Raw genomic sequence first — 288,358 nt, forward strand, 5'->3', positions numbered from 1 at the left:
GCTGAAGAGGGGTACAGCTCAGGTGGGAACAGTTTTTAGCACTCCAAATTTCTGGCCTTTTTGAAAGACCCACCAGGAGTGATGTTTGCAGTTTTTCACAAGGTATTTAGGGGACAAAGCAAATATGTGAAAGAAAGGGCTCTGGTCAGATGAGATCAAAGTTTGGCAAATGTGTGCTGACAAACTAAAACTAACACTGCACATTACATGCAGTGGGGAAAACAAGTATTTGGTATACGTCTGATTTTGCAGGTTTTCCCACTTCCAAAGCATGTAATCTTTAATTTTTATCATAGGTACTTTTCCACTTTGAGTGACGGCATGTAAAACAAAATCAAGAAAATCACATTGTGTGATTTTTAAGTAATTAATTTGCATTTTGTTGCATGACATACTTACATCATAAAAACAAAACTTAATATTTCTTACAAGAACCTTTGTTTGCAATTACAGATATCAAACGTATCCTGTAGTTCTTAATGAGGTTTGCCCACACTGCAGCAGGGATTTTGGACCACTTCTCCATACAGATCTTCTCCAGATCCTTCAGGTTTCGGGGCTGTCGCTGGGCAATACGGACTTTCAGCTCCCTCCAAAGATTTTCGATTTGGTTCAGGTCTGAAGACTAGCTAGGCCACTCCAGGCCAAGAGATGCTTCTTACGGAGCCACTCCTCAGTAGCTCTGGCTGAGTGCTTCGGGTCGTTGTCACGCTGGAGGACCCAGCCCCGACCCACCTTCAATGCCTTTACTGAGGGAAGGAGGTTGTTGGCTAAGATCTCTAGGAGGACCTTGCGCGCGCTACAGGATTTCAATTCAATTCATTTCATTCATAGTATGTTACTAATGGTCTTCTTTGAAACTGTGGTCCCAGCTATCTTCAGGTCATTGACTAGGTCCTGCCGTGTAGTTCTGGCCTGATCCCTCACCTTCCTACATGCTTTGCAAGTGGGAGAACCTGCAAAATTGGCAGTGTGTCAAATATTTGTTCTCCCACTGTAACCCTGAGGTGAAACACAGCCATAGTAGCGTCATGCTGTAAGACTATTATTTGCAGTGGGGACTAGGAGGCTGGTGAAAGTTGATGAGAAGATGGATGGAGCTAAATACAGGGAAATACTGAAAGAAAACCTATTAGAGGATGAATACATTTAAGACTGGAGCATCCAGCAGGCTAGTGGCAAACAAAAGATGTACCCATTTCCTCCACTTTACATTAATGTAATACTTTCTGCTGTTCTGTCACATAAAATTTAAATGAAGTACAGTAAAGTTTGTATTTGTAATATGACGAAATGTGAAAACGTTCAGGGGGTATAAACGTTAAAAGTTAGTGTAGATAACACATCTTGTTAAATATACTAATCTTTAAATTTTTCTTGATATTAGAATTTTATTAAAATTAGAGCTTAGATTACCTAATATTTGAATTTTGGGTATTTGGGTAGTAAATGGGTATTTTGTCTAGTAAAATTTTATTTAAAACTTTCTGTTGTTTTTTTCTTTTGGTTAAATAAACCAAAAAACCGTCCAATAAAAGACCTGTTAAGACAAACCTCATCTAGAAATTTGTTTAATTGTATTTTAAAATGGCATTTTCTATTTGATTTCACTGTGCCTGCAAGCCAGGCTCCAAACCAGCAGTTCATAGAAGTCTTAAAGAGGGAGCCTTCTATTTAAAGGTCAGCCCAAGTCAATATTTAAACAGGGCTAAGAAAGCACATGTTGAGGCAGATTTATAAACTGTGCCCGAGCCTGTGTATACACCTCAGGATTCAACAGTGGCAGGAGCGCAGAGAGGCAAGTCCCTATTCAGAGCAAAGGCTTAGGTTGACATTTATACCAGAGGGGATCAGAGGATTGTGTGTACATGTGGGCACGCTGTCATGTGAGGTGTGGCAGGAAAGCGATGGCACTAATGCTGTAATTCCATTTTAATGAAGAACTTTTTTCCCTGCTTTCCCTTAATTTATTCTCCATCTGTGACTACACACTAATGCACAACACAACAGACTTTTATTATTAAACTGTAATGTCCACATGAAGCATGGTTCTGTATGCACTGTACACTAATGGGTATGCCTTAATCTATTGCCCATGGTCTGTGTTCCCATTAAGAGTGTTTGATGTCCTTTATGCTTTTTTACCCACGACTATGCAGTTTTTCAACACTCTCCAATGGCAGCATTATTGTCAGATTATGTTAGCAGACACATCTATGCAATGACAGAAAGTAAAAGAAAAGATGTCAGTGCAATGTTTATTTTAAATATGTCCAGAGCTCAACCGTGCAAGGATTTTGCTTTAAAGTTTCTTCTTCAACATATGAAAGTGTTCCTTATTTGGATTTAAATCAGATGTCTGGCTTGGCTGTTCAATAATTTTCTCTTTTTAGAGATGAGAAGCTCCTGTGTTCCCTCAGCAGCATCATTGGGATTATTATCTTGCTGCAGCATGCTGCACTCTTCAATGTGTTTGGAAGCACTTACTGGAAACTAAGCAGATGTTTCTGTGTATCTCAGAATTTAATGGGCATCCTGCCCTCAGCAGTTCAATCATCGATGAAGATCAGTGTTGGCAGCCAAACATGCCCAGAAACATTCCCCATTAGATCCTTTTCAAGTATTCTGTAGGCTCTTTTAAGTAAAGTGTAACCTGTACAATATTTGAGTCTTGTAGTGAAGCCGCTGTATTTGTGTTTATGACGTTTTCTGTAGATACGCAGTATCTACAGAAATACCCTTTACTCTCTGTAAACCTTTTCTGATCTGTTAGAAGGGTACTCAGAGATTATTTTCCTTTGCTATGGAATTTATTTCTCCGTCATCAGCATTTAAGTGTTGTGATCTGCACGTGTTTGTGTTTCTGTTAATTGCACCCATCTGTTTTCCATGTTATTCTGTTCATCTCTGTTGTCTTTAAGTCCCTGTTTTCTGTTCCCTCGTTGTCAGGTCATCTGTTTTAATTGCTGCTGTAATCCCTGTTGTCTGATTCCTGTGTTTTCTTTGTGGCTGTAAATTCATCATCTGTTTATTAAATGTTATCCATCCACTGTACGCTTGCTATGTCCTGTTGCCGCTTGCGACCTTCACCACCACAAACCATGAGATGAAGGTCTTATTTGGGCTGGTAGTCCTTTTGTAATTGATAAGCTCAACAACACATTTTTTTTGGTTTTGGTTTGTCCAGTGCCTTTTTCTTTTTTTTTTTTTTTTTTTGAACATTCTTTATTTAAGTATATGCGTTATTATGAACCCAACATATATGCAGCCATACATATTTACCTGACCACACATAATACAACAGAAAAAAGAAAACAAACAGACAAACAAACAAAAAGAATTAGTGTCTCGGCAAACAGTTAACATCCATTTCAGCAATTGAAATCGATCAAAATGGTCCTTATGGACTCACATGAGGGGCGGGTGAACCCACCCAGTGTCTTCCATAAAGAGAAAAAAAAAAAAGACGAAACCCACAGGAGGGACTGACACAACTTCTTAGAACCCACAACATCTTCATCTGTGTGACCATCCAAAGTGGGAGATAGCTGGTGTCCATACTCTCAGAAAAACGTCCATTTTTACTTGAAGTGTTGCCGTTATCTTTTCCATTGTATACACATCTTTCAGTCTTCCTTGCCATTGTTGAAGGGTGGGAGGCAAAGGCTTGAGCCAGGACAGTGTTATCATTTTCTTTGCAACCAATAGAAGAATCTGTAGTAACTGAACTTTCCTTTTCCCAATGTTTCCTTCTGGGGTCAAGCCCAATATGTAGTGCAGTGGGTCCAGCGGTAAGGTGAACTTAAAGATTTTTTGAATTTCTGTCTGAACTCCTTGCCAGAATGAGGTCAGTGTTGGGCAGTCCCAAAAAATATGAGTGTGATCCCCGATCTGATTACAGTTCCTCTCAACACAAATTTGTAGCACTCCTGTCATATTTTGATATACTAATGGGCAATTTAAAGAATCTCATTTTCAATTTCCAATCAAATCCCTTCCAACCTGGACTATGGGTGATCTTATGACCATTTTCACAAACCCTCTCCCACTCCTCGTCTTCAATAACAATGTTCATTTCCAGTTCCCACTTTTGTTTTATATCTATAGAGTTGTCAGAAAAATGCATCTGGAAATGTTTATATATACTGAACACAATCTTCCTCTTAGTATTTTTCTCTACACATTTTATCATAAATTTTTCCAAGGGTACTACAGGTCCTTCTCAAACAATTAGCATATTGTGATAAAGTTCATTATTTTCCATAATGTCATGATGAAAATTTAACATTCATATATTTTAGATTCATTGCACACTAACTGAAATATTTCAGGTCCTTTATTGTCTTAATATGGATGATTTTGGCATACAGCTCATGAAAACCCAAACTTCCTATCTCACAAAATTAGCATATTTCATCCGACCAATAAAAGAAAAGTGTTTTTAATACAAAAAAGGTCAACCTTCAAATAATCATGTACAGTTATGCACTCAATACTTGGTCGGGAATCCTTTTGCAGAAATGACTGCTTCAATGCGGCGTGGCATGGAGGCAATCAGCCTGTGGCACTGCTGAGGTCTTATGGAGGCCCAGGATGCTTCGATAGCGGCCTTTAGCTCATCCAGAGTGTTGGGTCTTGAGTCTCTCAACGTTCTCTTCACAATATCCCACAGATTCTCTATGGGGTTCAGGTCAGGAGAGTTGGCAGGCCAATTGAGCACAGTGATACCATGGTCAGTAATCCATTTACCAGTGGTTTTGGCACTGTGAGCAGGTACCAGGTCGTGCTGAAAAATGAAATCTTCATCTCCATAAAGCTTTTCAGCAGATGGAAGCATGAAGTGGTCCAAAATCTCCTGATAGCTAGCTGCATTGACCCTGCCCTTGATAAAACAGAGTGGACCAACACCAGCAGCTGACACGGCACCCCAGACCATCACTGACTGTGGGTACTTGACACTGGACTTCTGGCATTTTGACATTTCCTTCTCCCCAGTCTTCCTCCAGACTCTGGCACCTTGATTTCCGAATGACATGCAGAATTTGCTTTCATCCGAAAAAAGTACTTTGGACCACTGAGCAACAGTCCAGTGCTGCTTCTCTGTAGCCCAGGTCTGGGGAATGCGGCACCTGTAGCCCATTTCCTGCACACTGCCTGTGCACGGTGGCTCTGGATGTTTCTACTCCAGACTCAGTCCACTGCTTCCGCAGGTCCCCCAAGGTCTGGAATCGGCCCTTCTCCACAATCTTCCTCAGGGTCCGGTCACCTCTTCTCGTTGTGCAGCGTTTTCTGCCACACTTTTTCCTTCCCACAGACTTCCCACTGAGGTGCCTTGATACAGCACTCTGGGAACAGCCTATTCGTTCAGAAATTTCTTTCTGTGTCTTACCCTCTTGCTTGAGGGTGTCAATAGTGGCCTTCTGGACAACAGTCAGGTCGGCAGTCTTACCCATGATTGGGGATTTGAGTGATGAACCAGGCTGGGAGTTTTAAAGGCCTCAGGAATCTTTTGCAGGTGTTTAGAGTTAACTCGTTGATTCAGATGATTAGGTTCATAGCTCGTTTAGAGACCCTTTTAATGATATGCTAATTTTGTGAGATGGGAATTTTGGGTTTTCATGAGCTGTATGCCACAATCATCCGTATTAAGACAATAAAAGACCTGAAATATTTCAGTTAGTGTGCAATGAATCTAAAATATATGAATGTTAAATTTTCATCATGACATTATGGAAAATAATGAACTTTATCACAATATGCTAATTTTTTGAGAAGGACCTGTATATTTTGTTTCAACGTAGGCCATTCATTGTATGATAAAAGATAATCCTTTAATTGTAAGTATCTATAAAAATCTTTAGAGCATAATCGATATTTGTCTTGTAGCTGCTTAAATGACTTAAGGGTTTCTCCATTAAATAACTGGTTAATTCTTATTAATCCCTGCTGTGCCCATCTCTGGTATCCTGCATCCAGTTTGTTTGGAAAAAGTCAATAATCTTGGCTATTTTCACTATGCTTGATATTGTTAAAGGTGCTTCTATTTTCTTCCTTACCAGGGACCAAACCCTGGTAGATACCAGTGGTACAGATAATCCACTCATTTTCGACTTTTAAATCTTTCCATTTCCTTCCCTCCATAAATGGGATCACTTCCAGAGGTACCAACTGGCACGCATTGTTCTCCAGACCAATCCAGTTCGTCTCCTCATCTTGTACAAGCCATTCGACCACAACACGAAGTTGTGCTGCCCAGTAATACAATTTCAGATTAGGTGAACTAAGACCAGCTTTTGCTCTTGGGCTTAATAGTAGTTTCTGTCTGATTCTTGGCTTCCTCCTTTGCCAAATAAAGCTATTAATGATTTTATCTAAAGTTTTAAAACCAAAGGCCGGTATCCAAATAGGGAGTGCCTGAAATAGATACATTAATCGTGGGACTAAGTTCATTCTCACTGTTTCTATTCTACCCAATAAGGACAGAGGAAGAATCTCCCATCTGGTTAGGGCCGACTTTATTTGTGTGATTAGTCTACCATAATTTCCATTAAATAGTTGCAAGGTTTTTGGTGTAATCATCACGCCTAAGTATTTAAATCCCCTCTTTGGCCAATTAAAAGTGACCTCTTTATCTAAACCTTTTGGCCATTTGCCCACCAGCATCATACTTGGTTTCATTAATCTTGTAGCCTGAGATTTCTCCAATATCTCTTAAACCAGTCATAAGCCTAGGGATTGAACTCAGAGGGTTAGAGATATACAAAATAATGTCATCCTCATATAATGAGATTTTATGAGTGACTCCTCCTGCTGTTACTCCATGAATTCTAGAGTCTGTCCATATGCTTTCCACCAGGAGCTCGATACTAATCGCAAGTAGTAGAGGCGAAAGAGGACATCCCTGCCTAGTTCCTCTTTTTAAGCTGAAATTCTTTACTTCTGTACTTTGGATGTGGGTCCAGAATATAACACACTAATCCAATTAATAAAATCTCTATGAAATCCCATTTTTCCTAGTGTGTATTTCAGGTACTGCCAATCCACCCTATCAAATGCTTTCTCAGCATCAAGGCTGAGAAGCATTGAAGGATCCTGTTTCTGTTTCGCCACAGAGATCACATTTAAGATTCTCCTAATATTATTTATCCATAGACGCCCTGTTATAAACCCTGTTTGGTCCAGTTTAATTATTGTGTGGATACATTTTTGAATTCGATTTGCCAATATTGTAGTCAGAATTTTTACATCACAGTAGAGCAGACTTATTGGTTTGTAGGACGAACAATTCATGGGGTCTTTGCCTTCCTTGGGAATTATAGATGTTATTACTTCTGACCAAGACTTTGGGGGGGTCATTATTTGTGAGGGCATAATTAAATACCCTTTGTAATAAGGGTGTGACTTCTGTTTTAAAATGCTTATAAAATTCCCCAGGGAACCCATCTGCTCCTGGCACTTTATTGTTTTTTAAAAATTATTCTGGCTTCCTCAATTTCCTTTTTTGTAATTGACTTCCTCATTGCTCTGGCGTCATTTTCCGTTAATTTTGGTAACCTAATTTTTCCCAGTACCTTCTTGATCTTCTCTGTTTTATTGTCTATCTCCTCTGATTCATAAAGCGTCTCATAGTAAGCTGAAAAAGCTTCTGCTATGTCTTTAAGATGGAACAGTGTTTTCTTTGTAAAGGGATGCATTATCTTTTCCACTGTGCGATCTGCCTGTTTCTTACGCAACTGAAATGCTAATAGCCTACTAGCCATATTACCTGCTTCATAATACTTTTGATTTGCAAACCGTAATGCACCCTCAGTCCTATGAGTCAACAAGTTATTCAATGTTTGCCTCTATGCGCTGAGAGACTTTAAGATTGTTTCATCAGTTGTCTTTTTATGTTCCTCCTCCAATTGCTGTATGTGATTTTCTAGTTCTACCTGTTTTTTATTGAATTCTCTTTTAATTCGGGATGACAAAGAAATGAGCTTGCCCCTCATTATCGCCTTTGCAGCGTCCCAAAGAATAGACACTGATACCTCTCCATTATTGTTGTGTTCTATATACTCGTTCCAGTCTTTTTTAATTCTTTTAACTACTTCTGGGCAGTTCAGAAGCGAAACATTCATTCTCCACTGTTTAGGTTGTTTATCATTCTCTAAGTTTATTGTCATAACTGGGCTGTGGTCTGATATTGTTATTGGCTTAATGTGACAATTTGTGACTTTATGCACATCTCTCTTTAAGAAAAAGAAGAGATCTATTCTGGAATAGCTTCTGTGAACCTTTGAAAAAAAGGTGTAATCACGCTCCCTAGGGTGACCTTGACGGCATACATCTATCAGCCCCAACTCTTTAATCAAACTGGGCAATATTTTAGCCTTTTGGGGCACTGGTCTTTGTTCAAATGGGTGTTTATCCATTTTGTGGTTCATCACACAGTTAAAATCACCTCCTGCTATTATAAATCCATCAGCTTTAGTTGTCAAAAGAGCTGAAATGTCCTTAAAGAAGCTAGGATCATCTTCATTAGGCGCATAGATGTTTAAGAGGGATATTTTCACCCCTCTAATTGTACCCACAGCCAAGATGTAGCATTCCTTTTTGTCTTCATATATATTCTCTGTAGCAAAACCTAGTGATCTGTGACACAGAATGGCAACTCCTCTCTTTCTACCCCTTTCACATGAAGCACTATACACCTGCCCCACCCACTCCCTTCTGAGTTTTGTGTGTTTTGTCTCATTAAGGTGAGTTTCCTGAAGCATTGCAATAGAACAGTTCAATCTCAGCTGGGTCAGAATCTTCTTTCTCTTCACGGGATTATTTATTCCATTTATATTATAAGTAATTACTGTTAATGTGTCCATTTTTGTAGCTTATCCCTTGTAACTGTACGTAATTATAATCAGAGTGAAGTCAAAAGCTGCAATTACATAAAAGATATTGTTTGCCGAGAGACACAAAATGGTAAAGAAACAAAAAAGTTTTTCTGAACATGAAAAACAACTGTGAACTTCTAATAACTCGGTGGTTTGCCCCTGAAATGAAGTGAACACAAACACAAGCCTACAACCAAAGTCAAGGGGTCTCCACCCCTGATCTTCTTTGGGCAGAGAGATGGGGCTCTCTGGGTGGTGTGCACAAAGTACCTGGACGATGGTCCTCCAAGATGTCCCTGAAGTATCCTCACACCTCCATAATCGTGAAATTTGCTTCATCCAGTCTTCCTCTTCCTCCCTTCCCCACTGTCCTGTAGCTTATTTTTCAAAACTTCTTTTATAGCCTGATTCTATATATTGAAGTCAATATTTTGTGATAAATGATATTCCCTTACATGTCTAGTCTTATTTATTATTATTCTATTGTTATTGTCTGTTATCTTCCTTACTGTTCATCACAAATTTAGCTTCTATTTACCTCTCATTCAGTTCTAGACTTGATATGGCGATCTCACTCACATCAGAGGGCTCTCTTCTCTCTGTTATCACCCTGGATAATGGCTCTGATCTCAGCGGGTTCAGATGTTGGCTCTTTCTCTTCTTTCCCTGAGTTTTCCATCCGTCTCGTGTAAGCTCCTGTTCCAGTATCTCTCTGTCCTCCAAAGGTGATTCAATACCGAGTTCTGTCAGTGTAGAATGCGCTGCTAAAAGTGAGGGGAATAATTTTATGCCCTCGTTCAGGAAGAGTTTCAGCTGGGCTGGGTACAGTGACTGGGCCCTGATGTTCTTTTCTTTTAGCTTTTTTATTACCTCTCGGACTTTTTTCTTTTTTTTTCTGTAAGTCAGATGAGTAGTCGTGGTCGAAATAAATCATGTGCTCTTGGTACCGTATGTTTTTGTTTCCAAGCTTGTAAAAGCACTTTTTGTTTTACATTAAAGTCCAAAAACCGGGCTATGATGGATCTTGGGGGTGCCGCTAGGGCTTTAGGCTTTGGACCTGATGCTCTGTGTGCTCTTTCTAGTTTAATAACAATTTCTTCTCAGAACTCTATAGAGGTGCTCAGGAGGTCTGTGATAAAGTTTATCATGTCTTCTTTTTCCGCTCCCTCTGGAACGCCATACAACCTGATGTTATTACGGCGGAGTCTATTTTCCATGTCGTCACATTTAGCCGTGAGGATAGCTTCTCTTTCCAACAAATATCCCAGTGCTCTCTCCTGCCGTATGCTTCTGTCCTCCGTTGCACTTACTGTGTCTTCCGCTTCAGTCAATCTTCTGTCCAGCCCCTCCATTTGTTTCTTCAAGTCCTCCATAGATGACTCTACCTGGTGTAAAGAGCTCTTCAGCTCCCGAAACGAGTCAGTGTTTTCCTGCCGAAGTTTTCTTAGTTCCATTAGCATCACTGTTTCCCCGCTGGCGTCTCCCGTAGCTTTCAACGGTGTAGCTTTGGCTAACGTTAGCTGCTTGTAGCCTGTTGTAACGTCATCTTTTCTACTAGCCTTCATGTCATTCTTTTCTGACTTCTGACTAGAACTACGTACTCTTGAACCCTTTCCCTTCAGTTTGGTATTCTTTTATCACTTTTCATTCCTTTATCGGCTATATATTGTTGGGTCTGGTGGAGCTGCAAATTTATGCGTCGGTCCGCTTCATATCCTTCCTGGAAGTACCCCCAATGCCTTTCTCAACTTATGTTGAGTTTTTCCTCACATGATGAGCAACGATAACAGAAGCAAGTCCAGTTATTGGTATTATTGCACTACTGAAGCAATTAAGCACACTTGATTCATCACAAACTTCAGGGAAGCCTATTGTGCCAAATATTATAGTGCCCTGAAATGACTGTAGGATTGAAGTGTAAACAAAAGACTGGAATGTGCACTTTATTCACCTCTGAATGGTTTAATTTAGAGGTTTAAACTGATGAGTAGAGGGGTAACTCAAAGAAATATGTCTTTGTCCCAAAAATTGTAAAATACATTTCATACAGCTGTAGACAACTGCATACATCAGCAAGATAGAAGACGTAGGTGACATAAACACATGTATTCCTATTTCCTTAAATTGGCAGGGAAGCTGGTCAGAGTTGATGGGAAGATGGATTGAGCTAAACATACAGGCCAAATAGTTTCCCTCTTATTGTTGAATCATAAATACTGAGCTTAACTAAGTAAAATCATACACAAAGTGTTCTAGATGTTGTTCTGGTTTCTTTTTTTCCTAGATGAATCACCGATGTGCTCTTGGAATAATTTTTGTAGGCCGACCTCTCTTGGGGAAGGTTCACCAGTCACCAGGATGTGGTTCGTTGGAGTCTCGATGCCTCAAAAGTGGCTTTGTAACCCTTTCCAGAATTATAGATGTCAAAGTCTTAATTTCTCATCTGTTGTAGAATTTCTTAAGATTGGCACATGATGTGTAGCTTTTTTAGATTATTTAACATACTTCATGTTGTCTGAGAGATCCTATTTAACTGATTTCTTTATTGTAGCTGTCAGACAGGTGTCAGGTGGCGGTGGGCAGGTTGACTGATTCAACGGCACAAGAACAAAACTTGGTTCACTCTTTCCCTGCTATGTTTAGGACAGTTTAATAAAACAGTCAAATGGATATTTGGGTGGAACCAGGTCTGCTTCTGAGTAAAAGTTGGTGATATTTGTGGTCTTATTTACTATGCAATTACAAAAGAAAGAAAAATGCATAATTGTTAAAATATAAACAATTTTGTACCTGAAATTTTCCATTTTACAAAGATTTTGATTTGTTAATAAAAATGTGTTCTAATTTATATAAAAAAGTTTCTATTTGCATCAACTGATTTGGCAAGCCAAATATGTATCATTCTTGAAATGCAGCCAGATGCCACAGAAATCAGTCCAGGTGCACTTTGGAGACCCTTGGTGCATGGCTAGTGTAATTGCACAACGTTGGAATTATCACTGTTAATTCATTATCCAACAAGGTCTGCAGTTGGTTTGTTTTGCCTCGTAAATAAAATCATAATTTAAAAAACAAAATTTTTTGTTCACTCTGGTTACCTTTATTTAACATTAAAATATAAGACTTTCTTTTGAACGTCTTCAATCATTTGATGTTCCAGGCTCAACGCCCCACCTCAGCTAGCATGTGGAAGAAGCAGGATCTATAGATGGCTGGCTGCAGGGATACAAACAATTTCCTCAAATAGCATCACAGTGACAGCTTGAATTGCTGTTTAATTGCCTCATGTTGGAGATGATTGCATTAATTCAGCGGTGCAGACTCAGTTTACACAACAGAGCCTAGAGGTATCGGGCTGTCAATAAAACAGGAGTCTAAATTTCATCCCTCTTTATTGGATTGTGCAATGGCCTTTGCCAATCACAAGGGATACTTCCTCAGCTTAATTTACCATCAGAGGCCACAGGAAGAGAGGAGCCCTCTGTAAGATCACTCTATTTATGCTCTGTAAGGAAAAAAATAATTAACATCCTTTAAAATCCTCTTTTACCAGTCCTCAGCTAGATTTCGCAGCATGCCCGTGTTTGCGTTTGGATTATGTTAACACGTCCTGTCAGACCTTCACGTCTAACATGTGGATAAAGGTGGTGCTTCACGTGTTGTCTCACACCAGTCCAGCAGCACAGGCAAGGTCATGATGAAATACTGATATGATAAAGTGTGAATTGATTCAAGCTAACACAAACAGCAGGTGGTTGCACAACGGAGTCATTGATAACCGGCCCCGAGCTCCATATTGATTATTGCTATCTCAGACAACAGAAGCCATGTCTCCGCACACGGTTACATAATTTTTGACATAGTTTTACTTGTATTTAAATTGTGTGCAGTTTGATAATAGACACTAAATGTAAATATTTTCAGGATTTGTTCTTAAAAGTGGGGACAATTTCCATGAGGCAGCAGAAACACCGACAGACAGACAGACAGACAGACAGACAGACAGACTTATTACAAACTCGTAGTCCAGATCACATGAAAAACAAAACAATAAAAAAGGAAAATGAGAGTACATAAAAGAAAAAACATAAAAAAGAAACAGACTCCTAAGCTTTTAGGAGGCAGTCATCCCAATGTTTCCAATATATGGATGTATTTTACTGCACTATATTTAATGTTAGTCAACAGTAGGATAATTCTATTATTGGACTCATTTAGTCGACAAATAAATTTAAACATAAGATTCCTTAAAACAGCCATCAAAGAGCTGACATTAGCAGACAGTTCACTGGCGCTGCTCCATCTGGGCTTCTTCAACAAAAGTCTTAATGCATCATTATGAGCCACCTTCAATCTCTGAAGGCTGGCTTTTTTATAATTTCACCATAGGCATGCCGTATACACTGAGGCGCAATATGATCCAAACAAGTTCTGTTTAACTTCATCAGAACAATATCCAAATTTCCGAGCTAGAACATTAGCTTGAACATATAACACTCGAACCTGACAGTAAATGTCCTCATCATCTGATAGACAGTCTGTCAGCACATGACAAAGATATTTTCCTTCATTTGAGACTTCAGTAAGATCCCAGACAACTTAAAATTAGGGAAAACCCTATATTTATCTTCTTTAGTACGACATATCACAATTACACTTTTTGATGAATTGGATTTAACATCATGTAGTTCACCGTATACTGAACACACATTAAGCAGCATCTGAAGACCAGCTGAAATTGGACTAAAAATCACTAAGTCGCCAGCATACATCAAGTGGTTTATAACTGTCTCCAACCATACAGCCAGTTCTACACAGATTTAACTGCTTAGAAAGGTCATTCATATAAAAATTGAACAATTCAGGGGATAGGATGCCTCCTTGTCTGACTCCATGACTTACCCGGAAGGGTCCAGACACAAAGTTGTCCCACTTGACCTGCATGGTTTGACCTGCATACCAATATGACAGACATCTTACTATGTATTTACTGTAGGCACACCAGCTTGATCCAATTTTAGAAATAGTTTTCTGTGGTTTAGACGATCAAAGACCTTTGTGGCATCTAAGAAACACAGAAAGATCATAGAGTTCTTGGTATTATAATTACTTAATATTTCCTTTAGACCATATATACACCAGTGGTGATTGCTCTAAGACTGCAAGGGAAGCTCAGCTTCCCCTAAAATGTCAAAAAACAAGTGATCAAATATATACTGTTGTGTGTACATGTCATTGACTAAATATGCGCTACAACGTGGCCAACTTTTTTTCAGAATCAGCTTCTTATCACTGGTAACGACGCGGCTTTCCTCTCATTCATTCCCGCAGCTTCACAGTGCTTTAAACAGTGAGTTCAATAGTGAAGCAAAAATGCTGGGCTTTGTCCCCCCCCATCGGACGCTCCGCGTCTCCGGGGGTCTATGGGGCAGCCTCGACTGCAGTGAAACGAGACGAGTCATTGGATAAATGCTGGACTTTGTCCCGCCCATCGGACGCTCAGCATCTCTGGGGGTCTATGGGGCAGTGGGCTCTCCTCGGCGGCACCTTCATCAATGAGTCAGGAATAAAGCCATGCACAATAAAACCAGTGAAGCACAAGGTGAGAAGAGGAGCTAACCTCAAACTTGCAAATTTGAGATGTTTAGCAGAAATAAGATCCATTTCTGTAGATTTATTTGCAGACAGTTTTTTGATTGCTTTATAAACCCCATGAGTTCTGATGATGAGTTTCTACAAAATTAACATTGTCAACCTGGTACGGTTCACACAGGTAAATAACTTGCTATAGTGCTGTTGCCAATGATCTACAATCGGATTCGCCCCAGACACACCATCTACTGTGCAAGGGAGAGAGGGCTTACTATTATTAATACTTTTTACCTCTTTCCAAAAGGTTTTTGTATCCTTACCTACCAGCTTTTTAGCCAAAGAATCAGCCCTCATGGTTAGCTCGTTCTTTCAAATGAATTGTATAGCATATTTATATTTTTAATTTGTCAACTTTTTATGTTCAAATATAGGACCCTGTCTAGGTTTACCTGCTAGACCCCAAGTAGCTATGCGGGCTTCAGCGTGATATTGAGACAGATATGTGTTCCAACCAGGCCTAATTTCGATCATAGTATTACTTTTATTGTAAGGCAGGCTAGCTTCCAATAACGCTTTCATTATATCAGAAAAGGAATGAAAAACATGAATGATTTTAATAATTTGTTCATGATCCAGGGCTGTACGGTGGTGCAGTTGGTAGCTCTGTTGCCTTGCAGAAAGAAGGTCCTAGGTTCGATTCCCGGCCGGGGGTCTTTCTGCATGGAGTTTGCATGTTCTCCCCGTGCATGTGTGGGTTCTTACCGGGTACTCTGGCTTCCTCCCACTGTCCAAAGACATGCCTGTTAGGTTGATTGGTAACTCTAAATTGCCCTTAGGTGTATGAATGAGTGTGTGCATGGTTGTTTATGTGTTGCCCTGCGATGGACTGGTGACCTGTCCAGGGTGAACCCTGCCTCTCGCCCATAGACTGCTGGAGATAGGCATCAGCTTCCCCGTGACCCACTATGGAATAAGCGGTAGAAAATGACTGACTGTTCATGATTCAATAGACACAAGTACAAATTGAAGGACTCTTGCATCTTTACTGAACAACAGCAATGGATTTAGAAAATAAAAAAAGGCATAATTTTCTAACACACTTAGCAAAGTTTGCTGAGAGGCGCAATCTTTTTTAGCTTGTGACTGAGGATTCTCGGTGTTGCTGGTTTGTAACAAAGACCTGATATAAATTTATGATATAAAACACAATTTGAGCTGCTAATCAGACAGATAATGGGCATGGGAATGGGCATGTTGATATAGTTGCTCTATGGATAGTGATGGCTTCCTAATAAATGCACACATCTATATTTTATATTAATAACTAACATTCAGGTTTAAGGTTCAGTGACAATTTACTTAATCTAAAGGCATATTTGTCAAACAATAAAAATAGAGATTATACATGCATTCTTGCTAAAATATTGCATATATACATGCTTTATTTTGTATGATAAAGCAACACAATGTAGTGCATAATTTTGAAGTGGAAGAAACATTATGCATATGTTTCAACTTTTTTACACATAGGAATTGGCAGTTTTTGTATTGCATCAAAATCAAAACTTTAGAACCACTTCTGGTGTTAATTACATCTAAAAATCATTTGGGTTATATCTTTGTATTTGGGATGTATCAACCCAGCATAACTAGAGATTTTTTACCTGTTATTTCTTGCAGAATTGTTCTAGATGGAGAGTTTTGTCTCATTTGACCTTCCTTCACATGTTTGTTGTATCACTATGGTTTTTGGCAAACTCTAAACAGGATGTCTTATGGATTTTGATTTGCCACACCTCCATAAATGCAACTACTAGTTGTCCTGTTTGTCTTTCGATGCTTGTGTGATTATTACTGTCCTTGCCAGCCCTGTCAGTTTGGTAGGGCGTGGTACCAGAGCAAATAGGTTTAAATATAAATACATCCAAGAAACAAAAGTTAAATCTTGTTTCCTTTTTCTTCCACTTGACAAATGAAGGCTGCTTTGCATTATTCTATTGTAAAAAAAAAAAAATTCTAATAAAAGTTATTAAAGGTTGTGGTTGAAATATGACAAAATGTAAAAAGTTCAAGGGGTATGGATGCTTTTGCAGGGCACTGTAATTATTTGTAAATGAAGACAACACAGAAAAGCAACAGTAAACTCTTGATCGCCTGATTGACTCCTGCCCTTGTTTCTGCAGAGTACTAACAGCAGTGGCTGTCTCAAATCACTGAGCCAGTGAAGCTGATCCGAGGCCAGTGTAGCATTCACCCCTCATGCCTCTTCAATCTCCAGATGACTGGTTCAAGTCAACTTAATACTGACTGCAGATTCTCTCTGAGAATCTGTCCACATAGAGGTTCAGCATCTATGCAATGGCAGCACTGGCAATGCCCTTAAATTTATTAGTGGCATCCATCTGCTCCACTCTGTTTCTGTGTGAATGTCTCTGTGTGTGTGTGTGTGTGTGTGTGTGTGTGTGTGTGTGTGTGTGTGTGTGTGTGTGTGGCTTGATGACCATCCTATTGCCTTAGCTGATTATTGGAAACCAGCTGTGCTGCCCTGAGTGGCGACAAGCTGACGTACAATATCCATCCCCTGAGCTGTTTGCACAAACATCCCTGTATGCGCTCATACACACAAGCTCCCTCAGTATCAGGCTTTTCTGGCATTTTAAGCACTGATGACCTTTTGACATAAAAAAATCCTATAAACAAGAACAACGTATCCTCCCGGGAGGTGCACATTTTCTGTTATATTTCTCTCTGGTCTCTCCACTGTGTTTCTAATCAGGAGCTGTGTGAACAAGATAAAGGCTTTACCCTGTTTTCAATATCTCCGCCTCCACCTCTTCATCTTTTTCATCAATATTTATAAGCCTCGCCGTGACCATAACATTTGGTGCTGGACTGGATGGTAGGTGGGGGACATTTACAGATGTGCCATTCATCTTTTATGAAGCACATCTACATACAATTTTTGACATTAAAAACATCCCGCACTTCATTCCCTCAAGGGCAATCCACAGCTGTGGGTGTGTATGTATAATGTACAATGTGGCATGGTTTTTTTTTCAGCTTTGTTTGTTTCCTCCTTAGTCTCTGGCTGTTTTTGTGTTTTGTGAATAGAACATCCATGTGACAAGCAGCTTTTTGTATGCGTGTCTTCTTCACGTTCCCTTTTAAACACTAGCCTCCAGCACCAAGTCACATTCGATGGACATTTGCTGTGTGGAAATCACTTGCAGGAGGGAACAGTGGCTGGACAATGCAGGGAGGTTTTGAGGTCATAAATGTTAAACTCAGGTGGGCTCTGATGTGTGTGATTAAGTACAGCTGTCAGGAAGGGCGGAAGGCCACATCCCTCCAGTGCTTCTGCATGACAGGCACAGACCCGACTCTCTGCAACCTGGCATTCTTCCTCCTTACATGTCCCCCCGGGTTTTTCACTTTCTCCAGACAGCTCAGGGACTTTGTTGCTGTAGGGGTCAAACGGGGCTCGTTGTGATGCCGAGTGTCGGGACTAGATCAGTCCTTGATGTGTGGGAGTGCGACAAGGTCCATTCTTGTTCTGTCATCTGTGAGATTTTAAGATGAGTTCACTTGGGGGTTTTTTGTACACAAAGAGAATTATACCAGTTAGTTATATGCAGTCGATATATATAAATTACAGTGACAATTCACATTACAGCCACAGTTATGTGATAGATCAACATAAAGTAGCATATGACTGATGTTTCATTTTTTTTTACATGTATGCAACCTTATTTTACCCTCTTCACACAGAAAGAGTATGACACAACTGTAAACCTAACAAGATGTGGTTGCCCACCTAAACTGACAGGCTAGGAAAGGAAAGCAATAATCAGTGGAACAGCCACCAGATGCATGGTAACTGTAGAGGAGCTGCAGAAACACCACCTTATCTGGGATAATCTGTCTGTTATAGGTTCACTCCACAAATTTTGCCTTTATTGAACAATGGCAAGAGGAAAGCTATTGGAGAAAGAAAGGTGCTCTGTTGTCATGATTTGGTTTGTTAAAGGTTGCTGTCAAATAGCAAAGATTGATTGTGGAAAAATATTTTTTAATGAAGAAATGAGGAAAACTTACAAGGTAAGATTGCAGGAAAAGCAGGTCATGAACCACAGGCAGTGCACAGAGTGGAGGTTGACATTGAATGGAGGTTAGTTAATCACCTGACTATGTGGAGCAGCAGAGGCATAAGGAAAGCAGGGAGACTGAAGGAGGGAGACTAATTAACACAATGGGAGCTAAATAAGACACAACGAGACTACTTGCCCCAGGAGAAAAAACTAACCAGAGATCTAATTGAAATTAATCCAAATGTACAAAGAGCAGTACACAAGAATAAACAAAAGAAAAATCTAGGCACAAAGGAATGAGCTAATATGGCAAATCCCTAATGGTAAAAAGAACAACTGAATAAGGCAAGACCTTAAGAACATACTACGCAACAAGGAAATGATCAAAACAAAGAAAAAGAAGACCAAACCTAAACCTCTGTGGATTGACCCCATCTACTCAAATGCTTATGTTAGTTTTCTATTATGTGTGGTGGAAAGCTAATACTGTAAAATACTTGAGATTGAATTACAGGTTCACCTTCCACCTGGACAATGACCCTAAACATACTTGCAGAGCTACTCTGGAATGGTTTAGATCGCAACATATTCATGTATTTCAATTCCTCAAAGTCCAGTCCTAAATACAATTGAGAATCTGTGCCAAGACTTAAAAACTAATGTACCCAGATGCTCTCCATCCAATCTGTCAGAGCTTGAGCTATTTTGCAAAGAATTATGGTTAAGAATGTCTTTCTCCAGATGTGTAAAACTGGTATAAACATACACAAAATAACGTGCACCAACGATTTTAGTGGAAGATTATTGTACAATGTATTGGCTCAAGGGTGCTGAATGCAAATGCATGCCAGACTGTTCAGAGCTTCCTTTTTTATTGAAAATTGTTTTGAATTGATCATTTTCCTGCCACTTCATAATCATGCACTACTTTGTGTACAGCTATCACATTAAATAAATTGCATTACATTTTGAACAGGGGGATGAGTACTTTTGCCAGGCACTGTAAATAGACTGAGGTTTTCATATCTTAGAGGTCATCCAGTCTTCAACAGTAGGGTCTGAATAACAAGATGAACGTGTGTCTGTGTATATTGGATAATTTGAATGCATAATCTTAATTCTTATGCAAACATCTGCATAATACATACAGATCAGCAGACCTTGGTAGGTCTTTTCCTCCCTGACAATACACCTCACCAGCTGAGCTGTCACAGTCTCCGCAAAACATACAAGAGAAAAATGCAAAACATATATTTTGGCTCTGCTGTTCTTTATTTACTCTAACACAGCCATGTTTGCAGGTTTTGCACACATTACCCAATTCAGACCGCTGTTTGAGTGCAGTAACTTGCTTATAGCAGTCAATGATGACTGTAATTGTTTTTGGCTCATCTGTCCGCACCTCTGACGTGGAATTAGATGAGTTCCTTACCTATTCACATTAAATCCAATTTTCCTGTTTTCCCAACCAGTTTACACAATATGTAAAGACTGTTAAAACTGCAGAGGTGAAGAGTTGCCTGCGGAGTTTATTTATCTGTATAAATGCTGCACACAGTAAAATAGGCTATTCTGTTTGTATTTTCTTGATGCATTCAAGAAGATGAAACCACATTTTCTTATGTTTAATATGTATTCTAAAAAACCTCAGATGTTCACAGGCACTATCAAAAGTCAATAATATGGTTTTCTGTAGCCTATAAAAACTATTGGGAATGTCATCCTATAGAGTAAATTTTCACAAATGTATTTTTTCTATATTCCAAACTGGAATTTTTTAATGAAAATAATAATTCATGACAATTAACTGAAAATTTCAGGCACTTTAAACCAACTCTCATATTTAAATGTAAATGGTTTCATTTATGACAACAACATTAAAAGTGTCATTATGTAAATTAGATGTGCAATAACAATGGGCAGAAATCCATTTGATATTTGGCAGTCATTAATGCTGTATATCATATATATTTACTCAACAAACTCAACAACTATTGGAGGTCTGTAGCTTTGAACCTAAACGTTTACATACACAAGTAGAAAGACAACTCTGTATGTCTATGAGCACATGTGGTTGCATTAAACAAGTCACATAAGCAATGAGTAAGTAAGTTACGCATTAAGAGAGATTTTATTTCCCAAGATGAATACAGTTTTCTTGTTCAGCTGCTTTTCAGCTATGACTGCATGAAAAAAACAGCAAAACTGCATAACTAAAAACATTGTCAGACAACAAAAAAGAAACACCCAACAGTGCAGGCACAGTGCAAGGCCCTTATCAACACTCACAAACACAGCAGTCAGCCAGCAAATCCAACGCACACAAATGCACCAGATGAATGGCCTGGCCACGACACAATGGTGCTAAATTAAATCAGTGATGTCGATGTGGCCCAAAGCTCTTCCCGTTGCACAACATGCACTCACACGCAACCGAGGATCGACTAATAAGGTAGCCTTGTCTGCACGGTGATGCATTTAGGATCAGGTGATATTGGCCGGGGCCTGGAAGATGTGTGTAGTCAATCATAGTTCATTATGCAAATCAGCATAGCAACAATTGTTCTCAAGCCAGCCTGTTTGATTCTCAGAATAAAGATTTGCTCCCCAGACCTTTTCAAATCTTTTGTGTGCCCTTCTATTTAAGGATCAGCTAACATAGAAGTGCAAATAAACAAGCTCAAATGGACAAAGATTGTTTTTCTTTTTTTTTTTTTTTACTTTTACAGAATTATCATCAGGTGTTGGGAAGCCAGGGTACCAACACCCCTATCACTTCCACTGCTTCACCTCTGTCCCTGCTGCCAGCAGTCACCTGTTTAACACAGGCCAGTTGGTAAACAGGTAGAAACATCAGTGTCACTCAGGCATGAGCCATCACAGTTGAGCTTGTCATAGCTCATATGTTCATCTGTGACCTTACAAACATACACAGCTGAAATGGGCTCATGAATTCAACCCACTTTGGGAAACATGATGGTGAAGTTCTCAGGAAAGTGTGTCTTTGTTGACTGACTGAAAGAACAATGTCTGACCCATTCCATAGCCTTTGAGGAAATTATTTGGAAAGATAGGTCAAACAGTTCTTATTTTTATTTAGCCCAAAGAAATATTTTGGACTTTTTTACCTTATGAATCCTGTTCAAATTACCTTAAGCAAAGACATTGAAGTTAAGCTATTTCTCATTTTAACAACTCCTAACAACCTTTATTTACATTTACATATCAAAAAACATCTTTATGTAGAAGTCGTTTCACTTTCAAAAGCATTCTTTAGTTCATTGGGCAGAACGCAAATTCACCTTTTTATAGTCTTTCAATTAAATTTCTATAAAAATGCCTTGGCTTGTCGTGGTGTCAGATGTCATTTAAAAGTGAGACAGAAAAGCTATTTTGTGGTTAAAGATTTTACTGAATAAAGCATGAAAAATCCTGGACCATGTCCTTAATGTGATAGATGATGTAAACGTCACAAAGGATGATAAAACCTGATCAACACAAGTTAAACGTTATATTTATTCTGTTTCTTTAAACTTTTCTAGACCTCTATTGCAAATTGGTCTCAAACCACCACCATAGTGCATATACAGTGCCTTGCGAAACTATTCATCCCCCTTGAACTTTTCAACCTTTTGTCACATTTCAAACATAAATATATAAAATTCAAATTTTTTGTGAAGAATCAACAACAAGTGGGACACAATCGTGAAGTGGAATGAAATTTATTGGATGTGTCAAACTTATTTAACAAATAAAAAACTGAAAAGTGGGGCATGCAATATTATTCGGCCCCCTTGCTTTAATACTTTGTGGCGCCACCCTTTGCTGCAATTACAGCTGCAAGTCACTTGGGGTTTGTCTCTATCAGTTTTGCACATCGAGAGACTGAAATTTTTGCCCATTCTTCCTTGCAAAACAGCTCGAGCTCAGTGAGGTTGGATGGAGAGCGTTCGTGAACAGCAGTCTTCAGCTCTTTCCACAGATTCTCCATTGGATTCAGGTCTGGACTTTGACTTGGCCATTCCAACACCTGGATACGTTTATTTGTGAACCATTCCATTGTAGATTTGGCTTTATGTTTTGGATCATTGTCTTGTTGGAAGATAAATCTCCGTCCCAGTCTCAGGTCTCTTGCAGACTCCAACAGGTTTTCTTCCAGAATGGTCCTGTATTTGGCCCCATCCATCTTCCCATCAATTTTGACCATCTTCCCTGTCCCTGCTGACGAAAAGCAGGCCCAAACCATGATGCTGCCACCACCATGTTTGACAGTGGGGATGGTGTGTTCAGGGTGATGCACTGTGTTGCTTTTACACCAAACATGTCGTTTTGCATTGTGGCCGAGCAGTTTGATTTTGGTTTCATCTGACCAGAGCACCTTCTTCCACATGTTTGGTGTGTCTCCCAGGTGGCTTGTGGCAAACTTTAAATGAGACCATAAAGGCCAGATTTGTGCAGTGTACGACTGATCGTTGTCCTATAGACAGACTCTCCCACCTCTGCTGTAGATCTCTGCAGTTCATCCAGAGTGATCATGGGCCTCTTGGCTGCATCTCTGATCAGTCTTCTCCTTGTTCGAGATGAAAGTTTAGAGGGACGGCCGGGTCTCGGTAGCTTTGCAGTGGTCTGATACTCCTTCCATTTCAATATGATTGCTTGCACAGTTCTCCTTGGGATGTTTAAAGCTTGGGAAATCTTTTTGTATCCAAATCCAGCTTTAAACGTCTCTACAACAGTATCTCGGACCTGCCTGGTGTGTTCCTTGGTCTTCATGATGCTCTCTGTGCTTTGAACAGAACCCTGAGACTCTCACAGAGCAGGTGCATTTATACGGAGACTTGATTACACACAGGTGGATTCTATTTATCATCATCAGTCAATTGGGAAAACATTGGATCATTCAGAGATCCTCACTGAACTTCTGGAGTGAGTTTGCTGCACTGAAAGTAAAGGGGCCGAATAATATTGCACGCCCCACTTTTCAGTTTTTTATTTGTTAAAAAAGTTTGACACATCCAATAAATTTCATTCGACTTCACGATTGTGTCCCACTTGTTGTTGATTCTTCACAAAAAATTTGAATTTTATATCTTTATGTTTGAAGCCTGAAATGTGGCAAGAGTTTGAAACGTTCAAGGGGGCCGAATCCTTTCGCAAGGCACTGTATAGCAGTAATGCCTGTTGATGTATATTCAACACATAGTATGAGTCATATTGAAAGCACCCTTGCCCTCATCTAGTGGTCAGAGTCATGCCCAATTATGACAAATTACGATTTCATAATGGAATACTGTACTACCTTTTTATCTATTGTATTTGCTAAATAAAAATAAGCTGTCACTTCCTATTTTAGAACACTTCATAGCAAAAACACAATTTTAATTAAATAAAATTCATTTTAATTAAAATAAGTAATAGCTTTGTATCACTGGCAGCCAAATTGCCATTACAGGACCAAACTGTTTTTGTTACTAAGAAGTTTTTTCACGTCTATTCTGGGATTTCAAATGAATCCTTATAAATAACAGCCTTTAGATGTTAAGATTTGGTTGTATAATTTCCTCACAAACAGTTTATCTTTGCAGATACTAAATGAGATACTAACTGAGATACAGGTATAGACTCTGATTGAGCCTCTCTCAAATGCTGATACAGCTCTCTTTTAACAATTTCCTGACCACAGTGACGTTGTCTTTCTCATGATTGTCTCATTAAAAGCAATTGTGCTGCCCAAGGCCTAGGATTTAATGCAGGAAACCAGATGCTTTTTGCTAGAATCCTAATGTATTATTGTGTCTACTTTAACAAAACTGCCTAGCTCATTGACTGAACATTGAACTTGTGCATACATTTAAAACATTAATATATCTAAAAAAATATCTAGATGCAGAGGTGGTCTTTAATATGGATTTCTGACCAGGTCAGTATGGCTTTGAGGATGCGCCCTGGTGGTGGGCACAGGTGGCGGTTGAGGCTAAAACTGGTATCTTTTTTGAAGGTTTTTTTTTGCAGCTCCAGTGGCCCTTTTTTTGTTATTTATCGAAAGTAGGCAGACAGGAAGTGGGGTGGAGAGAAGGGGAAGACAAGCAGCACAGGTCTCTGGGGTCGGGACTCTGACCTGTGACAGCTGCTTCGAGGACTGAAGCCTAAATATATGAGTCTCATCCTCTGCCTCTACACCATGTGCCATGCCCTAAAGCTGGCATCTGAGGTTTGTGACTTAGAAAATCTTTATTCTGTTACTGAAATAAAAAAAAGCCTTTAATGAGGAGAGTGGGTTGTCTGTGTGATAGCAGAAGAATTCACCCAGGGCAGCAGTTATGCAGGTACCACCACTGGCTTACTTTTTTGGCAAAGGAAAAAGCTTTCAATGGTCAAAAAAAGTAATTTCTAGTCACACTGTAATGACTTTTAGAATCACATTTTGTAAAGAGGATTTGCTTCCAATATTTTTTTGTAGAACAAAGGGTATCAGCAATCTAATATTCAGACTTGTCAGGATCTGCCATTTTGGGTTTTTTGTTAGTTCACTTTTGTTAGTTAATTCTTCCTAGATTCTTGTGTTTAATGTGTTTGTTTATATTTTCCTATAGGTCTGTTTTTCCCTTGGTTTTGTAATTTAGTCTAGTTTCCTTGTTTTCTGTTCAGTTCCTCATGTCTCTGCTTTTCCTCTGCTCATTTTATTAGACTTATTTCCCTTAGTCTTCCTGTTCTTTAGTCAGCCTGTTCTACACCTGTGCCATGTTTCCCCTGATTACCTGTGTCTTTGTTTCATTGGTTCATACTCCACATCCCTCACTATATTATCTTCCTGGTTTTCATTGTTCCTCGCTGGTTCCTCTCATCAACTCCCCTGTATTCTAGTTGCTTGAAGATTCTGGCTGTTTCAAACTGATAGACTCTTTCTGGTGCCTCAGTTGAAATCTATCCTCTTCCTGTGTTTAAGTTCACAAATCTCATCCACGTTTCCTGCATAGCATTATCCTTGGAGAAAGCAAGAGTGTTAACTATGTTCTTTTCTGTGTTGCGCATAGGAGGCAAGACATCCATTCAACATATTCCCATTAGGTGGATCTTTTTTTCTTTTCCATTTACAGCAACCGGCGGTTGTGCTTTGTGGTTTCAGACGATACACCAAGAAGAATTTATTATGGTGAATTTCTGTACAAAATACAAATTACATTTTTTTTTCTTTAACATATCCCTTGACCTTACTCACTGAAATGAACATAACATCTGTGTGCTAGAAACCTGAACACAATTGAAAAGGACAGGTTGTTAAAATGTTCATATATATTTCTTTTAATAAAAATGTAATAAAAAAACAAAACAAAAACTGTACTACATAAAACTCATAAAGGGTTTTTAACGCATACATTTTATGTTGTTCCCAACACAATCACGACGAACACTGCTGACTTCACTGTTCCACAAAGATGTTAGTTCACAAAAGGTCATTCATTAATAAAGAAGCTTGCTGTTGAGAGAGTGCCGTTTGCAAGCATGTGAATGGAAAGTCGAGTGGACGGAAACGTGGTAGAAAAAGGTGCACAAGCAAGAGGGATAATGATCTTATGTAATATTCTAATTTTCTGAGAAACTTTAAAATGTATCACTTTCTGCGTAATCAAATTATATAACATTTCCTTTCAATGCCTGAATTGAATCACTAAAATAAATAAACTTTTTCATGATTTTCTAATTTATTAAAATGCATCTGACGTTAACATTAAAAAATGAGCAGTTTCCCATTTCCTTGTGTTTAAAAGGGGCCTTAATATGGAGAATCCTCCATACAAGCTGACGGGACCTGAGTGCAATGGAAAAGAATGGTGCAGAAGCAGCGGTCTGTTTGCTTGTCTTTCTCCACGCATGAAACTCACAAAGCTGTAGCATCCCCGCATCACCAGGTGCAGCGCAGCAAAACCTCACAACGTGGACGCGATATGGGGCGGGGGGAGGGAGGCAGGAAGGAGGCGTTGTCGCTGGAGGCAGATGAAAAAGAGAAAGAGGGAGAGCGTGGGCTGGAAAGGTGTCAGGATTTTTGTTGAAACCTCCATTCTGTCAGACATGCGCAAGAGCAGCAGCACCTCCACCGCTGCGCCGCGTTTCCGCCTTGGCTAAGCAAACGCGGCGCACACAGTCCGAGAGGGGCGGGGAGTGAAGCCGAGACGCAGTGGTTGTGGAGAGGTGGGACGCAGCGAGCACTGATTCGAGCAAATAATACGACAGCCTCCACGTTATTCCCCCCTTAGATAGGCGACCTGTGCGGTGCGCGCCGGAGCCTGCCCAGCATGGATATGGACACTGCGCTAAAGGAGAGGCTCTAAGATGTGACGCTCCCTGGGGGAGACAGAGGGTGCGCGCGTGTGTCAGTGTATGCGTGCTCGTGAGAAAGAAAGTGGGCTGCACTTATATTTCTTTTTTTTGCGGGTGATTTCAAATCTGAGCTGCGCGGCGTGAAGATGAAGAAGTTCAACATCAGGAAGGTGCTTGACGGTTTGAAAGAGGTGTCCTCCTCCTCGCCGTCTGTCCAAGTAGGGCCCCAGGAGAACAACCTGATCCAGGAGACGCTCCGGTCCGAGCATTTCCAGCTCTGCAAGGTGGGGGAGATTTCTGATCTTTATCAGCTCGTTGGGACTCCAGTTAAGCCATCCTGTGTGCGCTGTTTTATTGATGTTTGGCTTGCTCTCATTCCATTTCAGGATGCAAACGATGCAGGATAACTGCAAAAAATTATATAATTATTAGAGAAATCCTTTGTTCTTTCAAGTCTTCAGTTCGACTATTTTCAATGTTGAAAAGCAAAGGACCTTCAAAGCGTTCTGTGATTGCATTTTAGTTTGTAAAATATCTATTTATGGCCAAATCTTGTGAAGTGAATGTGCGCTCAAAACTGTTTCCATTCTGTTGCATTTTAGTACCTTTTCCAATCATCTGGTTACAGTATGGTGACATGCGTTGGTACACTGTGTAAAATGCCAGAGTTTGCTGTGTGTGCGCATGGCCTGAGCTGTCATATCGAGGGGCTGGGCACAACTGATCCTTTCTTGCATAATCTGCTGGGTTTGGATTTGCAAAACGCTTGTCATGTGTATGTGTCTTTCCCTTCACATTTCTCCTCCATGCTCACACCTTCTTCAACTACACTCTGCACCCCTTTATAGATACATACAAAAACATTACCAGGGTCTCTGTCCTGCAGGGAGTGATGCTGCCTAAAGTGACTTGGAGCCTGTTTGGAGGAAATAGTAAAAAGAATGTCTGCCTCCATCCATCTAGACTGCACAGAGTAACAACAGAGGGGATAATTAAACACTCATGCAAATTTCATGCAGTGCATGCTACATCTCAGCCCACTGCAAAGTTAATTTGGCATTTCCCCAGTTGTGCTTTAATGATGTGGTGTGGAGTTTTAATAAACCACACTCTGTGTGTTGGGTATCGATTTCCCTCACACTTCTGACCTTGCTAAAGACTTATTTCTGGATTGCCGTTAAATTTGTGATATGCTATGATTACATTAATGTCTCTCCAATACACGCAGGTAGCTGTGTTAAACATTAAATCAGAGTTGGATTGGTGAAGATTCTGAGTGCTTAAAAAAGATTAAATCACTCAGTCTTTACTGCTGTTAATCTGCAAAAATCAAGCACATATTGAGACTTGTAAAGGCAGCCTAAAATAACAAACGAGCTGCACCAAGCATGCTTTTATTGGCCGATACCATGATCTGCTTTATTTTTTCCTGATTCAGATTTTTGTTTCTTTAGGAACTATAAAGCCTCAGAGAATGAAATGAGACAAAAAAAAATTGCATGATAAAGGTAGTAGTTTCCAATCTAACAGAACTTGAAGGAATTAGGATTATTGCAACGCGTACAGCAAAAAACGGCCTCAAACTTTACAAATGCATCTCAATAGATAGATAGATAGATTACAGTCTTGTAGTCCAGATCACATAAAAACAAAACAATCAATGATAAAAGAAAATAAATAAATTAGAATATGATCAAAAGTTAATCAATTTCAGTATTTTGAATTAAACAGATATATTTGTATATTATATGGATTCATTGCACACAATTTCATATAACCCAAGTGTTTATTATGGCTTACAGTTAATGAAAGCCTGAAATTTTAGGTTACATGGAGAAGTCTGTTGGCTTGACAAAAATGGTGACTCACAAAAGGTCATTGCTAAAGAAGTTGGGGGTTCACATAGTGCTGTATACTAACATATTAAAGGAAAGTTAAGTGGAAGGAAAGACTCTGGTACAAAAAACCCCCACAAAATATAGAGACTCGCACAGCCTTAAGAGGATCATGACAAAAACCCAGTGGAGAGTTGGTGAGATTTAAAAGGTGTGAACTCTGAGTCACAGCTTAAGAGCTACCATTTATAGACATATCCAGGACATGGGCTACAACTGTTGCATTCCTTTTGTAAAACCAGTGTCTCATAAAAATCAGTTTCACTTTTAGATATGAATCACTGAAATTAATTAACTTTTCAGTGATACATCAATTTATTGAGATGTCCCTGCATCTCTCTCTGATATATTATAATATTAGATTAGCTGTGTTAATGTGTTGCCCCTGATAGGTTATGGATCAGAATTTGAATGGTGGAGATTCTGAATGTTCTTGGAAGACACATGAATGCTGTTCCCCTTTGTTTTGAGGATTACGTAATGTTCAGTATGTGCTGTTGGTATAAATCTACTGAAATCTAGAGCACCCTTAACTCTTTAAATATATATATATATATTTATATTTTGAATGATGTTAACACACCTGAGAAACAGGACAGCTCAAGACCTCAGGACAGTTTAAGCATGTAAAAAACACCCAGACATGTGATTGAAGCATCTTCAAATGAGAAGTCACACTCCCTCTTCCACCTTTCCTGTCTGCCTAGACCAGAAATCTCTGTAATGTCTCTCTGCAAGAGAAGCAGGTGTCTCTGCTGCACTGAGCCCTCCTTATGTAACATGCTTTAGCCGTCTGCCACAAAGCAAATAAATCCAGGGGCTCGTCGATGACTGACTGATGCCATAAATCCACAGTCACAAATGCATCAGCTGAGGAACACTTTTTTTAAAGTGTCATACAGGCCTGTAAAGGGACCAGATCATAAGCAAATGCACTTTATTGATGTATTTTACTTCCAGACTTCAGTGTAATCACGACTTTATGTGGGAGGCGGCGAGAGAGAAAGTACAACAACATAAAATGGGAAATGAGGGAGAAAACATTTGAAAATAGGCCTGTGATTAGAAAGGGAGACCAGAATTTCAGCCTTTTACTGACGACCAACCCAGAAAGAAAAAAAAAGTTCCTTTTTCCTGTCATGTTTCTCTCATCTATGCAATTTTAAGCTTTTTTCAGTTTCATAACAGCCATCCACATCCATCTGGGCTATTTGTTTACCAAAATCAGGTGTGTGACATCTTCTAACAAAACAACACCCCTGCTGTGAAATGCAAATTGATATTCTCTGTTAGGAAATCTCACTTTTTTTCTTTCCTCGCCATCTTCTACCTGCCTGTCACACCAGACTGTCCGTCATGGCTTCCCCTATCAGCCGTCATCCATGGCTTTCGACCCAGTGCAGAAGATCCTGGCCGTCGGTACCCAGAGTGGAGCTCTCAGATTGTATCCTTTCATTTACCTTTGAGCTGTTGCAGAAAGCGTGCCATGAGGCGGCAGCAGGTAAGTGAGCTAACATCTGAGCTGCCATAGTCTGAGGCTGATGGACAGCACCATGCAAAAGTCTTGAGTAAGCTTTCGTTTTTTTTTTTTTTTTTTGCTTTCTAGGAGTGAGTCTTTGTGGTAATCTCTGAAGCAGTCTTAAGCAGCAATTTGTCAGACTTTCTGAAGGTCTAGGTTTTGTTTCCTTTAGTATTTAGGCTTATTGTGTTCATCTTAAACCAAGACCATGTAACTTTTTTTTATTTTTTCGCATACAGGGTTGCATAAGAACAGTGTCCACACCCTTTCCACACCCTTTCCACAATGTTTCAGGTTGCAACCACCGATTTCAGTGTGTTTTATTTGCAATTTTACCTGGTAGACCAATACGGAGTAGTGTTTATCTAAAATAGAATGCATACGATTTCAACTGTTCGCATCAATTCTAGTTAGCATGATGCAGCCATCACCATGTTTTACAGTGGGAATGATGTGTTCAGGATGATGTGAAGTGTTATTTTTTCACCATTCATAGAGGTTTGCATGTAGGCCCAGAAGCTAAATGGTGGTCTCATCATGATCTGACCAGAGTAATTTGTTCCACATGTTTGCTTTGTCCTCTGCATGAGTTGTGGCAAACTTCAAATAGGTATTTTTTTGGCTTCCTGAATGGTTTCTGCTTTTTTTTACCCGCTCTTCCATGATGGTCAGATTTGCTGACAACTTGATAGTTGTTCAGTCAACAGATTCTCCTACCTGAGCTGTGAATCTCTGCAGCATCTCTAAAGTTATCACAGGCCTCTAGGCTGCTTCTCTGATTAATGTTCATCTTGCCAGGCCTGTCATTTATATTTTTTGCTGTTGTGCTATATGCTTTTCATTTACAAATGATTAAATGAGATTAAACAGTTGTTCTAAAATCCTTGAAACTTGGGATTTATTTTATAACTTATCCCCTTTTTAAACTTCTCAAAAACGTTTCCCCTGCCATCTATGCTGTGTTCTTGGTCTCTATGATGCTGTTTTTCACTAATGTTGTCTAACAAACCTCTGAGGCCTTCACATAACAGCTGTGCAATGCAGGTAGACTTTATATGCCAGTTGGGTAACGTCTGAGAGCAATTGGTTGCTCTTTTTAGTTAAAGGTAACAATGTGGTGGGGGGTGGAAAGTTGTAGGAGTAAAAAATGTTAGGACACTATCTGGTAGTGTGTTGCTTCTGTTTTGATGGCTTTGGTTGAACTGGTATGAATCTAATTCACTTTTGTGACTTAGTGAAGGGGGGGGACTGTAAGTCTGCACTCTAATCATACTAATTCCAAATTCCAGATAATCAAATGGCATAATAAAAATAATGAAATGGTATGGTAATAATTACAACAACTCTGCAGCACAATTTTTGTTTTAGCGTTTTCACTGAAACTCTTCAACTGTTCAACATTTTGTTACATCTTTCAAATGACCGATTCCCATCGATAACGTCCAGCAAATCACCACAAGTGCACCGCTGTCTTGCAATATGAGGACATTTACACAAGCTCGAACAGCATGCCATGAAATGACACCACAGGGAGTCATATAGTTTCAGTGAACGCCCGCGAGTGTGCCTGTGTGAGTCCGTCTTTACAGCTCCTCCATGTGTTCCTCTGCCTGTCCAGCAACCCTTGCCAGCTCATTACAGTGTGATGAAGAGTCATCCACCTTGTTGTCTCTCCTTTCCTACCTGCTGGCAGCCGTGCTTGTGACTCAGTCCTCACCTGTGCTGCAAACGGGATGATCAATAACAAAGATTCTCTCCTACAGTCTCCAGAATCAGTTTCAGCTAAAAAAAGCATTACCTAACCAAAGCAGATTCACATGTATTAGTTGACAGGTGATGAAATCCCTCCTCTGGTTGAAGGTCTGTGGTGGTGCAACTGCAGGAACTGGAGCATATAGACTTAATGGGGCTTAACTCTTACATGCTACTACATTCCTCCCCAGGATAAGCAAAAAAGGCTGCAACCAAGAAGTCTGAAAGAAGCCCGACACCAATCAGCTTTAAGATCAAATGGTATCCTCCGCTCAGATTATCCTCAGTTGGGATCCTGCTGGGGAAAATGGCCACTTTGAAATCGAACAAACAGAGCAATCTCTCGTGTTTGACTGATGTGGATCAGACACAGTTTTATCAGTCAGACAAAAGTAAAATGGGAGTCATATATCTGTTCCTTGATGCTTGTCCTCCTTGTCTGTTATTCTACTGTTAAGTCAGCCCTGACTCTTTATCTGATGCCACCGTGACATTGAAGAAGGGGTAGAGGCTTCACAACTTATAAGTTTTACATTTCTGTATGTTTTGTTATTATATGTGCTGTAGTTTTGGCTGGTTGAACCCCCTTCCCACAGGGATCCAGTGCTTTAGGCACATTACTTTGCCTGGGAGACCTCCTGGACATTTGGTTGCACCACTTTCCCATTGGAGCGTTTACAGGAAGTACAGATCAGAGGCCCTGGCCTGGCAGTACAGTAGAAAGCTGAGAATTACAGGAGAAGCCAATGTGTACCCTCTGAGGAGAAGCCTGATCCGTTCACACCACAAAGCCAATGGCAGCTTCGTGGTTCCTCCATGGAATGGTCCCATGTTTGATGCTTGCCTCTGCTTCTTGCTTGCATCTGCTTCGTCCTTCATCATCCAGCTGGAAAAACATCTGGTGAGCAGGAGGACCTGGGGTTGAGCTCAGGCCGAGAGTTGAGTGAGAGCGGAGAGTAGGGGAAAAAAGGGGCTCGGGGAGGCAGGCTATCCCTTTTTCAAGAGCTAATGGCCAAGAATAGAATCCTTATTGATCTGTGTGTGGTAATGCACTGAGTCAGATATGCCCAAGTGCATACAGACACTTTATCACTCCCCCCCTCTTGGACGCACGCAGAGTCAATTGTTTTCTGCACAATATATCCGCAGTGAAAAGAAGTCATGAGTCTTAGAAAACAGGTTTTGCTGCACAAGCAGTCAACTCATATTAGCTATGCGTCGATTTAACTGTGTAATTGCAACAAAATAAAGAGCTGGAACGCTGTGTGCTTTAGTGCTACATAGTGAGGCTACAGTGTTTTTGTTTAAGGGCAGGGTAGCAAAAACTTAAAAGGAACCTATCTGCTTTATTATATAAAGCAGGGGGTTGTATATTGTCTTCTGCTTTAATTGAACTAAAATGAACAGAACTCTAAGAACAGTATCCTTATTCTTTAAAAGTATTCAAGATTTTTTAAAAAGAGAAAATGTAACTTACAGACAAAGAACATTTAAGATCAGCCATCAACATCCACAATTTCCTTGGTGGAATGCCTGACTTCATTACCCAGAAAGCAGTAGCTCGTCTACAAACTGTGCTGAATAATAAGAAGGCATTGTTTAAAATTTGTCAAGCATTTCCTTTTCCAATAAAAAGGATGTGTGCAATTAGTTCATGCCTTCAGTGCTCTAAGTAAGATATGCAATACCAATCAGCCCCCCTACCCAATCCCCTTTTTTATATTAAGTATATTTAGAGGGATGGCGTGACTAGCCAACTGCCAATTGCAATTTTTCTTCCAAGGACTATGTAACATACTTTTTTGTTTAAAATGTAATTTAGCTCAGCAATTCAAATGAACAAAAATCACTATGTTAGCCTATATTAGAAAGAGATTGAAGGAACTACAAGTTTATCTCCATTGAAGCTTCAAAACAAGTTTCTAACGCTTGATCTGATTTTGCTTTCAGAACTAAAACAAAGAGCATCAAAAACAAGCTGTTTGGTAATGAGTTTACATGCTAAAAGAGGTGGGAGATTTCAGTATTGATGCATTAAATGAACAGGAGAAATATATTGATTTTTCAGTATTTGACCTGCCGATTAAGGAAAAACTGGCCGATTGATTGGTGCATCACTGCTTCTAATTGAGCATATTTAATTACCACCCACTTACTGTGTACACAAAACCAGATTCTGTGTTTGAATGTAACATTTCACTACTATGAAAAATAAAAATACACAACCTAGCTCTTGGGGTCAAAATGTATTGAGGCTTTCAGACCTTGAAATAAAAAGATTGTAACTTCTGCAGCTAAGAGTAAAATAAATCTAGCGTCCTCTTCTTTACCTAACTTTGCTATCATCATAATTTTTTTTAAATCATGCTGTACCTGTACCACTGTACCTTTTTTAAAAAGAAGGATTCAATAGTACTACTAATACTGATTGCGGAATCTTGAAATGATATACTTCACCCCAGGAGAAGAATTTGTACTCATGCTCTTTTTTTCATTTGATTCATAATTCAGGTCAACAAAACTAAACTAAACACTTATCATGTTCAAAATCAGTTTTCAAAGTTTATTTTTTGTTTGACAAATTACAATGCAATTACCCCTGGTGTATTAACTGACCACGCTCTATTTTGTTACTTCACATTTCTATTTTTGGTGAGATGTTGTAAAAATATGACTCAAAACTTATAAAAGAAAACTGTATATGTAATTCTGAGAACATACTTATATTACTAAATTTTTTCTTTCTTGTATTTTGGCCCTGGGATAATTGAGGCATAATGTCAAGATAATGGAGTTGCTGTTCATGCTAGCTTGTCAGATGCACTACACTTGCTGTGTTTCTCCTTCTTTAACAGCTGGTGTCACTAGTGGGCAAATTTACCCCTTCACCAGAAGTGGGACCAGAAGAAGAGTCGCTTGGGGAGGATTGTAGTATCAGTTTGAATGTAGCTGGTTATATTCAAAGGTTTTAGGATTTCTTTGATATTTGCTTTTAAGATAACATTGCTATTGTACAGGGGCACAGAATCCAGTGGAAACAAACCAACTTGCATACAGTACTTTTTCCTGCTCTCCTTCTTTTTGGACCAAATGCCAGTTGTGCCAAAAATACATAAAATCAGTACAACTGAGACTTTGAGGTCACTCCTTGAACAGTGCAGTTTGTGAAGTTTTAAATGGGCAGAATCGTGAAGGCTCAGTTTGATACGGTAATATAGTTTGTGCATGGACAAGCATCTCCAAAAAACATGTATGCCCTGCATAAAAGAGGTAGGGAAGGAATGCAGGTGTTCCATTACGCAAGCAAAATCAACAAGAAAATGTCTCAAAAACAGGCCTACAGAGAGTGCCTTGGTTAAGCATTGGATGGTAACTGGTCTCAAGGTTTACCAGAGCTAGAATTTTCTGTCGTACCATCCCCATTGTTTAAACTCCTAGTGACTAGATACCAGAGAATATGTCAGAATGATCAGAGCTTTCTACAGCTGTATGGAGCATAGTGCAACACACTGCTTCCATTCATTGACTTGTTGGTGTTTGTCAGCTGGCAAAAAAAGGCTTCTACTCTTTTCTCTTGCTTACAAGAAAGACAAATTCAGAGTCATGATGTGGAAAAAAACCAAAGGAGGAAACTGAAGGAGTGCCACCTATCACGCACATTAAGAAAACACTGTTTTCAAAAGAACATTTGGCAAGATATGAGCAGCATCTGAAAAGATGCAAAATGAAGGCTGGCTACTGGAGAAGGTAACCTTATAAATGTCCTAGCTGATATCAGCTTCTTAGATTTCCAGTGTTACTCTAAAAGAGCAGTACAGCAAAAAGGGGTAATAGTTTGCTTCTTACACATTATACCTTTCATGTAAAAAACCGTGACACTGATATTTTTATTCAAATTAATCATACAATGAGAATCTTGTCTATGCCAGACCTTGGTTCTGTAATCCTGTTGTATGCAGACAAAGCTTCTCACTGACATTTTTTAGTAAGAACTTGATCAATTCTATCAGCTTGTAAAAAATGTGAAAATAGGATTTTTCTGCAGATTATGATGATAGAAAATTTTTTATGCTTTTTGTGTGCTTTATTTTAATTTTAAAATTTTTTAGAGGAATTGCAGAATTTTCAAGCATTTGGTCAGAGACATTGTCTTTTGTATTTTTGTATTTGCATGGATGTATATTTATGGTTCCCCTTTGGTCTGCAGCTGTTTGTGACGATATTGTTGGCTCTTCTCCTTACTGGTGGTGGTCAGAAGAAATGGCAGCACCATAACTCAGAGGCTCCCTGGGAGTCAGAGAGATGCAGATCGATAGATCAAATTGTCAGTCTGTGCTTTGCCCGATTATCTCATCGACAGATGCAAGACATAGCACACACCCAAATGTGGGCAACACACCTACCTACTCACACTGATATTATTTTGGAGCTGGTAGACATAACATCAATTTGTCCTTATGCAGACAGATTAGTGGATGAGTTGCACAGATGTTAACGAATTTGCACGCAAATAACGCATGTGTGCTGCACGTGCACGTTAAACATGTTTGCAGTTATTTTTGGACACACACAGGCTTCTGCAATAACTGCTGCATCTGATAGTAGCCCTGTGCAGCTTCTAGCTGCAGCAAAGATTGACTGTGACATATTTTTATCATTAATCTTCCCTCTGATTCACTCAGTATCTGTGCTGCCATTTAAGCTTTTTTTCCTGCAGTTACAAGAAAACCTCACTGAGCTGTAAGCTCTCTGACTGGACTACAGAATTGGAACACTTTTTGAAGCAGGAAATGTGTTCTATAGAATATTGCCCAAGATGCATTGACTGTGTTCTCTGTGAACAAGCCCCAGTAAAAAATATTGCATTTGAATATATTAGCAAATTTCCTGGTTTCTAAAAGTCATCGGAAGCTGCTTTACAGAGTACATTGCTTTGACAGCGTCTACTGTTATTTTTTTTTAAAAGTATTTTTTTGAAAAAGACAAAACAGTGTAATGGTGTTATTGGCTCTTTTCCTTCTCTCTGCATATTTCAATTCAATTCAGTTTTTTATATAGTGCCAATTCACAACACATGTTGTCTCAAGGCTCTTCACAAAGTCAGGTACATACATTCCAATTAGTCCTAACCATTGAACAGTGCAGTCTGATTCAGATATTTATTCAAATTGGATTAAAAGTTTTTCTGTCTAAGGAAACCCAGCAGATTGCATCCAGTCAGTGACTTGCAGCATTCCCTCCTCCTGGATGAGCATGTAGAGACAGCGGACAGTCACTGGCGCAATCCCTCATACTGAGCATGCATGTAGCGACAGTGGAGAGGAAAAACTCCCTTTTAACAGGAAGAAACCTCCAGCAGAACCAGGCTCAGTGTGTGCGACCATCTGCCACGACCGACTGCATATCTGCTGGATCTTCAGAGACTCAGGAGTAGTTGGAGGTTTTCTCAAATCATTCCTTCACTGATTCATTCTTTTGTCTACTTTGTGACAGATTTCTTTGTCATTCAGTCTTCTAATTTGGATTTTTCATCGCAAGATTATTCTTTTAAATGTTCCATCATAGAACCTACTGAACTAAGGAGTGTTTGTATTTTAGTTTGCATTATCAAGTCAACATGGCATTCTTGTGACTTGATTTATACTGCTTCTGCTGACCCATTTCTGCATAGTATCACAATGTAGGAGTAAGCCACATCACAGGGCTGCCCAATATCAGTAAAACACATAGTTATTTCAATAATTTTATATAGTATCAATTTAATAATATTAATTACAAGCAAACCACATTTTCCTGACACTATTTCTTCTTTTTGTAAATGTGAGGGTCTGCTGGGAACGTCTGGCGGAGACCTCGGCCAGGGATGTATTCAACTCCCACCTCCGGGAGAGCTTTGACCAGATCCCGGGGGACGTTGGAGACATAGAGTCCGAGTGGACCATGTTTTCCGCATCTATTGTCGATGCTGCTGCCCGTAGCTGTGGCCGTAAGGTCTGCGGTGCCTGTCACGGCGGCAATCCCAGAACCCGGTGGTGGACACCGGCAGTAAGGGATGCTGTTAAGCTGAAGAAGGAGTCCTATCGGCTGTGGTTGGCTTGTGGGACTCTTGAGGCGTCTGACGGGTACCGTGAGGCCAAGCGTGCTGCGGCCTGGGCTGTGGCAGAGGCAAAAACACGGGCCTGGGAGGAGTTCGGTGAGGCCATGGAGAAGGACTACCGGTTGGCCTCGAAGCGATTCTGGCAAACCGTCCGTCGCCTCAGGAGGGGGAAGCAGTGCTCCTCAATCCTGCCATCACGCATTCTGTGGTGGAAACAGAGGCTGGGGACTCGGGGTCGGACTCTTTCATCACCCAGGCTGAAGTCACCGAGGTGGTTAAAAAGCTCCGCGGTGGCAAGGCTTCGGGGGTGGATGAGATCCGCCCTGAGTACCTCAAATCTCTGGATGTTATAGGGCTATCATGGTTGACACGCCTCTTCAACATTGCGTGGCGGTCGGGGACAGTGCCTCTGGACTGGCAGACTGGGGTGGTGGTCCCCCTTCATAAGAAGGGGGACCGGAGGGTGTGTTCCAACTACAGGGGGATCACACTCCTCAGCCTCCCTGGTGAGGCCTACGCCAGGGTATTGGAGAGGAGAGTCCGACCGATAGTCGAACCTCGGCTTCAGGAGGAGCAGTGTGGTTTTCGTCTCGGCCGTGGAACACTGGACCAGCTCTACAGGTCCTTCTCAAAATATTAGCATATTGTGATAAAGTTCATTATTTTCCATAATGTCATGATGAAAATGTAACATTCATATATTTTAGATTCATTGCACACTAACTGAAATATTTCAGGTCTTTTATTGTCTTAATACGGATGATTTTGGCATACAGCTCATGAAAACCCAAAATTCCTATCTCACAAAATTAGCATATCATTAAAAGGGTCTCTAAACGAGCTATGAACCTAATCATCTGAATCAACGAGTTAACTCTAAACACCTGCAAAAGATTCATGAGGCCTTTAAAACTCCCAGCCTGGTTCATCACTCAAAACCCCAATCATGGGTAAGACTGCCGACCTGACTGCTGTCCAGAAGGCCACTATTGACACCCTCAAGCAAGTAGGTAAGACACAGAAAGAAATTTCTGAACGAATAGGCTGTTCCAGAGTGCTGTATCAAGGCACCTCAGTGGGAAGTCTGTGGGAAGGAAAAAGTGTGGCAGAAAACGCTGCACAACGAGAAGAGGTGACCGGACCCTGAGGAAGATTGTGGAGAAGGGCCGATTCCAGACCTTGGGGGACCTGCGGAAGCAGTGGACTGAGTCTGGAGTAGAAACATCCAGAGCCACCGTGCACAGGCGTGTGCAGGAAATGGGCTACAGGTGCTGCATTCCCCAGACCTGGACTACAGAGAAGCAGCACTGGACTGTTGCTCAGTGGTCCAATTACTTTTTTCAAATGAAAGCAAATTCTGCATGTCATTCGGAAATCAAGGTGCCAGAGTCTGGAGGAAGACTGGGGAGAAGGAAATGCCAAAATGCCAGAACTCCAGTGCCAAGTACCCACAGTCAGTGATGGTCTGGGGTGCCGTGTCAGCTGCTGGTGTTGGTCCACTGTGTTTTATCAAGGGCAGGGTCAATGCAGCTAGCTATCAGGAGATTTTGGAGCACTTCATGCTTCTATCTGCTGAAAAGCTTTATGGAGATGAAGATTTCATTTTTCAGCACGACCTGGCACCTGCTCACAGTGCCAAAACCACTGGTAAATGGTTTACTGACCATGGTATCACTGTGCTCAATTGGCCCGCCAACTCTCCTGACCTGAACCCCATAGAGAATCTGTGGGATATTATGAAGAGAACGTTGAGAGACTCAAGACCCAACACTCTGGAGGAGCTAAAGGCCGCTATCGAAGCATCCTGGGCCTCCATAAGACCTCAGCAGTGCCACAGGCTGATTGCCTCCATGCCACGCCGCATTGAAGCAGTCATTTCTGCAAAAGGATTCCCGACCAAGTATTGAGTGCATAACTGTACATGATTATTTGAAGGTTGACGTTTTTTGTATTAAAAACACTTTTCTTTAATTGGTCGGATGAAATATGCTAATTATGTGAGATAGGAATTTTGGGTTTTCATGAGCTGTATGCCAAAATCATCCGTATTAAGACAATAAAAGACCTGCAATATTTCAGTTAGTGTGCAATGAATCTAAAATATATGAATGTAAAATTTTTATCATTACATTATGGAAAATAATTAACTTTATCACAATATGCTAATATTTTGAGAAGGACCTGTAGCTGCTTCAAGGACAGACAGCCTCTGCACTTTGGATGCCGCTTCGACTGCTACAACATGCAGCCTTAAAAGGCAGCAAATGTGATCAAGCTTCAGAATGATCAAAGCTATGCTGCCATGTCGCTTCTCCTTAATGTTTATCTGCGGTTCTTAACGCTGCTTTTTTTGTCTGCTAATAGCTGACATACTAAACAACTTCTTGGTGTTGGATAATACATAACCTTGAGGAGCTGTATGTTAGACCAGGTGCCTACACAAAGATAGAGGCTCAAAACCCTGCAAAAAATAGCAAGTTTTGTCAGTGACTAATCAAAATTCACAAGGCCATGCAGGGCCTTTACTTAAAAAAGGTAAAGGGGTACATCAAGGCATGCTGTTAATGGAATATTACGTGCTGTCTGTATATGATTGTTTTTATTTTGTGAAACTTCATTTCAAGATTTATTGATAATGCCATAACAGAAAATATATGTATTCACTTGGCATCATTCTGGAAAGAGTTAAAAATAGAAATGAGGTGTTGGATGAGATCTGTGTTATATGGAGATCATCAATACCTGAGAGGTCACCAACTGGTGCACTAATTTCCCAGAGAGACAGAGGGACATGCTTTAGTGCCACAGTGTAAATACACAATTTGCACTTGCACTGGAGAGACAAAAATACCTAATTTCGTTTTTGCTGCCCAAAATAACTGCTGACACCACCTTGATTGATTCCCAGTAAGAGAAAATATATTGTTTTCATTAAGATGAGAATACAGTACAAGACTTTAAAGTGTTAATCAATAGCAAATGGGGCACAGTCAGATGTCAGAATGGAACAGTTATACAGGTTTTTAGAATGTCCTTGTTTACTCCTAGTGTTTGTGGGAAACAAGGATTTTTATTAGGACTTGTATATATCTGTGTACAATTTCTTACTGAGATTAAAATCTTTATGAAAAAACTTGTCTGATCTGAGCATAAAGAGTGCAATTCGTATACTGTAGTTTCAGTTGTTTGCACATTATAAGATGGGTCTGTAAGATAGGCTGTCTCTTATAAAGATCATTAACTTGAGCAGTAAACAACCATGCAAGCTGCATGCAGTGGTTACTTGCAGTGGAAAATCTGCCAAAAACAAAAATCAAATGTTTAACCTAGTTTAAAGCGCAAGACCATTCATGAAGAGTAATAAAACGTTAATAGCCCAGTTAACTAAACACATCCAAGCCAGGTCTGAGATGGCTTCTTCCTGCATCCATAATAATTGTGTAACAACTGAGTCAGAATGTTTAAAGGTAATCCGGCATCGTGACTCAGGGCTCTGATGTACTGTTGATGTGCAGATTGAAAACCATAAACAATCGAGTATGCTGTGCGTCATCCCTGAAGATGTTGACAGCTGACAGTAACTTTGCTTGTGTTTGAAGTGTCAAATGTAATTTGATGGCTGATGAGAAGATCATCATGACATTGACTACATCTGCCATTATTGTTTAGGAAAGACTGGTGTGAGGTAAATGTCCAAATGGTATTTCATATGTAGTGTTTCATGTCAGTGCTGCTATATTTCACAATTTTGGCTTCATTTATGCAGGAGAACATTTTGAATTAATGACAAACTTATTGGATGATGTCTGCAAACCCTAAAAATGGCAGTATAGGATGGTTGGGATGGATAGTTATTGCTGTTGTTATTGTGTATGGATTGTTAAAGATACACTATCTTAACAAGCTACAAATAATTTGTTTGACAGTTTTTTATTTTATTTTTATTTACATCGTTGTAACAGTGACGTCCTGATCCTGGATCGTTCTTGATTTCAGACGCTGTCAGTAAGTGACATATCATTACCAAACCCATACATCAGTCGTTGGTGATTTATGTTGAAATTGATTTAGCTTCTTTTTCAGCAATGTTTGTTCCCTCTGTGAGGACCATGTTCTTTCTTATTGATTTGTGCTCATATTAGTGCAAATCAATATGTTTCTGTTATGTTGAGGCGCTCTGTGACCAAAGGGTTTGACCGCTGCTCACTCTCTATCCCACAGAGATCCCCTATCATCAAGAGTGAAATTTTCAAAGTAAGTACTGTATCCTACACATTATTGGATTTGTTTAAAGCAGTCGATTTGAGGCTTCTCATGCAGGACTTTACCCCATGGTAACACTATGCCTTCTATTGATTTTATTTGTCGGTCTGACGTTCTTATTATGTTGACACTTTGGTAAACTCCCCAAGGATCAAAGCCTACTGTTTCAGAAAGAATTGAGACGGCACTTTCTCAACAATCAAAACAAATATTCTGAATGGTCCGTAGCGTTCATAAGAACAGGCTCCGTTAGGAGTTCTGAAACACAAACTATGAATTGCACAGAGCAGAAAAGGACATAAACTGATGGCTTTTCCAGTTGTACGAATGTGAATCCATTGCTTCACACAAACATGACTGTCATTTACTGTGCTGCACAGGACGTCGATGGAGACCGACCTGCCTTAAATCAAATATGCGTATTTGAGGTAGTATGATAATGACATATACTTTCAATTACCTAAAGTAAACACAATGTGTGCAAGGGTACTGTGATTGCCTGACATATTATCATCCACTGCTCATGTTGTGGTGATTTTATGTACTCAGCTACCAGATAAATCATTAATATGCAAGCTAAGATCTTATTTTTTATAAGAATTTATCTTTTATTTTCAAGGTGACCTGACTTAATAAAAAGCTTCTCAACTTGAAAACCTTACAGAGATAATCCCTAAAATAGAACCTTGGTTGGCTGTAACTTCAGTTTTTGTGGCTGAGACTTTGTGGTTTTGCCTGATGTTGTTGTTTAGGGTGTGGAAGTGTGGCAGGGTTGAGTCAAACTCCTGCTGTCAGGTTGCCACAGTCCCTGTGGTGCTTGTAAAGGGGACTGGCTTACAGAATGCTGTGAAGCACAAAGATTTTGTCATCTCGCTTTTCTGCCTGCCTTTCATGTGACCTTCGGATTTCCGCTGGGCCAGAACAGAACTGAGATAATTTTAAGTGTTTCTTCTGCGTTACCTCCTCTGCCTGCTGTTGAGTTTCTTAAAGTTTACTCTCTGTAATTTACAATCCCATGGATATAATTATTTGCCCTTTTTGGATGGAAAGATATCTTCTTTACAAGGTTTACAGACTTATTTCCTTTTCCTCGCACTGCCTTGTTTCACTCATGGCTCTGTGTTCCATTATTTTTGTGTAGCTGCTGGAGATAATCTGCTGCTCTGGATCAGGGGGACTCTGCTCTTCCCATTAATGTTTCATATGTTTTGTTTCGATTTATCTCTGTAACATTATCCTCTCTCAGCTGCCTCGCCCAGACATCCAGAGGGGGGCAAATGTTCTTCTCAGGCACTTTGTTCCTCACCTCAGCGACCTCAATACAAACAATATAATTAAGGAGCAATTCATTTCCTTTAACCCATTATGGAATGCATAAGATGAGGTAATGTGTGTTTTTTTGTTAGTAATGTAAATTTTAATGGAGTGGGCTCAGCCAGTTTGTAATGAGATCATCTGTAAGAGTTACTGTTATAAAGATGCTGAATGCTATAATGATGCAGAGCCAAAGGCATCCTTTAAAATTTATCATACTTTTCCTATATATTCAATAAAATTTCATTTAAACAATTATGAAAATTTAAATTTAGTATTTTAAAAAGTGATGCATACATTTTTATTGTTTTCATGGTTTCACAGTTTTGAAAAGAATGGAATGGGATTTTATAATGTTCCAAGTCTGGATAGGTATTGAAAAACTGAATATCGAGTTTTTAAATAAACAAATCTGAATTTCTGAATAACAAAGTGCTTTTATGTTGACTTATGTATATGACATGTTAATATTTGACTTGCCACATCACAACTTATGTTTCGGTCCAAATAGTAGATTTTTTTAGCAGTGCTGGTTGGATGTTCCGTCACAACTTTTTATTGCAGCTGATTGCTTGTATGGTTTATGGCTTTTACTGTATGCTTGACATAAAATGATAAAGAAGGTCCACAATGCTTATTGAGAGGGAGTTGAGTGCAGTGAACTAGTGTGATTCTGATCGTGAAAAAACCCCATAATGTCAACCCGGAGTTGATGCTTTGGATAGGACTGGGACATCCCAAATAAGAGAGGCAGTTTTCATTTTGAGGTGAGGTACAGAGGAGCAAGAAAACTTTGAGAGACAAGTTGGTTGTAGGCTTACCGGTGCTTTTTGAAGGTGTATGTCACATCACTACTCCCTACTCACCCTGGCAGAAGCAAGGCAACAGCCATTTAGAGCTTCTTTGGGTTCTAAATGGTTGACCCAACCTGAAACTAAATAATTGTAGGCTTCGAGGCTTTTGAAATCTGGCTCACCATATAATACAAGGTTTGCAGAACCAGATAGTTTGTTATGTCAATCGCCTAGATGCCGGGTAAATCCTCCAGATTATATGACAAGCCTGTTTCATTAGGACTATATGGGTCATATCCTAAAAGTACGCATATTTTTTCGCGATATCTTGTCTGCGCCAGCTCATTTAAGGCATTAGTGTACTCGATGTAATCCATTTCACTGTGTTTTGAACTGGAGCAAATCACTTCCTGCCCCCAATCTGAATTTTGCACATCTTCCGGGTCACTTGACTGCAACCCAGCAATACAACCAGAAAGTGCTGGGCTGTCCCCTCTTATACACTTATCCTGGATGTAGGGTCTAAACAAAGGGACAAACATATGTGACTTTATACAAAGGTACATTAACAGAAATAAGTCACTGCAAACTGGCTTTAACAGAAAGAAAATTCAAATGAATTATTCAAGAGTGTTTACTTTTAAACAAAAAACATATGATTAGATGTAAACTGTAACATGATGCTACCACAAACAAACCCGGGATAGAATGGGAAGCAATGTTTAACTAAAGCACTATAAATAATCTTAAAATAAGGTACAACAAATTATGGTATGTTTTAAGGGACAAGTGGTGAATAAATACAGCAGCCACTTTGTCACAAGCTGCCAAGACAAAAACATCACATTCGTTTTCTGTGCAGTTTTGTTTGTAATTTCCCATTATGTAAAAGATAATGTGATTTTGGTTTGGTAAAAAAGAATGTTGCATTTCATTAATACCTCAATGTTAAATGTATTTATACAGCACATTTAAAAATAGATGTTAGCCAAAGTGCTTCATAATAAGTCCTTAAAGAAATAAAAACAAATAGGACTTCTACTCTATTCAGCCAAATGGAAAGAAAGATTGAGTGTTTAACAGATAATAATACCTAAAAATCATAAGGTGTGTAAATGACTATAACCTTAAGAAGACCCTTCCTTGTTTTAACCTCCTTCGTGCAATGCATTAGGAATATAGTCACACATACTTGTATCTTGTACAAGGGCAGACAGCTGTTCCCAAGGAACAACATCAAGAGGAGTTGCTTATCGCCACCTATTCGAAGGGTGTGAGGTTATATTTGATAAAGGGGGCTGTGGACAGAGGCAGTAGATGCTTGTCCTTGCCTCAGGTTTCTAAAATATATTTTATTCAACCCCAGCAAGGTCTTGTCAGCTATAAAAGCATGTTTTTCTTGTACACACTTTTTGCTTTCAAGTTTAACTCCAATATCATATTTTGAACCTGACTTCTCTGTTTCATGAGCTCTGTAACAAGCCAAGTTGACCTGTTTAGCAATGCCGGTAATTGGTTTTAGTATATGATGGAACAAACTTTACTTTGCTGGATTTAACAGCACCAAATCCCTTCAAGTCCCGTTTTAGTTCCAAAAGAATAAACTACAAATGGACAAAGAAATAAATACAAATAATTAATTTTCTTTTGTGGATATTAACTTGTTAGAAAAAGCTTCAGATGCAATATTTGCAAAAAAAACCAAATTGTGTGTATCTGTATGCTTGTCTTGTGCTGAACATTAGAACTGATGAGTTGTGCATTTATGGCTGTAATGTTGCAAACCTTTCATGTTAATTTCATACAGGACAGACAGAATATACTGCAGGGCTCTTTGCTGTTTCACTCACTTCAGCAGATTTCTGACACATGCTCTATGCAGCAATGGCTTATCCGTTGAAGACAAGGCATTGGTTCTCCAACATTGGCTCAGCTGTCTGATCTATAAAACTTCTGTTTGTCTGGCAAAAGTTTAGCATGAGCTCACATAAATGGCCATCTCAGGTCTCAAACAATTCATATATGTCTGATGCATTTAAGTTGAATAATATTAAAATTAGTGCTTGTAAATGGTTGTCAAGAGAATGATACAGCAGAATTCATTAGTATTATATTAAATTTCTTTTCCTACACTGAGATACTCCTGACATAGCTCTGACTCTGTTTCTCGTGAATGGATGAACAAGAAATGAAAAATGGCACTTATATAAAGAATTAGATAAACGTACATTAACTACTCTTTTTTTGTATCCCTAGTAGGATGGATAAGCTCAAACCATTATTTTGCTATGTGCTGAAAATATCGAACTGCAAAGCCAAACTGCCATTGCTTCCGTTTTTTTGCTGAAAGTATTTAACGGGACTCAGCATCTCCTTTTGAGTCAAAGTCTATTCTCTTAACAAAGGATATTTTGCAGTACTTACTTTTTTGCATCTATCCTCCACATCTTAAATGTATTTTAGCAAGGGGGAAAAAATAGATTTTTTCTAATTTGAAGCTTTTAAAGGTCACTGTGTGCACTTGGTGATATAGATTTTTAGGAACAATGACATTGCAGCCCATTTGCTTTCAATACCTTATTGTTCAGGACCTCTGAGTGTTGACCTGCCGATACTAATTTCAGCAGATTTGGGTTTCTCTTCAAGAACTCAATTATAAGAAGATTTAAGAAAATGACATTCAAATTAGTTAATGTGTTAACCTGACTTTGAGATCTAGATGTGAGCTAGGGCTTTCTTTTTTCTTTGTCTTTGGGAATATTAGTATTGATTTTTTTCCTTTTTTTGAAGAGCTACATGGGCAAATTGCATTTGCAAATACATATATTTAGTCCTGTTCCAGGTCTCTGAATTTTTGCATATTTCAGACAGCAGCACATTAAGCAAATGCTTGAACGTTTGCTTAGCTAAAAAGAGGGGCTCTTAATATCATCTTTGTGGCTTCAGCTTTGCTGCTGCCAGCCTAAATAGATGACATTTTATAATGGAGTTATCTTGAGTAAAGCCTGTGTCCGAAACTAGTCAGCTGTAGCTGTGATGGTCAGGATTTTGCAGCTTTTGTCTGTCAATGAAGGCTATGAAAACGGTAATGTTTGCAAGAAGCAATCCCCCTAGTGCTCCGTTTTAGACATATATAGTATGCTGCCATGCTGAACGCCTGCAGGGAAGATGCACACATGTCGCATGGCATGATGACTCAGGCTTTAATGCCCTACCACATGGCTGTCATGCACAGAACCCTCCCCCTCTGCAGCTCTTAGCTTGTTTACAATGTAGGCCCATGTTTGAGTGCATATGAGTTAATGTTCATCGTCTGTGCCTGCAATAAAGCTGGCTGTGGGGCCGTTGAAAATGTTCTCTCTAGTTAAAGCACAAAATGGAATAAATGGAATATGCTATGAAAAAAGTGAAAATTGTGGGTGTGGTGCAAGAAGGTAAATGCAAACATTTAATACAAAATAAATACAAAAAACAAAAACTTCAGCAGAAAGAAAGTGTTTCACATTTTTTTTCTGCAGTACTGGCTACTGCCAGAATATCAACAGTATTATAAAAATCTTTAAACCCCTAAAAGCTGCAGGTTATCTTGTTGTGTCATTCGCTGCTGCACAAGCAGGACAGAACCTCTGCAGCCAGAAGAGGTAGGATGCAAAAAAACAGGACTAGTTTGATGATAAAATTACTGCAGACTGACAAAATTCAGAAGAGGAAGTGAAATTGGACAACAGGTAATGTGTCTGGAAGCCAAAGTGGATGCGACAGTGTATCATATTTAAAAATGCATCTAACATGGGTCTAAAAGTGAAGAAAGGAACAGGTTATTAACTATCATTCATTTTTGATGTGCCCCTGGTATTGTTCCCAAGGAGCAACATCAACAGGAGTTGCTTATCGCCACCTATTCGAAGGGTGTGAGGTTATATAAAGGGGGCTGTGGACAGAGTATGTGTGTGTATATATATATATATATATATACACACACATATATATATATAAATATATATATATATATATATAGGTATTTTTGCTATGAGAGTGACATACAGAAAAAGCTGAAGGATGCTACTAGGGGTGGCTAGAAAGCCAATTGGCTGCAAACCTGGCTGCATCTAAATCTAACACTATTTTCATCATGGGAGAAGTGGAGGTGGTGGAGGAGTATAAATACCTCAGTGTTTACCAAATTGCCCCTTTCTTGTTGTTTTTTTACAAAGTAGGTCAATAGAAATACACATTGTCATATTATGACAATAATTATGATGTTATGTATTATAGTTTTTGTTTTTTTTAAAGAACCCATGCCTTTATTAAATGGGTCACATTATTGAAAATGGTATCTGGTACTGAGTACTTTGTATTAGTATGTGAATTTGAAATTTTACTATCGTGACAACCCTAATTTGCAGTAATTTTGTATCTGAGTTGTGATGTTCACGTCACAAATTTCTTTTCATTTCCCAAAAATCAATGGCTTTTTAGCTTCGCCGGTGTTAAAATTATGTACTTCACAATATCAAATGTAAAGCAAGGCGATGCTGGTACATTATGTAGCTGAAGCTGCTCTTCCATTAAAACACAATGGAAACATGCAACAGTGCGAAATTGGTAATAGTGTTAGCAGTGACTTGACTCAGAGCTCTTGCGTTGTGTGGTTAGGTTTTGCAAAGATTGGAGTGGGAAATGACTGGCTTCTGATCTAACTATAATCAGACAGGCTGGCTGTTTGTGTGCTGTCAGATCAGGAGTTGGAGACCATAATTTTCAGAAACATTATCTTTACTCCAAATCAAAACAAGTGCACTATCTGAGGGAGGGGATGAACTTGCAGCTTCTGCATCACCACTTTATTTTTAGTGATGAAGCTGCTAATTTGTTTGACAAACCAGAAGCCTCTGCTATGCCCCAAACGGCAGTGGGAGTGAATGATGAGCAGTCAGTAAAGGAAGTCTCAGCCAGCTATGCCACTAGGCTTCTATTAAGCCTGGATTGGGGTCTATTGGCCAGATTTCTCTTCCTGTCTGGTGCTTGGCAGCACTTTATCCTCACATTAGAAGCAGGCGTTGAGTGCTCATATCACAATGAGGAAAGATCGTGAGTACATTAACTTGTTGAGCTCACTGTTGCTTCTTTGACTTAATAAATGCATCTACAGCCATAATCCATGCCCAAAACACTGGATAGTAAGGTTGTTCAAATTATTAGTATTTTTACTCTGCATGTGTCTTTTAGTGTTTTTCTTATTTTTTTTAGTTCATTTCTTTGCTTTGGTGGTTCCCTTTATACCAGCCCACAGCTTGTTTTAGAAGCTGTTGCTGCAGTCCCTTGCATTTTTAATGTCTAAACCCAATGTAGCAGTGTGTGCATATCTACTGTATGTGTGTCTGTTCTTTAGGAGAGTTTATTGTACTATTGTGTGTGTAAATATAAAATTATAAAATCTTTTGAATAGTGAAAATATAAAAAAAATATAGAAGGAGGTGCAAATCAATCAAATCATAAAAATACTTTTGAAGAGGTGTTCAGATTGGTGATTTAAATGTAAATACTTTTTGCATAGACTGGTCGACGGAAAGGCTAATGTTATGAGCAGGTTATGAAAAGCTTAAGGTCATAATGTTAACATTTCTGATTTATTGTTGATGAATTGGAGAAAGTTTACTTTCATCCATGATTTTATTTATGTTATGCAGTTGGTGAAAATAGAATTGGTTGAGCATTTTATGGATTACTTGGAGATGTACTTCTGAAGGTTATCAGTAGAGCAATGAAGGTGGAGTCTGATATGGCAATTGATTTGGCAAATGGGGGAAAATATAAATAATGAAAAGGAAAGGAGCAAGCACAGGACCTTTTGGAACAGCATGGGACAGCGGCGCCAGAAAAGAGGTTGAGTTATTATTTGTGTGACAAAAGTGATGATGTTGCTGCTGTCAAGGGGTGCAGTGAAGCTGTGGAGGATTAAGATATGGAAGGTTCCAGATTCAAAGCAGGAAGGAGATCAGAGGTGATTTTGAAGGTGGCTCTTGGGGTGCTGTAAAGCGAACGTAAACTGGTTGAAAGATTTAAAACAGATCTTTGTTAATAAGATGGGCTTTTAGTTGGTAGGTCATGGAACATCCAAGGATTTTAGATGGAATGGGAAGCTAAATCAAAACATGGCATCCAAAATGCTTTTGGAGTTTGTTGCAGATTCAGCAGCTGAAGTTCAAGTGCCCTGTAAACATATGCATTGGAATTCAGGTAAAACAGTAAATGGAAGATTCGTCTTTAGGAAAATTGGTTGGGTGTTCCTAGATTGAAAAAAACTTTCACAACTATAGACTTCCCAGGTTACAATGTGAACAACATTCTTCTAATCAGTTGATGCTACAGTTTGCCTTTTGACCTCCCCTTCCATCTCCTTAACTGTCTGTGACAGTAGGGGAAGCAAGGGTTTTTGTCTGGCCTTGTTTGCTACAGCTGTAGTTGTCACCAAGCTGAAAACAACTACAGCTGTAGCAAGCAAGCATCTTTGTCTGGCCTTGTTTGCTACAGCTGTAGTTGTTTCCAGCTTGGTAAATATTGCTCCATATTTAAATATGGGGAACATTCGATGAATTGCTAAATCCTTTGACCCATTTCCTGATTTCTACACATATAACTTACTTGAATAGCACACTCTCTTGTCTGTCATGTCATATCTATACCACAGAGAAATTAAAAGTTGCAAATTTCTAAATAAAAGTTCATAGACTTTACAGTAAAACTTAAAAAATTAAAGCATGAGTTACAAAACTAAACATAAATCATGATATTTTTGTAGATCAATAGTACACTCTCTGCATAGCTAGTCCCAAGTCCCAATTTGACAACAAGACAAAATAGTGAATGTAAACAAGTTGTTGCAATCCCGCAACAGTGTTGAATATGAAGTTACCCATTCAGAGAACCTTAAGCAAAATTGTGTAGAAAATGTATCATGGCCTGACTGTAGTTCTTTGGGATTTTAGGTGTATAAACAGGGTTATGGGGTTAAGGAATCTGATTAGAATGCTGAAAAAATATTTTTAAAATTGAACCTTGTTGTTTAACCTTGGAATGTTAAAAATGGCAGTTTGTATAAAGTTTTTGTTGTTGTTCGTGCTTTTGCTGCTGAGATCATATTTGTAAATTTTGTAAGAAGGTGTCTCCTCCATTTACATCTGCAAGACGTTTGCTAACTTTGGTGTGGAAATGAATATGAGGTGACAGCTTTGGGCTTCAGACACACCACAATCATTTTAAAAAAGGTCTGTCTGGCTTACATTCCCAGAGGTCATCTCTAATAATGCAGCTGTGACTCCTGAGCATCCTTGCAAAAGTTAATGCAAAGACGTAAAAAAGCGGAATTACTAAATAGAAAGAAAGAAAAAAAAAAAAACAATTGCCAAGAAACTCAATGTTTTACGAGTAGCTGCATGTTCATTTTTATCTTTCTGTAAAGCAAATTACATCTACATACATGGCAGGAGGAGATGCCAGTCCAGAGAGTACTTCTTTCCATGGACTTGCAGACGCAGCTGTGTCTCTGTTTTCTGCCATGTTATGTGACATTACTTTTTGCTGTTGCTGGTCCTCTTGGACAACACAACTTGATCTTACAATTGATTGCTATATTATAGTTATATTGCACGAAAAACAGAGGACTCATGTTTCCAAATTGAGTAAAAATATATGACTTTATTTTTAAACACATAACTGACACTGAAAATAGCTTTCTGAAAATCTCAGTGCCTGTCTAGATTTAGGGGTTAAGCAGTCATTTTGACATATTTCACTCCTTTGTAGGGATGCAGTATGTTTTAGATTATAGAGCTTAATATTTCTCAATATTTAGTTACTCCCAGCTATTTGTACATACTTTGTACATCAGCCATTTTTAATACCAGCTGTAATTCATACAAACTATAGGAGTGTCCACACAACATTTAAAGTCATGTCAGTCAAGTAATCTAAATCTAAAATGTGGTAAAGCAATCAAATTCTTGTGCAGAAATAAAAACACCTGACAAATTGTACCTAATCTCTCTTGTTCCTTTCTTGAAGTCAGTGGAAGATGCAAAAGATCCAGGGCTAAAATTATGTTTTAGCTTAATGGAAAAAAAGCCACATTTTACAGTTCTGGGTGCAGTAGGTCAAAAAACACCTAAGCCTACAATTTAAATGGAAATGGAGAGAATTTGAAGCCATTCCGAGTCATGCATGATCAGCTTTCTTTTTAGTTTGACTTTCATACCTGGTCAAATGCTTTGTATCTGAAGGCCAGTGAGATGTATTGCCAATGAATGATGCAGATCAGTCCATTGGTAATAATAGTTTCAGAAGTGGTATTATGGTCGTATCACATGTGCCTAAAACAAATTTTAATTTTAGCTAAAGAGAAAATGTTTTTTTTTTCTTTTTTACAATAGTTTTCTTTTAAAATAGAGATATAATTAAAAACAACATCAAATATTACTAGTTTGATATCAAGAATAAGCATTTGCAAACAGCCACATTCGTCTTTATTGTAAGTGATGGAAAAGTATAGCACCCTTCTTTCAGCAGGCTAATTGGCAGTGTGCAGCAAAAGTGGGGTAGCGGCTATATTGCTGCTCTTTCACTGGTCAGTCTGTGACTTTGTGTGGCATTTTTAAAAGGACTTTAAACTGCAGGAATGTTATGATGGAAAATGTTTCAGGTTTTAAAACCTTGGTATGCCTTGATACCAGCAAGAAGCCCATACCTAATATCGAACAACTTTTAAGGAGTGGGTCTTTTCAAGGGGATCACAAGATAGATGATTGCTCCAGATAAAGCTTGGTACTCACAGAAACCATGTGCACCTGTTGTTCTACTTTCAGGGACCAGGAAAAGTGTGCCAATGCACATTATTGTTGGTCATATACACAGCTCAAAATCTCGGTGCAGCTTTGCTCTGTTGGCGCAGGTGTGTTCTGAATACCAGCACAAGCGTGAGCCGGCTGCACAGCAGGAGTCCTAGAGGATTGATTGAACAAGAGGGAGGAGGAAGGAGTCAAAAAAAGAGGGATCATACAGAGAGGTGATACAGATAAAAATGACAGAGATTGTACTAGCGAGAGAAGCGGAGAGACGACAGAGGGGATTAGCAGCAGAGCGAGGAAGATGTTTTTTTTTTCCTTTTTTTTCTGATCTCTCCTTTCTCTTTTTTTCTGTCTCCAACATGCTAAGCACACTTTTGCTAAACACACAGTGAGAAAACCAAATGTACCCTGCCCTGTGTGCCCTCCACAACACATGGCACGCCGGCAAATTCCCACATTTACAAACACGGGCAATCCTCTTGACTTATGTAACAGGCTTTGTGGCAATCTGCACTCCCTTAAGACCCACCCAGAAAGCCTGTATATGGTGAGTTATGTGATTATGTGTGGGTCTGTCTCATCTACATTGTGTCTTCAGTCTTAACCTGTTGGTATAAACTCTGGCATTATGGAAAAACACAACACTGAGCACTGAGTTATTTGTATGGACTTTTATTACATGTAGGATAATGAAAGTGTTTGAAGTGATGTTTAATTGAGTACATTACATTTGTGAATGTACACCACTAATCCTGCCATATGTCTTTCCTTTCCAATCTATTGAATCAGAATCAGCTTTACTGCCAAGTTGATTGAGTTACTTAATATAAAGAATGACTTTCACCAAAACAGTCCTCAGCCACGCAAAATTATTCTGATTAGCCTTTTTATGTGTCGTTACACATATATGTCAATATCATCACTTCGTAGAAGCCTTTTGCTGTGAAAACAATGTGAACTTAATATGCATTAGACAGTATGTAGACTCTTGAAAGATTATGATCAGGGATGTGCAGAAACTCTTTAGAAGGGAAATTAATCAAAGTTCTAAACAAATACTGTAAAAAAAAACAATAACCTGTTGAATTTAAACCACTAATAAAAAAATACAATATTAATATATAAGATACATACATTGTAATTTAAAATAATAATAGGGGTTTGGCAAACTTCATATTTAAAGTTCCAAATCTGATTTCTAGATAAGTTAAAAGGTCTAGAAAACCTAGTGCTGACTAGATTGTTTTAATAAGTTTGCTTACTGCTATAACAAGCAAAAGAAATATCACCCATATGACTTCATTGTTTGTGACCCTAGGCTGCACTAATTTTTTGCAGTACAGTACCTTTCTTTAGGAACAAAATAAATAAATTAAAATAATTTGAATTAAAATAGTAACAAGACAGCCCTGCGATGGACTGGCGACCTGTCCAGGGTGTACCTCGCCTTTCGCCCATAGACTGCTAGAGATAGGCACCAGCTCCCCCGCGACCAACTATGGAATAAGCGGTAGAAAATGACTGACTGACTGACTAGTAACAAGACATTAGTTCAATTCACTCTGACAATATAACAATTGAAGTAAAAGCTACAGATACCCAAAGCAAGTTATAATACACTGCAACCTAAAATGACACAGTCTGTCTTCAGTAGAGCTGACTAAACCTCAAACGGCTTTAGCTTTCAGAAATGTTTTAAAAACCGAACACATTCTTTAAATCTTTAAAAAGTAACTCTTTAAAAAGTATCTAATCATAGGTTTAATATATAACCCTTTAACTGTTCAATCGAAAATTAACCAGCATTTATTGAAATTAGCCTAATTTTGTTTTGCAGCACCCTTACAAATCTGTCTGACAAGTATGTTTGTAAACTCATAGACCATTAAGAAATGTTGTTTTCAATAAGAATCAATAGTTAAACCTCTTTATAGCTGAACTTACAATTTGTGCTGCACATTATCAGTATTACATCATCCAGAATATTTTGGTGAATACATTTTAAATCCTGCAGAATTAATGTTAAGGATTCTTTTTTTTCTGGGTCTAAGAAAGCTGTTGAAATGTTTTAACAAAACTTAACCTAAACCACGCATAGCTTCATCATTTATTTCTCAAAGACAATCTGACTTCTGACCATCTGACAATGTTTAGTAAATGTGCATCTTTCTCTACTTAAGGTCTTTGCAGTAATGGCAGGCTAATTGTTCTCTCTTTTGGTATTAGTTTTTGATAATTCAACTTATAACATTCTGGAGTTTGACATAATCCTCCTCTTACAAAACTTAAGAGTTTTTCTCCTGCTTAGTAAACTACGCACTTTACTTTGAATGTCATGATGCTTAGTATGTATTAGCATGCTGTGCTGTGTTCGGGTCTCTTCCAGACGGCTGTCGGACTGAGGGAGCCGAGTGGGTCACTTCACATAGACAGACAGAGAGCAGCAGCAACCAAGACAGACTATCTTCCACTGCTCTTTCACTGCAAACTCCTGTGTAAAGTGTACACTTAGATTGTTAGAAAACACCAGTTTTGATCGATCAAACCCAATAATGATTAAATTCTACAGCATGTTTTTATCCTTCCAGTCCCGCTATTTGACTTGCATTTTTATCACCATGGACTGAGTCCTGATCCAGACCACAGTACAGACTTTGGGAAAGGCTCTTAATACACACTTAAGTGTCTCTTAGCCAGTGTAAACAGAGGCAGGTAAGCGGACTGAAGCCGACCCCCCACCCACATGAATTGGCAAATATGCTGAGCGGTTTGTGCTGGTTTGTGCCGTAAAAAAAAAAGCTAGTGAAATCCATTGCCACAGACAGTGGTGTTGAGACCACAGAAATAATCAATTCCTGATGAAGTCATGTGATCACCTGAAATTAAAAGCAATGTTTCTGCTCAAGTATCTGTCTTCTGTGTAACATTCTTACCAGGGAGCTACTCTTGAAACGTGTTTTTTTGTGTGTGTGTGTGGTTTTTGCTTAGTGTTGTAGGACAACCTCTATATCTGTTCCCCCTTCCTGCTTTTTTCTACACACTCTTGAATGGATCTGGTACAATTTCTTTTTGTCTGTGTCCTTGATTTCTCCAGGTTCCCTTCTCTTCTTCTTTTGAAGTTAAACCTGTTGAAGCATAATAAGCCACACAGCACCAGTAAGGACTCCTGCTCTGAGACACTTCTGTGAGGCAGATGGTCACCAACAGGGGGAACTTTAAACTTTTTTCCTCCAGTTGAAGGACACTTTCTCTACTATGTGTGCCTCCATACTGCCATCGGTGTGTGTCTGTGCTTACAAAACAAACAAACAAAAAAATCGTGGAGGAAACGTTGATGTGCATGCATTACTAGTGGTTACCAGTTAAGTGCTGGGAATACTCCAACGTTCCAACATCGGTCTTATCAAAGAGCAAAGGGGACAGAGCTCAGGCTCATATTTTATATGTTGTGTGGGACTTGGCAAGATGCCCTTTTTCTCTGGCAAAAGGACAGCTCTACAGTGTATCGTTGGTGTCTAATTAGTCCTAAAGCAGACAAAACAAAATTCATGCCCACAGGGATTGGTGTATATAAAATTCAATCCATTAATATGAATAAATCTATACATTATTATGTTGAAGGTTTAAACTGCCATCTTAGTGTCAAGACAAAACCCAATCATTTGTCATATGTTTGTATTTTGTTTCACTTTATTTTACTTTATTTGAATGTATTTGAGCTGAAGCACATTATGCCAAATATTTTTTTATGGTGCAGTAAAGTAAGTGTGTATACCCCTGTTTGAAGTTGCAGGTCTGTGAGACGTAGATTTTAAAACCATGATGCATATTTTTCATTTGTTTTCTACCTTTAATGCGACACACATCCTGTACAACTTAAAAACAAACAGATATGTTAGGGGGGGGAACAATAAAAACAATAATCCACCTATGAATTCAATTCATTTTGTTTTTTTGTTTTTTTTGAAGGAATCTGTTTGCACTTTATATTTTATAATATTTAAAATATTTGCCCACTCTTCCCTTCAGAAATTAATGAAATCTCTCAGATTCTGTGTGGGTCTGTTGTCCACAGACCTCTTCAGGTGACCCTGCATATTTTCAGATTTTGTTCTTGTCTCTGGACTTGCTTGTTCCAAAAATTTTATTTTCTTCTAGGGAAGCCATTTTTCTTGATTTAGTATTTTGGGCTCACTATAATGCTATTTATAATTTTATTGACCTTGACAAAAACCTCAGTTGCATCTGAAGAAAAGTAACCCCACAGCATGATGCTGCCACCACCCTATCTCACTGTGGACATTATGTTCTCTATGTGATGCTCAGTATTTGTTTCCCCAAACATTTCTCTTGGAATTGTGGCCTAAACCATGACGTTTAATATCATCACACCATAACACATTTTCTTATAAGGTACAAGGTTTTAGCATAGTTTAGCCAAGTCTAGATGTTTTCTTTGAAAGAAAAGACTCCCATCTTGCAGCCCGACTCCTTAGCCCAGTAATATAAATAATGTAAGAGGTCAGAAAAGTTCAAGAAAATCCAATTAGGACAACTGTGCTTTATTTCTGGTCAATCCATTTCAATTTAATTAATGGCATGTGTGAATTCAAGAAGATTGAGTGCCTAAATAAAATCAAAAGGTGATTGAAAAAAATATTAGTTTATACACATTTATACAACCAGGTTATTGCACGTTTTTATTTTTTTACATCACCCCAAACAGATTTGTTTCAGTTGAATACAAGAATATGTGAAATTTAAGGTGAAAAAGGTTTTGTTTTTCACAAAACTCATTCAGGGAGGTTTGGCACACTCTCTGTTTGTAATTGTAGCCATATCTACAGTCAGAACCATAATTTAAGGTTTAAAATAGCTGGAACTGTTACTACGTAGCTGGACGAGGAGCCATGTTTATCTTGCCACCATGGACAGTGAGGAGGATAGGAAGACAGGGGAGTAAAAAAAAAAAAAAAAAATCTCCAAAGCTATTTCTTTAACTAGAGCATTTTTTTAAGTATAAGATTGTACTTCTACAATAATGGATGGAGATACTTTAAGGGATTTTATACATTCTAACTTGGAGTGCCAGTAAATGTAGAGGTTATTGTATACTACAAAGTCTTCAATTACTGAGGTCTTGCTTCTGTTAATGATGTTTGCATATGCAAGAGTTTGCTGAAGTGATTTAAGGGGTTATTGCTTGTTTACTTGCAGTTATAGCCAATTGTGTCTTGACAGCATTTACAGAAAGAATAAAAAAATTATAAACTCCACTCCCTTTGCAGTTCTGAACACCACAAGGCTGTATGGAAACTGAATAACAAACTACACGTACTGAGGTGCTACTGTGTGGTTGGCAATATGCTGATTTTTGCTTTACTGGCAGCTTGCAGGCACCTTGAAAGCAAGGCCTGGCTCTGCATCGGTTGGCACATCGAAGCATATTAGAGGCCAGCAGTGGCTGATCTCCCATGGACCTACCTTTTGAAAAGATTTGTTTGATATCAGTGCCAGAGGGTGAGTCTAGAGAGATGAGTGGACACATAGACAATGCATTGCACTTTGATTGCTTTTGGACATTTTTGGGGGCATATGACTGCATTTGTTTGTAAAATATTTTTAGCATTGTACCCAGTTTCCAAGTTTCTTTATTGACTACACTGGCCAAAACAGTGTAAAAGAACAGCAAAGTACAGTATGATCATTTTAGATCAACAGAAGGATTTAATCTCTTTTGGAACAAGTTTAAAAATAGTCATGATATTGCATAATAAATGTGCATGATATTAATTTGAGATAACATTTCAATGAAGCATTTTCCTTTCTACCACTTTGAGTGTAATACAAGTAGCCATCTAAATGCCTAAATGCTTGTTCCCATTTTCCACATCCATTATTCATAGAAAGGAAGAAAACTTGTCAAATACTTCTTGTGCATTTGCTTTTCTCTTTTCTCTAGGTATAAAGCCAGACTGTGTTTTCCTTAAATTATTACCCACATAGTCTTTTTAAACTGTCCACTTGGGTTTTGTCTTTGAAATTGGTACACCTGTTTTTGTTCATTTTTCTTCTCCAACTGAGAATTGTGATCTCTTTCTCTTTTTGTAAATGGTAGAGCTAGTTACTTAGACACTAGAATGTAAAAACCTGTACAATAGATCCACAGTGAATGATACAGTTCTCCTCCTGGATTCTTGGACTTCAGCCGACAAAATGACTGACAAGACAGAGCACATAGATCTAGTTCACTGCTTGCATTACATTTAGACCAGTATATCAGTTTTTGTGAAAGTCTGGGTCATTAGAGAGGTCTTACATTGCTGAAAGAAAGAGGGTACTGTTAAGTTAAATTGTCAAATAAGCCTGTTGAACTGAAAAAATTGGACAATAACAGATAGGAAAAACATTGCCTGCTTTCATGAATATCGAGTTCAGTTGGAATGGCCTAATTTGGCATAAACAACATGAAAGTATGGATCTACCCTGCCTTGTGTCATTAGTTCTGGTTGGTAATGGTAGTGTAATACCGACCATTGTTTAAACAGCATTGCCCACCAGAGTCTTAGTACCGAGCATGTCCATCCATTAATGACCAAAGTGTACCCATCTGTTTGATGGCTTCTTCCAGCAGGAATGTGTCACAAAACTCAAAATACCTTAAACTGGTTTCTTGAACTGGTTCTTCTGATTACAATAAAAGGGGTCAAAATCAATACTAGCAAAGTCTGCATATGAAGTTGTTGTTAAGTGTATCTCAGCCAACAGTCTCTTTTGTACTAATTCCCAGCTGCAGTTTAAAATAAAAAGCCAACAAGCCAAAGGTAACTCCTCTCATAATGCATCCAGACCAAACTGGTTTTATAAAAAGGAGGCATTCTTCCACAAATTCATGCAGATTACTATTCCTAGACTATTCCTACAGTAGAAATATTAAGACTAATCTATTATCTCTAGATGCAGAAAATGCATTTGATAGAGTTAAGTAGAAATTCTTGTTTATAGCCTTGAGTAAATTTGGTTTTGGAAACTCTTTCATAAACTGCTTAAAAATATTATTCCCTTCCCTGTATCAGGACAAATAACCAAACATCTTGCAAACATCTGTCTCCAGAGCGACACCATGCAGGGATGTTACTTTCCCCCTCATTATTTGCTACATTTATTGAACCACTAGTGGCAGCAATCATGCCAACTAAAGATATTAAAGGCATAAAATGCATGAATATTTAACACAAAATCAGTCTTTATGCGGATGACGTATTACTTTTTCTCCAGCATTCACAAAACTCTCTCAGGTAATTGGATAAATTCTTTCTCAAAAGTTTCAGGTTATTCATTAATTTGGTAAAAATCTACAGTTCTCCCAATTAATAGTTTTTTTCTACAATTCTATTAAAGCACAACTGCAGTCAGGGAATATTAAATATTTGGGTATTATTTGGGCATACAGACAGGAGGTGGATCGGCTGGTACACTGGTGTGGTCAGAACCACCTGGAACCCACTCAAGACTGTGGGAATGATGGTTTTGGAGAAAACCACCCCCACAAACTCCCCTCACCATCCTCAACAACACTGTATCTACTGTGGACCACTTCCGGTGCCTAGGAACCACCATTTCTCGAAACCTGAGATGGTCCTCACACATAGACAATGTTCAGAAGAAGGCTCAGCAGAGGTTGTTCTTCCTGAGGCAACTCAAGGAGTACAACCTTCCACAGGGAAGCTGGTCATCTTCTACACTGCCATAATTCAGTCTGTCCTGTCTTCATCCATCTCAGTGTAGTTTGGCTCATCCACAAAACAGGACAGGTCCAGACTGCAACGAACAATCAGGTCCGCCACAGAGACAGTTTCTTCCCCCAGGCTGTTTCTCTGAACACTTGACAGTCAGAGTTTCAGAACAACACCATGCATACTTGGACTGACCTCACATTATATTCTCTTGTAAAGTCAATTGTGTATATATGTACGTTTTAAATGTTTTTCTTTATTACCACTATTACTTATATATATATATATATATATATATATATATATATATATATATATATATATATATATCAAAGCAAAATATACTCACTGATTCTAATGTTTCTCCTAGATTTGCAGATTTAACAAAACTAAACCACATCCCGCTTCTAAAAAAATAAGTGAAAGTTGATCTCGCTAGATGGAAATCTCTACCTACAGTGCAGACCAAAAGTTTGGACACACCTTCTCATTAAAAGAGTTTTCTTTATTTTCATGACTATGAATATTGTAGCTTCACACTGAAGGCATCAAAACTATGAATTAACACATGTGGAATTATATACTGAACAAACAAGTGTGAAACAACTGAAAATATGTCTTATATTCTAGGTTCTTCAAAGTAGCCACCTTTTGCTTTGATTACTGCTCCGCACACTCTTGGCATTCTGTTGATGAGCTTCAAGAGGTAGTCACCTGAAATGGTTTTCCAACAGTCTTGAAGGAGTTCCCAGAGATGCTTAGCACTTGTTGGCCCTTTTGCCTTCACTCTGCGGTCCAGCTCACCCCAAACCATCTCTATTGGGTTCAGGTCCGGTGACTGTGGAAGCCAAGTCATCTGGCGCAGCACCCCATCACTCTCCTTCTTGATCAAATAGCCCTTACACAGCCTGGAGGTGTGTTTGGGGTCATTGTCCTGTTGAAAAATAAATGATGGTCCAACTAAATGCAAACTGGATGGAATAGCATGCCGCTGCAAGATGCTGTGGTAGCCATGCTGGTTCAGTATGCCTTCAATTTCAATTCCTAGCAGCTATTTTACCATGAAGGCCTGATTCACATGTGTCTGCTGCTAGATCTCTGTGTGGCATTGACCTGTTCTCTAATCTGAGCTGCTGTTAACCTGCGATTTCTAAGGTTGGTGACTCGGATGAACTTATCGTCCGCAGCAGAGGTGACTCTTGGTCTTCCTTTACTGGGGCGGTCCTCATGTGAGCCAGTTTCTTTGTAGCGCTTGATGGTTTTTGCGACTGCACTTGGGGACACTTTCAAAGTTTTCCCAATTGTTCGGACTGACTGACCTTCATTTCTTAAAGTAATGATGGCCACTCGTTTTTCTTTACTTAGCTGCTTTTTTCTTGCCATAATACAAATTCTAACAGTCTATTCAGTAGGACTATCAGCTGTGTACTTTATCCACCTACTGCACAACACAACTGATGGTCCCAACTCCATTTATAAGGCATAAAATCCCACTTATTAAACCTGACAGGGCACACCTGTGAAGTGAAAACCATTTGGGGTGACTGCCTCTTGAAGCTCATCAACATAATGCCAAGAGTGTGCGGAGCAGTAATCAAAGCAAAAGGTGGCTACTTTGAAGAACCTATAATATAAGACATATTTTCAGTTGTTTCACACTTTTTTGTTCAGTATATAATTCCACATGTGTTAATTAATAGTTTTTTATGCCTTCAGTGTGAAGCTACAATATTCACAGTCATGAAAATAAAGAAAACTCTTTGAATGAGAAGGTGTTTCCAAACTTTTGGTCTGTACTGTATATCACAAAAAACAACCACTTTAGGAGATATTTTTCAAAAATATATCTATTCTAGAAACTGATTGACCTACCCCGTAATTAATGGCAGACCATCTGTATTGTTGAATGGTTATTATGAATGCTAGTCTGGTAATCTAAACTCAATAGTTGAATACGTGGTTCCAGATACATGGATGGAACCAGTAGATTCTACTACATGATGGATCACATATACCTTGTTCTTTAGCACAGCAACAGTGTGTTCCTGTCTCCTGTCCAGTCCCAAAGGTTACTTTAAAATACAGCGGCATCACATGTAAAACACACTAGGGATTAAAGACAGAAATTAATTTTATGGTAGAATGAAAAATTCCCCAGGGCTATTTTATTGCAGACCGTATACATAACTGGAAATGTCTGCTTTTATCACATGTGGTGAGGCCATGTAATAATCTCCCTCTTTATACAATGTGCAGTCTCAATGGGCCGTATTACCCTCTTAACACATCCACTGACATGTCTCTGGGAAAAGCTGAAGAAGATGGTTAAAACCTGTTGATTTCTGCAGGGTATTTGTGACCTTGTTGCACTGCTCTAACATTTGATAAAATTTTTACTTCCATTATTTGCTATTTGTCAGTTACCATGCAAAACATTGTCTTGTTTAGTTTTATTTTGTTACTGTAGAAATATAGTGATGCAACATGTACACATACTGCACGGTACTCTACTTTTCATGCCAATGAGATATTTAGCCTGTTGAACGGTGTAGATCACCATCCCTAACATAAGCCCCTTTCAGAATGTTCTTTCATGTCATGTCCAATCCCAAAGTTGACTTGCGCTTTGTGTTACTATGAGTGTGCCAGTTTTTAAATATTTCTATTTTGGAGGGGAAAGAAAATGCAATTTTGTAGATGATATGAGAGCTTTATAGTTTATGGCAACAGCAGCCAGACTGCAGCTTTGCCCTTGTGCCTGTCCTTGGGTCAGCACTCATGTAGAATACCTAATCACCCTGTAGCAAGCTGATAAGTGCCATGTAAAATATGGGTTACACAAATAAAACATTGTAGATACTCAAACCTACAAAGCTGCATACATTACACGTGTTTTTATATTCCTTTGAGAATATAATATATTTTTATCAACATGATTTTTATTTGAATATACCATAATAGAATTATGATTCCAGCAACTTAAAGTATTAATGTAGGTATCTATATTTTTTAAGTTGAGGGGTTTTACGCTTTTGATTGGTGGTGTTGATGTTTAGCATTTCATTCAATAGATTTCTTTCTTTTGTATATGGAAAATTGCTGTCGATGAATATGGTAATTGGACTGGATGATAATCTCAGCCCACAGAACTTCATTAAACTGTCTTAAACTCTCAAATGTTCTTATTGTTGCAATCAGTGATAGAATAATTATCAGTGGTTCTGACTGACAGTAAAACGTATGTGCTTTTCACATAAGGGGTAGCACCAGCCTGAAATGCCCAGAGGAGGGATGGTCATGGCCTAGAGGATTAGAAGTCTTTCTTTCAGATGTCGTCCCCAGGGCAGGGACTGCTCAGCTTCAGTCTCATTTACTTTATGCCTATGAAAAAGCTATTCCTGCCTCGGGGCCTAAGCCATTTTTCCCTGAGCATCAGCCACTCTGCCTTGATTTAACTCTAGTCCTCAAGTGAGATTTAACAGCTTTGAACATTATTTATGCTATTCTTAATTTATAAGAAAAGCATTTATAACCAAAGACAACACACATTTTCAAATGTCCTTCTAAGTATAGTTAACAAACCATCACAGTGCATCAGAAAAAGTTGTCTCTTATCTTTTGTAATAATTTTACACATGTTGATCAGGGCCAGTATTTATCCAACGTCTCAAAGTAGAATTTTAGTCTTATGCCTGTGAACCTTCCAGGATTTTGACAGTCAACACTTTTATGAGAAGTGCAAGGTCTACAAGGTTTTGGGGAGAATTACTTTAATGTTTTTTTTTTTTATATTGTGTTGGTTCATGCTGGACTGTAATTGTGCGTAGACAGTTGTGCTTAGATCAATTAGTAGGCACACTGATATTATTTTCTTATTTATTACAGATTTTTATCTCAAATATTAATGTACTTGCACTGGAACATACTGTACCAGTGAAAAGCATTTTAGACAATCATAAATGTGATTAATTTTAGTTATTAAGAAGTCATTAAACTACCTTATATCATCTCTATTGCTTTTTGGAACATAATCATTTAATTAGTTCAACATTACAGACCAACTGGTTTCTGTTGCGACTTTCACACATCTTCTATTTGGCACAAAGGATAAACGTCTCCTGTAGTGTCTCCCCATCTTAGAGTTATTTTACTTGGTTTTCCGCCCTGACAGCCCCCCCCCCCACCCTCTGCTTCTGTCTTTTTCCATTTTCACATTTTGCTGCCTTTTTTTTCCAAATCTCTAGTACTCTTTCTTATGCTATGCATGCATTCACTGCAAGGGTCGACCGCAAGCTGTTCAGCTGACTCAACATTTATTTTGCTCTGAGTTTTTACCCCCTTGTACCCTCCAGCTTCCTTTACCATCTCCAGTCCCTCTGTACTTTCCCATCTCCCCATATTCTTTCTAGCCTTTAATCTCCCAAACCACTGAATTTCCAACCCGATTTCAATTGTTATTTTCTGTGCCTTCCCTTTTATCCTTCCCTCTCTCTGTCTCGTCTTTTTTTTTAGATATTTCATCTGCAGACTTTATGTACAGAGGTGAGTTACCTTGCTAAAATAGGATTTACTGGGCTATTAACGCCCTACTATGAGCAGAACTGGCTATGTTCCACCAACCAACTATCCATATTATCCCTACAGCATTGTTGGGTCCCTTTTTTACAGTCTATCAGCACTGCAGCTCCTTTGCTTGGTGGCTCAGACCCAAACTAATTGTATGAACAGAGCAAGGATTATGCTCTAGGTGTTGCTTTTCAAAATAATAGCCATAGACTGAGATAAATTGTTCATACAAAAATGGAACTAAACCCAAAGGTTGTACATTTAGATGTAGGCCAACCTAGAGTCCAGACTGGAATCTATGGAGGGAGCTAAAGATTATGGATATAGCAAAAAGGACTTGGAGCATATCCCCAACGATAAATCAGCAAAATACCAGTGAAAACATGCAAAATTCTGATCAGGAATTATAAGAAAGGTTTAATGATATAACGGGAATATCCTACATATAGACAGAAGTTTGGACACACCCTCTCAGTTAGTGGTTTGGCTTTTTTTTTTTATTTCTACATCTGGGAACTCCTTCACTTTTGAGAGAGTTCCCAATATATCTTGAGTTATTTTAAAATTTTTCGTTTGATACATAATTCTATATACTTTTGCTTCATAGTTTTGATGTTTTTACTTTGTATCTACAATGTATAGTAGATGGTAATAAAAATAAGTGTCCAAACTGTTGACTGGCAGTGCGTATAAATTAAACAAACCATTGAACAAACCCTCATGTGTTCATTATTTTAGATTTGTTGAAGACCAATTGTTTTGCTTTGATGACTGCTTTTTATGTTCCTGGCATCCTCTCAGTTTTGCGGGTGCTGAGCACTTCTTAGCTCTTTCGCCTTCACTCTGTCAAACCATCTGTTTTTTTTCAGGTAATTGTGGGTTTTGGCTAATCTGATGCAGCACTCAGTCACTCTCTTTCTTGGTCAAATAGCCCTTGCATTGTTTGGGATCATTGCCTTGTTGAAGAACTAATGGTGGTCCCACTAAGCACTAACCAGATGGGATGACATAATGCCTCAGAATGCTATAGTAGCCATGGTGGAACATTGTGCTTTGAAATTGGAATAAATCCCCTAAATTATCATACGTCCTCTTTCATCATTCACAGTAAGAACCACACATATAGAATCTGTTTAACTTTTCTGCATCTCGCAAAGACATGGCAAATAAATCCAAAATTTCCTGTGGTTGAATGTCCAATCCTTGTGTGTCTTAGCACAAGCAATTCTCTTCTTCTTGTTGTTCTTCCTCATAACGGCCTACTTTTACAAAATCTGGCCATGAAAGCCTGATTCACAGTCTCATCTGAATAACTGATGTTGAGATTTGTCTTATTCCTGAGCTCTGAAGAACTTATGTGAGGTCTTATCTGAGATGTTGTTAATTTGCTGTGTATGAGGCAGGTAACGCTGAGGTGATCCTCTGCAGCAGAGGTAATTCTTGATCTTTTTTTGCTGCGGTCATCCATCATGAGAGCCAGTTTTCTCATAGCGTTTGATGTGCTTGCAATTACACTTTACGACATTTTCAAACTTAAAAATGTTTTTGTTTATAGACCTTCATGCCTTAAAGTAGGGATGGGCAGCCATTTATCTTTCCTTAGTTAAGTTGCTGTTGCCATATGATAGATTAGAACTCTAATCAAATATGATTACTCATGGTCTAGACCTTTGTACCAACCCTACCTGTGTACAATCCAACTGATGGTATCAAACACATTAAGAAGGCAAGGCCTTCGAGAAATTAACTCTTGACAAGGTAATAAGTGGGCTAATTAAAAATAATTTCAGGGAAATAGCTCTTAAAGCTGACTGAGAGAATGCAAAACGTTTGCGAGGCAGTCAAAGCATAAGATGGCTGCTTGGAATATCTAGTTTATTTTATATTTTAGATTCTTCAATGTGTTCTTTCCTAGTTTGGATGTTTTCTGTGTTCATTTATAATGCAGATAGTAAAAAAAAGAAAAAGATGTGATTTCTCTGCAAACTTTGAAAACATGCCTCTTTTTTTAACTGACGATTGCTGCAATGTTGAACTGTGTACCTCAGGGAATAGTTGTTGTCAAGAATGTCATGTACTGTAGATGAATCTTTAGAGCAGGGACCATAATAGATGTAGGAGTTGGAAATATGTATGTGTGCACATCATAATGCTTTCCAAAGCAAGCGTGTGCAAACTGAAGCAGTGACCATTATTTAGTGTCTCCAAAGGAGTTTAATTGTTTGCAGGCATAATAAATCACATATGTCGAGGGGGATTATTTATACAAGGAATGTGTTAAACAAATTAATCACCAGTTTTCTCATCTCTGGATTTTCATCTCTTGCTATGTAGCCTTTGTGCTGGTGCCTAAAGATGGCATGAGTGTTACTTGCACTTCGGTTTAATTACTCTAGAAGACTTGTAGGTATTTATTTAATTTTTTCAGCGTATGACTGTGAAACTCACAAGGGAGCCGGGTTTTCATAGCTTCTCTGGGCTCTTTCTGTCATTGATGTATCATAGGCTGCTTGAATGCTCTGGCAGTTGAGGGAAAAGGAAAACAAATTAACACAAATAAGTCATAGGGGGCCCTACAGTGCTACAATGTGTAAATCTCAAAAGCTCAGGGGTTGAGGACCTATGTGAACAGAGCTGATTTACCTTGCAGCCTTGGCGAGATAGGAGTCATTGCTACTGTTGTTGCTAAGTGACAATTGAAAGCCTACCTAAAGTATTTTTTTTTTCTTCCTTGGGTTATGATCATTTCCTGATTTTTCAGTTAAATCTGAGGTGCAGAATGAAAACAAACACAACATTTTTCTTTGTCACCTAAATTAAAACTACTGTCCAAACCTGACTCACAGTCAGGGGCAAGGCGCTGGCGCAGTGATAGAGCATGCAACCCACGTATAGGAAGACTTCGGCCCTCGATGTGGCTGTCCCCTGGTTCGAGTCCCAGCCACACCGACCTGTGCTGCAGGTCTTCCCCCTCTCTTCATCCAATTTTCTGTCTGCTTACTTTCAGGAAATGACAAAAGAAGGCCACTAGTGCTGTTTAAAATAAAAATAAAATGACGCATGGTCAGGAACAAAGAATATCATTGCATTAACACGATTTATTGTTGTATTTTTTCACAAGCTAAGATGCTAACAAAAATATTGTTAGCTGTAGCACTGGTATAAAGGCGGAAAAGTTTTCAAAACCCAATTGAAACTGAATATCCACTTGCAATTTTTTTTTATGTACAAGCTAATGTACATAAAGCATTGGGGCACAGCTTGCTCCTACAGGAAGTTAGAAGACAATTTCTTCTAAAGTTAGGATAATCCTTGCACTGATTTTTCTACTAAAGAAACCTAGTCTTGATGGCAGCTTTATTGACAATTGTTGGCAAATTTAAAAACAGCCATTTCTTAGTAATTTATTAGAAAAGGCTGTAAAATGTCAGTTCAGATCTCAACTTTGATAGTTAGAAAACTGCAATCTATTGAGACTGCTCTTTTAAATGTTTTAATGATCTTTTACATACTTAATGCAGGGAATTGTTATATGATGACTTACTTGATCTGAGTGCAGCCTTTGATACCATTGACCACAACATTTTACTAAATAGGTTTAGGGTTTTAGCTGTTGTCTCTGGTTTTGCACTTGATTTTCTTCTTCATTTTTCAGGGTAGACTTTATCTTTTATGGCAGACAAGTTTACCTCCAAAACTGCTTAACCAAACTGTGGCTTCCACAGGGTTCAGTTCTGAGTCCAGTAATATAATGGACATTTTTTTTTTAAAGCAGTTGTTTAATCAGACTTTCTTTTTGCTTGCCTTTTTTATGTAATTGTTTGTTTTCATTTTGTCAGTGAGAAGTCTAATAGTGATGATTCTACAAAGAGGGTTGTCATTTTGTCTTTTAATATTATGCTACAGCATGTTACAGATGTACAGAGGTCTAAACATCTGTCGAAACTGCAACAATCACAGCTTCTCAGCATTTCCTGCTCACACTACCACACAGTCTGCATATAGATGTCAACTCAGCTATCATACATATTGTGCTCACAATATGTATGATATAAAACCCCACACAATTTCACATATTTAATCCCGTAAACTTTCATTATGTACCAGTGTACTTCAAATATAAATATCAGGCTTAAATCACCAAATAAAATTCAACATTTCACTTTAACATGTGGTCAGTAAAATGTCATAATGGCATTACAGGATGCATACTAATCAACTATGTGTGTTCTACTGTGCTGCTTACCAGAACACACTGATTCCAAGCAATCACATTTAAGCATTCTGGACCCAATTTAACTAACAGATAAAAAGTATATTGATCAGAAACAGCAATGATCCTAAAAATATTATTCATTTGTGTTTGCGGTTATTTTCACAGGATGCAAATGTTGTTTTGTGCAACATCGCAATTCTGCTCATTCCTAAATAAAAAGACAGTAAATTTGGTTGACAAGTGTTGAAAAGGTAAGAAGAATATCCTGCTTGATTTCCCACTTGATTTCAGTAAACAAACCAAAAGTTTGATTTTTAAAGAAGTGTTTGGGTGTATCTTAGTGACTGGCTTAGATCATTACAGGATCAAATGTGTGGAGGAAATTGGCTCTCTCAGCAACCTCTAAATCCGATCTGGCTGAGAGATGGGTGACACACGATTGTTCAATAGTCTGAGGTCAAGGTTGGCTGCAGCATCATGGATAATTTGTACTGTGGGCACAAACAACTAAGCTCCGTCTTTATTAATTCAAATGGGCTCCTAGTTTAATTCTGTTTAATGCTGCAAAACCTTGTCCTGCTTCGATCCTTCTCAGGCTAAATCCCTTTTTTATTTCAGTTTTTTGCAGTCGTTTCCCACTAATCCTTCTGTTTTCTGCCTCTTAACTTCAGTAGCCTGATCCCTTTCTTCGAGCCCAGTGACGATCAGACTCTGATCTGGACCCAACCCCCTCCCTGGCAGAGTGATGTATGAGTGGCTAGCTTTGACGTCATTTCAGGCCTGACGTCATAGGAACTCAGTGCTCCCAGGCTTGCTTTTTGTGGTGCTTTCTCTCACACCCTCCATCCTTTTCCTTTTCCTTTTGTTCTTTCCAAATCACTACTTCATTAATTCTCTTTCAGTGTACATCACTCTGATATATTCTCAACCTTTCTTCTTTTATCTTGTCAGAAAGTCTGAGCATTCAGTTTTTTATGAGACCATAAATCTTTTTCTTTCTTCTATAACTGCATTCATAAACATGAACATTTGAAACCAGGTGGGAGAAATCTTCTGAAGTCCAGTAAAAAATTATTGCGTTATTCTGAAAAGCAGAAAGCCCTTTCTCTGGTGTGACAGAGAAGCTCATCCATTCTAGCAACAGCTCTTAATGATATCGCTTAATACCAAAAACTTTCAGGATTTTTCCAGAGTTGATGTTCCAGCGGTGTCATTTAGCCAGATGCCCAGTGACTCACCTTTGTTTGTAAGAAAATAGGCCTGTGGCCCAGACAGAAATAAATACAAGGAGAGCAATATGAAAGTGAATTACCAGTCAACTTTGACTTCTAGAATAGCTACAGAAATGTTTATCAGACTTGATGTGACATGAAGCTGACCCACTTTCTGCTTTCACTCTCTGTCTTCCTGTACTCTTGTCTTGTTGCTATCACTGCCTGCGGCCAGTCAGTCCACTTACAGAATTGGTGCAGTGTCAGAGGAGGATACGGACTGGGATAGAGACCTCAGTCGGCTTAAAAGGAATGAGGAATGCTCCTGTCAGCAGCATCTCCTTCGAGGCCTGCCCCATGTTGATTGAGAGAAGGCCCATCACAGTAACTTTGGGTCGTGTTAGTTAAAACAGCGGAAAAATATGGACAACTCATATGTCAGGGATTGTTTTTGTTTTTTATTTGGCGAGGGGACTGAGGGGATGTTTGTTTTTTTGTTTTTTATTTTGCTTCTTTGCAAATGGCAAAATTAATATTGTTTTTGGTCATCTATAAGCGATTAAAGGTAAGATTATTATACCATAAAAGTCTCATAAATAAGGTGTTTATACTTTACAAGATTTAACAATACATTCCGTGCTCTAACTGAGCGAGAGACACTGACTCTAAAAATGTATATTATTACATCATTACATGGAGAAAATATATACTTCCTGAAAAGATAAATGTCAAATTCTTGACAAAATATACCTTTCACAGTACATTTAAATCTAAATGATGTTTTAAATATATTGTAGTTTTTTTTTTTTTGTTATTTAAAGTGAAAATTGAATCATAAATTCAGCAAAAATATAATTTAGGCACTGACCCCTAAAACATTCCTGTATACCTGAACAATGATCATTCATACACACTTTCACCAACGTTTTTAAAGGAAAATAAAATTACTGATATTTTAGATTATTTGCAGCAGAGACAAAAATGTTTATTCACATTTTGCATTCTGTTAACATTTCAGAAAAAGGACTTTCTTAAAAGGTACAGGCAGCCATCTTATACGTTTAGGGCATAAAACATAAATAGTTTTTCATGTAATTAGAATTTTAAAGAAGGTGCCAGATTTGTTAAAAAAGTTGAGGTCTTAAAAATGCTTGTCAAAAATTATTTTGGTTAATTGCTTTTATTTTAAAATAACAAAAAACACAGCTAAAATAACATTGATTATTAAAGTTAAAATTGTGGTATTTGTAACTTGAGTGGTTGACTTAAGTATATAGACTTAAGCAAAAATGTAAATGCCTGCAGTACCAGTTTTTATAGCTTTTTGCTATTGTACTCTTTATAGAGCAACACAGAGATTCTATACGGTAATTTTATCTAATTAATTAATCAGACTATCTAGTCTGGTAAATGTCTGTGTGGTTGAATTGACTTAATTTGGTAGCCAGCCTGCCTTCGGTCGCTTAAGGTAATGCAACCTGAAGTATTTCCAAGGTTTTTCTTTGAATTTATCTTTCTTGAAAGTGAGGGGGGAAATGGATTAAAGTGTAGTAGCATTCTTTTCATCCAGCTGATTGGTAGTGCACAGCAACCACTGGGGGAAGTGTTACTCTGCTTCAAACAGGGCCATGATTGCAGTCTGGCAATTTTCCTGGCATTTCATTAAAAACACAAATTGTAGGAATTGGTATGGTGGAAAAATTTGATACAGGTTTGTCTGTTATACAACTTTTCAGACATACAGTGTCGTCATATTTATCTATGTTTGAAAGATTGATAAATTATAATAAGCATCAGAATTATGTTTTTAATAATGATATTCACATTTCTGACAGCTGCAGAGCTGCTAAATCTGAATACAAACTGAGAAGAGAGAGGAGGTGCGAGTCACAACACACAGCACATAAAAGTTGTTTTAAAAAATTGCTGCTGTTGACTTTGTAGCTTTTCTTGGGTAAAAGCATTATTAAAATTGTTTTTAAAAGCCACTACAACCCGTGACAAAAACTCCTGTAACTGTAATTTTATGAGCCGTAGACTGTTGGTAATTATTTATAAGCAGAGGCAACATTACATGGAGAGATATTCAAGTCAAACAAAGGTCAATGTATATGGTTCGAACTTCTTTATTCATTTCGTACCAATTTGTACAGTTAGCATTGCTGTAACAGTTATCTCTGTGCATTTATCAAAATTATTAATAATTTTACTTTGTGGGTAAGTCTTCCAACAGCCTGGAGAATTTGAAATGTTCCAAATCCGACATGTTTCACAGCAAATATGGTTGAGTCATTACAGAGAGTCTTTTTCTGTTATCATAACAAAGCGAGCCAGCTTACAGTGCTCTAAATAATAGCACATTAACTATCTTACATTAAGGCAATGCTTGACTCCTGATGGCTCGCTCAGCGATAGGCAGTGTCCGCTGACAGTGGGCTTCATTTGGATTGATTCAGGGGATCTTATTATCACCATATTATGAACGGATAATTTCTATGATTCCCATAATTTAAAGAAAGTTAAAATATTTTTGTTCAACGGTGTCACAGATTGGTGAGAAAATGAGCCACAGAATAAAATGTTTCCTTCCCTCTAGCCTGTCCATAGACAATTGTGGTAAACATCTTGCCTGAGCGAAGAGAAGTACTAATTTGTGACACTGCATATTTTAAAAGATCAACAGTTTTGTGAAAACTAATACCACAGATGTATTCTCTTTAAATCAAATTTAATTACCGGCTGGAACTGAAAGCAGCAAAAGGGTTATATAATATTATTTACAGTTTTTAGATGAAACAGAGTTTATGATGATTGAGATGATTTCCATGTTTACTATTCTACAAAACACTTGTGACTTTGCAAATGATCATTGAATTGCAATTTAAATGCTGCCAACCATCAATACGAAACTTTGTTTCTAATGCTATTTACAGATGTTTCTCTTTGTAGATCAGTTGAAGTTTTAGTTAAATGCACATTCTTCAGCCTTTTCAGAATTATTGGGGTTGAATTAAGCTTAATCAAAAAAATAAAATGCATAGTAGGTATTGTTAATACATTTCAAAGATGTTTTTATGATCATGTCTAAGTCACTGTGTGTGTGTATGCTACTTGATAATGTGATTGTGGGACGGCTGGCTTTCTTCAAATAGAAGGCGAAATGAGCAGTTTAAAAAGCACAACCTCAAATCCTTTCCTCTCTTTCTGAGCCCCTAAAAGATTTGGTTGCCAGGCAACATTAGGACAGAGCTTTCAATTAAGTCACTCTGAGTTGGCTGGTTTGCCCTGTTTTCGGGTCCAAAGCATTGTGCCTAATACCTAACCGCACTGTTGTATTTATGCTCATTAATGTTCTGTGCAAAAATGAAGGATGAGTTCTGAACAGAGGACAAATGAAAGTTCTCTTCAACAGATATGCACAGATCTGTGGGGAAAACTGCTCGATGAGTCACTTTTGTGAGCCATAACAATACTGTTCTTTAAGACTTTTCTAAAAGTGTGTATTTTTTAAAGTAAAAGGTTGCAGTAACTGAGATAAAGTAAATCTAACATTAAGACAGTAAAACAGATTGTTTCTGAAACCTCATGTTTAGAATACAACAGTAATATTGTTGTCTCTGCTCTTGGTTTTAAGATGGTGTTTCAGTCAGATTTTAGTTGAAAGGGATAGCTCAGATTTTTGAAGGGGTATTGGGGAGTTAACAGCACTCAGTATCTTACAAGCAGTACTAATCAGAGCATATCAGGGCCTGTTGCAAAATGGGGATCATCTTAAGGAATCTGCAGACTTAAAATGTCATCCTTCCACCACACTTTTAGCTGAGATATATGACACCGCACCAGGATATTCATAGTTTTGCAGCAGAATTATGTCTGCTCCTAGCACTGGCATTGTCTCCATCTCAATTCAGAAATGTTATTGTGTAACCGGTCAAAAAAAAAAACGGAAAAAAAAAACAGCCATTTGGAGAATGGAACCAAAAATCCATGTAGTTATCCAATTTATGAGAAAGTTTTATGAATCTTTCTAAAATATAAAAACCTTTTGTTTAAAAACAATGTATCCCTTTCATTGTGTAGGAGTGCCTGCAATAAGCTTACGGAGCTTTCTTCATCTTGTTAGTCTTTGAAACCAAATCAGGCGGTTCAGACTACTGTCTATTGTAAATAGAATACTGACTGCTGAACCAGATTAGAAAACTTTGAACAATCATTGTAACCTTCTTTTAAAACAAATGGCATAAAAAGTTTTTTTTTTAGCAAATATCATTCAGCCCTTTTTTTTTCTTCTGTTTTTAAAGAAGCAGAATGATTTTAGTCTAGTAGTGCACAGATGCTCTTAAATTTAAATATTAATGTTTTATTCCACCCATTTTTTATGTAAGTTTTATATGCTGCATAATTCTGAGTTTGCAGCCTAGACATCAAGCAAATGTTTTACTACACAGGAAGCAATGCTTTCTGTGTAGTGTGTGAATGTGTGGGCCACAGCTCTTTGTAGTTGTAGTTTATTTGAATATCAAATATATGTATACAGCTTTATGTGTAGCATAACTTTGACGCCTTGTTGGATCAGTCTTCAATAAAAACTGATTTTGTTTAAGAAATTTAAAGCTGTACAAATATTAGGAAACCATTACATTGTGATATTATTGTAGAATGTTTCGATGAGAGTATTAGTTGCAATTTTCCTTTCTACATTTCTTTCCGATCATCAAAGTGTTCCAGTCACTCCCCTCTCAATCCCCTCTTTCTTAACTAGGCCACTAAGATCTACATCAAATGTGAGCATAAAGGACAGTGAAAGTCAGTTAAAGTGGCCAAATGTGTTACTGGCAAGCAGAGCTTTGCTGTTCTATTTTTTGTGCAGCTCTTTAAAAAAAAATAAAAAAATAAGGAATAGTGTTTTGTTTACCTCACTGATATGGACCTAACATTTTATCTATATTTGATATGTTTATTATAATGAAGATAAATGTGATGTTAAAAAATATTTTTTTTGTTCATTTTTCTTTTTGGCTGTAAATGTATGATTGTGTGACCCTCCCAAAAATAAATACTGGTCTAAGATTAACACATACCCATCAAATAGGTTACCTCACTTCAATAGTTTCATTCAATAGCCTAAGAGTGCATCATAATTGTTGTGTCTTACTTTAAAATATTGACATTTATTGATCATCACACCAATAGTAGAGAGGATATTTAATGAAAATGTAAAAATCCTAATAATATTTAAGGGTCAGTTTATTTCACCTTTTTTCATATTAAATAATGGTTACTCTGTTTTTAGTCAACACGTCCTAGTGGGCTACACATACAAACAGTTATATAAGAAAATCATTCAGAAGAACATTGTTGTTTCCTCTCTGGCCTTGAAAACCATGTAAGGAAAAATTGTTTTCTGTTCTAACATGAATATTTTATAATTGGCTTGTCTCTATCCCTCTTGAAGTCAATACCAGTTTAGCCAGGGGGCTTTCCCGGAAGATGACTGGTGTGGTTAGTGAAACGAAGAAAGCATCCGGGTTCCCTTATCTCATTCACAGGAGGTCACAGTGATTTGGTGCATGCTGATAAGCTGTTTGCCTCGCTTTAACAGTCAGTCAACTTTTTACTCAATAATCTCGTCATGAGAAATAAGCTTTAAATGTTCAGTGCAGCAATGTCATTCTGTCACTACAAGCTTTTTCAAAAATAAAAATATAGTTTTTTGCTGAAAAACATGTCCTAAAAAGTTAAATATTTTGTTTTTGAACACAAATGTATATTCCTAGCACCTTTCTCTGCTTTTGAAAACCATGGCCCTGTGTGACACATTTTACAACAAGGTATGTTCAACTTGGCATGTTCTGCTTTCTGTCTTCCAGGTAAGGATGTTTTCAATAGGTCCCTGTTTCAAAACCATATTTTTTTCACTACACTGTTCCTAAGGGTTACTCTCCTTTTAATGAGGAACTGGAAATAGTATCGTGCTTTTTATGGTTGTATGATGCTTCCCCTCCTGTAGCTGTTTTTTGGAGCTTTCAGTCAGCTTTGTACAACACAAAACGTTTAACTTCCTGAACTTTTCCGCTTGTATGCTGCTTGGAATTTTTCCAAATATGTTTTTCCAACTATCAGTGAATTGCCATTACCACCATTAATGTTTTTGTGAATGGTAATGTGGCTGTTGCTAAAATAAACCGCTTACTACAGCTTGCTGCAAATGCAGACGACAAGATTTCAAATTATTCTCAATATTACATGCCTGCTGTGCCTTTCCAGAGCTGAGACCACCTGACTTTTGCTGATCTTCGGTGCTATGTGTTGCAGACCTTCTACCATTCTTGCCACTTGAACAACTGTACACCTCCAGGTGACAAACGCACTCACATAGACCAACTCAGTACAATCACACCTATTTCTACACATGCTCTAACCCACTCAAACGCACTGACACAGGTTACTATTAAATCAATGTGGCCCGCCTACTTTGATGCTAGATCCAGCCTTGATTTAATAAAGTCAGTCATGCAATTAGGATTCTATCTTGAGATATCCGTTTTGTGGAGCAAAAACTGCCCTGGCAAATGTAGGCAATCAGCTTGTCTACATGGTAAATGCCTGAAATGCTGCGACTGGACATGTGGAAAAACAAAACTCTCAATATTACATTACAAAGAAAAAAAAGCTGAATGGAAAAAAGTATTTTTTTGAGTGGGCATGTTTTCTTCAAAGTGGATTTCAATGGAGTTAATTGTATACTTTTGTTTAGGGATTCCACCACTGTTTGCATCTGTTTTAATCAGCAAATCTTTTAAAATAGTAAACTGCCTATTTTACTCAGCTAACAAAGAAACAAGTATAATTCTGGGGTTTTCATTTTAATCTCCAAACTACCACCTTCTCACTAAATGCTAAGATTTCCTTTTAAAAAGAAAATATGACAACAGTTTACTTTTTCAGCGTGTTTTTTCTTTTTCGAAGAGGCTCCAAAAGAAGATGAACATACAATTGTTTTGATTGGAATTTGGAAAGTTTTGTCTGAGTTTCTTTTTACCCACCCTGATCTCTAAATCCAATGTGGTTTAAAATATAATTATAGCTTCAGTAATACAGTGTGTATTTTCAGTTGTTATGGTTTGTATCTCATTAAAATCTTTCCCACACATACTGCAGTTCAACCTACCTTAGTGAGCATGTCCATTTAGTGTTTAAATATGTGAAACTTAAAGTTACACTGTTTGTGTTCAAAACTAGTGGCATCATCCTTTGAAGGACCCGGCATATTTAGGCCTACAGGATGCAGGATGCAGGAATATTTGGCCACAGCTTTCTTAGCTCATATTGCTAACAGTAGTTAGTTGGTCACTGAAAACAGAAATTAGCTTATCCAACTTATAGCAGGAACACAGTTAGCTCTACGGTTAATTAACTGCTTAGCGTATAATGCCAATATTTCTTCTGATAACCATTGAATGCAACAACAGTACAACCAAATATAACCCAAGTACCACAACTCTTGCTTTTGTAACATCTTGGGTGTAAAAGATTTTTTTCTTTCTAAATACAAGTGATTGCATCTTGTAAGACGTTTTATACATTTTTGTATTTAAGATTAGTGAAACTGTGATAATTATGCTCAAATGTATCATACCATCTTGTGTATTTTTAATTGATCAAACACAATCCATGTGTTAGCGAATCTGTATGTACTTTTTGTATTATTTACTCTGCACCAAACTAAAGGAATGATAAGGAATCTGTTTTCTCAGATCATCTTTCTAGCCTCAGTTGACCTTTTCACTCTCATCTAAAGATGTAAGATTCATATTTTTAATGAAATGTATAGTGTACACACCGGAGCATCAGGATGCAGCTGCATTAAATAAAATAAATCTATAAAAACGGTTTCCCCATGAATTTCCCTTCTTGTATTTTAAAATAGCCACATCTGACCTTGTCTTTTTTGGAATGTTATAGAGCAATATTTGCCTACGTCTAGTTTATGTGTAGGGTTATGCTTCCATTAGTGTAAAGGATTTCTACATTTTGACAGACTAAGCTCTCAAAGACTCATTTATGGTTATAGAGGCCAAAGAATTGTCATGCTTTTTAAGCTAAGCTTTCCACATGACTCGGTGGAAGATTCGATTGTTACTGACTTGGTTGCACCCTCCTGGTCTCACGGTTGAAGTGTCTTCACTCCCCCCTGGAGGCTTATTGGCCTAAATCCGCTAGAGCTGGTGGATATTTCCTCTGGTCAAGGCATCCCTGGTGCAGAGATTTAATCCTTGGATTGCCTCTTTAAGGAAAAGGAGCATGGCTTAATTTACCTGAAGAGTCAAGAAGCAGATTTCAAGAAGCTTAAAAGCTCTTTTACCCTTAATATGTACTGTAGGTGAGGCTTCTAGGAGGAGGAGCTTTACTACATTCTCTTACTTGCTGTGTGCTTGTCGATTTCAGAAAGGTTCTCAAATAATGGTTCATAAATCTCTACAAGTCTACAAGTATCTGCAGCTTGATACCTTTGCTGACCCCACATGGTTTCACTCCCCTCCATACATACAAACATTTGATGAGCAATAGTGTCGTTCACTGCATGATAGTTATACCCCCACATGCCCTTCATGAGAAATTGCCACCCTCATCCTAGTCCTGGTGCTCTTAGGAGGAATGAATGGATATATTCACTAAGGTTACCCATTCATCCTCCTTGAAAAGTAAAACTCGTTATTCTCTGTCACTATCCTCCTTTTTAATCTCCTCTTGTGTTTACTTTGTATCTGTCATCAAAGTTCTTCCAATTGAATTTGTACTCTCTCCCTTCCATTTTTTCTCGGCGATCATTTTTAGTACTCTCTGCATAATGTCCACCTCTTCTGTGCCGACTCATTTTCTATATATGTGAATGTCTGCCTGATGTTTATTTTTATCTTAAGTTGGCTAAAAAAGTTTGTCCAAAATCATTTGACCAGTGTACATTATTCTGCTGTGGCTATATGTATTTATGGTTCACCAGCACTCACTTCAAGCCCAGTTGCATGACTTTCTGTATGATTGGATTAATAAGTGTGGGTTTAAAATTCCTCCATTAGGTTTTGCTTTCGGTTCAGGAACCCAATCTAAGCACATTTATTTAAAGAGTATATTTTTAAAACAAATGGACAGTCATTTAAAGCCATTGTGGTGGCATGGGGTTGTTGGGGTCTCTTTAAACACAATGTCACAGCAGTTAGTTGTTCATCACCAACAAGCATTCAAGCAGCTGATTTGCTGCATTTAAAACTGCTGAGCAAGTCTTTCCTTCTGGTGCTGTCATGCAATTTGCTGAATGTGATTAATGCAAGAGTAAAAGGGTACTAGATTAATATTTGCTTATTTAATACTGTCATTTGTGATATTACAATAATCATTTATTTATTAATGAACAGTACAGCAAAAACAAATGATGGAGCTGATCAGAATTTGTCTGCAGCATGCAACGAAAAAATTGTAAAAACAGAGAGCAAAAAATGGGAATTGAGCATTAAGACCTGCAGAGTAAATGGATCCCGAAAAATATAACCATGTCCAGACTGATGGATGCCAGTGAGTTTGTCTCGTCTGTTCTGTAATTACTTTAGATTGGGACACAATGTTTTTCCTTTTTGGGGTATGATTGTAAGTGATATAAGCATTGTTTAGTCTTTATTGAGAATGGACAACAGAGTTTTCAATCCATACTCTATTTTGGCAAACAGTCCAGTCATATTTGCAAGGTTTTGCATTGGTAATCTCAATCGTACACTCCGGAGCAGGTAGACCTTTTAGTAAACTAGAGTCCGTTGAAAAACAACTCTCTGACAAAAAACGACATAAAACCAAAGAAGAGTCTGGTGGTATCAAGATAAAAAAGCCTGTGTTTTAAAATAACCTACTTGCCTGTTGCTCTACACCATCAGCCAATATTTGAACAAGATATTTTTTTTTGTTTTTATTTTTTTTTTGTGCAATTTTCTTTTTGTTGTCAGAGGTATAGCACAAAATCAAGACATTGCCACTGTTTACATTGCCACTGTTTACAAATAACTTCCAAGAGAGAAAAAAAAAAATGAAACAACATATTGACAAAGTATAATTTAAACCAACTTCGAGGCCCCCGTTTTTTACCTCCTCCCCCCTTCTTTCAACATTCTCATTCGTGTATGAAGGAAATCATGTTGTCTACAGTATTACAATTTTTTTAAATATGTGTATAGATATGTTATATGAAAACAATCCCGGATCATATATATGTAAATAGACAAATAAACTGCAAAAAACAATATTAACAAAGCACGCATGAATTTAGGCTATTATGTATTTTTGCATATTCATACCATTCTCTTACCTACATTTGCATGCTCTTACTTTCTTAAACGAGATAAATGAAGATGGGGATAACCGTTAACTTTCATTGAACATTGGAAGAGGGATTTAAGATAGAAAAATATAGGTAAAATAGAAAATATCATCACATTTATGGGAGGATAGACAATTAAATGTATGCTGATGTGGTGTGGTCAGGCAAAGAGGTACCGCATGAATTTTCTTGTTCATTAATATGGGTGTCAGCTCGTCCCTTTTCTATTACTAGTATGGTTCTGTTTCTATTCTGCCATGTCCCTTTAGTTTGACTGTCTCATTTCCATAAATAAGATCCACTTTGACCATATTGTAATAAATCTATACATTCGGAAATTAAATGAGTAAGTGATCTTTTCTATTAGAAAATGTCTTCCATAATGTCCACCCATCAGTATGGAGATTCAGGATGCAGCCAATGTCTGGTGATTTTTTTTCTTAGCTACAGTTATCATTATTCTAAATAAATGTTTATTGACATTTCCAGTAATAAAGTCTTGATTTATATAAGATAAATATTTCAAAATGGTTAGGTTTGTTTGTTTGTCAATGCCAGCGACTGTCCACTGTCTCTACATGCTCATCCAGGAGGAGTAACTGCTACAAGTCACTGACTCAATGCAATCTGCTGGGTTTCCTTAGATAGAAAAACGTTTTAACCAATTTGAATAAATAATTGAATCTGTGTGCACTGTTCGATAGTTAGGATTAAGTGGAATGTTTGTACCTGACTTGAAATCTATATGATTCGATTGAATTGACTTAGACCATTTTAAAGTTATCCACCTTTCACACAATGCAACAGGACACAACACTCTCCAATTATTTTTACCTCCGCCTTCCTCCCTCCCTGTAGGATGGAGTAAGAGGGAGTCAGGCTTTAGCCTAAACCGGCTCAGTTATGGTTGAGGTGCAAACACACCCTCCATTTCTGCTACCTGTGTGACCCCTTCTCTATTCCAATGGTTATAATCAGTCTGACAGAGAGAGGTACCCCCAATCCTTGTGGTTTTTAGTACAACAATGGCCAGCAGTGGGCTCTTGATGGACAAACTTTATTAGTTTATTATTTTACTTGGTACCCCTACACATAGTTCATTCTACAATGTCCAAACTCTAACACTCAGTAGTTTATTCTAACCTCCCCAACAACCCCACACCATTCCAAACCCTTTGTGAAGTGCCCTGAGACGACATGTGTTGTGAATAAATAAAACTGAATTGAATTGAATTAGGTAGACTATTTGTTATTTTACAATCTGGCATTTTGTTTTAGGACCATATTAAACAAAAATGTATTATGTACTTTTAGCAACCTTGCTCTTCAAACTTGTATACCTTTAGAACAATACTTAGATTCCTTGACTGAGATCCTCCAGGTTTGGTCGCCCTGGCGTCGAATGCTACTGTCAGCATGAGAGTGGAGCAGCCGTCATCCAGCTACAGTTTCTCATTAATGAGGTGGGTCACATTTAGATTTTGTTTCATCAGATGCACAACACACAACTCTGTTGAAAGGTTGTATGATTCCAGCTTCTCTCCACCACAACATGAAGTGTTCTGTAGCATGAAGTTGAAATCCAAGTTGCCTGCTCTGCTTTTTATAGGTGTATGAGTGCAGGTGGATGAACTTGACTTGTAGTCACTGCATTTGTGTGGCCAGGACTAGAATGGTGCCAAATAAATTAAATCTTTTTACCATTTACCACATTTTATGATGCACCGATCAGAGATTTGCAGTCCATTTTTTAATCTCTGGTTATGATTTGCTGAATTTAGCCAATTCTTTTTAGAAACTAAACTTAAATTCTGTTCAACATTTTTCCAGCCTTAATGCTATTGGAGGTAATCAATTATATAAATTAGGGGAATACCTGATGTGTGTGTATATGAGAGAATAGTCACTGTAAAACAGTTTTGTTTTTATTCAAAACAAAGACAAACTGATTTGGAAGTTCATATTTTAGCATCTTACATTACTGATTAGCACAGTTAGCCTTATTAACTATAAACATTAATGACTGTGTCTATTGCCAGAGGCAGTGGTGTCCAAAGTCGGTGCTCAACGGCAGGTGTCCTGTGTGATTTAATTTTTCCCTTGTTCATAATCTGAATAAATTGATGGTTTATTACCAGGCCTTTTTATAACTTGATCAATGGATTATTCTATTATTTGATTTAGCTGTGTTTGAGCAGGGAACATCTATATCATTCAGGACACCAGCCATTGAAGATTGTAGTTTGACACCCTTGTCCTAGAGAATGTGAAACAATAATTCTGAGATTTCCAAAAGGCTTGCAACATTTTCAAATCCAGTTTGCTCATCAGTGGACAGATTTTGAAAGCTCAAAAGAATTTAACTGAGGAGTTTTCCATAATATGCTCTACTGACGTCATGGGGCAGGCATCTCCCTGTTGTAAAAATAAAGTCTCCTACCAAATGGTAAAGATGTGAAATGACCAATTCTCTGTGAATTAACAGCTGACATGCCTCTGTAGAAAATATTTTATTTTACAAAAGGTTTCTTACAGCTTTTGTGCTTCCTCTGACTTCATTTTCAAGCACCTAATGTTTAACAAAAATAGATAGAACGTCCAAAGGAAGAGTTGTAATGTCCTTGTAACTGGATTGCATTTACATGTGGTGTATTTTTGTAAGATTTTGCTTATGGATACCTCTGGCTTAACAAAATGTCTAAACATATCAGAGAACACATTGAAAAACAACATTAATATTAATGTGCTTAGAGTCTCAATTTTAATAAAGAAATTTTTTTTTTATACTTGAGAGCAGATTTTGTTCTGTAAATTTTGTTTCATTTTTACTTTTAACAGTTCAACCACTGCCTCACTATTTAAATGCTCAAACTAAATGCAAAATTCTGTCCATATATTATTGCAAACAGTAAGACAGACACAAATATCAGTATGTTCTGAGTGGGAATCAGGAAGTCTTCAACATGCCACTGGCCTGAATTACCTCCAGGCCTTTCTGAGTCCCTTAATAAAACCAACTTGATTATGTTTGAAACGTATTTGGTAAAAGTAGCATCTCATGCTCAGTCGTGTGTGTTTAGTCTGTCCATGTGTGTGTTTCTGCGTCTGTGTGACAGTGACTCAGCAGCTCAAACAAATCCTTCGGGGAGATGGAGACGATTTTTAGTTCCTCCTACATGCACACATACACTTTTATGCATCTTATGAATCATCATCGGTACCTGGGAGCAAGCTGCCCGGGAATACGATGTGATTAATGCATGTTATGTTCACGAGGGGGAAAAATGCAGTCTGCGGACGTGCTTATGAAAAATTCTGTTTTAACCTCATGTAATCAGTAATGTTGCATGTCTTTAGAAAGGTTTAAGAAATTAAAAACCTACATCTCTGCTGCAACAGGGAGCATTGGTGAGCGCTTTGGCCGATGACACCGTTCACTTGTGGAACCTAAGGCAGAAGAGACCAGCAGTCCTCCATTCCCTGAAGTTCAACAGAGAGAGGTAATCTGCAAAAAACTACAATTAAAGACAGTTGGGGCATCAGCTAACGGAGATGCAAACACTTGGTCTCGTGCAATATGAACTGTGACTTTCTAAGCAGGGTCAGAATCACACTTTGTTGCCTGTGTCAACTGCTAGTTTTTGCACTTGCACAGTATGTAAACAGACAGCATATCCTTTGGCAGCACTGTCTCAGGGCCTGGAAAACCATTCACAGGGCAAAGGAGCTCACAGGGGGGCTGGTGCTCAGTTTCTGCAGTGCTTTTTCTGTGTTTGTCCCTACTGGAATTTAAATGCTTGTTATCTGAGTCATTTCTCTGTCCTGGAGGATTTCCCATGACTGGGTCACAGGTGTGAACCTACCCAAACACCGGAAACCTGTTCCAAACAGACATGCAGATATTACACTTAAAATCCCTAGTGCAACTCAACTTATCAAACTAAATCTAAATGAACAAAATATTTTTCAGATTGTTCTTTGTAGAAAAGAAAGAAAGAATAATTTTACTTCCACTTGACAACCACATATAATCACATACATCCAGTGAACTAGATTGAGGTTTTCGTTTGTTAAAATGATAAATGTAGAAAAAAAAAATCACGGGCAATGGAATAAATAACTGGAATAAATAGTAAATGAGTCAGATAGTAAATGCCATTAGACTTATACTTAGGCAACAGTTCTGTAATAATCTGTGTAGAGTTTCATTGAAGAACATAAAGAATAAATAAAAATATGAAAAGATCACAAAAGACAAAAGTATTTTAAGAACTGATTTATAGTGCTTGCAGCAGAATTCAGAGCCCTCCACATATAGAGGTTTTGGTGTTTTGTTAATAGACATCTAATAGGATGTCGACATTTTAGGCTATTCACTTCAGTTCAATTCAGTTTTATTTATATAGAACCAATTTACAACACACGCTGTCTCAAGGCACTTCACAATGTCAATTCAATTGAGTCATACAGATTTCAAGTCAGGTACATACATTCCAATTAGTCCTAGCTATCGAACAATGCAGTCAGATTTAGTTATTTATTGAAATTGCTTAAAAGGTTTTTCTATCTAAGGAAACCCAGCAGATTGCATCAAGTCAGTCACTCCTCCTGGATGAGCATGTAGAGACAGTGGACAGTCACTGGTGTTGACTTTGCAGCAATCCCTCATACTGAGCATGCATGTAGCGACAGTGGAGAGGAAAAACTCCCTTTTAACAGGAAGAAACCTCCAGCAGAACCAGGCTCAGTGTGAGCGGCCATCTGCCACGACCGACTGGGGGTTTGAGAGAACAGAGTAGAGACAGAAAAAAAAAACACAGAAGCACTGATCCAGATGGACTTTCTTTGAGAAAGAAAGTCAATGTTAATGGATGTAGCTCTTTCAGTGGTTTCATATAGTAAGAAAAAAACAGAAAAACTCTGAGCCAGTTTTCAAGTTTAGAGTATGAGAGAGCACATACAGTTAGTCACAGTAAAAGCTCAGTCAGTAGCTATGTCTAGGAGAAAAATAGGGTTAAACACTGAAAAACAGGGCAATGTGTATCATCGGTAGAAGGTGAGCATTAAGTTGTTGGCAGCAGAAGCTTGGATGATGCCTCCCTCCAGGAAAGTGTCACAGGTAGACAGAGTCAGGCCAGGTGTAGCTTCTAGGAAGAGAAAAGAGGGAGAACATAAAGTAAAAAACTGAAATAACAGTAAATAATGCAAAACTGGAGAGTAGTATGAGAATGTAGCAGAGAGAGTGAAAATGGTCATGATGTCCACCAGCAGCCTAAGCCTATAGCAGCATAACTGCAGAGATAGCTTAGGATAACCTAAGCCACTCTAACTATAAGCTTTATCAAAAAGGAAAGTTTTAAGCCTAGCCTTAAAAATAGACAGGGTGTCTGCCTCACGGACCAAAACTGGGAGCTGGTTCCACAGGAGAGGAGCCTGATAACTAAAGGATCTGCCTCCCTTTCTACTTCTAGAGACTCTAGGAACCACCAGTAAACCTGCAGTCTGAGAATGAAGTGCTCTGTTAGGAACATATGGAACAATCAGATCTCTGATGTATGATGGAGCTAGATCATTAAGGGCTTTATATGTGAGGAAGATAATTTTAAATTCTATTCTGGATTTAACAGGGAGCCAATGAAGGGAAGCTAAAATAGGAGAAACACGATCTCTCTTTTTAATTTTCATCAGAACTCTTGCTGCAGCATTTTGAATCAGCTGAAGGCTTTTAACTGCATTTTGTGGACATCCTGATAGTAACGAATTACAATAGTCCAGCCTTGAAGTAACAAATGCATGGACAAGTTTTTCAGCATCACTTCTGGATAGGATATTTCTAATTTTGGCAATGTTCCGGAGGTGAAAGAAGGTAATTCTAGAAACCTGTTTAATATGGGATTTAAATTACATGTTCTGGTCAAATGTAACACCAAGGTTTTTTACTTTATTACCAGAGGTCAATTTATTGCCATCCAGGTTAAGTGATTGACTAAACAGGGAAATAGAAGAGAATAAAAATGTCAGATTTATGTCATTGATTTCATCCAACCAAATGCAGGTGATACATTCTGTGGATCATCAGTGATACTACTAATATTGCAAACATTTCAACCACCAAAGCTGACAGCTATTTTATATTTAGCATGAAGCCAAAAATAGTACATTTGCTTTTTTGCCCACAGTCAGAAAACTGAAAATTATAAAGGGAAAAATATCCCTATATTTTTTGTTAACAAGCTAAATAAAACTCCCTAATTTCTTCCAGCTATATATTAAAAATGTTTTTTGCCTTTTTTAGTAAATATTGTTCAAGTTCAAAAAAGCAAGTGCAAAATAACTTCACCTCAGGGAAGTTTGTGTCTTCTGTCTCTTCCAATCACAAATGTACCCACTGTCCATCATAGCAGGTCATATCATTTGACAGTGATTTGCCTCAATGAAAAGACGTGAATGGGTTAAACGTCATAAGCAATGACCTGAGAAAGCACTGATTTGATGGACAGGTGGCCAGCAGCAGCTTTTAGGGCGGATTGTGTTCTTGTAGAGTCGCTCTGACATTTAGGAAGCATTTTGAACGAAATGACCTCAAGTCACAGCACTGCAGAAGAGCGGTGTTTCTGCGTAACTTGAGAGATGTCAAGATGGGCTGCAAAGTCACTTGACACATTTTGAATGTGGGGGAAAAGAGAAGTTCAACTACTGCAGCACAAGCATTGAGCAGGTTCTTTTTAAAGATTAATGACAAATGAACAATTTGAAAACTGGAAAAACAAAAAGTAGCATAGGGAACATCAAATGCTTACGGTATCAGTATCAGCTTTATGCAGATTAGTTTAACAACACATACAAAGTATCGCGTCTAAAAGGATTAACTGCTTTGCAAAACCTTGCATCATCTGATGTGTATCAGCTTATAAATGTAGACACCAGTGACGCATGTCAAACTCAGTCACTAGGAAATGCAGATCTAAGTGAAAGCAGCTAAATAATTGTTACTTGAGTTTAGATGTGAAGGTAAAACTGACTATTGTGTATCTTCAGATTTTCTGTAGTCTTCAGTTTGATTATTTGCATTGTGATGGCGGTAGACCTGCACAGGACTGCATTGAATCATTGCAGACCATTGTTTGAGTCAAACTAAGTATTCTGGGTTTTTTCAACTGTTGGCAGAGGAGTAGCGAGCAAAGATAAATACATTAAAGTTGTGACATTAGAATAAGAAAGTTACAGACAACATTTATGAAACAAGCTCAATTGACCTGACAGAAAAAAATATCAAGTAGCACACAAAAACCACAGTTAGGTATATGTCACCTTATTGTTAACAACAGAGACAAATGTATGTCTGTCTTGCAGTGCAGGCACAAAAACACACTGTAATTGTAGGTTTTCGCTAATTAAATGAAGGCTTAACATTACAAAAATAAGAAATGAAAATCTGTCACTAAACCTTTAATCTGTGCCTCTCTGCTGTGATGTGTGCTGTGGCAACATATTTACCTTTGCTGATTAAATATATAATAAAATAACCAGCATTCTGCAACAGAAGACAACAGAACACCATCCCACCCCACCCCCACCCCCCAACCCCCCACCAAAGCATTTTTTAGCAAAAACATTAAAGAAAATTCTCTGATATAAACTAAGGGTTTTGAGATCATTGGTGTGTGTGTTTTCTGCACACATGCATCCCTGCAATTTTCAAGAGCTGTCAAAGTAATAACATTTAAGGTGCCTCAATGTAATGTCATAGCCTTTTTGGGCAGCTTCAGATGTTGATGAGCACATCAGGGATCTATTAGATACCCTCAGTAGGAAATATTTTTTTTACATGCTGTTGTCAAGTGTCTTGCGATTGAACAATGTTTTAGTTGTCCCCTGGCATTCAGGACATCTAGTCTGTTATTTTTGTTTCCTAACTTATTTTTTTCTCCTCAGACAGAAAAAGACAAAGGAACAGATACTTTACATGAGAATGCTGGAGCACCAAGAACCTACACTATATAGACACACTTCCCCATAGATGCAGTGCTGTGAAAAACTATTTTCCCCCTTAAAAGACTCTTCTTTTTTGTCACACTTAAATGTTTTGGATCATCAAGCCTAAATATAACCTGAGTAAATACAACTTGCAGTTTGCATATTACGATTTTAATTATATTGGGAAACAAGCCAACCAAGCCAACTACTTGTTCTCTGAACCGGATAACTGATTGCGCCAACCTTGGTGACAACTGCCATTATTTTCATAATTGCCATTGAGGAATTAAGGCCCCCTCTTTTTGGCAGAATTGTTTTAGTTTACCCACATTGGAAGGTAGTGTCGCAGCCTCCTGAATGAATCATCAGTGCACTCTTTGAGTAATTTTGGTCAGCCAGCTGTTTGCTGGTAATGTTCACCACTGTCTTATGTTTTCTCTGTTTGCGGATGATGGCCTCCATGTGCTTCCACCTGTGCACTTGAGAGGTACTAGCATAACAAGTGAAAGGGCTTTTTTCTCTTTATTGTAAATAAGTTAATAAAACAGTCTCTGTGACATTTATGAATGGATTCTATAGTTAATGTGTGACAGTGTTGGTTTTATTTGCTTAGTTTTAAAGAAAGATCTCTCGCTAATGAAAAGATATTCCCACCAGCTGATATCCATACCCTGAATGGTTGCACAGCAGTCACCTAAGTCATATCAGTCATATCATAAAGTTGGGTCTGGACAATATCCTAGTGCCAGACAGCTTTGTTAGATAGTGTCAAAAGGGAAAAGGTACCAGATAAAGCAGGTTAACCTGAATAGAATGCTTAATGTATGTCATATAGGGGAATGAGTGTTCCAGTGCCACCCCTTCATCTACTGTAACTCTGTCTCTTAAAGTCTGCCTGTGTGCCTTTTAAGATGGAGCAGTTTACCATGTTTGTTATTTCAATAGACAATAATATTGTTTTCTGGAAGTCTAGAGACAAGCGGAAAAGAAGCCTGGTGCCTAAGGCATAATAGTATATTAATGAATTTGAAACACCCAGCCCACTGTGGTCCATTGGTGTCTGTAGTTGATGTAAATGAGGCACAGCCAAATGACTTTTACATAGAAATGTAATACCAATCATTTCAAACAGTTAAATAAAAATTGTTTGGGAGTATCACTGGAAGTCATATTTGAATATGGATTCACATGGGTGCAGGTATAAGGTAGAACATCCATTCACCTGTGTGATAAAGGCTGTTTGGCCTTAGGAATTCTTAACTACACAAGCAGTGAGTGCACATTTCATTTTAAACAGCACATAATACTGTGCAGATTTGTTGTTATGGCCAATGCTCACTCTATATTTTTTTTCTTTGATCATGTTTATCACACAAACTGTCATGCTTTTATATTTCCTTTAAATGTCACATGCAGTTAGGCCTGATTTCTGAAGTGAAGCCTAGAAATAATGTCACCAGCTTTTAAGAGTGACATGTAAGATTGAATGAGACAGATCTGTAAAACTAATAAAATTCTTGGTCCCCATCCAACACTCTCTCATCTTTTTAACTTTTTTTTCCCCCCTTCTGGACTGTTTGTTCAAAGCGTGACTTGAACTTGCCAAGTTGTATATGACAAGGCTGCTATTTGAAATGTCAACAAGTTTAAAAAGCATTTTAAACATGTCTATTTTTTGTATTAAGAGATACACTGGAACAAACTAACCTTCAGCACCATATTTCATTGTACTATGGTTACTAGTTAATGATTTTGACAAAATTATGTTCAGCCTTAATAAAACATAAAACCACAAACTGTTGTTTTTATACACACATTTCAAAGTTAAAAAAAGACCAGCAAAGATTATCTTTTAGCATTGACAGTTATTTAATTTTGTTTAGGGTCATGCTTCTATGTCTTTCAAACTTAAGCCAGATGTATTTTTATTTGAATATTAGCAAAATTAACACATCATACTGTTTAATCCAATATGGTTAATGTAATTTAGGTTTTAATTGAGATGGCAATCATTGGACAAAGCATTCTTATGAAAAACATAAATCTTTATGCCAACAGTCTAAAAGTTTATATTATTTTTCCTGTTGGAAAAAAAAAACCAAAAAACTGTTGGTTACCAAATTGTTTGTAAAAGTACCATGATATTACAATTTAAATGTTCAGAATGTTCAGGTTGAGTATTTTCTCTGACATAGATACAATGAGACCTTAGCCAAATGGGTTTAGCTAATTAATCCTTCTCATAGGATTTGCATAAACTGCATTTAAGAAGGTAGTTACGGGACTGTTGGCAAACAGAAAAAAATGCTCCTTAAAATTTGCTTCAGGCCCTTTAAAATATATGTTTTGACTGACGAAATAATGATTTCCCAATATAACCGTGATTTTCATGCGAAAATCTTACGAAGTGGTATAATACCCTAAAATCACACAAAATATACATTGAAAATGTGCAAATCAACAGATTTAGCACATTATGTTTAATAATGAGGCAATGTAAAAGTAGCATAAAAAGTCAGAAATTTTATCTTTGTTGTAACAATGTGTTTTGGCAATAAATCTTATACCCTTTTAAAGCCTGTTTATTTTCCCTAAATGGTGCCACATTTGTAAGGAAAATGCATTTCTGGTTTGAGGTTGAGTATGTAGCATGCATCCATGAAAATCCTCTCTGCCAATCCCAAGCAGCTTTTAGTAGAGACAGTGGGAGGCCATCTGCCTCACTGAAAAATGAGACTTGTTGTTATTGGTGGAAATCTCGATGCAGAGATATATCGATATGAGATTCTGCAGTCCGTGATAATCCAATCTCATCCAACACTCATAAATATAAGAATAAAAACAAAAAATAAAAATAAAAACATAAAATAAAGAAGCAAAAAACCATAAAATAAACTAATTAAAGAATAGATTATTTAAAAATTTTAAAATAATTGAAATTTAAAAGCAGCTAAAGAAGAGGCCTGTCTGAAAGGATAGGTAATGGGAGGTTATTCCATAACTTAGGCCCCAACACAGCAAACTCCCGATCTCGTCTCGTCATCTTCCGCTTTATCCGGGACCGCAGGGGCAGCAGACTCAGCAGAGACGCCCAGACGTCCCTCTCCCCAGACACCTCCTCCAACTCCTCCGGGGGGAGCCCAAGGCGTTGCCAGGCCAGCCGAGAGACATAGTCCCTCCAGCGTGTCCTGGGCCGTCCCCTGGGCCTCCTCCCGGTGGGATGTGCCTGGAACACCTCCCGAGGAAGGCGTCCAGGATGCATCCGGTATAGATGCCCGAGCCACCTCAACTGGCTCCTCTCGATGTGGAGGAGCAGCGGGTCTACTCCGAGCCCCTCCCGGATGGCCGAGCTCCTCACCCTATCTCTAAGGGAGTGCCCGGCAACCCTAGAGAGGAAGCTCATTTCAGCCGCTTGTATCAGGGATCTCGTTCTTTCGGTCATGACCCAAAGTTCATGGCCATAGGTGAGGGTAGGAACGTAGACCGACCGGTAAATCGAGAGCTTCGCTTTTCAGCTCAGCTCTCTCTTCACCACAACAGACCGGCACAGTGCCTCCATTACTGCGGCAGCCACACCGATCCGTCTGTCGATCTCCCGCTCCATTTTTCCCTCACTCGTGAACAAGACCCCGCGACACTTGAACTCCTCCACTTGAGGCAGGAACTCCCCTCCATCCTGAAGAGGGCAAGCCACCCTTTTCCGGTCGAGTACCATGGCCTCGGACTTGGAGGAGCTGATCTTCATCCCAGCCGCTTCACACTCGGCTGCAAACCACCCCAGCGCACGCTGTAGGTCTTGGCTACAGGGGGCCATCAGGACCATGTCATCCGCAAAAAGAAGAGATGAAATCCACTGGTTCCCAAACCAGACGCCCTCCGGCCCTTGGCTGCGCCTAGAAATCCTGTCCATAGAAGTTATGAACAGAACCGGTGACAAAGGGCAGCCCTGCCGAAGTCCAACATGCACCGGGAACAGGTCTGACTTTGTGCCGGCAATGCGGACCAAACTCCTGCTCCGCTTGTACAGAGACCGGATGGCCCCTAATAAAGGGCCCCCGATTCCATATTCCAGGAGCACCCCCCACAGGGCACCACGAGGAACACAGTCGAATGCTTTCTCCAGGTTCACAAAACACATGTGGACCGGTTGGGCAAACTCCCATGAACCCTCGAGTACCCTGTAAAGGATATAGAGCTGGTCCAGTGTTCACGGCCGGGACGAAAACCACACTGCTCCTCCTGAAGCCGAGGTACGACTATCGGCCAGACTCTCTTTTCCAATACCCTGGCGTAGGCCTTACCAGGGACCCTGAGAAGTGTGATCCCCCTGTAGTTGGAACACACTCTCTGGTCACCCGTCTTATGAAGGGGGACCACCACCCCAGTCTGCCAGTCCAAAGGCACTGACCCCGACCGCCACGCAATGTTGAAGAGGTGTGTCAACCGTGACAGCCCTACAACATCCAGAGATTTGAGGTACTCAGGGCGGATCTCATCCACCCCCGAAGCCCTGCCACCGTGGAGCTTTTTAACTACCTCGGTGACTTCAGCCTGGGTGATGAAAGAGTTCGACCCCGAGTCCCCAGCCTCTGTTTCCACCAGGGAATGCGTGATGGCAGGATTGAGGAGATCCTCGAAGTACTCCTTCCACCGCCTGATAATGTCCCCAGTTGAGGTCAGCAATCCCGATCTCCTCTGAGCTTAAACCTGGTTCTGGGAACATTTAAGAATTACCTGATTAGCAGATCTGAGAGAGTGGGAAGGTATGTAAGCATGTAGCAGCTCAGAAAGGTGTGGAGGAGCAATACTATTTAAAGATTTAAAAAGAAATATAAGAAGTTTAAAATGAATTCTAAAATGGATTGGTGACCAATGCAAGGATTGTAAACAGGTGTAATGTGGTCAAACGTCCTTGTGCCGGTTAGAAGGCGTGCTGCAGCATTTTGGACCATCTGCAAACGTGCGACAGCAGCCTCACTGAGGCATGGACTACTATTTCAAAAATGCAGTGGAATAATGAGCCTTATCTTGGCCAGCTGCCTTAAATGAAAGAAATTGGACTTCAACCCTACCTTTATCTGGCTATCAAATGTAAGATGACCGCCAATTTTAACTACTGAATTTGTAATAGTTGGCTTTAGAGAGTGGGCAAGAGAGCCATGGTCTAAGGAGGCAGAAGTGGGAGAGTTGCTGAAAACTATTACCTCAGTTTTCTTTTTATTAAAGCTTAAAGCATTTAAGGACATCCAATTCTGGACTGCCTCATCAAGGTAGTAAGTGTTGAACTGATGGGGTGTCTTTTCTGCTGAGAGGTAGGTAAATTTGTGTGTCATCTGCAGTACGTTGGAAAAGTATCCTATGCTTCCTCAGAATGGAGCCGAGGGGAAGCAGGTAGCATGAAAATGAAAGGGGACCTATAATTGAGCCTTGAGGAACCTCACTTACAAGGAGGGCAGACTTATCAGTGACCAATACAAACACATTGGCAGACTTGATCTTGATACTGGTTGGGGACTAGGATGTCATCCCACTGCACTCTTGACCAAGTTGTTGACTGGCAGGAAAAGGAGGGGCCAGGCTGTTGTGGTTGTGTACTGTTCTCTAACACAGAACTTAGGCTTCTGTTTGTTGAATGAATACATTATTAAATTGCCAATATTCTTTAAACTTCAATCATCCACACCAGTAAAAAAACAAACAAGAATAGCAGAATTAGCTCTTTGTTATTGGCAAGGACAATTTGGAAAGTTTCAATGCAAACCATATATCCAACTCTGCTGCTCAACCCACAAATGCATATTCATAAAAAATGTGGTGGCATTTAAATGGAAATATAGAGGCTTCCCAATGTTAAAATCCCTATAATGGATTAAGCAATGTAGTGTGAGATTTCTAATCGATTGAAGAGATTTGGCTTTATATAGAAAGAAGTGGACACTAGCTTGTCTATGAACAAAGTTAAATGCTGTTTGCTGCTACCTTTTTTTTTACTTTAAAATGTTTACAAGTTGCATCAATATGTATATTGTTATGTTTTGGTAACTTCATTTATCTGCAGTTTTCACATTCCAAACCCTGTAGCAGCATGGTCCCAGATAGAGGTTGCATAGTAATTAAATGTGAGCAACTGATATAAACAGGTACAGACTGACCCAGGTGCAAATAAGCAGTATCACAGCAGTATCAGTTTTAGAGCAAAATGTAGGAAAAAAAATTGTAGAAATCCCTTTATTGTTATCGTGGTTTCAGGTGCATGCATGGTGTACTAAAGAAAAGTGAGCATAAGTATAGCATGGTGTGATATCTTTTTTAAGCAGATATACCAGAATCCGTTTTAACCTTTCCTCTGACGTTTTTAAAAATATCTACTTGCCCAACTAGACATAAACTGGCATAAACACAACACAAAAAGTCCGGTTTGCAAAATTTTAGTGTTGGTGTGTACAGGGACTTACATTTATAATTTTCTTGGCCTAGTTGTCAGAAAATATTAGCAGACATCCGAACTTCCTAAAATCATTTAACATTTTTCTGTGTTCTGAACCAATTCCTCACCTCCAACTCTTTTTATTTTTCTTCCTTCTGACCAAAATTTGAGCTGATGGTTGAAAGCATTGCTGCAAAAAGCGTCAGCATCCGCTCACATCTGATCACAGGCCCCAGGAGTTGGAAGAGAAGAGATGAGAGGAGGAGGAGTTAAGACAGACTGGGCCTCAGCCAGAGAGCAGTGATTCAGTATGTGGGAAGGAGTGTGGGGATGTAGGGAGTGCAAAAAGAAATCCTGCCGAGTCATTCTGGCGTAGGATGCTCTCGTCACCTCTTCGCCTCGTAGGAATACGCTGCAGAAGTGGATGCTACATTGTCAAAGCAGGGTGATATAATGGGATGTAAATGCGGGGGAGGGGAAATGCAAACTTACATCATAAGTAAAAATGGATTTCTGCACTTTTGCTTACTTGCTGGAGATATTGGGTAATTTTTGTTTCCGTTGATAGTCACACTTCAACCAGGTAAAAATGCTTTCAAACTGTTTATGTGCAGATACTTGCATACTGACCTTTTAGTGTTTATTTGCTCTTAATATGTTAAGAGCAAACAAGTCTTAATATGACTGCACTTCTTGAAAGACTACAATGGTACCTTCATTTCCTGAAAATGAAAAGCAACTCTTCTTTAAAAAAATTTAAATAAAATATAATTTAAACAGAAACTCTTCTAGATTTGCAAAAAAAGGTTCATATAAATGAGATAACAGAACAAATGAAATATCAGAATCATCTTTGTAGAATGAGTTCCTGGACACAAAAAAGGATTTAATGATAAGCATTCAGACACTAAATAAAAACATACAAAAACTTTAGAGGAGATTAAAAAAACTAAAATATGCACATATATGTATATTTTTTATATACATACTCAATCCCAAATAAATAAACACAGTCCTAAAACAAGATACATATGTTAAAAAAACATAATGCTTTAACTATTGGAATACATTTACAAAGCATCCAACAGCTGCTGGATATGAACTCATTCCTATCAGCTCTGTATCTCTTATAATGTATTAAGATTATTTACAGAATCAACACAACTGTGACTAAAACATCACTGCACTGACCCAATAATGAAGTGACACTTAAAAGCATATTTATGCTCCCTTTATACAGGTCCTTCTCAAAATATTAACATATTGTGATAAAGTTCATTATTTTCCATAATGTCATGATGAGAATTTAACATTCATATATTTTAGATTCATTGAACACTAACTGAAATATTTCAGGTCTTTTATTGTCTTAATACGGATGATTTTGGCATACAGCTCATGAAAACCCAAAATTCCTATCTCACAAAATTAGCATATTTCATCCGACCAATAAAAGAAAAGTGTTTTTAATACAAAAAGCTTTATGAAGATGAAGATTTCATTTTTCAGCACGACCTGGCACCTGCTCACAGTGCCAAAACCACTGGTAAATGGTTTACTGACCATGGTATCACTGTGCTCAATTGGCCTGCCAACTCTCCTGACCTGAACCCCATAGAGAATCTGTGGGATATTGTGAAGAGAACGTTGAGAGACTCAAGACCCAACACTCTGGATGAGCTAAAGGCCGCTATCGAAGCATCCTGGGCCTCCATAAGACCTCAGCAGTGCCACAGGCTGATTGCCTCCATGCCACGCCGCATTGAAGCAGTCATTTCTGCAAAAGGATTCCCGACCAAGTATTGAGTGCATAACTGTACATTATTATTTGAAGGTTGACGTTTTTTGTATTAAAAACACTTTTCTTTTATTGGTCGGATGAAATATGCTAATTTTGTGAGATTGGAATTTTGGGTTTTCATGAGTTGTATGCCACAATCATCCGTATTAAGACAATAAAAGACCTGAAATATTTCAGTTAGTGTGCAATGAATCTAAAATATATGAATGTTAAATTTTCATCATGACATTATGGAAAATAATGAACTTTATCACAATATGCTAATATTTTGAGAAGGACCTGTATAAATAAATGGGTCCACCCATTTGTAACGTTGTCATACATCTTTGCTCTCCTGTCTTCAATGATTTATTAAGTTGGCATTGTTATTATTCAATGCAACCACTAGAAGGCAGTTCTGAGTTAGCTTTAGATTTCAGAGGACATGGTGACAATGCACAAACTTTTGATAATGTACATTCTCAGAGAAAGACATAAAATGAGGCACAGTGATTGATGGAGGTGGTCTGTGCGGCCTTTAAATACAGTGTGGTCAGTTAACCTTTTAATATGATAGATAATGATAATAATTATGATGCTGCTGAATACTGTGAATTTTACCATTGTTCTCAGTATACATGCCGTATTCCGAAAAATAGAGCATCAATAGCATCACACATACTTCATAGACACCACGGGTATTGATGTTCCACATAATTTCCTTCAATTCCTCACAGTTAGACCCACCAAAGAGATGTTTTTTTTAAACACCAACATACATGGGAAGAAAGGAAAAAGTGTGACAGCTTTGCTGTCTTCTGCTTGTGTCTACAATAACGTGCCTTACACCATGAGCCTGCTGAACATTAAAATATATATATTATGTTTGAATAATTTGGTAATCAGACAGGTTTGTAAATGTTATTTAATTTTATATAAAACATTTATGTAATTTTTTCTACAACCTAACGGTGTTGCATCGTTAGCTGGCACAAATTATATTTGTGGCACAAAGAATCCACACAAAAACCACCTATGACATCGACATTAAGCCATTAATTTAGAAGTCTAGTTACAATGGCCTGAAAAACATGATGCATTTTACAAAGCGATAATTAACACTGTTTGATTAATTTGATATTCAGATTACTTCTGTAATTCCGTGCCTGCATCATCCTCTATCATTGTGCTGCCTAACATGTTTGAATAAATTTAATTTAAATTAAAGTCAAATTTATAAAATTACCATTTCACAGCAGCATTGGCAAGCCTTGATTAGATGAGGCAAATCATATCCATTTTGTGTCACATTGTTTCTTTCCTCATTCAGCAGTTATGACTCAAGACTCAACTGCAGCTCAGTAAAAGTATCTTTGAAATAAAGGAAGCTTTGCTAGAAACAAGACTGTTTCAATGCAAGTATTTTATGCTTAAATGCTTGAACACCTTCTGTATTCCAAGAATCGTCCGTGTCATTAAGAACACAGCATAAAACCATACATCACAAAAGACAGTTTTCTGAATTATCTTGTCTCTTTAATTCATTCGCAGTAAGCCATGCTCCAACATGTCTAGCCCACAGTGCAGTTAAGGTTGGAGCGGAGTTGTATGGCAGGCGTCTGTCATTTCTGAGGCAATGTGTTTGGCCTTCGGCCAGCAGGCTGGCAGCTGCCTTTGTGTGTCGTGACCACTTGAAGCTGGAGATTTTACCAGGAGACGCGTGTATGTACAAACAATCGGGTGCATATTTGCACATGCAGACGCACACTTTAAAGTGGACACACACATACAAACACACACACTGACAAATTGCGAGCAAATTTGTGTAATTATGCTCCTGACACTGCCTCTCAGTTTGCCCTCTTGAACCGGCTCTTAGAATACTTAATCATTTAGCTTGCATGTGCAAACGTGTGCATGCATAGACACACTGCAAAATTATGCAACAGATATTTACATGCCGTATCTATGCAGAGAACATGAATGCATATCACCCGCTGGGAAGTGGGTTGTACAAACACAAACGAGCTTTTACAGGCACGTTAATGAGAAACAAGTACTCACTGAGAGCACAAAGTCTGTATTTTATAGAATAATATTTTTGAAAAGCACAACACAGCAGAAATCGTGCATTAACCTGCTGCATCTGTTCAAGAGACACAGACACAATTGCTTCCTTACTAAATTTAAGGGTGCCACAAATTTTAGCTAGAATCCTCCTGTTTTTCAGCATTTCAATCATCAGCTCTCCATCTTTGGTTAAATTGACTTATACATTTGATTTGCAAATGCAATATTTTACCCATAACGTGCATTCACTTGGTGGACAACTAAGAAGACGCATGTCTTTTTTTTTTATAAGTATACCCCGAAAATGCTATAGTGGTCCTACTGGCTTAAACCCAGACATGTTGCTGGAAATGACCAGGGTATCTGACCTTTGTGCTGGCTCATGGTGTGTGTTGCGGTTGGACCCAATTGCAGTGTGTAGTAGAGCAGATGAGAAAGATTTAATAGTAAACAAACTTACAATTTGACCAGGTACAGGAACACAGGCAGGTGAGTGACATGAGCTGGACGATAACAGGATCATGGGATCAGAGGACATGGAATCCGGCTGCATACAGGGTAGCAAACAGGATAGTTTCCAGGAGGAACTGGTGGAGAATAATGACAATAAGGAAGTACAGGAGTTGGACAATGAAACTGAAACACCTGGTTTTAGACCACGATAATTTATTAGTATGGTGTAGGGCCTCCTTTTGCGGCCAATACAGCATCAATTCGTCTTGGGAATGACATATACAAGTCCTGCACAGTGGTCAGAGGGATTTTAAGCCATTCTTCTTGCAGGATAGTGGCCAGGTCACTACGTGATACTGGTGGAGGAAAACGTTTCCTGACTCGCTCCTCCAAAACACCCCAAAGTGGCTCAATAAGATTTAGATCTGGTGACTGTGCAGGCCATGGGAGATGTTCAACTTCACTTTCATGTTCATCAAACCAATCTTTCACCAGTCTTGCTGTGTGTATTGGTGCATTGTCATCCTGATACATGGCACCGCCTTCAGGATACAATGTTTGAACTACTGGATGCACATGGTCCTCAAGAATGGTTCGGTAGTCCTTGGCAGTGACGCGCCCATCTAACACAAGTATTGGGCCAAGGGAATGCCATGATATGGCAGCCCAAACCATCACTGATCCACCCCCATGCTTCACTCTGGGCATGCAACAGTCTGGGTGGTACGCTTCTTTGGGGCTTCTCCACACCGTAACTCTCCCGGATGTGGGGAAAACAGTAAAGGTGGACTCATCAGAGAACAATACTTATTTCACATTGTCCACAGCCCAAGATTTGCGCTCCTTCTTAGTGGTATGCTGACATTATCCTGGATACCGTGGCCTTTGATACATCACAAAGACTTGCTGTCTTGGTCACAGATGCGCCAGCAAGACGAGCACCAACAATTTGTCCTCTTTTGAACTCTGGTATATCACCCATAATGTTGTGTGCATTTCAATATTTTGAGCAAAACTGTGCTCTTACCCTGCTAATTGAACCTTCACACTCTGCTCTTACTGGTGCAATGTGCAATCAATGAAGACTGGCTACCAGGCTGGTCCAATTTAGCCATGAAACCTCCCACACTAAGATGACAGGTGTTTCAGTTTCATTGTCCAACCCCTGTATAAGTACTGAGGGGAAGTGGAGAATGGACCAAAAAATGCAGGAAGTTAATCAGAGGGGAATCAGGATTAGCTGGTGGGAGAAAGACTGAAGGTAGCTGAGGGAGAGTAATTCATTAACATGATGAGCAGGGAGTGCATGGAGGAAACAGAAAACAGAGAGAATTGAAATAAGTAAACAATGAAACTGCGAAAAGAATATAAACTGGGGGGAGCCAGATCTATAAGGAAATACAAACTAACACATAAAACATATGAATCCAGAGAAGTAACAAAAACCTAAACACCAGAATGAATCTAATAAGCCTAAATGATCTGAAATAAACCAACTGAAGAACCTGGCAGAGCAGAGAAAGTAAACAGAACACAAATTCAAAACCCCAAACACAGGCAGATTATGACAGATATGATGCTTTACTTTTTAATCTAGTTCACTACTACATGGGTGAACTTGTAAATGACAAATTATGCAAAGTTTTGTTGGTTGCTGTCATTTTTCTTCATCTCTTTCTTATGTTTTAACCCCTTCTAGTCATGCATTCTATAAACCCCGAATTTAGATCTGGAGTTAGGCCTAATTATATTTACTGTAGCTAATTTGAATACTATATGCCCCAATTTAGATCTAGTGTGACCTGTTTAAATTAACATTCTCTTCTTATTGTAGAATCAGTTTGACAGCAAAAACTCAAATAATTGACTTTTATTATACTATAAATCAATTCAGCCAGTAAGTGGTTAATGAAAATAGGCAACCTGGCCGAAAGGTGCATTTCCACCATTTACTGCACTGGACTGATGAATGGTATGATATTTTTAATCATGCTAATGAATGTACATTCTTTAATATCACAATACAATACATGTATATCTCATACAAATTTGTACTGGTTATTAAAGCTTTTACCTTCATCATTATGCACCTGCACTATTACTATAGTATTTCCCAAGATCCTATCAAAACAATGACTCCTAACCATCTTGGTTTAGATTGTTTTAATTAAACAAAATGCAGCTTAAGTATATCACACTAATTCACAACAAATTTAATGTCAAGGGACTTAACAAGATAAACATGTCCAATTTATATATATGTAGTCCATTTTTCTTAAAACTCATTTAGTCCAGTTCATTTAAAAACACTACAGTATGTTGATTTAGATCCAATTCAGTCTAATTCATTTCAATTATAATACATTACAGTCAGGTTCATTTTATTTAAGGCCAGTTCATACAAAGTGGTATATTTAAAAAGACTTAACAGATCACATTGAGTTGTCAGCTTTGCAACAATCCTTCATCCTGAGAAAGTATGTGTCAACAGCAGAGAGAAACCACTCCCTTTTAATGGGAAATGTTGCAGCAGAGCCAGGTCTGGTGTAAAAGGCCCTCCGCTGCAACCATATTTGCTGGTCCGGAAGTCCTTTTCTATAGGAAAGAAGTGGAAAGTGTTACCACCAGTAATACCTAGACAAAAGCAGAGCTGGAATCCCAACTGAAGCTCAATGAGCTATCGAGCTTTACCTGTACTTGCAACATAAATTTTATGTTTTATAAAGTTAATTCTGCTTTGGTGAGATTTATCTTGGGAAATCTGATAATAGGGAATGACGGCGTTGCCTATTTTCTGGATAGCATTATGCCACCTTTCAAATAATTTTTGTTGTCCATGTTTATGTTTTTTATAAAGCCTACTGAAGTGACCTTCGTGTTCATCTCCTAGTTCTTCGATTCAGTATATCCATTGCAGCGTGACATCACAAGTGTCAGCTGTACCTCTTGGTGTTCCTCTGGTTGACTTAAAAAAAAATTAGTGCTATATTAGGGCAATTTGTGGAACTATTTGGAAATCAGAGGAAAAACTTATAATAATATCTGACATGTCTGCTTTCAGAGTCTCTCAGGCATCCCAGGTAGTACACAAGGCTATGAAATGTCTGATACTAAACCTTTGTGTAATTGCTGAGCACATATTAACAGCATTTGTTTAGGTTTGAACATGGATCTGGCCTAAACTTAACCAGGAACTTATCATTGTTCCAGTATTGCTAAGCAAATGTTTGTGCTCCCAAACTGTTGCATAGTGGCTTTTAGTTAGTTTCTGCAAAGCATGAGCTGATGCACATACATTAATGAATGCAATAATTGCTGATTATTGTAGAATTATGCAGTATAATTAATTTAGAACTGTTACTAAGTCACAAAAGCATGATAAGTATTAAATCTAATATCAATCTTATTGTAATTTAAATTGTAATTTTCCAGTGTGAATGATGCAGCTGCTCAGTAGTAGCTAATCTGTTATTATTGCAGAGGACATTTTTACATGCTAGGTCAGAAGATGATCTGAAAATAAAGAAGTCTGGCTTTTTGTCTTGCCACAGACTTGGATATTCCCTCTAAAGGGGAAACTTAAGGGTCTTGTCTTGAAGTCTACAGCTGTGTCTTAGACCGCTGTGCAGAATCAGACGGATCACTGGAGGAGCCAACTGACCTTGAAATATTAGCATGCTGGATTACCAAGGTTGCACATTATTATTCCACGGCAGGATGGATGAAAGAACACAATGATGAAAAAGGGATGAGAAGATGAATGGACAGCCATGGTTAAGGAGGGAAGGGTTTATAACCTCTCATTAAACCTAAGTCTGATGGATGGATGAAACGAGGAGATAGCAAGGGATAATGATAACAGGAGAATTACATTTGACTCTTGCCCTCATGTGTCCTATGGATACAGAGAAAAAGGGTCTAAATGGCTGACTAAAGCCCTTTTTGGTGTGCCACTCTAATCTTGACTGCTCTGACCTGTCGGAGTGGTAAATAATCCTTTCAAAGTTTCAAAGACACTAAGTGATTTCCAAGAGCTTTCCATCGTTATCCAAACATTTTCCCTTAATTTTTGACGACGTTTCTAACAGTTGTTGCTTCTTTTTCCTTCCACAGAATAACTTTCTGCCACCTGCCATTCCAGAGTAAATGGCTGTACATCGGCACAGAACGAGGGAACATCCACATTGTCAACGTGGAGTCCTTCATGCTCTCAGGCTACGTCATCATGTGGAACAAAGCCATTGAACTGTGAGTGGACTGGGCCTCTTTTTTACTCTCTGATGATTCCCTCCAACAAATTTTCTCTTAAGTCTTTTTGCCTTCTCCTTATCTATTAGTTTCCACACATTTGAACATACTGCTGCACAGGTTTTGTTTCAGAAAGATGAGTTTCATATTCAAGAGCTGTCTCATATTCACTGGACTTTAAGAATGTGCGCATCCCTGTTAAAATGCCAGATTTTTGTGATGTAAAAATGGGATCATAGTAAATTATTATAAAACTTTTTTTTACACTTATATCAATCAAGCAAAAAAGCAACAAGCAAAAAAGCAACCTGGTTTAGTTTAAGAGTGTGAACACTCCTAAACTAAGAACTTTGTTCTAGCTATTTAAATATTCCACGTCTCAACTTGACCTTGCTCTACCTTGTAAATGTTGTCCAAATATTATTATTGGAACATATCTTTTTCACATCCTTCTTCATGTGACCCCATATATTTGTTTTTTTGGCAGACTTTGTTCTGGCCTCTGGCTAGGCTATTTCAGAACATTATTCTTCTGAAGAAGAAGCCATCCTTTTGATTGGGGATGTATGTTTGGACTCACAGGGGGGCTGAAAATTGAAATCCCTTTTCATTTTCAGCTTTCTTGAAGAAACCTGAAGGATGTGGGTCTAAACTGTTACCTTGAAGAAAAAAACACAGTCCCATTTGAAGAAGAGCAACCCCTCAACATGAAGCTGTTGTCATATATAGAACACAACCAGTAGTTGTTATAAATTACTTCAACTTCGTCTGTGATGCTATCAACAACTCAGCAGCCTCCATGAACAGTTTCCTACTTGTCTTTTCAGAATTTTCCAGAGACAAATTCAGTTTTTGTAATGTCACTATTCCATATTTTCTCTAATTGATCTTGACCTCTGCCAGGGTAAATATAAGATTATGTACAATTTTGTTCTACACTCTTCCTGACTGATCCATTTGTACAGTGAGATTAATTTAATACTTCATAACCTCTTTACGGAAAACCTGAACCTTGAACCTTTACGTAAAACCTGAACCTTTTCTAGTTAATCAAGGGTAAAATAGGTCAGTCAGTCAATCATTTTCTACCGCTTCTTCCTTTGTGGGTCGCAGGGAAGCTGGTGCCTATCTCCAGCATGCTATGGGCGGGAGGAGGGCTACACCCTAGACAGGTCGCCAGTCCATTGCAGGGCAATACAGACACAGACAGGACAAACAACCACACACACACTCATTCACACCTAAGGGCAATTTAGAGAAACCATTTAACCTAGTAGTCATGTTTTTGGACTATGAGAGGAAGCCAGGGTACCCAGAGAGAACCCACGCATGCACGGGGAGAATGCGTAGGGAGAACATGCAAACTCAGGGGTCTTTCTGCATGGAGTCTTGCTGCGGGGAAGAAAAGGCAAGAGTTGACCCCTGGGTCTGCAGTACCCAGTGCTAGCATTACTAAAACAGCTCTCTCCATACATGTTCCTTAGAGAATGCGCCACCGTGCAGCCCTGGGTAAAATGGGTCTATAATTTAATTATTTTGTCAGTGAATATATTTGTAATATTTCCATTCAATTCACACCAGATGTCAGAGACATTGCAGTTTATCCACTGATACAAAGAAATCTATTGAAATTTGTTCATGAATTAAGTTATGTGTAATAAAGTGAAATAGCACAGGGAATAACTAAAATTAAATTAAACACGTGAACAAAAGAATGTGCAAGAGGGCACAGAAAGCCAAGAAACCAGCTGAAATACCGGGGTTGTACAATAAAACTGAAACACCTGGTTTTAGACCACAATAATTTATTAGTATGGTGTAGGGCCTCCTTTTGCGGCCAATACAGCATCAATTCGTCTTGGGAATGACATATACAAGTCCTGCACAGTGGTCAGAGGGATTTTAAGCCATTCTTCTTGCAGGATAGTGGCCAGGTCACTACGTGATACTGGTGGAGGAAAACGTTTCCTGACTCGCTCCTCCAAAACACCCCAAAGTGGCTCAATAATATTTAGATCTGGTGACTGTGCAGGCCATGGGAGATGTTCAACTTCACTTTCATGTTCATCAAACCAATCTTTCACCAGTCTTGCTGTGTGTATTGGTGCATTGTCATCCTGATACACAGCACCGCCTTCAGGATACAATGTTTGAACCATTGGATGCACATGGTCCTCAAGAATGGTTCGGTAGTCCTTGGCAGTGACGCACCCATCTAGCACAAGTATTGGGCCAAGGGAAAACCATGAAATGACAGCCCAAACCATCACTGATCCATCAAGACTCCTCTTCTGAAGAAGAAAAAAAAAACCTTTTTGAAGTTTATTTAAAGCTTGCTCTAGAATATTTGGACAAGCCAGTGAAAACTGAGGAAATTTAGATGGTTAGATGAGCCCAACGCTGAACTCTTTGGATTTCATTGCACTTTATATTACTTAAGGAAGGATAAATGAAAGAATCGGGACCTTCTCGATAAGAATCTGAAGATGAAACAAGTTTAGATTTCCAATAAAGGAAAATAATCCTAAATCTACACCCAAGGAATTGGGTTCAGAGAATATAAAATAGAATTGCTGGAGTGGTCCGTTCAATCATCTGACTTGTATCCCACTGAAATCTCTGGAAAGAACTGAAAAGTGCATAGAAAAGTTCCCCAAAACCTTGAAGATTTAAAGACAGTTTGTGTGGAAAAACTTAGCAATGTTTTCGACTACTTACTCCATGCAGAAAACATCTTGGAGTATGGCCATTGCCAAAAAAAGATGTTTCCACAAAGTATTTAATAACTTTCTGTAGCTTTGTTAAATATTTCATCCTTGTTTTGTTCCAATGTTTTTACCCATTACTTAATTTGTATAGTAATTTACTTTGGTTTCCTTGTATCTGGGGATTACATCACAAAAACCCATCCTCTAACGGTGGTATGTACCCTTTTGAGGTTCACTGTAAGCAGAATTGCTTAAGTTAAGTTATTGTTTGGTAGTTTAAATGTAATGGCATAAGAAGTTATTCATAAGTGTGTCATATTGAAGCACAGTATCAGATTCCAGGTAGTAAGGATGCCATCTCTGCTGTTTGAATGGATCTGTCAGGATGATAGGCTCCATTTTAGCTCCCCGCTGTTAAGACCTAAATTATTCATTGGTTGGTGCATTTTGCTTCACACTTTCTCCTCATCCCTGTTCTCTGGCATGTGAGCACATATGCATGTTTGCGTATGTGTGTAGATAGCAGGAAAAGATGAGGAGGAGGGAGTGGGTGGAACAGGTGTCTGCTGAGATCAGTGTATGGTACACACAGACGTCTCGTCGACAGGGCTGCGGGGAAGAAAAGGCGAGAGTTGAGTGGTGGGGGAGAGGGGGAGGTGGGATTGTGACATAGGGGAGAGGAACTGAATGGATGAGATGGGGCTTTTGCCTTTGGGAAAAGGACATCCACAGAGGCAGAGTGATGGAGTAGATGGATGGAGTTGTGGTGGAGGGTTAAAAGCAGGTAGCACAGGGCAGAGCAAATGAAGGAAGTTGTGCAGATAAGAGAAGGCAGTGAGGGAGAAGGGTTCCAATTAAAGGAAAAAAAGGGCAGAAGGTAAGGAGTGATAATGATGAGATAGAGAGAAGATATGAATGATAGAACAGTAGATACCACACAGTCTCCAGACCAAAGGACCAGTGTTCCCTCACAGTTCACTTTCATCTTGTTTTTACATTGGCTTTAAATGCTTTTCCTGAGAGTATTTTAAGCACTGATTTAGTTTAAAAAAATATCTCTATTAAAATGACAAAGTATATCTGGAATGTCAGAAATATGCTCTTCAATTAAAGAAATTATATGGTAAAAACATACTGCATGCCAAACATCTGTCAGTTATAAAAAGATATTTCTTAAAATGACTGTCTGCGTTCTTTAAAATAATGCCTTGTTATTTAATGTGATCATATATACTAGGAAATTATTTGCTGCATTTTACCAATGCATGTGCTATACCCGATGGCTTGGCTGAAGTAACTTGGAGGTACCCTGTATTACCTATCTACGACCTGTGGAACTGTACATACCAGTCCAACACATATCAAATAAGTAAATATCTTCTCTATATCCAAACGTAATCATTTAGTTGCTATCAGTTTTGGGAAGATACTTTGACCTACATTGGATATGAAGTGGTTACTGTTCACATGCAGGCTTTAACAGAGCATTGTCATCAGGTTTTAGGATAGTATTGGAGTAGTTCTAATATGAATTGTTGCTTTCTGTTTTAAATAAAAGCAGGTAGTTCGTGTTTTATATTTTTGTTTAAAATCTTTGTGTTAATCCTGTGTGTGGGCTGCACTGTTGCCTTGCAGCAAGAAGGTCCTGGGTTTGACTCCCGGCTATGGTCTTTCTGCATGGAATTTACATCTTCTCCCGGAGCATGTGCGGGTTTTCACTGGGTACTCCGGCTTCCTCCCACAGTCCAAAAACATAACTGTTAGGTTAATTGGTCTCTCTAAATTACCCTTAGGTGTGAATGAGTGTGTGCATGGTTGTTTGTCCTGTATGTCTCTGTGTTTCTCTTCGATGGATTGGTGACCTGTCTAGGGTGCTGGAGATAGGCACCAGCTCCCCCATGACCCACAATGGAATAAGCAGTATAGAAGATGAATAAATCTTTATGTTGAAACTGTGGTATTTTTAAATTTATCATACTGTGAGAATCTCCCAGCAGCATATTTAGGTTTTGGAAAATTACATCACTATATCTGTTATTACATGGCTACAGTACTTCATTCTGCTATTTTGGAGGGAAATCACATCCTTTAAGATGTTAGAGGTGTCCGGACCGATGTCCCTGGTTTGTTACAGAGGCAAATGGTTTGTATATTTGTTTGAGCGCACGTTTGTGATTTGCTTTGAAGCAGATCAGAGAGGTGTGAGGTGAATCTCTTGTTCTTTGTCCTTATATATCTGTGCCAGCTGTAGGGGTTGAAGGGTCAGCGTCCAGAAAACAAAAGCTTCTTTACCTCTTTTGTTGGCCGCTTGTGATGTCATTAGACAAGAAACAGAATTACAATTACAACTGGAATGATTATTTAAGTGATTTTGATTTTAAAGGGGATTACTGGTTGCAATTTAGGGACAATTTCTTCCCCAACAGAGATGCACAGATCACATTTCCCAGCTCATATGCATTTTGTGCTTGACAAAACAAAAATTAAAAAAAGATTGTTTTTAAGGCTTCCTACCATGAGCAGTCATTAATTATTTATGTTAGGAGCTAAGGCGACATCATAATGTGTATGAGAGAGCATTCACTGTAAAGCTGGGTTTTATTAACATTTTAAACCAAAGACAAAATGACAGAGTTGACATTTTAAACCATCTTTGTCATGTAATATTAGCTTTTATCGCAGTACCCACTGCTATCATTACTAAAACAGCTATCTCCATACATGCTCCTTAGAGAATGTAAATCCCTGCCCTAATTGAGATTTCCAAATGGCTCTTAACATTTAAAAAAATCCAGCATGTTCCATAGCAAACAAAGGTCAAAAGGACAAAAAACGACAACTTTGCTGTACATTGTTTAGCCTTGCTATTCTGAAGGGTCGCTCCTTCCCAGCATGAATAATCCCATATATCAATACATTGCAGAAATGTGCTTCCGGTAAAGTATTGTTTTTGCATTTTTGTGTTTCTTAGTAACATGTCTTGTCAACATGACCTGGTAGCACTTACTTATGGTGCATTCACTGAAAGGAAAAGATCGGAATTTTGAGTCTGACTGGTCAGGGCTGATTAAGCTGGGAATTGCTCAATTTCACTCAAATGTCCTTTTCTCCATGCTCTTTTTTTTTCAACTTGACTATTTTATAAAAAAATATGTAAAAGTAGCAATATTTTTAAAAAGCTGCTTTACATATAATTTGGAGAATCCATATCTCCTGCTTTTGTTAAGACAGTCTTAAGACAGTTTCTTTCGAATATTCACAATTCAAAACATGCCTCCTGTAATAATACCATTGCTATTGGCAGAGATTGTTATTGTAAAAGTAATTAAATATTTTATTCCACACCCTGCTCAATGCACCACTGCCGTCTTGTGACTGATAATAGACCAGAATGTAGTGGTTTCTGGGGTCATATTTGCTATTCCATTTAGCCCAAGGCCTGGCCTGGCTTGGCCCAGCCCAAACCAGCACTCCGTGTACACATGACTCACACCTCTGTTCTTAATCGACTTTGCTGGAAACTGCACCAGAATGTGAAATAACACACAGTGCACTTTTCTTTGCACAAATACACTGTGCTGTACATGCAAAAATGCCTCAAAGTCTGTGCATAACTGCCTTTTGTGCTTGTGTTTGTGTTAAATTTGATTCAGTTAAATGGTTTCTGGCTACAAAAAGCCAAGAAATGGGACAAAAGCGTCAAATATTTACAGCTTACTGTGACACAGAGTTTATGTGAACATGTTGACTTGAGACATCCCCTGTTCTGGTCCTTTTTTGATTTCATCTTCTCCTACTTATAGGCCAGCAGCTATTTTAAATTTGTTTTTCTTTTATTGCCTATTTTTCTTGCAAACTACAGTTTTGTGTATTTGTCAGGTGGTAGTAAACTATGTGTGAGGAGATTTTAAAAAGTGAGTCACTTCTAAGCCATTCATAGTGGTTCCAGCACTCAAGGTGTAGGACATAAAAACAAAAAAGTTGAAATAACGGTGTGATGATATTTTGTAAATCACAAATTATTGCTTTTTAATTGAACTTTTTTCTTTCTCTTCAAACCCCTTTGATGATCTTATTCTACTCTTTTGTGTTAATAATTTAGCAAACAAAACAAAAAATAGGGAGTCCCTTCCTAAACATAAGTAGTGGTGCACTGAAAAAAGAGATTGTTATTGCTAGTGACAATTTGTTGCTAAAAATATCTATTGTCTGTCTGTCTGTCTGTCTGTCTGTCTGTCTGTCTGTCTGTCTGTCTGTCTGTCTGTCTGTCTGTCTGTCTGTCTGTCTGTCTGTCTGTGTCTTAAAAAACAATGTTTTATTCACATTTATAGCTGAATATAGAATCCTGATACTGAACTTACAGCTGCCAGTAATGCTGATTAATAAAAATAATAATAACTATTTTGTTATACATTTAATTTATATGGAGAATCTCAAGGTCAACATACATTAATTAATAAACAATTAAAGGCAATGTTGAAAAATTTTATAGAAATACGCAAAAACCATCTTCGACAATATTATGAAAAGATGATAATAGATATAATAAAGTCAATAATTATTTTTATTCATTTTAGTTATATAGCACATGTTCACAATAAATGGAATCTGAAAACACTTTTAAGAAACAAATGGGTCCAACTCATATTTAGTTATACAGAGTTGTATATTGACATAATTTGGGCCAAACTAGTACAGCTAAGTCCAGGATAATACAATTCAGGCATGTAGTCAGATTCAAGAAGCTGTTGTATATAGTCAAATGCAATGCAAATTGGAGTGTAATTTCAGTTGTTTAAATCATGCCATTTGGCAAAAAGTTATCATCTAAGGAAGCACAGTTGATTAATGGCATCATTGACTTTTTACCAGTCTATCACAAACAGGATGTGAAGGCTCCACTGGTGAAGAGCCACTTCCACTTGAGGAACCACTTCCTTTAAGCAGGAAGAAAACTACATTAGAACCAAGCACAGTATGACCAGATATCTGTTGCAACTGGCTTTCGTTGAGAGGACAAGGAAGGAGACATAAAAAAGCCACATAATCATAGATCAAAGAATCATTTCTTTGATCATAATCAAAGAAAAAAAAAACACATATTTAATAGCAGTATTAGCTACATTGATAACTTAGTCTAGGCAGGAGAACAACTTCACAGCACTGACAAAAGTGTACTTTCTACTGAAAGAAAAGAGAGTGACAACAAAGTTAACGGTAGCAATAGCTACTACTAGGGAAGAGACAATGCAGAACACAGAAACACTGAGCCACAGACAAATGCTTTCTATGGGAAACACAGAACACAAAATTAAGAGTAATGGATAGCTCTAAGTAAAATGCAATGAAACTTGAAGAGCAAATACTATTTAAAATTAATGTAAACACTACCGATTAAAGTGAAATAAGACCAAACATGGCATGGGCAGACTGTAGAGATCATCACCTGCAATTACACCAGATGTTTGTGGCTTTGCTTTCTGTGTTTGCTGCATGGTTTATCTCCCTACCTAGGTCCCAGTGGAGAATGTATTAGAGGTGTTCAAATACAAGAAACATAAAAAAAAACATAAAATATGTAAATATGTAATATTCATGCCACATATTTAAATACTGGGCATTTTAACAAGCATGAAATGAAACTGTGTGATGAGGAGATGTTTTTTAATTCAGTGAGGTGTTGCTTAAATATCCCCGCTGTGCCATCAACACACCCACCAACAATTGCTTGGCAGTGCTTGTGTGCTTGCTTGCAAAACACACCTGAAGTAATAGTTTATTCTCTTTATTGCACTGAAAGCATGGCTGGGCAATGGTAATACACCGAGATGTAGTTTGGTGCAGCATAGGTTTATAAAAGATAAGTGGCTGAACCAAAGGTACCAAGGTTATACTTGCCACTGGGTAATCAGTTTAACTCAAGCAATCGCCAGCGTATATGAGTGTGTGCTTGTGTGAAATGAATACCCTTAAATAAGTAGCTAAAATTACTTGAATGTGATAAATGTGAAGGGCGCTATGAGAATTATGGCATGCAGACAAGCAAACACACGTGCATGTATACATGCAGACAGGTGTGTATGTGTGCAGTAAAGCATGTCCTGACAGCTTTCGGTCTGTGTGGGTGTGTCAGTATGCTCGTGGCAGAGTACAGATGGTTTTTTGGAAGCCTATGTGCACTCTGCCCATCCTGCCTCTGTTGCCATGGTGATTCCTTTATATCAAAATCTGAATGTGTATTTGGAGACTTTGTAAAAGCGTTTATGTCGGATTTATGTTCTGTAAACAATTTAATCTGAATTTATGCAGATAAAAGCAAAGGTAAAGTGAAGTCATTGAACAAGAAAGTAGGTCTTATGAGAAGGGTGGATTTTGAAATTCATTAGGACAGTATACACTGTTTATGCTATTGAGGATATTGTTTACAAGTGAGAAGGTGTTAAGATATGTTCTAATTGGACCGACATGCAAATTTATAACTGTGGATGTGCATGCAGGTGTGGATAGCTTTTAGCTCACAGACAGGCAGTAAAGGGGGTATTAGACACATCAATAGATTCTGCTGCAGCAGAGCTTAGGTAATAAGGCTTCAGTACTAACAGGCTAAATATAGAGACATCTGGCTGTCTGCCTGCCCACTAACTGTTACTTTCTAACAGACAGATTCGCACATAGACCCTTCTTCTTTTGTTTTTATTTATAGAACATTTGTTCCAAAAACACGTATTCCTTGCAACTAGGTTATATCTAAATTTTTTGAATTGTTTAATATAGAAATGCACAAATTATTCTGCTGGTGAGTTTTTATCTGAACAAGCTTGACCAGTTACTAAGTTGGTAAATGCATAAGGGCCAAGCAGCAAACTTTCTACAGCAACAATCTGTGTGGACATTTGTGTGGAACTGGTGTTTTACTACTTGTTTGTCAATAAGGTCTTTCAAATTAAAAAAGTATTATTTTGCACATAACTTTTGGAGGCTACTAGGAGGAAAGTGTAAACTCTTTGGAGGTGTGGCTATTATTTAAACAAGCTAAGGGTTTCTCGTACTCGTCGTCTTCCGCTTATCTGGAACCAGGTCGTGGGGACAGCAGGCTAAGCAGAGACCCCTAGACTTCCCATTCCCCAGACACCTCCTCCAGCTCTTCTGGGGGAAGCCCAAGACGTTCCCAGGCCAGCCGAGGGACATAGTCCCTCCATTGTGACCTGGGCCTTCTACCTGGCCTCCTCCCGGTGGGACGTGCCTGGAACACCTCCTGGGGGAGGCGTCCAGGGGGCATCTGAAACAGATGACTGAGCCATCTCAACTGACACCTCACGATGTGGAGGAGCAGCGGCTCTACCCCAAGCTTCTCCCAGATGGTCGAGCTCCTCACCCTATCTCTAAAGGGAGTGCCCGGCAACCCTATGGAGGAAGCTCATTTCAGCCGCTTGTATTCAGGATCTTGTTCTTTCAGTCATGACCCAAAGTTCATGCCCATAGGTGAGGGTAGGAACGTAGACCGACCGGCAAATTGTGAGCTCCGCTTTTCGGCTCAGCTCCCTGTTCATCACAACAGACGAGCACAACGTCGTCATTACTGCAATAGCTGCACTGACTGGTCAGTTGATCTTCCGCTCCATTCTCCCCTTACTCGTGAACAAGACCCAGAGATACTTAAACACCTCCACATGAGGCAGGAGCTCCCCTCCAACCTGAAAAGGGGAAACGACCATTATCCTTTTGACAACCATGGCCTTGGACTTGGAGGAGCTGATCTTTATCTCAGCAGCTTCCCACTCGGCTGCAAACTACCCCGGTGCGTGCTGTAGGTCTTGGCTAGAGGGGCCAGCAGGACCACATCATCTCCGAAAAGGAGAGACAAAATCCACTGGTCCCCAAATCAGACCCACTCCGGCCCTTGGCTGCACCTAGAAATCCTGTCCATAAAAGTTATGATCAGGACCAGTGACAAAGGGCAGCCCTGCTGGAGTCCAACATGCACCCGGAACAGGTCTGACTTAGTGCCGGCAATGTGGACCAAACTCCTGCTCCGCCTGTACAGAGACCGGATGGGAGCCAAATAAAGGGCCCCCTACTCCATCCCAGGGTTTCAATTTAGGTTTTCAGCTAGTGATGTATCAAGGAATGTATTAGTTACCAAAATCTGTTTGATATTATCTCCTTGACTGCTTGACTGTTCTCTTCTCTTTTTCCTGTCAGTCAACGCATTATGCGAGAGAGATCTAGACTTTTAGCAGAAAGATAGAAGGCTGAGTGGAGTATGGTAAATCTGTTTAATCCTATTGAACTTTTAACCTTTATCTTCAACAGAACATGCTACATTTTAAATAGTATGACATTTGAGTCCAGGTGGGAAAAAAACAGTTACTACGAGCATTACTCACCATGATAAATGCTAATAACAGCTGTTTGCTTTAAACATCCCCTCTAACTGTATTTTTGTTTAAATAAAATAGTACCTATTAACTGTAGCGATGCATGCAGTAAGGCAGCTTTTCATATTTCATGACCCTCTGCTCCTAATATGAACAATTAAGGATGCACACAGTGAAAGGACCTATTAGTTAAATTGAAATCAATGAATTATAAAAAAAAAAAAAAAAAACTTGCAACATTGATCACATTTCTATTTTGATTCAGTTTAATAGTCATGCAGAGGACAAAATCATTTCAAATGGTGTACCTTGAGGTCTTGACATAGAAGTTTTCAAAAAGAGTTATGGTTAGAGCTGCTGAGTTAGATCTTCGCAACATGAAATGTGGATAAATAGTTTTTAATACAGCTTTTTTGTCAGTTACGATGTTTTTGTAATTATTTAGAGCTAAGATTGCAATTCTAAAAAAAATGTGTCGAACTGCACAGTCTGAGCTGTATATCAGAGGCAAGAGTAGTTTTCTCGCAATCAAAAAGTTTGAGAGTTGTATTTTCAGCTTCCCACTACCACATGTCAAAGAGTCCTTAAGCAAGACACTGAGCCCCAAGTTTCCAAGGTATTTGCGTATCACCGTGTTGATGCATGAGTATTTGTGTGTTGTCAGTTTGAGTAGAGAGCACTAAATGAGTACAGTTCATTTCCCATTTATCATAAGGAAGGGTTCATAAAAAGACATACAATGTAATTATTTTATTTGTACTAATGCCTGCTAATGCGACCTGGAGAATATTTGTCTATTTCAAATAAGATTGAGAGAAGACTGTCACCTGATGTTTTGAAAAATGCTTTGTTTTTCCAATTACACTGTGCTGTAAATTTTTTTAAATTGACTATGTTTAAATTAGAAGAAAAAGAATGCTGTGAATTAAAATTCACAGAGAGAAATGGTAATCGACCCAAACTGAAACTGGAACCACAAACTGGAGCTAGCCTGGAAATCTGTAATCAGTGCAACTCTAATTGTATATCTGTACCAGAACATCATTCTGGTCACCTTCAGATTTGTAGTGGGAAAATAAATTGCTCACTGTTATAACATAGACCACAGCAATGTGTCCACTTTTCCTGACTTTAGTGTTGTTGTTTACTCTTAGCTTTACCATCCTTTCCTTGTCTGGCATCCCTATCCTTGCTCCAATGTAAAAGGGTTATGCTTTAACAACAATAACAATCACTGTTTTTCAGCGGTGACCTTTCCATCTCACCCCATAAAGGCAGAGCAGGTTAGGACATTTCTAAAAGAGGAGATTTGACACAAAGCTGTCTGGAGGGTAAGACACAGACAGAAGGACGAGAGAAGGGGCATTTTGATTTTTCTCCACGGACATGCAAATTAACAGACACATAAATTCACATACACACACCCACCAGGAACTGACACAGTCATTTATCAGAACCTTTAGTGAATTTATGTCTTTCGGTTGCCTTTTTTCCCCCTGGGTTCAGTCGCAGTGTTGTCTTTTCCAAGCAGGGCTCATCCAGGAGTTTAAAGACTGTTGCTTCCAATTTTAATCCTTTAAGTATGTCACCAAAGAAAAACATACATAATTCAGTTTTATTTTCAGTTTTCAAACCCAAAATATTTGAAAAATAGCTTTCACTTAGTGGATGTAGTAACCTGGCATTAACCCCTCCTATAAATTTTTTACCATCCTAATTAATACAGTCGACTCCAAGCACAGTGCTAATTAATATCTAGTTTCATATACAGAATACTAACCAATGCTTCCATTGCTTTTTTGAAAACATACATTAACACACCGTTTTCACACAAGCGCAAATTAAAAATAGATGAAAATTGTCAGTAAAACCTCTCATTTTAACAAAGACATTAGCTAACAAACGAACAGCATCCCTGCTGTTGGCTACAAAGCTAAAGACTCATGCTATTACTGTCAGAAAGTTTCTGTTTACTGTTATGTGACTTATTTTCTTCTTTATGTGAAAACACTATCCTTTTCATTTGATATAATGCCTACAGCAATTTATAACACCGTCTAAATCATGTCTGTGTTTTGATTGCGACATCATTTGCTATAACACAAACAATAGTGCGATAAAAAGAATTTACTCCCTCACAGATTTCTTTTGTTTTGCTTTTTGTCCCAATAATGGGTGCGATTATAACATTTTAATATTTTCTCACAGTCAAAGATAATCTGAGTAAATACAAACTGTAGTAGTTTTCAAATGATGACTTTATTTGTTAGGGAAGAAAAAGCTATCCATGTCAACCTAGTCCCATGTGCAAATATGATTGTTCTCCTTGTTAAATAATTACCTGTGATTAAATTAATTTTTTTAATTTCTTGATTGGAATCAAGAAATTACTTAAAAAGAGCCTGACAACATGAAGGAGGCTAAAAGGTATTAAAAACAATACATCATGCCCCAATATAAAGAAATTTAAGAACAAATGAGATTGTCATTGGCAAAAGGGTTAAAAAACCATTTCTAAGGCTTTAGACCCGAGCAGTAAGACTCAACAAATAGGGAAAACATGGAACATTGGCAAATCTTCCCAGGATGGGCGGGCTTACAAAAATAATTATTACAAGAGTGCAATAATGATTCATCCAGGAAGTCAGAGAAGAACCAAGAACAATATCTAAAGGACTGCAAGTCTTGCTTGCCTCAGTTAAGGTAAATGTTTACAAATAAAAAATAAGGGGGGAGGGCAAAAAGCTGCTTCTACAGGGAAGGTCTAAATTGAAAACCACTGCTGACCAAAAATAATACAAAGACCCATCCCACATTTCCCCCAAAAACATATCGATTCTGTCGCATGACCTAAAAAAGGCCAATAATGCTCAAAAGCCCTCTGTTGTGGCTACATTAAAACAACAAGAGGAGTGTACCAACAATTCCTCCACAGTGGTGAAAAATTCTCGATGCCAGTTATTGCAAACCTTTTATGGCGGGTGTTGCCACCAAGGATGGCACCCCAGTTATTAGCTTTAAGGGAAGCTTACATTTTCACATAGGACCAGGTTGTTTTAGATTGCTTTTTTGCCGTAATAAATGAGATCATCATTTGGAAACTGTTTTTGTTTTATTCAGGTAATCTTTGTCTTATATTAAAATTAGTTTGATTATCTGAAACATTTGGTTGTGACCAAAGAACAAAATAACAGAATAAATATGTAAGGTGGCTCAGACATTCACATGGCATTCAATTTCAGTTCAATTCAGTTTTATTTATACAGCCCCAATTCACAACACACGTTGTCTCAAGGCACTTCACAACAGTCAGGTACATACATTCCAGTTAATCCTAACCATTGAACAGTGCAGTCAAAGTTAGTTATTTATTCAAATTGGATAAAAAGTTTTTCTGTCTAAGGAAACCCAGCAGATTGCATCCAGTCAGTGACTTGCAGCATTCCCTCCTCCTGGATGAGCATGTAGAGACATTGGACAGTGACTGGCGTTGACTTTGCAGCAATCCCTCATACTGAGCATGCATGTAGCGACAGTGGAGAGGAAAAACTCCCTTTTAACAGGAATAAACCTCCAGCAGAACCAGGCTCAGTGTGAGCGGCCATCTGCCACGACCGACTGGGGGTTTGAGAGAACAGAGCAGAGACACAAAGAGAACAAAGAAGCACTGATCCAGGAGTACTTTCTATGGGAAGGAAAAGTAAATGTTAGTGGATGTAGCTCCCTTAGTCGTTTCACCTAGAAAGAAAGAACAGATAAACTCTGAGCCAGTTTTCAAGGTTAGAGTCTGAAAGAGAGCACATAGAGTTAGTCACAATAAAAGCTCAGTCAATCACCATGTCTAGGAGAGAAAAAGAGTTAAGCACTGAAAGACAGGGCCGCGTGGATCATCTGTAGAGGGTGAGCATTAAGTTGTTGCCAGCAGAAGCTCGGACGATGCCCCTCTCCAGAAAGGTGTCACAGATAGACAAAGAGTCAGGCCAGATGTAGCTCCTAGGAAGAGAAAAGAGGGAGAACATAAAGTTAAAAACTGAAATAACAGCAAATAACGCAGAATTAGAGAGTAGTGTGAGAATGTAGCGAAGAGGGTGAAAGTGGTCGTTATGTCCTCCAGCAGCCTAAGCCTATAGCAGCATAACTACAGAGATAGTTTCAGTTCAGTTCTAAAGGATCTGCCTCCCAGTCTACTTCTAGAGACTCTAGGAACCACCAGTAAACCTGCAGTCTGAGAACGAAGTGCTCTGTTAGGAACATATGGAACAATCAGATATCTGATGTATGATGGAGCTAGATCATTAAGGGCTTTATATGTGAGGAGGAGAATTTTAAATTCTATTCTGGATTTAACAAGGAGCCAGAGAAGGGAAGCTAAAATAGGAGAAATATGATCTCTCTTTTTAATTTTCATCAGAACTCTTCGCATTGTTGCTGTTTTTTTGTCTTTTGTGTATTATAGTTGAAAGAGGATAAAATACATTTTCTGTTCTGTCTTTCTGTCTCTCATAAGTTCCTCCAAGAGTCACCCTGGGCCAGTTGTCCACATAAGTGATAACCCTATGGATGAGGGAAAGGTAAAGCACAACATTTCTGTCTACAATTATACATTTTTTCATTGTGATTTAATTGTTAGAGCCTCTTACAGTCAGAAGTTTTCATACACTCATTGTGGGCATTAATGTACTTTTATTAAATGACCTCAACAAAATCCACCAAGAACAGTAGTGAATATGACGGATATACATATAAACTTCTGACTGGAACTTGCAGGGAGTTTATTATCATTTAACTTGTACTTTGAAATCAACCCAACAAAGTTGGGTGTTGACTGAGAGAGGTCACATTACATATGGAGTAAATTCATTCCAATTATAGAATAACAGCTGTAAACTAAGAACATATCTAAAGATCATTACACAAACCTTTTGTTTACACCACAGAACAAAACGAAAACCAAGTGTGTTGTCCTTAAGTATTTTATGTCACTTTTAAAGTTGTTATTGTTAATATTTTGTTCTGTTTATACTTTCTTTAGAATAATTGATACATTTATAGCAAATTTTATGAATGTTTGGTGTTCCCAAGCAATGTTAGCCGAAAGACTAAAAATGCATAACCAAAAAACTGTCCATGTGACCAAAAAATTGTAAAATATAAAATAGGACCACAAAGACAAAAACCTTTATTGCTGGACAGCTTGTCAACATGCTTCAAATAAATGAAAAGCCATTGTGTCTCAATCTTTTTTTAGTTCCTGGAAATTCTTTTGTTACTTGTCCGTTTTCCTACAATTTTCTTGATGCATACGTTGTGATGATTTGAATCCTGCTCATTTATTTCATGCTTTGAGTGTGTTTGTGGCACTCGTACTGTCAAACCGATGAACATGTCTTCTCCATGTGCTTGTGATTCATCCATCTGCCTGTTCTGTGGTCTCTCTCAGCCCCCATTCGGTTGAAAAATCTAACACTATTGAAAAAACAAACAAAATTACCTTATGCATACATACCCTAATGTACACATTAAAATGCACATTGTTGAAATTATTATAACGTACTTCACCATGTATTGTCTTTCCCCAAGTACAGTATCTTCATTATATATAGTATGCATCCCTCTTTCACATTTTGTCACAACCACAAACCTAAATGTCTTTAAATCAGATTTTATGTGAATAGCACAAAGTAGTGCTTGATTAAAAATATGATAAATGGTTTTCAAATTAGTTTTCTAATAAAAATCTGAAAAGTGCAGTGGCAATTTGTATTTACCTGCTTGAATCAGAACTTTGTCTGATGGAGTATGTCTCTACCAGTTTTGCACAGGGGGAGACTAAAATGTTCCTTCTTCATCTTCATCCATTCTTCTCTTCCAAATAGCTCAAGCCCAGTCAAATTAAACAGTGGGCATTTGTAAATAGCAATTTTCAAGGCTTGCCATAGGTTATCAATTGTGTTTAGGTTTGGACTTTCCTTGGGCCATTCTAATTCATGAAAGGACTTTGATCTTAACCATTTCTTTCAAGTCCTGGCTGTGTGTTTAGAGTTTTTCTGCTGTAAGGTGGACCTCTGACCCTGTCTCATGTCCTTTGCATCTTCCTAACAGGTCTACCACCTAATGTATTTAGGTCCATTCATAAGTTCCAACCAGCTTCCCTGTCCATTCTAAAGAAAGGCATCCCCACACCATGGTGCTGCCACCACCATATTTTACCAAAGGGATGTTGTGTTCAGTGCAATGTTCAGTGGTAGTTTTCCTCATTATGTAGCTTTTTGCATGTAGGGCAAAAGGTTAATTTTGCTCTCATCAAACCAGTGCATCTTTTTCCACATGTTTTCTGTGCAACCTTACCCTTTAGAACCTAACCCTTCATTAAATTACTCCATTGACCTGTCTGATGTGTTCCTTTGTCTTTTTCATGCTGTTTGCTCTCCTTTGAAGAGTGCACAGAACTGCTGAACTGTATTTACTCAAGGTGCAAACTGACGGACGCCACACTATTCAGATTTTTTTTTCTCCAAAAAAAAGAAGAATCAACCAATGCGTTTGTTTTTTCCTTTTCATAAATAAACACTACTTTGTGCTTGTCTTTCAAATATAATTTTAATAAAATATATTAGAATTTGTGCTTAACTTGACACAATGTGAAAAAATAAAAAATGTGAAAAACACTTCTGCAAGGCACCTCATATATATATTCTTTAAACATATGCATTCATATTGCTTTGTTAAAACATACTGTAAGAATGCACTTTTACAGTGCTTAGGATATTTTTCTTCAGTGTGTTTGTGATTTGCTTTGTAAGATAAATATAATTGGCAGCACAGTCTCAGTACACGTAAAATATTGTTTGTTGCTGTTTTTTTTTTTTTTTTACATTTCTTAGACAAATGTACCACATATTGAAATCTGAACATGCTGGGACTGAGTGTGGTAGGTAGGCATTGTTTCCATAAATAGGTTGTCAAGAATCAAAACAACTCCTTGTTCTTTTTGCAAGCCTTTTTTGCCTTTTCTTCTGTCAACCAGGAGTAGCAGGTTTCCACTTACACTGACTTTCTATCATGCTGTGTGGGAATGTCAGGAGTATTACTTCAGTTTTTGCTCATCAGTGGGTCTGCTGTATCCCCCGGTCTCACTGAATGCTTTTTGCTCTTCCTCTGCAGCTTATAATTGGATTTGAGTCTGGGATCGTGGTCCTGTGGGATTTAAAATCAAAGAAAGCAGACTACCGCTACACTTATGATGAGGTAGGCAAATCCCCCTGTTTTATTTATTCCCTTTCAGTCTTGCCTTTGTATTTCAATCTGCAGTAAACTGATCCTGTTGTATCTTTTATAACCTTGAAGTAGGTTCAAATAATCATGACCTACCTGAACTATGGGTTTTGAAAAATATCAAACATAATGTGTTTGTTAAATATTTGTGAATTAGCTGAGGTTTAACTCTGAAATAAATTTTTTGAGACCTGGTACTTGCTTTTGGAGGATGGCAGATGGATCTTTAGAAATAGTAACTTTAAAAACACCTGGGCTCTGTCATCAATCGAAAAGGTACAGTCAACAGGACACCCCAGGATACACTGCTGGAGTCCCATGACTTTATTGACTTCAGTTCCGTTTGACATTGATGAAAACTTAGGTGGACATGCTAATTCACTGTTTGCTTTGCTTGAAGCTGTAAGAATAACTGCAGGCAATCAGTAAGTTTCAAAGCTCACATTTATTGACTGAAATGTCACACCAAGGTACACAACTGACAGGATAACCAGTCTGCAGATGGGGGGGGAGGGGAAGCAATGAATCAGTCTTATCAAGCTGTGTCTCTAAAGTGTTAAGAAGACACTTTTATCAGGATCTGTGGACTATTGGGATCGCTAGCATAGTAATATGCCACCTTTCATCACAAACTGCATCTCTCTAATTTCTAGCTTTGACAAGTTACCTTCTCTCCCTTTTGTCAAACCTGGCAGCACAGAAGTCATAAGTAAGACAAGAAAAAATTGTGAAACTGACGCAGGAGTGTAAAAAGGAACATGAGAACACATGTTATTGGGAAAAAAGATAGAGGGAAAATACAAATGGGAAAACAAGCAATAAAGAAAATTAATCTTTAAACATCAAAAACTGTACATAATAAATCTTGTAACCCGTATATTTATTAAATTGCTAAAAAATGTATAAATAAAAATGTTCCAATACATGAAAGGCAAATGAAAAAAATAGGAAAATCAATTAAAGGGTAAAAGCTTAAACAAAGAACAAACAAATACTTCATTAACTTTTTAATAATATGAGAATTAGTGTACAAATAGTATAATAATTAAAAGGTAAATTGAATAAACAGGGATATTGACACCGAGGTTAATTGTTACTCTTCGATAGTAATTTGGAAATGTTACTTTGTTCTCATTTTCATAACTAAAAAACTGAACTAAACTAATTTGCTACACTGTTTTTTCATATTCTGTTTCTATTATTGAGTTCTCCAAAATATGCATTAGAGAACAAGTTTTAGGTATAGTGTACTATTCAATTGCATTTCTGGAAAGTGTAATACACACGTCTTATTTCAATAGAAAAGCTCATATATTTTCTTTGAAATGGTTCTGAATGCCCATCTTGGTATATTCTAAGATATCAATCCAGATTTTGCGATTTTATGATTTCAGCAAAGCCCATTGCCTGATTGGCAAATCTGACAAGGGTTAACTGAAAAATTAAAGGCTTACAGTAGGACCGTGAGGGCCAAGGTTGTTAGTCTACAGGTCATTGATTCACAGGTCTATACTATGCCTTTAAACGAGTTGTAAAAACCACAAAGTTTCTTTGGTAATGTGTTGTTGCCCTGGGCAATATCATGGCTTTACAAGCTTCTCATTAGTTGATTTACAGCTTTGTAGTTATTTACAGTCAGGTGCGCAGCCAAGAATTCTGGGCCCAATGACCAAAGAAAATCTATTTGGTTCCAGTAGTTCAGTACTAGTACTAGCACAGTATTTACTGCTTGTGAATTGTACATACTACTGTCTGCATACAGTATGCAATTCACTATTTGATGCAAGATTAAAAGCAGACATACAACAAATCTGCTAATGGCCATCATTTATAGTCTAAGTATTTTTTGTTGAGCAAAATAGCTTTGTATAAATTTTCAATCAAACTAAATTAAAGTAAATTAACGTCATCAACTCATCTCGTGATTCACCAAGGGGCCCAGCACTGGTCCTGTTTGCTAGCAGATTCATTGATCAAGTCTTCGAACACCAGTTGGTGTATTCTCAGGCAACAGCCAAAACACATTGCTTGATTATGTAACATTATGGGGAAAGAAAATCCCCTCCAGAAGTCCGCTTTATCACTGGGTGCAATTGTCAGTTGCCTGATATTGCCAAACTAATTTGTTCAAACTAGCATTTGCAAGTATAAACACCATGGGAATGTACAGGTGGTCTGATAAAACAAAATTTGAAATGTTTGACCATGATGACTAGCATAACATTTGGAGAAGATAGTCGGAAGCTTGCAAGCCTGAGAACACTTTCCTTAGTATGAGGTGGCAGGATAATGTGTGGGTGCTTTGATGCAGAAGGGACTTCAGAATAGTTGGCATCATGAGAATAGACAATATGAAGAAATATTGAAGTGACATCTCAAGAGATGAGCCAGGAATTTTGGCTTGGGCACAATGGGTCTTCTAAATGGGCAATGACCCTAATAAATACATCAGATCTCCCTACACTGTGGCTACCAAAAGTTTTTTCGACCCAGAACCTCGATTTCTGCCTCTGTGAAATTGCTTTTCTTTGCTTTTTTTTCCGTGGTTGCCATTGTTAACCATGAAATAATATTGATCAGACCCTAAATACAGATGGACTTTCATATGGTGCTTTGCATTAACCATTTATGGTTGAATGTGGACGTGACATGTAGAGGGCAGAACATACAGCAGGACCTTGTACACAAATGTTGAGGTGCAGTTATGATTCAAAAAGGGGAAATTGCTTGCTGATGTGCGTTCACATGGTTTTATAAGTCTGGATTTTCTTTGGCATACCCCAGTTTCGGCTTTTGAGGGTACACTTTTAGTATAGCTTCTACGCAATCATTTATAAATGAACCCCTGGAGCTTTCACATCAATCCGTGTGTTCATAAAGTGACTCTAGCATGAAATGGAAATTTCAACAGGAGCTTGTGTTCATAAACCTAAGCAATAAAAAGGGGTTTTGACATAGACCCAGTCAACAGGAACTTGCTCATTCAGTGGTCTCTATGGTACTGTTGCACATTGTGACCCCCAGTTGAGGATTATCAGATACTTTTTCTTTGTTGGCATGGCTCAGAGATACAGGGACTGACAAACACAAACAGTACAGAAGATTATGTATTTTTAGTATGTGGGGAGTACATTCTCTTACCTTCTGCATCTGCCGTTCCTACCTCTCTTAGATAAACTAATGACCTCCCTCTGCTTCTCAGTGTTACAGTCTTTAGCACGGATTCTTCCCAAAGGGGATTATCTCCTCTTCCCAAATTTTCACAGAAACAACTCTCTGGAGACCAGGTTTTGATTGGGCTGGGAGCTGAAGGAGTTGCTGCTCCTCTGCATTTCCTCAGTGTAACTTGTACAGGGAGGCAGAAAAAAAATCATGCAACACTGACCTGGTCTTTTACTTCTAATCAAAAAGGTGGCGTCCGGATACACACTGGGCAAATACATTGAATTATTTGTATAAATATCCCAAATCAGTGGAGTAATTTGGCCTGAAACCCTTTTCCGGATATCTGATGTGCCACATCAGTAGCATATTGTGGTTATGATTGTGCTTTGACTTTTCCAATATTACTCTTGTGAACAGGGCTGATTAGTTAAACTGACTTCAGAGTGAGCACCATGGGGTTTAGTAGCAGGGGGCTTATATTAAGATGTGGGTGGTGTAGAGAAAAGTAATATGCTCTTAAGACTCACTTCAATTAATACCACAACAAAATCACTGTGGTGAAATAGTATTTCACTACATAGTTATTTCTTTAAAACATGTGCATTTACCTGGAAAAGTCTGCCATTCTCTTATCTAAAGAAATATTAAATGTTTAGCAATTGGCATATAAAACTGAAATGGCAGATTTGCTTTTTTAAATACAATAATCCAAGACGAGATGGAAAATGTGTTATTTTAGTTGGAAACATGGGGTAGAGTTAACTGTTCTGTAAAGCACTTTACCACATTAAAAGCAATTTCTCTAACAGTAGAACTAACATGGTAAAGGTTTGTGCAGACCATCATTCAGATTCTGATTAGGTTAAAATCATTAGGATTTTGATTTCTTGTTTTGAACTAAGTTCACAAGTCATTTTAAGAAGTTGTCTAGGTTATAGTTTTTGTTTTTTCAATTTAAGCAAAATCTAACTTCTAATCTCAGAATCAAAGCCCCACCTTGGCCTTAGTTGTCCTTACGACTCTACTCATCAAAAATGTGCATGTTTTTACTGTACAGGTTAAAATTAATTGATTTAAAAGGGGGTTTACAGAAGCTGATTACTGTCATTAATAAAATTCTTAACATTAATTATAACTCACAGACAATGCATAGATTAGGAGGCAGAATTTAAATTAGTATTCCTTAAGATTATGGCTAAGTGCAAACTCAGTCTCTGTGTGTCTTTTTCAAACAGGTTTGTGAGTTGAAATAAGTTTTAAACATCTATCAAATCCTGTTCCAAAGTACAGTGTATTCTTCCAGCTATACTCTCTGTTTTTGCTGTGTGTTTTCATTCAAACCCCAGTTTGCCCAGAAGCGTGCTGCCAAGTATCAAAGTCGTTGAGTGAACTGAACATGGAAGTTTCCCGTCTCATTGTTTTCAACTAGACAGCAAGCCAAAGTACAAAGCAGAGCTGGATTTTGACTTTTGAATAGGCTAATATTGAAGCATAGTTATCATGGAAATTCTGAAGTGAGGGACAGAATGGGAGGCTGGGTTCCAAAAAATTAATACAGAGGGATAATGCAGGCTCCTGTTTATTTTCAGCAAGTAGACAGCAGTAAAAGATTTTTTTAGGACACAATCATATACAAGTTTGTAAGTTGCTGATGCTGCCTTACCTTTGAAAAGTCAGCAAAATCTGTTGACGTGTCTTCTAAATAAGCACAAGGTTTTCACTGAAGTTTGGACCAAAACCCAAACCAATAAAGCTTTTGTTTTACAAGCTCTTAAAGAACTGAAAGAGCACACCTTCCACTATGTGTCTTTCAGTGGATTGTCTATTATTAGCTGCAGATCAGCACTATGGGTTTCCAGTAAGTGCTAGCCAGAGAGCATCTGTCACCTCGACCCTTCCTTCCTCTGTCTCATCTGACTCAACACTTTGGACCATGTCTGGCTCTGAAGAATTGTTCTTATTGCAGCCAGATCTTAATTATCCATCCTTCTGGCATCTAGGTGTGCCTCCTAGGAGATGTTGCTCTGACAGAATGCAGGATTTTATTTTATTTTGCTGTCATGCTCTTAATAGGCTTATTGTTAAAACTCCCTCATGTATTCTGCTGTCAGCTCTACAAACAGCCCACCATTTGCCTCGTGTCTCCAAACTTGATTTTTCTTTTCTACGTTTTGCAGACTGCAATCACTTTTCGGTGCTTTCATTATTTTTTGTTATTAAAATTTAAATAGAAACTTTTTTGTCTCTTGTTTTTTTTTTCTGATCTTTTCTCTGCTTTTGCCTGTCAATGTATTGCTGTCAAGCCTCGTAAAGATGAAATTGTGATAAATTGCTTCAGTTTTCTAGAGTGTCTGTAAAAGCCAAGAAGTTTTTCCTTGGTTTTTCAACAGAAGTGCTCTAACTTAAATAAAAGATTCAGAAAAACAAAACTTAATATTTGGTTCAGAAACCTTTTTTTGCAATTACAAATATCAGACGTTTCCTGTACTTCTTGATGAGGTTTGCACACACTGCAGCAGGGATTTTGTACCACTCCTCCATACAGATCTTCTCCAGATCCTTCAGGTTTTGGGGCTGTCGCTGGGCAACACAGACTTTCAGCTCTGACTAAAGATTATATTGGGTTCAGCTCTGGAGACTGGCTGGGCCACTCCAGGACCTTGAGATGCTTCGTACGGAGCCACTCCTTAGTTGCCCTGGCTGTATGCTTCCAATCATTGTCATGCTGGAAGACCCAGCCACGACCCACCTTCAATGCCCTTACTGAAAGTACTTATGATAGAAATTAAAGACACATATGCTTTGCAAGTGGGAAAACCTGCACAATCAGCAATGTATCAAATACTTGTCTTCCCCACTGTATATATCCTGACACCATGGCAACTTCAGGAATACCACTTTTTACCTTGTACTGCATTATTTTATTGTATATGTATTACTTAGTATCATTAAATAATGAATTAGTGCTATAAAATTATTTTAAATTAGGAAAGAAAAAGAGAGAGAGAGAACAGAGGTGAGCCTCAAGCTAATGTTACACACCCAGACTTGCTGGCTTGATATTGTTACGATCAACACAGACAGCAAAAACACCAAAAAAGCTTCACAGATGTTTAAATTTTCAACACATGATGTTAACATAAAATGAAAATATATGAAAATGTTATGGTTTGTGAGATATAGGACCCCAGAATGCAGACGAGCAGGCATCGTGACGGTAAGTGCAAAAGATTTAATAACAAAAAACTCACTCACTGCAGGAGGCAGGAACAAAACAACAAACGGGCAGGCATAAGCAAAAAACAAGACATGATCTGAGAACAAGACATGAGCATGAGAAATGTTTCCACGACTAACTGAACAGGTGTGTATATATGGAGTGAAAACCAGGTGGAGCTAGGAGACAGATTAACTTGGACAGGTGAACCGCATAAACTTAATTGACAGACAGAACAAAACGTGGCTGCAGCAAAAACAGAGACTCTAATATACAAACAAAACCAAACTTGAACAAAACATGAACAAGACGACAAAAATAAAGCATGACCAGGAAAATAACAGAAGCATGATTCAAAATCTAAGAAGAATAATAACAAAAGAATGAGCCAAAACCTTAACTGTGAAAAACATAAGAAAAACCAAAAACCAAACAACCCCAAATCATAACAGAAATGTATACAGTATAAATCACTATATAATATCAGACCTTCTGTGCCTTGTGAGGCAATGTTGGAAATCTGAAAAGCAAATGTTAGTGGGATAATAGCTTGTTTGTCAATATTAACCCCAAATCAATCTCCTCACACAGTGTTTTCCTCAAACCCTGTGCCCTTGTTTCTCTTCCTCAGGTTTCTGTATGTGTTTGATGTCAACGTTTGAATCATACATGCACTTCAGGTGTTTTCTGTTGCCACTATCAGAAGAATCTAGGCTGCACATGAACTTGGAAGGACCTGAAGAAGCCTTGCAGTCTGCAAGTTGCAGTCACATAATTTAATTTACATCACAGTCGAAAGGATATGGGAAACCTGAATTTAGTCTTATGATGAATAAGCGTTGTGAATCTCATGGCGCATCTTTTGTCACAGGTCATGTTTTAACACACATAGGAAGCATGATGCTGAAACATCTAAGATGACTGGACTTCAGGCGTTCATATTTTTTTTTAAACACTTGAAAATAGAAAAGTATGATAAAAGATCACTTGGTGAAAGGCTGTAGAGTTGCAGGTGGCAGCGAGACACTGCCAGTATTGAATAGCTGTTATTGTTGCTTTAGTTTTTTGTCATGCATCATGTAGCACCAGTGCATTTTGCCCTTCAGTCTTTTCTTTCAGGACGTTCACCTTCTTAGGCCATAATACACAGCTGACTGATGGCTTCCCCTAAACCTGCGGAAGAGAAAGTGGCAGTGACACTATTGTTCACAGAACCTGCAAGATTCCTGCATAAGTTATTAAAATCCCTTTAACCTTAAACAACCATGGGACGAAAAGTGACTTTTTAAAATGCCATTGTGCTTTCAAACCTGAAGCAGATACCTTGAGCTAGTTTATTTGCCTTTGGGGACCTATCCTTATTTAGATGTAAGGGAAAAGCATTAGCATTGTACACAACCTAATATTCTATGCTTTATTGTAAGTGAAATCGGATGTAAAAATACAAATTCAATCTTTTTGATGGGCACTAATGGCTCTATTCAATGGAGCCTCCAGTAAATGTTGACTCAGTCTGGTTGTTTGCAAAGACAAAATACAAAAATGACAAATCATTTGTGAACTTTAAGTAACCTGATTCTGGTTTCAGAAGCAAGGACATTTTTTTCCCTTCTCCATGATTGGTTATGAAGCCCGACAGATGACAGTTCAAAGCCGATCAGACATTTGGCAAATCAAGCAAAGTAATTTCCATCACTTTGCAGAGTATTTCTGTTTTAAAAGGCTCTATCCTTCCCATAAAGCTAAGAATAGCATGACAGGGTCTATTTTTCAAACACATGAAGAAAATGTGCGTTCACTGCACTCCTCTTACTAATCATTAACCAAGGAAAACTATTTATTTGATGTGTCATTCTAACAGATCATTGTTAAGGAATCAGTACTGATAAACAAATGTTTTTCTTTAAATTTCTGACCTTGCATCTAAAATTATGTTTGGGATTACACTTTTGGTACAAATCCAGCAATTAATTAAGATACCATATCTCCAAAATCTAAGATGCTTTTGTATTCTGAAATGAATTCTATCTAAGCCTCTTTCCTCACAGTCATGAAACATGAGGGTGAATCATCTTTTTTATTACAGAAAACATCTTAAGGAGCTCAATGGGGATTGTTATTCAGTGCTTATATAACAACTGCGACTCAACAACAGCCCAAAGTGGATTTCACATTCCAAAGCAAAAATGGATAGCTCGGTGGGAATCGGTGTTGACATTTTGCCCCGAGTGTTTGTTTTTTAGACTTTCTTTTCGTAGATAAATGTTTGCGTGCACACAATTACCTAAGCTATGTTTAGGGGACATGAATCTAGATCCTGGCAGATTTTGGGGGGATTCTCAGCTTTTAAGGACAAAGGTCAAAAGTTAGAATTATGTAAATCAACACATTGCTGAGGGGAATGTTTAGACTTGCGACATGTTAAGAATCAGGAAGTTACTGAGATATGAATGTTCCTCAGTATATCTGAGTTCATTCTCTCTTACCTACATGTGCATCTCAATAAATTAGGATCTCATCAAAAGTTTATGTTATTTAAGTAATCCAGTTTAAAAAGTGATTTTCATACTATATTGACTAATTACACACAGTGGTAGATTTCAGGCATATATGTTAATTTTAATGATTGTAGCCTACAGCAAATGAAAACACAACTTTCGGACTAATAAATAAAATTACTTTCTTGAAAAGTCTAGCTACTGTTCAGTCCAGGGCTTCAGGACTTCTTGGTTCATTTACCAGACAGTTGGATTAAACAGATGCTAAAACCGTGTAAGGAGTGTACAAGCATTTAGAGATCGTGATCAAGTAAGTGGGAGACTACAAGCCTGTCTGTGTGTGCATGTACGAGCAGAAGAATAAGAAGATCCATATTAGCATGAATGAATTTAACATAACTTTTGACTGAGAATGTGCAGGTAAGTTATAATAAGAAATGCTGCAACTCTGTTTTTTGACTGTTGTTACACATTTTGTCCCATATTCACAAATATTCTCTGTATTCCTGTTCACTTAGCCTAAAAATTCCTGGCAAGGAGTCTAAGCTTAAGTGATTCAAGTAGTTGCTTAAAGCAACTCAGAGTGAGGAGGTGTCGTTGACCCCTTTGGTAGGTGTGACGCTGTCTTCTAAGAACTGTGATTGGTTGTTACAAAAACAAAACAATAAAATGAAAGTCAAATGCGCCCCTAGTTATGAATGGAGACTAAATGGTAAATGGACTGAACTTATATAGCTCCATACTGACCACTTAAAGCGCTTTACACTAGAGCCACATTCACCCAATCGCACTCACTTACGCTCACACATTCATACACCGATACTCAGATCGGTGGGCAACTTGAGGTTAAGTGCCTTGTCCAGGGGCACATCGTCATATGGCGGGAGGAAGCTGGAATCGAACCCACAACCTTCTCATTGCCAGACTACTACTCTTCCTACTGAGGCTACGTTCACACTGCAGGTCTTAATGCTTAAATCCGATTTTTTTCAGAAATCAGATTTTTTTTGTTTGTGTCGTCAGCTCCAAACTGATCCGCATGCGCATTAGAATAATACGAGCGTCGTCAAGTGCAGCACAACGGTAAACACGGAGAAATAGGTGTTATGCTTTAAATGCACAACAGAAATCATTTATTGTCAGCGGGTGCTGTGTGGGAAACACATGAATAAAAGGAGGGTGAAACTCTTTATTGCTCCTTTTTAGGGAGATCTGACTGCCAGTTCAATTCAGTTTATTTATGTGGCGCCAATTCACAACACATGTCGTCTCAAGGCACTTCACAACAGTCAGGTACATACATTCCAGTTAATCCTAATCATTGAACAGTGCAGTCAGATTCAGTTATTTATTCAAATTGGATAAAAGGTTTTTCTATCTAAGGAAACCCAGCAGATTGCATCCAGTCAGTGACTTGCAGCATTCCCTCCTCCTGGATGAGCATGTAGAGACAGTGGACAGTTACTGGCGTTGACTTTGCAGCAATCCCTCATACTGAGCATGCATGTAGCGGCAGTGGAGAGGAAAAACTCCCTTTTAACAGGAATAAACCTCCAGCAGAACCAGGCTCAGTGTGAGCGGCCATCTGCCACGACCGACTGGGGGTTTGAGAGAACAGAGCAGAGACACAAAGAGAACAAAGAAGCACTGATCCAGGAGTACTTTCTATGGGAAGGAAAAGTAAATGTTAGTGGATGTAGCTCCCCTAGTCGTTTCACCTAGAAAGAAAGAACAGATAAACTCTGAGCCAGTTTTCAAGGTTAGAGTCTGAAAGAGAGCACATAGAGTTAGTCACAGTAAAAGCTCAGTCAATCACCATGTCTAGGAGAGAAAAAGAGTTAAGCACTGAAAGACAGGGCCGTGTGGATCATCAGTAGAGGGTGAGCATTAAGTTGTTGCCAGCAGAAGCTTGGACGATGCCCCTCTCCAGAAAGGTGTCACAGGTAGACACAGAGTCAGGCCAGGTGTAGCTTCTAGGAAGAGAAAAGAGGGAGAACATAAAGTTAAAAACTGAAATAACAGCAAATTATGCAGAATTAGAGAGTAGTGTGAGAATGTAGCGAAGAGGGTGAAAGTGGTCATTATGTCCTCCAGCAGCCTAAGCCTATAGCAGCATAACTACAGAGATAGCTCAGGATAACCTAAGCCACTCTAACTATAAGCTTTATCAAAAAGGAAAGTTTTAAGAATAGCCTTAAAAGTAGACAGTTTGTCCATCTAGAGCCCACTGATGGCCATTGTTATACTAAAAACCACAACGATTGGGATACCTCTCTGTCAGATTGACCATAACCATTGGAAAAGAGAAGGGGTCATACAAGTAGCAGAAATGGAGGGTGTGTTTGCACCTCAACCATAACTGCGCCGGTTTAGGCTAAACCTGACTCCCCCTTACTCCATCCAACAGTGAGGGAAGAAGATGGAGGTACAAAATAAGGAAGATAGCTCAGTATAACCTAAGCCACTCTAACTATAAGCTTTATCAAAAAGGAAAGTTTTAAGCCTAGCCTTAAGAGTAGACAGGGTGTCTGCCTCGCGGACTAAAACTGGGAGCTGGTTCCACAGGAGAGGAGCCTGATGACTAAAATATCTGCCTCCCATTCTACTTCTAGAGACTCTAGGAACCACCAGTAAACCTGCAGTCTGAGAACGAAGTGCTCTGTTAGGAACATATGGAACAATCAGATCTCTGATGTATGATGGAGCTAGATCATTAAGGGCTTTATATGTGAGGAGGAAAATTTTAAATTCTATTCTGGATTTAACAGGGAGCCAATGAAGGGAAGCTAAAGTAGGGGAAATACGATCTCTCTTTTTAATTTTCATCAGAACTCTTGCTGCAGCATTTTGAATCAGCTGAAGGCTTTTAAGTGTATTTTGTGGACATCCTGATAGTAATGAATTACAATAGTCCAGCCTTGAAGTAACAGATGCATGGACTAGTTTTTCAGCGTCACTCCTGGATAGGATATTTCTAATTTTGGCAATGTTCCGGAGATGAAAGAAGGAAATCCTAGAAACCTGTTTAATATGGGATTTAAATGACATGTCCTGGTCAAAAATAACACCAAGATTTTTTACTTTATTATCGGAGGTCAATTTAATGCCATCCAGGTTAAGTGATTGACTAAGCAGTTTCTTTTTTAAAGACTCCGGTCCAAAGATGACAACTTCTGTCTTGTCTGAATTTAGAAGCAGAAAATTTAAAGTCATCCAAGTTTTTATGTCTTCCAGACATGCTTGTAGTCTATCTAACTGGTTGGGCTCATCAGGATTCATGGATAAGTAAAGCTGAGTGTCATTAGCGTAACAGTGAAAATGTATTCTATTCAGCACAACAAACTGTTTGGATGCAGAGACACAGCCAGGAATGGTGGGGCAGGGATGTTAACAACTTTACAGAGACCGAGTTAGAACTTTATCATGTCGAGAGCAACTTTTAATCATATATGTCAGTGCCTGTCCTCTCAACACAAACTACGTCCCACATCCAGACAGTTCATATGAGCCTTTCAGTTAGGCCTGAATAAAGTTTTATCTCTGTTTATTAACGAGCTCTAACGTCTCGTTGTCTCTCTACTGTGCAGTTCTATTCTAGCCCCCCATCTGTTTTGCTAACTACTACTGTTTCCTGCTGGGCGGCGCAAAATTCTGACGAATGCGATGGAAAGTGGCGTTAAAGTCACATCTAAGGCTACGTTCACATTAGAGGTCTTAATGCTCAATTCCGATTTTTTGGTAAAATCTGATTTATTTGCGCAGTCGTTCACATTTCCAAATATATGTGACTTGTAGTGATCTCCTGTGTGAACCCGCATGCGCAGTAGACGACGCAATGACGCCACACGCAACGAGCGTGCTTGGTGTTTGCGGAAGTAAATAAATGTTGGACTGTATCTTGTTTAAATATTTATTAGAGTGTAAAAAAGTATTTCTGGGCGAATTTGACTCTTTTGAATATTTGGCTCTCTGGGTAAAGAGCCCAGTCCAAACCATGTTCTTGAATATTTACAGGCCTCCTAAGTCCAAAACAAACTTTATCAGTGATTTTAATGAGTGTTTATCTGTGATTTGTGTTTATTATGACTGTTTAATTATTGTGGGAGACTTCATCATTCATGTGGACAATCCTGAAGACAGAAGTACAATAGATCTATGTGACACTCTTAGAAATTTTGGTTTCACTCAACATGTTAAACAGCAAACGCACAAACAGGGACATATTTTGGACTTGATCATCACTAAGGGTCTAAACATTTCCAAGGTGTCTGTAACTGATGTTGCCCTATCTGACCACTTTTCTGTTATTTTTGAAAGCATCATCTCTAATGACTCAGTTTGCCAAAGAGAAATGATAAGAAAACGCATTTTTAAGGACGGTGCTGCTGAAACCTTTAACCAGATTTACTCTTTTACCTCCACGTTGCCCTGTAACACTGTAGATGAGCTGGTAGATAACTTTCATTCTAAAATCTCAGACGTCATTGATTCAGTTACACCAATTAAAGTGAAAGTCGTTTCTGGGAAGAAAATGTCTCCATGGAGAAGTGCTCCACCAGTCAGAAGTGAAAAAAAGGAGTGTCGAAAAGCTGAACGCAGGTAGCGAAAGACTGGACTCCAGGTTCACTATATTATCTATAAAGAGAGACTATACAGATATAACCTACAACTGAAAAATGTAAGGGAATCCTTCTTTTCTGAGATCATCAGCAAAAACATTAATTATGCTCATGCATTATTTGCCACGGTCGACAGGCTAACAGGCTGTAACTGTAGCATCTGAACTCCACTCTACCAGGGCCTGCAATGAATTTGCTAAATTTTTACTGAAAAAACCCAAAAGATCAGAGGCAGTCAGCACATCCACATCAACTCCAGTACCAATGTTGTCTCCAACTAGAACTGATTTTGCCAAAATTTCCCAATTTCACCAAATAAACTGCAAAATCTTAGAAGAAATCGTACATTAACTAAGCTCTTCTTCATGCTGTCTCGATCTTTTACCCACAGTTTTCCTTAAGAAAGCTTTGCCTGTAATAACATCTGATTTAACTCAAATAATAAACATGTCCCTTTTGTCAGGTGTTTTCCACCAGGCCCTAAAAACAGCAATTATCAAACCTCTACTGAAAAAGAGCAACTTGGACAAGCTGCTACTACAGAACTACAGGCCTATTTTAAACCTCCCCTTGATCAGTAAGATTATTGAAAAAGCTGTGTTTCAGCAGTTAAACAACTTCCTAACAACCACCAATGGCTTCGATGTCTTCCAGTAAGGCTTCCGTGCTCACCACAGTACAGAGACTGCTCTTGTCAAGGTGTTCAATGACATCCGTATAAATGCAGACTGTGGAAGAACCACAGTGCTGGTATTATTGGACCTTAGTGCAGCATTCGACACTGTTGATCACTCCATTTTATTAGAGTGCCTGGAAAACTGGGTCAGCCTTTCTGGTACAGCACTCAACTGGTTTAAATCCTACTTGAAGGACAGGGACTTTTTTGTGTCAGTAGGTAACTTTACATCAGAGACCACAAAAATCACATGTGGCGTTCCCCAAGGGTCCATCTTAGGGCCTCTCCTATTCAATATGTACATGCTCCCCCTAACTCAGATTTTAATAAACAACAACGTAAGTTATCATAACTATGCAGACGACACACAGCTATACGTTACGATGTCACCAGGTGACCATGAACCCATTCAAGCGCTGGGTAAATGCTTAGAAGAAATCAATGCATAGACGGGCCTAAATTTTCTTCAGCTGAATCAAAACAAAACTGAAGTAATAATCTTTGGACCAAAGGAAGAGTGTTTAAAAGTTAGCACACAGCTTCAGTTAATACAGCTAGAAACCACCAGTCAGGATGATGGACTCTGACCTGAACCTTCAGAGGCACATAAAGGTAGTAACAAGGTCAGCCTTCTATCACCTAAAGAACATCTCCAAGATTAAAGGACTAATGTCTCAGCAGGACCTTGAAAAACTAATTCATGCGTTCATCTTTAGTAGAATTGATTACTGCAACGGTGTCTTCACAGGTCTCCCTAAAAAGTCGATCAGACAGTTGATCCAGAACGCTGCTGCCCGCGTCCTCACTAGAACTAAAAAAGTGGAGCACATCTCCCTGGTTCTAAAGTCCCTACACTGGCTCCCTGTAGCTCAGAGAATAGACTTTAAAATACTTCTGTTAGTCTATAAATCACTGAATGTCTTAGCACCAAAATACATTACAGACTTGTTGTCAGTGTATCAACCACCCAGACCTCTCAGGCCTTCTGGCTCAAATCTACTCTTCGTACCGAAACCCAGAACTAAACATGGAGAAGCAGCTTTTAGTTATTATGCTCCACTAATCTGGAATAAACTGCCAGAAAACTGTAAAAGCGCCGAGACCCTAAGTTGCTTTAAATCAAGATTAAAAGCTTATTTGTTTAGAGTGGCCTTTGACTGTGCCATTTAGGCATGATTAGTTGCGTTTTCAGTCCGATTTTCCTTTCATTTTCTTATCCATCATTCTATTCTCTTTATTTTATTTTATTTAACTCTTTTGAATTACCTCTGTTGTTTGATTTTATCATTTGATTTGTTTTTCTGTGTCTGTATCTGTGTTTATTTGCTTTGTGATTGTATTGTAATTGTATGTACAGCGCTTTGAGTGTCTTGTTGCTGAAAGCGCTATATTAATAAACTTACCTTACCTTACCTTACGAGTTTTAAGTTGTTTTCCAACCGGAGCCAGCACATTAACAACCATGTCCGCCATGGTTGTTTTCTTCCCGCTTCCGTGTACCAGGACCCAGAATAGTGACGTTTGTCGAGGATCAATGACGTACAGGTCGGATGAATGCGACCTGGCTGTACAGACACAGGTCGCCTTTGAAAAGATCAGATACGTATCGGATTGAGGACCACATATCCAAGGCTACGTTCACACTGCAGCTTGAAGTGACCCATATTTGATTTTTATTTTGCCCGTATGCGGAACGACCGCTCCAAAAAATCGGAATTGAGCATTAAGACCTGAAGTGGCCTGGGTCGCATTTGAAAAAATTGTATCTGTGACGTTCAGACTGCCATGAAACGTTTGGATACAGGTCGCATACGGGCATAAAAATCGGATTTGGGTCACTTCAAGCTGCAGTGTGAATGTAGCCTAATGCGCCTTGGTCGTTCGTTCCCACTGGAGTCACATTCTAAAAGATCCGATACGATTCGGATTCAGGACCACAAATGAATGTGGCTCAAATATGACTTGGAAAAAGTCAGATATGAGGGTTCACACTTGTTCTAAAAAGTCTGACCTGGTCACTTGACCCCCAAAAAATCAGATTTGGGCCACATTTGCCTGCAGTGTGAATGGGGCCAAATTAATCATCAAAGAATTTAGACAGGATAAAGAAATGTGTAAGTCATGATGATACAACTTGGCAAAATTAATTAATTGTCCCACAGCATTGTACCTTATTTACATGCTCATCATTATTTTGATTTTCTTATTGTTATGTTTACTCAACATGCTGGTTATTGTTCTACTACTATTTGATACTAATGTGGACACTCACCTGTCAGCATTTTAATGTGCATGCCTTCTTGTATACAGTGGTTGGACTTGGTAAAACGACCAAAAAAGGTAGAGAAAACAGAACTGGACAGAGCAGAGCCTGCTGGTGTGGATGAGAATAGAGAAGTGTTAAAAAGTTAATTTGGTCCCAGGATCATGGTGCAAACAAAGAGGCAGACTTGGGAGTGCATTGCCAAGCAGATGAATGCGTTGTTCCCTCGGCTTTCACGCACCAACCTGGAATGTGAGAAGCGCTGGTGCCTGCTGCAATGAGAAGCTAGAGAGATTGCAGGACACCTCTTCACAGAAAGAGGGGTGTTGATGACCATTAAGGCTATGGCTGCTGACATCATCATGTACAATACAGCAAATACTTATTCACCTCATTTCCTTCTATGTATATAGTGTTTACATCATTACTTGATCTTGTCTAGAATGTGTATTTATGTACATATTGTTTGTCAACTTTCTCCAATTTTTTACAAATATGTTTCTGCCATCTTCTCAGAATCAGAATCAGAAAAGCTTTATTGCCAAGTACGTTTTTGGACATACAAGGAATTTGTTTTGGCGTAGTCAGTGCAATACAATACAAATTAAACAGTATAAACATATCTACAATATAATATAAATATATGTGCACAGTTTTAAGTGAGTGAGAGTAGGTATAGAGCAGTATAAGATGCAAGAGCAATACAACAGTGCAGATGATCAGTGTGCAAGTATGGCAGTGCAAGTAAAGCAGGAGTCCAAGCTGAGCGTTAATGTAACGCATAGAGTTACAGTTTACAAGTGTCCTGTCAGCAAAAAAAAAAAGGGGGGGGGGGGAAAGGGGGAGTGTCAGTGTGGTTTCCGGGCTTTGTTAACAAGGCTGGTGGCAGATGGGAAAAAACTGTTCTTGTGGCGTGAGGTTTTGGTCCGGATGGACCGCAGCCTCCTGCCAGAGGGGAGAGTTTCAAAGAGTCTGTGACCGGGGTGGGAGGGATCAGCCAGAATCTTCCCTGCCCGCTTCAGGGTCCTGGAGGTGTACAGTTCCTGGAGCGACAGTAGACTGCAGCCAATCACCTTCTCAGCAGACCGAATGACACACTGCAGCCTGCCCTTATCCTTGGCTGTAGCAGCGGCGAACCAGATGGTGATGGAGGAGGTGAGGATGGACTCAATGATGGCTATGTAGAAGTGCACTATCATAGTCTTTGGCAGGTTGAATTTCTTCAGCTGCCGCAGGAAGAACATCCTCTGCTGGGCTTTCTTGATGAGGGAGCTGATGTTTGGCTCCCACTTGAGATCCTGGGAGATGATGGTTCCCAGGAAGCGGAAAGATTCCACAGTGTCAATTGTGGAGTCACAGAGGGTGTTGGGGGCAGGTGGGGCTGGGTTCTGCCTGAAGTCCACAACCATCTCTACTGCCTTTAGAGCGTTGAGCTCAAGGTTGTTCTGGCTGCACCAGTCCAACAGATGGTCCACCTCCCATCTGTACGCGGACTCGTCACCATCAGAGATGAGTCCGATCAGGGTGGTGTCGTCCGCAAACTTCAGAAGCTTGACAGACTGGTGACTGGAGGTGCAGCTGTTGGTGTACAGGGAGAAGAGCGGAGGAGAGAGAACACAGCCTTGGGGGGAAGCGGTGCTGATGGTCAGGGAGTCAGAGACGTGCTTCCCCAGCCTCACGCGCTGCTTCCTGTCAGACAGGAAGTCAGTTATCCACCTACAGGTGGAGTCGGGCACACTCAGCTGGGAGAGTTTCTCGTGGAGCAGAGCTGGGACGATGGTGTTGAAGGCAGAGCTGAAATCCACAAACAGGATCTTGGCATAGGTTCCTGTGGAGTCCAGGTGCCGGAGGATGAAGTGAAGGGCTAGGTTGACTGCATCATCTACAGACCTGTTGGCTCTGTAGGCAAACTGCAGGGGGTCCAGGAGGGGGTCGGTGATGTCTTTTAGGTGTGAGAGCACAAGGCGCTCAAAGGACTTCATCACCACAGAGGTCAGGGCGACGGGTCTGAAGTCATTAAGCCCTGTGGTCCTTGGCTTCTTGGGAACAGGGACGATGGTGGAGGACTTGAAGCAGGCTGGCACATGACATGTCTTCAGTGAGGTGTTAAAAATGTCTGTGAAGACTGGAGACAGCTGATCAGCGCAGTGCTTCAGGCTGGCTGGTGAGACAGAATCCGGACCAGCAGCTTTCCGGGGGTTCTGTCTCCTGAAGAGTTTGTTTACGTCCCTCTCCTGGATGGAAAGAGCCGTCCTCGGCGTGGGTAGGGGGCTGGTGGGGGGGAACTTCAGGGTGGGGGTTGGAGGTGCCAAGGCCCCTCTTGAGGTTGGAGAGATGGGGGTGGTGGATTGTGGCTGCAGCTGTTGGGGGGTGTCGTGGGGGATGGTTGCAGGACTGTCCCTTTGTCTTTCAAAGCGGCAGTAGAACTCGTTCAGGTTGTTGGCGAGGCGTCGGTCGTTGATGGAGTGGGGGGCTTTCGGCTTGTAGTTGGTGATTTGCTTGAGCCCTTTCCAGACAGACGCAGAGTCGTTGGCTGAAAACTGGTTTTGGAGCTTCTCAGAGTACAGTCGTTTGGCCTCTTTCACTGCCTTGCCAAACTTGTACTTTGCCTCTCTGTATATGTCTTTGTCCCCACTCCTGAAGGCCTTTTCCTTATCCAGTCTTAACCTTCTGAGTTTAGCTGTGAACCAGGGTTTGTCGTTGTTGTAACTCACCCTGGTGCATGATGGTACACAGCTGTCCTCACAGAAGCTGATGTAGGAAGTCACAGCCTCTGTGTACTCGTCCAGACTGTTGGTAGTAGTCCTGAACACATCCCAGTCTGTACAGCCTAAACACGCCTGGAGATTCTCCACAGCCTCACTGCTCCACTTCCTTGTCGTCCTCACAACAGGTTTGCAGAGCTTTAGTTTCTGCCTGTATGCAGGAATCAGGTGGACCATGATGTGGTCGGATTGGCCAAGTGCAGCACGTGGGACGGCGTGATAAGCGTCTCTGATGGTGGTGTAACAGAGATCCAGAATGTTGTCCTCTCTGGTCGGACATTTTATAAACTGTCTATATTTGGGGAGTTCGTGGGTCAGATTACCTTTGTTAAAGTCGCCAACGACGATTACTAAGGAGTCCGGGTTGGTCCGCTCCACACTCAGTATCTGGTCGGCGAGCATGCGCTGTGCGACCTGCACGTTAGCTTGCGGCGGGATGTAAACATCGACCAGGATGAACGAAGCGAACTCACGGGGGGAATAGAAAGGCTTACAGTTTATGATGACTAAGACAATGCTAAGACAATAAGAGTCCTCGTCACTACTCTTAACAATTTTTCATCTTAGGAGCTCTCTTAAGGCCTGACGTGCTTTGTGAATAAGTTTTATCTTACCAAGTGAAAGGTTTAAGAAAACTGTAAGAATTTGAGGAATTCTAAGACTTATCTTACAATGACATCTCTAGGAGCTACTTGTAGGCATAGGATTCTTCGTTTATATGGGCCCTGATTCGTGGACCTGTTTAGGAGATAGTCCAGAGCTGATATCCACAGTACTCCTCTGCACTCAATACTTGGCCGAGTTTCCTTTTTGTATGAATTACTGCAACAATAAGTTGTTGCATGGAGTCAAACAGCCTGTGGCTCCATGCACAAGTTGATGTAATACCAGCCTTTAGCTCATCTGCTTTTGTTGGCTTTGATGTCTCTCAGTTTCTTGGCAATAATCAAATCAAACAACAGTAATACCATGATCATTAAAGCAGGTATTAGTGGTTTTGGATATGTGGGCAGATGTCAAGTCCTGTTGGAAAATGGAATCAGCATCTCTTAAAGCTGGGGTCCCAAACCCTGGACCTCTGTTCCAATCTGGACCCAAAGAGTGTTTTGTCAACCACAAAGCATTTTCTCATTTACTACGTGGATTGATATAGACATTTTATTCCTGCCAGCTGCCGTGTCTGACTTTTGAACAGGCGCGACGGGCAGCTATGTAGGTCAGGGACATTCTGGTCCACACTCCAAGCCAGCTGGTGGCGATAATGCGGCATTATACTTACAAGGAGTGGAAATCTAAAGAGACATTATGAAACCGAACATAGGAAGTTGAAGCAAGCTATCCGCCTGGGTCTGACAGTGGGACAAGGAGAATAAATGAACTGAGGGGACAGTATGAGCGAGCTACACGGCTCATTACACAGCATTTTATAGCACAACAGCAAGTATAGAAGTGTTCACAGTGAGTATCATGGATTATAGGAAAGCACAAAAAGCCTTTCACTGACTGGAAAATGAACAAATAGTGCATGGAAGCTGTGGCAGAAACATGTTTAGATGGAAAAGAAGGACAACTGAAGGAAAAGTTAAGCAAACTGCCATGTCTGCCACAAGCACAACAATGAGAGCCAAATTGTTATACCAAAATGTACAGACCCAGCTCAACTATGTAATTCAAAGTGCATTTAATATTGGTTCTTAAGTTGGAGTGCACATTTTTTGTTCAGCAGATGATTTCGTGGACATATGAATAATCGATCACTAGCTAAAAAAAACCCAAAAGTTCTCGTGTTAAATAAAAATGAAAATAAGTGTTTGGATGATGGATGGTAGTGCTATTTTAGTTGGGGACCCCTGTCCTAAAGCTTAATTACAATACATTTTATTTGTATGTACCTTTAAAGAATCTCAAGTCCACATTACATTATGAGACACAGTTTAAAAAAAAAACTTGCAAGTTGTGCAAAAACACAAAGCTACACAGTTACCATAAAACTACTGTGGCACTTGATGTTTCTCTCTGCTATTTAGTAGAGGAAGGCATAAAGTGCTGTTCCTAGTAGACTGTTTTGCTGAATATGAGCCTGATTAAAAAGCAGTGAACCAAAACCAGCATACAAGATGGCTCCCTTTATCTTTGACTATTGAAACATAACACTAGACCTCAACTTGGATTCTGTGCTTCTCCACTCTTTGTCCAGACCCTGGGACTTTGATTTAAAAATGAAATGCAAAAATTACTGTCATCCAAATAAAATACCTTGGACAGTATTTAGTCCAAAGTAGTCTGGACCTTTTTCTCCATAGACCAGGTAAGAAGCTTTTGACGTCGTCTCAGATTTGGGAGTTGTTTAACACAAAGAATACAACACTTCTAGCCCATGATCTGGTTGTGTCTGTGTATGGTGGCTTTGAAGCTCTGACCCCAGCCATAGTCCTTGCCATGTGAGCCTCCACCAAACTTTAGAATGGGTTTTGCTTCACAAACCTCTAAAGGTTGTTGCTTGGGCACATTTTTCTACCAGAGCTTTGCCTTTGACTAAACTTTCATTAAAATGCTTGCATACAACTCTCTGTAAGCATCCAGCTTTAATGGCCTGCCCTCCCTTTGGATGGCATCAGTGACTGTCTGTTGGACAAACATTTCAGTAATCAATCTTCACTTTGATAGCCATGGCATTTCTGTATTGAAAATCCCTTTTTGTTGGTCTTATGTAATATAGATGTCATCGTTTTTCTAGCTACTTTGACCCACATGGAGAAATACACTCAAGAAAACAGGAAAATAAGTTTATTAAGAAATATTTTGATTGATGGAGAAACAGGAACTCGCCGCTGTGTGGAGAGGGGATCAATGGTACGTGACAGGTAAAATTCTGGGTTGTTGATCTTGATATGTTTTGCTTACAGAGGGTGATTAGGAGATCCGCCAGGGGGGAGGAGAAGGTAGATGATGGATATTCCGGGAACGTGTCGGGTAAGTGAAAGGTCCAGGTAATTCTGCTTTACTTGTAATTGAGGTGGAGATGGCACCAGGTGGATGATCTTGGAGGGAAGCACGGTGGAAGGTGAGCCAGGTTCATTCACAGGTAGCGAGAGGAGACTTGAAACCCGAATGCAGCCAACTGAGGAAATAATCCGCAAAGTTCTCTTGCGAAGACAGAGTCTGGATTTGTGATGACAGGTCTGATCTGAGAAACGTGGAACGTTGGATGAATGCGGAGACTCGAAGGAAGCTTCAGGCCGACAGCTGAAGGAATGATAACTGCCTCAATCTCATACAGGCCAATGAACCTGGGGGCAAGTTTCTTGGACATAGATTTTAGAGGGATGTCACGTGACGAGAGCCAAACCTTCTGACCAGGCTGGTACTGGGGAGCTGGAAACCTTTTCCTGTCAGCATACCTCTTGTTCTGTTCTGCGATGCGTTGAAGGGCTTGTGCCGTGGCTGCTCAGATGTGTTTGCATCTACGGATGTGATGATGTACAGAAGTGACAGAGATCTTTTTCTCATCCGCGGAAAACAATGGTGTTTGGTAGCCCAGAGAAGCTTCGAAAGGGGAGAAACCTATGGCAGCAGAAGTATGAGAATTATGAGCGTACTCGACCCATGGCAGGAATTGGCTCCAGTCTGTGGTGTTGGTTGATGTTAAACAACGGAGGATGGATTCATCCTCTCTGTTTGGCCATTGGACTGTGGGTGATATCCGGAGGTTAGAGATACTTTAGCTCCCAATGCTAAGCAGAATTGTTTCCAAACCTTAGCTGTGAACTGATGTCCAGACGTTGACCTGTCTGAAGGGCAGAGGGTAGTTTTCTGAGGGGAATGAGAAGACGGGTCTTAGAGAAACAGTCGATAATAGTGAGTAATGGTGGTCACACCTCTTGAAGTGGGAAGTCCGGTGAAGAAGTCGAGGGCTATATGTGACCACGGCCGCTTAGGAACAAAAAGGGGTTGCAACAGTCCTGCGGGTGGTTGGTTAGAGGACTTATTTCTAGCACAGATAGTACAGGCTTGTACATACTCTTTAACGTCCCTATGAAGGGACGGCCACCAAAATCTTCTGGAGATGAGGGCGATGGTTCGACTAGAACCAGGATGGGCAGAGAACTTGGATGAATGGAACCAGTGGATCAGGCGGGACCGGACAGTTGATGGGAAGTAAGTCCAATTTGGGGGTCCAGTTCTGGGACCTGGTTCACCTCTGAGGGCCTGGGATACCAAGGTTTCGTTTCCACATCCCACGTGAGGGCTCCAACTTCACAACTTTGCGGTAGGATGGTAGCAGGCTCCTTGTCAGAGTCGTCCGGGCTTGGTATTTTTGGAACCAGGTCTGTATGAGATCGAGAGGTTAAAACGTCAAAAGAAAAGAGACCAACAAGACTGGCGAGGGTAAATGCGTTTGGCTGCTTGAAGGTAGGCTAGGTTTTTATGATCTGTCCATACCACAACTGGGTGTTCAGCACTCTCCAGCCAATGACGCCACTCCTCCAGGGCCAGTTTTATTGCCAGGAGTTCTTGGTCTCCCACATCATAATTTCTCTCAGCTGGATTGAATCTACAGGAGAAAAAGGCACATGGGTGAAGTTTGGCATCAGAGTCAGAAACTTGGGATAGCACAGCCCCTGATCCAATGTCAGATGCATCAACTTCTAGTGTGTTGGGGTCATCCATTTTGATCTCACATTTTGACATGTGCAGCTCAACAGGCGTCGCAGCTCTGTCGTCACTGGGAGTATAAACCGGCTGAGATGGAGAGTTTTGTTGCCATTTCCTGCGTGTCTCACAGGACAGCGCAACGGAGGCGCATATCTGGAGAGACAAAAGCTCGCAGGCGAACCTTTGCTCCACAAGGCCATTCCTGGAAGAGCTTGAAAGCTGGAAATCTGTCTGACACACGAAGATCAGCAGATTTATTCGCCGATCGAAGACCGCACTGACACCCGGCGCAGGTGAAAACCTACAGAGGTTCTATTTCCAAGGAGATGAGTTTCCTCCTTGTTATTCAGTCGACTAAACGGTTCTTCATCTTTTCCCCTCCTGGATGGATGAGAAGTTACTGTTCGTTTTTTTTCTTAATTTGATCATGGAATGCGTGGTCCCCCCTCCCCTAATTTTTCATCCGACCTGACCCATCCTCAACCAGTGGAGAGAAGAAATCAACGTCAAAGTAATTTCGTTCTTTTTATATTAAACCGGATACGTGCATTTAGAGGTCTGGGCAGGATGAGGCATAGTGAAGGTGATTTAGAATCACCAGTAGTTAATCTAAGGTGTTAACTTGTTGCATGCAATACTGGTTGAAGTGTTTTATGCTGAGTGGTGTTTTGATTTGCTGCGCAAGCGCTGCTGAATTGTGCGTGGTTAATGTTTTGTCCGACTGATCTCAAATCAGCCAGGAGTTAGAAGTTGGACTTTTAAAAGTTTTCATTCAAAGCAGCTGCGGTCTGTACCTCGTGGTCTGACCACACTTTGTTCCAGTTTTATTGCTGGAGATTTTCCACTGAGTTCCCGCCTCAGAGTTTAATGACCCTTTGTCTGAGATTTTCTGCGATCAGCTGATGGTGACTAAGAGCACCCAGCTCACCGTTTTATCAGCTGACCGCTGGAATCGAGACATCAACACACCAGGAGGACTTCTCTTTCCATTTAACCCAAATTACACATTTTATCCATAAAACTGCTGGCTTGATCTTCATAGACACAAAATGCATATATATTTTTCTTTTATTATTATTGGTAGGTAGTCAGTTTTATTCCCTTTGTGTAGAATAGTGCTTCTTAGTTAGGTGAAGGTTTTTGGACCAGAATAATGGTATATCAGGATTATTTGGCTTCAATAAATCTTCATATATATAATTAAGAGAAGCGTTTGTGTTTATTTCGTGCAAGAGTGATTTATTTGTCAAAACAAGGTCGAAGATCCTCCATCTTCGGTGAAGTGGTTGAATAAACAGTGACAGTTGGTGGTTTTGGTTAATAATTTGTAATTATTAAAGAGCTTTGAGCCCATAATCACAACTCCAGAGGACATCTCTGATTTCTATTCGTAAGTGATGATTTTTGGTTAAGAAATAAAAAAAAATGTTTCTCAAATTATGATTTTAAATTATAATTCTTGATAAATATTAATTAATCAATAATCATAATCCTTACAAGTGTGAATTGTTTTGACGGGTTTGGATGAATGAAAATGGGGGCTTGAGAGAAACTCTCCTTGAGCTTATGAAAAGCTGCATCTGCCTGTGGAGTCCACTCAAAAGGATGTTTAGTGGAAGTCAGAGCGGTTAATGGGGCTGCAGTTTGACTGTAGTTTCTGATGAATCTTCTATAAAAATTGGCAAAGCCCAAAAACCGTTGAAGCTGTTAACGTGAGTCAGGAGTGGGCCATTCGAGTACAGCATTGATCTTGTCTGGGTCTGAACGAACCTGCCCACCCTCTAGGATGAATCCGAGGAAGGTAACGAAGGACTTGTGAAACTCACACTTTTCAGCTTTTACATATAGACGGTTCTCTAGGAGATGTTGAGGGACCAGGCGGACGTGTTGTTGATGCTTTGAGAGGTCTTTTGAGTAAATGAGGATATAATCTAAATACACAAAAACGAAACGATCAATGAAGTCCCTCAGAGACGAATGATTCCTGCAGCTAGGGACTCAGTGATATGTTACTCGAGGGTCTGACGTTCTGGGCATGAGACATTATAAAGTCGACTAGAGGGCAGAGGTGCCCCAGAGAGAAGGTCAGTGGCGCAGTCCTATGGCCTGTGAGGGGGTAAAGATAGAGCCTTAGTCTTACTGAAGACCTGTTTTAGATCCATATACTCCTCCAGAACTGAAGTTAAGTCAGGATACTCTGCTGTTCCAGGATCAGGTTCTGGTTGTTTGGGTAGAACGGTTGAATGTAAACAGGAGGAGAGGCAGTTAGTGGACCAGGAACTAATTTGACAGTTTGACCAGTTAAGGAGTGGATTGTGCTTCTGGAAACAGGGAAAACCTAAGACTAGGGGGTTCTCAGATACAGGAAACATGAAGAAGGATATCAGTTCACGATGATTGCCAGAGATTATTAATTCCAAAGGCTTGGTCTTGTGTGTGATGTGTTGAAGGTTCATACCGTTAATGGCAAAAACCAGGTGAGGTAACCAGGTTACCACTCAGGCGCCAGAGTGTTGGCAACATTGGGTACTTAAGCTCCTCTCCTGATGAGGCTGATGGAGAACACCTGTGGACTCAGCTCTTACCGTGCACCTGATGCCATCTAGATGTTGGATGGGGTTAGTAGCAGGTAAAACAGGTGAACAGAAAGAAACTCCCAGAACTCTGACAATAGAATCATTTTGAGAAGCTTAATTATGTTGCATTTAGATCCTACTTTATTGAGAGGCACTAGTATGTTAAAATAAATGAATAAAATAATTTAAAAAAAGAACTGTTAAGAATCTCATTGTTTCTACCTGACTAACTTTTTGTTGTCTTGGAAAAGAAAAAGTCTCTAAAAGCAAAAATAAATCCCTTTCCTTTTTAAGTTCTTTCACTTAGTCAGCATATTGTACTGTGAAGTGATTGAAACACAGAGGTTTATGCATGACAAGAGGTCCCAGCATGATACATTGCTGCCAGACAATATCCAGCCAAGCCTGTGACATGCATGTCTATGATCTGCATCTGGTTTCCTTAGGTAAGATTAATTTGTGTGTTTGTTATTGGGTTTGCTGTGTGTGTGTCTGTGTGGTTCTCCTGTGACTTTAATGAGTGTTGACTGTATTCTCTCTTCCCTAAAGACCAATCTGTGGAAACCGGCCTAATGTGATAAATCATGAAATTAGTCTTTTTAATTGGTATTGTTTGATTTGATGAGTATCATGTGTTTTAATTACCCTGCTCATTTTCCAATTAAGTATAGTAGATTGTTGCCTATTGGGACTGTCAGAAAGAACAGATTTTTAGAACTCTGAGGGCTTGCTGCTGTCAGGACACCATTGATAGTGTGAATGAAGGATTTTGGAAATAAAAAATGATTGGTTTTTTATTAGGTCTTTCAATTTGCTAGCTTTTCTTTAAGAATTCATTCCTATTAATTAGATATCTGTTAGTTCTTGTTCATAATACTCCTTGTTAGGGTATGCTGTTTGATTACAATTTTTAACTTACCATAGACAGTTTGTAGATTTGCAATAGAAAAATATCCTATACAAATAAGATGCAATGAAACATTATGAATGTATTCACCATTCCCAATGTCGTGTTGAGATTTTGATTACCAAAAACAATCAGCTCTAAATGTCAGATTGAAGAAACAGGTTACTTAGTCATGGGTAACCCACAATATTTCAAAAGCATGGAGCCCAAATATATTTTGCAAAATGGGAATGTTTTTCACACTTCATTCAGGACACCTACATAAGTACATCCATGCCTTTTGGCATGGCACTCCGATGAATCGAATTTATAAACAAGCCTATCCTTCCTACTTGGTTGCTGCTCACTAAACCCACCACTTTTACCATGCCAGCATCATCAGCCTAAAAAGATATCTTTGCAGTTACTCATCATGTCTTATTATTGTTGCACAACAAATCTTCATACACAGAAAATAAGGAAATTCCACAAGCAAATAACCCATAATTAAAAGTATTTTTATGTTAAGGAATATTTTTCGAGTATAAGTAACTTGATTCTAGGTGTCTATGAGCTTTGTATCAAATAGGTTGGCTCTTTATGTGACCTAAAGGGAATATACTGTAAAATGTGTATTTATTTCCCAATACTGTGAATATAAAAAAAATGTGAATGAGACTCCCTTAATCTTTACCTATAAACTCATGTTCTCTACTGTTCTGAGCTGTAAATCCTTTTTCTCTGTTGAGCTAATACTATTTCATTAGGCCAGGCTAGTTTATTTGTAGAGCACATATCAGTACCATGACAATTTAAAGTTCTTTACATGATGAAAACAGAAAAAAGTACATAGCATTGGCATAATGAGGAAAGTAATGAAAAGTCAGACTAAAGACTGACAGGTATCAGAAAGAGAACTCAGGGATTCAGCATTTTTGCAGTTTTCTGGACGTTTGTTTCAGATTAGTGGAGCATAATAATTGAATGCTGCTTCTTGATGTTTGGTTTTGGTTCTGGGGATGCAGATTAGAGTTGAACCACAAGACCTGAGTGGTCTGAAAGGTTGATACAATGATTACAAATATTTTGTGTATTTTGGTGCTAAGCCATTCGGTGATTTATAAACTGAAGTATTCTAAACATCCTTACAGCATGATACTGCAACCACCAGGCTTCAAGGATGGATGATGTTAGCTAAGGAGTGAGGAGTCTCTGCTGGTCCTCAAATATGAAACTTGGATGTCAGGCCAAAAAGTTTTATTTTGTTTTCATAAGACCAAAGAATCTTGTTTCTTACGGGCCTAACAATTTCTTAAGTGTGTTTTGACAAAAGCCATGTACATTTTAGGAGCGGCTTTCTTCCTGTCTCTGAGGTGAACACATAGTTCCTTTGACTTAATTTCTTGGTTTCTGTTTGACATGCATTGTTAGTTGTGAGACCTCATGTAGACAAGTGTGTTTCATTCTGAATCATGTTAAGTCAGTTGAATTCACTACTGGTAAACTCTAATCAAGTTGCAGAAGCACGTCATGAATGATCAGTGGAAATCAGATGCAGCTGAGCTAATTTCTGGATATCATTGTAATAGTTGTAAAAATATGTAAACATTTTTTTTAATTTTGTGCTTTTTATCTAGATTTAAAAAAAGCAAAGCTAGACTCAAATTAGTTTTAGAACGAGTCTGTAATGTAATAAACTGTGAAACAAGTGAAGGGGTTTGAATTCTTTCTGTATGCCCCCTTTAGTGTTTGGCACAGCAATACTATAGAAAGGAAAAAAGGACAAAGACTAATCAATGGTGTCAAATGAACACAAGCATTTTCCTATTTTCTGTAGCTATTTACTTAAGTCAGCAAACTGTAAGCCAGACACTCTACAACCATTATGTTTAATGACACTCTGAAAGTCTAATTCATATGCAGTGGCACATGCAAGGTACCGACTTACAGTCATGTAAGCGCATTTTGGCATCAACATTCTTTTCAGATAAGCTACAAATGACATGTCACTCCATTAATCAAGATTTATTTATAGAGCGCTTTACAGAGCTAGAGTGACCAAAGTGCTGTACAGGTCCATAAAATAAAATAAAATAAAATAAAATAAGCAATAAAAACAACATCCACAGTAAAACTAATAGAATAGGAGCAATTAAAACAATAAAAACATTAGAAAATAAAACTATCAATTTAACCAGCTTGATACTTCTGCTCAACTGGAATTAAAAATGAAGTTAAAAAGAAAAATCTTAAAAAATTATATAATCATTAAGGTATTGGCCATTCATTAAGATGTGATTATTCCAAGGTTTGGGAGCTGCAACAGAAAAAGCTCAACTCCCTAAGAAAATCAAAAAGCAGCAGATTACCTGACCTCAGAGTTCTGCTGGGAACATGTTTAAGAGCTCTGATATGCAAGGAGATACTTGACCATATAAACATTTAAAAACCAAAAGTAAAATATTAAAAATAATCCTACAACGTACAGGCAGCCAGTGCAGGGAGGACAATCTGGGAGTAAGGTGGACACGTTATTTTACCAGTCAGCAGCGTTTTGGACGTTGTTGCAGTGTTCCAGTCTCGGAGTAACAAAATAATGAATCACCCTTTCAAAAGCACTATGAGATGGATTTGGCTTGATTTTAGTGATCAACCTCAGACACCAGAAGCTAGACTGGATTACTGCACTAACCTGTTTATCAAATTGAAAACTGTTATGGAAGGTGAAGTCTGTCCTTAAAGACACTAGTGTCAACAATGCATGATAGACAAGGAAACTGGCAAGTGTGGGAAGTTAAGTTTGCAAAATGTCAGAGTGAAAAAGATTAATCTAGCAAATCAAATACTATTAAATTCTTTGGTTGTCTCCTGAAAAAAATATTTGTGCATGAAGTTTGTATTGAATCGAGCGGACTGAATATTTTTCTACTTCAATCTGGAAAAGTTTATCTCCCTTTTAGGATTTTTCCTTTTTTTTTGAGTTGAAAAAAGGAATGTCATGCAAAGCATGGAATTAATAGATGCATTGACTGTTTTTTTTTTTTTAAGTTAGTAGTAACCCAGGATCAGTTTTCAGACATGCACAACTCAAATTTCTATCATGTCAGATACCAGAGGAACTGAATTATGGTTCATAAACATATATATTTTTTGATGTAATAAACATTTAAAATTTTCAGTTTTTACACTGAAAACATGAACAAAACTTAACAGTTAATCATTTTACCAGAGCTAATAGAAAACATCTTACGTGTAATGGTGTAAATGCAAAATGTTGACATTTCTAGCATCATATGTGGTGTGCTCCTACTCTGTTAAGACTCATCTCTTACCTCAGCAATGTTTTACCTTTATGATGTGGAACTCTGATAAGTTCATTCATGCTAATGATAACCCATCAGCATCCATGTTTTTTCACCATGACCAAGAAAGGACTCTTAAAATAGTTGTTTGCAACATACCATTTAAACAATCCAGAAGTCAAAGGACTATTTTATCTGACTACTACCAGCTGTCCATGAGCACAAAATCACAAGGTTTTAAACCACTTACAAGGAATGTGTACCATATGGCTTCAGTACTGCAGCAAACGTGTGGTGTTTAGGACTTGGTGGCACATGATGTTCTTATCCTGTTCAGACCCCCCACCCCCCCCCCCACCCCCCCCCCTCTCTAAACCCACCTCACCTGTCCCTCTTCTGCCTTCCTGTCTGTAATTTCTTAGGCTATCCACTCAGTTGCCTGGCATCATGAGGGCAAGCAGTTCATTTGCAGTCACTCAGATGGAACTCTGACTATATGGAACATCAGAGGCCAAGGAAAACCCATACAGACAATCACACCGCATGGTAAGGAAGTGAAGACACACAACAGTTGGGTCCACATTTACAACCTAATCCACCTATTTCATATTTAGTTTATAAAGCATTCTCTGTGGTGTTCACTGACAAGAAGCCTGAAGTTTACTTGGCGAACAAGGTAGACAGAGCAGAATGATCAAATCATCCAATCAACTGTGTACATAAGTACATTTAAAGATATATATATATATATATAGATAAAATAGATTATAAGACATGAACAGTTACATATAATACATAAATATTATGGCCCTCTAAACATTATGCAGGTGTACAGTGGAACCTCTAAATACAAATTTAATTTATTCAAAAAGGGACTTTGTGTCTGGAAAATTGTGGTCTGAAACATGCTTCCCACTTAAAAATAATAGAAAAAAAAGTTTATTACAATGCCCCACCAATATCCTCACCATGTGCGGTACAACAAATCAGTCATTTTCAGCATAATGGTAATTAATTCTGTGTTATGGCATGTTAGAAATATTGAATGATGGCTGGGGGTCTGTGCTGGCGGAATGGCCTGGTGGCCATGCTGTTCCTGGGTAAGTGTGGGGTGGGCTCGGGGTTCCTGAGGCATGTCGCCCATGGGCAGGGGTCCTGGCTGGGCCTGGGGGCTTTGGGTCCTTTGAGTATGCCGGTGGGGTTTTGGGCCAGTGCATGCGGGGGCACACAGCTCTGGCCCGGAGGCCTTTGGTCCATTGTTGGGCTCAGGGGCTCTCTAAACTGACAGGGAGGTACCATCTTATTGCAGGTACTCTCTTGTTCAAGGACTGCATTCCGCAGCCGGAGGGTCTGTGGGGACATATGAAAATACATTTTGTTGTGTTGGAGTCTGTAAGGAGTGCAGGAAAGTTTAATTTAGTCTCTCTAGGTGCTGCGGAGAATTCTTAATATTCTGTTTGGGTCACATTTTTCAGGCTGTTCAGTTTTCTCTATCATTTGTTACATTTTTCCATCTGATGCATCACTGTATTTGCTGTGGAACAACTAAATAAGGTCATGGACTTCTGGCTGATCAGTTTGGCGCCATATTTATTTCTCGCTGTGATTTTGTAGTCCAAGCTCAAGTATGCCTACACTGAAAGAGGATAGGTTTGGTTCAGTTGTTGGTGTATTAACCCACACAATTTATTACACCGTCCCCCAGCATCGGAACCTCTTCGAAGGGCCTTGTTAAATTTAATTTTTCATGGAAATCTACCCCCATTAGTGGGGAAATTCCTATTTCCCCCACTTTAAGGACAAGTTACTTCAGCAAGATCTGCCAGGATCAAGAAGGATTTGCTGAAACACTTAATCTGATTAACAGGTCAGTTCCTTCTGTCTATGGAAACAATGGACACAGCAAAGCGGTAAGCTGCAAATAACGCTAAATTGACAACAAACTTTATTTTAGACATGAATTTATTGTGCGTTGATATAACATCCTGGCCATTGTTTTGATAGCAGTAGCATCGTTCCTTCTGCTTATGTTAGCGCTGTGTGGTGCTTTCAGCTCTTTGTGGACAGAACCGTACTGCGTCTTTTGAATATTATTACATAAACAGTTTTGCATTGTTTTTGCCATTTTTTTCTTGTTTCTGCGGCGCTAGATAATTGTTATCAAACTAAAGTAATGGCCGAACAGGTTAAAGTGCAGCGTTTTTTGACCTCTTGGGGGGCAAGGTGTGAAGTGCCTCAGTAGCATTTACAGATACCACACCAAAACGAGTTGCTTTCACACCTAAGAACAGGGGTTGAGCTACAATAACAAGGAGTTCAGACCAAAGCATTGAAGTTCCAGTTTATATAGACCACAACTGAATGATTTAAGTATGAAATGGAAAAATTTAAATGCATGATATGTCCCCTTTAAGACAAAGCAGCATGTCGCCATGGGTGGATACCCTGGTATACTGGGGGATGCTAAACTGAAAGGACTAAGACATCTTTAGCTGACATTTTTCTTATTTTTATCCAAACAACCTACTTCCTCTGTAAATAAATGTTAACTTTTTTATGCAGCCTTCTCAGTCGAGATTTAGTCGATCAGCAGAACCTTCTGAGTCAAAACGAACATGAGAGCTGAGTTCATTCCTTCTTGTTGAAAACCCCAAAACTTAAATAAAGGACTGAATGAATTGCAAGCACATTATTAACAAAGCATGTTTTATGACTTAGTCTTGTTTGAAAAAGTAAAAAATGATACACTCTTCTCCCAGTGCCATTTTCAGTGTCTCTGATGGCTTCTCATTTGCTCCAGCATTTTGTGACACTAGGGCAGCTGGAACAAGTTGGATTAATCAGGATTACGTCCACAGAATTTGTTATTTAGTTTTAAGGCTTAAAATGTGCACTAAAGGAAGCCAAATTTCCACCAAATAGAATATTTTCCCCCAGTGATTTCAAACAACAATTGCTGTTTGGCAAATTTTTGTCCCTATACAAATTGACAGTAACACAATCCCCTCTGAAAAAAAATTCTCCCACTCTTCGTCGTCATATCCAAAAGAAGAATTTATCTTATTATTTTAAGATACTCTTATTGTTATATTAAAATTTTGTATTTCTGGGTTCCACACATCTGATTACATTGATGGCCCTGACTGCTTATTCCTATTGAAATATATTTGAAAATGTTAGATATGATGCTCACAACTCAAATATACAACTTGCTGCAATCAGATATTTTACTAAAATGGTCTAAATATACTTTATGTTTCAAACATATCTGTTTACTTTAACTTTTATATTTTGTCTTGCTACCTTACCTAGGTACCTTTTTCTCTTTTTGTTAAAAATCAACACAGCAGTTTTTCTGCTCTTCTCTTATTTTTTTCAAAATTCAAGTTGTACATTAAACATGCATCCTGTATCCTCTCTCATTGAAAGCACCCCTCCAAGTATTTCCCTGCTCATGATACTCTTGCAATTTCAATTAGAGGTTATATTGTCAGCTCAATTATAATCTGCCTTTGTTTGCTTTCCCTTATGTTCCAATACATGTACTTTATTGCTGAGGCTCTGTTTATGTCATTCTGAAAGCAAATGTACTCTCCTGAAGATGTTTTAATTCATACCTCTCTGCCCCGGGCACCACATATACAGACGTACACCTACTCACCTCACAGAACACTTTGACAGCACCTGGATGCAGGACCTGAAGAAAAGGGCAGGTTGCGTGGGAGTGTCGACAAGTCACAGAGCAAAATAGTCTAGACAAGAACAAGGGCAGTTATTAAAATAATACAAAGTTATAGTTTTCAGGCTGTTTTTGTATGCAAGGAATTCAGGAAGGATTTCACCACAGCAACGTTTTAATTAGTTGTTTCCCTCACTGCCTTGTACATAATTACTTTGGTATTTAATGGGCAATTATGCAAATTCCTTTGACTGATTTAAGTAAGTCCTCCCATAACTATCTTTTTTGATATGTTACTAAAATTTGCATTGGTCACCCTGCAGGAGGCATCACCTTGAAACATGAGGAGTCGTTATGTTCAATGTCTTCCCATCATGGAAAAATCTAAATATGTTTGAATTTCCTTTAAACTGAAAACCCATGAGGTTTAATATGATTGTTTCTGCAAAATCACCAACAAACATCATACCTCAGCACATCTATGACTTGCATTTTTCTTCCTCCTGTCTTTTGTAAAAATCTTCTGTTGCTGTTACGACTGTTCAGCCCAGCGTTTTTAGTGTTGCTTCAGGGGGAGAAATTAAATGACAAGAGAAACAAGAAGAGAGGAGGAGAAGAGCAAGCAACGAACGGGCAAAGTAAAGTAACTTCTGTTTGTTCTATTTTAGGAAAACAGCCCAAGGATGGAAAGAAGCCAGAGCCGTGTAAACCCATTCTCAAAGTGGAATATAAAACAACGAGAAATGGGTAGGCTCCCTCTTCTACCCTTACAAGCCTGCTTTTCAAACACAGTGTACAGTTTTGACAAATAACACAACAAGGTCCTTAACAGGGGTTAAAAGCTTAGTTGTACTTGCCATGTTATATATTCAGAATGTTTTGTTTCCTAGAATAAAGCTACAGAATAAATGTTCAGTATTTATTCAGCTAAGCCGAATATGCAATACTTAAAAATACTTAAACATCCTTTTATCATTGTATTAGTATTATCCATGGGCCTGTAAAGAGTAGGTATTTTCACAGTATAACCTTAAGTACAAATGTCTCACAGTATTTAAACACAAATTAAGAATAAAAATGTGCAACATGATGTAAGTGCTTTTATTTAAAATCACAATTCCTCTTGCCAGGCTATCTGCTCCGGTAGGGCCTGCAGCCTCTGCAAGATTTAGTAACTTAAATTTCAGAGTTTAAAGATCATTATGATTCAAATTATGAGCTACATTAATTAAAAAAATAACTCTTCCTGTATTTAATATTTTACTTACTAAGTTAAATTTAACATCACTGGTTGTGTTTTTTGACACTCATGCAAGTCTGTTGCTTTTACAACAAGGTTACCTAACTTAAACTCCTTAAAATAAAGCATATATTAAAGTATTACTACTTGAAAATTATTGAACTCCCTGTTTTCAAATCAAACTTGATTAATTATACACTCTCCCATGACAAAGAAACTTGTAGTGGACAGGAAAGCTAACTAGCTAAGCATACACAAACTTTATCAATCCAACTCATCATAGGATTTGGTGGATTGCTGATTGTGAGTCCGACAGCAAAATTTTCAACAACTATGAGCCATAGAAAGCACAAAAATAGGCCAATTTCAATGTTGCAGCAAAAATTTGGGAATTTTCAAACGTTTACTCAATTCTTGCAGCGTTCTGATGAGTAGCAGCATATCTGGCAGATTGATACATTACCAAACTTAACAATAGTGTCTTGTGAAACAGTAAACTGTTAAGATCCACTAAAATTGCTTTATATCCATTTGATAGAAGCATTTTCAGTTAGACTTGTTTTAAATTGCCAAAGCCAGCAATAGCAGACTGTCTACATCTACCTAGCTCCTGGCCTTCCACCATTCAGAGGATTTACTTACTTTACATGCAAGCTCACAGTGATATAGCGTCAGAGTTTTTGCAGCCCTGGATCCTGGGGTATCCCAAAACATTTCATTTCTTGAGCCCAGCTATAACACATGGAACAAATGGATGCTGCCACAACATTTCTCACATAAATAAAAAATAAAATAAGGAAGAAGTGATTATTGATCAAATGTACAAATTTAAGACATAACTTGATCAAACTAAAATGTGGAGTGGAATTTTTAATCCCTAAAATTGAGGTGATGATGTTGAAAACATAAACTCTTTAAGACCTTGCAGAAACCTTGCCAGCTATTGTTTTAAAACAGCGATACCTTAACAAGAGTTATGAGTGTTACCCACCCAGCAGTTTTCAAACCATGACTAACTTTTTTGCTAGCATTTATTTTGTTGTAACCAATTTGCTTATGTAGTGACAAATTGCTTGGTTGGTCTAACACTCTCTTTTGGATTTAATTAAAACTTCATTATGAAAATCTTAGCTGTTTTTAAATCTTAATTTATTAAAAATGTTGGTATATTTTAATACCAGTAATTATTCCTAATACTTATTTAAAACTGTTTAAAATCCCAATATATAAGCTATATACATTTTTTTTCCAAACATTTTCACTCAAAAATATTTGCCCGTTTTATCAAACTATAGTTCATATACAAAGGTTTGACAAACTATGATGTCTATGCTTCTTTTCTCTTTTACATCCAGGGACCCTTTCATTATATTCTCTGGTGGTCTGTCCTACGATACAGTGGGACGGAGGCCATGTCTGACAGTTATGCATGGAAAGAGTGTCGCTGTGCTGGAGATGGATTATCCTATAGTAGACTTTCTTACGCTATGTGAGACACCATATCCTAACGGTAAGAGTATGTTTTGGTCAGAAAATGGCACATTAAAACATTATGCGTATTTACAAGCAGAATTTTCATGCTCCTTGTGGGTTCAGACACACAAATACCCACACATTCGTTTTACTCTTGTTTAATTATGTCGTGTTGCTCTCCTTTGTGTTGCCGCTTTTTGCAATAAATTTCCCACGGGGAGGGATTCTACCTACCGCTTTCATTATCTGAAACGCAAAATATTACATTACATTTTAATTCTATACCTTTGTACATAATAGGCTTCCATCAGAATTAAATTTTATCTTCTTTCCTATACTGGTGAGTCAACAGTTTAAACAAGTCCAGCTTTAGCTGAACGGCATGAGGTCCTGAACGTGTGTAATCCTGGGTGTAATCTCTGGTACTGTGTAATGTGCCACATGTACAGTTTGAGGGAGGATTAGTAGATTATGTAACAGTTTATTAAATCGCTGGCAACCTGATACCACCATCCACTGCTTTTTATCTGGTGATGGTCACATGTGGGTTTCTATTTCTGCACAAGACAAATTGCAGCATTGGTATATTATTTGTAACAATATGGCTGCAGAACATCCAGGAGACCAAAATATAATAACAATGAAGTGTGAAAACAAATGGCTACCATAGTACCATACCTGACTCGTTTAGGTGCATTCAGCAGGCATGTTTCTGCAGGCAAGACCAAAAACTCATTAACATAATAATATTATAATAATTATTTTTTTGTTGTTGTTGCAAGGTCTACTAAGTTATGTTAAAATTAAAAAAAAAAATTTCAAAAAGACAAAAAGTGTAAAATGGTACTCTCTGGTATGTCATCTGGCCATTAACTTTCCTGCCATAGGCCATTTCTAAAACGTACAATTTAAAATTTCCATAAAGTTCATAGGATTGACCAAAAGAATAAAATGAATATCTTTTCACTTCTTTTTACATTTTACATTACCTCTGTGACTGCATTTATGATTTTATGAAATATGGTAAAAATGTTACTAAATCTATAAAACCATGATATTTTGCAGCTTGGTTATTGTTTTATGTGCTACAGTAATCTAGTAAATATCTGTTAATGTTCTGGCTGCACAGGGAATTAAAAATTTTCAAATATTAATAAAAAAAAACACTTTATTACAGTGCTTTGACTTTCTTCCTACCATTTGTTTATTCTAAACAAAGTAATACATTTCTGTCATGCCCAGAATTGATTTGACAAGGCTTCCCATTGTGACTGCCATAGCAAGTAAGAACAGGGGTGGTGATAGGAAAATCGGAGAGGACAGATGCTGCTCCTGTAATGCTCCAAAGTTTGCCTGAAGAAGTTGCAATTTTGGGTTTTAAAAGGACATTTTTGTCTCAGCCATAGCAATGTTGTAAATATGAATCTGAGAATATTATTTAATATTAATATTTTAATATTAATATTTTAATATTAATATTTTAATATTTATCAAATAATATTTCGGTCTGTTAAGGATTGTCCTGTGAATACCGGCCCAGTAAGGCGATGGTATTAGGACAAAATAGAAAGGTGTGAGACGAGCTCTGGCATTATTGAACAGCATAAACTCTGCACATATATGGAATGAATTCACACAATTTCTTAAAATACAATAATTTATTAACAAAAATAAGTCAACTCAAAGTCAAACATATTTCAATCAACAAACTCTTTCCTATGCTAAAACAATTCAACTAAACTACCAAGCAGAATGAAAGAAAAATGAAAACTAATGGGCTATGTACAATATAAACAAGTTGATTAAAGATGATTGGAAATCATGACCAAAAAAGTGATGCAACATTACCATGCAATGTTTATGTTTGAGAACCAAGGATTATCTTGAAGAATCTGGAAGTGAAGTTAAGTTAGTCTTGGAACTAACTTAGGCAATAATCAGCAAACGTTTAGACCACCCTTCACAATGCAAGATCAGATAAAATATTATTTTAATAAAATAATGTTTTAAATAATGATCTACTGAATAAAACCAACCTTCTGGATGACCATTTCACATCAGCGTCTAATTAGCTACCTTTAGTTATTGAAATAATATTCGAAGAAAGATTATAAAAGGGGTATTTTGGAAAAGCGCCAAATCTTTCTGGAGAAATGGGACTTAATGGTGTTGACTTAGTTATCAAATCTAGTAAATGATGTTCAGGGACGATTATTCACTAGCTTGAAAACCAACCACCTTTCTGTTTAATAGTCTTAGTGCTACCATGTGTCCTTATCCGGCTAGCCGTTGAGCTAACAAAGAAGCGGAGAGCTTAGCACCAGAATCAACACATACCTTTAAAATACCAGGGTTAATAAAAGGGTTAAAATGCATAAGAGCGGACGGCACGTTATGAGCAATGTTCTGGTTAAAACCACCCTTTAAATAAAGTTTATCTTAACTTTAAAACATACAAAGAACACAGAACCGGCGCGTGCCGTAGCTAGCCTACTAGCACTAAAGATAGCCAGGTTCCACAAAACAAAACTTCATAACATGAAAACGTTTAGATCATTTCATCCTAAACCTATCTGTTAATCTGCCCAAACCTAACCTCTGACCATGGTGAGTAAACATTGTCCAAGGGCGATGAAGTTCGAATAAACGTCCACAGTCAACAAGCGGTTGGCTTTCAGCTAACCTCTGCGTTCGCTCTGTGAACAATAGGGTTAGCTCCGGAGAGCTGGGCGACTCGTTCGGTCCGTCAACCAGCTGTTCATTACCGTAAACATGGTGGTGCAAGCCGTGGTTCGTCCTTCAGGCTCGGCTTGTAGAAACAGCTTCTCTGCCGGGGATCTCTCTCTGCGACACAGTTTTGCTTTGGCGGGACTTCGGAGAGAAAGTTAAGCAACTCTTACACCTTAATTTCCCCGTTCATGAATGAAAATACCGGATACACAGACAGTATTTCATTCTACTTAACTTTGCATATGATCGATGATCGTATGGCTTTGGATCCAGTTGAATTTATGTCTTTTTGCCAGCAAAACGCAAGTCAAGAAGTCCTTCATGCTCATGTTCAACCTCAAACAGGTAGGCATCAATATTTGACTCCTGGTAACCTGGATCAAAAACTTCTATGTCTTTAGCAAGGAATTCAAGCTGTTTGAAACGGACACCATGCTCCCAAGGTGGACCACGCCCATCTGAGAACTCACGTTGGTTAGGTTCATGAAATGGTGGAAGATCTTGACCTAACCTCTGGGGAAGGAGACAAGTCTTCTCATGCTTTAAATGAGAGCTTTCTAATGAATGGACCCGTGCAAGTGGTGGTCGGTCAGGTTGGATTGAGTCACCTGAGAACCATGTGCTTCTCTCCTGGTCCGTAGGGGTCGACACAGAGTCAGAAAGGAGAGGGGTGCCGATCAGGCTGGAGGGGTGCTCCTCCCACTGAATCGGGCCACTTGTGCACGCTGAGTCCGGCACTTGGTCATCTTGGTGGTTGTTCACTGCAGTGGAATTTGGCAGGAAACCACTGGAGACCATCTGACTTCCAACATTTCTGTTAAGGTCTGTGGAAGTAAGTTGGACATTTTGGCTAAATTTAGGAAGGGGAGACTCTGACCTAGGTGCTGGATGCCTGCTGTCTGAGTCTGCCCCCTGCTGTGGCTGCTGCAGCTGCTGTGAGTGAAAATGCAAATCAGGTACCTGAGAGGTGGGGGTTTGTTCCCTCCTTTGGGATGAAGCTTTCTTGAGCTCATCTGCCTTTAGGTCCACTAACTTTGCTTCAGCTTTCTTGGTCGACTCTTCAGCTTTGAGAGCTCAAGCTTTGCAGCATTCTCTCTTTGAAGAGTCATCTGATGGTCAGCCTGTAACTGAGAATATCTTTTAGCTTCCAGTTGTGATTTCTGCTGATACAACAAGGTAAGCTGACAAAGAACATCTGAAATCAGAGCATCTCTAGTCGGATACTTAATGAAGTTTACCAACTCCTGAATCCTCTGATCACATGTGGCAAGGTCAAACTGATTTAAAACATCCCGCTCATCTGGAGACAAACGGATGAGATCAGCAACCACCACCTTCTGCATCTCCACGTCTGCTGAATTCATAATGGAGTGTGATTCCATCATTCTGGCAGACACTACAAAACAACAAAGTTATGAGAATGTTGCTAAAAGCAACAACATCTAACAAATGTATGTCCAGCTATATATGTATATCTGACTATACATATATTGGAAACATTTGATTGTAAAATGGGTGTACCAGTTGATCATTCAACCTGTAACTTATGACAACACTATGCTCCAAGTGTTACAATGCTACTCCTTTCTCTAAGGATGTTTGGTATTTTAGAGTAAAGTTTTCACCCTTCTGGGAGGAGCTAGTGATTAGACACTACTCTTAACCTTTAAGGGAATTTTGTTTACAATGCAAAGGAAAAAGAAAATTGCTACACCTCCTAAGTGTAATAACTGCAATTTGACTTTTGATTCACCCCCCTTTATGGCAGGCAGGGTGATTAGTTTAAATTTGGGATTTAATCTGGCGAAACCCCTGTACTTTCAAACCATAAAACAAAGTATAAAGTTCCTGAATGGATACATGCATCAAAATTAGGTCAGATACTAAACTAACTGCAAAGTTAATTTAGTTTAAAATTGTGGTCTTACACAAAACACAGCCTCTGGATACAGATGTGCAGCAACTGTCTGGACAGTGAGGTTAACTAAAGTTAAACCAAGTCTCAAGTTATTGCTTGCACAGAAGAAACCAGACTGAGTCAGAACATCTAAAATTTTGCTTATGTAGTAGAGTTGATTGTTACTAGCACGGATATATTGGAGTTATTAATTTTGACAAAGTCTAAATTTGTGAACTCCTGGAGTATCACGAGTTATAATATTCTTTTAAATATAATCAGTGACATCTGATGTTAGAACTCTGATGTTTTGAGTCCTATTGTGACCAGTGACAGCTGGTTTTAAGCTAATCACTTGGTACATCAATAATGTGCAGTTGTGGTTTATTCATTCACATCTATGTACAGTGCAAGCTGTTCATAATAATGCCCACCCAGCGATGCCACAATGTTGTAAATATGAATCTGAGAATATTATTTAATATTTAATATTAATATTAAATAAGGTAAGGTGACGGTATTAGGACAGAATAGAAAGGTGTGAGACGCGCTCTGGCATTATTGAACAGCATAAACTTTGCACATATATGGAATGAATTCACACAATTTCTTAAAATACAAGAATTTATTAACAAAAATAAGTCAACTCAAAGTCAAACATATTTCAATCAACAAACTCTTTACTATGCTAAAACAATTCAACTAAACTACCAAGCAGAATGAAAGAATAAGGAAGACTAATGGGCTACGTACAATATAAACAAGTTGATTAAAGATGATTGGAAATCATGACCAAAAGAGTGATGCAACATTACCATGCAATGTTTATGTTTGAGAACCAAGGATTATCTTGAAGAATCTGGAAATGAAGTTAAGTTAGTCTTGGAACTAACTTAGGCAATAATCAGCAAACGTTTAGACCACCCTTCACAATTCAAGATCAGATAAAATATTATTTTAATAAAATAATGTTTTAAATAATGATCTACTGAATAAAACCAACCTTCTGGATGACCATTTCACATCAGTGTCTAATTAGCTACCTTTAGTTATTGAAATAATATTCGAAGAAAGATTATAAAAGGGGTATTTTGGAAATGCGCCAAATCTTTCTGGAGAAATGGGACTTAATGGTGTTGACTTAGTTATCAAATCTAGTAAATGATGTTCAGGGACGATTATTCACTAGCTTGAAAACCAACCACCTTTCTGTTTAATAGTCTTAGTGCTACCATGTGTCTTTATCCAGCTAGCCGTTGAGCTAACAAAGAAGCGGAGAGCTTAGCACCAGAATCAACACATACCTTTAAAATACCAGGGTTAATAAAAGGGTTAAAATGCATAAGCGCGGACGGCGCGTTATGAGCAATGTTCTGGTTAAAACCACCCTTTAAATAAAGTTTATCTTAACTTTAAAACATACAAAGAACACAGAACCGGCGTGTGCCGTAGCTAGCCTACTAGCACTAAAGATAGCCAGGTTCCACAAATCAAAACTTCATAACATGAAAACGTTTAGATCATTTCATCCTAAACCTATCTGTTAATCTGCCCAAACCTAACCTCTGACCATGGTGAGTAAACATTGTCCAAGGGTGATGAAGTTCGAATAAACGTCCACAGTCAACAAGCGGTTGGCTTTCAGCTAACCTCTGCGTTCGCTCTGTGAACAATAGGGTTAGCTCCGGAGAGCTGGGCGACTCGTTCGGTCCGTTAACCAGCTGTTCGTTACCGTAAACACGGTGGTGCAAGCCGTGGTTCGTCCTTCAGGCTCGGCTTGTAGAAACAGCTTCTCTGCCGGGGATCTCTCTCTGCGACACAGTTTTGCTTCTGCGGGACTTCGGAGAGAAAGGTAAGCAACTCTTACACCTTAATTTCCCCGTTCATGAATGAAAATACCGGATACACAGACAGTATTTCATTCTACTTAACTTTGCATATGATCGATGATCGTATGGCTTTGGATCCAGTTGAGTCTTTGCCAGCAAAAGACATCAGCGCGCTTTGTTCCCTCCTTTCCCGATGGCCATCGGTGTGGAAGAGAAAGATATGTGGGAAGGGTGGGGGTCTTATACGGGCAGTGGTATCACTGGGACGTCCTCTGCTACCCCCCTTCCCCCTTCGGAGTTGTGCTTTATTTTAGGTAATGGCGCCACAGGAAGTCCGCACTTATCCCCTTTCCTGGCTGTGCTGGAAGAAGGTTAATGCACTTTATTTTGAAAAGGTCCAGAAAAGTCTCTACCGGAGTTTTAATGTGGAAATCCATGGCTGTAGTTCCCAACAGCAATAACGTGGACAAGGACTTTTACGTGGACTTTTGAGCACGGTGAAGTTTGTTTGGATACTGGATATTGGTGCTCCACTGATTCAGCAGGATCTTCCTCCCGTTTGATTAGATGTAGGCTGTCTGATTATGGGCAGCTGCTCTCTGCCTGCTTCCTCCTCCTGCAGATGGTGGTTCACTTAAGGACTGTCAATAGATTTCTGAACCAAACACACTGTTTCATGGTGGTATTGTTTTGTGTGTTTTGGGAATATGTGTATGCATCTGAACAACTGATTTCATGTGTGATCAGCTCATTTAGGATATTAAATAGCGCACTCCCTGCATGTAATTCAGAAAGTTGTTATGGTGTCCTTTTTCTTTTCTTTCAGCATTCAGACACGGTTCATGATTTGTAAATGGTAAAATTTTATTTTGTTTAATCTGCTCCAGCCATATTATAGTAATATTATAGAAGTGGCTCTTGAGTTTTATTAACTTTTCCCTGTACCACCTCTTTGAAAACCTTCTCATTTCTCTTCGTCCCATGGCCAATCAGTGAACAGCAGTCTGTTCACGTCACATGTAGTTCCTACTCAGCCTCGATCGTAGCAGTTTCTGAGCAGAGACCAATAAAACAGGTAATAGGCCAGAAAAACCAGTAATGAGTAAGGTTTGAGCATTTCTTGTGTCAGGGGTAGACTCGCTCTGTTAGATCGTCAAAATAATTTGCATGGCCTACATTACAATTTTGCAAACCATGAACATGAACATTTTATGAACATAGTCACACAGGTTGCTGGTAACACTATGGGTGCGGCTCGTATAAAATCCCAAACAAAAAGGTATCAGGAGTTCAATTTAATCCGGGATCCCAGTAAAGTGCATTAAAAATTGGATTGGGGTCCTGGTCAAGGGACTTTGAACATTTCTACTTTATACATTGTCAAACTTTGTGATTTACCAAATCTTTTAAAAACAGATCTATAACTTGAGATAACCCATCAATATGTGTCCCTTTAACTGGGAATATGTGTAATACCAATTCCCAATCAGACATTACAATGAAACAAGGAGATGTAGCTACTATTAATACGAATCTATGGTGTAATACTGTTTAGTTTTGTTGTAATACAAGGTGTATGGAAGAAGCCAGAAAGCAATTTAGTGCTAAAAATACAAGGTCCCCATCAGAAAGGTTCATAACTCTGGGCTGATCTTATTAAGCAGCTGTCAGCACAAAACAGCCTAGTGATCAGAGTTGTCTCTAAGGACTATACATTTGCATACATTTATTTCAAAAACAAGCTTGCAGGGTCTGTCACCCAGAATAGTTTAAAAATTACATGTTTTCAATAATTAATCAAAATCTTCTGATGGATTAACAACATAAAACACAGATTGATCCAGTAAATATTTTTTGTTTAAAAATTGTTTTTCTTTCTTATGTGGTTTGTTAAAATCAGGGAAGTTCTCATAGTGTTCCTTTGATAAATTATCATGTGTCTTAACTTTTACAGATTTTCAGGAACCTTATGCTGTGGTGGTCCTTTTAGAAAAAGATTTAGTGGTGATCGACCTTGCACAAAATGGGTAAATCTTACTTTCTTGACTATGTTATTTAAAGCTGCTTCAACCACTAAAGTTGTCTTAGGAGTACTTTTGTTTCCATTGTTTTGTTTTGTCATTATGCAGAATATGACTAAGCACATCAAACAAGCATTTAGTACTTCTATAAATGTGGAAACACTTCCTTTATAATAAGTTGTGTGATCAGTGTCTGTTCCTTCTTGTTAACAGTTACCCCATATTTGAGAACCCATATCCTTTAACAATCCATGAGTCTCCTGTAACGTGCTGTGAGTACTTCGCCGACTGCCCTGTGGACCTCATTCCTGCACTTTACTCTGTTGGCTCACGGCAGAAACGGCAGGGTTACAGCAAAAAGGTACTGTAAAGCACAGCTATCATATCTCATTGATAAAGGCTCCTTTCTATGTTCAATGTGCTTTAAAAGAGAAACAAAACAAAATTAGCAGCACATATGAAGGAAAATGCATTTTCACTCTGCGTATTATCTGTAAAGGCATTTATTCAGCGAAGCATCATTTAGAGTTGTAAAAAGTACTTCCCCATTTGAAGATTGTTTCTGTTTTAATTTTTTGTGACACCTGTTTCAGATGATTAAACAAAATTTACTAAATGACAAAGATAACCTGAGTAAAAAACTGTCTTCAATTGAGGATGTATTGAGAAAAATAAAATCAAACCAACTAGGTCTAATGTAAAAATCCAATTTCCACTCTTGTTAGGCTATGAGTTACATCTGACTTGCCTCCATTGAATGGTACAGTTTCACTACCCTTATGAACACCTCAGAATTGCCTGAGTTGAATCAAGAAATCAAAATAAAACCTGTATGGCAACATGAAATAGGATAAAAGATCTCAAAAAGCAACACGGTATGCCCTGATATCAGAAAAGAAGAGCAGAGAAGCAAAGTCATTAAAATCTATTGCTTTGAAAATTGCTAAAAAGTCATTCCTCAGGATTATCCACAAATAGAGAAAACATTGAACAGTGGAGAACCTTCCCCTATTGTAGTAGTCTAGCCACTTTCTAGTATTGGTCAGCCTACCAAAAATATCTCAGGAGCGCATCAGCAACTCTTCCAAAGGTCACAAAGAACCCAGAACAACATCTAATGCACTGGAAGCCTCACTTGTCTCAGTTAAGATCAGTGTTTCTAAGGCAAAGCAGACTGCTGACCAAATATAAAAGAAACATTTGCCAAAACACATCTTGTTTATCCCCATGACTTTTGGAGAAAATATTCTGTGAATTGCTGAGACAAGTTGATTTTGGGAACATATGCCTTTGGAGTAAATCCATTGCAGCATACGAGCAGTCAAACATGATGGTGGTAAGGTGACGGTGTACAACTATTTTGCCTCTTCAGAACTGGGATGAGTTGCCATAATTATTGAAACCATGGATTCTGGTCTCTACAAGAAATTGCAGTAGGAGAATTTCTGGCCATTATTTCATGGCTTTATGCTCAAGTACCCTTGGATTATATAGCAGGGAGATGATGCACATCCAATCATCAAGTCCACCTCTGTATGACTCAAAAAAAAAAAACATAAAGGAAGGATTTGGAGTGGCCTAGTCAAAGTGTGCACATAAATGTAAATGAGATTCTCTGGCATGACCTTACACAAACTATTCATACTCAAAAACATTCACATTTTGCTGATTTAAAACAATTCTGCAAAGATTAGTGGCCAAGATTTATGTTTATTCAGGTCATCATTATGTGATATCTTTTTGTTTTTATCTAAAACTTGTCAATGTGACAAAAATGCAAAAACAAAATAAATCGGTAGAGGGCAAATATACAGTACAGACCAAAAGTTTGGACACACCTTCTCATTCAAAGAGTTTTCTTTATTTTCATGACTATGAATATTGTAGCTTCACACTGAAGGCATTAAAACTATGAATTAACACATGTGGAATTATATACTGAACAAAAAAGTGTGAAACAACTGACAATATGTCTTATATTCTAGGTTCTTCAAAGTAGCCACCTTTTGCTTTGATTACTGCTCTGCACACTCTTGGCATTCTGTTGATGAGCTTCAAGAGGTAGTCACCTGAAATGGTTTTCACTTCACAGGTGTGCCCTGTCAGGTTTAATAAGTGGGATTTCAAGCCTTATAAATGGGGTTGGGACCATCAGTTGTCTGTGCAGGAGGTGGACACAGTACACAGCTGATAGTCCTACTGAATAGACTGTTAGAATTTGTATTATGGCAAGAAAAAAGCAGCTAAGTAAAGAAAAACAAATGGCCATCATTACTTTAAGAAATGAAGGTCAGTCAGTCCGAACAATTGCGAAAACTTTGAAAGTGTCCAAAAGTGCAGTCGCAAAAGCCATCAATCGCTACAAAGAAACTGGCTCACATGAGGACCACCCCAGGAAAGGAAGACCAAGAGTCACCTGTGCTGCGGACGATAAGTTCATCCGAGTCACCAGCCTCAGAAATCGCAGCTTCACAGCAGCTCAGATTAGAGAACAGGTCAATGCCACACAGAGTTCTAGCAGCAGACACATCTCTAGAACAACTGTTAAGAGGAGACTGTGTGAATCAGGCCTTCATGGTAAAATAGCGGCTAGGAAACCACTGCTGAGGACAGGCAACAAGCAGAAGAGACTTGTTTGGGCTAAAGAACGCAAGGAATGGACATTGGACCAGTGGAAATCTGTGCTTTGGTCTGATGAGTCCAAGTTTGAGATATTTCGTTCCAACCACCGTGTCTTTGTGCGGCGCAGAAGAGGTGAACGGATGGACTCTACATGCCTGGTTCCCACCATGAAGCATGGAAGAGGAGGTGTGATGGTGTGGGGCTGCTTTGCTGGTGACACTGTTGGGGATTTATTCAAAATTGAAGGCATACTGAACCAGCATGGCTACCACAGCATCTTGCAGCGGCATGCTATTCCATCCGGTTTGCGTTTAGTTGGACCATCATTTATTTTTCAACAGGACAATGACCCCAAACACACCTCCAGGCTATGTAAGAGCTATTTGACCAAGAAGGAGAGTGATGGGGTGCTGCGCCAGATGACCTGGCCTCCACAGTCACTGGACCTGAACCCAATCGAGATGGTTTGGGGTGAGCTGGACCACAGAGTGAAGGCAAAAGGGCCAACAAGTGCTAAGCATCTCTGGGAACTCCTTCAAGACTGTTGGAAAACCATTTCAGGTGACTACCTCTTGAAGCTCATCAACAGAATGCCAAGAGTGTGCGGAGCAGTAATCAAAGCAAAAGGTGGCTACTTTGAAGAACCTGGAATATAAGACATAATTTCAGTTGTTTCACACTTTTTTGTTCAGTATATAATTCCACATGTGTTAATTCATAGTTTTGATGCCTTCAGTGTGAAGCTACAATATTCATAGTCATGAAAATAAAGAAAACTCTTTGAATGAGAAGGTGTGTCCAAAATTTTGGTATGTACTATAATTTAATTGTAATATAACTCTAATACACAATATTTTGTATTCCATGGGTTCTTTAGGTTTTTGTATCACGAAATGTTTTCATTAAGCTTAAGTATTTTCTTATGGATAAACTATTATTTGAAAAGTTCTTCTTAAGTGACATAAAAACATTTTTACCCTTTGGTACTAGCTGGCCCAAGATATATATTTTTTAAAGATCTATATTTAAAATGTCTACACTGAGAACTAAGTGGAACGAAAGTCAAATTCCTTGTTTGTGTTCACAAACTTGGTGCATGAGGCTGATTTTGATTCAAACCTTTGAAAATTTAGTTTAATAAATATTCATACTTTTCAAGTTGTAGCCGAGCAAAAGGTCAGGACAGATGGGGTGAGCTTGCTCTTTTTATTACATATAGTAGTCTGTGTCCATCGGGTAGTAAAATGTGGCACTTTTTAACAGCAGCTACTTTTGCTACATGTAAAAATAATCTATTTTTATCTGTGATATTCATTGCCTTTAAAAATACTTAAAAACATTCACCTTTCAATCCTTTTGCTTTACCCGCTAAAGGCTGTTAAAGGTCACAGGGCAATCACAAGAAGTTTTGCACATTTTGTCAGATTACAACCACAAACTTTACCTAACTTTATTAGGATTAAACATGACAGACCAATACAAATGATTGTGAATTAGATGGGAAATGACACAGGGTTTTTAAAGATTTCTACTAATAAATATCTGAAAGTTGGCTTATATTTGCATTAAGCCCTCTATACATTGATAACCCTAAATAAAAATCTAGAGCAGCCAATTACCTCAGACGTCTCTTAATAAGGAAAATAGATTCCATCTTTGCATGATTTAATACTTTTGCAAAGCATCGGATACTATAGATGAAATATGACAGGGTTGTTTAGTTATAATCAGCAAGTACTATTGCAAAACTGACCTTTTAACATCATCAGTTAATATTTTAGATTCATATATGTAACATTTTGTAAAGTTTATTTTAAACCAGAAAGTTATAATTTGTGCTGAACTAATTTACCCTTTATATCTTACCGATTCATAATGTATAAATTATGTATGTAAATTATTTAAAAAAACACACTCTAACCTTTATGCCATACTCCAGGAAGAACAAAGTTGCTATAATAAAGGGCACTTTTATGTAACAAAATCTCAACCAAAGTATGTTCATCAATATTTTGATGAAGCGAAATATGCATAAATCTAATACTACTCAGCAATTCTCTTTTCTTTGCTGCACACCTCCACTCTCCTCTTATTCTTTTCTGCCTTCCCTATATCATACCAGACAGACCCCCTACTTCTCTTTCAGCCATTATGTATGCTTATGTTCTTTTCCTTGTCGCCTTGTTCAGCTTTCTGTATAAAATGTCAGAATGCACTGACCTGAACTGGCAACCTAACCTCTTCTTTTTTTTTCCTGCTGAAGAAAAGCTTCCCTGAGCTGCAGGGGGCCTTCTCATATGAAGATCACAATGAGTCATACTGGTGACCTTTGTATGTGTCAACGGCTTGAGAGCCAGACCCCCTGCTGACATACACACAGTCTCTCACAGAGGTGTATAATGTGTTATTGCAATACACCCTGAGAGAGATGCCGAAAGACTCCCTGCATATTTTCCTGTTTAAACTCACACATGAAGACATCATCTCTGTCTAGAAGCAGTGTGTATAATGACACCTGTTTATTGAAATAGGTTTTAACTAACATGTATTTCCTGTCTTCATCAAGGAGTGGCCTATTAGTGGTGGAAACTGGGGACAGGGCACACAGAGCTACTCCGAGATCATCATCACTGGGTAAGGCGATATGTCATTATCATGATGCTGCAATTGTTTCCCAACTCGACTGCAGTCTTAGGTGAACTCCACAAGAAAGACTGTAACTTTTTCTTCACAACGGACCCCTAATTTGTTTATGTGTGATAAGAGACAGCAGAAACAGGGTTTTCTAACAGATCAGTGGCACTGCAGAGAAGACATTCAGTTATGGGGAGTAAGAACTCCTCCTTTCTGTTCACCTCTGTGTGCATCCCCACATCATGGGGCTGTCACCACCATGTTTCAGTGTGGGAAAATATGTTCAGAATGATGCGCCACTTTAGTTTTCCACCACACATGTCCTGCATGTAGGTCAAAAGGTCCAGTTTCATTCTCATCTGACCAGATCACCTTCTTCCACATGTTGGCTGTGTCTCCTTCATGATCTGCGGCAAACTTCAAGCTGGAGTTCCTGTCATAACCATAATCATAACCAGTAGTTGTCCTGTCAACATATCCTCCTGTCTGAACTGTGGATCTCAGCAGCCTCTTGAGGGATGCAGTGACCCTCTGCGCTGTCTCGCTGTTTAATGTTCCCTGCCCTTGTAATTTTTTTATGATGGCTTAAACAGTGCTTTATGAGATCTCCAACGGTAGAGAAACTATTTTCTCTCCTAACCTTGCTTTAGACCTCTTCACAACTTTATCCCTGTACTGTCAACTTTGGTTTTTGGTCTTCATGATGCAGTTTGTTCAGTAATATTCTGTGACAAACTGCTGAAGCCTTCAGAGAACAGCCATATGGGGATTTAATTACACTAAAGTGGACTCTACATGCTAATTTTCTGAAGGCAGTCAGTTTTTTGGGGGAGAGATCATAGTAAAGAGGGAGAAATACAAATGCCCACCTATTTTTCAGATGTTTATTGGTAAATAGCTTTGAAAATCAAATTTAAATCTAAATTTCTTTTTTTTTCAGAGTACAATATACAACTTTTCTTGGTCGCTAACACAAAATTGTAATATGACAAAATATTCCGAGGGTGTGAACCTTTTTGCAAAATACCATATACGTCCTTTTCATGTACTATTATAGGTTTTTGCCTGCTAATTCTAATAATCTATGAATTTATTGTTTTGTTACTCAAGAGCTCCTTGAAATTCCTACGGTGGATATTTTTATTTAAGTAGTTGTGAATTTTATATAGCTGTTTCTTTTGGTAAAAGTTGATACAGTAGATGGATGTAAAAATTTAATTAATTCCCAATATGTTTGTTTTCTGTTCTGTTCTCTTTTTTTAATTCCAGGCATGCTGATGGAACAGTGAAGTTCTGGGATGCCTCTGCAAGTATGTCATCCTCACTGTTCATCTATTTATCCTTTTTTCTGTTTTTATGTTACGAATTACATAATTAGATTTTGGTAAACCTTGAGTCAAAATGGGAAATATGAGATAACATCTAAAATATTCATTTTTAGAGATTATTTTTGTTTGGGTTTGTTCTCACAGCAGTGATTAAAAGCCTCATTCAGCTCTGTGGTTTATATTCCTAAAACTGCAACTAACATTTTCTTCCCTCTTCTTCTTTCAGTAATGCTTCAGGTGCTCTATAAGCTAAAAACAGCCAAGGTTTTTGAGAGGAACCGATCCAAGGAAGACAAGGGCAGCATTGAGGTGGCGGACGAAGATCCCTTTGCCATTCAGATTATGGCCTGGTGCCCCGAAAGCAGGATGCTTTGTGTGGCTGGGGTGTCAGCCAATGTTATCATCTATCGCTTCAGCAAGCTTGAAGTAACTACTGAAGTGGTGCAGGTGCGTTCCCGTTGTTACTTTTGTTTAAAATTTTGTTTTTTTTACTTTGCAGAAAGTCTTATTGAATCAGCTGCAACAATGTAAACATAGACACAACAACAAAAAGTCTGGAATATCAGTTCAGTATTTTCTAGGTCTAAACAGGGATTGAAAAAAATGTGTAATTGTATTTGCAGACTTTATTCTCATCCCATTGTCTTAATGTTGTGTCTTTCTTTCTTGATCTCCATCCTTTCTTCTTACCTTGTGTCTGTCCCTCTTTCTTCTTTAACCCTTTCTTATGCTCTTTTTCTTTCCTTTCTAGTTCAATTTCTCTCCTTTGTTCTTTGTGTTCTTCCTTTCTTCCTTCTTTCTTCTCTCCTTCCTTTGTTCCTTGTGTTCTTATTTCTTTCCCTCATTGTCTTTTCTGCCTTACCTTCTGTCTTCCTGTCCTTGTATCCCAGCTCCCTTCATTTAGTTCTTCCCAGTATCTTGTCACTCCATTCTATTGTGTGTTCCATTTCTTTCTTTCCTTCATTGTGTCCTTCTTTCCTTCTGCTCTTTGTGTCATTCCTTCTGTTATTTCCTTCATTTTGTCCTTCCTTCTGTCCTCTCTTGTGCCCTTGCCTGTGTCCTTCATTCTCTCCCTATTTGTATCCTTTCTTCTGTGCTTCCTACCTTTGTCTATTTTTGTAGTTCCTTCCTTCTTTCATTTCTTCCCTGGTGTCCTTCCTTTCTTTCCTAATATCCTAATCTTTTTTGTGCTTCCTTCCATGTCTCCTTTCTTTCTGTCTTTCCTTGTTTCTTCTCTTGTGTCCTTTTTTTCCTTTCTTTTGACCTCCCATCTTTCTTCATATGTTTCTGTCTTTTCTTCCCCCATTTCTTCATTCCTTGTGCTTTCTTTTGCCCTTTTTGGAATTATTTTTGTTCTGCCTCAAATCCTTGTCTTTCTTTCTTTCTTTCTTTCTTTCTTTCTTTCTTTCTTTCTTTCTTTCTTTCTTTCTTTCTGTCTTTCTGTCTGTCTGTCTGTCTGTCTGTCTGTCTGTCTGTCTGTCTGTCTGTCGAACTTCAATATTCTAGGTTTTAAAATGCACATTAACCTCTGAGAGCTCTGAAGAGTTGAGTTTTGAGAAGTTAGACATTTTTACACGAGACCTGTGTAGAAACCTTTCAGAAGGACAAGGCAAACACAACCCTTGTTTTCTTATGATGTGCTTTCAACACTCGGTTTTTCTCCTGATTTTAGATGCTGAGACATATAAACACACACTCAGAGGCAGTGAGGTTGCCATGCCAACAGACAGCAGTGAAGCAAGCAAAGCTAGACCAACGCTATAATCTTCTTTGATAGCAACCTAAGTGTTAATGGCAATGCAGTCTGTGTTTAGCTGAATAAAAACAAATGCAGTTAATCTCTTCTCTGCGCCTTTGCTGCACCTGGCTCTTTTCAGTCAGTGTGTAGGCAGTGCTGTGATGTGTCTCGCTGATGCCCTCTTTTTTTAAGTTCAGAACTGTTTGTCATAAATATTTAAAACTCTCAAAAAGCGTTCATGAATTTAAAGAGCCTGATCAAACTTTCACACTACCCCCCACACCCCTGATAAATGCTGCAATGTGGAATCAGGGCTAGATATGAGGATGAAGCTTGAACAGTGTCTCTTTGCATAAGGCCAAACTTCTACATAACCTTGTAGGAGTGAAGATAGAGGAGAGCAGAGAGAGGGAGAGAATCTGAAGAAGGGCACTGATCACTCTAAACTCCCACATGTCAGTAGGGCTAATGAGGCTGACAGAATGCCAAAAAGAAAAGCTTATCGGCATTGTGTTTGAGCTCAGAAGCTGTGTGTATCTTTGCGAAGGCGGAGGTTGCAAAGGGGTAGTCTGGAGGGGGATTTAGAAAGGATGGAGTATTTCAGTATTAGAGGACCTCTATGATTTTCAGTCTGCCCACACACATACCAACACGTCACTGACAAATCCATTTCATCAAAGGCGACTGTCTGAATGTATGCAGATGTCATTCACCAACACATTATTATCCTGTTGTTTGAATAATTGTTGTTACTATACAGGGTTTTGTAAAGGTATGTATAAACTTCTTCACATTTTGTCACATTAACACACAGAGTTGTTTATTGGGATTTTATGTGACTCAACTCAAAGGAGCCATGCAGTAGAAGGAAAAAGTCATATGTTTTATAACTTTGCAAATAAAATTCATAATAAAAAAGTACAACTTAGCAATGGCTATAAACTTGGTGTGGCTCGTCCACAATGGGGGACAATGGAGAGGGTGGGGGCCCAGAGTTCCACATGCGGTCTGAAAGTCAGTGTGGAGCAGATTAAAACGATGCGGGAGGGGCTGCCCATCTCGGAGTGGAGAGACAGACTCACGGCTGTGCATTCCCCAAAGCTGTCAGCAGGCCTGATCATCCCTACTAAATTAAAATTATGTTCCTATTCACGAAAAGCGTGCATTTGTGTTCAGCTTTGCTCAGTTAATACTATGTGGAACCACCTTTATCTGCAATTTCAACTAAAGGTATTTTAGGGCACGTCTCTGGCAGCTTTACACATCCAGAGAGTGAAGTTGTTGCCAATTTGCCTTTGCAGAAATAGTGTAAACTCAGGCTTTTTGGTTGGACAGTACCTGGATTCTCAATTGGATTTAGGTCTGAACTTTGACTTGGCCATTCTGAATCATGAATATGTTAATACTCCTTGCATTTTCCACGTAGACACAAATGGTCAGTTTTGATGTCATCTGACCAGAGCATTTCTTTAAATTTGCTGTGACCATTACTTAGCTGCCCTTACACAGCAGATATTCTTATGGCTTCCTTTCAACAATGGTTTACTTCTTCCAAGGATTAATAAAGGCCAGATCTTTGGATTGTATGACCAATAGTTATCCTGTTCCAGATTCTCCCACCTGAGCTGTGGATCTCTGCAGCTGCTTCAGAGTTACCAGGGGCCTCTTAGCTGATTCCCTGAATAAAGCTCTCCTCACCCGACCTGTCAATTTAGGTGTCATGTTTTGGTAGGTTTACAGTTACAGCACTGACCTGCCTGGTGTGTTGATTGGTCTTTATCATGCTGTTTGTTTGCTTAGCCCTTCACAGAACAACCGCATTACAATGAGATTTAATAACACTTAGTTTTTAGGTGTATACAGGCTTGTAGTTGTAATGTGACAAAATGAGGAAGGTCGAAAATGTATGAATAATTTTGCAAGGCACTGTGTAAATGAAGTACATACCGTACCAGAAAACACTATATATGTTAATCCATGAATGTCAAAACCTCTTTGATAAAAAAAGTAGAAATTTGACTGGAAATGTCTGGAATCTTCAAATTGAAAATGCATAAGAAGCTGGCGATTTGCTAATATATTCTGATCTCTGCCGTCATTCTGTGCACATCTGTGTGTGTTTACAGTTACTAGAGGTGCGGATGCAGTACGAGCTGAGTGAAACTGAGTCTCCAGATGGCGGAGGTGGGGAGCAAACATCGGCACATCCCACCCCTGGTGCCTCCCCTCAGACGAGCGGCCCACCTTCACACCCTTCCACCAGCAGCAACAACTCTGACGGAGGCAACATACCCTGCCTTAAGTATGAGACAGACATGCACACAAAGGGGCTTACATGAAAGAAGCAGGAGCACTAACACACACAAGATTCTTGCTTTTAGCCTCAAGCACAGTTGCGTAGAATTAGTCAGAGGCCTGGAGCATTCCCGGCCACAGCCTCCCCATCATCCCCCTGCAGACACTTTTGCCAGACTCTCAATATGCCGAGCTGCTTCACATATCTAGCGGCAGTGCTTGTGCTTCTCTTGGTTTTGTCTTCTCATTTTGTTTTTGCTTCCTTCTTTTCTCATTTTTTTTTGCCCTTCTCTACAGACTGCGAAGTACTCCCTTGAAGCAGTCTCCAGGTTACCAAGTGGATTTGGTGGTCCAGTCAGTGTGGGTGAGTGGAGAGCCTCCTCAGCAGATCACAAGTCTGGCGCTGAATTCCTCCTACGGCCTGTAAGTGGACACACAGAGTTTGTAAGAACACTGGCATCTATTTTATCTTTATCCAGCTGTTCTGTCTGAAATCAGCAATTTTTGATTTTATTATAGTGCCTTGCAAAAGTGTTCATACTCCTGAATGTTTTTATTCACTTTACAACCCCAAACTTCAATTGTGTTTGTGACTGATCAACACAAAGTGAATGTTGAAGGAAAATGATAAATAGTTTTCAAAAACCTTTGTTTTCTTTACATAATTCAAAGTGTGCTGTGCATTTTAATGTAGCCCTCCTGAGTCTATACAGTTGTACAACCAAGCTTTCACTCTAGTTTTTTACGATATGTCTTTACCATCTACAGGCCCAGATGTTTGCCCATTTTACTTAGATGAGTTTTACTAAGCTAAGTCAGATTGAATGGATTGGGTCTAGGCATGGGCTTAAAAGGTACCACCAAAGTTTCAAAATCACTCCAACAAACTGTTCCTACATTTGTTTAATTTTCTTTTGGATTGATAAAGTATTTGAATTTAAGTTAATAAAGTCCTATAAATGGCATTTTAGAGAAAGTTTCAGAATTTTCTCCTATCAAACGTTTCCACTAAATTTAATATGTTTTTACCTTATATTTTTGCCTTAATCTTCATATCAAAACATAATACAATTTTTTTTTTTATCTATAACATTATTATAGCTTTAAACTAATAAATTAAAGCTGTTCTGTCATGTTTTACATTTGTGTTTAACATGTTTGCATAAATACCTGTATTTTCACTCAAGGTCATTTTAGTAGCTCTGTTACTTTTCATTCAAATCAATTCTTTTTAAGAACTAAAATTCTTCTTGTGGTGCATAAAAATTGATTTTTCTGGACAATTATCCTCACCGGTACTGGATGCTGTGCAACTGAAAGGTTTTTTGCTAATACGTTTTTACTTTTGGACATTTGTTATGTTGTGTCACCATAGCAAATAGGTGTTTTTTTTTACAACCGGGAGCAGCTGATTAACATCTCAAAACCCCAAATAATACTTCAACTACAACCTCAAATCCTTGAGAAGCTGAAAAAGAGGCATGGATGCAGAGCAGGAGCAAAGGAAAGAGAGAAAAGGAGGGAGTTCAAACCATCTCTTCCATGAATTATGATGGGCAATGTGAGATCGTTGTGAAACAAGTTGAATGAACTCCAAGCCCTACAAAGGATCCAGGCAGAGTATTGGGAATGCAGTATTATGTGTTTCACTGAGACATGGCTGCAGGATCTGCCAGGCTTTCTGATCATACGAGCAGACAGAGATTTAAAAAGGAGCAGTAAACGCAAAGAAGGTGGACTTGCAGTACTTGTGAACAAAAGATTGTGTCATCCAGGGCATGTTACTGTGAAGTGTCATCTCTGCAGTCCAAATATTGAACTGTTAGCACTAAGTTTTCATCCACAGTATTTACCCAGAGAGTTCACCAGTGTTATATTGGCAACAGTTTACGTTCCACCTTTAGCTGTTGATGACACTGCAGGTTATGACATCAGCTCAGTTGTTGCTAAGCTACAGACGCAACACCCCAATGTGTTTGTGGCAATATCTGATGATTTTAACCATGCATCAGTTTTTGCTACACTTCCAACATTTCAACAGTTTGTCAGCTGCTCTACCAGAGAATCCAAAACGTTGGATTTGTTTTATGCTATGTCTTAAGTCAGAGGCTTCTTCAGATCTGTTGTAAGACAGACTGCTACATGAGATCTTTCCTGACCACAGCCATCAGCATCTACAACAGCTCTTTGAAGAAACCTGCATAATATGAACTAGAACGTTTAATTTCCCTTTGGGATTAATAAGTATTTTTGAATTGAATTCAATCATTCCATGATATTTTTCATGTCAGTCTATTTTTAATCATATCTGTGAACAGCAATTTTGAAGCCTTGTTACAAATTCCTAGTTGGAATTAAGTCTGGACTTTGACTGGGCCATTCTATTACATGCATATGTTTTGGTCTAAACCATTCCATTTTAACTCTGGCTTTATGTTTGAGGAAGTTTCAGTCCTGCTGAAACTTCCTCAGTTTCAATTCTTAGGATTACCTTGTATTTAGCTCAGTTTATATTCCCAGCTTGTGATTCAGCTAATGCCCTACTTTGTGTTGATCTACTACATAAAATCGTAATACATAGATGGCAGTTTCGGATCGTAATATGACAAAACGTTTAAAAGCTCAAGGAGTAGAAATACTTCTGCAAGGCAATGCTTGACAGCAAGGTTTATGGACTGTGATCTTATTATCTGTTTAAGTAAATTAAAATATTATCATTACCTTGTTTCTAATCAATGTCACATTTCTTTGCATTTTTATCCTTGTTTCTTAAACTTCTTGCTCTTCTGCTTCTTCCACTGCCTCTTCCTCTGCTTCCAACACTCTCCAGAGTGGTGTTTGGCAACAGTAATGGCCTGGCAGTGGTGGACTACATCCAGAAAATGGTAGTTCTCAATTTGGGAACGGTGGAGCTTTACGGATCCAATGATCCCTACCAGAGACAGCCTCGGTCGCCAAGAAAAACACGGCAGCCTTCGGGAGGTAAAGAATAAAAATAATACAAAGAAGACACGTGAAAAAGAAAACTTTTCTAGTCAAGCACAGTGAAAAGGGGTTGTATTTTTATCAGATCTTTTAAAACTGAGGCTTTTTTTGACCTGGTGTTTCTTAATAAGATGCAAATTGCCTTACACCAAACCCTGAGCATAGTATAAAATGTAGTTCTTAAACACACAATAAACATAACTAAATATAGGCAGACTAACAGCCTTTTTTCAAATAAATGTAATGATAAAAAGTGTAGCACAAGTTGAAAAAATAACTAGATGCCAAAATAACAATTAAATCAAATCCTAATTTAAATCTTATTGTAATTAAAAAATTGTGTTAAATAAAGTCATTGTTGGTGCAAAAATAAATCTACCCATGTAGAAAGATTTTTCTGTTCTCTTTTGCATTTATTTAATCTGGTGATGTCAGCTTTTTAACTGTGGACATATAAATACACACAAACCCAAAGGAAATTATTTCAGTTTAAATTTTTCCTCACCTGACAGGTCAAGCTTGTCATTAAGCATGATGACTTGTTATTGCCACCAAAGCTTGACCACAGGTGCTTATTCCCTAATCTAATCTGTAAACTGATCTAAATATGTGAAGCAATAAAATAACACACACACAAACACATACACTCAAACTGCATCCATAGTGGGTTGCTAAAGTATTCATATCCCTTAAACCTTTTCACATTGTGTCAAGTTACAACCACACACCTCAGTTTTTGTTATTTCATGTGATAGAGGTACTCAGAAGTTTGGTTTGGAAGTGAAAGGGTTTGTTCTTTGAGTTATACCTCTACCAGTTTTGCACATCTAGACTAAAACATTTGCACATTTTTATTAACGGAATAACTCAATCTCAGTCAAATTTGATGAAGAGCTTATATGAACATCAATTTTCAAGTTTTACCAATCAGTCTCAGTTGTATTTAGTTCTGGGTGGGAGTGGGTCCTTCTGACACATGAATATACTATCATTTAAACCATTCCATTTTTAGCTCTGGTTGTATGTTTAGGGTTGCTGTTCTGTTGAAAAGGTAACAACTTTATCAGTGTGTTTTCATCCAGTATTGCAGTGTATATAGCCCCATCCATCTTCCAATCAACTCTCACCAACTACCCTGTCCCGATGGGGAAAAAGGACCTGCACATCATAATACTACCACTATTGTGTTTCGCGGTGTGGAAAGTGTATTCAGGGTGATCTCCAGAGTTAGCCATCCACACACATCATTTTGTTTATAGGCCAAGTAGCTTTGGTCTGGCTAGTAACTAGTTTTGGTCTCATCTTACCAGGGCCCCTTCTTCCACATGCTTGCCATGTTTCCTACATGCCTTCTTATTGTTGGGGTCATCCATTTTGGTCGCACATTTTGACATGCGCAAATCAACAGACGTCGCAGCTCTGACATCACTGGGAGTATAAACCGGCTGAGATGCAGAGTTTCGGGGCCATTTCCCACTTGTCACAGGACAGCGCATAGGAGGTGCATGTTTCGAGAAACAAAAGCTCGCAGGCGAACTCTTGCTCCACAAGGCCATTCCCAGAAGAGCTTGAAAGCTGGAAATCTGTCTGATACGAGAAGATCAGAGGATTTATTTGCCGATTGAAGACCGTGCCACACTCGGCGCAGCTGGAAACCTACAGAGGTTCTATGTGCAAGGAGATGAGTTTCCTCCTTGTGCAGTCGACTAAAGGTTCTTCATCTTTTCCCCTCCTGGACGGATGAGAAGTTATTGTTTTTTTTTTTTTTCTTTAATTCGATCACGGACGCGTGATCCCCCTCCCCTCCCTTTCTTCAGACCTGATCCATCCTCAACCAGTGGAGAGCAGACATCAACTTCAAAGTAATTTCGTTCTTTTCATAGTAAACCGGATAAGTGCATTTAGAGGTCTGGGCAGGATGAGGCAGTTAAGGTGATGTAGGATCACCAGTAGTTTTTCCAAGGTATCAAGTTGTTGCATGCAATACTGATTGAAGTATTTTATGCTGAGCTGTATTTTGAATTGTTGCGCAAGCGCTGCTGAATCGTGCGTGGTTAATGTTTTATCAGCTGATCGCTGCGATCGAGACATCAGCACCAGGAGGATTTCTTTCCATTTAACCCAAATTACACATGTTGTCCATAAAACTGCTGGTTTGATCTTCATAGACACTAAATGCATATATATATATATATTCTTTTTTTTCTTTTATTATTATTGTTAGGTAGTCATTTTTATTCCCTTTGTGTAGAACAGTGCTTGTTAGTTAGGTGAAGGTTTTTGGACCAGAATAAGGGTATATCAGGATTATTTGGCTTCAATAAATCTTCATATATATAATTAAGAGAAGCGTTTGTGTTTATTTCGTGCAAGAGTGATTTATCTGTCAAAACAAGGTCGAAGATCCTCCACCTTCGGTGAAGCGGTTGAATAAACAGTGACAGTTGGTGGCTTTGGTTAATAATTTGTAATTATTAAAGAGCTCTGAGCCCATAATCACAACAATTCTAGAATTGCGCCGCTCAAGGTGGCAGCAGGTTGGAGTAGCTCTGTTACTTTTGATTCTGATTTATTCTTTTTTGGGAACTATTCCTCTTGTGGTGGATACAGTTGATTTTTTTTTGGATGACTGTCCACTCCAGTGTCGGATGCTGTGCAGCTTGGAGGATTTTTCTTAATACTTTCTATTTTTGGACATTTGTTATGATGCATTGCCATGGCAACGGGGTTGTTTCTTACAACCGGGAGCAGCTGATTAATATCTCAAAAGCTCAAATAATACTTCAGCTACAACCCCAAATCCCTGATGAGTTGAAAAGGAGACGCCGTGGATGCAGAGCAGGAGCTAAGAGAAGGGAGAGAAGGAGGAAGTTCAAACCATCTCTTCCGTCGATTTTGATGGGCAATGTGAGATCGTTGGGAAACAAGTTGGATGAACTCCAAGCCCTACGAAGGACCCAGCCAGAGTACCTGGCATGCATTATTATGTGTTTTACTGAGACATGGCTGCAGGATCATATCCCCGACTCCAGCGTCTCTCTGCCGGGCTTTTTAACCATACGAGCAGACAGAGATTTAAAGAGGAGCGGCAAATGTAAAGGTGGTGGACTGGCAGTACTTGTGAACAACAGATGGTGTAATCCAGGACATGTTACTGGTAAGGTGTCATCTCTGCATTCCAGATATTGAACTGTTAGCAATAAGTTTTCATCCATATTATTTACCAAGAGAGTTCACCAGTGTTATTTTGGCAACAGTTTACGTTCCACCTTCCGCTGTTGCTGACACTGCATGTGATACCATCAGCTCAGTTGTTGCTAGGCTACAGACACAAAACCCCAATGCTTTTGTGGCAATTTCTGGTGATTTTAACCATGCTTCACTCTCTGCTACACTTCCAACGTTTCAACAATTTGTCAGCTGCTCTACCAGAGAAAACAAAACATTGGATTTGTTTTATGCAAATGTCAAGTACTCATACATCTCTAAAGCAGGACCTCCTCTAGGCAAATCAGATCACAATCTTGTTTTTCTCTGCTCGAAATATAAGCCCCTTGTTCAGAGGCAATCTGTAATAAAGAGGACTGTGAGAAAATGGTCACAGGAAGCTGAAGAAGCTCTGCAAGGTTGCTTTGAGGCTACAGACTGGGACGCACTGTGCCAGCCACATGGAGAGGACATAAATGCCATGACTGAGTGTGTAACCGACTATATAAACTTCTGTGTGGATAACATCATCCCCACCAGAACCATGAGATGCTTCCCCAATAACAAACCTTGGATCACCAGTGACCTGAAGGACCTGCTTAACAAGAAAAAAGAGCCTTCAGAGAGGGAGACAGAGAATTATTGAGGAGTTTACAGAAGCAACTTAAAGTCAAGATAAGAGACAGCAAGGAGGTGTACAAGAAGAAGCTGGAGAGCAAGCTCCAGCAAAACAATATCAGAGATGTGTGGACAGGGATGAAGAAGATCACAGGCTTCAAGCAGAAGGAGGATCAGACCGATGGAGGTCTGGACAGAGCCAATGAACACATTCTTCAATAGGTTCAGTTCAGAAACAAACTTCGCATCCTCCTCTCCTGCTCACAGCCAAACAGACATTCCACCTTCCTTTGACCCACAGGACCCACAGCTGTCCAGTAACACCTCACATTTTTTATCTTCCACCTCAGCCCTAGACCCTTCTGCTTCTACATGTTTGCCTTCAACCATATCAGAAGATGCTGATGCTTCCCTTGCTTCCCCCTTCCACCTGTGTGTCTCAAGAAGTCAGGTGAAGAGACAACTGGAGAGACTGAATAGGAATAAGGCTCCAGGTCCAGATCATGTCAGCCCTAGAGTCCTGAAGGCTTGTGAGGAGCAGCTCTGTGGAATTCTGCAGCACCTCTTCAACCTTAGCCTGGCCCAGAAGAAGGTTCCGGTGTTGTGGAAGACCTCCTGTCTTGTTCTGGTACCAAAGAAAACTCACCCATCAGTCCTCAATTACTATAGACCTGTTGCCCTGACATCTCACATCATGAAGGTCCTAGAGAGACTTCTGTTGGCTCATCTGTGTAAGCAAACAGTAAACCATCAGGACCCCCTTCAGTTTGCTTATCGCTGTGGAGTTGGAGTTGAAGATGCCATCATACACCTGCTTCAACAAACCCATTGCCATCTGGACAAAGCCAGTAGCACTGTGAGGATCATGTTCTTTGATTTATCCAGTGCATTTAATACAATCCAACCTGATTTGCTTTGTCAGAAACTCCAGAAGACTCAGGTGGAGGCCTCAACAATCTCCTGGATCAAAGACTACCTGACAAACACACCACAGTTTGTGAGACTGAAGGGTTGTGAGTCTAACCAGGTAGTCAGCAGCACAGGAGCACCACAGGGGACTGTACTCTCACCATTCCTTTTCACTCTGTACACCTCAGACTTCCAGTACAAGACAGACTCCTGTCATCTACAGAAATACTCAGTCGTGGGGTGGATCAGAGATGGACAAGAAGCTGAGTACAGGAAGGTGGTGAACCGCTTTGTGGCATGGTGTGGAAACAATCATCTCATCTTGAACGTGACTAAAACAAAGGAGATGATTGTAGATTTTAAGAGAAACAGGAATAAGTCAAAAACTATTTCTATCATGGGAAAAGAAGTGGAGGTGGTGGAGGAGTATAAATACCTCGGTGTTCATCTGGACAACAGACTAGAGTGGAGATGCAACTGTGAAGCCATCTACAAGAAGGGACAGAGCAGACCGTACTTCTTAAGGAAGCTTAGGTCCTTTGGTGTTTGCAGCAAGATGCTGCATATCTTCTATAAGTCTGTTGTGGAAAGTGTGATCTCTTCTACCATCATCTGCTGGGGAAGCAGCATCAGAGCCAGGGACTTAAAAAAGCTCAACAAGCTGATAAAGAAGGCTGGCTCTGTTCTGGGGACTCCTCTGGAACCTCTGGAGATCATTGTGGAAAGACGGATTCTTCATAAAATGAAGAACATTATGGAGAATCCTGAGAATCCTCTTCATGAGACTGTCCTACAACAACAGAGTGTCTTCAGTCAGAGGCTTCTTCAGATCTGCTGTAAGACGGAGCGCTACAGGAGATCCTTCCTGCCCACAGCCAGCAGCATCTACAACGGCTCTTTGAGGAAACCTTCATAATATGAGCTATAACAACATTTAATTTCCCTTTGGGATTAATAAAGTATTTTTGAATTGAATTGAATTGAACACCAGAGGATATCTCTGATTTCTATTCGTAAGTAATGATTTTTGGTTAAGAAATTAATATTTTTCAAATGATTATTTTAAATTATAGTTCTTGATGAATATTAATTAATCAATAATCATAATCCTTACATTATTCAACTTCTTATTAGTTTCTTCCAACATTTCTTAGTCCTTGCCATTCTTGTATAAAGGCCAGATTTGTTTAGTGCCAGCCTAATAGTAGTTCTGTTGACAGATTCTTCATGTGAGCTGTGGATCTCTCCAGCTTAACTAGTGTTACCATGGGCCTCTTGGCTGCTTCTCCGATTAATGCTCTCCCTGCCCACCCATCAGTTCAGGAAGACAGCCATGTCTTGGTAGGGTTGCAATTGTGCCATATTCTTTCCATTCTTGAATGATTAAATTGTGCTCTGTGTCCTGTTCAGAGTTTGAGATATTGTTTCATAGCCCAACCCAGCTTTTAACCTCTCCACAACTTTATCCCTAATCTGCTTGTTGTGTTTGCTGGTCTTTGTAATGTGGTTTGTTAATTATTAACAAACACTAATTTTCTCTAATAAACCTCTGGGGTCTCCAGCAAACTGCTGTATTTATACCAACATGAAGTTATTTGCACTGGATTTTATTTTGATGTATCATCGTAAAGGATGGTAACTACAAATTTCTAGCACATCTTTTACATTTTTTTTTTTTTTTTTATAAAAGTGATGAAATATGTAAGAGTTTGTGGTTGTGACAAGACAAAACAAGAAAAAGTGCAAGTGTTATGAACACATTTGTTAGGTCGTGTACATTGATGCTATCCAGCCATAGTGCAATTTGGTTATACATGAAAAAGCATTTTGAAAACAAAAAGTTCTCACAGTTTGGCCTTTGATTTTTTGTTTATGCAAATCCCTGCATTACTGTTTCTGCACCCTTTGATCACATGTTTTACTTTCCTTGAGCTTTAAAGTATCCGCAAAATATAACAGGATTCAGCTTCGACACACTGCCATCATGTGTTGGACAGCAGCAGTGCAGGTACCTTGGAAAGCACTTCCAATTTGTACTACATTTGCGTGGTATGCACACAGATGCTGATTGATGACTTTTTAATATGATTGCTCATACACTGCAATTGAGAACTACAACCGCAGCAATCAACTGCACCAGAAACTGAAAATATTGCACATAATAATCCTCAAGCTGACAAAGACGCAGGAATCTGCCATATAAATACATCCTGTGTCACTGACTGGTGAGCACCAGGCTGTTTCATGTCAGAGCTTGGCAAGCATGAGATGTAATCAGACGTCCAGGGTCCAGGTGTGTTTGTGCGCCAAAAGGGACTGCGGTTTGGTTGGCTTTCTGCCTGAAAGGACAATGTCACACACACACACACACACACACACACACACACACACACACACACATCCTTGTTAAACTCCCACTGCAGGACCGAAAGTAGTTGACACACACACACACACACACACAAACACACACGACTGCAATGAAACCACTAACTGTGTGTTTCTAAAAACAAGTCTGAAACGTTTTTTTTTTATTTAAATTTTTTTCTGGTGGCATGTATTATTTACATGTTTAAAACATGATTCATTAATTAATTAATTCATTCAATGCATTGACAATATTTGTGAAATCTGTTCTGTTGTAGGTTTGTGTGACATTAACGAGTACTCAGCCACGTCTGACGACCGCTGCAAGTCTCCAACTTCAGGTAACATGTCCTTCAGTGTCTCTGTTTAAGACAATGCTATTAAATCAGCCAACAGGTTTGTCCAAACAGCAAGTGGGCCCAAAATATGTTGTATAGCTTTTATACCATTCACACCAAAGCAACAGACAGTTCACAAACAAGATTGATGTTTTATGCTTTAAGGACTATTTCAGTACTAACTATTGCTCATTAGAGCAGAACAGTATTGTTTGCTTTTTTGTTGAACCTAAAAATGCTTTAATGTCAGTTTCACTCATCCCCAGCATTTAGAAATGTTCAGATTTGTTTTAGTGAGATTAATATTATTTGTAAAGTGAATGCAACGTTAAATGTGTAAGAGAAACCTATTAATTTGTATTATTCATCTCCATTAAAGAGAAGAGTTATCTCCACGCTTTCACTGCATAATGGTATAATTTTAAAAATAAAAGATAAATTTAATTTGTTTCTAAGAATATGCCATATAATTTTTTAACTTAAATTTTATGTGAATATCCTTCAGTTTAGTGTCTGGTTTCACTAAATTGAAGCCTATTGCGCAAAATGCATAATCAGTTTCTATAGGAGGTAACAAAATAGATAAGCCTTGTTTTACAGAGGTGCTCCTAGGTTTGCATTCATATAATCTGCATTGCTGGTACCCTTGGAAAACAGAATGACCTTGTTTCATGTCATTATGGGTAACTTGATATCTGTGCTATAAAATGATAACATTTCTTTAGAAGATCAGATACAAATCGCATCTCTAGGTCTTCCTGCTGCTGTTTCCAGGTTTGGATGTAGTCCCATCTCCCATTTGCTGGTGCCATCAGACCACAGTCTGATACATCTGTCTGTTTTGCATAATTAATAGGAAAGAGAGAGATAAGGGGCTTTCCAACATAAATCGTTTTCCTTAAATAGTCATTTGGTCTTAACATAAGGGTTATTTTTTTTCTTTTCAGAAAGGTAGCAGAATGTACTGGTGGGGTAAAACATGCCTAACTTCCAGAATCCCATGAATGGCTTTCTTTTAATCACAATTATCTTTCAAAGAGAATGAAATTACAAAAGAACCCAACATAAAAAAACTAAAACATAATCAAATTGTTTTCTTTTTTTTTTCTAACATACAGTTTTCCGTTTTACAAAAGTCTACACGAAAAGCTGGAATAAAAACTGCCCTACACGTTTGTGCATCCCCAGTAACACCGTGAGCCTAAAAAGCTTAAGGATAAATTCATATTTAGCTCCAGTAACATAATCTCAAAATTTTCCAAAAAGTTTTTTTTCTTGTTCCTTATGTTTTCTTTTTTTCTTTTAATTATATTTAAAAAAAAGATTGAAAATTCAACTTAAAACTTTGTATTTCAGTTCAACCATTATTCTGAATTAAAAAGATAAGTTTGCCCATACAAATTAAATAAATTGACACAAAAGGTTGTTTCTAACTGTACATTTACTGTACTTTACTCCCCCCCCCCCCCCTTTTTACCCCCAAAAGTGTTGATGTTACACAGCAATCTTCAACAGTTCTACAATGGAGGTGGTAGAGGAGGTAAGACTGGCCCAAAGATTCCATAAGAATCTCTGTTGGCAGGACAAATGTGGTCCAGATTTGGTACCCCTGTTATGGTTTTGTTTTGTTTTTCTTCGTGGTGAAGAAACTGTCTTTGTCCTTGGTGTCTGTAATCGGTAAATAGAAGTTGAAATAAATAAACAAGTGAAGATTAAAAAAATAATAATTCTAATGTATGTCAAGGTTAGCTCCTGTTCCACTTCCTTTTGGTTCTGTATCTATTTATCATAAATATAAGCTGATAACTTTTTTATACAACAAATGCTTCTTTTAACATTTGAATGCAAAATAAAATTTAACACAACATGAAAAGCACAAAAACTGAAAGTTCTTGGAGCAGAGGATGACCTAGAATGAACCTGAGATTGCAACTGTTTTGAGACTTCGTTGTATGATACATATCTTGCATGCTACTTGTAGGTAGCATATCTGTCAGACTGTAAATGTGTTTGCGTTTGCTGTCTGTCCTGATATGATTGTCTATAATATAGTATGAAACCACAGAGCCACTCATTGTTTCAACTATGTATTCATTTACCTCCACTGTTTGTGTCAGTGGTAAAAAGAAGTTCTGCACAAACTGTTATGTCACAGTCGGGATGCATTTCAACTTGAAATCGAAGAAGAGAACAATTCAGTACATAACCGTATAAGATCTGCAATATTCAGTTTAATAACAGAGCCTTTCAATACCAGTACTTTACTTGTTAAAGTGATGTGCAAATTCAAAGAAAGACTAGGTTGGCTGTTACAGCTCTGTGCTGAGATATTTTTCCAAAAAACAGAAGAGGAGAAATGTGCAAAGGGCCTGATTGCAACAGTAATCATCAAATGATTATAACATTTAAAGGAAAGTGCTACATTTTTAAGGCAGGAGAACAACTTTCTCTGTAACTTTTACCAACAGACAACTTATTGGAACTGCATTGAAATATGTTATATGAATAATTATCAATACGTTTAGTCAAAATGCAGAGGATGCATGGTAGTGTTAGCCCAGCAAACTGCTCCACATGAAAACATTGTAGAAGCTAGACATGAGTTTAGGACTCATGTCTAGACTTAAGGACTTCAGCTCAATCATGTCATGTCTTTAAAAGAAAATGCAAGGCTGGGTCACATCTCAAGTGTTTTGGGTTCCAGGTGTAGTATGGTTGTGAAGCTAAAACCTAAAAAAATTGACAGAGGGTATTATCAGGTGTGGAGCCTAGGGCTAAACTGACTAAACACAGGAAACCTCACCCAGCCCAGAGTCACAAAGAAGTAACAGACTGATTCTGTTGGTGGTAATGCATGGCTGTTCTTAATTGTCTGGTTAATTCTGATAGGAATGAGGCTCTGTCATGCAAACTAGTTAGTTTTTTTTTTTTGAGGGACCAGCGTTGTTCAGCCACATGAGATTGAGCAATAGCAGATCTACACACCACCTGCCGCTACTACAGAGTTGATGGTTGAGTGAGGAAAGTGGATTACTTGTGACCGACACTGGCGTAGCACCGAGAAGACGATCAGACTTGACTACCTAAAGGAAGTTAAAAGTTGGTTAACCTGGGGATGGAACACTGGCAGGTAACACTGGTCCTATACCGTCACCTCACCAGCATTGACCTGGGAGTTGCATCCAGGTCTCTGAGGGAAAACGGTGGTTGTCCTCATGATGCAGGAGCTCCACTTACAATCTCTGCTTTCCGACAGCATCTTCAGTTTAGGCCCTCATCACCAACCAAACATGCATCTTGTGTCTTTCATGACCTCTGCTCTAAAGCACATATGCCATCAGCCTGCTCAAAGGGCCTAACAGGGCTTGACATTGTCCTGCACTTCAACGTTTAGTGCACAGTGCCAAATTCTGGTAATTCAGCTTAGATTTCCTACCTTGCCCTTGTTTTCCTCCATAAACGGATAGTTACCCAACTCTAAAGCTGAATCAGTGTTTCCTTCATTCATGTGGCATGTTGTCAAAACATCATAGATTTGCTTAATGAGCTAAGATGTTATACCGGCATATTAGTGCTGCAACACAAAAACCCTGTTGCTGTCAAGAAAAATGGAGACTGTAGCGCTAAAGTCTGCGACTGAGTAACGTGGTACACAATCCTGATACTGATAAATAAACCATGTAATGTTGATAAAATGTAGTAAAGTAAAGTTTTAGACACACATATGCAACAAATTTTAACATGTTAAATGTTACATCTGATTTAGACTGTGTAAGTACTATACAATAACTGTAATTAGTATCTAGGAATAAATATCTAGGTCACTTGATCTCTAGCTAAAACACACTTAAATCCAGCCATTATAATTATAAATAATAACCAATTAAAGTTTAAATTTAAATATTTCAGTATGGTGACCTTTTAAATTATCAACATCCCCAGATGTAGAGAATAGGCAAACAGGCTTAACCTATGCATTATGATTTAGCGTGAAGAGACCGTTGATTTTTTTTTTTTATATCAGCAAAGAAAAATATTTATTTTGTAAAACAATCTTCCTACATCTGCGAGGAAAAAAAATATATATTCATGCAACCTAATTTGTTCTTTAAGGCAGAAGTGTGAATTTAACTGAAGTCTTTGTTTGAACAGAAGCCTGTCAGTTATTAAAGCACTAGTGTAAACTACTAGCACACCTAAGCTTCATAACTATATGTAGAGAACATAATATCTCAGTGAGTCTATAACAAAGCTCTGCTTTGGTATATCTGTCTCCTTCTTCTTTCTATTGCAGAGAGTGAAACTATCTCTAGCATTTATTTAATGTCATTTGTTTTGACACTTGTACAAGTAGTCGTGATAAAAATCTTTGTAGAGCTGTAAAATCACTCTAGCCAACTTTAACCAACTTTTTTCACTGTCACTGTCTTCTTCCATCTCTGATGTTACTTATTACTTCCTGGTTCTTGCTGCCTGCTCCTTTGGCATGACAGTCCTGAATGGCCCTGCAGTTTTGGTCTGTCTTACCACTACTCTCTTTAGGTATTTGTGCAACCAGAGGTGCCCTGTTTTTGTTTTCTGTCACAGCATGCCGTTGCGATATAGGAGTTGCCTCTATGTTCTTACGTAGAATTTTTATGTAAAGCATTTTGGCTCCTCTTGTCACTAAACCAATTCCTTGGGACATGTTCCACAGTTTTTTTTTTAAGTATAATTGTTTTAGGTGTCTTTCAGCATTGTGCACAATTTTTGTCCAGTACTGGCTACCTGGCTTTGCATGGCACCGTGTCATAGCTTAGATGTGTGTTTGTAAAGAGGGATGTTCTCTTTTTTCCAGCAAAGATGTCACGGAAATTAAGCTTGCCTACTGAGCTAAAGCCAGAATTGGGTAAGCCTTGACTTCGTGTATCCAAACAATCTTTTATATGATTTGCACTATGATTTTCTCACTCTGACTGGACTCAGCCATATTCCATTAGTCCAGTGGAGTATTTTCCTCTGGTTTTTAGTCTCAAAATTGGCAAGCTGTGCAGATGTTTTCCTAAGTTTGCATGTGTCAAAGGTAGCACTGATCTGGCTGGAACTGAAATGTATTGAGTTGAACCAAATTGTTAAAAATAAACTCCCAGTCTTTAATTAATTAATTTATTTTTTATCAATAGTGGGGTTTTCATAAGAGGTCAGTGGTGCTGAAGTAGTCCTTGCTCACCCCTTCTCACTCTAAAGCTCTCTGTAACTTTTGCAGCTTCCTTTTTCTATCCTGTGTTATTTATGTATTTTCCTTTCTCTGTGTGATTGGTTCTTTTAACATATAAAATATATTTTCAGAAGGCAAAATGGAAATGTGTACTTGCAAAGACGGTCAGTTGAATGTTGGTTGTCATGTTCAACACATTTTTAGTTAAAGATCACTGGTTAACTTCATTAATCAAACTATAATTGGGTACAGCATATTCTGTTCCTGGTATATGAAAGAACATAAGACAGTAAAATGTTTATTAATGAGGTTTAATATAACCATTTTTCTCTAAAAAATATAAGTGAAAATAAGCACACCCAGAGCAGAAATTATGTGAGAGATGTGAATCTCTTCAGTAATTTAAGCATAAACACTACCCATTTAACAAACATCTGCTCTTTCACTCAAGTATCATTTTATTTTGTGTAACATTTGCACTATTTGCCCCATTACAACCAGAAATGTAAATGTATTTTACTGGGATTCCATGTGATTGGCCAACATAAAGTAGTGCATAATTGTAACATTGAAGGAAAAACCCCCCAAAAAATTCAGAACATTTTGACCCTGCTTCACTCTCATAACTCTATACAAGACATTAATGAGCAGATGGCAGTTATTAGACTAAGGAACATACCAGTCAGGGATGAAGTTGGGAAGAATCGGGGTTAGCTCATAAAAACGTATCCCAAGCTTTAACCATCACATGAAGCAATGTTTAATACTTCAAAAATGTAAACAGCATAGCATAATTGCAATGCCGTAATTCTGCAATGTAATGGCCATCCACCTAAACTGACAATGGTGACCCTGAAAGAACTGCAGGGCTCCACAGCTTCGGTGGGATGATCTGCCCACCTGAGCTATTAGGTGTGCCCTCCACAAATCTGATCTTATGGAATAGTGACAAGAAGGAAGCTATTGAAGTCACAGGCTTAATTCTGCAATTTCTATAAACTCACAGTCATTGCTCCAGAGGATGGGTTTGGATTGGAGCATATTCATTTCTTAGAAAAGACCAGGCAATGCTCAGACAAATGCACACTACAATTCAGAATTTCATTATTGAAAACCATGTATTATTTATCTTCGACTTTACAGTCCCACATTATGTTGGTCTGTCACACTAAATCCAAGTAAAACATGTTGCGTTTGGGGTTGCAATTTAATAAAATATGGAAATGGTTCAAGGAGTATGAAGACTTTTGTAAGCACTGCACATTATGTGTTGATGTTGCTGCTTTGCAGGTGCTTTACCTCTCTCTGTTTTCTCCTCACTGTCCTCCTGTCCGTGTGCCCGCCGCGCGGTGCCAACCCGTTAGACCACCGGGACAACTCCTTCAGCCGCTCACGCTCCCCTAGCGTCACCAGCATCGACAAGGAAGCCAGAGAGACCATCAACTCCTTCTACTTCTGTGAGACTTTTGCCCGTAAGGGGGACTGCTCTTTGACACCATGCCTGTATGTGGGCACCTCGTTGGGGACTGTACTGGGTTTGGCACTCACTTTGCCATCTGCAGGGGAACAGCGGCAACTACAACCAGTCATTATTTCACCTACAGGTAAAACCTTAAAAGAATTTCTTCAAAATTTAAAGACAAAAAAATGAAAAATTGTCTGCTGGCTTAAGCTCTGAGATAATGGGTACAAAAGATCAATAGCACAGACGTTGAGGAGTTTGAAGGTTGAGCAACTCTATTTCTTTTTACAGGTATGTTGGTACGGCTTAAGGGAGGTATTATGCGGATGTCTTTCCTGGACTCTGCTGGTTCCCTGCTGCCTTCTGCATTTGAACCCTGGTATGAGTCCAACGTCACAGCAGATGGTGAAGAAAGAGAGAAAATCCGAAAGCGACGGCCTGTCTCTGTTTCACCTTCCAGCTCACAGGAGCTAAATGAGAGTCAGTTTGCTGTGGTGTGCTCTGAGAAGCAGGCCAAAGTCCTCTCACTTCCTTCCCAGACCTGCATCTACAAACACAGTATCACAGAGACTTCTTTCATCTTACGGGCAGACGTCGTGCAGATAAACCAGGGAGTGTGTGTGGCTTGTTTTTGTGCCAACGGCCACATAATGACCCTCAGGTGAGGACCACATCAGTCTCAATGAAAGATTGTTGATCAGTGAATACTTTTTAAGCTTTCTTGTAATATATAAAAATATTTGTCTGGGCCTTTTCCATTAAAAGTGTGTTTTTATCATTCTAAAACGGAAAAAACCATTCAAAACCTACTTCTGAAGCTTTCACAAAAAATATTCATAGTTTTTAGATCATTGATTTGTTCACTTTAACAAACATTAATGAATACGTGTTTGGGGGAAATAATTGCTAAATGCTTTTCAATTAAGCAGATTTGGAAAGACCAAACTGCAACATTTCAGCTATGGAGACCTTTATTAATCTGATTTCATTGTTTTCTAAGATGCACCTAAATAACTTATTTATGAAATAGAAATAACTCTAAAGCTGTTTAGCTGTGGTGACTAATATATTCACATGTGTGTTTTAGAAGCCATGAAAGATGGCACAAAAAAACATGATTACTGATATTGGTTTATTACAATACAAGGGCATCTCAATCAATTTCAGTATAATTAAAAAAGTACAATTATAGTAAAAGTAGGTAAAAGCTAAACTGGTCTATTATTTTGTATTTATTAGACACAGAGCAATATATTTCAGGCATTTATTTCTGTTAATTGTGATTATTATGACTTACAGTTAAGCCTAACCTAACTTTTTTATTTTTAATTAGTATTAAGAGTGTGAATAGTAGGCATTTGCAAAACCCTTCCAGTAGTCTATATAATCAATGCAGCTTGTCTAACTGCACTATAAGCAACAGCAGAATAGGTTCTACATCGACAGTTTTGTGGATCTGTTCTCTCTTCTTAGCTCTCTAGGTTTTCAAAGCTTGTCATAAACAAAAAAAAACCCTGAGCTGTGCAACACACTCAGACTGGACAAGGAAAATGCCCTCAGTTCTCTGCTCTTACGTTGTTAAAGTAACTAGTTGCACACAGTTCCAATAAGGCCAACAGGTTTCTGTCATTACATCAAGGTGCTACTGAGCAGTACACTGACCATAACAGAAACTAATAGGCAGGACAGACGATATGATTCGCTGAAGCAATGTGAAGCCACTTATTTTATTGGTTTGTCTTGTAATGTACACATTTACACATATTGTTTTAACATCAGCTAATTTTCAGTTAATAATTTTAGTATTATATCAGTTTTAATAGCATATTTTTGCTGTGAGTTACAGATGGTTATCCCTGCTTGTGCACCTTTTTCTACCACATTTTCTTCTTTCACTCAGCTTTGAAATGTATTTTTGAATATAGTGCTTTGAACAGCCAACTTCATTCACATTGACCTTTTTGGCTTGGCTTCCTTGTGGAAAGTATCAATGAATGACTAACTTAACTATCTGAGATTCACTTTTTTATCGTGTATATTGCACACATTATGTGTACCAGATCAACCCTGATTTACTAACCTAAACCACTGTACCTAACATTGTAGCTAAAAAGTTGTTTAGGTTGGAAACACTCCACTGAGACATCAGGGGGATTTCTATGCAGCGTGTAAGGGGTTAAGATTGAGGAAGAGCATATTAGTGTGATGGTCTTGACATTAATTAGTGTTCCCCTGTAAGGACAGAGACAGGACAGCCGTCCATATGGGTGCCTGAACAAAGCGAGGAGGTCCAGCTCTTTCCTTGTCAGTGTGGGTTTGTTTTTCATGTGTTTTATGAAAATACACTGCTCAAAAAAATAAAGGGAACACTCAAATAACACATCCTAGATCTGAATGAATGACATATTTTCATTGAATACTTTGTTCTGTACAAAGTTGAATGTGCTGACAACAAAATAACAGAAAAATCATCAATGGAAACCAAATTTATTAACCAATGGAGGCCTGGATTTGGAGTCACACACAAAATCAAAGTGGAAAAACACACTACAGGCTGATCCAACTTTGATGTAATGTCCTTAAAACAAGTCTAAATGAGGCTCAGTATTGTGTGTGACCTCCACGTGCCTGTATGACCTCCCTACAACACCTGGGCATGTTTCTGATGAGACGGCAGATGGTCTCTTGAGGGATCTCCTCCCAGACCTGGACTAAAGTATCCGCCAACTGTTGGACAGTCTGTGGTGCAACGTGACGTTGGTGGATGGAGCGAGACATGATGTCCCAGATGTGCTCAATCAGATTCAGTCCATAGCTTCAATGTCTTCATCTTCCAGGAACTGCTGACACCCTCCAGCCACATGAAGTCTAGCATTGTCCTGCATTAGGAGGAACCCAGGACCAACCGCAGCAGCATATGGTCTCACAAGGGGTCTGAGGATCTCATCTTGGTACCTAATGGCAGTCAGGCTACCTCTGGCGAGCACATGGAGGGCCATGCAGCCCTCCAAAGAAATGCCACCCCACACCATTACTGACCCACTGCCTAACCGGTCATGCTGAAGAATGTTGCAGGCAGCAGATCGCTCTCCACGGTGTCTCCAGACTCTGTCACGTCTGTCACATGTGCTCAGTGTGAACCTGCTTTCATCTGTGAAGAGAACAGGGCGCCAGTGGCGAATTTGCCAATCCTGGTGTTCTCTGGCAAATGCCAAGCGTCCTGCATGGTGTTGGGCTGTGAGCACAACCCCCATTTGTGGACGTCGGGCCCTCATACCATCCTCATGGAGTCAGTTTCTAACCGTTTGTGCAGACACATGCACATTTGTGGCCTGCTGGAGGTCATTTTGCAGGGCTCTGGCAGTGCTCCTCCTGTTCCTCCTTGCACAAAGGTGGAGGTAGCGGTCCTGCTGCTGGGTTGTTGCCCTTCTACGGCCTCCTCCACGTCTCCTGGTGTACTGGCCTGTCTCCTGGTAGCGCCTCCAGGCTCTGGACACTACGCTGACAGACACAACAAACCTTCTTGCCACAGCTCGCATTGATGTGCCATCCTGGATGAGCTGCACTACCTGAGCCACTTGTGTGGGTTGTAGAGTCCGTCTCATGCTACCACGAGTGTGAAAGCGCCACCAACATTCAAAAGTCACCAAAACATCAGCCAGAAAGCATCGGTACTGAGAAGAGGTCTGTGGTCCCCACCTGCAGAACCACTCCTTTATTGAGTGTCTTGCTAATTGACAAAGATTTCCCCCTGTTGTCTAATCCATTTGCACAACATCATGTGAAATTGATTGTCAATCAGTGTTGCTTCCTAAGTGGACAGTTTGATTTCACAGAAGTTTGATTCACTTGGAGTTATATTGTGTTGTTTAAGTGTTCCCTTTATTCTTTTGAGCAGTGTATATGCACCACTTCCCAATCGCCAGTGCATTAAAAATGTCAAAGACTTTCTGGGGATTTAAATGTTTCAGGTAATGTTAAAAAGTTTTTTTTATTGTTCCTGAAGATATTATAGAAAGTTGTACACATTATATACGTCTTATATGGCATTGTCCAACCATTTTAGCTATAGTTAGTTATTTAACATGTTTAAACCATGAAATGCTGGCTATCACTTTGACAACTTAAGGCAGGGGTGTCCAAACTTAGTCACATGGCCCAAAGTCCTCAAGTCAAAAGTACTCGGCCAAAAAAAAAAATTTTTTGAAAACTAAAATCACATAAATCTATATTGTGGAAATTTTTTTACCTGCCTGTTTTGGAGGGAGGGCGAAATGAATTATTGTAGATTCAAAACTTAAAAAGGGGTTTTGCATTTTTGCCTTAAGTTTTGCCTTAGGAGGAAGACATTCAGTTTGCAAATTCTTCAGGGCTAATTAAAAAAACAAAAAAAAACATCTGTCTATTCTCAGCAATAAGAACATTATTTGGGTCACTCTTTCTTTGAAGAAAGTAAATGCTAAGGTCTCATGTTACCAGTCTGTCTATGTTCTGACCCTCGCCTATCATGAGATATGGATCATGACTAAAAGAAAAAGATCCCAGATACAAGTAGCCAAAATTAGATTCCTCCGTAAGATAGCTGGACTCACCCTTAGAGATAGGGTGAGAGCTCTATCATCCAGGGAAAACTGGAAGTAGAGCCGCTGCACCTCCACAATGAAAGGAGTCAGTTGAAGGGGTCCCTCCCTTTGGAGGTTTTTCAGGCACGTCCAACTGGGAGGAGACCCCAGAGAATACCTAGAACTCGGTGGAGGGACTATATATCCTGCCTTGGTATCCCCCAGAATAACCTGGAGGACGTTACTGTGGAGAGGGATGTCTGGTGTTATCTCCTGGACCGACTGCCCCATGACCCAATTTCAGAATAGGGGAAGAGGATGGATGGATGGATGGATGGATGGATGGATGGATGAATGGATGGATGGACCAAAGTCTACTTTTAGGTGAAATTCACTGGATAGATGTGGACTTATTTACTATGAAATTAAAGAGAAAAAAGCATGGTTATTAAAATTAATACTTTGTATTGTACCTAACATGTTTTCACTGTGTAAGAAGATTTCAATTGGTCCGTAATAACTTTGCCCTAACAAAAAGTAAAAAGTCCCCGTCTGCATCACCACCTGTGGTGTCGGGCCAGATTTGCATCATTCTTGAATTGCAGTCAGGGGCCGCCCAGTATCAGTTCAAGGACCGCGATTGACCACTGGGCCGCATTTTGGACACCTCTGACTTAAGATATGCAGACGACAGTTACAATTCTGAATGTTGAGGAAGCCTGTATATGGTGGGGACATTTCTTGGTATTCCATTCCCTTAAAATGATTTCTTTTGTTTCTGTTCCTCCTGCTCAGTGTTCCAGGACTGAGACCGCTTATGGATGTAAACTACCTACCTTTGACAGACATGCGGATAGCCAGGACGTTCTGCTTCACAAACCTAGGCCAGGCAATGTACCTCTGCTCACCTACTGAGATTCAAAGGATAACTTACAGTCAAGAAACCTGTGAAAACTTACAGGCAGGTTTCTTTGTGTTGAACACTGTGTCTGACAACTTTATCAAATGCAAAAATGAAAGAAGTTTTATACTTAAATAATAAATGGAACTGACACAGCGTTTTGTATTTTAGGAGATGCTGGGTGAACTTTTTACACCAGTGGAGACACCAGAGGCACCAAACAGAGGATTTTTTAAAGGCCTCTTTGGTGGAGGAGCACAGTCACTGGACAGAGAAGAACTATGTAAGCCAGAGTGGTCATAACAGATGTTTTCCTTTTTAAATGTTTGAAAGATGACACAACATCATCTTTTCTGTCTTCTGCTCATTCCCTGCTTCACTAAGTTGGTGAGTTAGCAGCTGGGAAGGCATCTCGAAGTCTGGCCCAGCACATCCCCGGGCCAGGTGGCATTGAGGGAATGAAGGGGGCCGCTTCGGGTGTGGTCGGAGACCTAGCACGTGCCAGGATAGCGCTGGATGAGAGAGGCCAAAAACTGGGTGAACTGGATGAGAGGACAGCTGCTATGATGGCCAGCGCAGATGGTTTTTCCAAACATGCTCATGATGTAAGAGAAACTGTTTAAACAACAAAAGAACAAAGAACCTGTTGAGAAAGCTTTTCTAAGAGCCATTCAAAGAATTACTTTCCAAATCCTTTAACAAAACACTATTTCTTTGGCTTTTAATGAGCCCATATATGGCTGATTTTGAAACTTCTACCAATTTTGATGACATATATAATGTGCAGTTTACCTGAAAACAAAAACATCTGTTGGAGGGCAAGATGTAAAAAAGAAAAAAAGGCTGCTTTAACCTTGTTGCATAAGTGTGCATACCTTTAAACATATACTTTATTAAAGCAACGTTTGATCCATATCCAACATTCAGTCATCTTGGTTAACCATCATTTCTAGTGAATCTGATCAACCTGAAATAGAGTTCACCTGGTCTAGTAAGATTCTCTGGACATTTGATCGTTCAGTGTCAGTATAACTTTATTATTGTCCCCGTAAGGAAATTTTCCTTGCAGCCTGGTGAGAAACATAAAAAAAACACAGAAACAATCACTCAACAACAATGGCAAAAACGGTAAAGAAAACTTGAAGGAAAATATCAGTAAATCTCAATTAAAAAACAATCAGATTAAAATGACAAAATTCATCTGAATAATGGTCTGAGTAATAACATAGTTTCCATCCATTTGCATTCTTTATCTAAAGCCACAGTTTGCAGAAAGGTTACAATGGATCAAAAGTATCCTTCTTCTTGAAAAAAATTGTCAGGGGAAGGTTACAACAGTGACATAACTTCATCTGAACACATTTTTCTATAATTAAGTAAAAGACAAAACGGAAGGAAATCATGAAATCTGGTAGAGATATAGTCAATTTTCCCTAAGCCGAACAGCAGCAGCAATGAGGTAGCTGCAGGAAATTATTATGTGTACTGGTTGTGCTCTACATGTGACAACAGTCTCCTGTGTCCTCCATTTGTCTGGACATCTGCCTTAGTTACATGTGCAGTGGATGTTCTTGGTTTCTTAATAATGTTATGGAACATATAAAAAAAATCTAAAACATGTTACTGTTTTGCATTAATCTGTGTTTCTTAACTGATAAAACAGTTTGATCTTTGAACATCCATTTTTCTTTGATGTTGTTGTGGCAAGTTACTGAACGTAAAGCTAAAGAACACTAATGTAAACGTCCACCAGCTTTCAAATGATTTCTCCTCCAATTATGCATCTTTTGTCAAATGCTGATATATTAACTTATAGACTTTGCCCACTAGAGAGCAGGATAGAGCCACAGTGTAATTTTTTTGGAAACTTGCATCCAGTTATATGTATGTTGTTTTTTATTCACAGTATGTTCTCACTTGGATATTTTCTTGCTTGTAGATGATGCTGAAATGCAAAGACAAAAAATGGTACCAGTTCTGACGAGCCACTGGCAAGGACCATCGCTCTCTGTGGTTACAACTATCTTACTGACTTTCCATCAGCTCATCTGGACTCGCACTGTCTCCCCCCACCATCTGTCTGTCCAGCCGTCACTCTGAGCCTTCTTCACTGGAAACACTCGGGAGTTTTTCCCGTAGCACAATGTTGGATACTGTTCTTACCTCGGTGTGAAGGTGAACCTGAGGTGGAGAGGGACAACCTCAGAGGAAAATAATAAATAAATGGTGACTATTTTTTGTTCTTTTTTTGTTTATGTCGAGCCTCACTTCCAAGGTCTCGGATTGGTCCATGCACCTGAGGAGTCCTCATTCTCATTTGCCAAAACATCCTTGTACTGTTGTCTCCTCTGTGACCCTCTTGGCCAATATTCAAACCAACAAAAATGGCTGAAAGAAGACTTAATATTTAACCAAGTAACGACAAATTCATGTAAGAGAAAAGGAGTCTAAATAAATTGATATATCTATACATAGATCTAATAAATGTGCAATGCTGTATCCACTTGTAGACTTTTGTACTTTAGTGACGATTGCGAAAGAATGGAATTATTCATCAAGGAGATGGAGAAGCGTTTAGAGTCTGCAACACTGTGGCCAGAGTCACAAAGATTAAAGCTACGTTCTGATGTACGCTGGATATTTCATCATCTTACTCGATCTCAAAACTCTCCTCTGTATCTTAGACTTTTAAACTGTTACAGAGTGCTTTTGTGTGAGAGGCAGAGTGTGTGTCATTCCTCTGTTTAATATTTGTTGGGGTTTTCTGCTCTGTATTATTTGAAAATTTATTTTTCTAATGTTCAAAAATGGTCACAGACACAAATTACTTTGTTCTTATGAAAAGGGCTGGAATCTACTAGAGAAGCAAGGATATAAATTAGTTTTTTTCTATATGAATTGTATTGTGTGTGTATATATATATATATGCATATATATATATATATGCATATATATATATATATATATATATATATATATATATATATATATATATATATATATATAAAACACCAAGCGTAGTGCCACATTTTTTTGAAAAATGCATTTGTGGGTTAGCCAGCATAGTTGAAGATGTGGAATGCACCCATTAAAAACAACTGATTTCCTCTGTTAATACCAAACAGCTTACTCTGCCATTGACTCTTTGGTGTCATTTATTTTGATTGGATGAATAAACCTGAAGAAAAAAATCCTATGAGGAATTGAATACTTCATTCACTTAACAAACAGGGGTTTCAGTATTGCATGGAAGAAATGTAATCAGCCACAACACCTCTGTAGGACAGCATTCCTTTCTTTAACTAGCATTTATTGGCCGATGTGGTTGTGTTCCATGGGGTTTAAGTCAGAGGCCATTCCATCTTCTAATCCGTTACCCTATTGCTGCAGCAGTAAGAAAATGGTTCTCCACATATTCTCTACACTTTGACCCTACAATCCAACTGCTGTAGGCATAATCTGGATTTATCAATGAATAAAAACATGTTAAGGCTCCATTTCACATGTCAGGCACCACATTGTCAGCACCTGGAGTACCAGAAGCTCAAAACAAAAGTCAGTGGAAGAATATGGGCAATTATACATCCAATTTACAGTCCTGAACTCTGCTGCCCCTCCCACAACTGCATCTACCTATATATACATATATAGATATATAGATATATATCTATGTATAGATATATATATATATATATATATATATATATATATATATATATATATAGATATATAGTATAACATAAATGCAAGAGTAGAGTGCAATATTTTAATTTTAAACAAGATTATTATTATTATTTATATTGTCTTCTTAAAATAACTTTGTGTTTTCTATGTAATTTTTTTTATTCATGAAAGAGACTTCAGTTCAATGTCTGAAACGTTCACCCTCATTATTTTGTTTTATTTCTAGCTTGTTTCTGGTACACTGTTTGCAGTAAGCCCCTCTATGAGATGTCTGTCAGGCTTCTAACCTTTATTTGTAAATAAGTAAATAGTTTGACAATCTTAGACCAACTAGAAAGTATACATTAGGGTTGCACAAGAAACAAAAGAGGAGACAGGCCATATTTTTTCTGACGCCAAAGAGTTGCTTTAGCTTGTCCATTGCATTATCGTTTGGCCATGACTCTGGGAACCAGAGGTCACCCAGTTATACGTGTGCATCTCAATAACTTGGAATATCATTCAAAAGTTCATTAATTTCAGTCTTTCAAATGAAAAAGAAAAACAAACATCTTATTATTTAAGTCCAGTACTGAGTGATTTATTTGAAGCTGTTTTTTCTGTTAATTTTCATGATCATGTTTTATAGCTAATAATACCCAAATTCCAGTTTCATTGTCCAGGCCTTGTAAATCTCCCCCAAACTCTTGAATGAGCTTATCATCAGGATCGTTTTAAGGTAAGGTTGCTGTTATCCCTGTTGCTCGTGGCCCTTTTTCTATCACACGTTTTCCATTCCACTGACATTTCCTTTAATATGATTGAACACAGCCCTCTGTGAACAGCCAGTTTCTGTAGCATTGACCTTTTGTGGCTTACCCTTCTTGTGGAGGGTGTCAGTGTCAGTATAATGGATAATTGTCAAGTCAGCAGTCTTCCTTATGGTTGTGTCAGCATTAACACAATAATGTTGTTTTTAAAATTGGCCTTATGCATTATCCCAGATTTTGGAGAAACTGAATTTCAGGTTTTGATTAGCTGCAAGCTGTAATAATCAAAATTAACAGAAACACACCACGCTGGGTGTGATAAATCTATGTAATAAGATATTCAAACTTATTGAGATGCATGTGCACTGTCGTTTAGACACATTATAGCTTGATACATGAAGAGTGGACAAAGGCACGATTTAGATTTAGGAATTCTATCGCCTTTGTTATTTGTTGTTACTTGAAGATTAAATGCCATCTATAGAATGGTATCAAATGTAATGTTTCATCTAAAGTTAAATGTTTCAGTGGACCAAGCTGTGAGTTAATGATGGTGTTCCAGTCAATCTAGAGTCACAGCTACCCTGATACAATATGTAAGGTATTTATATATGTGTGAATGTGTGTTTGGATGTGCCCATCAGAATCACATATTATTATTATTTCTATTATTATTGTTTTCTGGTAGCTTATGTCCAAGTCTCTCCTTGTAAAAAAAAGTGTGTCCGGCTCAGTGTCAGAGAACAGTAAATAGAACCACCAACACAGAAAAAAAAAACATTAACTGTCAGAGGATCGGCGGATGATGTCAAAATTCTGGTTTAATCAACACGTGTTTAGTTTTTACACAAATGCCCTTCAGTTTTCAGACTTACTGTCACATATTGCCATGTCGTTCCACAGCTATGGTGGAATTCTGGTCCAATATGTTCAGTATGTAGTGTGGATTCTGGCATAAAAAAGGGAAAAATAGCCTGTCTTTTGCTTTTTTCTACCTGTGTTTGTCTTTTTCATTTTTTCCACCCAATGTCATGCTTTATATTAGGTTCTGGACCTGCTTCTGTGTTTGTTACAGTCTGCGGTATTCTTACCTGGTACAACCCACACACTCAAACAGTTTGACTGACTCCTATGTATTTCCACAAACCATCTTCTGTCCTGGATTCAAAACTCATCAGTGGGGTGCAGTATTTTTCTCATTGTAGCCAATTTTCTTGTACAGTTTTATGCAAATTTCACATGGATGTTTATGACTTTATCTGCTGCCACAAAATTTAGAAATTCTGTAGATAGAGATTACTGTGCAATGGAAAATAAAAAGTGAGAAATGTATTTTCTGTCCTCTTATTTATTTATTTTGTGTTGCTATTTTTTTGCAGAAAGCAGAAATAGCGCTTTTATCGCATGTATGGCCATATGTATAATTGTTTACCTTCAATGTGAGGCACTATCCCATGGTAGTTTTAGACTGCTGTTGTATGACTTCTTGTGGCTGCAGGAGCTTGTTGGTCTGAAAAGAGGAAACAACTAGTAAAATTGTTTTATTAGTTTTATGATTCACAAATGTCAACCAATGGTTTAACTGCAGTTTTGTAGACTGAACTTAAACATTACTTACAGCAAAACCAATTTTTTCTTTATTTTGTCCATCTGACATGAAATGTTCTTACAGTTATTCCCTTTATAAATTATCCTAGGTTTTCAACATAGTTTCTCTTTCTCGATCAGAAGAAAGGGTCCAAGGTTTCTGTCCTTTTTCTGCTTTAAATCACAAAGACCATAGATATGCTTGACTTGAAGTAAGCCTGGTGAACCGTGTTAGTTTTGTAGTCTACTTTTTGATGCGTTTAATTGCCAATCATTGGAAGCCCAGTCACACTAGGGTTACACAAGTACAGTGCCTTGCAAAAGTGTTTATGCCACTTGAACTTTTTTTCTTTTTTTCTCATTAAAACCTTACATTATAACGTATTTTATTTTGGATTTTCTGTGATAAAACAATACAAGTACCCCATAACTGGAAACTGAAAACACAATGATGTGTTTTTGTTTTCTCAAAATTACAAGAATATATATCATTTGCTAATTGTATTTTATTCAGGCCTTCTAACTTAAGCATTTGCTGCAGTTACAGCTGCAAGTCTCTACCAATTTTGCACTCTGAGACTGTTTCTTTTTGCCCTTTTTTCTTTGTCAACTGGCCCAAACTCAGTCAGATTGGAAGGATTGATATAAATATTTGTCTGTGCCTTTTACCAACCTTGGTTATTACAAAACTGCTCAGGCATTTTATGCACAAAATAAAATTAAAATAGGTACAACAATAAGGTTTTCATCATAAAACTATATTGAATCCTGGATGGAAAAAAATACTTAGCAAAAATTATACCTGACAAATATAATTCTCTTTTACGTGCACCACCAGTCTGTAGTTTATATTGAAGCATTTACACAGAAGAATGCATTCCAGCAACAAGATCTACAGAAAGATTTAACACAGTGTAGTAGTTGACTGAAAAGAAAATGTTTTAAATGTTTGACTCTCTACACTAGAGGGCAGCAAATACACATGGATGCATGAAACTGGTCTGAATAGCCCAAACAGCCTTACTAACCTAAGATTTATTACAAACACATTTAACTTACCTATATTAAAAACATAAATGTAAATGATTTAAACATTTTTAGAAATACTCCTCACTCTTTAGGTTTGAGATCAGTTTTACAGTCAACTGTTAACATCTTTTTGTATAATTTACATTTACATTTCTACTACAAGTCAGTAGAAATAGAAAAGCATTAATCTGATAATCTTCTTAAACCCTCTGACTATATTTACTATTGAAGAAGGATTCTTTAATACTTGTATTCTGTGGACATACAAGCCTATAACACAAAAGAATAGAAAATAACTGTCCAAAATATTGGGTAAACTACTTTTCTTAACATGGGAAATTAATTTGATTTTGGTGAGTGAATGTTTGTGGAGAGCAAAGACAGAAAACATACCGTCATCACCGGTCTTAGTGGTGCAGTACATTGCAACATTTAAACTGGTAATTCGGAGTTATTTACATACCAATGAACTTTTCAGATTGTGTCATGCTACAGTAAAAATCTCCCGTGTATTTAATAGGCCAACACAAAGTAGCACATTATTGTCGATTCATATATCAGGAATATATTTCAGGAATATATTTTTAAATTAAAATAATCAGAAAAAGTGTGAGCTTATTTTTTATTAAACTCCCTAAATTGAAATATTTGCCCATTCCAACAATAACTATTCTTTGATCTAAACCATTCTATTTTAACTCTGGGTTAGAGTTATGTTTAGGGTTGTTCTTCTGCAGCCTCTCGTTGATCTTTACCAATTGTCCCATGTTTAGATCCATTCATTTTCTTTCCAAGTCTGCCCAGCATCCCTGACCCTGCTGAAGAAACCCATCCCAGCAGCATGATGCTGCCAACACCGTGTTTCACCAGGGGGATTGTGTGTACAAAGTATTATACAGTGTAGGAAATTTAAATTTTGGTCTAGTCTGGTGAGATTACCTCCTTCCACTTGACAGCTATGTGCTACTTTGTGCTGGTCCTTCACATACAGTTAAGCCCATTATTATTCATACCCCTGGCACATCTTTATTTTTAACCATGTTCATTCAACCAATAAGTTTGTTTCTGAAAGGAAATGAGACAGGCATTGCTATAAATATAAGAAAACAATCTTAGATAAACAGTTTATAGTTTTATTTGCATTTTACTTAAAAAATGACACGTAGAAATGTATTTTTCTCAATAATTTGTGGAAAAAATCTTTTTCAATGTTATCACTGGTATTTTACAGATATATCTTGGGTGATGAGCTCCAACTCTTCGAGGTTGAAATGCCACATTTCCATCACCCTAACTAACCTTCAGCTCCTTCCATAGATTCTTTATCAGATTGAAGTCTGGACACATACTGGAACTTTTGCAGAACCATTGCTCTGGTTTACAGATAATGGTCCAAAAACTGAAAATATCCAGTGAGTGACAGTTGTGTGGACCTTGTTTAGATCGAAGCATAGGCAGACAAATTTTAGGTAATAAAAATAGCTCAAATAACCACTTACTACAACCAAGGTATACAGAGCCAGTTTCAAAGAAGATGAGCAGTCGAACACCACATTGGGTGTCAATACTGTCAGCTAAGAACTGAAAACGGAGGCTGCAATTTCCACAGGCTCACCATAATTGGACAATAAAAATGTCAGAAAAATGTTGCCTGGCACAATGAGCCTAAATGTTAGCTGTGTTTTAGATAGTAGAGTCATAATTTCATGTACACATAAAGGCATGGATCTGTCCCACCTTTGATCAATGTTGGCAGTTGTAATGTAATGGTGTGGGGGATATTTTCATTGCACACTTTGGACCTCTTAGTACCAGTTAAGCATCATATAAACACCACAGCCTTACCTGAGTGTTCTTCCTGACCATGTCAAACCCTAGATGACCACAGTGTACCCATCTTCTGATGGTTACTTCTAGCAAGCTAAAACACCATGTCACAAAGCTCAAATCATTTCAAACTGGTTTCTTGAAAATGACATTTTTCTACAGTTGCATTCATAGTAATCAGATCTTGACCCAGTAGAGCCCTAGATGTGGTGGAACTACAAAATCTCATCATTCATTGATGTTCAGCCAATTAATCTAAGGCAAATGTGATTGAAATGTAATGAATGTGGTCATTATGTTAGTATGGACCAAAATCTCAGAGGACTGTTTCTGACCCATTGTTGAATTTATTCTACAAAACATCTAAGCAGTTCTGAAGACTAAAGGGTGTATGACCCAGTATAAGCAACATGTATCTAACAAAGTGGCTGGTGAGTGGGTATATTTCTCTTAAGAGGACAGAGGTCTTGCTGTTGTCTCCTGCCTTTTTATGTAATTCTACCGTATGTACTGCTCTTCAAAGTTTGGGTTTGTGCACCATTATCCTTTTAACTGCATCACTGTTTATGACAATGATCAGAAGCAGAAATTTAAGGAGATGTTTACATAGCATTTACAGTAACTAAAAGTCTGAATTTCTTGCTTAAAATTTCTACAAATATACCATCATTCATCATTATCATTGTATACTTCTCAACAAATGAGATTCCTTTATGGTAGAATATCAGAAGATTGACATATGCAGAGGCAGAGTTTTAATCATTTATTGTAGTCTAGAAATGATAAGCAGATGAATAAACCTACACAAAGCCTGATTTCGAAATACAGATATTAACAGGTAGATGGTGGGATAAAGTAGACTGTGACTCAATGGTGCCTTCTCTGTGCATGACTATCAATCAGACTAAAAGCAGACATAAAACAGTTGAAAAGCTGGTCAAACCACAGCTATGTAAAAGAGGGACAGTTTAGGAAGTCACTTCGATTAAATAAATATTTTAAACAAAGACCTACATAAAAACATTCAAGCCTAGAAACAGCAAACTGATACTCATTTGCATAAAAATAATGACCACTCTGCTTCATCATCTGCCCCTTGTCCTAAATAAGGATCCTTGGTGAGTCATGTTAGTGTTGCATAAAAATCAAAATATTCAGATGAAGCAGAGTAACGGTTTCATACAGGAAAGTACAGGCTTTTTCATCTGAGATAAATAAGCTCGTGTGGCTGCGGGAGGTTGAAGGGTAAATTAAGGTGAGAGATGTACACTGCAGACACAAAGGGAGTTTAATCGGTTCGGTGGTGGGGGGGAAGCATGTTTAGTGCACTTTGTCTAAAACCATAAAGAGAAGGTCACTGGGCAGAAGTGTTTGTTGATGCATACTGTTTGAACTACTGACTGACTGAGAAATAGTGTTAGGCAATCTACAGCCTGGCAAGGTGCACAGCAAATGAAACATCGGTGAGCCTTTGTTGCTGTGGTGACTGAAAACATGAATGACCTAAGCCATGTCTGCACCACAGGAATCAGTGTGACACCAGAAAGGGATTAAGCTGGTGGCAAGCATGCAGAAAGGCAACTTTTCCTCAGGGGTTCTAGGCAGCATTTGCTTTTCTACCCTACATATTAAAACATGGCAGCACAAATTCCTCATGCATATCAGTGTTTATTAGATTTTTTTTTGTTTTTACAACTGTTCAATTTTTACTATATCAAACATAGTGTTGAAATATTAGGTTACTCAGTGCAGAAGCAGACAACTGGTAGTGTTGTAGCTAACTGAAGGATTGAAGATGAAGTACTAAAACTAACTTGTACATAGGAAAACAGTCATAAAAAGTAAAAAACGTAAAACTGTTATTTGTATTTATTTTCTCTATAATAGCGCAAAGGCTAATATTTTTGATATAATCTTTTTGCTTATTAAAAACTTACAGTTCTTTGATGCTAAGTTAATTTACTCATGCATTAACTCCTGAATTTCCAAGCTGATATTTTTCTTTCTGTTTCAGACTGATGACTATTTATGTACCGACATGAATATGATGAAGAATCTGTTGAGGGAGCTAAAGATTAGGATATTGGCAAGCGGACATTTCAGCCTCAAAGACTCAACACCAAAGTTAAATCTTCAAAATACCAAAGGGAACATGCAAAAAACTGGCCAGCAATTATAGAAATGGGTTGATTGCTACAATGCCATGAAGATTTCTTCATTGATTTTAAGAATAGTACGTGTATATTTCGACACTCCATTTTTTAATAAAAAAGACAGTTTTGTTTTCCTTATTTTCAAAACTGATACTCATTTTACATTGTTTTGTTATCTTTGAGACATGTCTTTCTCATCTAATGTCAGAAACTAACTTTTTGGTTGTTAAAAATCAGTCATCCAGGGGTATGAATAATTCTGGGCTTAACAGCAATTGTGCAGATGAAATTTGTTATTATACTCGAGCTGACAAAAACAAGAGCAAAATTTGTGGTGGCCAGAACATTTTATACTTAAAAAGAAACCCAATCCCACCAAAAGTCTTTGGATGCCACACAAGAAAACATTCTGCTCGGATCAAATGTCAAGAATAAGCTGCAAGAACTCCCAAAGTAAAGAATAATTTTTATTATTAAAAGGTGTTTAAAGAACATTTACTGCTGATTATCTTTATGACAAAACAAATTAAATGTATTTTTCTGGTATACAAGGAGTGATTTGGACGTGTTTATCCTGCTGAGCTTAAGTGCTTCACTGCGTATACTTTAGTCTAAAAAAAGAGATGTGTGCTTTGTCATTAGGGGCCTGTTATGCAAGGATAAAGGTTGTATGTGTCGAATGTGAATTCTTCAATATTTTACTCAAATATTAAATACTGTTTGGGATAGTGTCTTTGCTTTATCTTAAGAGGGACCATTTGAATATGCAAGGCCTGCTGTGTGTCAGCACAAAGGGAATGAATCTTTAAAGGGTGGTTGGAAAGCTGCTGAACCGCTGGAGTGGTGAGTGGCAGATATTTTCACCAAGTGACACTGATTTCTGTAGCTTAATTGGTCCTTAATCCTCAAATGCATTCAGGAAAGTTAGCTTTTTTTTTTCTCTGTGCTCAAACCCATTTTCAGACTTTCCTTTAATTATTTTGTTTTTAAAAAATGGTTGACCAAAGGGTAATTTAAAAAAAACAACTCATAACACAGGCTTTGAAATCTTAAACTCGTTTCATTCACAAACTAATGCACACTGAGTTGAGGCGTGCTCAGTGAGTACACCATCTGGCAGACACTTTCATGCAACCTGGTTACCATAACAAATTAATTAAGGATGTTCTCTGTCTGCCATAATGTGTTTGATCATACCAGGAGCTCTAAACTAAAGGTTGCACCACATCAATGATTAACAGAAACATCCAGGTAGCTGTTTAGACGTCCAGTGTGGCAACAAAAACCCGTCTTCATGGATCATCAGAATCAGAATCAGCTTTATTGCCAAGTTCTTGCATACAAACAAGGAATTTGACTCTGGGACTCTTTGCTCTCTGGGTTTTTTTATTTTTTGTTTGTTTGTTTATGCGTTATAAGATATATTATGCATATATCTTTATATCCTTAAATATACATATATACAAATATACACAAATACAAAGGTGCATTTGCAACTTCAGTATGCAGTTGTTTGGTACTCTATTGAATGTTCATCAGAGAAACAGCCTGGGGGAAGAAACTGTCTTTGTGGCGGCTGGTTTTAGTAAACAGTGCTCTGTAGCGACTGCCTGAAGGTAAAACTCTAAACAGTTTATGTGCAGGGTGTGTGGGGTCTGCAGAGATTTTAGCAGCTCTTTTCCTGACCCTAGACCTGTATAAGTCCTGGATGGAGGGAAGGTCAGCCCTGATTATTCTCTCTGCAGACCTGATTATTCGATGCAGTCTGCACCTGTCCTGTTTTGTGGATGAGCCAAACCACACTGAGATGGATGAACACATGACAGACTGAATGATGGCAGTGTAGAAGATGACCAGCAGCTCTTGTGGAAGGTTGAACTTCTTGAGTTGCCTCAGAAAGTACAGTCTCTGCTGGGCGAACTGAAAAATGCAAGGGAATCTTTCTTTTCTGAGATCATCAGCAAAAACATAAACAATACTCATGCATTATTTGCCACGGTCGACAGGTTAACAAACCCTCCTGTAACTGTAGCATCTGAACTCCACTCTGCCAGGGCCTGCAATGAATTTGCTAACTTCTTCACTAAAAAAAAAAAAACCCAAAAGATTAGAGGGGCAGTCAACACATCCACATCAACTCCAGTACCAATGTTGTCTCCAACTAGAACTGATTTTGACAAAATTTCTGAATTTCACCAAATAAACTACAAAAACTTAGAAGAAATTGTATAGCAACTAAGCTCTTCTTCCTGCTGTCTCAATCTTTTACCCACAGCTTTCCTTAAGAAAGCTTTGCCCGTAATAACATCTGATTTAACACAAATAATAAACACGTCCCTTTTGTCAGGTGTTTTCCCCCAGGCCCTGAAAACAGCAATTATCAAACCTTTATTGAAAAAGCGCAACTTGGACAAGCTGCTACTACAGAACTACAGGCCATCAGTAAGATTATTGAAAAAGCTGTGTTTCAGCAGTTAAACAACTTCCTAACAACGTCCAACCCCTTCGATGTCTTCCAGTCAGGCTTCCTGCTCACCACAGTACAGAGACTGCTCTTGTCAAGGTGTTCAATGACATCCGTATAATTGCAGACTGTGGAAGAACCACAGTGCTGGTATTATTGGACCTTAGTGCAGCAGTTGACAATGTTAATCACTCCATTTTATTAGAGTTCCTGGAAAACTGGGTCGGCCTTTCTGGTACAGCACTCAACTGTTTTAAATCCTACTTGAAGGACAGGGACTTTTTTGTGTCAGTAGGTAACTTTACATCAGAGACCACAAAAATCACATGTGACGTTCCCCAAGGGTCCATCTTAGGGCCTCTCCTATTCAATATGTACATGCTCCCCCTAACTCAGATTTTAATAAACAACAATGTAAGTTATCATAACTATGCAGACGACACACAGCTATACGTTACGATGTCACCAGGTGACCATGAACCCATTCAAGTGCTGGGTAAATACTTAAAAGAAATCAATGCTTGGATGTGCCAAAAATTTCTTCAGCTGAATCAAAACAAAACTGAAGTAATAATCTTTGGACCAAAGGAAGAGCGTTTAAAAGTTAGCACACAGTTTCATTTAATACAGCTAGAAACCACTAGTCAGGCTCGAAACCTGGGTGTAGTGATGGACTCAGACCTGAACCTTCAGAGGCACATAAAGACAGTAACAAGGTCGGCCTTCTATCACCTAAAGAACATTTCCAGGATTAAAAGACTAATGTCTCAGCAGGACCGATTCAGGACTTATTCATGCGTTCATCTTTAGTAGAATTGATTACTGCAACGGTGTCTTCACAGGTCTGCCTAAAAAGTCGATCCTACAGCTGCAGTTGATCCAGAACGGTTCTAAAGTCCCTACACTGGCTCCCTGTAGCTCAGAGAATAGACTTTAAAATGCTTCTGTTAGTCTATAAATCACTGAATGGCTTAGCACCAAAATACATTACAGACTTGTTGTCAGTGTATCAACCAGCCAGACCTCTCAGGTCTTCTGGCTCAAATCTACTCTGCATACCCAGAACCAGAACCAAACATGGAGAAGCAGATTTTAGTTCTTATGCTCCACTAATCTGGAATAAACTCCCAGAAAACTGTAAAAGTGCCGAAAACCTAAGTTGCTTTAAATCAAGATTAAAAACTTATTTGTTTAGAGTGGCCTTTGAATGTGTTATCTAAACATTATTAGTTATGTTTTCAGTCCAATTTTCCTTTCGTTTTCTTATCCATCATTCTATTCTCTTTATTTTTTTTTAAATTACCTCTGTTGTTTGATTTTCTGTATCATTGTGATGTTTTTCCTTATGCACAGTGCCTTGAGTGCCTTGTTGCTGAAAAGCGCTATATAAATAAACTTGACTTGACCAAAGGAACATTGGAATTTTTGAATGGGATAAACATAGGATAGATGGGGGCGGCAGTGTCAGGCAACGATAGCCTACTGGTGAAGACATAGTGGTGATGTAACTTAAGAATTCTCGTAAATTTATCTCTGAATAAGTATACCTCAACTATGCATGTCGCCTCTACAGACAGGGCTTCGCAGCTGCTTGCTCATTGCTCTGCTGAAACAGTTTACTCACACATTTCCCTAAATGTCTTTGCTTCCAGAGAAAATTAAAGTTTTCAGTATAGGTATTGATGGGTAACCATTTTTTTCTCTTCTTTCTCACTAGTGGTGTTGTCTTAGTTTTAAAAGCAGTAGTTATTAATGTCAGTTTTAAAACATTAGTCATGAAAAACCATTACAGCGGTAATGACCATTGATCATTGTACAAAAGTAGAAAGTTTCTGTCTTTTTGTGAGGGTCTCCTTAGCAAAGAGTCAATCTCACTTTTCATTTTTTATATTTTCTGACCTCCTCACACAGCTCTTGCCTTTGCTTTCTCTGCTTTATGTCCAGTGTGAGGCACACAGCAATACAAAACTGTCCTGCAGCATTCTTGCTCTCTTCTAATAGACTAAATGGCTGAAAGCTTGAAGGCAGCTGCGACAAGGATAATTAAAGTTAAAGACTTAGTTTAAAATATGACTACAGGTCCTTCTCAAAATATTAGCATATTGTGATAAAGTTCATTATTTTCCATAATGTCATGATGAAAATTTAACATTCATACATTTTAGATTCATTGCACACTAACTGAAATATTTCAGGTCTTTTATTGTCTTAATACGGATGATTTTGGCATACAGCTCATGAAAACTCAAAATTCTTATCTCACAAAATTAGCATATTTCATCCGACCAATAAAAGAAAAGTGTTTTTAATACAAAAAACGTCAACCTTCAAATAATCATGTACAGTTATGCACTCAATACTTGGTCGGGAATCCTTTGGCAGAAATGACTGCTTCAATGCGGCGTGGCATGGAGGCAATCAGCCTGTGGCACTGCTGAGGTCTTATGGAGGCCCAGGATGCTTCGATAGCGGCCTTTAGCTCATCCAGAGTGTTTCTCTCAACGTTCTCTTCACAATATCCCACAGATTCTCATGTTGGCATTTCCTTCTCCCCAGTCTTCCTCCAGACTCTGGCACCTTGATTTCCGAATGACATGCAGAATTTGCTTTCATCCGAAAAAAGTACATTGGACCACTGAGCAACAGTCCAGTGCTGCTTCTCTGTAGCCCAGGTCAGGTGCTTCTGCCGCTGTTTCTGGTTCAAAAGTGGCTTGACCTGGGGAATGCGGCACCTGTAGCCCATTTCCTGCACACGCCTGTGCACGGTGGCTCTGGATGTTTCTACTCCAGACTCAGTCCACTGCTTCCGCAGGTCCCCCAAGGTCTGGAATCGGCCCTTCTCCACAATCTTCCTCAGGGTCCGGTCACCTCTTCTCGTTGTGTAACGTTTTCTGCCACACTTTTTCCTTCCCACAGACTTCCCACTGAGGTGCCTTGATACAGCACTCTGGGAACAGCCTATTCGTTCAAATATTTCTTTCTGTGTCTTACCGTCTTGCTTGAGGGTGTCAATAGTGGCCTTTTGGACAGCAGTCAGGTCGGCAGTCGTACCCATGATTGGGAGTTTTAAAGGCCTCAGGAATCTTGTTTAGAGTTAACTCGTTGATTCAGATGATTAGGTTCATAGCTCGTTTAGAGACCCTTTTAATGATATGCTAATTTTGTGAGATAGGAAATATATGAATGTTAAATTTTCATCATGACATTATGGAAAATAATGAACTTTATCACAATATGCTAATATTTTGAGAAGGACCTGTATATTGCAAGCATTTTTAGGTGCACCACCAAATCTTTCTATAGTCTTTGTAAAATAAAACTTATTATTTCTTTTCACATCTATATTGTTTTACTATCTCATATTAAATACATTAGACATTAGAAAAGTAAAGCATTGTTTATTCATTTTTCTGTAAATTTGACATTTCCCTGGTTAATTTACATATACTAATAAAAATATTTAAAAGAACCAGTTCCACTATCTATGCAATCTATGGTGTCACCTTCTCTTTTTTATTTTGAAATACCAGCATCCACCTAATTTTTCTCCATTTACTTTAATCCCCATTGCTTTTAGTTCAGTCTGAAGGCCTGTAGCAATTTCATGATCATAAAATGTCTAGATTACTGTGAGATTAACTCAGTCCTCCATTTGTCTCATGCCGATTCTCACCCATTAAAGCATTTTATAATTTTTAAATAAGTCCGTAAGGGCATCTCAAAGTGGACAAATATCTGTAGATGAACCCCACCTGATTTAATCAAACTCTTCATGACAGCTCCTAAAGGAACCTCGTGGAGAGAATAGTCTAAATAGACACTTACTGTCATCCCTTTATATGGTCTCGTACGTGTTTGTGTATATTCGGCCTTTTTACTTTTCCTATCTGGTTGAATAGCACATCAGGGGTCTAATCAACATGTCTAGCCAGTAAATAGCCCTGTTCTCCCACAACAGCAGTGATAAAATAACTAGAATGAACAAACACAGCTGCTCAGCATACAACATCCATAAATAGTGATCATAAAAGCAGCTCATGAAACAGAAATTGCAAAACACATAGCTTCCTCATTATATTTTTCTTTATGTCATTTCAGTCTGTGTAGGATGATTATCTAGCGTTTTACACAACAAGGTTCTGTCAAAAACTGTGGTGGCGTGTGTTAATCTTCCACATTTGACCCATGTGTCTTTGACATACAGTATTCCCACTGCAGGAATTTTCACAGATCCAAATGCTTCATTTAGAAATTTCTAAATGACTGCCTGGCAGCTGCTGGCGTTTCCAAGGCAACGTTGTGATTGGGAAGGAGGATTTGAATGGTTCCTATCAGAGAGGAAATTTAAGCGCTGCCACAGCGATACATTTACCCTGTGAGAGTTTGTTAAATGTGGGTCAATCATAAGCCTCTATTAAGTCTTCACCCCGGTGAGGCATATTAATTTGCATGTTGCTAGCCTTGCCTGTACTCCATTAAGAGTGGTATGCTGCCTGCTGCTTTTTTGAGCTGCAGTGTTATGTGTGATGAATGTGGTGGTAAGAGGCAGGGGAGGATAAAAAGACATCTACCGGTTCTTGCAGGCTAATGGAGGCGGATGTCATCTGACACTCTGCTTGCTCTTCCATTGTCATTTTTTATGTTTTTATAAGGCAGCTTATATGTTGAACAATTTCATGGCTCAATGTAAAATCCAACAAGACAATTTTGGGGGATTTACCCAGACATGCTTTATGTAAGGAGATGGATATTTATTGTTTCCTCAACGATGCATTGTGTTTGCTCTTTTTTTACTCAGCTGCAGCGAGTTTACTTGTATTAGTTTCAGGTTTAGAAAAACTTGAAACATTCATGTTGCCAGTATTATTTGTAGTTTATCATTTGAAGGATGCTATAACAGTCGGATTTATAGTCTTTTATGGAGGTGCTGTCATTAAATGTAGAACTGATGCTCCTGAATATAGTTACCAGCAGTCAACTCTTCTTTGTGCATGCCTTTCCTTTAATGTCATGGATTGTTGACCTGGAGGACCCAATTTCATGCAGGAAAAAGGGAGTATAATAATGACATGGATTTATTGTTAAAGTGAAATATCCAACATTCATAGACATAAAATAATAACAAAATTGAGGTAATGCAGATTAAGGGACAACTGTCATGGTGCAGGAAGTGCAATAGGGTTGCTAACATGTATTTTGGGGAGAAAGGCAGAAACTAACGAGAAGATCTGACAAAGACAATTACTAAGAAGGGAGGTGTATAGGCTAGGGGGTGATTACTGAATGGAGAACTGGTGGTTAAATGAATTTGAAACAGCTGTAGGAAGGCATGGATCTAATAACAACTGATTAAGGATAAGGGAAATATAAAAACACATATAAATACTGGGAAACACTAGGATAAAGGACAACAATAACTAAACAGACCAAACTCCAGAGGGACCAGAAATATCAGACCAAAAGTGACAAAACAACTCAGAAAGAGGTGTTAAGTAAAATTGAAATAAGGAATTTAGAAAACTGTGCAAAGAGAAAACATTTTTATCAAATCACAAGAGGATCTGTAGCTCGTATTAAAACCTAAACCAACAAATATACACAATATAAAAGAAAAAACAACATAGTCCTAAGGATCCTCAAAATTGGCACCTCATAACTAATTTCTGGAGTAACTTTTATCATTGTGGCTAGTGGCAAGTGTCGGTAACTGTGCTGCGGTGGAAATGGTAGGTTGTATGTAAATAGGAACACCATATGTGGAGACTGAGTTTTAGCTGTTAATTGTTTTACTGTCCTAAACTGTAATATTGCTACAACTATGAACATTTAGCATCATGCAAAAATATAATTAATTGTCCTGCTGTTTCTGTAATATTTCTATTAAGTTGCAATTGCCTACAGCCACCACAAGATGGCTGGGAAGACTTTTTCACTTCCTCTAGAAATGCTACAAGTATTTATCTGGATCAGAACTAATCATTTTATTGCCAGTAAAAAAAAAAAACTATTCATAAATTGTAGCTAAAATATCAAGCATTCTGGGCCAAAGCCAAACAACTTTACATTTACTCAGCAAATAAGCTCAATCTTTGAATTGTACCTTATTTGGATGGCATGACTTGATTGCACCATTATAGTTTCATAAAATACAGTAAATATGCTGGATGTTTTTATTCTGTTTTCAAAAGGACATCGAACAGTTAACATGGAATTGAAGTAAAATGTCAAAAGTACTTCTCGGTTGTAGGAATCATTTATAGTTTTGAATAAGAATTGCGGTTTTTGAAAGTCCTGCAAAAATAATCTGAGAATCGATTTCCTTAGGAGAGACAGTGTCTCTGATTACATTAACAAAGCGGTTATTCCCCACTACCTGAAGAAGACAGCATTGAAACCGCAGTTCCATGTGCTGAACGAACATATCTGTCAGGATTTGGAGTTCTGCTGCCTGTGAAGTGTGACTTCCATCAGTCAACCATCAGTTTCCTGGGTTTTGTTCTGGAGGAGGGACAGGTTCGTGCCGACCCAGGAAAGGTCCGAGCAGTAATGGACTGGCCAGTACCTGACTCGAGGAAGAAGTTGCAGCAGTTCTTGGGGTTCGCCAACTTCTACCGAAGATTTATTAGGAATTACAGCCAGGTGGCGGCCCCATTGAATGCGCTAACTTCCACAAAGACGACCTTCAGCTGGGGTTCGGAGGCTGAGACCGCCTTCACCCGGCTGAAAAGACTGTTCTCCCAAGCGCCTGTTCTGATCCATCCAGATTCTACGAAACCGTTTACCCTGGAAGTAGACGCCTCGGATACTAGGGTGGGAGCGGTGCTCTCCCAGCTTTCTGATCAGGATGGAAGGCTTCATCCATGCGCCTTTTTCTCCCGTCGATTGACCCCTGCTGAATGAAACTACCAGGTTGGAGACAGAAAGTTGCTGGCCATTAAGTTGGCCCTAGAGGAGTGGAGGCATTGGCTGGAGGGCGCTGAACATCCTGTGTTGGTCTGGACACACCATAAAAATCTGTCATACATTCAGTCAGCTAAGCGTCTCAATGTACGTCAATCACGTTGGTCTCTTTTCTTTTCTCGATTTAATCTGTCTATTTCTTTTAGTCCAGGTTCCAAGAACATCAAACCAGATGCTCTATCCCGCCAATTTGAACCTGAAGATACAGAGAAACATATCGAGTCTATCCTGCCGCCTAGCTGTACCGTGGGCTCTTTAACCTGGGAGATAGAGGACTTGGTGCGGCGAGCTCTCCCTGATGATCCTGGGCCAGGAACTGGACCTCCTGGAAGGACCTATGTTCCAGCATCAGTGCGATCCAGAGTGATTGGCTGGTTTCATTCGTCCAAGTTCTTCGCTCACCCTGGTGTCAGTAGGACTATTGCCGCAATCACCAGACGCTATTGGTGGCCGTCCCTTCACAAAGACATCAAGGAGTACGTGACGGCCTGCGCCACATGCGCTAGAAGTAAGTCTTCTAATCGACCCTCTGCAGACTTACTTCAACCTCTCGGCATCCCTGGTCCACCCTGGTCCCATGTGGCCTTGGACTTCGTCACGGATCTACCATGTTCTCATGGAATGACTGTTATTATGACCATTATTGACCGATTCCCCAAGGCCTGCCACCCGGTTCCTCTCAGAAAGCTGCCATCAGCCCTCCAAACTGCTAAATTGATGGTCAAACATGTTTTTCGCCTGCATGGCATCCCCTGTTGCCTGTTGTCTGACAGGGGCCCTCAGTTTACTTCCCGTGTCTGGAGACGTTTCTGTGAAGCCCTAGGGGCGAAGGTGGCACTAACTTCCGGTCATCATCCCCAAACTAACGGCCAGGTGGAGCGCCTTAACCAGGAGTTGGAAGTGGCCCTGCGGTGCGTGACGTCCACCTGCCCCGCTGAATGGAGTGACCACTTGGGGTGGATCGAATACGCCCACAACTCTCATGTCTCCTCAGCCACCGGTTATTCACCTTTTGAGGTTTTGTTGAGATACCAACCTCCATTGTTCCCGTCGGAGGAGAAGGACATCACGGTTCCTACTGTACAACACCACATACGGAGATGTAAACGGGTTTGGAAAATCTGACTATTTTGTTTTAAATGCTGATGCCTAGGTTGCCTAAAAGTTGCCATTAAGTTAATTAAACAAACTTGTTAATATGCTCAAAGACCTATCTGCACATTTAAAGAAAAAAATAACCCTATTTAACATACACATCCTTCATCACACTAATCTGTTAAAACACCTCTAAGGACACATTGGAAGTGTGACTGGTGATAATATTTTATGCATAACATCTAAAAATATTTCAGCAACCCTTAGTTGCAAGTTGTTCAAATGTAGCTTATGTTGATACTTTTCTGTCATAACTTGATTGCAAACTGCTAGTATTGATGAAGAGAGAAAAGAAGTGGCAAAAATGCACTGATAGTTGTGCTTTGGCTGGGTGGCTTTTTGACAGATAGATATAGATGCACAACTCCCAAAACCATCAACACTTGATGTCGAGAATTACTTTGAGGCACTCTAACCCCTCAAAAAGGCCTATAAATTTGCTCATTTTAGCATATTTGTGTCCAAATGCACACTCTTTACTTAGGGTAAAACTTTCTTCCTGGTAAAAACAGGACCAAGAAGATTTTATTTGCAAACCTCAGCACAAATTCAAGTAGACAGCAAGGAATAACAATACTCAACATCTAATGTTGCTATTCGTGGAAAGGGCATAGAATTTCAGCATGCAGATGCTTTTCAATTCTTTTAAAGGGTGCATTTTAATTCTCTTTAAAGAACATAACCTCAATAATTAAATATTTTTTATTTTTTTTATTTTTGTTAAACTTGTTTCAATGTATAATGCCCTGCAAAAGTATTTATACCCTTTGAGCTTTTTCAGACGTCGCATTACAATCAAAAATGTCATTATATGTATTTTCTTTTCAAAATGCACATGACCCAACAACAAAAAGAAGTACACAATTGAAAAAAACATTATATGTGGTTTTTAAAACCTTTTATAAATAATAATCTCAAAAACCTTAATCAATACTTTGTAGGACCTCCTTTTACAGCAATTGCAGCTGCAAGTAATTTGAGTTATGACTGTATAGACTGAAATGTTTGCCCATTCTTTTTTGCAAACTAACTCAAGCTTAGTGGGATTGTATTGATCTAAATATATCGGCATAAATATAATTGTCATGATTCGCCTGTGTTAGGTGTTTGAGTTTCCTTATTGTATGTTTCTCTGCTTATTCTGTACTCCTGTACATTTAGAATTATGTTAGATTCCTTCCAGTGTTTCTGCCCGTCTTTGTTCATTAGCCTCCCTCCTTCAGTTGCTCCACATTTCATCTGATTAGCTGTTCTAGTTCATTGGTCACTTCTCCACCCTGCCTTTGTATTTAAACCCTGTAGTTTTCATTGCTCGCCACCGTTTTCCTGTCCGCTCCATGCCCGTCTCATCGCCCATGTTCCATGTCCTGTGTTCACCTCTGCAAGTTATTTTTGGTCTGCTATTAAATACTCCTACACACCATGTGGCTCTCACGCACGTTTATTGCAGAACAACACCGCATTATGATAATATATGAATGTATATATATATATATACATTCATATATATTCATATATATATATATATATATATATATATATATATATAAATATACATTACAGACCAAACGTTTGGACACACCTTCTCATTCAAAGAGTTGTCTTCATTTTCATGACTATGAATATTGTAGCTTCACAATGAAGGCATCAAAACTATGAATTAACACATGTGGAATTATATACTGAACAAAAAAGTGTGAAACAACTGAAAATATGTCTTATATTCTAGGTTCTTCAAAGTAGCCACCTTTTGCTTTGATTACTGCTCCGCACACTCTTGGCATTCTGTTGATGAGCTTCAAGAAGTAGTCACCTGAAATGGTTTTCACTTCACAGGTGTGCCCTGTCAGGTTTAATAAGTGGGATTTCAAGCCTTATAATGGGGTTGGGACCATCAGTTGTGTTGTGCAGGAGGTGGGTACAGTACACAGCTGATAGTCCTACTGAATAGACTGTTAGAATTTGTATTATGGCAAGAAAAAAGCAGCTAAGTAAAGAAAAATGAGTGGCCATCATTACTTTCAGAAATGAAGGTCAGTCAGTCCGAACAATTGGGAAAACTTTGAAAGTGTCCCCAAGTGCAGTCGCAAAAACCATCAAGCGCTACAAAGAAACTGGCTCACATGAGGACCGCCCCAGGAAAGGAAGACCAAGAGTCATCTCTGCTGCAGACGATCAATTCATCCAAGTTACCAGCCTCAGAAATCGCAGGAGCGATGGAGGAGGAGGTGTGATGGTGTGGGGGTGCCTTGCTGGTGACACTATTGGGGATTTATTCAAAATTAAAGACATACTGAACCAGCATGGCTACCACAGCATCTTGCAGCGGCATGCTATTCCATCTGGTTTGCGTTTAGTTGGACCATCATTTATTTTTCAACAGGACAATGACCCCAAACACACCTCCAGGCTGTGTATGGGCTATTTGACCAAGGAGAGTGATGGGGTGCTGCGCCAGATGACCTGGCCTCCACAGTCTCCGGACCTGAACCCAATCGAGATGGTTTGGGGTGAGCTGGACCGCAGAGTGAAGACAAAAGGGCCAACAAGTGCTAAGCATCTCTGGTAACTCCTTCAAGACTGTTGGAAAACCATTTCAGGTGACTACCTCTTGAAGCTCATCAAAGGAATGCCAAGAGTGTGTGGAGCAGTAATCAAAGCAAAAGGTGGCTACTTTGAAGAACCTAGAATATAAGACATATTTTCAGTTGTTTCACACTTTTTTGTTCAGTATATAATTCCACATGTGTCAATTCATAATTTTTTTTTTTTTTGCTTTTGTTCTAACTTTGGGTTTCACTTGTGTGCAGCGGTGTTGCTTCCAGTTTACTTTACTTGATTTTTTTTTATTCTCACCCCAGGTTGTATGAATTCGATGACAAAAGCTGGTTGAATTCTCAAAATGCTAGGCAGAGGTGTTTTACTGCTTTCTATATTTTCTTCTCTGCTGTACAAAACACAGCTCAATTCCCTATGAAAGAAGACAGATTATTCTGTCCCATAAATTTTGTGGCTGCATCATTCAGAGCAGCCTTCACAGTTTTAATTATTGAGCTTTAAGTAAACGAATATGCAAATAGCTTTGTGAAAGTGAGCAGCATGTGAGAGGAGCCTATTATAAAACACTTCTGACTATGATTTCAATACCAGGCCCTATTAAGCATATATGTTATTTTATTTATTTGAGCATTATCAGAGTGTAGTAAAATTCTTTAGAAAGTGATCTTGTTTTTTTCCTGTGTCCTTACAAACTTTCCCAACCATCCTACTTGTGATGTTTTTAAGTGCACAGTAAAATATATTTTTTGACTGTACTTTGGGTCTTACTGTTCAGCCTACAATGTGAGAGAAAGGGTTATGGAAATGTATTTCCCATGTGCCCAGTTTTCTTTTGATCTCCTTTTATGTCCTTTTTCTATGAAACAGCATTTTCTCTTCTTCATGAGCCTTGGCATCTCTGAGAGCATTACAGTCATCGTGTGATTTACAAGCGGGGTAATGACAAGCCTGAGAAGTGTTCTGCTCCTGCACTCATCAAATTAAATCATGCAAATTAGACATTTGAACATTTTGCCCGACAGCTGCACGCAGGTTTATAAAATATGTACGTGCAGAACATTTTATAGATGGCTTCTGTTTGGAAATATGGTAAATTAAAACATAACATTCAGTAATATGATGGATACAGTGTCAGGTTATTTGAGACTATGTAACAGGAAATGTTTAATGAAACACTCCTCTGTCCCAATGGAGACTTAATTTTTATCCTCTTGTATTTGGTAACAAAATATCACAGTGATAATTTAGAACCCTACTCCGTCAAGTATTGTTCTCTCTCTTATGGATGCTTGAGTGAGAGAGTATTCCAGAAAGGTTTTAACGGGGTGGCCAGACTAGGTGTCAGGATCTGTGTGCTGTTGTTGTTGTTGTTGCTCTATGCTTGGCCTCTAGGTGGCTCTGGGGTCGTCAGGAATGGTGGCAGGTGTTCCATGTCCCATTAATCATCCCTGGAGGGTATTTAAGATGGTTGCCGCCAGCAGTTCAGCACCAGTGGGAAAAAGAAAAAAAACAAGTTAAGAGTTTTGGTTGGATTATCAATAATATAGCAGAAAAATTTCAAATATATGAAAAAGAAATAAGTTTAATGTTGCCTTTGCCAGTAGTACCACCGTGGCTGTTACCAGAAGCAGTGGTGGATATGGCGTTGATGGAAAAGAAAAAGGATCCAAAATGTAGATTAGATTCAAGTATAATACAAGAATATATAAACAATTACTATCATTATGTCCAGATTTACACAGACGCATCAAAAACAGATGAAAAAATAGGAGTAGCATTTGTAATACCAGAATTTAAAATAAAAGTAGGAAAAAGAATTACAGATGGATTATCAGTATATTCAGGAGAATTATTAGCAATATTGTTAGCAGTGCAGTGGGTGGAGGATATAAAACCATTAAAAACAATCATTTGTTCAGACTCAAGTTCAGCATTATTAAGTTTAAAACATAATCATTCAGAGGGTAGACCAGACATTTTGTTGGAAATAAAACTTACTTTATTTAGAATACAAAGAATGGGATTAATATTAGTGTTTTTATGGGTACCGGCACATGTAGGAGTTGGAGGGAATGAGAAGGCGGACAGGATAGCAAAGAAGGCAACACAAAACAACATTAGCTTTATAATAAATATTAGTAGGTCAGAGGCAAGAAATATAATTAAACAGAGAATCAGGAAAGAGTGGCAAAAAAGGTGGGATGAAGAAAAGAAAGGAAGATGGTTTTACAGAATCAACAAGATAGTAGGAGAAGTAAGAACAGGAAGAAGGAGTAGAAAAGAGGAAAGATTAATTACAAGATTAAGACTAGGACATACAGGACTTAATTCTACATTGTTCAAGATAAAGAAACATAATACAGGAAAATGTGATCATTGTGGAGAGGAGGAAACAATAGAACATGTAATATTGAAGTGTCAGAAATATGAACAAGAAAGAACAATTTTAAAGAGAGAATTTGTAGGTATTAAAGAAAATTTTATATTGAGAGATACTTTGCAAAGAAGTTTAGGTAGCAAACATATTCAAATTATAATTAGATTTTTCAAAAGCACTAAATTAATAAATAAAATTTGATTGTTGTAATAGTAAATAAGATTTAAAACCATGAAGAACCACACTCCATACCAGTTGGTGGCGGTAATGCACATCTTCAAGTTATTTGCCAACTGCCAAAAAACAACACAGAAGAAGAAGAAGTTCAGCACCAGAGTGTTGCCCTCAGTGACTGTATTACTATGCCAGACCTAACCTTTGAAGAATCCTAATCTACCTGGATGTTTTGCTACTGGAGAAAGGGTTTCCTAGCCACAAGGATTGTATTCAGCTTACCAACACTTTGCTTCCTAAGGGACTGCTGGCGGCGAATCCGACAGAGCTTTTCCTGGATCAACTACGAACCACCACAAGTGAACCCTGTCCACTCTCCCACATTATAACATCATCAGCCGAACCTCTGAGTCACCTCAAGTGAGTCCTAGTACCTACCAGCTTCATTCATCTCAGAGTGCAGTTTCCATTGCTGTCTCGCCCCTCCTGGCGGATCAAACTCAACCCCTTAGTAAGACAAATTTAGTTATTTTGTTATGTTCATCATTTCCTGACTATATATCCTTACCGTGTCTACTTACCTTTGCAGTTGTCTTCCGGTTCCAGCTCCACTCCCAATACCTGTTCCCTGTAAAATAAACCTTTGTAAACATAACTTGGTCTCCTGATTGCTTTCTGCATGTGGGTCAGATCTATCCATAAAACCATGACACTAGGGAGGGGATACTGATAATCTTGGGGCAGCAAAGCGAACCCAGAAGTCATTATGAAATTTGTATTATACTGTCAAAATTAAGGGGGTGGGGGATGGACATGTACAACAATACGGCAACTCTCTCATTGACAGGTAAGGATAGAATACTAATACTTGCTGAAATTAGGTCTTCAGGTAACCCACTAGTTCGACATAAAACTAAAAAGAGATTAACTCTGTTTTAGTTAGCAGTGGTAAAGCGCGCAACCCATGTACGCAGGTTACAGTCCACGATGCAGCGCGTTCACGGGTTCAAGAATCAGAGAAAGTGGCGGCGTTTCTGGGTGTTGTTAATATATGGCTTTCCCTTTGCATGGTAGAGTTTTAACTTGCATTTCTGGATGTAGCTACAAACTGTGTTAACCGTATTCTGAAGTGTTCCTGAGCCCACCTGGTAATATCCGTTACAGAATGATGTCGATTTGTAATGCAGTGCCTCCAAGGGATCGAATGTCACGAGCATTCAATGATGGTTTTCGGCCTTGCCGCTTACGTGGAGAGATTCTCTGAATCTTTTGATATAACTATAGACGGTAGATAATGAAATCCAATGCTTGTGAGCCTTTCTGGGTTTACAGTTAACCTGTTCACCTGTGGAATGTTCCAAACAGGTGTTTGAGCTTTTCTCAACTTTCCCAGAGTTTTTTTGCCCCGTCCCAGCTTTTTTGGAATGTGTTGCAAGCATCAAATTCAGAATGAGTGAATATTTGCAAAAAAACAAAGTTTATCAGTTTGAACATTAAATATCTAGATTACTCAATTGCATATAGGTTAAACTGGATTGGCAAATCATTGTATTCTGTTTTTTATTCACATTTACACAAAGTCCCCACTTTATTTGAGCTGGAGTTGTATATTGCCATAAATATTTGTCAGCCTTAACACTCATATGAAATTGTTTAACATCTACTTCGTATATCCACAGTCAGCCCAACTTTCACTGCTATACTGACTTCAGCTCTTCGGAGAATGCTTTACAAAAGATTTTGTATTTCATTTATAGGAACCTTTTTGACCATTCCTCTAGAAACCCATTTTTGAGTCAGAAAATGTTGTTGGACAAGTGGTCTGCTATTTAACTAATTGTAGAGGTGTTCTAGTGGGTAGATCAAGTGTATGCAGGGTAGTCAAGTTCTTTCACAACAAACTTGCTCATTCATAGATTTATGGACCTTTTATGGGTGACTGTGACTCATTGGTTGGAGCCATAATGGTAGCATTTGTGCAATCAAAAGGTTTTAGGCTTTGGGCATGGGACCTTCCTGGCAAAACAAAAGCGTCATTGCCATAATCCCACTTTAAACTTTCCCACTTACACTATATGAAATGTGCTATTTATTTTAGATTTACATTCACTGATATTTCATTCACTCATATTTTGAATAAATTCTAAGCTTTTATAAAGAAGTGTAGGATGATGAGGGTTTCCACCTATAAAAAAAAAATACACACGACTGACTTTGGAATCACACACTTATTTCTGGATTTAATAGAAGAAATAAATCTCTTATAAACAAACAGAAATATGCACTATAGAAAAGCCACTGTTATTTGGATCTCATTTGGTGATCAGTAAATACATGAACAGCCCCCAGCAACCTGCAGTCCACTGGTTGTGTTCAGCTGTTGGTGCTGGAGCTTTTGTGTGTTTAACCATCAGGCCTGGCCGTCTTTCATCACAAGTAGCAAAGACACTTAAATATACATGAAAATGTGTAGATGTCAGTACTACACAAAGATGAGAAGCATAATATCCTTGTTCACTTAATGCTAACATATTGATCTCTTTGCGGGGAGCAAAACCCAGACAAGGGAGAGCAGGCCTCACTTTTCTGTTTGCAGCTGTGTTCAATTTGGATCTGAAATGGGATTCTGCCTCCTCTACACATTTCCAATTTTGTTCAGAACACTTCCTAATTTAGAGAGCATTGAGGATATCAAACCAGACTGTATTAAAGAGGAGAGAATTTATACAACTGTGTTTTGACTCAATGTGTTTGACGTCAGAGGCCAGGCACTGTTGTTATGTTTGAATAGAGGTGCCATTTTGGATACTTGAAATCTAGCAGCACACTCACACTGCAAGTTTTAATGCTCAATTTAGATTTTTTTAAGTCCATTTTGTTTTCTTGTTGTGTACATAATATTAAACCTACAATCATACTCCAGTGTAAATACGCTTCACCTCTAAAGTGACCTGCATTCATGATTTAACACACAGCATGCTGTGTTTAAGGAAGAAAATATAGATGCTACACATCAGCATGCATGAATAATTTCAAACATTGTTGTGCAACCCAACACATTTATGGCCAACTCCATCATTGGTGTCTGCCGCCATGTTCGTACTGATGATGCAAAACTTTTATTTTGAAGATGAACTCTAGTATAAGGAAATAGTCTATAATTGATGCACATGTAAGTAGCAATCTGCACAGAGTGTGAACAATGTAGTGAGTGTGCAGTTATTAAATAGAACAGCAGCCACAACATCTGCCATGCTTGTTTCATACATTGTTTACATTTCATCTCACAACTTGACTCCTCTGGTGCTCGTTTGTGAGCTTGTCACTTGCAGTGGCGTAAAACTCAAATGAAATGTGACATGACCATTCAGATTTTGAAAAAAATATCTAATAGGTATTTAGATATGAATGTGACCTGGGTCTAATTTGAAAAAAAAACAACAAAAACTGATTTGTGCTGTTTAGATGGTCAGTAAAAGCAGTGTGAATGTAGCCTGAGAGGCTGGTTAATGTATTAAAATTTCCCATCATGTTACCTAATAATGAGTAATCTACATGCAAACACAAGCTAACATAAACTGATCACAATAAACCCCTAAAAGATGACTGCACTTTTTCAGGTTGATTCTCAGCCCTAGTAAATTACCTCATAATTAAGTCAAGTGACGTATAATTTAAGGAGTGCCTCATGGCAAAATTCTACTGTTCAAATCTTTTACAATCTGCATATGATCTTTTCTTTCTGTACGCATTAGCTGTGCCCACTCCTTTGCAGTAAAAGACAGTTAAAGGACTTCTGACTGTGGCTTGAGTGTCGCACCTGGAGGTACATATGTGCAACTGCAACAAAATATACACAATTGCTTTGCGAATGTTGCAATGACACTAATAGTAATGTTGCTTAATCTCATGCTACACTACTCTGTGTTAATTGTGCTTTCCTCACTTCCCCTGCTCAGTACTCTCCCTCAGCTGTTAAGCATTCTCCTGATTAGACTCACCTGGTTTCCAGGCCACTAATGACACCTTCTCTGTATTTAAGCCCCCTGCCTCTCTTTGTTTCTTGCTGGATTAATCTGTTATGCTGCCTTGGTTCCATGTCCTGCTCTCCTTTTGTCCTCCCTGTAAGTTTGTTCAGTTCTCTTATTGTTTTCCTTAAATTTTGTGGCACTAGTGGCCTTTATTTTGATGACCAACAGGAAATAGAGCTGAGAGAGAGGGGAAGACATGTAGGCCATGCACGACGGGTGCATCAAGGGCTATAACCTCTGTTCATGATTCGCATGCTTTACCCCTGTGCCACTGTCACACCCCTTTCGGTTCTGTCATATTCTTTTTCATCTCACCAGGTAGCTCCTCAATTTTCGTCTCCAACTTGGGGTTGCTTCAACCTCACATTCAATGACGGGGCCACCATACCATAAATTATTTGAACATATGACAGGACCTGGCAATTTACAAAAAGTAGTTCAACTCTCTCTTCTGGTTTTTAAATATGGCCACATATGTGATAAAATAGTACGTCAGCGGCTTCAGGATGGTGCTTGCACATGTTTATGTAGTTTTCAACTATTACAATCCAGTAGGAAGTACGTGTATTTATTAGATAATGTATGTGTCACAGTTTTACTTAAAGGACCCAAGTGCACAGTATGACTGAAGAGAAAAAAAGATTATTTAATAATTAAATAAAGAAAACGTACAGCCAGGAATGAGAACAACATGACATGGAACACAGGAAATGGAAGGGTCATGGAAACATGCAGGCAAATAGGAGAATCCAGCAGAAAACAATGTAAACCTAAAATATGAAAATAAATAAATATTAAAATAAGTATAAAATACTAAAAAATAATAAATAAATACCAAAACACTAAAATAAACCTAAAAGCTAAAATAATGAGGCAGGGGTGGAAGACGAACCAGAAGAGCTAATTAATGGAAATGAGGAGAAGCTGAGGCAGAATAAAGGCAGAGCAGCTGCTATAACTAGTTGTATAAACAACTAGAATAAAAAAAAAAACAATAAACTAATAAGAAAAAAAACGCCTAACAAAATTAAGCATAAAGAAATTAATTTAAAAAAGCAAGACTTAAAGATAAACCTAAACATAATAAACAGCAAAGACATTTTATCTGGAAATAATGTAAGGTAAAAAGGTGTTAAACCAACATTCTTTGTTTGTTCAAATTGTATAGAAGGCTGTAAGATAAAGATTGTTTAAAAAAAAACAACATAATGGGATCTAACTGTGAAGTGTAAAATGTTGCTGGTATAACCTTCTCGAATACAGAAAACCATGTCTTGGCATATTGGTCTTGTAAATATCTTTTGTAAACGTTAAGCATACTAGAAACATCTTGGATAAAATGAATAAATTATACTAAAATAAAAATGAAACAATTGCAGTATACTAGACAATTATCGGATATAATTGTCTGTTGACAATAGTCTATTGATAAAACAATTAGTTGAAAAAAAAATAAAAAGTTACTTTTTTAAGTTCATGCATCCAAGAAAGCAGAAATTAAATCATTTTAAAATAGCCCAGAATATCTTGATTTTCACATAATGTAACCTTTTCAAATGAAAACCATTGTGAAATCACTGCACTTCTTTGTTGGTGGCAGACTCCACCAGTAAGGCCAGCTAAATACAAAAAAAGAAAAAAACGTTTTAGATGTCAAAAGAACCAGCACACCCCTTGTGAGGTACAGTCTGGCTTGTCAGTTTTGTGTTGCTGAGTGTGACAGCTTGCATGTCAGATGCCTCTCTGAGGACCAGGGCAGTTGAGGATCAGGCAGCGACAAAAAGTTATTTAAAACAAATCCAGTTTTTATAAAAAGATGTACATATTCTGTTAAAACGAAGGACTCAGGTGCTCTACATATCTATGGATTTAAAAGACACCAGTTTAGATCATTATGCTTTGTAGGATGTGTCCTTTTGAATAATTCTGCTTTAAAAATAAAACTAATAATTATGCTTTACTCTAGAAAACAAAACCTCCATCTACTGCCTCCATTATCTCTGTTGTCTTATCATGTTAAATCCTTGCGAACACTTTGGGTTTAAACTGAGACAATGCCCTTTGGTCGCTCTCTTATGTCGTCAGCAGATTTGTCTGTTGGTCCTATTGCTGATGCAGATGCAATGACTGTGTCGTGCTGTTCATGGAAGAGTTAATTCAACAGTGAATAACTGAAACATATCAACACTTGAATCTCTATATGGGTATTGTGCAATAGGTTGGTGGTGTTGATAACAACTAGTGTTGGTTGTTGCATGAACACCACTGTGGGCAAGCCCCTTCTTCTGTGTCTATACATATTATTATAAATTAAAGAATCTGTAATTGTTGTAAAATAATTATGTTCAGGTCTGACCGCTGTTTAAATGAAGATTTTTACACTTGCCACAATTTAAAGTTGTGCTAATGCCAAAAAAGAATTTGAAAATGCTGTTTTTGTATTTTCTCCTAAAAAAAAAAAAAAAAAAAAAAAATCTGTTTGTTGTACAATAATTCAGTTCTACTTTGCTATATCTATTTTAACCCAACACTAAAGATAAGGGCTGGCTCAATTCTTTTAAAACAGGGAAACTGCACCTTTTAGGACACAATAGGAATCTTAAATCAGGTACCAACTTTGGTATTGTTCTATTTTCCTAAAGTGCTGGTGGGTAAAGGGGTTATTTTTATTTCTCTGAGTTCCTTGTGCTACCCTTTCACTTAGTGGTGTCCAGGATGAAACGCCATTTCACCACTGTCAAAGACTGGCACTGATCATAAACGATCCTAAACTAAGCACAAAACATTGTTTTGATATGGACAGTCTTCATTATTAATGCCATATTTGGAGAAATTGGTTCATTTACATTGAATTTTAGTAAATTAGATCCATCCATGTTAAAATATATATAGCCACTGTTTGCCTTATTTACAGAATCAAATAACATATTTTTTAACTTTGACATTCACTTCATTAATACATTTCTGTTAGTATAACTGCAACAAGAATGTTTCAAGCTATTTATCCTATGGAAACGTAATTTAGAGTAGTTTAATTGCTTGATTACTTGCATGTCAATATGAATTCTATCTCCATTTATACAGGTCTTGGCTATAAATCCATGCTTCAGTGGGGCATTACATTTTTATATTAAATGAATCCACTAATCATTAAAGCAATATTTAAGTCTAGTTATGGGAAATTCCTTACTGTACCAGTCCTTTACTCAGACATAATACATTTTTACAGCATGACGGAAAACCTTTTAAAACCAACCCATGAGATAAACCTCAGGATTAGTGTGCATTAACCGCTGAAGATGTGCTGCATGGCATTGATCTGCTACAGACTAACCACTGGTCAGACCTTGAGTTTCTCAATTTCTCATACTGCACTTTGATTTCATTTAAGTGAGCTAAACTGACTTCACACCCAACTGATCGGCTTAATGTATGGCCCCATGTGAAGTGTTTCATCGCCCTTTCAGCCCTTTTAACCACATTTGCAATCCCCTGCCATTTAATCTTCTTCATGCTCTTCATTAGTCTGATATGCTAGCTGGACAGCACCAACACCCACTAGTTTGAAATGGTTAAACTGGCAATCTGTCAAACTGATGCTTTAAAAGGAGATGCCCTCTTCCCTTTCCTTGCATGTGAAACTCACCCGGATTCACACGGCTGCCCGTTTTAGTGTCTTATCAGCACTCCTTGATGTCTATATTCTACACAGAAGAGGAGACAGTGAAACCATTAAGTCATGCATGAACTGAGACAATCTATAAGAGAGAGTAAGAATAACATCGGCTCATGAAGCGAAAGAGACAGGCCACTCTAAATTATTGCTGTCTGCAGCAAATTATTCTCATTTTAAGGCTTTTTCTAGAGAGTGCTTGTTACTGTTCACCTTCTTTACTTTGTTGGAAGGAATTCTAATTTAAAAGCAGGCTTTTAAGAATTATTTTCTGTTCTTTCATTATCAAGTCAACCTTCATTTTTTCTTGTAAGCTTGCGGATCTCTGCTCATCTACGTACATATTTCAATACAATGCCAACAATGTGATACGTTACATACGTGAGAAGCACACATCAATTCAGTATGATTTGATTCACCTCTTAGCCATGATGATTCAACAGAAGGATTTGATCTAATATGAAAAATTAGAAATGCTCCTGAATAAAAATGATTGAAAAATAAATTTCTCTGACAAGAAGGCCTTGTATTATAACTCCATTACTTACTTGATGAAGAAAAATATTACTCCTCCACACAAGAAGGATATAACAATTAATTTACAAACATAGCTTTTATCTTACATCTCAAAAGATTGTATTTGACCAACACAGATTATTTCATCAAAAAACAGTCACAGTCACAGTTGCTCCACCGACACGTGTGTCTGTGCATCTGTATTCATTGTTCATTTCAGATCTCTCTGATTTTTTACAGGGTGTATGTCAGCTAGTCACACTAGTGTGTGTGTCTGTGTGTGTGTATTACAAAGTAAACAAGCTATGGGCTACAAGTTCAGTAGTTGAAATAAGTTAAAACATTATTCATAAATGAATCAGTCTCATAATTAATCTGAAGAGTGAACACACTTCCTTTTCAGGTAGCTATGCACATTACATTAAAAGTGCATGGAGATTTTGGTATATTTCTCAGGATTTGGAAGTATTAGACAAAACCTGACACCTCAAAAAATATTTAAAAATTGATGGGAGCTGATAACCAGTGAAATTAAGAATCTGATTAATGATAAACCAAACAATCTAACTGGGAAAAAAGGAACAATGTAAGTAAAAAACAGACAATGGTTTAAAGGGCAATTTTATAACCAGAAAGGTACACTCAAAGCAGCAATAAATAAAAATATATCACAAGCTTAACTGGACAATAACAACTGAGCAAGGTTGTAGACTCCTCATGTTTTGAGATACCAGGCCACCTTCAGCATAGATAAGAGTTAGTTTTGACTAAGTCTATGCACCTGTGAGGCCATTTGGTGTGACATGTAAAAAGGCAAGTCTGCAGTTCACAACCAATGATTTTGCTTCACTAAAAGAGTAAACATCTGTGTTTGCTATACAGTTTTTGTTAAAAATGTTATGATGACCAGAATGGGCCTCAACCTCCTAATTCTAAATGCTTTATTTTCAAGAGAACGATTAACTCTTACAGTTTACAAATACATCTTACCATGTACTTGTGTGCCTGCACATTAGCATAGCTGCAAGGAATGCTAATAAACAGGAAAAAAAATAGCCATCAAAATTTTTATTAGGTTTTTTTTTTTTTGGGGGAAAAACTGACCATGGAGCTCCATTTTGAAAAAAAGAGGACATCTTTAGGTGCTGTCAGAATAAAATTAAGAAGTCCCCACCTGAAGAGTTTGTTGAATCCTGTTACTCCTTATGATTAGCATCACCGCTCTGCCACAGATCTCTGCTAATTGGAACAATTAGGTAAAGGCACGGGTCTTAATTTATGCAGCTGGGGCCAGGCCCATTTCCAAATGCAGTAGAATGACAGCGATTGTCAATTAACTACGTAGTAACGAGGACATTCAATGCCACAGATGGAGAATAAATCATCACGATCCCTCCTGCTAATTCTAATTGTGATTTGCATGATCCATTTAAGAAGTATTTATAAGAATGGAAAATGGCTGACGCCACTGATGAAGCAGTTTAAATTGATTGTCAGAGGTGAATGCACTTATTTTTGGGACTTGTTTATACCTGCAACAATTTGTGCAAATGGATTCCCAATGTGAATCACTTATTTAAAAAAGCAAAGTAAGTAAAAGTGAATTTATTTAAATTATACTGTTTTGTAATAGCAAGTGTATGGTTTCCTAGTTTCCTGGGCTGCACGGTGGCGCAGTTGGTAGCACTGTTGCCTTGCAGCAACAAGGTCCTGGGTTCGATTCCCGGCCGGGGGTCTTTCTGCATGGAGTTTGCATGTTCTCCCTGTGCATGCGTGGGTTCTCACCGGGTACTCCGGCTTCCTCCCACAGTCCAAAGACATGCCTGTTAGGTTAATTGGTAACTCTAAATTGCCCTTAGGTGTATGAATGAGTGTGTGCATGGTTGTTTGTGTGTTGCCCTGCGATGGACTGGCGATCTATCCAGGGTGTACCCTGCCTCTCGCCCATAGACTGCTGGAGATAGGCACCAGCTACCCCGTGACCCACTATGGAATAAGCGGTAGAAAATGACTGACTGACTGACTGACTGGTTTCCTAGTGTCATACTGACACAAGACTGACAATAACAGTTAATTAGGAGTTCTAATTAAATTCAGCAGTTTTGAAAAATGAGGATCTATGTAACAATGAGCAGAAACTAGGGCAACCTGGATGATTTTACTTTAAAAGAGCCATTGCTATGTATTATCAGGTCTTACAAAGATCAGCTTAAGGTAATATGCACTGAGTAGTTACTTCAAAGTGCCAAGGTGTATTGAAATATTATGTGGCATGTGTAGGTTTTTCTGCTTTACTTGTATATAATTGTAGATATTAGAAGAGTTAGGATTAAAAATGAATTAAATTTAGTTAAAGTTAGTGTGCAACATTACAGGTTGTAAGCAAATGTTTCAAAGCTGACAGCTGTAAGCTATTGTTTCTGCTGATACATACATTTAAGCAATCTTATAAAGGATTAACATATTTGCAACCTCTCCTGCTGTTTCTTCCATTTAATTTATGGCATCACCTTCCTTTGTTTGATTTAGTTTTATTTTCAGCTATAGCAAATGCCATGTACAAGAAAAAATGACTGTGATTATAAACAGGAAAAATGTTAAAGTATATCTTCTCTAACCTTAATCCATGCCTTTCATTTGTTACCAAGCCACTCTGTTTATCTTATTTTGACTCATAATCACTCAACTATCTTCTTTCTACAACAATACTGTCTCTGAGTGCTTATTATATCCCAGAGCCATTATGTTATCAGACTAGTCCTCTTTGTGGCTCCATTTCAATCCAGTAATAGTTAAACATGGCTGTATTTAGTAATTTTCACGTATCCTCAGGCTGTTTTCAGGGCTCGACGTGCTAACCGTACTATAGATGTAGACTATTAGTCTCTGTGCAAAATATTTTATGGGTGCGGATTCAACCATTACAAGCAATGCTTGTTTATCAGCAGTTTCTGCTTGTTCCACATTTCCAAACCAAATGTTTGTTTAAAGCAATATTTGAATCTTTCTGAGGAGCCAGGTTTATATCTGGTATGCCACAAACACGGAGGAGAAGGCTTTTGGGGAATGTTAGTCTTGATAAAAGTTCCACAATGTTAAAGTTGCTGTTAATCCCTCCTAAAATAAACTCCCAGCATATATATAGATTTAAAGGTGGCAGCAGATGTAAAAAAAAGATGAACACATGGAAGGGAAAAGCAAAGGTCCTGGAAAAAAAATATAAGCGAAAAAAAGGATGGCAAAAGAAAGGCAATTTTTGGCAGAAGAGCGCTGTTTAGAGTCGGAGCATTGTGTGGGTGTGAATCAAAGTGCACATAAAGCTTTTTGCAGGCCGTCATGGTGTCCAGGGAAAGGAAACCCAGAAAGCTGTTAGAGAGCGAGGTGACAAGATGAGATGTAATGTGACAACTGTCACATGTCACCTTTTGAGGACAGCTGTTGTGAGAAAAAATGGAGATACCTTACTAATGTTGCTGTAAAATGGCCCACAAAGACTCCCTACCCCTTCAGACTTTTTAAAGGTAAAAACTCTTTTCAAAAAAGGTATAAGGTACTTTTGTTTACATTTTCTTCTACCAAAGCTCTGAGGTGTTTACTGAACAACTGTAGTAATAAAATTGGGCTCTGTTTACTTAAGTGTCTTCTGAAGGCAGTTGGTTGCAGTTTCTCTGAATGATGTCAAATATAATGTATAATGTAGAGGTTCAAACTGATAAACTCTTAAATGTAAAACTTATCTTTTACTCAATAAGCATTTTAGAAACTTTGTATGTGAAAACAACCCCAGTCACAAGATATTATTTTCTCTTCAATGAAAGTTTATTAAAATTATTGGTCTCTTTCTAATCTACTCTAGTTTATAAAAAGAAAACATTAATCCATTAGTCCAGTGCAGAAACATATGTTTCTGCACTGTACTCAAAAGTTAACGCTATTGCAAATGTCTCAAATCTCTAGGCTAGCTTCCAGATTTTGTGGTTCAAATGTTTCTTACGGACGCTTGCGTTAAGGCAAGGACTGTTCAGTGTTTTGTAAGGTATTTAAACTGTCCTTGCCTTTTCTCACAGAAATACACAAAGTGAACATAATCCGTTAACTCCATATGAAGATGTGCATAATTATTATGATTTGGGGTTGTTTGGTTTCTGTTTTTTTCATATACGCTTCTCAGTTTTTGAATCATGTTTCTGTTTGTTTTCCTTGTCATGCTTTAGTTTTTGTATTCATGTTTTGCTAAGTTGTGTTCTTGGATTGGGCTTCTGGTTATGCTTTGGTTTCATGTTTTTCTAGTAGGATTTCTATTTGTTTGTATCCTTGAAGTTCTGTTTTGCCCCTGTCACGTTGTGTTCTGTCTCTTAATTATCTTTATTTGTTTCACCTGCTCTAAGCTAATCTGTCTCCTTGCTCCACGTGGTTCACACTCCATATATACACACCTGTTCTGTTTATTCCTTGCAAAATCTTTGTCAAATCATGCTCAAGTCTTGCTTTCTGGATCATGCCATGCCTATCTCACCTGCCTGTTTCTGTTTTATTCCTGCCTCATCTGTGAGTGAGTTTTTGGTTTTTATTCATTAAATCTTTTTACACTAACTATCATGCTGCCTGCTAGTCTGCATTTCGGGGTCCTTCGCTACACAAACCCTGACAATAATACAGGTCCTTCTCAAAATATTAGCATATTGTGATAAAGTTAATTATTTTCCATAATGTCATGATGAAAATTTAACATTCATATATTTTAGATTCATTGCACACTAACTGAAATATTTCAGGTCTTTTATTGTCTTAATACGGATGATTGTGGCATACAGCTCATGAAAACCCAAAATTCCTATCTCACAAAATTAGCATATTTCATCCGACCAATAAAAGAAAAGTGTTTTTAATACAAAAAAGGTCAACCTTCAAATAATCATGTACAGTTATGCACTCAATACTTGGTCGGAAATCCTTTTGCAGAAATGACTGCTTCAATGCGGCGCGGCATGGAGGCAATCAGCCTGTGGCACTGCTGAGGTCTTATGGAGGCCCAGGATGCTTCGATAGCGGCCTTTAGCTCATCCAGAGTGTTGGGTCTTGAGTCTCTCAACGTTCTCTTCACAATATCCCACAGATTCTCTATGGGGTTCAGGTCAGGAGAGTTGGCAGGCCAATTGAGCACAGTGATACCATGGTCAGTAAACCGTTTTCCAGTGGTTTTGGCACTGTGAGCAGGTGCCAGGTCGTGCTGAAAAATGAAATCTTCATCTCCATAAAGCTTTTCAGCAGATGGAAGCATGAAGTGCTCCAAAATCTCCTGATAGCTAGCTGCATTGACCCTGCCCTTGATAAAAAACAGTGGACCAACACCAGCAGCTGACACGGCACCCCAGACCATCACTGACTGTGGGTACTTGACACTGGACTTCTGGCATTTTGGCATTTCCTTCTCCCCAGTCTTTCTCCAGACTCTGGCACCTTGATTTCCGAATGACATGCAGAATTTGCTTTCATCCGAAAAAAGTACTTTGGACCACTGAGCAACAGTCCAGTGCTGCTTCTCTGTAGCCCAGGTCAGGCGCTTCTGCTGCTGTTTCTGGTTCAAAAGTGGCTTGACCTGGGAATGCGGCACCTGTAGCCCATTTCCTGCACACGCCTGTGCACGGTGGCTCTGGATGTTTCTACTCCAGACTCAGTCCACTGCTTCCGCAGGTCCCCCAAGGTCTGGAATCGGCCCTTCTCCACAATCTTCCTCAGGGTTCGGTCACCTCTTCTCGTTGTGCAGCGTTTTCTGCCACACTTTTTCCTTCCCACAGACTTCCACTGAGGTGCCTTGATACAGCACTCTGGGAACAGCCTATTCGTTCAGAAATTTCTTTCTGTGTCTTACCCTCTTGCTTGAGGGTGTCAATAGTGGCCTTCTGGACAGCAGTCAGGTCGGCAGTCTTATCCATGATTGGGGTTTTGAGTGATGAACCAGGCTGGAAGTTTTAAAGGCCTCAGGAATCTTTTGCAGGTGTTTAGAGTTAACTCGTTGATTCAGATGATTAGGTTCATAGCTCGTTTAGAGACCCTTTTAATGATATGCTAATTTTGTGAGATAGGAATTTTGGGTTTTCATGAGCTGTTTGCCAAAATGATCCGTATTAAGACAATAAAAGACCTGAAATATTTCAGTTAGTGTGCAATGAATCTAAAATATATGAATGTTAAATTTTCATTATGACATTATGGAAAATAATGAACTTTATCACAATATTCTAATATTTTGAGAAGGACCTGTAATGTGCCAGGCTTTCTGAAGTACTTTCTGAATCTGTTTCTGCTGAAGACATTTGCCTCTGCTTTAGGAGTATTTTCTTTGCAGAAATTGCTCTTATTAAGAGAACTTAATAATCATGAACTAAACTGATGACCATAGTATGACCAAAAGTAAGCACTGTCACACTATAGACTGGGCTTTGTACCCTGTTTGTCATCATCATCAGCCTTGTTACATAATTTTTGTATGGTTCAACTTTTGCATTATTGATTCAGTCAGTGAGTCATTTTCTACCGCTTCTTCAATAGTGGGTCACAGGGAATCTGGCGCCTATCTCTAGCAGTCTATGGGCGTTAGGCGGGGTACACTCTGGACAGGTTGCCAGTCCATCGCAGGGCAACACAGACACACAGGACAAACAATCATGCACATACCAATTCACACCAAAGGGCAATTTAGAGAGATCAATTAACCTAACAGTCATGTTTTTGGACTGTGGGAGGAAGCCAGAAAACCCATGCATGCACGTGGAGAACATGCAAACTCTATGCAGAAAGACCCCCCAGCTGGGAGTCAAACCCAGGACCTTCTTGCTGCAACGCAACAGTGCTACCAACTGTGCCACCGTGCAGCCCCTTATTGTTAGATGTTTTTTTCAATCAGTTTTTATTTTACAAAACAAAAATTGATTAATTGAATACATTGAGTAATGTAGCAGACTTTAATTGCAACCAGATGTAGAAAGCTTGATTAATCATTTCTGGTCCTGTCAGGCTAAACCTTTAGAATCCTAAGGGTCTTACTGATTCCAAATTCAGGTCAGGTTGGCAGCAAACACTTTCAGGGAAGGAGACGTCACAAGGGACTGATTAGCCAATCAGAATCTGACTTGGGGTAATGTGACAGCTGTTATGTTATGCCGTTTTTCCACTGGCTCGTTTTAGCCGCCACAGCTCTGCACCACTCTGTTTCGCTCTACTCGTTATGGTAACTGTTGTGTTGTCACTGACCCGCCAACGGCTGAAGCTATGGTGGCTGAAGTCCCGCCTCCAGCCATGAGTGTAGAGCGCTGTGCTGCTATTAAAAAACAAAAACAAAAATGAACTAAATACTAAAAACGTTTGTATTACTGTATATGCAAGAATGTTTTATTTATGTTTTTATGTCTAAAATGATCCACTAGGATAATTATCTGGACCACAGCCAAGCCAGAACCTAGAAATTCCGGCTCAGGGGTCCTGATGTGAGGGAGGTGTGGCAGGAGAAGCGGAGAGGAGAGATGCTGCTGTCTGGACTGGTGAAGCACCAAAGTTTGCCTGGAGAAGTTACAATTTTGGGCTTTATGAGGAAATTTTTGTCTTACCCATGGCAATAACAAGGATTTTAAAGCACAAAACTGCAGACTTATGACCTTTGATCTTAGTTTTAGGTTGGATATTGCATATTAGTGCTCCACAGATTCAGCGGGCTCATCCTCCCGTTTGTTTCGATGCAGGCAGTCTGATTCCGGGCAGCTGCTCTCTGCCTGCTCCCTCCTCCTGCAGATGGTGCTTCGCTTAAGGACTGTCAATAAATGTCCGAACCAAACACGTTGTTTCATGGTGTTATTGTTTAGTGTGTTTTGGGGGACATGTTTGTGCCTTGGAACAGCTGATTTTATGTGTGATCAGCTGATTTAGGATGTTATTCAATACATCGCTCTGCCTGCGTGTAGTTCAGAAAGCTGATACGTGTCCTTTTTCTTTTCTGTCAGCCTTCAAGCTTGATTTATAAATGGTAAAATTACATGTATCACCTGCTCCAGCCACTGTGGTCCTTAATATTATTGTAGTTGCTCTTGAGTTTAAACTTTTCCCTGCACTGTCTCAACAAAAACCTTCTCATCTCTCCTCGTCCCATGGCCAATCAGTGAACAGCAGTCTGTTCACATCACATGTAGTCCCTACTCAGCCCTAGTCGTACCTGCTCAGGAGCAGGGACCAAAACAGTAGGTACCGGTATAGAAAAAACTGTAATGGAAATGCTCGCTATGCGAACCGAGTGGAGTCGAGTAGGGCCAAATCGAGGCATTACACACCCAAAAAGTAATGAATTCTTGAAAAACAATTTAAACGGTTGCTTTTAACTCTGTGAGACCTCACTATGATAAAAAATACAAAAGAGTCACAAGACTAGGCTGTTTGTATGCTACTATTTTCTAATCAGTATTTTGATCAAAAGAGGTTACCGTTCAAGGCTTGCCCCAATAATAATTCATATTTATTTTTATGACTATTATTATGGATTATTTCAAAGTTTTCTGAATTTCTAAATTACAAAAAATAAAATCAAGGTTTTTTTAGCTGTTGTGTGCTACCTAACATTCAGACAAACATGACCACAATAATCTACTGAGTAGAAAAATTGTCATATTTGGAGATCCAGGGAAAATAAGAATTGTTTTGACTAGATCTAAATTTCTATGAGGACATCTTAGAGGGACGTTGAGAAAAGCTGTTTTGTAGATGAACAGTCAAAACCAAGGAAGGCAGGATAACTGGGTATGTGATTTTAGGTGACCGCTTTAATGTAAGATTGTAAACACATCTCAGATGTGGCTGAGTCATCATTCCTATCATTCCATTGGTACCAATGAGAAATTAAGGCAAACTTCTTTTCCCTCAACTTCCTAGCATAATTTGGATTTCAATGTAACATTGAGCACTCAGTCTCGCTCTGATCAGAGAGAGAAAGTGTTATGCAGAATGTGAATTATTGGTGTGCACACAGTTACCTCAAAAATAAACTTGCTAATAAAGAGGCAGATCTGGCTCATACATCTTAACAGAAAATATCTCAGAGCCTCAGTGAACATTAAATGGTGCTAAGAACCTGTCTCCAGATAGCTACACAAATTTCTCTTATCATGTATCAAGTATTTTGCAAAAATCATGTACCAAATATGGTGCAGCAAAAAAATTAAACTTGCAGATACTGATTTATATAAATATTATATAATTTCTCCCATAAGTTTGCATTCCCATTCATCCGAAGGTAGTATCCATATCAGAACGAGTATCCGTTGTTGCAGTTGCTCAATTGTCCATATAGCCCAACTGAGACAGAGACAGCTGAACACACCTGACCTTTAATACCATCTCTGTTTCCTGTCTCAGAATGTCAGACACCAGTGCCTCACACCTTCCATACTGCTTCATGTATTCATCGATTAGAAAGGAGGATTGAAGATGCTTTACATAAAAAATGGATCTGATTTCTTTGTTTATATTTATCTTGCTTCATTTATTCATTCAAAGTAAATTTTTCAAATGTATATATACATGTTGGCCACAAATATGAATGCAACATCAAATGGATCTACACCATAAATACTAATGGCACAATCTGGTAAACCATCTGCTGTAGTCTAATGACTATACTTTTGAAGGCAATTGTCTATATTTCTGGGCTTTCTGCAAAGAGCCAGCAGATACCTGAAAACGATACAGAATTTTATGGATGCCTTTTTTTCCATGGTTGATCGCTTTGTTCATATATTTTCAAAAAATACATTATTATCCAGTTAAAAGCACTGCTGCAAGAGTTTAGTTAAGTCATTCAAAACATTTTTACATTACCATTTTTGTGACTAGACAATAATACTTGTATTGTTAAGTCATACCAATGTAAATTCCAAATGCTTTGGGTATCAGAATTTTTTCCCGTACCTAGAGATCATGCATTTCCTTGCATATTAGGAGTTGAACCAATGGATATGTCATATTTTACCAGTCTAGGTACCAGTCTACAACTTCTGTCTAGCTGCAGAAATGAACTCTTTACAAAGGAAATTGTAATCATCTTGCAATTCATTTTAATCACCTAAATCCATTTAGAAGCTGAGTGTGTTTGAACAAGTAGGATAATATAATTTTCTATACCTGTTTTCTATCCCTGCCAACATTAAATCCCACATTAAATCCCACTGGTGCCCAACCATCATCATAACCAGTGTGCAAATGTTTATTGGATTTAACTTCCACATAGCCACAGATTTTCATATGGTTTTAGTTCTGGACTTTGACTGAATGGTGTGTACGATGTGATGCGCCGTTTTCTGCCAAACAAGTTATTTGTATGAAAGCATAAAAGTTAAATTTTGGTTTCATCTGACCAGAGCACCTTCTTTAACAAGTTTTCTGTGTTTACTGCACAGTTTATGGCAAACTTCTAATAGGACTTCATATGGTTTTACATTGAACCCAAAACACCTAAATGTGGCTGTAAGATAGGTACCTGAATTAAATTTGATGCAGTTCTTCAACCCTTTGGAGTCTATGCAGAAGCTTGCCCTCTCTGTAAAAGTAACAGTCTAAATATCTTTTGAAGCAGTCAAACTTGTTGTAACTTTAGCTATTCTTCAATTATTGAAGTTGAAACAAAAGTTAAAATTTTATTCTCATCTGGATGTGTTTTAGGTTGTTCTTATGTAACTATGTTGGGGGCTAAAGATATGAACTCAGAACTCAAACAAGGCTATAGATACTAGACTTCCCTACTACAAGTTCATATTTGATAACAATAACATCAAAAATCATTATTCTGGAGACGTTTTTATGTGGGTATGTCCAGGCGTTTTTCCAAAGTGGCTTTTTAGAATTTTTTAATTGTCACTTTTGGAAACACCTTGGATATATGTTCAAAGGTTTGTAATTCCTAAATCCTTTCAACATACAGTCTTACAGCAAACAAAAGCTCCAAAATGTGGCAATGACGGTCTTGCATCACCTTGCACAGGTAAGCAAAGCTATTCTTAACAAAATGTTTAGCCACGATTTGTTTGGAAAAACAATTTGAAAGTCATCTCATAATACTATACGCACAATTAGCAACAGCGCTGAATTAAACACTGTTTATGCTCATTATTTTGAAGACGGTTTTAAGTTCAACTCCACATTCCACACATTGTTATGAAAGGAATTTCATTGGATAAATGACTTAATTGTTAGAATCAGCATTGGAGCTGATAGGCCAGAGTAGGTGGGACTTGTTTCACATGGTACAACACACTGTGGATATGATGGCATCTGCAGATGGCATAGACTGCCGCAATTGATTAAAATATGTGTCGATCCAAAGAAGACAAACTGGCAGCAATTTTGCCTTATTGGTGTTGAGATTCTTTATTGTATTTCTTTTTCTTTTATGGCAACGTTTTGAAAGCAAACACGTTTCTGATCTTTAAACGGGCTGCCACCATCTAAGTGGTTTCAACAACTGTTTTCTTCTTGCCTTTCTTTCATAAAGATACGATTTGTGGTGAGCCTGAGTAATAGTTGTCCATAACCAGATTACACCTAAGCTGTGGATCTTTGCAGTTGCTCCAGAGTTACAGAAGACCTCCTGGTTGCCTTTTGGATTGATACTCTCCTTCCTAGACCTCTTCGTTTAGATAAATGGCCATGTGATTGTAGTTTTGCATTAGTTCTTTCAAATTTTTTCTAATTTGAAGTTTGTAATTGTAAAATGACAAAATTAGGAAAAGTATAATATATAAAGAAGTTGGGATGATGACACCTTTCTTTGAGAGAGACACAGGTCTTGTTTTTCACTATGGAATAAGCGGTAGAAAATGACTGACTGACTGACTAACACTAGTGACAGAAACTGACACAGAGTAGCTTGTTTCTAAAGTCACAAAAGAGCCAGTAAACCAGTAAAACTAATGATGTGTCAACTTAATAATGTGAAAGCATGGTTTTAGTATGCGGTGTAAATTGACCTAATTGTTGTTTAAATATTTCTGATCATCAGCTATCTCTACTGTGGGAATGTTAGTTTCCAAAATAATATATAAATGGACAATAATGCAATCAGTGATTATTAAATTACAATTAATCTTTGCAATTAATGATGATTTGTTAGCCAGGATGTTCAGGTTGTAGACCTTTTAGTAGATTTGTGCATACACCGAATACAGCTTACATTGTGCATGCTTTTCAAAAATATAATACTGCAGAAACAGTCAGTATTGAACTGTTGAAGGTTAACCAAAAACAAGCAACAAATTATAAGGTAGCCTACATTTTATAAATATATTTAAAATTTTTATGTTCCTTTACCTTTCATCTCAGTTCACCAGCATTTGCATCAAACATATTTAATCATTTCCTCAATGTGCTGTAGAGCTCCTTTACTTGTCACAGCATCTTTAATGTTATTCTGAGGACAATAAAGTTGCCTGCTTTAGTTGATGTCATCTGGGAACATGGCATGCCAGTATGAGCAATCGCCACCATGACTCCAGTTTCACTCTAACAATTACTAACAATCCGTGCCACCGTTGTTCTGACGCATTGTACTGTAATGTATTGACTTTCTCTGGTTCTGAACACGAGGCGCCTGATTCAGGATGTGCTTTCATCTGAGAAGGCTGTTTATGTTGGTGATGTCACTTTCAATTTAAGCTTCTTTTTCTCTACAATTATCTACGGCCGCGCCCTTTCGTTTATGTGGCTAATTCCTTCATTCGTTCGAATCAGGCCTCCGTCTGGTACTTTCTGTGGAGCCCCTGTGAAAGCTGATGAATGGATTGGACATTTTAATTAGAAGAGAGGAGACCTTTGATTGGGTCACCATTAGTTTGTTCCTCCTGCCTTATTGTTTGTTGGTGCTGTGAAAAGAGCAGAGTGATGCAGGAAAACAGGATATATTGAGCTTATGGTGTTTTTACATGCATTTTTATTATGAAAAACAGAAACTACAGAACAAGTGGACACATTTTGCATGTGGATTTTAATTATTTAATCAGCATCAAGAACAAACACTTAATTCATATTTATATTTATAGTGCTGGAGCTATAACATATTTCGTCACAAATACAAAATCTGATCTGTGGAGAAGCTGCAGAGATCAACAACTCAAGTGGTAGAACTTGTTCTCAGGACAACTACTAGTGATCTAGTCTACATGGAGTGGTTGCAAAAAGAAAGGATTCCTATTAGCAGTTTGCCACAAGCTATTTAGGGATCACAGTAAACATCTGGAGGAACACTAAACCTTTTTGCCTACATGCTAAATTGTATATGTGAAGGAAAGCCAGCATTACCCATCACTCTTTACACACCAACAACACAGTGATGCATGGTGGTGGCACCAGATGCTGTGGGGCAGCTTTTATTTGGACAGAACATGGAAGTTGGTCAGAGTTGAAGGAACAATGAACAGCGCAAAGTAGAAGGTGGTCCTTTAAAGAAAACCTGCTGTACTCTGTAAAATCCTGGGAATGGTGTAGAGATTCACTTAACAACAGATACATACCAGTTGTTGACTGATAAACCCTTTGTATCATAATAGATTTAGTTCCTTTTAACTTTTTTCCATAGACAAAAATGGCTATGTTGATGTAAAAAAGGAGTTCAAAAATGGTTATTACTGTTCCCAGGAAGCAAAAGGCTCATCAGGGTATTGAACCCCACCCAGCTCTGCAGAGACTCCAAGCAACAAGTTGGACGTTGTTTGCTTGTTTTGACAGCCATGGAAATGTTTGAGGTCACGGTTAAGGGCCAGAACGTGAACTCACATCCTAAAAACATTACTCAGCTAATACGCCGTTCATCCAACTTCCCACCACTACCATCTCATGACCGCTGCTTGCCTAATGCTTTTAGTGTTGCTTTCTTAAAAGCCCTAGGCTGCACAACTTGCCATCAGTCGTTTCCTGAGCATGAACCACATGTGCAGGTTGAAAAGTTCAGTTTAGATTAATCTTGGGACACATCTGTCACCTGACACAGTTACCATCTAAAGGATCCACAGCAGAACAAAACTACATGATCAAAGTCTAGGAAGAAGCCAAACAATATCCAGAGAAGATGCCTCAAGATCTACTGCTTGTGTTTAATCATAGGATATAGTGTTACTTAATAGTTAACTTGCATTACAGATGTATCAGTTTGTCAAACAAAATCTTCTGTGTTTTGTTGTCTCCTCAGAAAATTAAGAGCAAGAGCCAGATAGAGTTTTTCTTTTGCTGTAGGTCTTAGTCAGCTGATTTACATTCCAGCTTAATTAACTGTAAACTATAAAGCTACTAAAGATCAAAACAAAAAGGTTTTTCACAGAAAATCTTTAAATTTGTTCTTAGAATGAAAGTCCATCCCCCTAAATTTCCAAAATAAGTAAAACAAATACCTATATAGGACAGCTCTATTGGACATTGGATTGATTTAGCATGGGCACTTTCAGTGAACCCTTAGTTTATTTATTTTTTTTGTCATGACTACAAAATGGGCAAGTGGCCTCTGACCTGTGCAGGATATGGAAATGTACCCTTGGGTGCAAATAACTCTAATTTCATTTGGAATACATGTGTTTGCATACTGTTACAGTAGAAAGAAAGCATACCCTCTTTTAGTTCTAGTGTTTTACATGCCAGTACCTATTAACAATCATCTGGTCTTTATCAGGTTTTTTTTATTTTAACATCCAACCTCAAACAAACAATGACAAAGCCAAAATGGAGAAGCTGTACAGGTCCTTCTCAAAAAATTAGCATATTGTGATAAAGTTCATTATTTTCCATAATGTCATGATGAAAATTTAACATTCATATATTTTAGATTCATTGCACACTAACTGAAATATTTCAGGTCTTTTATTGTCTTAATACGGATGATTTTGGCATACAGCTCATGAAAACCCAAAATTCCTATCTCACAAAATTAGTATATCATTAAAAGGGTCTCTAAACGAGCTATGAACCTAATCATCTGAATCAACGAGTTAACTCTAAACACCTGCAAAAGATTCCTGAGGCCTTTAAAACTCCCAGCCTGGTTCATCACTCAAAACCCCAATCATGGGTAAGACTGCCGACCTGACTGCTGTCCAGAAGGCCACTATTGACACCCTCAAGCAAGAGGGTAAGACACAGAAAGAAATTTCTGAACGAATAGGTTGTTTCCAGAGTGCTGTATCAAGGCACCTTAGTGGGAAGTCTGTGGGAAGGAAAAAGTGTGGCAGAAAACGCTGCACAACGAGAAGAGGTGACCGGACCCTGAGGAAGATTGTGGAGAAGGGCCGATTCCAGACCTTGGGGGACCTGCGGAAGCAGTGGACTGAGTCTGGAGTAGAAACATCCAGAGCCACCGTGCACAGGTGTGTGCAGGAAATGGGCTACAGGTGCCGCATTCCCCAGACCTGGGCTACAGAGAAGCAGCACTGGACTGTTGCTCAGTCGTCCAAAGTACTTTTTTTGGATGAAAGCAAATTCTGCATGTCATTCGGAAATCAAGGTGCCAGAGTCTGGAGGAAGACTGGGGAGAAGGAAATGCCAAAATGCCAGAAGTCCAGTGTCAAGTACCCACAGTCAGTGATGGTCTGGGGTGCCGTGTCAGCTGCTGGTGTTGGTCCACTGTGTTTTATCAAGGGCAGGGTCAATGCAGCTAGCTATCAGGAGATTTTGGACCACTTCATGCTTCCATCTGCTGAAAAGCTTTATGGAGATGAAGATTTCATTTTTCAGCACGACCTGGCACCTGCTCACAGTGCCAAAACCACTGGTAAATGGTTTACTGACCATGGTATCACTGTGTTCAATTGGCCTGCCAACTCTCCTGACCTGAACCCCATAGAGAATCTGTGGGATATTGTGAAGAGAACGTTGAGAGACTCAAGACCCAACACTCTGGATGAGCTAAAGGCCGCTATCGAAGCATCCTGGGCCTCCATAAGACCTCAGCAGTGCCACAGGCTGATTGCCTCCATGCCACGCCGCATTGAAGCAGTCATTTCTGCAAAAGGATTCCTGACCAAGTATTGAGTGCATAACTGTACATGATTATTTGAAGGTTGACGTTTTTTGTATTAAAAACACTTTTCTTTTATTGGTCGGATGAAATATGCTAATTTTGTGAGATAGGAATTTTGGGTTTTCATTAGCTGTATGCCAAAATCATCCGTATTAAGACAATAAAGGACCTGAAATATTTCAGTTAATGTGCAATGAATCTAAAATATATGAATATTAAATTTTCATCATTACATTATAGAAAATAATGAACTTTATCACAATATGCTAATTTTTTGAGAAGGACCTGTATGTGTGGACCCCATGATGCAGTTTATGAAACCCTTTTTAAGATCAGTAACTTAGTAGTTTCAGTGCCGTGAAAAAGTACTAGCCTCACTACAAGATTCTTCTGTTTTTGCCTCTTTAGTGTTTCAAATCATTAATCAAATTTTTGTATCGGAAAATAATAGACAATATCAAAAACAGCTTTTAAATCATAATTTAATTTGTTAATGCTAAAAGCTATTTAATTAAACATTGTCCTTTGTGAAAATATAACTGCCTCCCTTGTTAAATCATGAAGTACGCCAAAGGGTCTCAGAGCAACGCATTATGGTTTTCAATTCAATTAGTGTCAGAAACCTCTAGAATTGAAAGAAGGTTTACATTTTTCCCTCATAAATACTGTATATTTATTTCTACAATACACCAAATACACCCTGACACATTTAAATGATATGTTTTACACACTTAAGCTAAGGGACTGTAAGAGATTTAAATAAGAACGCTCTGCAATTGGGCCGGTGATCAGACAGAAGATAATTAAGAATGAGATAAATGAATAGGCAAGCCGAATGATATCCTTCCGGAAATGGGCTTAGGGAATATTAAGCGAACAGGACGTGTCACGTTATTGGTAACTGATTAGACTCAGGACAGCTGAGTCTGAGACATTAGGATAATGTGGTTTGAATTATAAATACTTGTTGGAAATTCACTCATAATAGAACCCATTATAAACATACACTTCATTCCAAAAGTATTTTGTTCATCTGCCTTCACACTAATACAAACTCAAGGGACATCCCATTGGCTGACCATTTGCATCTATACTATAACAGCTTCAACTCTTCTGGGAAGAGTTTCCAAAAGGTTTATGAGGATGTTTATGGGAATTCTTTACCATTCTTCCAGAAACATATTTGTGAGATCAGACACGGATGTTGGATGAGAAGGCCTGCCTCACATTCCCTGCTTTTTAGGTCAGAAGTCTGTGCAGAGCAGTCAAGTTCTTTCAACCCAAACTAGCTCATCCATGTCTTTGTGGATCTTGCTCTGTGCACTGTCTTGTGTCCACTGCTCTAGAGTTCAGTGGTGGCATCTGCCTAACCTGGAGAGGTAAGGCTTGTATGCAGCTCCTTGGCCAAGGAAATCAGTTTCTTGAAGCGCATTGTGCTTGAGCTAATTTAACGGCAACAAAACACTGGAGGTCTGTAGCTATTGACTGACTGTGTGCTGTGCAGCTCAGCATCTGCTGACCTTGCTCTGCGATTTTAGGTGGACTACCACAGTTGATGAGTTGTTGGTGTGCCCAATCACTTCCACTTTGGTTATATTACCATTAGCGGTTATCTGTGGAACAATAAATGGTGAGGAGGTTTCACGACTGGTCATAAAGAACAGGTAGGATCCTAGCGCTTGACCGCGGCAGAAGTCACTGAGCTCTTGAGAGTGATCTATTGATTCACAGGCGTTTAGAGATGCAATCTAAAGACGTAAATGCTTGGTTTGATAAATCTGTGATCGTGGAAGGGATTGGAACATCTGAATTCAATATAATGTATCAGTCCTACTGTTTTCTGCAGGTCACCATACAAAAGGAAAGACGAGAACTGTTGACCGAACAACTTAAAATCTAATCAACATGTTTTTATAGGATTTGTTCCCAAAATAAAGTGCAATATACATGTAACTTCCATAACTTTGATAAAGACTTGGCACTGTAGTAAACTCATTTGGCCTCTGTAAATACTGCCTGTTAAAGCATTCAGAAAATGAAAAAAATTTAAATGCATTTATCAAAGAATTGTTGACAAAATGAAAACATCTTCCAAAATAGCGGGAGACCAACAGTGTTCTTTGCAGCTATCAAAGTTAGCATGTTTAGATAACTGCTTAGCTAGAAAATAAGCTAACATGTAATTAGGATCTCAATTACTGTGTAATTGAGATTCTGAACTATTTTTCTATGTTTTTTATTATTCCATCATCCTCGCTCATTCACCCTCACCTCATCTCCCCCTTTGACTTTATCTTTCTCAGTGAAACATTTCCATGCACATGCTGCTAAAGGGAGGCAGCTGAGCCTCTTTGAGCACCAACAGCTGTAATGGTGTGATAAGGTTGCAAAAACCCAGGCCTGGGGTTTATTTTTTAGCCACGGTCAGAATCCTAGTGTTGTAGAGGTTTTGAGCACAACAGCGATACATCACCATCAAGCCCATTTTTAAAATTCCTCATACAGTTTTATGCCCCTAAATGAAGCAGCACATGCTGAAATTTCCACCACAGTTCCTCTGTCAAAAGATGAGCAAATAGGACAAAATAAGAATGGATAAGATGTAGGGAGGAAAAAAACAAAAATGGCAAACCTCCTCACAACAAGGCCGCTTTCCATTTCCACCAAGGTGACAGTGATCTATGTCTCCCGTCGTGCAATATAGTTCGTTTTTCTCCCTCTGTCCTTTAATCTCAGATAAACAATATAGATAGTGAGTACATCAGTTCAAGGAAGGATGAGGCCCACCCAGTGGTGCTTTATCAAGGACATTCTGCAGGGAATTCACTGTCAGCTTACTGTACCGATTACATGTAAACATGCCCCTGCCACTGATTCCAAGTATATAACATTACTGGAACTGCATCTATTGTTGTAAGATTATAGAACTCCTTCCATGTATACTGCATGTGTGAGAAAATGTACAATTTATTTCTATAAATTACATCTACAAATACCTGATTTTGGCCAAGTGCTTTCCAGTCAAGGTAAAACAAATTAAAAAGACAAAAGACGGTAAAATTATTTTAAAGTTGTATGATAAAAAATAAAATAAAACAGAAAGAAAACACTGAAAAACAAACAAAATCCCCAAAGAACCCAGTGTTGCGGTTATGTGTTCAGTCACATAATTGTCCCATGAATTTGCATATTCTGCCTTAAAATGTGAATGTTTTATCAAAACCAAGAAGGTATAACATCTTAATATCCTAAAAGGTCAATGTGGATAGATTTTTTTATCTTAACATTGAAAAGTTTTTCCTGTTTTAATAGTCAAACTGATCTATAAAAATATAAATTATAACAACAAGTACCAGCAGCCCTTTTAGGGCTGTTACTGTCTGCTATTGGAATTGTATATTTTTTTTATCTTTCTTTGAAGAATATTTAGATGCAAATGTAATTGCAGCAATGTGTGGGATGATTAAACATGTCAGATCAGTACATTAAATGCTGTGTATTATATTGCAGTGATCTTCTAAGAGCACTCTGCAACACTTTGTCATGCCAGGAGACATTTTGGAAGCCATGTTTAGCTACTTTATTACCTATAAATTTATTGGTCTGCAAAATTGCATTAATTAACTAATACATGTATATTTTGAGTTATGTAATTGTAAAGTTTTGGTTTATTTTTTAACCTGTTTCCCTTAATGTGACTGTGTTATGAAATTTTCTTCTTTATTTTTCTCTATTTCTGCATCATTTTACTCTACAAAGTTGATGTTGTGAGGTTAAATGCAGATTTTCATCATTATATTGTTCTTTTGCTTTTTTAGTATATACTTTTGTGCACTATACGGTGCAGGGCACATCTTTTGGTACCTCATGGTAAAGATGTAGAAAAAGCTTTAAAATATAATAATCTTTTATTGCAGTAACACATCTCACAGATAAAATATTTAAATGCATCATATATTTTGAGGAACTTATTCAGTTGTGAAAATAATTTCTGTGAAAGGAAAGAACACGTTGTCTCGTTCTATAACATTTCACCAAATTGGAGCCCACACATCTTTGGCCATTTATTTTTGCACAATCTCCCTAGATTGTCCCAGGTGTTCTTGTATTCAACATTCTCCTTTTATCATTGTCCTGCTGTAAGACCAAATGCTGACACTGTGACACTGAGCTTTTCGGATGAAACCATTACAAGAAAGATGTAACATTCTCAAAGAACACAAATGCTGCTTCATATGTTGCTCTCCTAATCACACTGTAAGAGACTGTCAGATAACACTGAAATGTGACGAGTGTCAAAGTGAAAAACACTGCTCTGCTATGCATCCTGACATAGCCCAACAATCTCAGTCACCATTCACACCTGAGCCAAAGACAGAACCACTAGACATCTCTCCTCCTGAGGGAACATCAAGGTACACTGAGATTTGCGGTGAAGGCAGCCCTCCACGTTCCTGCTCCAAGGTAAGCCTAGTCAAAGTTTTCCCCAAAGGCCAACCCAAACGCTCTGTCAAGATGTATGTGATCCTTGACGATCAGAGTAATTGCTCGTTAGCTCGCCCGGAATTCTTTGAGCTCTTTGGAATAAAAGGCAGCCTATTGGCATACAATATGAGAATGTGTGCAGGTGTAACAGAAATGCTTGGCAGAAAGGCAGTGGGGTTCCAAATCGAGCCAATCAATGGAGGCTTATGCCTGGACCTCTCTCCTCTCATTGAAAGTAACAAAATAATGTTTAACAGAGACGAAATACCAACTCCCGAAGTTGCCCTCGCAAATGTTTTATGTATTCCTCGTCAGACCTGATCACAGAGACTATCTCAGGTTCTTATGGCACAAGGACAATAACTTATCAAAGGACGTGCAGGAGTACACGTTTTCGGATACAGCCCATCGCCAGCGGCAGCTATCTATTGCCTATGGAGAGCTATCCAGAAAGGCGAGCCAAAGTTTGGAACTGACACAAGGCACTTTGTCGAGAGACACTTCTATGTGGATGACAGGTTTATTTCGCTTCCCACAAAGTCTGCAGCAACAGACCTGCTCAAATGCACATGTGCATCACTAGCTGAGTCTAATGTCAAGCTCCACAAAATCGCCTCAAACAGCATTTCAGTCATGCAAGCCTTTGAGCCCAGCAATCTAGCCACAGGTATCAAAGACCTAAGCCTAGACAATGACACTCTACCAGCACAAAGAAGCCTAGGCCTATGCTGGGACATTAATGCGGACACTTTTACATTCAATGCAGCTGTTAGTGACAAACACTATACCTGCCGTGGTGTGCTCTCAGTGATCAACAGTATCTTTGACCCCTTAGGGTGAGCAGCACCAGTAACAATAAAAGGCAGACTGCTGCTACATGAACCTGCAAATGGAGTCCAAGCGTGGGACTCTCCTCTCCCAGAGGACAAAATGAACACATGGGAAACATGGAAAATGTCACTCCAAGGTCTAAGCAGTCTTAAAGTCCCACGTTGCTATGTGCCAGCTTCCCTCTCAAAGTCCACCAAACTGTGTATCTTTTCCGATGCATCAAGCTGGGCCATTGCAGCAGTAGCATACTTAAGAACTGTCAATGAACATGGACAATATGAGGTCAGATCTGAAAAGCAAAACTGTCACCCCAACCAGAGCCCACAATACCTTGCCTTGAACTGTGCGGAGCTGTTCTAGCGGTCGAGATGGCTGAGCTCATCCTGGATGAACTGGATCAAAAAACCGAAAGCTGTCAACTTCTATTGTGAAAGCAGGGTGGTCCTTGGATACATCAGCAATGACTCAAAACGCTTTTACGTGTAGATTCACAGTCGTGTCCAACGTATACGTCAGACCACAACCCCTGAACAGTGGCACTATGTCGTATCAGAGCAAAACCCTGCTAATCTAGCAACCAGATCTGTTCCTGCATCACAACTTATGGACAGTATGTGGTTCAAAGGGCCTGACTTCCTCTCCAAACCTCCAGTACCAGAGACATTTGAGCCCTTTGATATAATCCACCCTGAAAGAGACATTGAAATCAGACAAGTCACTACTCTCGCAACAAACATTCAAAAAAAGGACCTCACGTCAGAACGCTTCCAAAGCTTTTCCACATGGAACTCGCTAGTACGTGCTATCGCCTTCCTGATTCATCAAGCTCACTCTCACACAACTAACAAGTCATTTCATCACTCGTACAAAGGCTGGCATCAGTGTCACAAGCCACGCACACCCGAGGAACTGAAAGCAGCCAAAAAACTCATTCTCCTGTCTGTTCAAAGAAATGCTTATCCCGAGGAGTACCCTGCTCTCTAAGCCAAGCAAGCCGTTCCTAGCCCAAGTACCATCTTACCTCTTGACCCCTACATGAGTGAAGGCCTCATCAGAGTCGGGGGCCGTCTAAGACATGCCTCGCTGGAGACAGTGGGAAAAACCCTATTCTTCTCCCAAATAAGCACCATGTAACTAAGCTACTGGTAACGCACTATCACATAAAGGTAATGCACCAAGGAAGACAGTTCACAGAGGGAGCCATTAGGAAAGCAGGACTCTGGGCTGTAGCTGGTAAAAGGCTAGTCTCATCCATTACCCACCACTATGTAACATGCCGAAAACTCAGGAAAAAACTAGACTCAAAAAATGGCAGATCTTCCCCCCAAGAGACTTGACACGTCCCCACCTTTCTCCTATATCGGGCAGGTTTTCCAAGCTGTGTTGGAGATCGTTTTCTTAAGTGTTTGTTACCAGGAAATAGACATAGCCCATTGCATCTCGTTAGCTTGTGGTACTGAATTAGCATATCAATGCAGCTATTCACGCAGTTTAGCTATCTAATTAGCATAACAATGGATCAATTTAACTATTGATGCCTCCAATACCTTTGGGATTGCACTTTTAGTTAACTTTAAGGCATTATTTGGCACTGCTGTTTCCTGACGTATTTATTTTACAAATTGCAAACTGATTTATATTTTTTCTATTTCTGTTTGTATATTTGTTTCACTCGACCGTTTAGAGCCACAATATCACATTGGAAGCTGTCTTAAGAAGACTGTTAATAAAGGGAGCAAGACACTGATCCTGGCTCATAAAAACAAGTTTGGCTTGCTGTTCATCTGCGTTCATATACAGAGTATTAACACGTAGTGGTAACAGTACAGACACATTTTCAGTTTGTCAAACTGATTTTTATTCTAAAAGTGCTGGTATTTCACAGAAATGTTCGTTAGATGCACTCTAACAAGCTTTCCAGAGCCTTATGAGGAGAAATGGAACCACAGTTTTTAGGATCCTCCACTGTATTTAACAACGGGCATGAAGAGCTGTTCCTCACATTCTTTGTTTTACTGCAAACCCAAATGGGCTGTTTGGTGCCAAGAACTTCAAGCTTAGTGTTATTTGACCAATGCACATGGTTCTGGTATAAGGCTTACTAATTTTAGCATGTTTTTCAAGTTTTGGTTTGTAATAATAGGACAGAAAGGGCCTTTTTTTGTGGTATGCCTCCCAAACACTGTCGGCGGGTAGATCGTGACACAAAGAGGCCTTCTGCTACTGCAATTCTTTTACAAGGAGCTTTGGACATTTTTTAGCTCTGTTACTGTCTTGGTCATTATGTTTGGTAGCATGATAAATATGAACCCTCATCCAGCCTAGTGGCCTGTGGCCCAAAAGAAATGGGTCTTTGTGTCATACCATATTCATCACCCAAGCATACACAGGTTATGGATTTTGAGACACTTTTGGTGAGCTTAAAAACAGGAAAATATAAATAAGAAAAAAACTTGCTGACATATAATTTAACAGAATTGCGATGGGATTTTAATGTGGGATTTTTTCCCCCACTAAATCAATATATACAAATTAAAGATTGAATTTTTCAAATTTTTTTCAGTATGCAATAAGAAGTGATTTTTTTTATTTTTTTTTAAAGGCTTTTGCAAATTGTATCAGAGGTTTACATGCTGTCTACCAATACATTTTGTAGACAGTGTGTAATTTGCAATTCTGTCAAAGTCCCAGTTGTCAATATGTGACACTCACAATGGAAAATGAAGCCATATGTCAATGATTATGCATCAAAGGCCCCCAGTTTTAACCTCTTACCCCTTTTCCACATATTTAAAGGGTACTTTAAAATGTCAAGATGTCTCATTGTAACAAACATGTTAACCCACCAAGTAACCCCCACTTTCTCACACACACTGCACAAAATCTGGAGCTTCCTGACATATTCAAGTACTTTCTATTTCCTACGTCCTTTCAATTATGGCTAATTACCTCTCTAAATACTGGTGGATGGTAAAAAGATGAAAACTGAAATGCCAAAGTCATTGGGCTGCTTATTGAAAGCAGCGTTCCTCTGCTCCAGCATGCAATTCCTGTATTGATTTTCAGAAGGCGACGCTGTTGATCCATGAAGGCAACATGGTGGCATATATTAGAGTCATTTGAGCCAATTAGAGTGATGTATGTCTTGGCAGCCGGTCGTGCTACAGTGTGGGACACACTCGAATGAAGACGCCCTCCATCATATTTCAGAGTAATTAGAAAAACATCACGGGCCACGAGAGGCGGAGAAGACTGTGCGTGCAACTCCTGGCACACAGTAACACTGCCATGGAGTTATCCACAAGCCCACAAACAGCAAACGCTGTTTACTGCTGATTTATGATGCAGATTTTTCCTCTACATATTTCACCATTTGTCTTCATTTCAGGGGTGGAAATATCTTCTTCACATGTCAAATCACAGATTGTTTACCTGACAATATAAAGAAGGGAACACCTACACTTCCTGTTGAAATAAGGCTTCACCTCAAAGCTACAGGGGGTGCTCTGGGTCACTTGCAGGTCCCCCAGAGTTATATCAAAGACAAAAATGGAGCTTAACTCAAGCAGCCAACCTTGGGAGGCCTATTTCAGAGAGAATTGGGATGGTAGAAAGTTGTGTGGAAAAAGAGATTGTGTTTGTGCGTGTAGACTGTGCACATAAACCCATTTTTCCCTTCACTGCTCCCATGGATGGCCACCTAAATCCTCCCCTATAGAGCCATACATACATAAACAGCAAGGGTTGCTTCAACTCTGTGTATGTGTGTGTAAAGCTCTGTGTTTACACTTGTGTACAAGTAATACATAAAATTGACAACATGTGCCTCTTATCATTTTGTCTCTTTTAAGAAATTAAAGGGTTTGCCAAACAATACAATGTGTAAAATAAGCATCAAACAAAATCATACTACTGTTTGATGGCCAGCTAATAGACCTAAAGAAAAAGTTGGATGTTTAAACTGAAAATGTGTTATATCGTGTCCAATTTGGATCACTTTCCTTATAGTGAAGATTCTTGCATATTTTTGTTCCAATGTTTTTAAGAACCATACTTCTGAAATTCACAAAACCAAAACAGTGACCTCCTACATTAAACTTTTAAGTATCAATTTTCATTTGTGCTTTTAATATTAATTACTCCATAAGCCACCTGAAGAAATACCACCCTGTGCAGTGAGCCATATTGCCACATCTAAGTATTTTTAAAAATCCAAATACCATCATTGTCTGCATCTTTCCAACAAGTCTTTAAAGTCTTTTTTCTGTCTTCACATCATTTATTTAGGGCTGATTATATTACATCTAGAACAACACTCATTGAGTTTGATGAAAAAAAGGAGGAATTGGGAGTATAGCAGTGGAAGATAGTAACTAGACATTTATAATTAATAAAGCAAACTGTTTTGGAAAGTATGGCAGGCCCTGTAAGTTGAGCAGAAATGTTTTGACAAAATAAATAATGGTAGAGAAAGGTGTTACATCATCTTATTTCATGTACTGTAAACCTTTACGTAACTAAAATAGATCTGGGGTGAAATGAAAACATAGACTGGAACAAAAACTGTCTCCAGTGAGTGCAGAGTGGCTCTGTTTTCTCTCTGGATGACAAATTAAATCAAAACTGTGTCCTCTGCTATGATGCAGCAACTGTGTCCTGTTTCACCCTTTTTACATCTGTTCTATCTGCGTCTGTTTTACTGTTAATGACGAGAAGGGCTGTTTAGCAGAGCTGTTTTCGATTCGGTTCAGACCAGAGTATGAGGTGATACAAGTGTTTTGTGCTAACTGAATTCAACATAGACATAGACAAACTTGCAAAAAGGTCACTGACTCTTCTGTTGGTTGTCTTTGATATACACTGCCTCTCTAAAGTAATTATACCCCTTGAAATTTTTCACATCTTGTCACATTACAACCACAAAGTTGTAGAGTCGATAGACATTGTGACATTGTTTTAGAAATGTTTTACAGGTAAAATACTGGAAAGTGTGTTGTCTATTTGTATTTTAACTACTTTACCTATGTTAACTATTCTAAACATACATCCAAAGCTACGATAGAATAATAGAAAACATTTTAAAATTATTGCCCTCTCCTACCTTTATTTCACAAAAGTCAACATAGGTCAATCCATTTGATAAGTCTTTCTGTGCTTATTTGTCCTGTCATAAAATCTCTAAAATAGTAAAAAATTACCTATTACACATTGAAAATAAAAATAAAAAGCTCCAGTATTCAGCTTTGTTTTCAATGTTCATTATATAGGTTAATTTGGTTAAATTGTCACCTGCCCTGCTCCTTCCAAGTTTTGTTTATCTTTCCCGAGGCTCTTGCTAATCCAGACAGGTCCTGTTTTTCTTTGAACGAAACACCAAAAGGGGATTTTAATCATTGGTAATTGAAGACCCTGCTGTGACTAAATGAGCCTTAATCTGACAGACAGAGTGTGAACCATTAGAACTCCGGGTTTAAGCATTTCCATGGCATTTTTAGTGCAGTGCAGATTGAGACAGGATTTATTGAAGTGTCAGTGGTTTTGCAGTTGTGCTGAAAAGTCATTTCTAATTTCAGCTGGTTGGGTTGGGTATTTTTAGCTTAGCAAAGCATTTTGCATAAGCACTCCTTTAATGCAGTTGGTTAATATAGTTGGTTTCAACCAGCTCTGACATTAAACACACAACTAAAATTATCCGTTTGATTGTGAAACAGATACATATACATAATGCCAGTCATCATTAATAATTACAGTACAGAGTTCTGAAGCTTACCACTGTTTCACTTTGAATAGATTTACTTGTCCTCGTTGTTATTCACTTATCCGGGACTGGGTCACTTCACTGGAGGAGTCTAAGCAGAGACATCCAGATTTGCCTTTCCTCAGTCACCTCCTCCATCTCCTCTGGGGCAAGCCTGAGGTGTTCCCTAAGGGACCAGATGGGTTCCCAGAATGGCTTAGAGGCTGACCAATAGTCCTTTATTGTCTCACCAAACTTCCCAAGCCCAAGTTTTTGCCTGTGCTACCGCCCGGGCCACAGCATGCTTGGCCCGGTACCTGTCAGCTGCATCAGGAATCCCACAAGGAATCTCTCCTGAAGGTGGGAGTTGAAAACATGCCTGGCCGAGGACTCCGCCAAACGTTCCCAGCAGACACTCAATATAGGCTTGGGCCTGCTAAGTCTGTCTGTCTTCCCCTTCTTCCAGCAAATCCAACTCATTAGCAAGTGGTCATCAGTAGACGCCTCAGCTCCACTTTTCACCTGAGTGTCGAAGACATGCAGCCAATGGTCCGAAGCCATGACTACAAAATCAGTCATCAACCTCTGGCCTTATAATTGAACATGGTGTTCATTATGGACAATCCATGATTGCCACAGAAGTCCGATAACGAAACACTACTCGGATTCAGAGCTCGCTGCCTCTCCCTGTGGTCCACTCTAGAGTAGAAGAGAGACTCTCGAGTAGAAGAGAGTGTAACCTCTGTCAAGGAGCTGGGTTCCATAGCCCACTCTGTGCATGGAGGTGAGCCTGACTATTTATAGTTGATATCTCTCAACCTCCTGACGAAGCTGGGCTCCATCCCCCCCAGCGAGGTAATGTTCCACTTCCATAGAGCCAGTTAAGGCATCCAGGACATGGGTTGTCGAGGTCTCCGCCTTCAGCTGTTGTCCGATTCTTCTTTGCACCGGTCTCTCATGGTTCCCCCTGAAGGTGGGAGGCCCACTGCGACATGGCCTCACATCTCTTGCTGTACTCATTTATAATAAAGACAACGGATTTAGACTTGATATTTTACAATGTCTTTGGCAAATTATATTTGGCATCCTGTTTTATAGGAAAAGTAGATACTTAACTCAGAGATTTACAAAAGAGTGCCAAATAAAAAAAAAAGTCTAAAAAAATCTCTCCCATTACTCTGGCAAGTACAAAATATTTTGGTAATCCTGACTGACGTTAACCATGGAAAATTTGTCTTTAAGAAAATATCTGGTTTTAACAGTGCATTTAATGGTACATTTTTCACTGTCTCTTGAAAGTATTTAAATGTTCCTAATTGTGTAGAGAAATAAATCCTTAACTTACTGGCTCATTTTATCTGAAACAAAAATGATAGAATTTTAAACAGAAATTCCACCACTGTCCTTCTTTTTGACTTTAGCAGCTCCTGAAGTGTTAGACGTTGTGACCGGCAGTGGGATTAATGGCTTCTGAGCTGGCTCGTCTGCACATTAGGATCGGCTCAGTTTGCTGCTCTCTTCTCTTTATACCGGTAATTAGTTAACCATCTAGTCAGGCTCCTGGTTGAAGGGAACACTCTCCAAAGACAGCTTGATTGGTTGGTTGGAGCTGAAGTTGTGGACCGGTTGTGCAAGCTCCCATGAACCCTATGAAAAAAAGCTGCTGCCAGACTTCAAGTCAGTTTAATAACAAGCGGTGAGAACACGTCTTGTTGACAGAATTGTGTTGAATGAATCCGTTAAACTGTAAAGTTGCAGACTTTGTATGTCTGTGGGAAAGATGAAAGTGTGGACAATTTGCATCAACTGTGATAGTTAAATTGCAAATTATCACATTCTTGAATGAGTCAGATGTGTATCAATGTTTTTTACTTGTTCGCAACATTTTCAAACAAATATTCTACATTTTATTCTATGTTGTTCTCATAAATAGCTAGTAAAAACAGCATTTATAGTACCAGCAACAACTGCTCTTAAAGTTTAATAAAAGCACAACTTTCCCGTTTCTTTGGATGTTGGTGTTATGATTTGGGGTTTGGTTTTTGGTTTCAGGTTTTTTCCTTATATGTTTTTCACTCAAGTTTTGAATCATACTTCTGTTTATTATTTTCCTGTTTATGCTTTTGTTTCATGTTTTTCTAGTTATAATTCTATTAGTTTGTTTCCTTGGATTTGCGTTCTTTTCAAGCCATGTTTTGCTCCTGTCACGTTGTGTTCTCTGTTAATTATCTTTATCCGGTCCACCTGCTCCAAACTAATCTGTCTCCTAGCTCCACCTGGTTTACACTCCATAAATACACACCTGTTCTGTCATTTGGCGTGGAAACATTTCTCATATCATCTCTTGTTTTTTGATCATGCCATGCCTGTCTCGCCTGCCCGTTTGTTGTTTTGTTCCTGCCTCCTGTTGAGAGTGAGTTTTTGTTATTAAACCTTTTTTCACTTACCATCACGCTGCCTGCTCGTCTGCATTCTGGGGTCCTATATCTCGCAAACCATAACAGAATGTTTCCGCCAACAATGGGCCTTGCGGATGAGCATCAGGCTAGCTCCGTGGACCTCTTTATTTTCCTGTCTCGGGAGGCGGAGAAGTTGTTGCGCCGGTCTGCAGGGCTGTCAGTGCCACAGTCGGCTTATGATGGATCCAGGTTGGCGATTCCATGTCTGGGGACCTGTCCCCTTTGTCGCCGTTCTCCGCCTGCTCCCCTGGCTGCGCATTTTGGCCCGGCAGTGAAGCCTTCGCCCTCCTCTCGCCGCAAGAAATGCCGGCGCGGAGTGCCTTCCTGTGGTTCGGCTGCTGAGGAGGTGGTTTACCAGCCAGCCTACGTGAGGGCTGCGGCAAGTAAGACCGCATCTTCGCCTGCCACAGCACTGTCTCCCAGGCTTGCTGTGGCAAGTAAGTCCGCATCGTCTGTGCTCGCTCCAGCCTGGTGTTCTGAGGCAACACCGGACAAGCTGGAGCAGCGCTTGAGGTTCTATGCACGCCAGATAAAGAGCTTAAGGAAGACCTGCCTCATGTATTCCTCTCTGGAGCTGATGGACAGAATCAGGCAGGTGGAGAGGGACTATGAGACTGCAATAAGGCTGGTTTACTGCCGCCCACCTTTGCACACGCCATGTCTGCAGGCCAATTCTGCAGAGCAGCCCACGCGAGGACTCCAGGAAGCTGCTGCTGCAGAGCAGCCCATGCCAGGTCCACAGCCTGACTCCAGGCCAGACACACCGCAGCCTGGGATAACGCCTGATCCTAAGTCAGCCTCAACCCCCTCCACACGGCGCAGAGGACGTCGTAAGAGGGACGCCCCGGCTCAAGTCATTGGGGGCCCCGGCGACGCCTCTGCTCACGCCACTGAGGGTCCGGCTGACTCCTCAGCCTCTGCTCATGCCTCTGAGGGTCCGGCTGACGCCTCTGCTCAGGCCACTGAGGGTCTCGGCGACGCCTCAGCCTCTGCTCACGCCACTGAGGGTCCGGCCGACGCCTCAGCTCCTGCTCACGTCACTGAGGGTCCGGCCGACGCCTCAGCTCCTGCTCACGTCACTGAGGGTCCTGCCGACGCCTCAGCTCCTGTTCACGTCACTGAGGGTCCTGCCGATGCCTCAGCTCCTGTTCACGTCACTGAGGGTCCCGCCGACGCCTCAGCTCCTGTTCACGTCACTGAGGGTCCCGCAGACGCCTCAGCTCCTGTTCCTAGTCTGCAGGGGTTCAGTGAGGAACTGGTCCTCGTTCTGGCTTCTGAACCTTACGACGAGGGGTTCGAGGAGGAAGCGCCGCCGAACCTTGTTCATGAGGGGTTCAAGGAACAGTTTGTCCTCGTTCTGGCCTTTGAACCCAGAGACGAGGGTTCGCCAGGCTCTGCTTCTGCCTCTGAGGGTTCGCCGGGCTCTGCTTCTGCCTCTGAGGGTTCGCCGGGCTCTGCTTCTGCCTCTGAGGGTTTGCCGGGATCTGCTTCTGCCTCTGAGGGTTCGCCGGGCTCCACGCCTCCGGAGTTCCACAGAGTTTCTGGGGGGTCCCCTGCTCTGCTCAGTCGGCCTCCTGACCAACCTGCAGGTTCCTGTTGTAGACCGCCACAGTACCCACTTCTTTGTCGCAGGTCTCCACGCCTTCGCCATCGACCGCCCAGAACTCTGTGGTGCAGCTCATGGCGCCCGCCTGAACTCTGTGCCTGCTCGGGTTGACCACCTGGTCGCCCGCCTGAACTCTGTGCCTGCTCAGGACCACCTCCTGGTCGCCCATCTGAACTCTGTGTTTGTTTCTGTTCTGTTCTGTTCAAGCCATGTTCTGCTCCTGTCACGTGTTAATTATCTTTATCCGGTCCACCTGCTCCAAACTAATCTGTCTCCTAGCTCCACCTGGTTTACACTCCATAAATACACACCTGTTCTGTCATTCGGCGCAGAAACATTTCTCATATCATCTCTTGTTTTTTTGATCATGCCATGCCTGTCTCGCCTGCCCGTTTGTTGTTTTGTTCCTGCCTCCTGTTGAGAGTGAGTTTTTGTTATTAAACCTTTGCACTTACCATCACGCTGCCTGCTCGTCTGCATTCTTGGGTCCTATATCTCGCAAACCATAACAGTTGGTTATTCCCTTTATTTCATAAAATACATTAACAATGTTGCAGCCATCATTGTCCTCTCGAGTTCAGAGTGGATATCTGTTTTATTCAGATCATCATGAGCTGTGGCCCAGAGATGGGGACTCTAGTGTGAGACCTGGACTTAAAACCCACTTCAATCTCAAAAAAAATAAGACTCATGACTTGACTTGCCCTCAAAGTTTGGAACTTAGGTGTCGTAAACAATTTTTCTCAAGTAATCAGGAGTGAAAGTAAGCCAATAAGTATGCCATAGACCACAGATCTTGCACACATCCATAGAAATGCACACATTATCCAGTAACTATGTGTCTTTGATTTATTAGTCAGGACTGTTTGCTGACCTTACTCTATTAACTGGTTTGTAGCAATCTTATCTATTTTAGTTGTCTGTACTGGCTTGAGCCATTTCAGAACAAATTAAAGTTAACTTTTCTCCAGGACCTTGTTCTTTTGCTGTTGAACTGGTAGCTTTAGAAATATGTCTGACTCTTCAAAATAAAGAACCTCCTGTTACAGCTCATAGTCAGAAATTTGACCAAAACAAATTCACTACTTACACCTCTCCTTTTATTTTTTTATTTATAACACATCTTGAAACATGGTTCATTTTTAACTTAAACAGAAACACTTTTTAATGCAGGTTCGGTTTATTTTGTAAAGCAAGTTTTAACTAAAGTGGGGAAGAAAAACCCTATACAGCATATTATGTATTGTATGAGCAAGCACTGGAAGGTATTAAGAGGCATTCACTGCCTTATCCTTGAGCTGCTTCTTGCTTGTCAAAATAAAAGCACGTTCCATAACATTCATCCATAATTGTGATGTCAACAGATGTAAAGCTATTTCCACAGTTTTTCTTTGAACATAAATGCATATTTATATTTCTAAAAAGGTAAATATTACCTTATTATTATTATTATTAAAGATATTTTACAACACCTCAAAAGTCTCTTTATATGTTCCAATGAAAAAGACATTAATTACAGGTCCTTCTCAAAATATTAGCATATTGTGATAAAGTTCATTATTTTCCATAATGTCATGATGAAAATTTAACATTCATATATTTTAGATTCATTGCACACTAACTGAAATATTTCAGGTCTTTTATTGTCTTAATACGGATGATTTTGGCATACAGCTCATGAAAACCCAAAATTCCTATCTCACAAAATTAGCATATTTCATCCGGCCAATAAAAGAAAAGTGTTTTTAATACAAAAAACGTCAACCTTCAAATAATCATGTACAGTTATGCACTCAATACTTGGTCGGGAATCCTTTTGCAGAAATGACTGCTTCAATGCGGCGTGGCATGGAGGCAATCAGCCTGTGGCACTGCTGAGGTCTTATGGAGGCCCAGGATGCTTCGATAGCTGCCTTTAGCTCATCCAGAGTGTTGGGTCTTGAGTCTCTCAACGTTCTCTTCACAATATCCCACAGATTCTCTATGGGGTTCAGGTCAGGGGAGTTGGCAGGCCAATTGAGCACGGTGATACCATGGTCAGTAAACCATTTACCAGTGGTTTTGGCACTGTGAGCAGGTGCCAGGTCGTGCTGAAAAATGAAATCTTAATCTCCATAAAACCTTTCAGCAGATGGAAGCATGACGTGCTCCAAAATCTCCTGATAGCTAGATGCATTGACCCTGCCCTTGATAAAACACAGTGGACCAACACCAGCAGCTGACACGGTACCCCAGACCATCACTGACTGTGGGTACTTGACACTGGACTTCTGGCATTTTGGCATTTCCTTCTCCCCAGTCTTCCTCCAGACTCTGGCACCTTGATTTCCGAATGACATGCAGAATTTGCTTTCATCCGAAAAAAGTACTTTGGACCACTGTCCAGTGCTACTTCTCTGTAGCCCAGGTCAGGCGCTTCTGCCGCTGTTTCTGGTTCAAAAGTGGCTTGACCTGGGGAATCCGGCACCTGTAGCCCATTTCCTGCACACGCCTGTGCACGGTGGCTCTGGATGTTTCTACTCCAGACTCAGTCCACTGCTTCCGCAGGTCCCCCAAGGTCTGGAATCGGCCCTTCTCCACAATCTTCCTCAGGATCCAGTCACCTCTTCTCGTTGTGCAGCGTTTTCTGCCACACTTTTTCCTTCCCACAGACTTCCCACTGAGGTGCCTTGATACAGCACTCTGGGAACAGCCTGTTCGTTAAGAAATTTCTTTCTGTGTCTTACCCTCTTGCTTGAGGGTGTCAATAGTGGCCTTCTGGACAGCAGTCAGGTCGGCAGTCTTACCCATGATTGGGGTTTTGAGTGATGAACCAGGCTGGGAGTTTTAAAGGCCTCAGGAATCTTTTGCAGGTGTTTAGAGTTAACTCGTTGATTCAGATGATTAGGTTCATAGCTCGTTTAGAGACCCTTTTAATGATATGCTAATTTTGTGAGATAGGAATTTTGGGTTTTCATGAGCTGTATGCCAAAATCATCCATATTAAGATAATAAAAGACCTGAAATATTTCAGTTAGTGTGCAATGAATCTAAAATATATGAATGTTAAATTTTCATCATGACATTATGGAAAATAATGAACTTTATCACAATATGCTAATATTTTGAGAAGGACTTGTATAAGATAAAAAGTAACTCTTAGTAAATCTTAAAAAGATAAAGGACAAACGGAACAGCTTTGGAATCCTAACATATAGTAATGCTAGGTCAGAGGTGCATCATATGTAATGAATTTGATGAGAAAATGCTTATTTAGGTCATTACAGACTTGACTCTGAATTTGGGCAAAAGACCTGAGAGTTGATTTGGAATAAACGACTTGTGAACATTTCTGTTACATTGTCACAATAGTTGTCAGACTTTAACTACTGTCTCTCCTAGATGCACACCTTCAATCAATAAAGCATACCCCAACGTTCTGACTTCTGTGGGACTTACTCACCAAAGCACATCCTAAGTAAATCTGCCTTTAGTCCATCAAACAAGACATGACAATGAGCTCCTCATATGTTCAGATATGACTGAATAATAGAAACATTTCTAACTAAACATTTTATCAACACTGAAATATGTATTTATTTCTGATATATAATAGTAATTTTATCACTTGAATTACTGTAAAGACTTGAATTTATGTACAATTTGTATTGATTAAATTATTTTCATAAACTTCAAGAAAAGGGTCACTGCATGTCCTTCAATACAGCTTCATTACAAACTTTAATATATCAATAATTGTGAAATTACAGCTGATATAGATGTAGTCTGAATTGGTTTACACACAGTAATACTTCCCTGACCCAGAATGTCTTAGCCTGATGACATAAGAGAGGTGAAATTGCAGCCAAACTCCAGCCATACCTCTCAGTGAGAAATCTCACTGGACAGGTAATCGGAATGAAGATAAACCAGTGCCACTGGGATCTTAATTACTTTGTGGGTAATCTAATTGTATTGCCATGCACAATCTGCCAGTCTTTCATTTTATGCTAACACAATTAAAATTGAAGACAAGTAGATTCCATGTGTTTAGGCTGAAGCCGTCATCTTGCATTGAGGACTCTTCCGTACTCTCCATTTGTATCAGGTGTTTCTCTCTGTGGCAATATAGAACAAATGTTAAAGGATAATTGATTACACTAATACAACTGCTGATGTAATACACAGGCACATACATCACAGAGTTTGTTCATGCGCTGACTGATTCCTACCAGGAAGGAAATGAGGGCAGGATAAGAGTTTCTAATTATTTAATCTAATGGAGAGCATTTGAATGGATATGGTTTATGACATCATGGTAAAAATTAAATGCACCCTTCATCATAGGTCAGCATGTCTCTCCCAAAAAACACCCACTTTATATTTGTCAACCATGCAGTGGTTGTGATAGTGCTATGTCTCCTCATACATACATCTGTTATTTACTCATGAAGGTTTAAGTGTGCTATTGTGATGTTGCTGTCTAAATGTTATTCCAAGAACAGTTTGCTGTTAAATCTAGTTGTCTGTCTGCAATTACTTTCCCCATAACATGTTATTTGTCCTAAAAGGTCCCTTCAGGCTAATCCTAAACATTTGGTGGTTTGAAGGGAAGATAAAACCTTTATATACACTGCTGAAAAAAATTAAGGGAACACTTAAACAACACAATATAACTCCAACCAAATCAAACTTCTGTGAAATCAAACTGTCCACATAGGAAGCAACACTGATTGACAATCAATTTCACATGCTGCTGTGCAAATGGAATAGACAACAGGAGGAAATCTTTGTCAATTAGCAAGACACTCAATAAAGGAGTGGTTCTGCAGGTGGGGACCACAGACCACTTCTTAGTACCTATGCTTTCTGGCTGATGTTTTGGTCACTTTTGAATGTTGGTGGTGCTTTCACACTCGTGGTAGCATGAGACGGACTCTACAACCCACACAAGTGGCTCAGGTAGTGCAGCTCATCCAAGATGGCACATCAATGCGAGCTGTGGCAAGGTTTGCTGTGTCTGTCAGCGTAGTATCCAGAGCCTGGAGGCGCTACTAGGAGACAGGCCAGTACACCAGGAGACGTGGAGGAGGCCGTAGGAGGGCAACAACGCAGCAGCAGGACTGCTACCTTTGCCTTTGTGCAAGGAGGAACAGGAGGAGCACTGCCATAGCCCTGCAAAATGACCTCCAGCAGAAAACCAACTCCATGAGGATGGTATGAGGGCCCGACGTCCACAAATGGGGGTTGTGCTCACAGCCCAACACTGTGCAGGACGCTTGGCATTTGCCAGAGAACACCAGGATTGGCAAATTCGTCACTGGCACCCTATGCTCTTCACAGAAAGCAGGTTCACACTGAGCACATGTGACAGACGTGACAGAGTCTGGAGACACCGTGGAGAGCGATCTGCTGCCTGCATCCTTCAGCATGACCGGTTTGGCAGTGGGTCAGTAATGGTGTGGGGTGGCATTTCTTTGGAGGGCCGCAAGGCTCGCCAGAGGTAGCCTGACTGCAATTAGGTACCGAGATGAGATCCTCAGACCCCTTGTGAGACCATATGCTGGTGTGGTTGGCCCTGGGTCCCTCCTAATGCAGGACAATGCTAGACCTCATGTGGCTGGAGTGTGTCAGCAGTTCCTGCAAGATGAAGACATTGAAGCTATGGACTGGCCCGCCCGTTCCCCAGACCTGAATCTGATTGAGCACATCTGGGACATCATGTCTCGCTCCATCCACCAACGTCACGTTGCTCCACAGACTGTCCAGGAGTTGGCGGATGGTTTAGTCCAGGTCTCGGAGGAGATCCCTCAGGAGACCATCCCTCATTTTGACTTGTTTTAATGACATTACATCAAAGTTGGATCAGCCTATAGTGTGTTTCTCCACTTTGATTTTGTGTGTGACTCCAAATCCAGGCCTCCATTGGTTAATAAATTTGATTTCCATTGATGATTTTTGTGTGATTTTGTTGTCAGCACATTCAACTTTGTACAGAACAAAGTATTCAATGAAAATATTTCATTCATTCAGATCTAGGATGTGTTATTTGAGTGTTCCCTTTGTTTTTTGAGCAGTGTACAATCAGACTCCAGGTGCAGATAAACACACTCGCTTTAATTTGGCTCAGACCAGAGGGAAAATATAGGTCAAACTTCTTACTCCATCATTTTTCTGTGTTGCCAAGAAGTGCTCACTCATTCACATATATCTGTTAAACAGCTTTTTACCAAGAAAACAGTTTGTGTCCGATTTATAATGTTCCATCAGATATGTTATTGTCCATATATGGGTCTCACTTTTTGATTTTAGGAAAGGAAGAATTCAGACAGATGACATTTCTACTTTGGTTCTGATGAGCATTATTAATAAAGACTTTATCATTTCATTTTTAGAATTATGTTCCTGCTTTGTTAAACAATTGAAAGCTCAATTATGATTTATTTATGTTTCATATTTATTGCATTCTATATTCATTTTAGAATATGATGACATTTGCCCTCAACATGTGCATTCATTGTTACCAAATCAACCTTTTTTCTTTTATTGTCTTTATAGACTCTTCTGATTAGTTTGCATGGAATATTCCAGCAGCACAGCCAAATTTGATATTCATCTGTGTATATGTGATCAGAACTTAGTTGTGATTTGAAATTTAACCGTCCTGACAAATGTGGTTCTTACAGAACCCCCCTACCTCCCACCCACAAGGCTCGTTAAAGTGCTACAGTACCAGGAGACCATTTGTCAGTGAATGCTACATAAACAGCAGAGAACAGACGAGTAATGGCAGTATTAGTGTGTGGTCTCCTCTCGGGAAGCGGTGCAAGAGGTGGGAGAAGTTTTCACTTATGAGTTTTTTTATTTACAAGCCAGTAGTTGCACACTTTGAAAGTTAAACGATAGTGTGCAACCATACTTCTGTCTACTAAAATGGAATTTAATACCCTGATTCCTGACTATCTTATTAGAGAATTACAGTCTTAAGATGAGATGAACCCATTTCTGAATACATTTTAAATTGCACATGCATGGTTTGACTTGGAAAACACAATTTCTATGCTGGAATGTAGTGCTTTTTAAAAGTGAAACTTATATAAAATGTTGCTTAAGGCTTTTGCAAAAACTTTACTTTTTGAATAAGAGTTGGAAGGTGGATAAAGAGTTCAGCAAAACTATCCTTCTGTCTTAAACTATTTCCATGTGAATAGTCAAATGGAGCTTTCTATTAATCTCAACAGGCAACAGACAAACTGATGTTGTCAAGGATTCGTCGCTGTTTATGTGCAGAGGTTTCACTCCCATGGCCCTCTGTGATAGCAGTGAAGCCCTGAACTTTACCTTCAATGTAAAATCATATAGAATGCATCTCTTCATTTGAGATTTTCATCTGGCTTTTATCATTCAAACTATCTGCAAATTTTTATCATTAAGTTTAGAAAGACCAAGATGATGTTGGTGGCTGCTGTTCTTCTATAGATCATGTGTCTAATGATACATTTTCATTATAACAGGTATCATATGTCAGATAAGTAGTAGAACTTTAGATAGTGGGTCACTGTGCCAAAGATCTGCCTTCTTCTAAAGAAATTCAACATAATTTGCATTCCCCACACACTGCGCATTCGCACACATTTAATAATAATAGGGTGGGACTGCTGAGGAATGTGTCCATGCAAGCAAAAACATTCAGCCCCTGGTTTGGCAGAAACTTGCTGCCAAGTCTTCTAATTTGCCCTCGCTGTGTTTTCTTCTCCTCATGCAATCGGGCTTTTGTGCATTTGTATGTAGAATTGGGATAAAGACAAAGAGCTGAGCCTATTTATTTCCTTTCAGACAGGAGCTGTTGGTGCGTGACCGGGAAGAACTCTGGAGACAATGCTGACTAAAGCAGACAAGCTGTGTGGATTCAGCTTGTCTGCAGGCAGGGTTCTGTCAATGACCAAACCACAGTAGAGAATCAGCTTCTGATTACTAATACCCACAGATAAAGCAACAGATGCAGTCAATGCATCCACGATAGCATAGATATTAAATATCTTTCTTATGAACAGCTAGTATATTGATACAGGAAACATAAAGCTGAAATTGAAGAGTAACAAGTATAAATAGTTAAGCTTAAACTCAACCCCAACATTTCTTTTTAGAGAATATTCATAACATATCATTGTTTCGAGATCATCTTTTCTGCCTACCACTCTGAGCACAATGCAATTGTTAATCCTACCACATATTACCATTACTGACACAGGGATAGGATGACATGCGTTTTGTTCACAACTACCCTAAATTTCCCATTATTTTCCTTCCATGTGTGAATGACAGTAGAAATACTTGGGTACACTCCCACATCCAAACAAACAGTCAAGTTAGGAGCATACTCCAAAGTATATTATTATTTTTCCAATTTCCTTTTCGAGTTGTGGCATTTGAGCGCTAGGGGAAAATGTGTCACAGCTGCTTTTTTTTTATTTTCATACCACAGCATTTAGGCTTCCTTGTGTAAAAGTTTGTATTGAGCATAGAAGGCTACTGTGACTGTGAGATTATTATTACCTTTACCCCAGGGTTTCATCAAAATTGTCATGGCTAGAAACCTCTTAGGGTGGAAGGGCAACATTTTGTCCTTGTCTAACAATCTTCTATTATTAAGACAAAAAACAAAATGTTTTGATTGTCTTAAACATGGTACATGTTTTGAATATCTGTTCTCATACCAAGGCCTCCTTTAAGGTACCCAAGTTTATCTCCCCCAGTCTAGAACCAATACATGTTAAATTATTGGAGATTCTAATTATTATCAGAATCAGAATCAGAATCAGAAAAGCTTTATTGCCAAGTACGTTTTTGGACATACAAGGAATTTGTTTTGGCGTAGTCGGTGCAATACAATACAAATTAAACAGTATAAACATATCTACAATATAATATAAATACATGTGCACAGTTTTAAGTGAGTGAGAGTAAATATAGAGCAGTATAAGATGCAAGAGCAATACAACAGTGCAGGTGATCATTGTGCAAGTAAAGCAGGAGTCCAAGTTGAGCGTTAATGTAACGCATAGAGTTACAGGTTACAGGTGTCCTGTCAGCAAAAAAAGGGGGGGGGTGTGGGGGAAAGGGAGAGTGTCAGGGTGGTTTCCGGGCTTTGTTAACCAGGCTGGTGGCAGATGGGAAAAAACTGTTCTTGTGGCGTGAGGTTTTGGTCCGGATGGACCGCAGCCTCCTGCCAGAGGGGAGAGTCTCAAAGAGTCTGTGACCAGGGTGGGAGGGATCAGCCAGAATCTTCCCTGCCCGCTTCAGGGTCCTGGAGGTGTACAGTTCCTGGAGCGACAGTAGACTGCAGCCAATCACCTTCTCAGCAGACCGAATGACACGCTGCAGCCTGCCCTTATCCTTGTCTGTAGCAGCGGCATACCAGATGGTGATGGAGGAGGTGAGGATGGACTCAATGATGGCTGTGTAGAAGTGCACCATCATAGTCTTTGGCAGGTTGAATTTCTTCAGCTGCCGCAGGAAGAACATCCTCTGCTGGGCTTTCTTGATGAGGGAGCTGATGTTTGGCATCCCACTTGAGATCCTGGGAGATGATGGTTCCCAGGAAGCGGAAAGATTCCACAGTGTCAATTGTGGAGTCACAGAGGGTGATGGGGGCAGGTGGGGCTGGGTTCTGCCTGAAGTCCACAACCATCTCCACTGTCTTTAGAGCGTTGAGCTCAAAGTTGTTCTGGCTGCACCAGTCCAACAGATGGTCCACCTCCCATCTGTACGTGGACTCGTCACCATTATTAATTATTTATGCTTTCTTACCAGATTTGCAATAGACTTGCAACATGTTAGCTGGAGTGTCTTGCCTTTTTCTACCTTTATACTGCTGTGAACTTATACCTCACACTGAGTGAATGCACTGAAAGATTGATAGATATTGTTCTAGACTCATTCTTTGTTTTCTGAATTGTACAACCTTTCTTTACCACAGGTTGCAAGATTATGGACAGATATTGCTGACACACAGAGACATGGAAAGTCAATTTAGGAGTCTGTGCATAAAGATAGCAGAAGTGATGTCTTTGTCCTTTGTAGTTAAATGAAAAAACTAGTTGCAGTTTTTCAAACCAACTGGAAATGGTAGAGGAAACCTAAAAGATACTTTAGTCAAGTGCATTAAAGTAATCAGGTTGAGAGTAAGAGTTAGGGACTGAATTAAATCAAATTAATTAAAAAGACCATTCTTGACCAGGGCTGTAATTATGCAAGATTTAAAGTATTTGGGATAAAAAATAGAATGGCTTCCTGAGCATCATAATTTAATTTAAGACAGTTCTGGACCATCAAGGATTTATTGTCATAATAAGGTTGGTAGAAGATTGAAGCTGGTGAAATTTGTGAAAGTTATCAGATAGGTATAGAAAGATAAAGATAAGGCAGCATAGTGATGCCTGATCTAGAAACTGTCCATACTAGATGTGCAACGCATCTCTGAGCTAAAGCTTGAAGTGGTAAATGAAGTAAAAATTGAGTAAAGTTTAAAAATGTCCCAAACACATTTATAACACCTGTCAGCCAATATTGTAGATTCAGGCCGATAGATACATTGCTGATAAAAATGACTTTGGCTAGTCCTCTTGTTGCTTGGTTGTCAGGTGTTGCGATTGTTGACCGGCTCCTGAGTACTGTTTGATGTGTCTTGCTATGCCCTCCATATACTCCGCGGATACAGTAGGAGAGTAAAGGGGGGCAAAGGTCGGGATTAAATGAACTTGAACTTGTGATATTCTTGTTGCAGTTATATTGTGAAACCCTATTAGAATCACTTCAAAATCAGAAAAGGTTTGATCATGGGATTGTTGTTTTTGTTTGCATTTGGTTTCCCTTTAAACTCTAATATATTGCTTTGAATTAAGAACATGCAGGTAATTTCTTTTAACCTGGTAAATGCAGTGGAAATGGATTAGAGTGATGATGGCCTGAAAAACTACCTTGGTTCCTGAAGAAGGTCCCTAGTGTGAAAATGTGTCTTGCATCATAATTTATCTGCCTATTTATCTGATCTTGCATAATTAGATGTGCTCATAGTTTCACAAATGCTTCATCACACAACTTCAAAGTGCAGCCATCACACTTTTTATTTTTATTTTTTTTATTGCATTCTTACCTCTCTTCATGACTGTGCATTAAAAGAAAACAATAGACAGCAAAAAATGCTTAATGTGACGCACAAATTCTGCCCTCTGTTCTCATTCCGAAGCAAGGCCATGCATTGTTCCTCTCCTCCTCCTTCCCCTCAATGCTCTGGAGAAATATCTAATACTGCTGCTGCTGCTGTCGGTATACATTGTGAATTCCAGTTGTGGTGTGTCTCAATCATTGGTATTCAGGGCGCAGGGCCTGAAGAGTGGATGTGCTTGGCAGAATCGACATGTACAGGTTTATTAAAATACTCTTCTCTCTCTCCTGGTAATGCCTCACTATCTTGTCTCCACCCCTCGTCTTGTCTTATTTTTGTCTTTTAACTGTCACTTGTTTTGTCCCTTGTTTCTTTGTTTTATTTCTTATTTGTCTTCTGCATTTTATGTGTTATTCCGTTCACAACCTAATATACCCCATGTTTCTTAATTCACTTTGTCTCTATTATTTTCAAACCTCTCTTGGTTCCAGTCTGCTCTTTTTTGTTAATTTCCATTCTCCCCTCTCTCACCTCAAAGTTACTCTTTTTTTCCACCCATAAGACAGGAGGGGAGGATAACTCAGATTCCATCATGGGGCTCATGAATAGGTTATGGCGCTGTCACTGATGCTCCTGCTCCTCATAAATACACCTTATTACCTGTCTCTCTCTGCAGCATGCGCATAAACCCTTGCGTACGTCTTGGCTAACTGTCTGCCTCTTAAAATATATGGGATTTATGCAACGTGTATGACACTCACTGTGACAGCATAGCAAACCAAATGCAAATCACATTCTCCTTTCACCTGTGTTGAATGTCGTCCTTGCTCATATGGTTGTCTTTGGAAGCAGATTGCTTCTTTTCTTCTTCTGTGTTGCTTTCAGCTCTATCTCTTTCAGTGCTTTTACTAAAACCAACATGAGCAGCAAGCCCTATTTGCAGGCGGCCTTGTGTGCATCACTTCTTATGATGATGTTTCTTTTTTTCCTGCCTTTTGTTCTGTGATCTGTTTTCTACTCAGTGCTGATACACGTCTCTCAGATTCTATGCCTTTAATATTCCTTCACGCTACATCTTACTGTACTCCCCTGTGTCTTTCTGAACTTTAGAGGGATGTCCCAAAGAGAGTGGTAACCACATGCAGGTGCAGGTTTTACCACCAAAATACTTTTATGTGGTATGCATCAGTGCTCAACATTGCTTCTCTTGCTTCCCTCAAGCAGTGGTAGAGTTGATTTTTAGGATTGGCACTCTATCAGTACTGAGTGTGGGTTGGTAGAGAGACCGGGCCTTGTTACAAAGGCAGGATTATAAACAGGATTTCCTTGTGCAGACTGGGGGAGGTCAGATATCACCCTGAACAGTGTTACCTCATTATCAGCTGAGAACTGTGGATAATCCTCTACATTTCATGTGGGACATGCATGAGCCAGAGATGAGGAATGGTGGTTCACATTAGTAGGATATTTGCAACTTTCAACAAAACCGTCCCTTTTTTGTATAGCTCATTTAAAACAACTCTAGTTGACCACTATACGTAAAATCACCAGTATTGGAAAAATAAAAACTATAATAAGGTATTAAAAACAATAAAGCATAACCAGACAAAATAACTCATGAAATAGATCAAATTAGTACAACTAATTGCACAGTAAAAGTTACACTCTTCAGCTACTTTATTAGGCGAACCTTGCTACTCCTTGTGTTGGACCCCCTTTTGGATTTAGAACTGCCTTAATTCACCATTTCAAAGATTTAACAAGGTTTTAAGTTCATATTGACATAATCGTATCACAGAGCTGCTGCTGATTTGCAGATTGTACATCAATTATCCAAATTTATTGTTCTGCCAAATCTTAAAGGTGCTCTATTTGTAGTGTACGGTGAATCCCATAGAACAGCATAGTTACATCAGCAGAAAAGTGTGTAGCTGTATAGGTTTGCAGATGAGTGGTGGCAGCTGATAATACAAAATGCTGTAAGCACACATTGTCCACATATTACTAGATATAACAATATTGGATTTAGATCTAGAAACTGGAGGCCTTTGGAGTACATTGAACCAGCTTCAGATAATTTTAGGTTTTTTGACATTGTGCATTATTCTGATGGAAGTAGCTATCAACAGTGGAGTCATAAAGAGCTGGAGATGGTCAGCAACAATACTCAGGTAGGCTGTACTATTCAAACGATGCTAAATAACAATGTTCAGGATCCCAGGGTGTATAAAGAAAAAAACATCCCCTGCACCATTACTTCACCACCACCAGCAGCCTGAACAGTTGATATAAAGCAGACTGGATTCAGGCTTCCTTGTTGTTTACACCAAATTCTGACTCTATTGTCTGACTGAAATCCCCTTTCTGTCTTATTCTGTTGCTCTGTGTAAACCTGAGCAACTAGTCACATCTAGATACTCGAATGTATTTCCGTTGCTGCCATATAATTGTCTAACTTGCTATTTTTGTTTACGAGCAATTAATCAGGTATACCTAATAAAGTGACTGGACACACGTGGACAAAATTGTTGGTACACCTCGGTTAATGAAAGAAAAACCCACTATGGTTACATAAATAACTTGAATCTGACAAAGGTAAAAATTAATAAAAATTCTGTGAAAATGAACAAATAAAAGTCAGATATTGCTTTTCAAACATGCTTCAACAGAATTATTTAAAACAAATAAACTCATGAAACAGGCCTGGACAAAAATTATGGTACCCCTGAAAATAGTGTGACCAAAGGGACATGTTAAATCAAGGTGTGTCCATTAATTAGCATCACAGGTGTCTACATTCTTGTAATCAGTCTTTGGGCCTATATATAGGGCTACAGAGAGTCACTGTGCTGTTTGGGGACATGGTGTGTACCACACTCAACATGGACCAGATGAATTGAAGGAAAGAGTTGTCTCAGGAGATTAGAAAGAAAATTATAGACAAGCATGTTAAAGGTAAAGGTTATAAGACCATCTCCAAGCAGCTTCATGTTCCTGTGACTACAGCTGCACATATTATTCAGAAATTTAAGATCCATGGGACTGTGGCCAACCTCCCTGGACATGGCCACAGGAGGAAAATTGATGACAAAACTACAGAGACGGATAATATGAACGGTAACAAAAGAGCCCAGAAAAACTTCTAAAGAGATCAATGGTGAACTTCAAGCTCAAGAAACATCAGTGTGAGATCGCACCATTCGCTGTTGTTTGAGGCAAAGTGGACTTAATGGGAGACGACCAAGAAAAACACCATTGTTGAAAACAAATCATAAAAAAGCCAAACTGGATTTTGCCAAACTACATGTTGACCCAAGAATGGCTTAGAGGAAAGCATTGGACTTTTCTGAAGTGGCCTTCTATGAGCCCTGACTTAAATCCTATTGAACATCTTTGGAAGGAGCTGAAACATGCCATCTGGAAAAGGCACCCTTCAAACCTGAGACAGCTGGAGCAGTTTGCTCATGAGTAGTGGGCCAAAATACTAAGAGGTGCAGAAGTCTCATTGACAGTTATAGGAATCGTTTGATTGCAGTGATTGCCTGAAACGGTTGTGCAACAAAATATTAAGTTATGGTTACGATCATTTTAGCCTAGGTCTGTTTCATAAGTTTATTTTTTTTAAATAATTCTGTTGAAGCATGTTTGAAAAGCAATGTCAGACTTTCATTTGTTCATTTTCATAGAATTTTTATTCATTATTACCTTTGTCAGATTCAAGTTATTATGGTGACCATTGTGGGTTTTTCTTTCATTAACCGAGAGGTACCAACAATTTTGTCCACGTGTGTATATTCTGCTCAACTAGAACTAAAAGCTAAGAGATGGAAATTGTTGGGTTTTTTTTGCAAGATTTGAAAAATGTTTAATAGTCTGTGCATCTCTTTTTTTTAAATGTTCTTTTTTCTCTCACTCTTTTCGACAGCGAGCTGACAGGAAAGGGATGGAGAAAGGGGGAAGACATGCAGCAAAGGTCGCCAGGGCTGTGCGTCAAACCCGTATGCACCAAGGACTGAAGCCTTTTAACATAGGCCGTGCACCCACCACTGTGCCACCCCCACACCCAAAATGTCCTGTGCATCTCCAGTGGGCAAAAGCATATCACCACTGAAATGGCTTAGTTTATTTCTGGTTAAGTTTATTTCCATCCATCTCATGAAAAAATTTAATCTCTGAAATGTCCCTGCAAAGCCAGAAAGGAATTATAACTATTTGTCTGGCAGGGAAACTAGATTTTTAAAAGTAGACTGCTGGGCACAGCATGTGACGTAGCAGTGTAGGGCGCAACTGATATATGAAGATATCAGTCCTTGATGCAGTCGCCCCTGATTCGAATCCTGACTCTAGAGACCTTCCTGTCTGCCTGCTTTGGAAAAATGAAATAAAGGCCAACATACCATTTCCTAAACGTTAATTAGAAAGGAAGCATTTACAGAGAAAAAACAATGGGAACTAGAATGGAGCCTTGAGGTACTACACAGGTTCAAAGAGACACAGTGAAAGAACCCCTTTTAAACAGATAGAAGAGCTACTATTATCCATGGTACTCATGGTTGTGATTGGAACCATTTCAGTGCCATACCTTTAACATCAACACAGAACTCATTACTGATACTGGAATCCACAGAATCCAAGGCTGAAGATAGACCAACAAGACAGTGGATATTTTAGAGTCAAATGCTAAAAGTAAATAAGAAAATTTGTCAAGAGAGCCATCTCTGTGTTGTATTGTTTTTAAAGCGAGAATTTTTTTTTAACCAGTACATAAATAATTGTCATTGGTTGTAAGCTACCTTTTAAAACACTTTTTATAGGAAAGGGAAATTAAATGGTCCTCATATAAGAGATAACAGAGGAATCCAGCTTGGACATTTTGATGAGACACTACATAGATAGATGCTTGAGAACATGATAGATGCTACATTAGATATAATGCACAACTGTAGCTATGCTTTAGGATAAGACGATTTTCACTGTAGCTGATATCTGCCACTTTATGCAAGTGGTCATCTCCAGATGGCTAAGCGCCCAAACTCAGTTGGACTTGGCTTTGCTCAATGATGCATGTAAGCCACATTGACCCACCAGTTTGATCATCTGACCTTGCTTCCCACTGGCCTGTCTATCCCATTGAGCATACACAAAGACCTCACCAGAAACAGGCAGTAGTTATTATGAAGTAGTATTATGTTCCATCAGCAATGTATTTAGAACCAGGAGTCAAACTAAGATTTGTCATGTAGGAACAGGGGTGGGATTCTGTTGTGGTGGAAATTGCAATCAATATGGTTTGTTTTTGGACATAGTTGGAAGTAGTGGATTTGAATCTCACAACTGTAGGTAGCTGTAGAAGACAACAGATACATTATTTAGGTTCTTAGCTGTCACAGTAAGTCAAGTTTTTAAATTATAGAAAGGGAACATGCAGATTTTCCCCTTTTTTAGTATTCTTTTGTCCACTCGAAATATGGTTAGCTAAAGAAAGAAACTAGTATTTGTTTTTGTAGTTCATTTAATATATTACAAATAGGAAGCAGTGAGCCAGGAAACAGTATGAAGGTGAGTATTAGAGCTGACAACAGGATGAACTTAAAAGAAAGATCCAAGTGAGAGTGACGGTTGATGGATGGAGGAAGAAAATGTGTCAAGAGGCTTAGAGGGGCTCTATCTGCCTGCTGACTCTCCCCATAGGAACAGCTGTCTCTCAGACTGTGACAGACGCAGATTCACTGAGGTGGGAGAGATGGTCTGACAACTCCTTGGGTCTTAGGCCATTTTTTTTTCATACATACTTTGTTATATGGAGAGTAGGTTTGTCTTTCTCTTGTGGAAATTCTTTTTATTTTTCTATTCATCACAATGTTTCACAACACTGTTATCAGATGATGTTCATGTTTTCTTTGCCTTCTCCTTTCACCTCTCCAAAGACAAAGGTCTTGCAATAAGTGGTTTAATTTGATTACTCCCAAAGCTGTCTACTGGTAAGAAATGTTTTCAATTATCTTTTTTGTTTGTACTACAACTTATTTTTGTTTCAAGCAGAAAACATATTAAAGGTGGCTTGCGGAAGATAGTCTGTCAGCCTGATTTGTTCTAATTAAAGGGACAAAGGAAGGGTAACCCAGAGCACAACCTCCATCAAGGTTAAGGCTTTAATTTACAACCATAACAAAAGGAATTATTACATTTAGAAAAGACGTTATTTCTCCACAAGTGACAGGAAAAAGCCAACAAATACAGGTCCTTCTCAAAATATTAGCATATTGTGATAAAGTTCATTATTTTCCATAATGTCATGATGAAAATTTAACATTCATATATTTTAGATTCATTGCACACTAACTGAAATATTTCAGGTCTTTCATTGTCTTAATACGGATGATTTTGGCATACAGCTCATGAAAACCCAAAATTCCTATCTCACAAAATTAGCATATCATTAAAAGGCTCTCTAAACGAGCTATGAACCTCATCATCTGAATCAACGAGTTAACTCTAAACACCTGCAAAAGATTCCTGAGGCCTTTAAAACTCCCAGCCTGGTTCTTCACTCAAAACCCCAATCATGGGTAAGACTGCCGACCTGACTGCTGTCCAGAAGGCCACTATTGACACCCTCAAGCAAGAGGGTAAGACACAGAAAGAAATTTCTGAACGAATAGGCTGTTCCCAGAGTGCTGTATCAAGGCACCTCAGTGGGAAATCTGTGGGAAGGAAAAAGTGTGGCAGAAAACGCTGCACAATGAGAAGAGGTGACCGGACCCTGAGGAAGATTGTGGAGAAGGGCCGATTCCAGACCTTGGGGGACCTGCGGAACCAGTGGACTGAGTCTGGAGTAGAAACATCCAGAGCCACCGTGCACAGGCGTGTGCAGGAAATGGGCTACAGGTGCCGCATTCCCCAGTCCTGGGCTACAGAGAAGCAGCACTGGACTGTTGCTCAGTGGTCCAAAGTACTTTTTTTGGATGAAAGCAAATTCTGCGTGTCATTCGGAAATCAAGGTGCCAGAGGCTGGAGGAAGACTGGGGAGAAGGAAATGCCAAAATGCCAGAAGTCCAGTGTCAAGTACCCACAGTCAGTGATGGTCTGGGGTGCCGTGTCAGCTGCTGGTGTTGGTCCACTGTGTTTTATCAAGGGCAGGGTCAATGCAGCTAGCTATCAGGAGATTTTGGAGCACTTCATGCTTCCATCTGCTGAAAAGTTTTATGGAGATTAAGATTTCATTTTTCAGCACGACCTGGCACCTGCTCACAGTGCCAAAACCACTGGTAAATGGTTTACTGACCATGGTATCACTGTGCTCAATTGGCCTGCCAACTCCCCTGACCTGAACCCCATAGAGAATCTGTGGGATATTGTGAAGAGAACGTTGAGAGACTCAAGACTCAACACTCTGGATGAGCTAAAGGCCGCTATCGAAGCATCCTGGGCCTCCATAAGACCTCAGTGCCACAGGCTGATTGCCTCCATGCCACGCCGCACTGAAGCAGTCATTTCTGCAAAAGGATTCCCAACCAAGTATTGAGTGCATAACTGTACATGATTATTTGAAGGTTGACGGTTTTTTGTATTAAAAACACTTTTCTTTTATTGGTCGGATGAAATATGCTAATTTTGTGAGATAGGAATTTTGGGTTTCCATGAGCTGTATGCCAAAATCATCCGTATTAAGACAATAAAAGACCTGAAATATTTCAGTTAGTGTGCAATGAATCCAAAATATATGAATGTTAAATTTTCATCATTACATTATGGAAAATAATGAACTTTATCACAATATGCTAATATTTTGAGAAGGACCTGTATTTTAGATTCATTGCACACTAACTGAAATATTTCAAGTCTTTTATTGTCTTAATACGGATGATTTTGGCGTACAGCTCATGAAAACCCAAAATTCCTATCTCACAAAATTAGCATATCATTAAAAGGGTCTCTAAACGAGCTATGAACCTAATCATCTGAATCAACGAGTTAACTCTAAACACCTGCAAAAGATTCCTGAGGCCTTTAAAACTCCCAGCCTGGTTCATCACTCAAAACCCCAATCATGGGTAAGACTGCCGACCTGACTGCTGTCCAGAAGGCCACTATTGACACCCTCAAGCAAGAGGGTAAGACACAGAAAGAAATTTCTGAACGAATAGGCTGTTCCCAGAGTGCTGTATCAAGGCATCTCAGTGGGAAGTCTGTGGGAAGGAAAAAGTGTGGCAGAAAACGCTGCACAACGAGAAGAGGTGACCGGACCCTGAGGAAGATTGTGGAGAAGGGCCAATTCCAGACCTTGGGGGACCTGCGGAAGCAGTGGACTGAGTCTGGAGTAGAAACATCCAGAGCCACCGTGCACAGGCGTGTGCAGGAAATGGGCTACAGGTGCATGATTATTTGAAGGTTGACGTTTTTTGTATTAAAAACTATTTTCTTTTATTGGTCGGATGAAATATGCTAATTTTGTGAGATAGGAATTTTGGGTTTTCATGAGCTGTATGCCGCAATCATCCGTATTAAGACAATAAAAGACCTGAAATATTTCAGTTAGTGTGCAATGAATCTAAAATATATGAATGTTAAATTTTCATCATGACATTATGGAAAATAATGAACTTTATCACAATATGCTAATATTTTGAGAAGGACCTGTACTCCAGATGAACCAAATTTTCAGTTTGATACAGGCATTGTCTGCAAACATGTTCAGCCAGTAGTTTGGTAAATACTCTTTTTTTGACTTTTCAAAGACTTCTTCATATTGGATCAGTAAACCAATTATGTTATATTTCTGGAGGTGGGTCAAGCAAAACCTCACCATTGCATGCATGTAAAATGTGTAGCCTTCACTTTTCAACGTATTGTAATGGTACATTATTCTTTATACTGTTTCCCCTAAAGCATATCCTGTGTAAGACAGGTGACTGCCCACTGCTAGATAGTGTTTTTCATTTTGGTTTAATTGGATAAATATTTTCTGCAGTCCTGCTGCAAACATGCAGTGCATCCAGACATAACGGTTTCCCATAAAGCAATGGTGTGTTGGATTTATAATGCTGCTGCTCCAAAATGGTATTGCCGGATAGATGATATATCTACTATTTTTAATTGTGCACATAAGGTTATCTCTCTCCATTGGCTGTCACTGTACCTATACCTCCTTCTCGCCACAATGGCCGCGCACATTTTTGCATGCCAGTTTGCACCTGCCTGTCAGTTGTGCTAAATACAGACACAAAAACTGCACCCGCAATCCATTTAAGGTTTGATAAATTGCATTGTGGGTGTTAATGTGGGTTGAAAATCTGCATTTGTATTAATGACCATCCCACCAAATTATCTTGCTCGGCTCTAGAAAACCTTTGGCGGGGGTCTGACTGCCTTGAACTGTAACCCTAAGGATCATGTAAGAAACCTCCACACAATCCAAGAGCCCTTGCTTGTGCTGTTCAACAATCCTATAACAATCCTATATTCAAACACAGCAAGCCTTTCTGCCTATTGCATCAGAGGGTAAGGATCATGTAATTGCCCGTGAGACAATCACATAAAAGCCAGATTTATGTGTAGATTTAGATTTGTTTTCAGGCAAATGATTGTAAACTGATTTGATTGTAAATGCAGCTTTCAATAAATTGCTTAATCTATTTGTTTCTGTCTCTTCTATTTTTGCCTTTCAAAGCTATACTCACAACCCAGTCAATATCCATCAGCACCAAA

General features: G+C 38.9%; 1 protein-coding gene across 1 annotated transcript; it reads left to right on the forward strand.

The window, feature by feature from the left end:
- The first annotated feature begins 25,619 nt into the window (after positions 1–25,619).
- On the forward strand, positions 25,620–207,177 carry stxbp5a (syntaxin binding protein 5a (tomosyn)). Its single transcript, XM_047388111.1, has 28 exons — positions 25,620–25,706; positions 26,323–27,156; positions 30,114–30,211; positions 82,826–82,907; positions 84,844–84,944; positions 104,265–104,399; positions 119,993–120,056; positions 122,650–122,733; positions 153,806–153,929; positions 157,731–157,809; positions 159,658–159,812; positions 168,186–168,258; positions 168,466–168,613; positions 173,441–173,508; positions 174,778–174,818; positions 175,063–175,283; positions 178,701–178,876; positions 179,167–179,292; positions 181,700–181,851; positions 189,231–189,293; positions 190,777–190,830; positions 194,128–194,178; positions 195,810–196,091; positions 196,241–196,610; positions 201,307–201,472; positions 201,584–201,695; positions 201,797–202,017; positions 203,352–207,177. Exons 2-28 carry the CDS (start codon positions 27,019–27,021, stop codon positions 203,391–203,393), a joined length of 3,426 nt encoding a protein of 1,141 aa, XP_047244067.1. The 5' UTR covers positions 25,620–25,706; positions 26,323–27,018; the 3' UTR covers positions 203,394–207,177.
- The last annotated feature ends 81,181 nt before the right edge of the window (positions 207,178–288,358 follow it).

The sequence above is a fragment of the Girardinichthys multiradiatus genome, chromosome 15, assembly GCF_021462225.1.
Source record: "Girardinichthys multiradiatus isolate DD_20200921_A chromosome 15, DD_fGirMul_XY1, whole genome shotgun sequence".
Taxonomy (NCBI): Eukaryota; Metazoa; Chordata; class Actinopteri; order Cyprinodontiformes; family Goodeidae; genus Girardinichthys; species Girardinichthys multiradiatus.

Excerpts from the sequence above, each read along its gene's own strand:
- stxbp5a (XM_047388111.1), top strand. The coding sequence starts at position 27,019 with ATGAAGAAGTTCAACATCAGGAAGGTGCTTGACGGTTTGAAAGAGGTG. Across the intron at positions 120,057-122,649 it reads ACCCTATGGATGAGGGAAAG|CTTATAATTGGATTTGAGTC; the intron begins GTAAAGCACAAC and ends CTTCCTCTGCAG. Across the intron at positions 168,259-168,465 it reads ATCGACCTTGCACAAAATGG|TTACCCCATATTTGAGAACC; the intron begins GTAAATCTTACT and ends TCTTGTTAACAG.